At 37.8% G+C, this 274,290-nt stretch overlaps 1 protein-coding gene across 1 annotated transcript; it reads left to right on the top strand.

Moving 5' to 3' along the window:
* The first annotated feature begins 38,337 nt into the window (after nucleotides 1-38,337).
* On the top strand, nucleotides 38,338-263,877 carry LOC139693651 (uncharacterized). Its single transcript, XM_071591890.1, has 8 exons — nucleotides 38,338-39,854; nucleotides 57,566-57,815; nucleotides 228,985-229,164; nucleotides 235,677-235,771; nucleotides 236,940-237,158; nucleotides 251,556-251,801; nucleotides 254,492-254,626; nucleotides 261,638-263,877. The coding sequence occupies exons 1-8, from the start codon at nucleotides 39,526-39,528 to the stop codon at nucleotides 262,032-262,034; spliced, it is 1,851 nt and encodes a 616-aa protein (XP_071447991.1). The 5' UTR covers nucleotides 38,338-39,525; the 3' UTR covers nucleotides 262,035-263,877.
* The last annotated feature ends 10,413 nt before the right edge of the window (nucleotides 263,878-274,290 follow it).

The following is a 274,290-nucleotide window of genomic DNA, read 5'->3' as shown; positions in this document are numbered from 1 at the left end:
TTAGAATTGGGTTAGCTCCTCTCAACTATTGAATCAATCTTTTGGTTGACCACCGTGGTGGATGTCAGTATATTGAAAGTCTTGCATTCTTCTCATTAATTGGTAACATGGTAAAATTATAGTTAATCAATCCATGTGTTTTAAGTGTAGGTAGGTATTTCTGCCAATCTAAGTGCAACAATGATTTAAAGGAGTCATTTTTTTCTCCCAAGTAAATGAAGGAAATTATTTTCTCTTCAACATAACATTTTTATGTGATAAAATGTTCAGAATTTTGAAATGGGCTTCATTAATGCTATTTAATGGCATTTACTGTTAAAAGTGTTTCTCTATTGAGGATTTCACTTTATTCAAAAAGTACTATGTACTGTAATAATGTTGTGGTTAGAATTGTTTGTTATGAAGTGTTTCGTGGAAGATCAAGTTCAGTTGTAGTATACCTAATGTTGATTCCTTGCCAAAAAAATTTTTTGGTTGGCATTCCAGTGTATGGTTTGCTTGTAAAAAAAATGCTTATTCTTTTACATTTCCAACCAAGAGCTTCTCAATTAATTTTAATGTATTTTTATTGAGGAGCTCTCGTTTGTGCTAATTTGTACTGTGGGAAACCAAACAAAAACTGTCCCATTTTTTACTAATGGAGCCACAGTATAAGAATTATTTGCATAGTGTTCACTTAAGTGATGCATAATATAATTCAGTATAAACCCATCCAATTTTGTGATGATACTAATTGCCATGAGTATGCATTACAAACATTTTTTAGCCTAATTTTCTAAAGTATGAAGTTTGTTTGCTTTTGCAACCAAATAATTAATCTTTTATGTAATTTAAATCCAAGAAATAATCGTTGAAATAAATTTAATAAATGTTTTAATAAGTATCTGTAGAAAAGCATAAGGATTAATGCTGAGCATGGATATTAGTATTTTTACATTATCCAATGCATTAAATTTTGTAAGCATTTGTTATACATTCACCTTTTTATCTCATATTGTAATTTCTTGAAAAGATGTGCTTGTTGCTAATTTGCATTCAAATAACATTTTTAAAAGATGTGTTTTGTACAAATTTTTCAATAGCTTTATGAATCAAGTTTTGCCATTATTATAGGTGCACAAATAATGGAATGAATGTATGACAACTATGATATAAATATTGTTTAATTTCAAAAAGTTTATTCCATATTCATCAGCTATTAATTCATAATTATTAATGGAATATTTTCAGTTTTATGGTAAAAAATTGATGAAAAGATGTAATCAGAGTTTCAAACATAGGAGAGTGGTGTGCCTCTCTCTAAGATTTCGGTTGTAATTTTATTTCAAATTTATATTAAGACATATTATTTCTTAAATCTACGGTAGGCAGATTCCTCAAGAGCAATGTACTTCATCTTTTGGCTCTCAAGCACAAAACGCTTGTGCAAATTTGGGTTGTGTAATAAACCCTCCTATATTGACCCTCCAAATAAGGTAATAAGCCCATCACATGGTCTGTGGAGTATTATCCTTATATGTAACCTTGAAGAGCATTCAAGTAATGATTTTGTAAAGTTAATTGTTATTTATTGTTCAACTGAGCACATTGCCATTGTGAATAATATATTTCTACTGTTCTATAAGTTTTTGAGATTAAGATATCTACAAGTTGTACGTTTACATTAGAGAGATTTTGGTATAGTGAATGAGTAAAAATTTGTTAAAGGTTGCTATTTGTCAGTAATACAAATCATTAATGGAGTTAAAGGCTCTTGAGTCATTTAACTTTTTTTGTAAGCTTTTTCATAAATTTATCTCCCTTGAAATCACAAAAGCATTCTTAAAATTTTGAGGTGCTATTAATAATATTGAAGACTTATGTGAACTATAAATGCTACATGTTATAAGGGAAATCTCACATTAACAATGACATTTAGGTCAAAACATTTTAGAATGTTCTATGATCTCCCTATTAATAGCTAAGGGTGTGTGGACAGAGCGATTGGATACTGACCAAAGGGGACCAGGTTCAAATGGAGTGATGTCTTCATACTTCTGTAATAAAACCTAAATTATATTACATTTTGAGTCCCGGTACTTTCAGGAACACAACATAGGCCTGGCCACCTTGCCTTGCATGTGAATTTCCCAGTTCATTGGACTAAGCCCTTGGAGATATCTACTCTAGCCTATCAAAATATTCTTTGGGCTGAAATATTTGTATTTGGTTGGTTACTAAAAATTGATGTTTTTCTCTTCTGTAAAATCAACTATTTGTAACAAAACTTTTATAATAAAAGTTGAACCAGATGTTTAACAGATGTACCTTTCTTAATTTTGTGATCTAAGAAAAACTATTCGAAATAAAAGAATAAATTAGTTGGTTGTCATGAAGAGCAATATAGTTCTCTTTTCTGAATGTACAAAGGAGCATAGTGAATAAGGGATTGTTGCCCTTGGTGTAATAAGGGAAAGTAATCAGTTGAAAATGAAAATCAATTTAAAATTCTGTGGACAAATGATTAAGGAGGTCAAAAAGTTTTGACCTAATCATTCAACAACCATGCCAAATTGTGTCAGTTTTATGAATAGAAACCACAATGAAAGGTCATTCAGGAATGAAATTTGAAGTTGAGGAGGGATTAAGTTCCTGCATTTTAGTTTCTGCATATTTTGTAACTCTTGACGAGTGGAAAAGGGTCAGCTCATGTCATACTGGACTCCTTTACCATCATTTCTCTTGAGACAAGCAATTGCCATGGCAAGTGCCCCCTTCCCTTGTAGAACAACATACCAGAAGCGATTTATGTACATAATCAACAGAAATGGTCAACTCAAGGGTCGGCAAGAGTGCCTAATCCTTGGATGGGGATTTATTTTTGTTGACAGTAATAAGGCCAAAATTAAACTAAATCGAAAGAAGGTAGTTTGAAGGTTCTATGTTATAAACTAAGAGATATTAAGAGAAAAACGAGTTACTACTCTTTTTGTTTTGTGTGGAGAGGAATTAATAGTGAAAGGGAAAAACTTCAGATAGGTCTAACAATTCGAAATTCTCCACCATTAGCAGCATTGGTGGATGGAAAGGCACCTGAATGCTGTAATGCAATGGACCAGGGTGTAACACTATTGAATAGCTTACAGGGGAAAAGATGTTGGAGTTTGCAGGGGACCCTTCACCAATTCCATTCATTTCCTCCCAGACTGGACTAAATTTTTTATTAGAAGTATGAGATATGAGATGTAGCCTTAAAAATTTATCTTAATATTTTTACAATATACAGCAATGTTCATAATATTAAAATAGTATTTAATATAGTGTCCTTCATTTACCACCCATATTAGACATAGGGAAAGAACATGACATAGATGAAGATAGGTCCAGGCATACTCAACCATGAGATAGAAAGGGCATCAAGGGAGATGAAATCAAATAAGGCCATGGTTTCCTGTGGAACTACAATAAGGTAATAGAAAAAGTGAGAGGAAGAGTCTATATGGATTGATTCATAGCATCTATGAGGAAGGAATATGACCAGAAGTCTTCATGAGATCAGTGTTAGTTCCTATTCAGAAAAAAAGGTATAGGCTACAACATATGAGGACTACCAAACAATAAATTTGATTTCCCTCACAGCTAAAGTGGTTCTCAAGATAATCAAAAAAAGGATGAAGAGCAGGGCAAATGATTACTTTGGGGATGATCAGTTTGGGTTTAGGAAGGGGAGAGGCATCTGCGATGCCATTGTACGAGGGTCATCCGGAAAGTAGTACCCGTTCGTGAAATAAAGACACAAAAGTAAATATTAACAAACATAAAAAATTTTATTTGAAAGAGGATACTTTAAACTACTTCTCAACATAATCTCCAAGCAAATTAAGGCATTTGTCATAACGTGTGACAAGTTTCTGTATTCCTGCTGCATAGTCCTTCGCCGCCAGCTCATTGAGATACGCGAGGGACCCATCTTGCACAAATTTTTGCATAATGCAGATGGTGTTTAACAATTTCATGAACAATTGTTCGAGAAACATTGGGAAAATGCTCACAGATGTCATCAATTGTGACGCGCCGATCGTTCCTCACGAATTCGTCAACTGAGCTCACCAGTTGGTCTGTAATGACAGACGGTCTCCCCGAACGCTCATCGTCGTGTGTGTTCCCCCTCCCCATGTTGAAGTTGCGACACCACCGCCGAACAGACGACTCGTCCATTACATTGTCTCCATACACCTCCTTTAATTGGCGATGAATATCACATGGGCGAACGTTTCTTGCATTGAGGAATTTAATCACTGCCCTCACTTCACAACTGGCGGCGTTCTCAATTTTTTTAAACATTGTAAACAATCACAGAAACAACACAGGCAATGCTAGTGTCACGCAACTTGGCTCAGAGAAGGCAGACAAGCCACTGAAGCTATCTGACCTCGTCCAGCGGCTACTCGCGTCGTCAGCACTTCATGCGGCACGAACGGGTACTACTTTCCGGATTACCCTCGTACTAATGAGATCACTAATCAAGAGGAATATATATATATATATATATATATATATATATATATATATAATTATATATATATAGATACAGATATATATATATATATACATATATATATATATACATATACATATATATATATATATATATATATATACACACACACAAAGGAATATCTAAGGAAGAAATGATTGAAGAGGCATGTGGAGAACTGGTGATAGAAATGCAGGTCTGAGGGGAATTCATAAAATAAGTTAGGTTTGCCTGATGACCTAGGTCTAGTTTGTCAGTCACCCAAGAGGATACAAGCATTTATAAGTGAATTGGAAAATTAGTGCGATAAATACAGGATGAGAATCAATATAAATAAAACAAAGGTTATGCAGTTTTTGAGAAAGATAAAGGCTAAGCTTAACATTAAAATAGAAGGGCAAAAACTAGAGCAGGTGGAGCAGTTTACCTAGCTCAGAAGTGTTGTAGATCAACATGTTCAAAGTAGTGGGGATGTATGGAGAAGAATGCACTAGGCAAAGATACTTTCACAAAAATGAGGGCATTGATGATAGGGATGTTGAGTAATGATGATAAGAAAATGCTCGCTAAAACTTTGATATGGAATGTAGTGAATCTTGAAGACTATGATAGAGGAGAGAACATTAGACGAACGAGGAAGGGGCAGGCAATAGAATGGGGATGTTGGACGGGATGAAGGGAGGAAGGAAGTGCTCATGGATGAAAAGGGACTTGGAGTAGGATATTCGGTTTGAATGTAAGGAGAAACAAAATATTTTTTTGGCAGTTTTGTTCTTCCAAAACCTACCTCAACGGTATATTACCTAATCATAAAATCCCCAAACTTACAACCTCAAATCCAATATACTAACAAGAATAATCAGTCAACAGATGGAACAAACATCTGGAGGAACACCAACTGTTGGAACACCAATTTGGAATCTGTAAGACCATATAGATCATTGAAGCTATACTTATTCTAAGGATTGTGTAATAAGGTAGATTTGGTTACAGTTATTTTTTGTTTCAATGAACTGACATTTACCGCTATAACTCAGTACTGTATATTCTTTTAAGTGAATGGGGTTTTCATCTTTTTAGATTTCTTTCTTGATCGTCAATCGTTCAAAATACTGGCAATGACTATACATAGGATCTCACTTTTCACTAATAATAGACAATTATTAAATGCTGCAATTTGTTTTCTGATTATTTATAAATGGAATTGTTAGGTAGTAGGGTACCCCAGCAGACTTTAATTTGGATTGTAAATTCCTCCCCCTCTTCCCCCGGTAACGTTAGCCACCCCCTTGCCCTCCCATGCCATGATGCCCAGCCATCACCATGGCAAGCGCCCCCTCCCCATCCTCAGCTCCACAGTGTTTTGCGGAATGCGTACTGCCTCTTTGCAATGCTGAGTGAGCCATGTCACTACTTACATAGCCACTTATGGAGTATTTGCCACCGCCTGGGTGAACGGATGACGTCATGGCTACACACCCAGCGGCATTTGCCACATGATCCACTACACAGGTCTAGTGACGTACATGCATCTTACGATCACACTGGGCCGGTGTGACTTCATTAAGTTGCCCTGATTAATAGCAATTACATCGTTTAAATTCATTCATATTTTAGAATATAAATAAATATGCCACAAAAACTCCGACTGCGATTGGTTTAATTTTATGCCTCATAGCAGTCAGCTCATCAAAGAATTAGTTTAGGAGAGTAATACCAATATATGAGACAGTCACTTTATTTGAAATGAATAACCATATGTGTAGTGTTAATTTACTTGATTTTCTTACTTTCCAGGTTTTTCATGACTACAACCACCCTTTACAAAACATTAACTACATGAAGCTATTTTCATACGAATAATATTTATCGTTTGTACTTTGTATTTTTCAGATTCCGATAAATATATGGCACGTTGACCAAATGCATATGATTTTACCCAGTCATTTTTATGTAAATTTTACTCAAGTACTGTCGACGGACGCGAATGTATCCTTTAATATAGACTGGATTATCCCCTGACAGTAATGCAATTTCATTAGCAATTAAGTATCAGAGGAAGTATACTAATAAGGATACAAGAAACTTGGGTATTGTATTCATGTCTAATAACTTTACTGTCAATGAATATTAATTTACTTCAATTAGAACGCTATATATATGCAATTGACCATTTTTGACAAGTTGCCAAGATATTTTTAGATTAAATAGGACTGCAGAGGTATTTAAATACAAAAAATATCCTTTAAAAAATGGCATGACATTGCGAAAAAGAAAGTCTGCATATTTAACTTTAGTTCATCATTTCCTCAGAAAGAGAAATTTATTAATTTTTTGAACCAATGCATTTCTAAAATATTAACAGTATTTCAACTAGGACCGACAAAAATGACACAATATTTTATTATGCATTAGAAAGAAATAAAAGTAATCGCTGAATGCAAAACGTAGGTGGAGAGTTTTGTGGTCTTGCTAGCTTAGAAAGTGTCAATTATACGTATACTTGAACGTAATAAGGTATACTCCACAGTAAATATGATAACACATCTCTGAGTTAAAATTAATTTTCAAGAAACCTTAATGGAGTGGAGATGAAATCTTACTTCTAATAAATGGAGAGAAAGAGATCCGTTCATAACTCATTTAGATGAAGACGTTGCATACCAGGTCTCGAAATGTAACGAAAGGGCTTTTGTATTAAAACATTTTGTGTCATTTGTCTGGAAAATATACCAACACCCACTGACCCAAAGAATAATGTCAATATTTGCGCATATTTTACGGTGAAATATAATTTCACCTCATGCCAATGTTTGGGCATATTTTTAGGTTCTCAAAATGTCACCTGATGATATTGCCTTGCGATGAAATGTTGGTCGTGAAAAATAAGAATTAGCAAAGTTAGCCTTCTTTAATTTACGCCTAGTATGAAAGATTTCCACTAAGTAACGCCTGAGACAGTGTCTCATAGAAAAGTAGGGGTTAGAAGAAATAAATGAACGTGGGGGAAAACTATAAAGTTTTTTTGAAGAAATAGGTTAATCATAAATACGAGTAAGACCTGGCTTAACCACCACAACAACAGAAGTAGGAAAAAATAGAAAAAAAATCTTTAAGACTATACTACAGTTACGCATAAATAGATTTATGAAAACCGTGATATAATCATGCACTTTCCTGGGAGAAGATGCGGACTTGGATAAAAATTTAAGATAATGCGAAAAGGAAAATATATGAGAAAACTTAAAATTAAAAACTAAACTGGCAAAAAATGGAAGGGGGAAAAGAAGGACGTTGGCAGCATTCGGAGGGAGGATAAAGGGACGAGTACAGTAGAAGAAAGAATGGTATGCCTGGGACAAGAATTAAAGAAGTTTCAAAATACAAGTATTGTTTCTTGATCTGGAGGAGTTTTATCTACTCCGACAGTCTTCCTAGATTTACTTTGATGTTTTTATATGCAACTGACAATTACCCCTGGTCTCGAGCTGTTTGGCTGGAGCTTATTGGCATTGTATTTTTTTTATACCCAAATTCATTGGCCTGATATATTTATCATTTAGTTCCGCATATATTCTTTTCATCTCGTCTGAAACTCTTCTTCTTCCATTAATTATTTACCCGTTCTATCTCTCACAGAGTTAACGGATTTACCGTTCTTAAAACCTGGCAGTACCTTCAATTTTCTGCAAAGAGTGCATTTTACCTTTTCTCTGAAAAGTCTGTAGCCTTTCTCTGCTCTATTTGTAAATTTACGTTCCCTTTGTCTTATTAGTTTATATTGTTAGTTAATTGTTTAGCTCTTGTTGATTTCTCATTCCTAATTTTTTGTCCACATTCTGTAATTTTATCCATTCTTCCATCTTCCTTAGCATAACTTCTCCGGTTCATATTATCGTAACCTTTATCCTATTCACTGTTTATATGGCTTAGAACCAGTAGTGCAGTTCACCCATTTCGGAAGTGTTTTAGAAGAGAATAGGCATACTAGGAGAGAAATAAAACAAGGAATTGCATTAAGGTAAAGAAGTATTTAACAAAAAATGGGACTTGATAAAAGTTACATCATATGTAAAGATGCAACAAAAAGACTAAAGAAAACTTTTATAGGTAGTGTAGTTTTGTACGAATCGGAAACGTTGTCTTTGAGAAAATACGATAAATGTTCATTGGAGAATTTTGTGGTCACCATGGAATGTAGTGATAAGATCGTGGAGAAGAATAGGAAAATTCAGATAATCAGAAAGGAGAACAAGCAATGAAGTTCTGGGCATGGTAGGGGAAGAAGAGCCGCTATTGTAAGAAATCCAAATAATGAGGACAAGTGGATGTTGAGGATACTGAGAGACTACTAATGTTTAAGATGGGAGTGGAGGGGAGAATGCTGGGAAATCAAGGCATTTGGAGGGAAATTCCAGGGTCAGTATCTCTTGTATTTTATATGAAATCACAAGAGGTAGAAGATACGTTAGTCTGAAGCATGAGTCATTTTAATATAAAGCATGGTTCTTTAGGATATTTTACCATGCAAGTTAGGACTTTGGATTATATTAGTGTATAATTTTATGGCCTGTCAAAAACCTGCCCTAACCCGGTAAAATACAAATCACTAACATAGAAACATATTCGTTATTTATAATATTACTGAATGCCACCAACATTTCTCAAAAACATTACCGCAGGAATGAATAAGATGAAAAACAAATAATTTGATAAATAAAACTGGTGTATGTATTACTGTTGTTAGGTAATATACAAATTTGGGTAGGTTTTGGAGGTACACAACTACCAAATAAACATCTTGCCTCTCCTAACAAAACAAAGCACAACCAAACATTCTACTCTACAACAAGCACTTCTTCATCTCCGTATACTTTCTTCTACCCTTCATTCCGTCCAAGATCCTTATCTTATTCCTGCCCCTTCATCGTTTGCCCGAAATTCTCCCCTCTATTACAGTCTTCAACATCCCACTGCCGATCAATACGCCCTTCATCCAATTTTCCCGTCTCCTAATGATTTATTCCACCACCACCATACCTGGCACCTCCTCATTTGTCTTTCTCTCTGTCCAGTTTACCTTCTCCATCCTTCTTCATACCCTCAATTCAAAATTGCAAAGGAAACACTTGGTTTTTCCACATAAAATATTTATTCACGACCTAGGTTTCGACGCTCAGCGTCATCTTCAGGTGAAATACAGGCCAAAATCTTTCTTTATATAACAGAAGGAATGGGGAGGTGGGGGGGGGGTGGTGTGTATGGATGTAAGAAAGGAAGAGGAGATGGTGGGGGAGGGAAAGGAGCGGGATTGGGGTATTACTGAGAAGGAGGAGTCAAGGTTAGTCTCCGGGGGGGGGGAGGGGGGGGGAGGTTAAGGAAGCATGGTAGGGAAAGGGTTGCCTGGCGGGGGTCCGCCTTGGGGTTAGTGGAGATAGGACAAAGAGTTTGGGAGTTTAAGGTTGAGGAGGGGTGACCGGGAGTTACATAGCACGTCGTTCACTATATTACAGGAAGAATTTGCTCTTTCCAATATCTCCATATTTTCCAAAATGTCCAACCGGGGGCCTTTTCTTTCGAAATGGAGAAACTCCACGCTGAAATCACTCTTATGGTTCTGGTCAATCAAATGCTTGGCAAATTGAGATTTTCCATTACCGTTCTTCAGGCAGGCCTGGTGCTCCTTCACACGTTCTCGGAACTTCCTTCCCGTCTGGCCTACGTAGACGGCGGAGCATTCACAGGTTAGCTTGTACACTCCGCTCCTTTCCGATTTTGGGATTTCGTCTTTGTTATTTGCGAGGATGTTTCGCAAGTTGCGTCTATTGTAAAAGGCTGGCTTTATCCGTTTTTTTGGTAACACTTTAGCGACCGAGAGAGACAACTGTCCTAGGAAGGGAAGCCTGCGCCACTTGGCTTCTGAAAAAACATTATGATTGAAACCATATATTAACAGCGTGCTTAGTTTTTTTCTTTTACACTGGTATAAACGGTCAATTAATTGGGGCGTGTAACCATTGCTGTGCGCTATCTGTTTAATAATAGACAGTTCTTTCGCAATATTGCGCGAAGACATGGGCACGTTAATTACTCTATTAATCATTGCATGAAAAGAAGACAGTTTTTGAGAAAAGTGGTGCCTGGATGTGGCATGGATTACTTGATCTGTGTAAGATTTTTTTCTGTAGATTGCAAATTCCAATTTCTGATTGACTCTAGTTACTACTAAGTCTAGAAAATTAAGAGAGCCATTGCTCTCCTTTTCTAAAGTGAATTTAATGGATTTGTTGATTGAGTTAATGAACATTAAAAAATTGTCAAGTTGTCTCTCCGATCCTGACCATATACAAAAAACGTCGTCGACATAACGGAACCAGCGATAGACGTTATTCACTAAGGAGTTGTGGTGAGCAAAAATGTCTCTTTCCACCTGACACATAAAGATATCGGCTAATAATGGAGATAGGGGTGACCCCATCGCCAGCCCTTTTGGTTGTTCATATATTCTCCCATTGAATTTAAAATAATTTTGCGCAACGCATGTTTTTAGACCTGAGCACACTTCACTTATAATGGGGAACGGAACCGCCTTCTGTATGAGGAGGTCTTCGGCGAGCTGAACGGCTTCTTTCACAGGAACACTGGGAAACAGATTCACCACGTCAAAGGAAACCAGGATGCATTTAGGAGGGAGGACCACTGAGGATAAACGGTTGGCTAAATCTGAGGAGTTGACTACCCCATGTTTGGGGGAGAATTTGGAGTGCTGCCTAAAGATGTCATTGAGTTTCCTAGCTAGGAGATGGTTCGGGGCTGTAACGTTTGAAACTACTGGCCTTATGGGCACATCAGGTTTATGCACTTTAGGTAGTCCGAAGAACCGGGGAACAGAGGGATTCATTTGCACTAATTTATATACATCACTCGGTTTAAACAAAAGCTGGCAGGATTTGATGGTGTCCCTACAATACCTTTGGAATTGGGTAGTTGGATCCTTAGGTAATTCTATGATATTATTTTCCTTGATGAACTCTTCGCACTTCCTGTTGTAGCTATTCTGCTCCATCACCACTACTGCGTTGCCCTTATCCGCTTTTTGGACAATCAGATTATTCGTAGCTAAACTACGTCTGATTGATTTTAGTGCCGATAAATCGGAAGGGAAATTTTTTCCTTTCCTAGACCGGGATTTTTGCAAAAATTTTTCTATTTCACGCGCCACCAGTTGTTTCTCACCCAGGTTTTCTTTACTGAGAGCTACTTCACAGTCCACTGCAAGGCTCTTCACCTCGTTGACCGTAATAGGGAGGTTGGGGACGTATTTCAACCCTTTCTCCAACATGGCTGTTTCGTCTGGTTTAAATTGGTGCTCTGATAAGTTCACTAATCTCTCCCCGAATTGGTGATTACCAAGAATTGGTAAGGTACTATATTTACTGTTAAAGGCCGACTTCTTATTTTGCACCAAGGATTTGAGTTTCTGAGAGATATTACCTCTTTTTTTATGGGCGATTTCACTGGCTTTTTGCCTGACCATGTCGTCAAAGCAGAGCCATTCGGTCCATTCCAGCTCATGGGTTAATTCAAGGTATAGCAGGAGTAGATAATGTGATATGGCGTCCCTTTTTACATACCACTCGTGGAGTTCCCTTTTAAGCCAGGCCCGTCTTCCAACTCCCACCGCGTAGCTTCCAGCGGAAGACCAACTCTCCTTCCCTTTCAGGCTGATGTACTTCGGGAGGACACCGAGGACGATACACTGGCTATTGAAGAATATATTCAACGATGCTATTCTGTATTGATCGATAATTTCCTGTAGAGAAATGCCTTTTTCGCGTTACAAGCGCACTTGATAAAGGAGATAGCTTCAGGCGTCACTTTGTGGAAACGATACATATTGCAAAGGAAACACTTGGTTTTTCCACATAAAATATTTATTCACAACCTAGGTTTCGACGCTCAGCGTCATCTTCAGGTGAAATACAGGCCAAAATCTTTCTTTATATAACAGAAGGAATGGGGAGGTGGGGGGGGGGTGGTGTGTATGGATGTAAGAAAGGAAGAGGAGATGGTGGGGGAGATACAGAATAGCATCGTTGAATATATTCTTCAATAGCCAGTGTATCGTCCTCGGTGTCCTCCCGAAGTACATCAGCCTGAAAGGGAAGGAGAGTTGGTCTTCCGCTGGAAGCTACGCGGTGGGAGTTGGAAGACGGGCCTGGCTTAAAAGGGAACTCCACGAGTGGTATGTAAAAAGGGACGCCATATCACATTATCTACTCCTGCTATACCTTGAATTAACCCATGAGCTGGAATGGACCGAATGGCTCTGCTTTGACGACATGGTCAGGCAAAAAGCCAGTGAAATCGCCCATAAAAAAAGAGGTAATATCTCTCAGAAACTCAAATCCTTGGTGCAAAATAAGAAGTCGGCCTTTAACAGTAAATATAGTACCTTACCAATTCTTGGTAATCACCAATTCGGGGAGAGATTAGTGAACTTATCAGAGCACCAATTTAAACCAGACGAAACAGCCATGTTGGAGAAAGGGTTGAAATACGTCCCCAACCTCCCTATTACGGTCAACGAGGTGAAGAGCCTTGCAGTGGACTGTGAAGTAGCTCTCAGTAAAGAAAACCTGGGTGAGAAACAACTGGTGGCGCGTGAAATAGAAAAATTTTTGCAAAAATCCCGGTCTAGGAAAGGAAAAAATTTCCCTTCCGATTTATCGGCACTAAAATCAATCAGACGTAGTTTAGCTACGAATAATCTGATTGTCCAAAAAGCGGATAAGGGCAACGCAGTAGTGGTGATGGAGCAGAATAGCTACAACAGGAAGTGCGAAGAGTTCATCAAGGAAAATAATATCATAGAATTACCTAAGGATCCAACTACCCAATTCCAAAGGTATTGTAGGGACACCATCAAATCCTGCCAGCTTTTGTTTAAACCGAGTGATGTATATAAATTAGTGCAAATGAATCCCTCTGTTCCCCGGTTCTTCGGACTACCTAAAGTGCATAAACCTGATGTGCCCATAAGGCCAGTAGTTTCAAACGTTACAGCCCCGAACCATCTCCTAGCTAGGAAACTCAATGACATCTTTAGGCAGCACTCCAAATTCTCCCCCAAACATGGGGTAGTCAACTCCTCAGATTTAGCCAACCGTTTATCCTCAGTGGTCCTCCCTCCTAAATGCATCCTGGTTTCCTTTGACGTGGTGAATCTGTTTCCCAGTGTTCCTGTGAAAGAAGCCGTTCAGCTCGCCGAAGACCTCCTCATACAGAAGGCGGTTCCGTTCCCCATTATAAGTGAAGTGTGCTCAGGTCTAAAAACATGCGTTGCGCAAAATTATTTTAAATTCAATGGGAGAATATATGAACAACCAAAAGGGCTGGCGATGGGGTCACCCCTATCTCCATTATTAGCCGATATCTTTATGTGTCAGGTGGAAAGAGACATTTTTGCTCACCACAACTCCTTAGTGAATAACGTCTATCGCTGGTTCCGTTATGTCGACGACGTTTTTTGTATATGGTCAGGATCGGAGAGACAACTTGACAATTTTTTAATGTTCATTAACTCAATCAACAAATCCATTAAATTCACTTTAGAAAAGGAGAGCAATGGCTCTCTTAATTTTCTAGACTTAGTAGTAACTAGAGTCAATCAGAAATTGGAATTTGCAATCTACAGAAAAAAATCTTACACAGATCAAGTAATCCATGCCACATCCAGGCACCACTTTTCTCAAAAACTGTCTTCTTTTCATGCAATGATTAATAGAGTAATTAACGTGCCCATGTCTTCGCGCAATATTGCGAAAGAACTGTCTATTATTAAACAGATAGCGCACAGCAATGGTTACACGCCCAAATTAATTGACCATTTATACCAGTGTAAAAGAAAAAAACTAAGCACGCTGTTAATATATGGTTTCAATCATAATGTTTTTTCAGAAGCCAAGTGGCGCAGGCTTCCCTTCCTAGGACAGTTGTCTCTCTCGGTCGCTAAAGTGTTACCAAAAAAACGGATAAAGCCAGCCTTTTACAATAGACGCAACTTGCGAAACATCCTCGCAAATAACAAAGACGAAATCCCAAAATCGGAAAGGAGCGGAGTGTACAAGCTAACCTGTGAATGCTCCGCCGTCTACGTAGGCCAGACGGGAAGGAAGTTCCGAGAACGTGTGAAGGAGCACCAGGCCTGCCTGAAGAACGGTAATGGAAAATCTCAATTTGCCAAGCATTTGATTGACCAGAACCATAAGAGTGATTTCAGCGTGGAGTTTCTCCATTTCGAAAGAAAAGGCCCCCGGTTGGACATTTTGGAAAATATGGAGATATTGGAAAGAGCAAATTCTTCCTGTAATATAGTGAACGACGTGCTATGTAACTCCCGGTCACCCCTCCTCAACCTAAAACTCCCAAACTCTTTGTCCTATCTCCACTAACCCCAAGGCGGACCCCCGCCAGGCAACCCTTTCCCTACCATGCTTCCTTAACCTCCCCCCCCTCCCCCCCCCGGAGACTAACCTTGACTCCTCCTTCTCAGTAATACCCCAATCCCGCTCCTTTCCCTCCCCCACCATCTCCTCTTCCTTTCTTACATCCATACACACCACCCCCCCCCCACCTCCCCATTCCTTCTGTTATATAAAGAAAGATTTTGGCCTGTATTTCACCTGAAGATGACGCTGAGCGTCGAAACCTAGGTTGTGAATAAATATTTTATGTGGAAAAACCAAGTGTTTCCTTTGCAATATGTATCGTTTCCACAAAGTGACGCCTGAAGCTATCTCCTCAATTCAAAAGCCTGCAATCTACGTGTATCATCCTACTTCAAAGACCATGTTTCCTCGCCGTACATGACTACTCATATCAAAGTTCAATCAAATGAAAACGATCTCCTTGGATTTATTGGTCTATAAAACGCATATTGGTGCTTCCCTCTGGACATTATCAAGCACATAGCTCTCTATCGCGCTAGGAACCTCGACGGTCTTCCCTGAGAACATCAATAGTAATAATGGATCTCCCAAGCTTAAATAAGCGTTAGTAAAAGTAAAATTGAGAAAAATATGCCGCCTCATATGGTCTAGGACCACCCGCTATATTGAGAAAAATGTAATTACGTTCCTCCCACAGTCGCTTATCCTTCCTGCCCCATACCGGCCAACCCTTCTTTTGTTCTGACCTATGTGCCTGCCAGCCAAAAAGCCCAACTCCGCAGGGACGAGGATCTCACGCCCCCTTTGTGTCCTTCCCTCCCGTCAGGGTCAGGCGTGTTCTCTAGCCGAAAGTGCGGTCCCCCTCCGTTCCCCCCAGCGACCATTTCCCAGATCCCGGCACCCCCTGAGTGCTCCAGATCCCGCTGAACCACCTGCTCCCTCCCTTATGGAAAGCTCCGCCACTCATCCCCCCATCCAAGTTTCTTCCTTCATTTGATCAGGGTCGCCTACTGTATTTTTCAAACCTGTTGACCTCAATCCCAGAACACAGTGTTGTGTCAAAATTCAAATCGATCGGTGGATTTTAGCGATGCTAGCTCGCACGTGGCCCAAGTTAATATGCCAACGATACTTATAAATTTAATATTATGAGTAATTTACCAAAACGTGAATATATCTAATAATTAAAAATATAGATTAAGAGAATTTGTAACATTCATAAAAAATAAAAATGTACCGAATTACTTTATACTCTCTATGCTTTGCTCATTGATTCAATTATATCAGAGGAAATAGTCAAACTTTTATCGATAGTCATAAGTTGGCTTTTCTCACTCAAATTCCAAGTTGGCCTCATGGAATTTAAAGAGTAACCACTCTTTAAAATTTAACGGCAACAACCTTTTTCACCTGCGCCAAGAATCCTTTAAAGCGTGAAAATCCGCCTAAATGCGGGATTTACCTTCCGCGATATTTCACCGGGAAGGACGACAGAACGCTGATACAAAGATGAATCTTCATCTTTGGATGATGAAAGGTGGGACAATATTGGGGAAATCTCCGTTTCGTCCCTAATCGAACTACAACGGCCGTTATAGGTGGGGAATCACGTTGGAGCGGTGGATAGTGAGCTGGTTTCCCACTCCGAGGGCCATGGTCGAAATCAAGCGTCAGAATAGGATTTTTAGTGGTACCGCGATCTCTATTTGGGGGTCAGATGTGCAATTGGAGTGGAGTATACCGTCCGTTGAATGGGACGTTAAGTTGTGAACCGCTCGGAGTCTTTCGTTTAGAGTAGACTAATGCCGACGTCGGGTCCAAAAGTATTGATGCCCACCATTTCTCCATTCCAATTCCTGCCTATGCAAAATTAAACTCGTATCCCTAATGGCACTTATGGCCTAAGCTGTCGGTCCCCTCTCCTAATAATTACACGTTCTAATACTGCTATCCAATTCTGTCGACTTCAATTTCGTCCACCGCTGCAGCAGTTAATGACGGAAAATTCTTCTATATCAATGAATCCCTTTCAATGAAACTACTACCTCTATTTTCGAAACAAATTATGAATATTTTTTCAAAAGCTGGGCAATATCAGCGCCATATGCATTTTAGTCAGTGACTCTAAGCTCCGTAGTCGGACTCCCTGAATACCTACTGCAAATACCGTTGACCAAGGTGAAAACTATTTTTCACTTGATAAAAACATCACTCATTACACATCCGTTGTCTGTCAAATTTTGCTGTAGAATGAAATGAGCGAAGTCCTGTTTCTGATTTTACTATAAGCCTTCTGATTCCCAACGCGAAAAAATAGTGTAATCGTTCATCTAGTCCGTCAATATGTCAGGAACTTCATTAGTGTGACAAACTGGGTTACATTTAATGTCGGCAGTTCACCCAGCTGAATTGATAAAAAAAGTTGCTGGTTTTAAAGTTTTTCCGTCTATCTCTTGAAAACAGTCCTTTTAACGGTCGAAAGTCGCAAATTTAAAATTTGAATCCCAATAAATTTTGTTCCAACTCCGAGGACAATGGCAGAAATTACCGCCACTAGTACGATTATTTTTTTGAGACATTAAACCTGACAATTTACGCGTCCTGTATTGCATGGACTATATCCAGGATAATGGACATAAGCTGAGAGTGAAAAATTAAAACAGGTACCCTTATTCAAAGTGGGACGAATACAAAACCCTGAGGGGTGGAAGTGAAGCATAGCGTTAAAAGCAAATGAACGACGAGCCTCTCGCGTTGCAAGGGCAGCCGTTTCTAACAGCTGCTATCTCGTACGGGAATGAGGTTACGGTGTGTTAACAGAACAATGTTACAACCTTGCTTTATAGTGGCGCCGTGGTAGATTTAGCTCCGGAAATCATCCACTCGCAGTAAATCTCTAGGCAGGACGTGATCTGGAACCAACTATCGTGTTCATAAGTTTCGAGAATTCATCAGATAAGTTCACCAATATTAATTGATAGGCACGTGATTTGAGACAAAATTTATCCTAGTTAAATCAAGATTAGGGAATTCTCAAATATTATAGACTTCGTTTATCACAAAAATGTCGGTCTCAGACGGATAAATATTAATGTTTCAAAAGAATTTGTAGCAGAAGAATTACCTTTATTTGATTTACATAGATATACTGTTAAATACTGCATATGAAGGCAAGGCCTAATATTTAAGCTGAAATAACTGAAAGTCTTTTTTCATCTAACTAAATATATTTTTGCGAAACTTTCCATGAGGTCTATTCCTGTTTTGCATAATCTTTTGGAAAATATAATTAGACTAATTTTTTCTATCATAACAGGCAGCTTATCGATTTAAGACAGACCCTTAGCGGTTGTTAACAATTATTACACATTATTTATTTTAGTATTAAGTCTTTCTTGCTCATTATCACTTTCTTATTCGTTCATTTCCAATCTCAATGCTTCATCCTCTCTCGCCTTCAATTCTGTCCTTTTCTCCGTCCAAATCAACTTCCTTGATGTAAACGCATCATCAATAGAAAAATATTGCGAACTTCTGTGCATATAAAACCGGCCAACAAACAAAAATACTTACATCATAACACTTGCCACCCATTTCACACCAAACTCTCGATTCCTTATTCCCATTCCATAAGAGGACGAAGAACCTGCAACCATTCCGACTCCCTGATAAATTACTCTCAAATCAACACCATTTCCTCCTCAAACGAGATTTTCCTGAATCCCTCCTAAACAAAAGAATCCGAAGACTTGGTTTACACTCCCAAACCTTCCTCTCCGGAAAAACCCACACTCTTTTAATTTGTACCACATATTTCCCTGGCCTAGTCTCTCTCTGATTAATCCTAAAAAACCTCTACCCTATCCTCAAAAACCATAACTCCACCACCAGCCTTTTTTCCCAGACGTTACTTTCAAATACCCCGCCAACTTATCAGATATCCTCAAATCAACCAATCCACACCTTTAATCTCCGCCCCGTCCCAAAGCCACTGCTATAGCCAACAATAAACCTAGATGCCAAGCATGTCTTATTTCCTAAACCCGGACTCGATCCCTCTCCCACCCGCTTTTTAACTCTTTCCCACCAATTCCTTACTCCTCATGTACTTCCAACAAGGTAGTTTATCTTCTGATGTGCCAACTATTCCCTGCCTTTTATATTGGAGAGCGAACCGCACCCATAAATATTAGAGTCGATAAACACCGGGCTTATTGATAGGATTCTTCCCTGATTGGGATGCTATCAATCCCAAAACACGCCTCCGAACATAAGACTGCCTTTGATAAATGTTATAGTGTATCAATTTAAGAATCCCTTCCACCCTCTGACCCTCGGCTCAAACTCTAAACCATAGAACAGGCGTTTATCTGGCTCCTTGATTCCTGAAATGAACCAGGAATTACTATTAGACATTAATTCCCTTATCATCAGATATTTTTATCCCCCCTCCGCTCCCAAAACCTTCCATATTATTCCCACACTTCTAATAATTTCCCTCCCAACTCTTCCCCTCGCAAACCTTTACCCACCTTCCCCTTCCATTAAGCGTCCCCGGCTCCTTCTGTTAAAATCTTATCCTCAGTTCCTTCCTTCTCTCCCTTGAAAAAGGTGGTTTGACCACCGAAAATTCGGAAACGTACGAGTTTATCTACTTTTTTGGGTGTTTATGTGTTTTTGTTCGCTAGTGCGAGCTATTTTGATACACATTATTATTCACATCCGTAAGACTATATATATATATATATATATATATATATATATATATATATATATATATATATATATATATATATATATATATATATATATATATATATATATAACTAATGTGAAAGACTTACGGATATATATATATGTAAATATATATATATATATATATATATATATATATATATAGTACAATACACAGTAACACACAATATAGAAACACAAAAAAAGAAGAACACTCACACGTTATTTCTTGATATTTCGACGGAAACAATCCGTCTTCCTCTGAAGATATAGAAGTAATGACTGCTGGAGTTGTTGAGGTGAGGGGTGCGAGAGAAAGGGAAGGGGGCCAGGAGAAGGGGAGAACGGGAGGCGAAGGAGGGGTGAGAGGAATGGTCGGGGAGAGGAAAGGGAGACGGAGGGGGTGAAATTGACACAAAATCGGAAAATAGAACAACATGCTCACCGCAACTATTGTAACGTACGAGCCCAGGTTTCCACCTACAAAGTATTAATCAAGACCTCGAAAGCCAAAACAAAGGCCACGCACACTAAAACTCATTCGGAAAAACACAGTGTCCACCCCCCGATATGCATCGCTTCCACAAAGTAACAATTCTAGGCCACTCCCATCAGTGAACGACATTGAGGCCCGGATGCTGATAGGCCATACAGATGTAAATGAATGCCATTTCAAGTGTTTTTAATTCTATAGGGTTATCGGATGTGGGAAGGGAGGCTAGGACGGAAACATTGTAGCACAGGTTGAAAGGGGTATTATGATGGGAAGCATGTTTAGGGATGGGGAGACCCGCGGACGGGGAGGAGGGATTGCACGAGGCGCGGTGGTTATTAATCCTAATGTTAAGTGGTGTGGAACATTGGCCTATGTAAAATGACGGGCAGAGTTTACAGGTAAGAAGATAAACTACATTCTTGGAAGTTCAAGAGGAATAGGGGAAGGGCGGGAGAGAGTTAAATGGTGGGATGGAGTGGGGTGGAGTGGTGAAAATAGGGCAGGTTTTGCATCTTGCTCGGTGACATGGAGTGGGTATGGCTCTGGGGGTGTGAGGGGATTTTGAGAGCGGCCTGGTGGAACGTCCCTGTCATCAACTCCCTCCTCCTTGTGAAAGCCTCTTTGCCTAGCATAATTCTTCTCCTTACATCCCTACTACTTTGACCATGTTGGTCCAAAATACTACCGAGATACGTAAACTGTTCTACCTGCTCCAGTTTTTTTTATAGGAGGGCAAAAACTAGAGCAGGTAGAACAGTTTACGTATCTCGGTAGTGTTTTGGACCAACACCGTCAAAGTAGTAGGGACGTAAGGAGAAGAATTGCGCTAGGCAAAGAGGCTTTCACAAGGAGGAGGGAGTTGATGACAGGGACGCTGAGTAAGGATGTTAAGAAAAGACTCGTAAAAACTTTGATATGGAGCGTAGCTATGTACGGTGCGGAAACGTGGTCATTGAAGCAGGAGGATAGATGTAGATTGGAGGCTTTTGAAATGTGGGTGTGGAGAAGAATGGAGAAGGTGAAATGGACAGAGAAGAAAACAAATGAGGAAGTACTTGGTATGGTGGGCGAAGAGAGGCGTTTGTTGGGAGAAATTCTATGGAGGCAGGAAAAGTGGATGAAGGGGGTATTTACCGGCAGTGGGATGTTGAAGACTGTGATAGAGGGGAGAATGTTGGGCAAAAGAGGAAAGGGAAGGAACAGGATAGGGATGTTGGACGGGATGAAGGGAGGAAGAAAGTACTCAGAGCTGAAGAGTACTCAGACCTCTACCTGATTTAAAGTAGGATGTTGTGTTTTGCTAGGGGTCACAAATTATTTAATAAGTAATTATGTCCATCCAAAAACCTACCTTAACCGGTATATTACCTAATTATATATATATATATATATATATATATATATATATATATATATATATATATATATATATATATATACTACCTTGATCAAAAAGTTCCCGGAATAACCACCGTGTGGCGCTCCCATCGTTCCGATTTGAGTTCTGTTTTTTTTGTTAAATTGGTACATCTGTTGTTGATATTCCCTTTAAATCTTAGTGTCATAACTTGACATTTGCAAAAGTTACGTAGCCAAGAGTACATCTATCTCTGTGTGTGTTGGCGATTTTTTACAATTGCAGAAATGGATTTAAATTTGCAACAACGAACTTGTATTAAATTTTGCGTAAAAAACGGATTTAGTGGCGCACGGACGTTGGAAATGTTGGAAAAGTGTTTCGGCAACGATTCTCTAAAAAAAACGGTCGTTTACCAGTGGCACGAGCGGTTCAGAAGTGGTCGTGAGTCAATCGAAGATGATGAACGCAGTGGCAGACCATCGACATCGAAAGTCGGTGAAAAAATTGATAAAGTAAAAGAAATGTTGGTCAATAACCGCAAATTAACCATCAGAGAAATAGCGGAGGACTTGAACATTGCCTATGGATCCGCCCAAGACATTGTGGTTAATGATTTGGGTTTCCGTCATGTAGCAGCAAAGTTGGTGCCAAAAGACCTCAATTTCATGCAAAAAAGAGACCGTGTTGACGTCGCAAAAGACATGATTTGCGAGGCTGAATCCGATCCCACATTCATCAAAAGGATCAATACTGGAGACGAGACGTGGGTTTATGAGTACGACACGCAATCCAGACATCAGGCAAGTGAATGGCGTTCACCAAATGAGCCGAGACCAAAAAAACCACGTCGTTTTCAGTCAAAAAAGAAGGCAATGCTGACGGATTTCAACGGTGTAGTGCATCATGAATTTTTGCCAGAAGGCCAGACAGTAAACAAAGAGTATTATTTGGGCGTTATGAGACGTTTGCGTGAAGCAATTCGCCGAAAGAGACCAGAAATGTGGGCAGAAAACTCGTGGATTTTGCACCATGATAACGCACCGTCGCACAGTGCTATCATTATTCGTAATTTTTTGACGAAAAATGCAACAAATACCATCCAACAGCCACCGAATTCACCTGATTTGGCTCCCTGTGACTTCTTTCTGTTCAATCGAGTTAAAAAACCATTACGGGGAACGCGTTTTAGCAGCCGAGAGGAAGTAATGGAAAAATCGCAGGAAGCACTGATGGACATACCGAAAACCGACCGTAACTTTTGCAAATGTCAAGTTATGACACTAAGATTTAAAGGGAATATCAACAACAGATGTACCAATTTAACAAAAAAAACAGAACTCAAATCGGAACGATGGGAGCGCCACACGGTGGTTATTCCGGGAACTTTTTGATCAAGGTAGTATGTAACTTATGTAGAAAAATAACATATGTATGTACATATAATTATATGGTAATCTATCAGTTAAGGTAGGTTTTTGGATGGACGCAGCTACTAAATAAATATTTTGTGCCTCCTAACAAAACACAAAATCCAGCATCCTACTACTACATCAGGTCCCTCCAGTCTACATCTATCCTCCTACTTCAATAACCACGTTTCCGTGCAATACATAGCTACGCTCTATATCAAAGTTTTTATGAGTCTTTTCTTAATATCCTTACCCAACGTCCCTTTCATCAACTCCCTCCTCCTTGTGAAAGCCTCTTTGCCTAGTGCAATTCTTCCCCTTACGTCCGTCCCTACTACTTTGACCATTTTGGTCCAAAACACTTCCGAGATACCTTTTCCGAGATAGCCTTTTTCTTCCTGGAAAACCGCATAACCTTTGTTTATTGACCTTCATTTTCATCATATATCTATCGCACTGAGTTTATAATTCACCCAGAAATTCTTGAAACCCTTTGGCTGACTGGATAACGAAAGTTTCATCATCAGCAAATCTGACTGATTTTATGAATTTCTCACCGAATTTCATCCCTATTCTTCTTATGCCTCTCTAAACATTTCCTCTATGTATACGTTGAACATCACAGGCTACAATCTCTTCTAGGAAACTGTGCCTACAAATTGATTTTATGACACATTAAATCATTCGAAAATACACAGATTCCCTTGGAACTGACACTCTCGTTAATGAAATTCACATGTTAATTTAGTCCATAATTCCCATTCATCATATATTTAGAAAGGGAAATGGCCTGTATCCACGTAATTAGCGGATGCCAGCCAACCAAGGAAAATGTGGCTTGCCGACTATTTGATTTCCCAAATAAGATAAACATGTCAATTTTACGCACAACTTGCCATCATTAGCGTTATTAAAATGTTGCTGGATTCCTCCATGCTTGCTCAAATATTTAATGCATGCAATACACCTTCACAGGATCAAAAGTTAGAAACTATGGTACTATTAGTTACATCATAAAAAAATGTCTTTGGGGGGTGGTGGAGGGAACTTTTCATAGCCATTCATTTCAAGCAAAAATACAAATAAATACAATGAAGTGGCTGGTAATTAGTCCCTTTGAAATTTTTGATCATGAAGAATTGGTCTTAATAGCATCATTCATTCCAGAAAGATGTCAATGCCCCGGATAAAAAGATTGTAATTATAATTGTAAACAAGAACTAAATTTTCTCAGTGATTTCATTAATTATACTAAAAAATAATAATGTTCATTGAATGAATATCGTGTTAATATCCTGAAAATCACAAGATTTAATCAAAACTGAAACAGGTAAATACGTAGTGAGAAATTATTAAGACCCGTGGATGAATAGTTACGCTGAAATTTAGTCATGTATCAGGAGTTGGAAGGGACTGAGAATTCAAAATCGGGAATCTTTGAGGAAACAAACTCATGAATAGACGCGAATGACGTATTTGACAAACACTTCAAGAGGAAAGCGTAAACAGGAAATGGAAGAATAGCGAGATTTTATATGAGAACCTTATGCTATCAATCTATGTTAAGGCTGGGAGTATTTACAGATTTTATTTTTTTCATATTTATGCCAAATTTTCGTTAATGCAGCAACGGAGTGACCGTATTTATTCTTTAAATTTTCGTTTATTTATAATTTTGTAACATATAATCTGAGGAAATGCTATGGGTTACATGGATGGGCAATGAAAGTGTTCGGTGATTTAATTCCGAAAGGTTCGCAATGACAAAGTAATAGCTAGTATGATGGCCAAGGAATTGTAGCTACTATTGAGTGATTTACTGGAGAAATGTGAGATGCATAATATAGGGATTAGCTACAATATAATAAGAGTGATGAGATTCCCGGGAAAAAGTAAAGCCAAGTAAAACATTGAAGCAGGGGGAAATAATAAATTAGAGCAAATGGACTCAATCACATTATACGGGCAGTATTTTAGAAGAAAATAGGTGTCGTAGCGATGGCATTGAGATAAGAATTACGTTGATTAAAGAAGAATTTGCAAGAAGAGGAGAATCGATGACGGTACACTAAGTAAACATGCGAAGAAAATATTAGTAAAGGCTTAAAATATGAGACGTAGTGCTTTACGATTTTGAGACTTAATTATACGCCCATTATTGTCTGCGTGTAGATAGACAGGCATGTATGGGTACAAGTGTGCTTCTGTCTATGTAAATGTTCAAATATATATTTATATTTACGTATAAAGACATAGGTATGCACATACTGGCAGGTACCTTAATACTCCCCGCTACAGGCTTTTGAAGATCGTGTGGCTAGTGTACTGGCTTCCCACTCCGGGAGCCTGGGTTCAAATTCTGGGGATGGCAGAATTTTTCAGAAGTATTCCGGTTCCTAGTAGGGTACCATGTGGGACGCACTTCAAATGGATTACACCTTCCGTCAGAAGGAACGTTAAAAGTGTTGACCCTTTGTCGCCTTTCGTTAAGATTAGGCCAATCCCAATGTCAGGGTTTTCTCCACCCTTCCTCAATTCCCTGAAAATCCTACGTCCCCCAAATTACTCGACTATCCCTAATGAGTAAAATGATTTATGATGTCGATGGCCTCACCTAATTACAATTGCATTTGCCCCTGTGACTGCTTGTGGCATTGTGCCGAGGTAGATGTAGGAAATCACATTCCTGCTATGACCATGTCGGAATCCGGCTTCGAGCCTGAGATTATTAGTTCATCCTTGCGATTAATAGGAACGTACCAATTAAAATACGACGCTAAGCGGACTTAAGAGGACTCAGAAGTCCATCAGCATCGTGACCTGCAGCGTGGAAATGGATAGCAAACAATATGAGCCTCTATCATGTAACTTTTCAATAACGAATGAACGCAAACGCGAGCTGGTAGCATTTGAATTTTAGTATTAATTTATCCAAGGATGCAGAAAGCTAGAGAGGAATCTCAAAGCACCTGCATCAATGCGTTAATACTATTGGGGCCCGATTCGGGACGAATGCAACCCTCGACTCCCACAGAACGGATCCGTAGCGTCATGTGTTCGTCATCGACGCATTTTCCGAAGAAAGAAGCAACGTCAGAGGAAATGAAATAATCAGGAAACAGTTTTAACAACAGAAGTCATAGGTAGTTATTTTATAAATTTAGAATTGAAAACAATAACGTATTGAAGTCTCTCACAGAAGGGAAAATGTGCAATTTGACTGTTGAATTTTGTGCAATGTTTGTAAACATAAGCCTTACGAAATAACAGTTACTTAGATTATCTATTCGTATTAGAGCAAAAGAGCATTCGAGTTTGTGAGTAGAGACGAGGCAGTTTCGGGATTATTCTACCCTTTGGCGTCCGATGGAGGCTGTGAGGCAAGGGTATGTTAGGGAGTAACAGGATAAATAGTAGTACTACTGAACGATACAGTTGAAAGAAATATCGAGCCAACCACCAATGCAGAATACAACTAAAAATTTACCTACTTGATAAAAATACGACTGAATAAAAAAATGTGGAACAACATTCCCTTGTGTTCGAAGGTATGTCTTTGGTCCAGGTCATTCCTCTTATTGCTTTGACTGATTTTGGAGAGACCGGCATAAGCTAAAATATCTCGTCACTCAAAAGATACCAATTCACCTGACCAGTCCAGTCCATTCTGAATTTGTAGTGTGTGCACAGAGAGAATTGAACCTCACCCATCGATGAGAGAATCAGAATGCCATAGTAGAGTCGGAACATATGATAGCATCCACTCATATTTCCGTTCCCCCTGAGTTACAGACATATCTTTATGTTATTCAAATATTCAGGTACCTACGGAAATAAAAGTGTTAAGATACGTTATACATGGCAATCTCGTAATACATTTTGAAGGTATATTCATTCATTCAATCATAAAACCAGCTCCTACAATTTTACATATGTGTATTTCCCGATAAGAATTATTAAAAAATAGAGAACTAAAGAAACTGAGCGTCCAGCTCAGAAATTCTTTGAACTCTCCCCACAAAGCGCGTCCAACCTCTAGCATATAGCACAGAAAATAAATGTTTCACGGGATAAGTACGGGAAGCGTTCCGTTAGCTTGTCCGGGATGGTAAAGGGCGTTTGAATTTCAAAGTAGAAGGGAAAAGACGAGGCTGAGAAGGGATAAGAAGGTCCCAACGCAAAGTGAAGGAACCTCCCGCTGTCCTGCCGCCCGAGGGGTTCAAATGACTTCGTAGTGCAGTAAAGAATCCGGAGAGGGTAAAAATTCTTATCGTGGTCTCAGCATGATTAATGACGTTAAGGCCTTTATGAGACGTCGGAGAGGAAGGCTTTACAGATCACAACTTTGACCTACTCAGAAGACGCCAGTTAAAAAAACTTCTTTGCAACGAGAGAAGCGTGATATTATGACGCTAACTATCGATAACTTATACACTTCAAGGATATATATAGAGGCAATGATAATGTTTCGTTCGGGTTAATAAAATCGCCAGAGCACTTTGTAAACTTTTCATTTACTGAATTGATCGCATAGCTAACTCATGAACATTGCAGCTAAAACGAGTAGTTGGTCGTTTTAAAGTTATTTTTTGTCGCCGAGATATTCTTGAAATATATGCTTGGTATTGGTCAAATATTCATCATATAATTTGCGCTGTGGAAGATTCATTGGAATTAGCCAAAATGTCAGCAATAAATAAAACTATTTCTCCCAAGAGAATTTATTTTCCGAAAAAATTGTACCACACAACAAATTTTCCGAAGCATTCAAAAACTTGAATTCTTTACAATATTAAGTAATAATTATTACAAGCTGAGCAGCAAATTAGTCATTTTTCGATTATATATATATATATATATATATATATATATATATATATATATATATATATAACTTGGGCATCGAAATTCTCCATATACTACAGGCCTCAAGATGTATATATATATATATATATATATATATATATATATATATATATATATATACACACACATATCTTGAGGCCTTTAGTATATGGAGAATTTCGATGCCCAAGTTTCTCTCTTCATGAAGCAATGCAATGCGAGAGAAATTTAATAGCAAAAAAAAATTCTTCAATCAGTAAATTTCGAAAACTATCTCAGAGTAAACGAACCTCAGTGGTCTACTATTTCTATTGTTTCCTTTTTGTTATATTTAAATTAATTAAACGCTCTTGGGATTTTCACAGATTTTGTATCAAACACTTGAAAATCTTACAATTTGTTTTACCTGAATTTTTTGTAGAAACATTCTACTCCGGATTTGAGGATTAAATCTTATAAAGTAGAGTATTAGGTTTTCCCATCTCCCAATGAATTCTATTCCGCCGAACAAATGAGAGGTGACCATAACAGAGAGCGTATTTCTCGAAAGGAATAATCTGGCATTTCTCTCTCTAGCACAACCCAATGATCAGGAAATCGATAGTAGGGAAGTTATCGACCGATGTTTGGGGCGTGATTGAGTTCCAGACGCGTACACCAAGAGAGGCATTGAGAGGGTAGAGAATTCAATGTGTGTCTAGTCTTAATGGTTTATGATTTATTCACCAGATTCGTGGAGACATGGTTGGGAAGGTGGGTAAAGTCGATGGAGCGGAGCGGGAGTGAGGAGTAAAGTGGTACAGATGTCCCAAAGGCTCAGCTCACGACGATGATCATCTTTCGATGACAAGCTTCTGGGGCTGGCTCGGCGAGGGTGTCAAAAAGTCCGAACGGATCTTGAGCATGGTGGATTTACATGTCAAAAACCGCATCCGGACGAAATTTCTTTATCTGGGGAGGAGGAGAATGGTGATTGAGGAGGCGTGGAAAGAAAGGTGGTGGTGAGGAAGGAAGGACCCCGGCGGCTACATCTTCGAATCAGGAGGAGGCTATTGTGGATTCGGGGAGCGGTGCTCACGCCAAAAGTGGTGTTGAAGGAGATGGGTGGTGCCGGAGTCGCGGAAGAAAAAGACTTTCTCGTTATTCAGAGGAAGACAGACACGTAAAGCCTGATGGGAGGTGAGGACGTGAGATGCGTGAGCTTGTTCGCCACGGAAAGGAAAACATCGGTCGTGTGATTGCGAGGGTTGGGGTGAATGCACGGAGGTGGGGTGTCACGGGGTGTGAGGGGGAACCCCCCGTTTCCCTCACCCAGTTGGGGAGGGACGGATGCAAGGAGGGTCGAAGGCGCATGTGCCGAGTTTCTTTCCTTCCCTCTCCTCTGTCCCTCGCGTCCCTGACCCCGCACCACGCTCGAACCCCTCCCATTCCACTCGCCTCCCGCAAACTCCGAATGCCTGCACTCCCCCTTTCCCTTTGCGATCTCCTTTCTCCTTTCACTGCCCGAATATTTCGAAGGGAACTACAGGCTCCTTTCATCCGTGCACCCTCTCCCACCACTCCCCCAGGCACCAAATACTTCCCAAAATGTAGCATTATAACGAATTCGTCGTTTTTGGAATTTTCACACAGATAGAAATAATATGACTTGTCGACAAATTTTTCACCTTACATATCGGTTTCCTTTTCTCATAACTATTGCCAGAGTTAGACGATATTAACACAATCTCCTCCGTGTTATTGACAATACAGTAGACATTTACTATGGAAACGGCAATTACAAAGGTGGTCTGAAGAGATCTCAGCCTCGCCCGTAGATGGTATTACTGCTCATTTGATTTTTTCTCCCATGTAAACGCAACTATGAGTAATTTCCGTGTAATATTGCAAGCCATTCCATCCATCATTTGGCTGTAGGCAGCCGCTTGAGTTAGCTGCATGCGTGTGTTGCTAAAGATGGAAAAAATTGAGTCCTCTGCAGTGACAAAATTATTCGTAAAAGAAAGTTTAATGCCGACCAAAATTTATTCGAACAATAGTAGCTTTATGGGAGGCGACCGAAAGGCGAGATTATTTGAGCCATTAGAAATGGGTGGAATACTGGGAAAGGTGGAGAAAAACGCGGCTCCGGCATTAGCCTACTCTTAACGAAAGGTACCAATGGGTCTGCAGTTTAATGTCCCATCCGAAGTGAGACGATATCACTCAGAGTGCTCTATTTAAAGCTATATCTCAAGGAGGGATACGACATTGTACATTGAAGGAGAAGAGGCCCCATACATAGTCACAATCCTGGATCCAATTTGTAGAGTTGGATTTCTGCGGTGGCTAACGTACTGGCTTCCCACTCAGAGATCCGGGTTCGAATCCTGGATGCGGCGAATCCTTTTGAGTGGCATCATCAACAAAAGGATAGAGAGTAGGGCAAATGATTACTATGGGGATGATCAGTCGGGATTTAGGAAGGGGAGAAGTACGCGTGATGCCATTGCAGTAATGAGATAGATCACTAATCAAAAGGAATATAGAATACAACCAAGAGGTATTTGCCTGTTTCGTAGATTTCGAAAAAAAGCGTTTGATAGAGTAAATTGGGAAAAACTAATCAGTATATTAAACAAAATAAGAATAGATTGGAGGGATGGGAGGCTAATCCGCAACCTGTACATGTCTCAGACTGCTCAGGTGCGAGTGGGAAACGGGGAGTCCGCATGGACATTGTTAGGAAGAGATGTAAGTCAGGGTTACCCATTATCACCGTCGCTTTTCAACCTGTATGTAGAGGAAATGATTAAAGAGGCATAGGAAGAACTGGAGGTAGGAATGAAAGTGGGCGGGGAATTCGTAAAATCAGTTAGGTTTGCTGATGACCAAGCTTCAGTTTGTCAGTCAGCCAAGGGGTTGCAAGCATTGCTTAGTGAATTGGAAATTCAGTGTGACAGGTATGGGATGAAAATCAATATTAATAAAACAAAGGTTATGCGATTTTCAAAAAAGAAAAAGGCCAAGCTGAATATTAAAATAGTAGGACAAAAACTAAAGCAGGTAGAACAGTTTACGTATCTCGGAAGTGGAATGAAAGCCTCCAAGATTATTCACATGAAGGACGTCGGGAAAGTGACACCAGACCGGAAATCATTGAAAAAAGGTAGGATATACATTTGGAAGATCGGCTTATTTCCTCCATAACCAAATTGGGTTCGCTGAAGTTCTGCTTGAAAGACGTTCCTATATGGGCTCTTCTCGAAATTTTGAAAATTCTTCCTCCTCCACGGGAAGCCCTTATTTTGCAATTTTTATATTCTGCCCATTGAGACTAATGTAATGAAACAAATCGGGTCCTAGCTTAGAATCACTTGGACCCCAACTGCTATACGCACATAAATTCAAATCTTTAGCAATATTTAATATAAATTTGCCCTGAACTGGACTATTTATATGTTATCATTGACACTGAGAATAGTAAGCTGAATAGTTGGATCTGACTATATCGCCGCTATAGAGCATATTTACACATAATTGCCCCACACGGCCAAAGGATGTGCGGCGCCCTGACCATGAAACATTAGGAGTCATCCCTGAGATGTCTTAGCTGGGGTCTCTCAATACTCATAAAGTGGCTCCAGTAACTATCATTCAGGTCAAATTTATATCTCTAAAGAGCAATCATAGGAAGCTTCCGAGAGACAATTAGAAAATAAGAAGCCATTCAGCCCCGGGAAATCCTTTCATATTTGCCTACATTTTAAAACAGAGGAAGGATAGGATGGCATTTAAAGTAATAGCAATTGATGTCTAACATTTTTAACCTGCTGTTTAAATTTTGTATTCATTTACATTATGAATCTGATAATCATTCCCTAGAGAGCAAACTATTGAACGCTTTACTCATAAGAATAATGGTCATCATCAATAGGGCAAATTACATAAAAAAACATAAACTTAGTTATCCACTTGAAGATCAGCCTGCTACGTGACGGTATAGTTCACACAGTACTGGTATGCTCTACGGCGTTCAATAGCATCGGCCCGCAAGTCGAAAGATCCGTTGTTCAAGTCCCGATCAAGGGAATACTTTTTACACTTGCGATCTGCTTAATTCCTCCTATCCCACCTCTCCGTTGTTCGTCTTTTATGTGTTCTTATCGCTTTGCCTTATATCTATTTCCATGTGAATGAATATTTGTTCACCCAATGGCGGATTTTCGTGTTTGAATGTGTGTATGTGTGTGTACACACATAAATGTATATATATATACACATGCATGTGTATATATATATGTATATATATGCCCACACACACACGAGGTCTGCTCAAAAAGTATCTTGAATTTTGAATTTTCGTGGGTTACGTATATTTGATTTTCGAGTTTTTTGTGGCATTATGTTGGTACTAATATATCTCCCTCTTATGAAAAAAAGTTCGGCCATATTGAATGTTCAGTTAATTGTTGATAGCTCTTTTGCTTAGACGTGTTTTGGCTTGTCTTCGATTTTTGCCTGTTCCAAAAAATGGGTCAAAGAATCTGTATCAAATATTATGTAAAAAACGAAATGTAATTCGAGGAAGCATTCCGAATGTTGACTTTGTCATATGGAGAAGCTACCTTGGACCGAAGTAAAGTTTATCGTTGGTAAAAAGAGGTTGGAAGTTGGTCTTAGAGGGCCGAGAAGATGTGAAGGACGAAGAGCGTGCCGGACGCCCCAGGACGTCAACAACAGACGAGGGCATTGATGAAGTGAAGAAAATATAATTGACTAATCGTCGAATCACCGTTAGAGAAGTTGCTGAGGATCTAAACATATGGATTGGCTCATGCCATTCGATTTTTACCAATATTTGGGTATGACACGGGTCGCCGCGAAATTCGTACAAAAATTGCTCAACTTTCAGCAAAAACAGTAACGCATTAACTTTGCTAATGAGGTGTTGGACTCTGTCCACGACGACCCAATTTGCTCCAGAGCGTCACAACTGGTGACAAGTCATGTATTTATGGTTGTGACGTGGAAACTAAAGCTCAATCATCCCAATGGAAGCTGCAGCTAGAGCCAAGACCGAAAAAAGCGCGCAAAGTTCGGTCGGATGTGAAAGCTTTGCTTACAGTTTTCTTCGCTTGCAGGGGCGTGGTCAATCATGAGTTCTTGCCACAGGGTAAAAAGGTAAATAAGGAATATTACCTTCAAGTTATGCGTAATTTACGCCAAGCAATCCGCCACAAACTCCCGGGTTTGCGGAAGAACAAAAATTGGCTTTTGCACCATGACAACGTCCGTGCTCACACATAGTTACTTGTGCGCGAATATTTGGCCACAAACAACATACTAATGATGCCGCAGCAACCGTATTATCCAGATCTGTCCCCAAGTGTTTTTTCTTGTTCCCGAAACTACAGAGGCCCATGAAAGGACGACGATTTGCTACGATTGACCAGATAAAGACTGCGAAGGAGGAGCTGAACAAGATCACAAAAAACGATTTTTTAAGTGCTTCGAGGATTTGAAAAAACGTTGACACGCGTTACAACGTTGGCACCGTGTCTAATGGGGATTACTTGTACGGGGATAAAATAGATATTCATCAATAAATAAAAACATTTTTGAAAAACACAAAAGTCTTGATACTTATTGAGCAGACCTCATATATATTTATATATATATATATATATATATATATATTAATATATATATATATATATATATACATATATATTTATATTAATATATTACAATGTGAGTGTCCTTTTAAGTGTCATGTATGTATATATATATATATATATATGTATGTATATATATATATATATGTATGTATACACACACAGATATATATGGACTGACTTGTAGCATTTATTAGGGAGGAATTTGGGCGGTAGGCTTCGTTAGATGTGTTCGTTCCGATTCCAAAAAATGGAACGACTGCCGAATAAAAAGTTTGATTTCTCTTTCAGCTAAAGTGGTTACAATGGATAGGAACATTGAATACAATCAGGATATATTTGCATGTTTCCTTGATTTTAAAAAGGCGTTTGATAGGGTAAATTAGGTGGAAATTTAATTGGTGTACTGCAGAAAATAGGAGTAGATTAGCAGGGTAGGAGACTTATCCAAACCTGTAGATATCACGGACTGCTCAGGTACGAGTGAGGGATGGAGAGTCGGGATTGACAGTGTTAGAAAGAGGGGTAAGACTGGGTTACCTATATACACATGTTCCTTTGAAGGTATGTTGTATGCATGGAGAAAATGGTAAAAGAGGTATAGAGCGAGCTGGAGGTAGAGATGAATTATGGCAAGGAATTCATACTAGTAAAATCAGTTAGGTTTGCTGCTAAATAAGCTTTAGTTTGCTACTCAGCCAAGGGCTTGCAAGCATTACTGAGGGAATCGGAAAGTCAGTGCGACAGGTAAGGGATAAGAAAAAGTAAACAAAACAAAGTTTATGCGATTCTCGAGAAACAGGAAAGCTTATTTAAATATTATGAGTTCATAAACTTCAGCTCGTAATTCACCAATTCACTAGTAGTTAATCAATCTCGGAAGTGTTTTGAACCAAAATGGTCGAAGTAGTAGGGACATACGAAAATTGTGCTACGCAAAGAAGCATTCACAAGGAGATGGGACTTGATAACAAGGACGTTGAGTAAAGATGTTAAGAAACGGTTCGTCAAAACTTTAATTAGGCGCGTGGTTTTATACGGAGCGGGAATATGGTGATTGCATCAAGATGGTAGTCGTAGATTGGAGGCTTTTGACATGTGGGTGTGGAAAGAATGTAAAAGATTAAATGGACAGAGAGGAAAACAAACGAGGAAGTCCTAGGAATGGGAGGCGAAGAGAGGGGAATGTTGGCAGAAATCCAAAGGAGTCAGGAAAGATGGATGCAGAGCATTATGATTGGTAAAGGGATGTTAAAGACTTAGATAGAGGGGAGGCACGCGAGGAAGAGGTAAGAAAGGTTTTGGCATTTTGGGCGCAAGGAAGGGAGGTAGGAAGTATGCGGAGTTGAAGAGGGGTCTCAGTAGTGTTGAATTTTCGCTTTTATTTTGCTGCGAGAGGTAAGTAAATGTATCGTTGAACAGTTGTATTAGCTGAGTCCATCCAAAACTTACTTTAACCGGCAGAATACCAGCAATAATTGTGCATTATTATCATTAATTTTCTCATTCAGTAATTCACAACCTTTCACCACTCAAGTCAAATTATATACACACACACATATATACATGTGTGTATATACTATATATACTAAATATACTTATATATATATATATATATATATATTTTTTAAATACTTCTATATCTTCCGATGAAGACGGAGCAGAATTCCGGCGAAATGATCAAGAAATAACGTGCGAGTGATCTTTTTATATGTTTCTACATTGTTGCTGTCCAATTTATTATTCAACACTTTCGTGTTACGTCGACGAAATCATCTAAATATAGTATATATATATATATATAGTATATACATACATGCAATCATGGTCACATATAAACAAAGTCAAAACACACCAAATTGTAATGAGTTAGTAGAAAGTGGGGAAGAGAATTACAAGGACGACGTTGTTGGGAAAGATGGAAGGAACCTGATTCTAATACGAAAACAAATTATTTAGAGAAAATATCCAAATTTGAATTAAAATTCTGTCACAAACAGATATTCTAATTGATGTGTACGGACCTTTCCCCTTCGCACAATTAGTCCTACGCCTTCCAATTCGTTTGGCACTACCCTCCTTCTCTTCGCACTCATCGCTGCAACTTATCGTTCCAACCTTCACTCTTTCCCTTCACCCCTACCGACCTTCTCTTCAGCGCTCCCGACTCATTTTGCTTAAAGTCCTCTTTCTCTCCTCGTTTTTACCAACTACCCACATCTCCTCCTCTCTGCTGACCCTCCTCCCCACCCCCGCTCCCACTCTTTAGCACAATAACCCTTCTCCTCCCCGAGCTCATTTTCACAGCACCCTCCTCAACCTCCACCCCCACTTCACCTCACCGCGCAATCCACCCCCACCGCATCGTCCTCCCTCCCGGCACACCCCCTCCCTCAACCTCCCCCCTCCCATCCCACCTTTCTCGCCTCCCTCCCTCCTGCCCTTTACGTCTCGATTCGACGCGGCAAGCAACAGAGGCGGATGAGGGGTCGACGGGAGTGGTCGGGCTCTCGGGGACCCGACGGTCGGCCGCCGCGGTGCAGAGGAGGGCGTCGACGCCGGGCGGAGCGGGGACTCCACGCGGCGGGGGTGTGGGCTCACTCGTCGCCGGCGTACTCCCTCGTCGACTGACGGGAGGACTCGGGGGCTCCTTCCTCGCGTTCCGTTGGGGAAGGACGTCGCTGCCGCGTACAGGTTTCCTCTTCCCCGGCGATTTTCACGCACTTCTCTCGGCGCGCGGAGGTCGCCTTCCGTTGATCTCCTTCGCCCGGATCGCTGAACCCCGCGGTCGCCGGTCAAAGCGGAGGACGCTTCCACGTGGGACTATCCGAGCCCCGAGATTGAGCGATAGATTGGGAGGTAGGGATAGAGATTGGTATCCGGGAGATTAGATGCTCCGGTTCACGAAATATCTAGCTGATGTGGTGCTTATGTTCATCAAGTTCAACGAGAGAAATCACTCGTTCCCGCCAATGTGACTGAATTTGACATCCAGGCTTTTCCATAGTAGGTAAGACCTATTATTTCGCTATGGAATATATATGGTTTTAGTTATAGTTCGCAAAATTTCTTAACACTGAAGCATGGATATATTGGCGAATCGGTTGTTGTAAGACTTATAAAATTTTTGATAAATTAGGCTATGATAAATTATAATTAATATTAATAAGACAGAATGTTTATTTTTATAAGAGAATTTTTTAAAGTTACTCGAACAATACAGAGGCAAAAGAATATATTAATCAGCTTTTCGTAAATTTTCTCCCGTTGATTGCTGTTTAGGTATGTTTGAAATCCTTCTTCTTCTGAAGACTTGAACGAGATATCGGCAAATAGTCTCTTAATATAGAAAAGATGGAAGTCAACTCATTTATTATTTTTAGGAAATACTTTTATTTTCGACTGAACATACAGATTCATTCAGGTCGAAGCCATGATAACTCAGATAAATTGTAATGAACACAAAATAAAAGTTTTTTGATACATGGCTTAGTTGAATGATCCTTGATATTTTTATAATGAGGTAAATTCTGACAATGAGTAGTATGATAGCAGACTGTGGGCGATCTGAGTTTTAAGTTTTTAAAACGCTCCAAGGTGGATTGAAATATTTGATTCTGTTTTTTCTGTACGAATTCAGATTTTACTTTCTTGCGAGATAAAACTAACAATTTGTAGGGACACAGTTTACCGAGGTACAATACGCATTTGAGGAAATCTAAGATTTGTATTTTCTTTATAAATTTAGATAATGTTATATCCAATCTCTCTTTGAAAATTAACATTCGAATAATATCACTTTCCTTTAAATGGATCTTTTACAGTGTTACTGAAATAAATGTTATTAAAATTCTCGGAAATGCATCAAATGTTTAAAAAACTTAAGTATTTTTGGCGTTTTAAGTTATTTGCTTTTTTAGTTTTTCTCGTCTTCCGGGAGAAAATAAATACTTTCTTGGTTTGATGTCAACTGCAAAAACAATCATTGTATGGTGAGAAATTGAATTAGTTTAGAATGAGTGCATGAATTTATGCCTGGAATGTCTCCCGTAGTCTTGAACTCCGAAACTCCCGCAGTTATCGTTAGCAATGCCGAACCCTCACAAATTTTCGTCAGTGGAAGACAAGTGAGATACTCATAAATTCGGGCCGCAATGAGCTCGATAACAAGTCCCAACAAGGACGCGCACGTGTAATGCAATGGAGCAAATTGATTGAAAAAAATCAATTTACACTCGAAAAGGGTGTTCCAACGTACATCCCTTTTATTGCTTTGGTGTCGTTTTAAATTTTAATCCCACTCGATTTCAATCGATCTAAATTCGTTTCCCAGCGGAGTTGAGCACCTTCTATGTGTACTTTTCGCGACACGCTGATCCGTTGCATCCTTGGGGGAGTGAGGATTCTCCGAATCTCTTGCAAATTTTGTCTCGATGCAATGATTTCCAAATTTCAGCTCCCCGTCCCACATAAATTATTCACTCCCTTCCCTTTTCCTCTCTCGACAGAGGCCACATCGCGGAGAGGAGGTGGGTGTGGATCCCAGAGGACCGTCCGATTTCGGCGCGGCCTAACGAGACTTCGCACGCAAGCGCCCGCCCCACCCGAGACCTTTGGGCGTGTGTGTGTGTGTTTGTTCCTGAGCGACGAGTGAGGGCAAAAGGGGTAGGGGAGGGAAGTCCCTTGGGGGTGGGGGAGGGGACTGGAGGGAGTTTGAAGGCCGGGCGGAGAGGGAGTAACGACTTCGAGGGAAAGGAGTTGTTGCCGGTGGCGGTGCTCTGAGGTCGGGGAAGGGAGGATAGGGAAGAGGGGGAGAGTTGGATGGGAAGGAGGGACACACCATTGTTGCGCGCGCGGGGGTGTGTGCCCGCTCTCCTTCCTCCCTCTCAGGCTTGGAGGCCCCAGCTTCCATCTCGCCGCGCCACGTGGGCAGTCGCTTAGGGAAGAAGGTATACGACGAGCCGTCAACCCGTCTCCAGCCCTCTTCGTACCTCCGAAGAAACGTTCCAAAAGTGCTCGAATTGTAGGTAGATACGACCTCACCCTTCCCCCAGAGAACGGATAGAGCCGCGCTTTTAACCGCCATTCCTCAAAATCCCGTTTTCCAGCCAGTTCAGAACTGCTCTCCCAGTGGAAACTCTCTCTTCTACCAGAGTTCATGCTCTTCCCTTCGCCTTGCTGGCTTTGTTGGTGGAGGAAGAAAACATTACTCATTTTTCTAGGATGATTGAGGAAAACTTTCCACTCCCGGGGGAAGAAATGGGCAAGCTCCTACTTCCTTGGTAAATAGAGGTTAAGTACAGCAGGCTAATTTACACCGAGCAAGATTAACCGCATCGTTACGTTTTAAACTTGTGATGAGGCCTCCGGACGGAAAATACGCTTCATCAAATTATCCGCGTTAAGATGAACTCCGTAAGAACGCAATACGTGAGACAATGACAAGTATGTTTGCCTGAAGATATTTGCTACCAATGAACGCATATTTACACCACTGAAAGAATAGACTAAGACTAATTTATTCTTATATGCTCAATCTGCAGCATACACATTTTTAGAGGACTAAATAATTCTAATTTCGAAATACGGTCTTCGTTGACAGAAACGCTATATCTCAAGAACTTCCATTTGACGAGTTTGAAACATGAATATTGAAGAATTTTGAAGACATTTTACTAAATACCCGGAAACCCAGACCATCAAATTTATGATACATTTTTTATTTAATTGAAAATTTCATGTGATACGTAATAAATGTACATCTGGATTTTCTAAAAGACTGACTCAATGACTTTCTTACTTTTTTATATCATTGGGTATGTCACACATGCAACGTTCTTCTAATCTCAATGCGTAGGAACTAAAGACAACTGAGCGATTTGAAAAAGCTACCACTGTTTCCGTTGGAAAAGGAAGTCACAGGATATTTGGAGTGTGTGCGGTGCTTGCAGATAAGTGTCCACCGCCGAATTGGAAAGCGGCTCCGACGCATAACGTTTCGCTGCTTCCTTAGCGCCCTTGACCTCAGTCGCCGTTTTGACCCGTTTCCTGATCACCATGGAACACGACATATCCGGGATGCACCTGACCCACCACGAGATGGAGGTGATCCCCAGGAAGTGGCTGGAGGTCGTGGTCCACTTCCTGTCAGGCTTCCGCAACGACACCGTGGACTTCGGCCGGCCGCACCTGAGGCCCTCGGTGGAGGGCGTCTACCCGCTGTTCGTGGTGCTGTACGCGGCCCTCGTCATCAGCGGCACAGCCTCCAACGTAGCCCTCCTCGTGGCGGTCCTCTCGCCTCGGGCCTCCCTCCCCGGGGCCGTCGAGGGCACGCGCCGAGGAGAGGTCGAGGCGCCACCGAGGACGGTGTCGGGCTCGTCACCCAGGTGAGCCTTCGATTCAAAGAGATGTCGTGCCCCACCACGTGAAGCCACACCTCACCGCGATCAATACCTTAGACAGTATTGTCTGATGACCTCAGTGCCGAGTCCGAATGACACTGTTAATACACTTCACACATCTCAGTCGGAAATCATTTGTGATCCGCCTGCGTGACATTTGCCATTGATAAGCAATCTTGGCAGCATTAATAACTTAACCATTCGTTTGTTTCTGATTGAATTTTACCATTGCAATTGAAGTAGATTGCAATTTCGAGCTGTTTCCATGTCCCTCGTTAAAAACTTGACCACATGAGACGTATTCTGAATCAAAACGGGGAACGATTTTCATTCTAAGGTGTACTAAAATTCTGCACTCATTTTGATCAACCAGCCTCATTGGTCATTCTGAGATATTATTTCCCCATTAATTTCTTTTGTGATATGTAAATCCCCGAGAATCATTATCTCAAAACAAATATTGCTGTTCGCGCTCAATTTTATTTTAGCATAGGGAGTAAATTTATGCGGTCACAATAATTAGTGATATGCAACTCGGGTAACAGAGGAAAAGGTATCCACTCTTCCTTACCGAAAATAAAGAATCAAAACAATCGAGAGAGATATATTTTAAGCTAATTATTTTCAAATTAAATCGGACTACAGCAAAATAAGTTTGCAGATAAATATTATTAAAGTTTGAATTTCCTTAATGAAAATAGAAAACTCCACGCATTGAATTTTTTTAAGTATGCTATTATTTCACTAGAAAACCAAAACTACCGTAGTCGCTTCAGAGAAGCAGTACTGCGAATACAATATTTAAGCACTATAAGCATTATGTAAGTTTGCGGATACAAGAGATATCGGAACAAATAACTTATTAATTCTTCAGCTCTCAAGACTATCTATGCGTCCAATTTAAGTGGCGGGTCGGACTAATCTCAAAATTGGCCAAAATAGATATTTTATTTGATTCAATCTCATTAATTTTATTTATTTAATTTCATTTTATTCACTCATTATCCAAATGAGTGAATTTTTATTTTAAGGCTATTCAAATTTACTGAATCAATGTTGAGAAGAAATCGTAAAACGAATAGTAAAAATTTTTCTCTTCCTATTCCCATTTCCCGATGATTTATTTTTGGACGAGTCACTAGTCGCAGATGTGACACATTAGGTCGGGCTCAATGGGCTTGGGCGGCACAGCACATGCAATGCAAGATAAATTTCACAACCGCATTGAACACTATCGGGCCGAAGACTTTTCCTGCCATGTGATAAATTGTTATGGCGGTATTCCATTTATCAGTGACGAAGGACAAGAGTTTTAGAGAAAAACCTCTGAATATCAGTCTTCAGTGAAATTCAGATTGGATTTAGCACCTAAATATTTTCTTTGTCTTCAACATCATCCACAAAATACTATCATTCAGTCAACTTATTAAAAAAATCATTGCTGTCATTTTAAAACTTATTAAGAGCTTACACTAAAAAAGTTAATTTTTAACTTTGATCGAGTTCTGGCATACCGCAAACTCTCCCCTCAATAATCCAACTGTACGAGTCGTATTCTTCAAATCGTCTTTCGATGCCCTTTTGGTACTATTGCTTTCAGTTGAGCAGCAAGATAATTACATACTTCTATATAATTCAGTTAGAATATCGATATCCACCATTAACATGCCCTTCATAAAAATCACAACGACATCCCTTTTTCAAATATGAATATCTTTCCCTCATCTAGGTACTATTTAAAAGTTTTTAGACCCAGTAAATGGAGTATAAGTTTTTTTCTCATTCTTCATCTCATTATTCATATGGATGTATTTATTCATTTTTGGGAGATGGGTAGCCAAATTATTGGTATTTGCACTTTTTCAATATTAATGGCCATTTTAAGCTGATTTTCATGGAATTAGAAGTCTTTCTTAAAAATGCCTAAATCATTAATAAATATATGCAATACGATTATTACCGAATTTTTATTTTAATCCAGTTGTAACTAAACATTATAGCCTAAGCTATTTTCTAAATATACCGTTCGAAAATCTACATAACCTATTTATTATTATTGGTATTAAACCATTTAAAGTAGGTTTTGGATCGACACAGACTGAAAAACGATACATTTTCTTGGTCTCTTCGCTTGTCTAATGCTTTCCCATCTATCACAGTCTTCAAAAAACCGTCACCGAGTAAAACACTAAGTATCCATATTTTGCCTCCTTTGGGTTTCTGCCAACAATCCCCTTTCCTGCCCCACCATGCCTAGTGCATTCTCGTTTGCTATTCTTTCTGTCCACTTCACTTGTCCCATCCTTCCACCTATCAAAGGCCACCAATTTTGTTTCTAACACTATATTTCCGCAGGGTACAAAACCACACCCCATGTCAAAGTTTTAACAAGTCATTTCTTAACATCATTATCCAACGTCCCTGTCATCAATTCCCTCCTTCTTACGGAGGCTTCTTTATCAAATGCAATTCTTCTTACTATGCTCCTATAACTTGGACAATTTTAGTTCAAAACCCTTCCGAGTGAGGTAAAATTTCATCGGAACGAGTTTATGACCTATTTAAATTGGCTTTCCTTATCCTGGATACCACATAAACTATGTTTTGTTTACATTTATTATCACCCTTTACCTATCGTACTACTTTTCGTATTCGATCAGCAATGCTTGTCAACCCTTCGTTGACAGGCAAACTAGAGCTTGATCTTCAGCAAACCTAATTGTTTTAATGAATTGTCCCCTGATTTTAATTCCTAGCTCCAGTTCTTCCCATGCCCCTTTAATAATTTCCTCCATATGTACGTTGAACAGCACCGGTGATAATGGACAACCCTGCCTCACTCCTTTTCCTAACACTGCCCATCTGGACTCCCCATCTACCACTTGCACCTAAGCAGTCGGAGGCATGTACAAATTGTGAATAAGTCTCCCATCCTGCTAATCTGCTCCTTTTTTGTGATACATTCATCAATTCCACCTGATTCACCGTATCAAATGCTTTCTCAAAATCTACAAAATATACTAATTGTATTCTACATTACTATTTATTAGCAACCTGTATGGAAACACGCGTACCTTTCCCCTTTCTGAACCCAAACTGACCATCCCCTGCGTAATCATTTTCCCTGCTCCATATCCTATAACTTTGACCCCTGATAAGTTTTTGTCTGAATCTTTCGATATCTCTTTTTTAACATGTTCCCATTTTTCTCCAACTCTACCGGTCTCTTTTTCTTCACTCCTCCACATTTGCTTTACAACATGACCAACATATGATCCTGGGTGCCACTTAATCTGTGTGATGAATAAAAATTATTCTTCTGTATTCCTCGCATGTAGTCTTCCATTTCCTTTTTTTTGGATAGGGGCCAATACTTCTCTGACGAAATCACCAGTCTAAAACCTTCCTCGTATATGTTATGAATCAGCCCACAAAGACTCATCTTTTCAATTTTATATCAACTCTTAAATATTTCCACAGAATTGTTATCTGTCCATTAAACTTTATGGGAAAACTATAAGTTTTTAATTACACAGCATTTTACAATACCTGGACCTAAGTTACACCCGTCTACGTCATATTCTCTTCGTATGTCATGAATTCTACTTTTCTGGCCTAATTTCTTTACCATAGAGTTCCTTTATATATTATTTCCATCTTTTATGAATATTTTATAATTCAATTAAAACTTTTTCTGCCGTATCTTTGATAGTTTTTACAAATTTTCCCTTATTCATTCTTAAGGGTGTTTTCACCTTACTGTATAGCGCACCAAATATCACTCTTCCAATGTACACATTCGATATCCTCGCTCTGTGTCTTCCGCCACGCATCTTTTGCTCTTTTTGTGTACCGGATCAGTTTATTATTCAACTCTTTGAACTTTATTCTCTCCAACCCTGGGGTTACATTCTTTCATTTCCTTCTCTCGTCTATCTTCGTAATCATTTCGACTGTAATCCATGATTTACTTGTCCTTTTTCTATTTGCTCTTCCCAGAATTTTGTTTGCATCTTCTGATATCCCTTTTTCGATATGCTTCCATTTTTCTTCGATTGGGCCCGTTTCTCTGTCCTCACTCATGATTTGGTCTACAGCTTGCCGGTACCTCTTTCTTTTAGGTCGATGCTTCTTTATCCATTTTCTCAGCTGTCTTTCTATTTTTTTCTTCTTAAATTAGGCGTTACATATTATTAGTACTAAATGATGATATGATTTCGCATCCGTTCACGGGAAACAGTGCAAATCATTTTCAGGTTAATACGAATTCATATTAAGGGCAAAAATAGACTAGTAATTATTTAGGTGTTATTAAATCAACAATATCGTATAATGTCTGACAATGTTCATCAATATATATCTCGGAGATAACATTAACGCATGATCGATTAATTTAACCCTCGAAAGTTACCCGAAAGGGAGACTCTGTCAATGAGTTTCGTAATGAAAATACGAGTAGGAGTCAGGCAATACGTTTCTTGGGAAACCAATACTTGCCATTTAAATCGGTAACCCCAAAATATTATGCTGATAATCTTATAAATAGATCACTAAGGACAGCTAGCTATACGCTTCCTCAGGACAGAATATCTTATGCATTATTGATTACATTGGTGAGTTTCAAGACCCTAATAAAGAACGTAAAAGTTAGTAAATAAAGCATAAAAGCCTCATGAAAAGAAAATGGGTAGCGGAAATTTTTCGGGGGGATGACTGATAGCAGAGATATAAATGCCATTAGAAATAGCCACTGAATTCGGTGGTGAGCAGAGTATTAGGGAATCTACAAGGATCCCTGATGCTTCCAAAGGGAATTTAAACTTTGCCTAGTGTTTACGTATGCCATTCGATTTTTAGACAATTTAAATACAAAGTAAATAAGGTTAATCGATATAAAATCCATAACCAACCATCAAACCCATTACTTTTTGTTAACGCGTTCTGCAAACGCACCGATTCATGTATTTAGTGAAATAAGTGTGCTATTTTTCGATAATAACATTTAAGAGCATTCTGCAATTGCATGGTTCAAGCAAACTTACACCAAACGAGAATAATTTATCTAGAATTTTTGAAAACTCATACAATGCGTTCTAGTAAATTTACGAGGCTCGTATAGTACATCCTTGACCCCATAAACTAAATTTAAAAAATTCTACAGAATAATTTCGTTTGCTATTTTTTAATACATATGGCCGTAAATATTCATCAGAGTGAACAGATGATCCGAAAAAAAACACGATTTATACTGGGAAATATTGACGTAAGTGCTGATTTTGAATGTAAATCCAACAATAACATAAAGATACATTAAATATGTTTCACTGTAGTAGTAAAATGGGACTGGAGGCATCCATTCATATTGGTTTCCATGAAAAACATTTAAAGTACGTTTTCCACTGACGAAAATTTTGATGAGGAAAATATTTAAAGGCATCGAAGAATGTTACATCAAACTACTCCGCCGCTAAAGGCATGCTTGGATGCTTTAGACTAGCACTTTAAAGAGTTTCATGGTATTATCTGTTAACAAACACACTAACATCGCGGTAAGCACCTGGGCATAAAATTAACTTACTGCAAATTCCAAGATTAGTCTAAGCGCAATTTTTCACTTAACGCGAACTCAACTAACATGCCCCTAGTAGATATGTCAAACTGCTTCATTTAATTCAGAAGTTCCAATATGAAGAAGTGAAAGAAAAGAAAAGACTCTGCTCGTAAATGAACCAGCCTAGTCCATGAAATATTATAATTAAATGCTGCAAGGCGTTTTAATTTGGCATCGTAAAAGTCACTGTAACCGGAAGTCACTACACAACTATATTTACAGTTCAGGTTTTTAGAAAGTTACAGGGGTCCTTCGTTCATCATTTTTGGAAATATTCATTTATTGCTGAATTACTGAAAAAATTCAAAAATCATCCAAGAAAATTTTGATGTTCAATCTTTTGCTTTCAGCAATTAAATACTATAGTATATCACCAAGTATCTCATTTTTAAAATGGAAAATATTTTTTGCATAGCCGCGGCAAGAGATTGGATGTATGTATTGGATTGGATGTATTTATTTATGGCCGATGTCAATCAGCAAAACAATTCATTTGATTCGACATATAATGAATTTCCCATCCAGCCGAAAATGTTAGCACGGTAACGCTTCACTTAGGTCTTAAACAGAAATGGTAGGTTCATTGCAATGGTCGATGTTTGCATGATGCGTTGAACATTTCCGCTTAAGACGAGAAGTAAATTTATTTCAAGCATGCGATTAATAATGTGAGTCGAAGGAAAATGAGCTTTTGAACAAAAGAAAATATTAATTAATGAGGACAGACATATCTGACTGCTGTCACACAAACGCATTAAAATGAGAATCGAAGGTTGGATTAGACTTACAAAGTACAGACTGCTATGGCACAACCAAATGTTGTAGTTAGGGCATGATTGACGTTTAAAACATTTGATAAATCAACATAACATATTTCAAATGTTATACTGAGTTCACATTAATGGACGGGATAATTGACCAAAAGAAGGAAATTTGATTTATCATTAAAATCTATGATAAATTCACATGATGGATTTCAACTCTTATCCAGAATTTGAATCAATTACTATCAAATGGGAGAGTTTTGTTGTCATTAGTCTATTAACCCAAGGCCAACACGGAAGGTAGTGTGAATGAAGCTACCTTCCTTGCTTGACTTAAGAATATATAACTAAGAACACACGTTGTTCAAAATTACATTCAACGAGGTCTATAAACATGACTGGGAATGTAAATATTATACAAAACAAATATTTATTTGAAACCAATAAAATTTTAGAGTTAATTATTTTTTGAAATAAGCGTGACATTCAAATATCGATAGAATAAATTAAATTATATATTTAGATTAGTAAGTTACCTTCAGTATGTTTAATTAAAATCCCATTTTACCTATTCTCAAACAGAGCCGAGAATGTCATAAAAATAGACTAACAGTGCCGTACATACATAATCAACATATTTAGTGTCTAGCCTTTTTGCCAGCATATATTTTTGGGCCTTGGCTTTTATTATTGAAGAGGTCCTAGTATTATACTTTAAAAAGGCAGAAGCTAATAGTTGTGATAATATCCCAATTCGTTCATCAACGGTTATTATTGTGTCAGACGTTTATAGCATTATTTGCCATAAGTTATTCCAATATCTCGTATTTTCCATTCCAACAAGAAATCAACTATATAACCTCAAACTGCGAGTGCTGAGAAAATCGACCTACAGATAAACTTTCAGCCAAATCTGAAATTAGAATTTAGGCACGAAAATCTTTCCCACTTCCTGGTTTTATGCATGGTGTAAAACTTTTCGACCTTAAGATGAGACAATCAATTAGATGATTAGATTTTTCAAGTGAAAATTGTTTTTTTTTACAAGAGCAAAATCCGAAAAAGTGGTATTTTTCTTCAACCAGCCACCAAAAATTTTTCTTTAATTAACCTCATTTTCTATATTTCATAAGACCTACGGGACATTCACGACATTATATGGTTACAACGGTGTATACCATGCTCGGAGGATCTTTTTGATGATACATTATCAATTAATATGCACATATTCTAAATCCTTATTCATGAAAAGCGTAATGGACTATTAAAACTATCCTCCAAATATTCCGTAAGTACAAGTCTTCATAGCTTGCCGTGAAGAAATAATATTTTTTCGCGCCGGTGAATTATTTTTCAATTCTCTCCAAAAAGTTTTATGATTATGCCCGAGAAATAATGAAATATCGTGATTTTCATTCTTTCTTTCAATTATTGCGTGTATTCCTTTTAACTAATACAAAATAAACTCCTGCCAGTTAACGCATGGCTATTTTAGCTTTAGATAAGTTTCTCAACTACATCCCAATTCCCTCCAAAAGACGAAAATATACTGAAAATTTCACCTCTGATATGAATTTACGACTTGGCGATGCTTCCACTTCTCCGCTCAAAGGAGTGCCGGCTCTCAATATGCCGAGATAAAATTTAAATTAGAGAGTGAGGTGTGGGGTAAATTCTTCGAGGTTGTTCGGTTAAACATGCGGTGGAAAGGAGAAGAAAAAAATTGGAATATTGGCAAGTAAGTTCACTCGGGGAAAAATTAAAACAATCAAAATATAACCTTAAGCCTTAGTTTCGTCAATAATTTTCCCCGGATGTAAGCACGGAAATGACTACCGTGAACAATTCTTTTAGCACCACCTCACGCGAAATCAGAATTAATAAGCGAAGAACTAAAAATGTTATTCGTAGTCCAATTAGAATGTTTTTTCAAAATCATGTTTTGCTTTTTCACTCCACGGAAATGGGAGTCAAGTAAAATTTATAATTGGCGATATTGCTCAGTCGGTAATGCTAGTATTTCCCCTTCCATCATAAACCCATTGAAAACAATTAAAGTTTCCATTAAGTCAAATCAAGCTACTGATGGTTCGATCACACGTGTAAAAAACAGCATCCTTCTGAGGTAGTAAATAAATAATTTTTGAGTTCAGTAGCATTAGATACACGCATTCCCATTATCCTAGTCCAGGGTTTAAATTTGAATCGCTTTGAGTGAACTGCAAAGGACTTTTAATGCAATACACTATTGGAGCATTATAAAGAACAATTAAAGCATTAACTCTAAAAAAATTTGCCCAAAAGAAGATTTTCCCGGAAAAACCTAATTTAATAATGTCTGAAATAACGTCCTGAAATAACAAGTTATACTCTAAATATTAAAATAAATATTTCGACGCAATTATCATACATATTTGTTATTAATTTATACATACAAATCATGGCCATCGGAGTGGGTTGCGATAATTTTCAAAACATTTAAGTTATGTTAAGAATATACAAGTTCTTCTTTTAATAAATTTTTTAAATGTTTCATATTCCGTGACTGCACTTTTCGAAAGCATAAATTATCGTCAAAAATGTTTTTTTCGTACCTCAGTTTTAAATTAAAACCAAGAAGAAAAATTCAATAAATGGAAAGTTAAAGCACTTAGCGAGGTTAAAAAAAGAGACGAAAATACAGAAATAAGTTATAACACTGGTTTTTAAACTTGAATACCCAGGCTGCTGTTGTTTTCGAGAACTCAAAAGTTCAAAAAAACAATGGAAATTCAAATTAGGCAATTAATATATGACTCGCTGAGGGGAAGAAGAGAACAACTCCACCAAAGCAAACGCTTCTGAGGGAATAAATATGAACTCTTGTTTTTTTCTTTAATTTTCTCTTCGCACACCTTTTTTATCTACCGACAGGATTCTAGAGAATATATTTCGCATGCTTGATTTTTAATCCAGACACGTTTTATAGTAGGAAATATATTGCCGACCTTATTAAACATTCATTTGGAAGCTAAAAATGCAATTATAAAGATGGAAATTTAATTTAAATTTGACTTCCTGCTAATCATAACGCTGAATAATTTCTTTCTATGCTCATTAATTACATAATTATCGTTAACTTCATTAATTCAGTTCATTTCCTCCATCTTTGGCCCTGCCTATATAAAAGAGGCTATTCGCGGCAATTCACAAATGCAGATATGATATCCTCTCTTCCTCTATGTAGATAAATCATTCGCAAATGCCTTTTAGGGACTTGTTTCCGTCACTCTCGAGTCTTCCGGTGGCCATGAATCTTTTACCATCTTTTACCTTCTTGCCTCTCGTCGAGGATGGATGTATAAGGATTGATCCGTAAAGCCACCTTAGGATTCGGAACTTTGCTCGACCCCTGTATATTCTTTCCTAGTTTTCGAGAAATCTGTCCGAGGGAAGAGATGGGGGAAAGTTTGTGTTCCGTTGAATGCGACACTTCTCAAAACATTCGCCAATTCCAGATTTGGGAAAGAACCCTACAGCAACCCATCACGACAATTTTTCTGGCCTCGCCGGGATCCATTAGCAACATTTCCTCCCTTGGCGCCACGATCATTTTTTTCCATCTGTGGTTTAGTTCTTTCGGCCACTCAGTTACGCTACGGTGGCTAACGTTGCCTCAATTCCTTGATCCAAGTACTTCGATGTAGGCATTTTACCGATGGTCTGCCGTGATGAAATCAAACCTTCCCGACCAATACTTACCCATTTTGGCCAACTTCTAATGCTTCTAATTTTTTTACTCTCCTTAGTTATATTTCTCTGAATAAGAATATCAAATCTTATTTCTTGTTTCCTATGCGTTATTCATGGCGAGATTGTGGGAGCAGGAGTGATGTTAATTTGCATAAAAAAACAGAAATCTTTTAAATACGATTTTCTTCCCCCCAAGAGGAAAGGAGATCCAAAGAGAAGGGCGCGCTTTGATTATCAAATATTAGGGATTCAAGTGTCACGCTTCGAAGCCACTGTATATTCATCCCAAAAAAGGGTCTCCAAAAATGCGAACTTTGTACCTTCAGGTTTTTTTGGAAATCCAGGATAAACAAAGTATATCCCTAAGCATGTGTTTTCTGTGCATTAACAGATAATATGGATGTGGAGGAAAATTACAGAAGTGTTTGGTGTATCTGACACCTTATTTAACTTGTACTTTAGGTATGTATTTTGCGGGAGTTAACTAGAAAGTTTATAACAAAAGACTTTAAGGAATCGTTTTCTCTTTGTCCGACCAATGCACATTTTTCATAGTAATCGATTCACAAAATTGCAACGCCTTGAAAATTTCCTTCAATTTAGGAGAAGAATGAACTCGGACCTAAATGCTGATGCTCATGCCAACGCTTCGTCCATTCTTTCCGACCACTTCATTTTCAAAAAGCGAATAGTAATTTCCTGTGAATAATTATTTCAGCTCGATTGCGGATTGAAAAAAAATATTGGAGCTATATTTATTTCGACTATCCTTTCCTATTGATTACCGATTGCCTTGGCAAGCAGAGAGTGTGTACACTGTGGCTTTTATTTTGTCTTCCCATTGAAACTATTTTCTCTCAACGTCAGCAAAATTTCGTGAAAATATTTTCTTCATTTAATTTATCCAATTTAAGACGGCATTAAAGCAATCAAGTCATGTATACACAAAAGTTTAGGGCAATTCGAAGCTGAAAAATCACCACAGGCCAAGGTTTTAATTCTGTGCTAATATGATGATGGGTCAAGAGCTCATGCGATGTAAAAATAGAAGCGGAAGTCTTTCTCGCAAGGTTTACCTTGGTCCTTCACTTTATAAAGAGGAGGTCAAGCTAATTTCAGCACGTTTTCTCAGAAGAGACAGTATGGTGGTAGTGGCATTGGTAGTGGTGGGAGGGGGCAAGGATAGGGAACACAAGGGAGAGAATATCGATCCGAGGGCGGGTGTCACCCATCCAGGCGTATCTTCTTTCAGCCTCTTTGTCTCTCACTTCCACAGGTAAGGCGAAGAGGAATAGGCGATTAAATATTAGGTCAGTCAACTGACTTTTTCAATACAAATTTTCGGATTTTGGCCATTTCTGAAAATCTAAATTTTAAATGAAAATTTTCAAAATTCTCGTTATCCAATGCATGGTTTGTGAATCTATGGTTTTTAATCACGACCATGCTTCCGGTACTCTGTGGGACTTACTCTTTCCACCTACGCACTTCAGCCTAATGTATTTAGAAAATTATGGGTGAAGAAAGGGTTCTGGGCATTACAGAAGAAAAATAAGAACATATTAGAAAGGATATACTAAAAGACGAAAGCAAAGCAAAAAAAAACAAAATAGGGAAAGGAACCGTGGATAACGGAAGAGATGAATAAAAAGAATGACGACAGTAGGAAATGGAGGAACGTAAAAACACTTATCGAGAAGAAAGTTCCAACAGTTGGCTGATGAACTGAGGCGGGAAAAAATAGATGTAAATAAGCGCCGTGGAATACGAAGTGGAAGGATATGTTTAGTTTATAAAAGATGAGTGTCATAGGTGTGCTCTACAGAAAGGTGAAAGCACTATCAGGATGTAAAAAGGGAAAATCTATGATATAAGTCAAGGATAAGTTAGAAAAAATACTAATTCAATCAGGGAAGATTAAAAATAGACGGAAGACATATTCATAGAGAGAAACTCTATGGTAAAGACACTAGGCCATTACATTTAGGCATAGAAAGATAATATGATATACACAAGAAAAACTTAGGCGAAAGTTTCCCGAATGGGTGACAGAAAGGGCATTTAGGATCTTGAAATCCAATTAGGCCATGGGCGCATAGAAAATTCTTGCGCAAGTACTTTAAGGTTTAGGAGAACTTGGGAGGAAGATTTTTTCAGAATAATTCTTAGTATTAATGAGAGAAGAATCGGGCAGAAAGATATCATTAAATCAGTGATAGTAACCATAAAAAAGGCAAGACAGCCACATGAGAGGACTAAAGAACAATAAGTTTTATTTCACGCAAAGCCAAAGTGGTACTCAGGATCATAAATAAGACAATGGATATGGGGAAAAGGATTACTACGGGGATGGGGATTTAAGATTTTGAGAGGAGAAGGGCATGCGTGATGTCATTTCAGCAATGAGATCACTAATAAGAAGGAATATAGAATAAAATCAGGATATATTTGTTAGTTTCGTAGATTGCGAGAAATAATTTCATAGAAAAAATTGGTTAGAACGAATTAATTCATTGCAGAACATAAAAAGATATATGGGAGGGATAAACGACTTACCTGCAGCCTGTACATGTCTCAGATTGCTAATATGTGGGTGGCGGATGGAGAGATAGGCTGGGCAGTGGTAGAAAGAGGGATGAGGCAGGTATGCCCATCATCACCTGTGGTTTTAAACGTATGTGTGGAGGAAATAGTTAAATACTCATAGTTAGAACTGGAGATATAAATGGAAGTCGGAGGAGAGTTCATAAAATAGTTAAGTTTGCGGATGATGAGCATGAAGCTCTGGCTGACAAGACTGCCAAGAAGTTACAAGCATTACTGAACGCATCCGAAAGTTAGTATGAAAGTTATAGGATGAGAATCAATGTAAACAATACATAGGTTATGTGGTTTTCCACAAGGAGGAAAATCAAGTTAAACTAAACCAAATTAAAATAGGTCATAAACTAGCATAGATGGAAGTTTACCAAACTCGGACCAAAGTGTTCGGACGAAAATGGTCAGAGTATTAGGGACATGAGACGAAGAACTACATTAGGTAAAGAAGTTTCAAAAGGAAGAGGGAAGTGATAACACTGACATTGAAGTAAGGATATTAAGGAAAGGCTCGTTTAAACTTTGACATGGAGCGTGGTTTCGTACGGCGCGGAAACATAGTCACTGAAACAAGATTGAAGGCTTTTGAAACGTGGGTGTGGAGGATGGAAAAAGTGAAGTGGACTGAAATAAAAGCAAACGAGGAGGTATTAGGCATAAAGGGGCAGGAGAGGATATTTTTGGCAGAAAGACAAACAAGGCAAAATATGGATACTACTGAGAATTTTAATCGATGATGGATTTTTGAAGACTGTGATAGAGGGGAGAAAGTTAGGCAAACGAAGAATGGGTAGGAAAAGTACTGACAGGTTTTGCGCAATTAAGGGAGGAAGGAAGTACGCGGAGGCCTGCAACAATGTCGAATATTGGGTCGTGTTTCCCTACGAGAGGTAAGTAAATGTATCATTGTGCAGTTGTATTTGCTATGCCTATCCAAAACCTACCTTAACCGGTGGAATGTTAATAACAATTATACATTATAATCATTATTTATGTTATTCAGCAACACACCAGCTTTTAATACTCACGCGATTATTTTGATTTAGCGACTCTTTTCTTAGAAAACACGCAGAGTTTTTGGGACAAAAAGACATCTTCCCTTTGTACCAGGTTAAATTTTCGCAGATATTTAAAAATTAAACATTTAAAAACAATTTCATCCCGTTAACCCTGAATATTTTCCATGCATACTGATTATATTAGATGTTTTTTTCATCTTCTTGTAAATTTAGAGAGTTTTATTAAAAGGATCAGTTTTTATAAAAAAATGTATAATATTTCAGTGAATCAAACAATTTCACATGCTTCATGCCGTAAAACTTAACGAATGACTTAATGACAACGGTCAATGTAACACTGGGGAGCGGAGATTGTTCCACGTATTTATCTAGCGGAGGTACTTACTAATACGGAGCATGCCAAAAATTCAACCATTAAATTAAACTGCGAAGGTTAATTCCAGTTGCGGCCGAAACTCCTTTGCATTCCTGTGATTTTATTTATGAAATGGATCGCCGAGGGGAAAGAGACCTAATGATGAAGAGCGCGCTAATGAAGGGCTGACTGGGCAGGAAAAAGAGTCGTGGTCCATCAAGCAGTATGACTAGGTTACCTAATGGTTGAATAATGATGATTGGAACTCAGCTCCCCTTCTATAGGGAAATGTGTGCTCTATCGCGATACGTCCCACATATTTACGTTAGGAGAGACACAAATGAGTCCCTTGGAGGCTTTCGAAAGGAACAAGAGATTATATTCAGGACAGCGTCATTTAGAGTTTTATATTACGCCGCCATGAATAAAATCCCTTGGCCTGATATTTTTTGCAGGCAACTCAAACTCTTTCTCACTACATGAATAGTTTTCTCAAAACACCACATACTGAAATAATTTTAGCAAAATTTCACCTAAGGAACAACTATGAATTTCAACTATGGAACTGTTTTCATGAAAATCATTCAACCAAGATAATTATTCATACTTAGAATGTATGACATAACTAAAGCTACTTCACCATTCGATGAAAACTGTAAAAATCTTGAACATGTGTTACATTCTTAGATTTTAATCTAATTTTTCCCTGCAATTTTAATAATTGATCATCATCTTTGTATTTTACATGTTATTACACGCATTTAATGGTCAGACAATGGTGTTTATCACCAATTTGGTGACATGGCCCATCCTGTAAGATTTTATGTATCCTAAACATTTTATATTTACACATGCAATAACACTTACATTAACGTACGTCAAGCATCATATGATAACTACATCATCGTTAATTAGAAAATTACCGATTATGTAATTACTTAATCAGATAATGATTATCATATTATGTAATTACATACATGGGCGGTCTGAAAAGTTTCCGACTAAGAAAATTTCAGAAAAAATGTCTTGTATCTTTGTGAGGTCGTAATTCCATCATCAGATAATTGGGGGTTGGTGCCTTTGGACCTTTAGGGTTAGTATTGGCATAATAAATATGTGGAATTAGAACGCAAGGAAATGAATTTAACCGTTAAAAATATTCTATTTTATTACATTGTGTAGCTATTCCTTTTAGTTGCAGGTATGATTCCATAAGAGCATTTTCGTACATAAAACTTGAAAAAAGTTACGCAGATATTATTTGCGTACAATTTGATTAAAAAAATTTCCATATTCGCATTTTACTAGAAGTAACACCAAAATAGGGTCACTCCCTTCATATATTATCGCAGAAGAAAAAAAGAACGAAATTTGTCTGTCCCTTGATTATGTTGATTCATCATTCATTCTTTGGAAGATTTATGAGGGCAACGGCGTTTTGTTTGTATGCCCATGAATTTATTTTCACACGCATGTTCAATAACTGACAACATCGCGCTTCAATTCGCCAAACTTTCAAGGGATTTAACGAAATGGAGGCCCCAAAACTTTCAAGATCATAGCATTTATAAAACTCCAAGCACAATGATTCAACTAAAATATTCCAACAAAAAATTGGGCTGATTATGAATACTAAAAGAAAGTACCAAAATGTCGACAAATATCAATGATAACTGACAATTACAATTTTACACATTATATTTTATCCATATTTAGAATTTTGTCGAGAAAATTCGAAAATTGTACAGAGAGTTAAAAATATATTAGTAAAACCATTCGAAGAGGACTTGATTAATCAATACACATATTAAAGGAAGCACGGTATCGGCCGCAGTACTGCGATGTGGAAGGCAACGGGAAACAACCATGATAGTCTCCCTAGAATATGCAGCCTTGTCTTGCATTCAAATAGAGTAGAATGGAAAGATATGAGCTGCAGTAAACAAATCATATGATTGAAATACTAAAAACAATATTGAAGGAAACGCACACCTGTTAACTTAAGGTGGCATACTTAACGTATGAAAATCGACGCACGCGTAAAGTGTGAAAACTGGTGGCTGGAAACGAAGGGATTTTATAAGTAATTAGGAGAGTAGAATCAATTTCACCTAAGAAAAGTAACGTGATTGAAATAAAATGTTTTATCTAGCCAAAATTAGATTCATCAGAAATGTTTAGGTGTGCAAAAATAGGGTTTTCTGAGTTTGTCCTCCACGAGACAAGGAAGAAGAAAACATTTGTTTCGCGCTATTTTATATAGAATAAGGTTTATCAATCAATAGTTGCAATATGATTTTAATTCTATCAAGGCTGAGGTCTGTTGGTATCTCTGTGATTTCATCTTGAAATCATTATTAAGGTAGTAATTAATGGACGGAATTATAAACGAAAAGGATTTTTAACCATGTGAATACGTACACCAATAGGTTGGTGGACAGAAAAGTGAAGTTAACTTGATATTGAGCGTATTATTAAGCATAGCTACAATATGATAATTCCAAAATTGTAATAGTTTATGGCGAAGTTTACTTGAATAAAATAAAAAATAAAATTAATTGATTTTTGGATACGTCTACATTTCAGAATGTTCTCAATTAATATATGTATTTGGTATTCTTTGACTTTGGGATAGAATTGAATACAAGCAGAATGCTTATGTTCAATATCAAAACTTAATTATTGTTAAGTACTTAAATATTTCCTGTCAAATAACAGAGGCAGTTCGTGTTTATAATGTATATTACATTTTATGATAAATAACAGACATTCTAAAGTAAATTAACTAATATTACTTAGAGGTAAGTTACATGAAAGGACATGGATGAAGAATTTATTGCTGTTTCTTAAAGTACGCATTGAGTAACCTAGACTAATATTCCCCATGTTTTCGTGGGTATTATTGATATACTACTTAGTAGAAATAATCTAAAAAAATGACGCATGCATAACAATAAAAGATTTTCCATGGAAATCAACTGTTAGTTATTATCGTAATTAGCTCTCGCATTGACAAACATGAAAGCTTTTCCCAACGCAATGCATTCCTAATACGTTTGGCGGTATTTGGGAGCCTAAATGCAGTGACCACTATCTTAGGGGACTTATTGGGGCTTGGAATGATAGGTAACTGGTTGTGCACGGAATATGTTCAAACGTATCTACTTTAATTGCAGTCGACCTATCAAGTATCACAAAGAGCTTTTGTGTAAAATTCAAAACGAACACTAAAAAAGCTGGGAACACGAATAATATATAGACTTTTACCATAATTGCTACAGCGGTCTTCTATCCCATCTGCCGAACGGCACGCCACTCAAACGCACCATTAATTCCGATTCCTCGATTTTATCGCCGCCGCTCGGTCTAATCCTCACCCGATGGGAGGCCAGTGATTTACACGACCAACTATCGGAGAAAATGGACCCCGAATAATGGTGGAAAGAACGAGGTTGTTGGGCTCTCGGCCGCCTGGAATTCCCATTATAATCGGGAATTGGGAGGGGTGGAAAGGTCCAGAAAGAAGCCTCCCTACCCCCATGTATATTGAGTGCGGTCGTTATCTACAACGATGCTTCCCTAGGCGCCTTAATCGGCTTCGTCCCCCTTTGTTCCAGGGTCCAGCAAGCGGCGGACGGAGGTAGGGGGCTGGAGAGGAGCGGGCCCCACCGAGAACAGCGCAGGAGCGTGGGGGGAGGGCGTGAGGGTCGGCGGGGGGAGCGGGATCCCACCCTCTGCTTCCTGGCCAACGTGGCCGTGGCGGACGCTGTCAAATGCTTGATGGTCCTGCCGGTCTCCCTCGCCGTCCTCCTCGTCCAGAACTGGGTCTTCGGCAGCTTCTTGTGCTTCTTCCTTCCAATGATGCAGGTAGGAAGTAAGCCGCTCAAGTATCGGGCGACCCCCTCCCACTTTGCATGCATGAAATATGAGCCGCGACGGATAGCGAACCATTCGTTTCCAAATGTGGGAAACGAAAATCGGGACGAGGGCAATGAATGGAGGGCAACTTTAGTATAGTACATTTTTCCTCCGCGTGGTCCAAGGAACATTTCTATTAATTCTTCATATTTTTTAGAACGTCAGACTTAAATTTAAATAATTCATCCAACAAAATAACTCAAAAATGTTCATTTCTAGTGATTAAGCCTTCATATAAGGCTGACTTGAAAATTTATATTGGATATGGACAGATAATTTTAACTTTACGTGTATGCGCCTAAATTTTATAACTGTTTTCATTTACGAGTGTATAATGATATAATAAATCTGTTAAAAGTTAAAGTCGTAAGAAAAAACCGAACATTTCGCAATGATATACAGCTGCAACATGATCCATAAAGAAATTATACATTGGAAAATATTGTACGGTAGTTTATTTTTATCATACTCTTCTGGAAAAGTTTTCCCTGAGTAGGAAATTTCCTCATTTTTTCAATATTTGTGACGTAATCCTTGGAGCGCATGGTACTTCGTATCAGAGTCCCTTTGAATGTGTACTTATCCTCGTGTATGTGCAATAATATTGAGATGTAACAAGCTCCTCCGGAAAGGGTATGCGGGCAAACAAGAGGGCACAGGTCATTTCACAGCATTTTTAGTCTTCGATAAGTTAAAAAATACCGAAGAAGATGAGAGCCATAAAATGTGTGGGGAATCAAAATTAGTTAAAGAAACAAAAGCAGTGAAATTATTTCTCATTAATAGAAAAATAAAATGTAGTGAAAATCAAAATAAAAGCAAAGTAAATACGTGGCATAATTAAAGTAGAACAAAATTTAGTAAAATTGACTAAACAAATTAAGTACTCATCGCAATTAATTGGATGAGGAAATTGAATTATTTTATTAAATAATATTACTAAATAAATATACCTATACGTAATATTCAGTCGGAATTAGTACAAGTCTTCCATTTCATGTAAAACTTTCGGAAATAAAATCCAATTAAATAGAAAAACGAGCGTATTAAATTTAAAAAAAACTTATTCACGGCTACGAGCAGTTAAATTCACAGGGGTACAGTGTCCCTTAACATAGCTGCGTACAATCAATATCGAGGAAATTTCTTACAGGCGCATCTGAGAATAAATTATCGCATGGTGGATTGACATTTTGAATCTCTACCAGTTGATGCTAAGTTAATCTGTATAAAATCAGTGAACATTTTGCAACAATCACGAAATTTAAGTAGGGCAATTTTGAAGCATGAAATATTTTTTTCATAAAAAATAGTATATATCAATGCTAATATTTTCTGAAAAAATTCAGCCTTTTAAATTAAACATTCATTAAACAGTCATGAAAAAACAGAACATGCATACAAATAACTTTTAAAAAATTTGACTTCTTTTGTTGGCAAACTTTTGGGAAAATTTATTACTATTAATTAGTGACATAATATCAAAACAGAGGAGCTGAAAATATAATAGCCTCAAATTATCGAAAGACGCAGTTTAACCTCATAAAATCCATTGGCCCCGCGAGGGTTATGCAACCCAATTAACACGTCATCACCATCATGCAAGAAAACAGTTACATTAGCCAGAGTTCCTTTTGGTTATTTTTTAATTCTAGACGAACAAATATAAATATTGATATGTGAGAATATATTTTCGTTGACGTAGATAAAATATTCCGCTGCTGCTTAGATGAAATCTATTCCTCCATAAAATGAAATTTCATTTATTTTTAAAGGTGGTATATAAAAATCAAAATTACAGGATAAATATACAATAGCGGTGATAACCTCAAGGTTTTAATTTATTCGATCAAAATTATTAAAGTGACTTTCGCCTAAAATTTTTAACGAATTCTTTTGCATCAGTATTCAAGCACGATCCGTAATACAAGGATTGGTACATTCTAGATTCAATTCAAGTAGAGATTTGAGTTTTTAAAGGAATACAGCCACAAACGTGTAAAACAATTACTACCATAACTGGTGAAAAAATAGTAGAAATAATTTCATAACAATTAAAATAACGAAATCCAAGCACCTTTCAATTTTGCTTAGATAAAAAATTTATTTGAATGGGAAATTCATTCGATTAAAGAAATTAATATGCTATTACTCCCAGGCCGTCTATTACTCCTGGGAAAATATTTTAAAAGACTTCATAATTAAAATTTGTCACATATAAACCGGTTAATCTAGTCCGAAAAATATAAAATTGCAATAATTTCATTCATTTTGGTTCTTTCAACTCCAATTAAAGACATTTGTGGGCACTGGATAATTCTTTCATGATAAATTTACTTTAATTTTTAACAAATTTCCCCAGGGCATTTCCTATTATTGTCCTTAATTGTATTGTTGAAATTAAATTTCAATTAGTACCTGATGGGAACAATTCATGATATTTCAACGTTACAAAATATGCCAAGATTATAAGAGAGACATATTCATTTTATTAAATCACAATGGTTAAACACGATTTTTTCGGTCAAATAGCGTTTATTATTTAAAAAAGAAAAATATTACTGCGGAGAAAACAAAAAAAAATTTTAACATATCTATAAATTCTCTCGTGTCCAATATGTCGACAATTATTCGCAATTAGAAATAAGGCACTCATTTTAAAATATGATGTAATTTATCGTCATCAAAGAAGCCATTAAGAATTGATTATTTGCTCCTCAAAAGTGGATGGTTCAATATTCCTCCAAGATAGGTACAATAATGAATTAATCACTGAAAGGAATAATTATTCCATGTTCGAACATTTTCCTAGTTTTTAACCCTTAATCCGAATAGATAACGATCGAGTATTCTTTTATTCATCGCAAACCTCATTAAAGATTGATGATATATATTGCAAATAGATTCACATAAAGTACGGTTCTAGGCTTATGACAAATAGCTACCCGAAAGATTATGTCACGTTTACATAATTCATTTTCATCATTCAGTAAGGGAGAGGGGGTGACCCCTCTCCCCTACCTTCCTCCCCTCTTGGAGCCAGGCTATAGTCGAAACATTTTTCATACATGTCACCTGATGATGATGCGCAGCATCGAAGCCATGGTCGTGTGAAGTATTAAATCTTTATGTGGAAGCACAAAGTTTCTTTTTCTACCCTCATCATGAGGGAATTACACAAAGTTAAGCCTTGAAACTGTGATGTTGAGCATCAACCACGCTGAGGAAAGGCTGAGAATCACGGTTTCAATAGTTTGTTCCTGGATCACTTAAAAGTCGGCTCACCATACCCCAATCTATTGTCATTTCTCACCCTACCCCCAATTTTCTGCATCGCCTTGTGACTTTAATTAATGCCACCCAGCTTCAACTCTCGGAAACTCAACCCTAATAACCGATTTTCCGTCAACGGTCCCGTTCTGGTCGTCTTGGATGGATACATTCCCGAGCGTGCGTTGATAAATCGCCGGGGGGTCCCGCGTAGGAACGCCCACCAAACGGCGACAATCCCTGCCAATGATATCACCCCAGGGAGCAAGGAATAATGGAGAAGAGGTGAGAAAGGGAGACGGAGAAGTTATAACATATAATCCCGATATTGATCGTCGGCCCTCTCACCTCCGTTTCCACTCAAAACTTCTCGACGGAATTAATTTTCTTCCATTGAAAAAAATATATGCGAGCCTCCTTGAATAGTATCTCGGAACATTTCTTTTCCATTTGAGCGCGGGCTTAGATTTCATCCGCCTATCGGCTCAGTCAGTCAGTTCGTCCGTCTCCTCTTTCGGCGTTTGTCAATGGAGAAATTCCATGAATAAAGTATCTCGGGTGAGTGAAATGGATTAAAAAAGATTGAGATTTAGCTCTGATTTCTTTCATTCGCATTGATAGATTAGGAGAATGAAGGAGAAGTTTGAGAGCTTCAGCCATCAAAATGACGCTTATTTTTTGTGTGAAGTTTTCCAAAAGGGGTGATTCAAAGGAGAAGAGTGAAATGCCACGCCACCCGCGTACAATAATTTAATAATTAATAAAAAGTATTGCTCCTCAATATCGCACTATATATATATATATATATATATAGTACAATACACAGTAACACATAATATAGAAACACAAAAAAAGAGAACACTCACACGTATTTTCTTGATATTTCGACGGAAACAATCCGTCTTCCTCTGAAGATATAGAAGTAATGACTGCTGGAGGTGAGGGTTGCGAGAGAAAGGGAAGGGGGCCAGGGGAAGGGGGCCAGGGGAAGGGGAGAACGGGAGGCGAAGGAGGGGTGAAAGGAATGGTTGGGGAGAGGAAAGGGAGAGGGAAGGGGTGGAAGTAACAATTTTAGGCAACTCCCATCAGTGAACGACATTGAGGCCCGGATGCTGATAGGCCATACAGATGTAAATGAATGCCAATTCAAGGGTTTTTAATTCTATAGGGTTATCGGATGTGGGAAGGGACGCTAGGACGGAAACATTGTAACACTGGTTGAAGGGGGTATTGTGATGGGAAGCATGTTTAGGGATGGGGAGACCCGCGGACGGAGAGGAGGGATTGCACGAGGCGCGGTGGTTATTAATCCTAATGTTAAGTGGTGTGGAACATTGGCCTATGTAAAAGGACGGGCAGAGTTTACAGGTAAGAAGATAAACAACATTCTTGGAAGTGCAAGAGGAATAGGGGAAGGGCGGGAGAGAGTTGAATGGTGGGATGGAGTGGTGAAAATAGGGCAGGTTTTGCATCTTGCTCGATGACATGGAGTGGGTATGGCTCTGGGGGTGTGAGGGGATTTTGAGAGTGGCCTGGTGGATTTGAGGATATCTGCTAGGTTGGCGGGACGTTTGAAGGTGACAGAGGGGCAATTGGGGAGAAGGTTGGAGGAAGTGTTGTGATTTTTGAGGATGGGGAATAGGTCTTTGAGGATGAATTTGAGAGACTGAATGCCTGGGAAGTAGGTAGTACAGATTGAGAGAGGCTGGGAGTCTGTGGTTGACGCAGGCTTGGGGGTGTAGGAATGTTTAAGTATTTTTTTATGGAGGAGAAAATCAGGGTATCCTCGTTGGAGGAGGGAGTGGTAAAGGTTGTTAAGGTATTTGTTAAGGGATTCGGGATGGTTGCAAATGCGGTGACCGCGGATAGAAAGAGAGTAAGAGAGGGAGCGCTTGGTATGGGAGGGGTGACAACTGCTGTAATGAAAGTATTGCTGCTTATTAGTAGGTTTGGTGTGAACAGAGGTAAGGAATTTGTTGTTCCTGAGGGAAATATTAACATCGAGGAAGGTTATCTGAGAGGATGAAATGGTCGAGGTGAAAGACAAAGATGAGGAATCATTGAGTTGGGAGATGAAGGAATTGAGGGAATCTATGCTGTGTGGCCATAGTAGAAAGATGTCGTCAATGTATCGGAGCCACAGGAGAGGTTGCAGAGGATAGTTGGAAAGGAAATTCTCTTCCAGGACACCGAGGTGGAGGTTTGCATAAGAAGGGCTGAATCTGCTACCCATGGCGCAGCCCTTTATTTGGAGGTAATGGTTATTATTGAAAGAAAAGGAGTTGCGGGTGAGAATGAAATTGGAAAGATCAATGAGAAAATCGGTACTGGGGATTTGAGGGGTAGGGCGTTTGGAGAGGAAGTAACGTAGGGAAGAAAGGCCTTCTTGGTGAGGAATGGATGTGTATAAGGAGGTGACATCGATTGTAGCCATAGTAATTTGGGTGTCCGGAGGGAGTGAAATTGAGTGGAGCAATCTGAGGAAGTGGTAGGTATCTTTGATAAAGGAGGGTAGGGAGTGAACTAAAGGTTGGAGATAGTGGTCCACGAAGGCGGAAATTCTTTCGGTCAGAGAGCTACGCGAGGAGACTATAGGGCGGCCTGGGTTGTTGGGTTTGTGGATCTTAGGAAGGATGTAGAAGTGAGGGGTGTGAGGTTGGGAAGGGGAAAGGAGGGAGATGTCCCTGGGGGAAAGATTCTCCTTAGGGCCATTGTCTCGGAGGAAAGCGATTATTTCTTTTTGGAATGCGGGGTTAGGGTCAGCAGGAATATATTGATAGGAGGAAGTGTCGGAGAGTAATCTGTTGCATTCTTGAAGGTAGTCTGTAGTGTTTAGGATTACAACTGTCGAACCCTTGTCGGCAGAAGTGATGACTAGGTTGGGGTTGCGTGTGAGTTTTTTTAACTCAGCTAATTCGGCCGGGGAGAGATTAGTTTTCGGGTTTAGAGATTTAAGGAAAGAAGGACTAGATGTTTTGGACAAGAGAAGATTGATAAAGATTTCGACCGGGTGATTTGGAGGGAGCGGTGGAGGTTCAAGGTGGGAAGGCGGCCGGAACTTGGTGAGAGCCCTGTGTGTGTGTGCGGGGGATTGAGTGGCGGGTTGCATCGCCCAGAAATGTCGCCATCTAAGATTTCTGGCAAAATTGATGACGTCTGCGAGGATGGTCACGTGATTAACCTTGGGGGTGGGGGAAAAAGAGAGGCCTTTTCCCAGAAGAGAGGTTTGGTGCTCATTCAGCGTTGTGCTAGAGAGGTTCAGCACGTGTTCGGCAGTATCTTTTGCTTGGTCAGCCGGCGGGGAAGGGACGGATTGAGATATTATATATATATATATATATATATATATATATATATATATATATATATATATATATATATATATATATATATATGGTGCTTTACATTCAAAAATATGACGGCAGCAGTATGAATTGGGATAAAAGACGTTTGAATGACATCAAATGAAGAATAACTCAAGCTAAGAGGGCATTCTTAAAGTAGGGGCAATACTTATGCTCAAAGAATCAAGGGTTGCAAACAGGAAACAGTACGCCAAAACGTTTGTATGTCACTCTACGTGTTAGAAACATGGAATATTGGAAAAGTGGAACAGCGAGGAATAGAGAGGCTTATGAAAGATGATGCTGGATTAGAATGCTGACTATTAAATGGACACGGTGTGAGAAACGAGTAAGTATTCAGAAGAGCAAAAGAGGAAAGGACCATATGGATAATATGGCGTCAAAAGAAACCAAATGGATTGGACACCACTTAAGGTACTTAATAAATATATTACGTCCTCTTCCATGGAATGAGTTAGAGGGAAGACAGTGGTAGAGTAGGTTAGAATGACTAAATAATTTCAAAAGCAGCTCTAAATTAAAAAAATTCACTACTAGAAAATCCATAGAAATATTCTGGCGTTTTATTGAAAATATTTCATCTCCTTCTCTTCCACTAAATCTTTACTGGCTCTAAATGGGAGTTGAAATATGCGTTTTAAATACAGCTAGATAGTGTTTCATGGAATATAAATATTCACCACAGCCAGATGTTCTAATATGCTAAATAAAAATGATGAGCAGGTAACTGAGACGCGGTCCGCCTATTGATATGGTTAAAAATACCAAAACCGAATATTTATGCGTAAATGATTGGTTTGCCAACATCCCCAATGATAATCTGCGGCAAAGTACTACGTAGATGTAGATGTCGATCAACAGTACACTCTCGGTAAGGCTTTCCTTCGTTATTTGATCGAAATTTTTATACAGGCCTTTCATATCAACTCCTCAGAACAAAATATTTATACTGCAGAGAAAGATTTTAGTATCTTATCAGAAAATCCAAACTCAATATTTAACTTAATTCATTAAAGTCGCAACGCTTCAAGCCGTCTTTTGATTTCTAGAATCGTAAATGTCACCAGTCATCAAGTGTGAAACGTAGCATGAATGTCAAAGACGGTCGGTGCTCCTCCCTCAGTACTTTTCATTTCCACTTTACTCCCTTAGCTTTTGCGGTGACGCATAAGGTAAAACCAAAAAAACTTATAATGAATTTAAATTTTCTACTGAAATAAAATTAAGTCGAATTCTGCATTTAATTGCCAATAATGTCTCATCAAAGATGTTCACAGCAATTAACCTACATAAAATCATTGATAATTGATCTATTTAAATCGTAATACACGAAATACAATTGCAATTGTGTAGATCACACATAAATTTATTCAGATATTCAGGTAAATCTATCAAAAACACAAGAGGTCATTGGTATGATAAACCGCGGCGATTAAAATACCGACTAATGCATCGATCATTACATAAATAAGTGGTCATGAAGGTTGCTTGTTGCATAAATAATCACGCAGTACAAACTCGTGGTTGGGCAGTACGTTCGAGGCACTGGAAGCATCCATCCTTGGTTAGGCTTCATATTTTGTAAATCAGTGACCTCTAAAATAAAACAGGCCCTTCTTTATAAAACATTTAGAGAAACTCACTTCAATAACTGTTCGACCTGAATCAAATATTTCCTATGATTTCAGCACTGAAGGGGTGCATTTTGGATAATATATACCACCCAAAATATGAATGAATATCAGTAAATGAGTTATAACGGAAAAGCGAAGATGATGGACGAAAGGTAAGCGCTGAAGAGCCACCTCTCAGCGGTTGAGTCACCTTAGACAACGAATAAACAGCCATCCATCTTAAAAGGCCTTGGCCATGGACGCAAAGATATATTCTGCATTGTCGTTTGGAACTGACTGAATCAAAGCAATAGTATGCAGGCTTTAAAAAGTAACTTTAACGTATCACTAGCCATATAGTAAGCTCCAATAAGATATTTTCCAATTATTTAAATGTCTTCCTTGATTAAAGAGTTATAATCCACAGCTATAATGGAGCTCAATACTGGCTGGAAAACTTGTAAGAACCAAAATACCTCAACATGGAATCCATTTGAAAGCTGAATGATTTTTGTCATCGGGAGATGAACTACCCAAAAGTATTATATAATAACAACTTCTTTTTGTCCGAACGGGGAACACATTCTTCAACGTACGCATCGAAGTACCGCATAGCCAGTCTTGTTAAGACCATTTTCGATGATGGAATGCCGGCTGAGATTTTGGCTGTAAGTAAAAAAAACTGTACCTACCTCACGTATACGCCACTAGGGCATAAAGTTCAAAATATAGTAGGTAACGGGAGAGTACGACATAAATCTCTGCTCCGGCCGGGAGTTCACAAAGTTCCAATATCTCTTCTCCCGCCGTCATAACTCCGTGGTGTAGAATTTCCGCTCGTCTTTCCCTCCATTTTTTTCTCGCAACAGCTTATATATTTTCCGCTCATTTTTATGCACCAATGAATACGTAATACCTCCCTTGAAAGGAAGAGACGATGCCATACGATTGCGTTATCGAAAGTCGGCCATTTTACTCGAAAACGGTCCTTTTTTGGAGGGAATCAGCAGCCAATAATGTCAACGAATCGAGGAGAAAGAAAAAGATAAATAACATGATAAGAAGAGCGATGGTACTAAAATCAGACGATTTTCCTCTCCGTTACTTTGTCACGAGGCATTCCAATATGACGAGATGGATATTACGTCAATATTGGTAAATTATGTCCTATAAACATACAAAAATACTGGATTTGAATACGCGTGAGGTTGATACTCTTAGTAAGAAATTTAAAGGTAAAATGAATAAAAAATACAATTTGGAAACTATATCACAAAATTTTATTTGCCGTTTCCAAAGAACTCAATTCAGAGAACTTAGCCTAGAATTTCAACTGTTTAAGTGAATTATGGAACTCGTTTTACAATATTGGTTTCTGTAGGCTGTTCCACGAAATTAACGTACTTCGATAAGATCTTAAGTATTCAATAGAGTCTGGGTCAACTTCGTAAAATCTTAAGCTGAATTCAAAGAAACTCTGTAGATTTCACAGATTTTGATTAAAACCTCGAAAGGAACCCCTTTCTTCGAAAAGTTGAAATCATCAGAACCTGATGATGCCGACTGTCCAACAAGACCGGCCGCTTTAAGTTTTTTTTGAATGACGCTATATCCCTAAAGTTTTAAATTAATCCAAATATTTATGAAATTTAAAAAATAAACTATTTAATTGAACATAGTGATATTATTTATTTTACATACAGAAAGGAAGATAATTCAAGGGTTTCGAGTACAAAAACTCTAAAAGGATTACATTTCAAATAATGGTTTTTTCAAAGTTCACTGTATTTTTCTTATGATTCCTTCCCTAAATTATATCAGAAGTTTAACAATATGTATTCATTACCTGTTTTACTAGGAATTTCGCAACTCCTACCCACTAAATCACCATATCGTGGTTTTCACAAGTTAAACGAAGAAAAATGCTCGTTACAACAGAAGTTTTCAGACATCTCTCAAGTTTAGTAGTTCACCTTATTAACCCCGAAAAGTTATGATGACACTTAGCGAAGCAGACTGAGAAAGAGAGAGTTTGATGACTTTTAAGGAGATGTAATGCTTGAGACATGGAAGGGTAGTTTCACGGAAGTGATTTTTTCCGCATCCTAGAAGACATTTAATTTCATCCGACAAAATTCGTAGAACCCGAATAATAGATGGAGAATTTTGGATTGCGTCATTCTTTATTCGTTTATTTCATTTTTTAAATGCTCTGTATTAACAAATGATATTTTAGTATTAGAAAAAAGGAATCTTGTATGCTTACAGTAGAAAGGTTTGCTACGATTTCCTAAGAAGTATCCTAGCATAATAAAAGTATAACTGAGCAATGATTGAACGCTGACTGTATAAATAGGCAATAGAGCAAAATGTTGTAATTTCCATGGTAAGGCTCATTTCTCAGTCTCTTAAGTTAAGCTTTGAGTCCTTGAAAAACAGTCGTAATTTGAAGCCTTATGGAGTTGGTTGAAGAGATGTTACTTCAGCACATATTCACGTTTAAACATGGGCATGTACGATGCATAAACTACAAAGACTTATGCACTGAAATTGACCCCCAGCCAGCGGGCAACTGGGTTTCATTAGTCATGACAAGCAATTATTTACAAATAAGGCAAGAACTAAGTTCTTGAGAAACGGTTTTCTTCGACTAGCAATAAACGAAACAGGAAAGGAGGCCATCCGAAAAGGCATGGCATTGACAGTTAACATTGAATTAGTTGCATTAATGAAAGACTTCTCTACTTTTTCTTTAGATAAAATGTGCATAATTCAATATTCCTAATAATTTTAAAATATTGTAATCCTAATTTCCCCGTACTGGATATGTAACGATAATACGAGTATATATTGGAAAACGGAATCAAAATATGAAAATAGTAAATATCAGGCATTTGTCCAACGGAGACATCATCTGTAAATTTTGATCAGTCCCAAACATTTAAGACATTAATTTTTATATCAAGAATAAATAAAAATAATAAATAATTATTTAAACAGTTTTCTCTGAGTACCTTCGTGATGGGGTTTTCAGAGTAATATATAGTGCCTCTTATATTAGCGATTAATTAGTTGTGTTTCTGACTCGCGTACCGACTGTTGTCTCAAATAATTATTGTTATTGTATCATCCGCTAAGTTACGCATGGTCATTCAGACAGACGAACAAACGGAAACCATGTCACAGTAAATTCTTAATGAATTTTCCAAACGAATTAAAAAATAATAATTAGTAATTTACTAATATAGCGTGGGCGGACTGACCTCTACAATCCTCTCTCCCCTAAAATTCCTCTCCAAATATAATTCCAAAAGTTTTAAATGAACTTGTAAGAACATATTTAACAATGCTAAAAATGTATTATTCAAGAAATGATTCTCTTTCAAAGACTGAAAAAATGCCTTCGATGAAAATTGTTAGCCATGGTTGGTTTGAAAATTGAAGCAGAACTCATCTCATAACTAGCTCAATGGAACATAAAAGAACGCACTCCGAGTGGGAGGTAGCCCTTTTCTTTCCTTACCCATATAGTTTGCCACGCATATCTTCTATCAAGAAAGTCAAACACCTGAAGGTTTTAATCTTTGATAATGGAGAGAAATCTTGAGCCACTTTGTTAGCATCTAATTTTCTTTTATCTTTTGTTTCCTTATCATGCACGCGTACATTACGCGTTGAAAATAACATGGCAATACTTACACATAGATAATTATTTACACATAAGTAATAATTATAATTAATTACAATATAGTACAAAACATGCAAGGTTATTTATATTTGGCTATTAATCGATTTTTTTAACTAGTTATTAATTAAATTTTTAACAATTTACTATTTTTTAAATTAATAAATTGATAAAGCCAACTTTGGTTATCGTTAATAAGATTTTTCAGCTGCTAAAACTCAATGTAAATCCCGCATTGTAGACTGAGATAAACTCAACAGCGACGAATGAAAACGCTACCAAAAATAAAAATATGAATTAACACACACTTTTGATGGGATCACTATGCGTCACTCTCGAATATATCTCAGTATAAAATTTTGGAATTTTATCAGGCTCATTAATTTCTGAGATAATGATGAGCCCTCACTTACCGAACTAAGAATCGTAGTTCCACCTTCCCACCCTAGGCCCCCGTTTCTTCTACTATTTCTCTCTCTCGTTTTCAACTTGCTGGGACTTAGTTGAATGAAAATGTGCTCAGCCCATATACTCATACAATTAAGTTAAGAATATGGAGGTAATGAAATCTGGATTCAACAAATTTTCATTTCGACAAACGTTAAAAGGTCGTGAGGCTTTAAAGCCTCCCTTCTAATTTCTCGAGGAATGTGTAACCAAATTAATAAACTCACCACATTAATGAGACGCTGAATTAGAGAAAATGATCTTATGATAAAAATTGCTTCTCTTGCATGGTTAACAATACAAGCTCATATACATGGATTGTGTGTGTGTATGTATGTATCTGTATATATGTGTGTGTGTGTGTGTGCGCGCGCGTGCGTGTGTGTTCGTGTGTGTGTGTGCGCGCGTGCGTGTGTGTTCGTGTGTCTGTGTCAGTTTGTGTGTTTTTACCTTTCCATTAATCCCTTAATTCACCTTCAGCGAAATGAACCTACCAAGAGTTAAACATTTCTGTAGCTCCCTATAATAGAGAAAACTATGGCCAAATCTGTCCTTTTTGAAACCGGTTACTACATTTAATCACTGATTTTAACAAGATCCAAGGAAAGTTGGGATGAACTTTCCTAAAAAAAATAATTTATAACCTCTGAAATTCATGTCATGAACTTCATACTGATATGTAGAAAAGCCTTCGGTCACTTTTCTTTTGATTACTTAACCTAAAAGAGCGCGGGATAAACAGATATAGTTTATACTTCGAAAGAAGTGTCGTAAAATTATCTTACCAAAATAGAATATAGTGTGCCTCCGTGTTTCCCACAATAATTGCAATGTAATATGATTAAGGAAAGCGAGCTTTAGCTTCACGCTCGACCAGAATCTATTATGCTCCCAAAAGTTTCCTCCAAGCATCTTCTTAGAATAACTTAACAGACGCTCTTTCTAAAAAAATATGCATAATGCAAATAGCGGCATTAAATTTTAATTTCACAAGCAGCTTTACATGTTAATACGGAAGTAATTTATGATCTGCACTGGAGAAAAACTTCTTACAGTTTATGTAAGCGATATACCTCCGTTGCTGAACTGTTGATCGAGGCGCGAGATACTCTTCCGCGGAGATGGAGAAAAATTTCTTTGAAGAAATACATTGCTTGGTTAAGTAATTGCTCTAGCTTTGCTATGGTCCATGAATTCTAGGGCACGACTTTTCGCTTTCTAAACACCAAAGATATTCCTTCCTATGCAGGCTTTGTTTTACATCTTATCAAGTTCTCAAAATCTAGCGGAAAAGGAGCGTTTGTGTACACCACCTTGCCCCAGTTATCGTGCGACAGACCACATCAGAGCTAAGCTTAACATTTGGCCGACGAGAGGGTAGATCGAAGGCTTTCAGAGTAATTCGATGATGCTATGTTGGCTTTCGACTGTGGAGCATCATGTATGGCGCCACGTTTCTCTCTCGTCACAAGAAATGTCCTCATTTGCCTGGGATTCTTCCGGGTGATAGGTTAGTGAATTTGGCAGACAGTAAGAACAGGTATCTATAGAAAGTATCTAATCGGGTAAATTGATGAAAACATTTCCAGTCTACTTGGGTATTCGACTGATGAGGTAATTTTTAATTAAATGATAAGGAGGTAAGGTTTCCATAGAGTAATCACAATAAGTAACTCGGGGTAGATATTAGCCCGGTGATATTGCATATGCACACTGAATAATCCTCAGCCCCGGATAGTTAATGGAATAGGGATGTTACAATGATCATATCTTCGTCACAATTCCATGGTATTTCGGAAAAAAAATTTCACTAACGACCGGAAAACTGAATCATGCATTGATCGGAGGATAGTAGGGAGTCAATTGTCTAATTTTGTGACTTTTAGAATATTTATTTCTCCATTCCACTTTGGAGAATAGATGGTTACAATATTATTTACGAACTTTGGACTCACCTTCGCACTTCATACGATCCCTCAGAACCTCATCTCAGCTTTTTTCTTGCGCTGGATTTCCCCAGGAAATCCGAAGTTGATTGCAAATGCCTGCTTTTGCCAGCTTACTTACAGGCAATTTAATTTCTTCCAATCCCCTTCAAATCCCCGCAAATCCTTCTGGCTATCCTCTATCACTCCTGAGGAAAGAATTTGTGCCATCAATTGCCGAATTAATTACGCTGAACAGTGGTAGGTGCATCAAGGTGGCCGTATTCTAGCCACGGAAAAAGTGTTCTGTGAAAGGATTAATCTTGGAAATAATACCCAGAAATAAACAACATTCCCAATAAGCACTTCTGTACTTATCTAAATATTAAAATACGATATTAATTCCGAATAACTCTTTCTTTTATTGGAATGTTATGGTTCTAAAAGAATTTTGACGTTTTACGGAGAATTAACACATTTTTAATATGCAAACTCAATGATAGTAATTCAATGCAAGTTTGTCCATATCCAAAGAAAATATTTTTTTGGCTTACTTTTCTGCATTCCAGGAGGTAAAAGTGTCGTCAGATTATAAGTTTCTGTATCGTGTTAAGCTTAAAAGAGTATTTTTTCGTCGGAGAGGTCAAATTGCTACCATGAATAATTTCCAAGATGGTAGCTAAAACGTTAACAATTTTAAAGGAGAATGAACTCGAGAAAGAAAATGAAAATTCGCGTATGTCACAACCCTATTACTTTATACGCGTAAGTTCCTGTGTTAGTCTCAGATGCTGGTACTTTCTAAGCAACTAAACCATTCGAATAGTAATCTTCTATTTAATTGGTAGGAAGAATGTTTGCTAATAGTAGAAGAGGAGGTGACCAACTGATGGTCTCATTTGTGTCATTAGGGATACATGGATAAATAGAGGTAGTCTGGATTTAAGGGTGCGGAGGAAGGGCCAAAAGAAGCACTAGGTATTAATAGTCCGCCCATAATATTAATTGCTAGGGGGCCAACATTCTTCAGTCCCGCCTGCAGGATAAATTACTCTCGTTAGTATTTGCGGTGCGGTACCCAATACAAGATTAATAGTAAAAAAAATTCCACTAGCGTAATGCAAATCAGGGTGCTTTTAAGGGCAAATATGCAAAGGTAATCAGTTATAATTATCTATCACAAATAAATGAAACTGTTAAAGATAATGCCGAAAGCGTATGTGAATGTAAATATATTATTATAGATCTCCTGAAGGCTTAGTTTCAATAATCCTTCAGACATTATAAAATGAGGCAATTACACTTAAAAGAGAACCTTTTATTTGAACGGTTCTTATCTATTTACTCTTTCTTTTGCCTTTCCAAGTCAGCTTTTCAGATAATATGATGGTGCAGGAAGTCTACAGGTGTGGAAATAGAAAACCTCTTGGAATCATTCTGGGCACGTATGACAGCATTCTACTTAGCCTAGTGAGCCGCGAGCTTAGCGACCTTCTCCGTTGAGACATTAAGATAATGATAAGACAGAGATAATTTTATCGCAGTGGAAACCCAGAATTGGGTATTACGCAGCCATTACTTGACGCCAAGCCTACGAGCTCAAGTCTGAGAAAATAGGCATTAACGGAATTCCTTAAATTTGACCTTCGAACTATAATTAAGGTTAATGGCATTAGTTAATATACCCCCTAAATTCTTAAATTTACTCTACAAGACGCATTTCCTGAGAGTTTCAATTAATTTACAGAATATTTATGAATGAAAGGGGTAATGATGGGTATTAAAGATCAGTCACTATTTTTTAAGGCATTGTAATGCGTGCATGAAAGGGAAAACCTTGTTATGGAATAAATACATATACCCTCGACCGTCTTTCGATTATAAATATCGGATTTTACGGAAGAAAATAATCCTTCCAGCTTAAATGAAGAAAATCGTGAACATGCTAACAACCAAATATTTGCAAACAATCGAATGCAATAGATACTTCATTTATGGGTCAATTTACTTGCATTAGATTCTGTAAATTGTGATTTTCGCTGACTTTATGTATACATTTGTATTTTTCAACATATTTGAAGGATCTCTCTATTAATATTCACAAGTAATTCACATCAAAACTAACGTTTTAACGGATGACGGGTAATATGGTAGCGGACACTTCAACTGCACAATAATAATGGCTCATTGGGACTATCTGAATCATTAATAAGAACGCAGGGCATACGAATAACTACTTAAAGGTTATTTATAACAATGGAAGATTTTAAAACCAATATTAACATGAATATGAAATATTTCCTCTCCAACTATAGATTCATTTTTGGATTTTCCATTACAAATCATTACGGATATTTTCCAGATGAGTAAACTAGTGATAAGTGTACTCGAGAAAAAATATCATAATATAGCATTGTGCTGTAATATTTGGGTCAATGAGCAAATATAATGAAACTGCGATCCAATTAAATCTCATGCGACATTCTATGATAAAGAAAAAAAGCAAGCAGCGACGATTCCATGGTTTCATCAATAAAAACTTGTAGATGATATCTAATATGCAAAGGGACATAAAAACTTGTTGATATAATACTGCTATATTGCATGCCAAGACCTCCAGGCTAGTGAAATGAAGTACTATATACTAAGGGGGAACTTAGCGCCCAATTAGTTTTAATAATTTTCTCATCGACCATCGGAGACGTTTTTGCACACGAAAAAAACGAGCATCAGAAAACAGATCAATCAAAATGCTATTGGCATCGTCAAGTTTCAATTGAGAGTGTGGCTTTACAATCCTGATATCTTCCTCCTGGTAGATACGACCCCTGAGTTATTGGCAGCGTTCGGGAGGCCTTGTCTGCATCCGATGTAGGAGGATCATTACGGGAAACCGCACGGACGCCGACAATGTTCAATACACCACCATTAGGGGCAGGATCGGAAGTTATGACCGAGGCGGCTTGGAAATCCTCGCAAGATTGAGTCGGTGCTTACGAGAATCGAGGTGTAAAGGAGCACGGGACGTGACAAAAGGCCCCGACCCCAGTCTAGACGCAGCGTGGAAATTGAAATGGTGGCACTATTGATGAATAAATTATCCACCGCAGGGGAGCCCCGAGCCCAACTTTTAAAATGCAATCTTCGCAGCGACGGAGATATTTAGCTCCGGGCCCATCACGCTGTCCTGTAATTAAATTAGAGCAAGAGCCACTCGATGTCACTTTCCACGAACGCATTAAGCCGCGGAGGTGCCACACCTACGCAGTCTCTCACGCTCCCCACACTTCCCGCCTAATGCCACCCACACGCCTAGGACACACCCACGAGACGCCTGCGTCCCCTCCCCAACGGTGGAAAACAATCTCCCGATCCATCTTCCGAGAGCCCTTTTCCCTCTTTGATCGCAATTTCCCGGAACCTTCCCTAACAATCCAACATTTCCTTCTCCCTTACCTCGCGTTCGTTATCCCCCCCTCCCTTTCTCCTCCATAATAAAGACTTCTCCATCCTTTCCTCACTTTGGATTGCGCCTCGAAAATGAATGGAAGAGCGCTTTGCTCTTTCGCCGGTAAATATTTTTTGGGTGGGGCCATCCGAGAGGGAGGGAAAGTAAAGGGTAAGGATTAGAGATGGGGGAGGAGCGGAGAGGGTGAGCAGATGCGAGCGGAAGATACACAAGATTGCATAAGCGACGTGCCGAGTTGCTTGAATGGGGAATTGACACGAGATGAAGGATGGAGGGTGGATCGACGAATGGAAATCAGAAAAAATATGCATACTCCTGACGAGGAGGAACACTAAGGAAATGTAAGAAAACGCTGCCAAAACAGATTTCGAGAAACAATTAACAAAATGTTTATCTACAACGCGGAGAGAGATACTGTATACGTTAACACAACTGTGTTATTATAACTATCTCGGCTTACATATCGGGTCAAATACTCATGCCACTCAGCGTACATCCGTGTTCAGTGCAGAACTTGTACCGGCAAATTATTTTTTTCGTAAAATGTTTGTTTTTAACATTGAAGTGGATTTTAAAAGCGGTAATCTTTTCCGGCATCACAAAGGATATTATTCCATAATCACCTAACAATATCTATGCATCAAAATTTCCGCTAACAAATGGAAATCATGAACTTCGATGGTTAGACATTATTTAAAATTTTTATCAAAATAACCAAATATTTTGCAAAGTTTTAAGAGGGTTGAGAAAGTTTCAAAGTGAAAGAGAAACAAAAGGAGGATAGGCTGCAACTGATGTCATTCATTAGCGTCGAAAACGGGTTTCATTAAAAACATTCCTTGAGGAATAACGAAACGGTGTTAGTCTCTTAAAGGCCAACGAGGATTCTTCGCTCTCAAGTAGGTACTCCCCCAGTCCTCTCTGAATAATCCAAACCAATTCTATGCCCCTTGGATTCGACACTGATCACTCCGCCACTGTAGGATTTCATTCAGCAGGGCCTTTTTTCCTTCTAGAAATGTGAGGAGATGAGAGATGACACGGAGAGGGGAGGGGCGTTACAGAAGTTGAAGGGAATCATTTTAATAGGCTCTCGGATGTGCGCGATCAAATGTATGAGAAGGGGATAGACGCCCGCTCACTCTATTCTCAAGAGCATCTGTGTCTCATAGCGTTTTATCTCCGGTGGCACGCCATGGAGGGCGATCGCCTGGGCGGCGAAGTTTCTTAAAGTATTCATTCATTCCTCAGTTATCTGCCGGCAGCATGTCTCAAGCACTTCCCCATGAAGTTTCATCCCGAAATTTCCTTCGTGTGTCCTCAATCTCCTTTCCTCACGGTTAGACCCGCTGCAATGCTCATTCCTGCGGGATCTTTCCGTAGATTGTCAACCTATGTTCTAGACCACGACCTTTCTAGCACGATGCTCGTATTTACTTCCGCCTTCCAAGAAAATCCTCCCAGTTCATTCATGCCCGAATGCGCGTCCTACATCATTGTCTTATCTCTTCTCAAAATGTTGAACGTCTCCGTGCTCCGAATTTCTTCTTCTTTCAGCAGACGGCTTAAAGCTTGAGTAAACTTATATAGTCTAGACTTGTGAAACTTACTCAACGGGTCATCGGTCTTATTGCGCTCTATTTTTTTATTAACTTCACCGCATAACACCTTATATTTAAAAATGGTGAGAATAAATCTGAAAAAAATGTTGCAATTTAACCATGACACGTTTTAATATGGTTGTTTAGTATTAATCGGCCACATGAAATGAGTTAGGTTTAAAATGGATAGATGGGGTGAAGAGTGATACAATACTAAATTTAAGGTAAGAAGAGAAAATCTATCCCAAATGTTTGTTCCAGAATTTTTTTTACGAACAGGAATTATTACAAAGCGTTGAGCGATGATGGAAGAACCTACGTAACGATTATGAGATCAAAGAAGGAAAGAAGTGATCGTGCTAAAAAAGTCAATGAGAGAAAGAACAAATAAATATTCATATGTCATGCATGAAACTGAAAATAAATGAAATTTTCAATAGAAAAGTATATTTAAAACAAAGTTAAAAAGGAAAAGTGGCAAATGAGTATTGCAAGAGCAAGATAAATAGATAAAATTGAGTGTTTCCTGAACACCCTTTACTTTTACTTGGCTTCTTCGAAAGGCAATGACGCATACAAAAAACTAGCATATTGTTTTGAATCTCAGGAAACGGTAAAATATTCTTGAACATCTTAAAAACGCAAACATCTTTCAACGTATAAATTTAAATGGAACGAACACTTTACGCCAATGCGTATGAATTGGTTAACTATGAGTTTTCCAGATGTCCCTCTTCATCATTCCAATCATATGAATTATCTAGATCAATGGTCTCGTCCAAGAATCAGATAAATAAACAAAAAGTTACACGATATCGTTTGGCGCTTGGACAATCGTCTGGATTTAGGAGGGGATATTTCCTCTGTTTTATAATTTCAAATTGCAGTTATTCTAGTTCCTGCTAAGATGAATAGTTTTTCGGTCTTAATCAAAACCGTTACCAGTGCCAGAAACATTACTCCACCAAAAATGTCTATATTCAAAATATTTTATGGTTGCACATTATACGAGGGTCATCCGGAAAGTAGTACCCGTTCGTGAAATAAAGACACAAAAGTAAATATTAACAAACATAAAAAATTTTATTTGAAAGAGGATACTTTAAACTACTTCTCAACATAATCTCCAAGCAAATTAAGGCATTTGTCATAACGTGTGACAAGTTTCTGTATTCCTGCTGCATAGTCCTTCGCCGCCAGCTCATTGAGATACAGGGTCACTCCTTCTTTAAGTTCTTCATCGCTGTCAAATCTTTTTCCTGCCAAAAAGTCTTTAAGCTTTGTAAAGAGATGAAAATCTGAAGGGGCCAAGTCCGGGCTATACGGTGGATGGCCGATCGTTCCTCACGAATTCGTCAACTGAGCTCACCAGTTGGTCTGTAATGACAGACGGTCTCTCCGAACGCTCATCGTCGTGTGTGTTCCCCCTCCCCATGTTGAAGTTGCGACACCACCGCCGAACAGACGACTCGTCCATTACATTGTTTCCATACACCTCCTTTAATTGGCGATGAATATCACATGGGCGAACGTTTCTTGCATTGAGGAATTTAATCACTGCCCTCACTTCACAACTGGCGGCGTTCTCAATTTTTTTAAACATTGTAAACAATCACAGAAACAACACAGGCAATGCTAGCGTCACGCAACTTGGCTCAGAGAAGGCAGACAAGCCACTGAAGCTATCTGACCTCGTCCAGCGGCTACTCGCGTCGTCAGCACTTCATGCGGCACGAACGGGTACTACTTTCCGGATGACCCTCGTAGTTGATTGCCATCATTCCACTGTCAGATTTGGGTTATTGGATTCCCGATCACCAAGGGAATGTAATATTTCAGTACCAGCCTACAAATAAAATTTTCAAAGGAAGTAAAATGATAAGATAAGTAGGAGATGATGAAATAAAATTTCATTGATTACACTGAAATTTTAACACTTTGAATACTGAAGATTTCGTGGATCATTTCATTTCCGTGCCATGAAGACGAGCACTAAAACTCTTCAAAAATATAAGAATCTCGTTTTTGATCATTTTCTGTCGCCGTATTCATATTACCAAGACGACGTTTCAAGTCGAAAAAGAATAAATTGCTTTTAGCCTAAAAACCTCCGAATTGAATTAAAGACTAGGGATACTAAAACCAAAAGCCTGAATTATTCGATCCAGTCTCATTTATTGGCCGATGTAACTCTAAAAAATTCCACCGGATGTGAAGATGCTAAGAGATCCGTCACCAAAATTTTTAAATGGGACCTTGGGGGGGAAAGTCGATCTTCTAGACGGATACATAGTTAAGAATAGCTGTGCATGTATTTTAAACTTAAATTGCAAGGAATTATTCCTCATAACTTAACCTGTCGAGGTGAAGAGTTGCTATTTTACTTCATCCCTCCAATAATCAATGTTTCGAAAGCTAAGGAAGAATAATGAAGCCCTAAAGACCGTTAAAGAAAGCCTCACATCCTATAAGGAAGTTAAGTCTCAAATAAATTCCTGTCATTTGAAAAGATCTATGTGAGAGGATTAATTTTTACTGCAAGGATTGTCTCGGAAAGAAAAGTTTTGCTAGAACTTCAAATACTCAATAGAATCCAAATAGTAATGTATGTCCGCATAACCCAGTGATTCCATTGGTATTTCGCGTAAGATCCCACAAATAAGGTTTTCCAATCGCTTTTTAGACAAATCATTACTAAGCGTAACTTTAATACAACGATTTATCTGTTTTATTTCAAATGAGTGCATAAAAGTTCACGGAATGAGAAAGAAAATCAAATCTTATGAAATATTTAGGTACCACATGGTACTGCATTAAGATATCCAAAAATTAGATCCTTTACAAGGTACCATCACGGTACACAGAAGAATAAATGAAAATTTAGAAGTTGACATTGAAATTACATGACACTCGGAACTTTACATTGGTGTTCGTAGGTTTTAGTCTCTCACTCTAATCACTCATCCATCACAACAGTCGGCAGCTTAGCCAATCAATGCCCCCGTCCCGGTCCATCAAAGCTTTGCCTTAAGTGAAGGAATAAGTTTCTTTCTTATGAACTGAACAAGAAGAGCACAACTTCATCCTGGTGAAACATTATAAGTATCGCTCAATCTGTTGGCCGTTTTTCCGCAAACTCACCCTGACGTCCGCAAGTGACACACGAAACAGCCCACCAAAGAAAGGGATCCCAAATTTAACGAAAAAATTTCCTAACCGGTAGTCCACGAGAGAGAGAGAGAAAAAGAGAAAAAAGGGTCAGAGGGGAGAAAAGAGTGGTGAGTGGCGGTTGATGGAAGGGCGGAGGAATGGGCGATGGGAATAATGGTGAGAAGGGCCAAGTCGAGAAGGCGCAGAGCAGGGTTAAAGCGAAGGAGAAGAAAGGAGGGAAAGGAATTGAGTGGGTGAGTAAGGGGGGTCGGTTGGGAGGGGGCGGGGATGAGAGTGAGTAGAGTGCCCCCGTGACGGACATGAAGAGGTTGAACATAGAATGGGGGGAGTGAGAAGTGCATTAAAAGCGAGAAGTAAAAGGCGGCGAGAGAAATGAAGGGAAGCTCGGGCTTCATTCATATTTCTTTTCTTCCTTTCCTTGGCCGGGAGGGAAGTGGAGCATAAGATATCAGAGACGGAACACCACCCCCACTCGCTGATTTCCCATTAACTGTTATCCTGAATAATCACGTTCCACGACTTCAAACTTCCCTCCAAGTTCTCTGAGACTATTTAAAATGATCGCAGATGGCACTGGCAGCTACTGTCTACAATTAAAGAATAAAAGACTGCCGATCTTGTACAATTAACGCCCTTAAAATTGTGATCATTCAGTTTAGAGTTACCGAAATAACTTAAAAACGTATGGGTGTGTGTGTACCTATATATATATATATATATATATATATATATATATATATATACACACACACATATATATTCATTATCGCTATTCCGTAAAAGGTAAAGGCTACATCATGTGAGGACTACAGGACAATAAGTTTGATATCCCACGCAGCTAAAGTTGTTCTAAGGATCAAAAACAATAGGATAGAGAGTAGGGCAAATGATTACTTAGGGGATGTTAAGTTTGGGTTAAGGAAGGGGAGAGGTACGCGTGATGCCATTGCAGTAATGAGATTATTAATCGAGAGGACTATTGAATACAACCAGGAGGTATTTACCTGTTTCGTAGACTTTGAAAAAGCGTTTGATAGAGTGAATTGGGAAAAACTAATGAGTATATTACAGAAAATAGGAATATATTAGAGGGAAAGGAGGCTAATCCGCAACCTGTACATGTCTCAGACTGCTCAGGTGTGAGTGGGGAACGGGGAGTCCGGATGGGCAGTGTTAGGAAGAGGTGTAAGGCAGGGTTGCCCATTATCACCGTTGCTGTTCAACCTGTATGTAGAGGAAATGATTAAAGAGGCATGGGAAGAATGTGTTGCAGGAATGAAAGTGAGCGGGGAATTTGTAAAATCAGTTAGGTTTGCCAGATGACCAAGCTTTAGTTTGTCAGTCAGCCAAGGGGTTGCAAGCATTGGTGAGTGAATTGGAAACTCAGTGCGACAGGTATGGGATGAGAATCAATATTAATAAAACAAAGGTTATGCGATTTTCTAGAAAGAAACAGACTAACCTAAACATTAAAATAGGAGGGGAAAAACTTGAGCATGTAGACCAGTTTACGTATTTCTCAAGCGTTTTGGACTAACACGGTCAAAGTAGTAGGGACGTAAGGAGAATTGCGCTAGGCAAAGAGGCTTTAACAAGGAAGATGAAGTTGATGACAGGGATGTTGAGTAAGGATATTAAGAAAAGACTCGTAAAAACTTTGATATGGAGCGTAGCTATGTTAGGCGCGGAAAAGTGGTAATTGAAGAAAGAGGATAGACGTAGACTGGAGGCTTTTGATACGTGGGTGTGGAGAAGAATGGAGAAGGTGAAATGGACAGAGAAGAAAACAAACGAGGAAGTACTTGGTATGGTGGGCGAAGAGAGGGGTTTCTTGGGAGCAATCCTATGGAGGCAGGAAAAGTGGATAAAAGGGGTATTGACCGGCAGCGGGATGTTGAAGACTTTAATTGAGGGTAGAATGGAATGTTAGGCAAACGAGGAAAGGGAAGGAACGGAATAGGTTTGTTGGACGGGATGAAGGGAGGAAGGAAGTACTCAGAGATGAAGAGGGACCTGATGTAGAGTAGGATGCTGGATTTTGTGTTTTGTTAGGAGTCACAAAATATTTATTTAGTAGCTGTGTCCATCCGAAAATCTACCTTAACCGGTATATTGCCTAATAATAATAATCCATTATTTAGTGTGAAATAAAAATTAATTCCAACTGTCATCTTAGTAAGCTATATCGTAAATCATTGGAAAAGGCTCCGTTATCGTCTATGAGGAAAAGGACGTAGTAGCCAGGATATCTATACGCAGTGAGGTCTGACTTTACGTCTGTATTTTGATAAGATATATTAATGTTTATCATAATAAATATTCTGATATACCAAATATTAATTAAAATTTCATCACACCGAAAATTGCCATTGATGATATTGTTGATAATGACATTATATTATTAATATATATTGATGACTAGGAAAAATAGATAACTTCTTAAGTCAGAATATACGTATTAAAAAAGCGAAATGCCTCATTTTCGGTTTAAACTTTATGCAATCTACAACAATCTAGACGATTACAACCAAAGGAATAGAATAAAATGTAGTTATTGAAAAAAAATCAATTTTTTTGGTAGTGCCATAAGATGCATTAGAAATATTTAGGTATGATGCATTCGTTGATTGAATTTTAATACCATCATAATGGATAATACGTGAGTAAACCAAGAGAAAATTTTGTGCTATTTAAAAAATATTAAATTAAAAATGTTTTATTAATTGAAAAAAATGTTCATAAAAACTACTTATGTGGTGCAATGGCGCAATGCAGAGGCATTAAATCTGGTATTTAATAATAACACTTTAGGAATTAGTTCGAATAAAGGTCCATATTACATTTTACGACTATATCGGATATATTTTCATAATTTCTCTAATGGAAAATCATTAAATATAAAAAATATAATCTGTTTCCCTCTGAAACTGGAGAATACTGGACTAGCAAACATCGTTATATTTTTCTTTTGAAATAGCCTTTGTGCTATCACCACAATCCAGAATAATCTACCAGAGCTTAGTCAAACTTAAGCTGATAATTGTGAGGCCAAAAAGAACAAACATAATTTACGTAAACTTAACTACTTGTTTTAAATTAAAAAAGTAGAAGCAAGCACCGTTATATTCCATAGGTACCACTGCTTCCCAAACTTTGTACCGCTGCTGGACATTTTAATAGAAATATTTATTTTCGTTGAAATCTAACTCTGAGGTTTTGATATCAATTGCAATATTACGGGTTTACATCTATTTTATTTAAAAGGCTCATTATTCCATCTCATTTAAAATCAGATGTCTATAATAATGGTTAACTTAGTTAAAGGACGAGGCTTATTCAGCGATGAAACGTTTTGTGAAACCAGGTTTTGTCGCATGTTTACAACGGTTGGCCAATTCCGTCGCTTCCGACGTTCTTACGTTAAAATTTTCCATTCATTAGGCTCCTGTGGGTGGGGGTGAGAGAATTTTATCGGAAAGGAATAAATATTTCTCATTCCCCTTTCAGAACACATTAAGCGTAAGAGCGCGGACCATTTAGTGACCACAAAAACGTTGTTCCTGTGAGTAGAAATTTTGCATGCGAAATTAATGCCGCCGAAAGGGAGTGGATGTAAAAGGCCGGTAGGAAGTAGAAGAGAAGAGAAAATAGCAGTTCGTAAGCGGGAGAGGCGTTTTTTTTAATGGGAAGAGCGGTGAAATTTTGATAGAAGGGGTCGTAAAAAGGTACAATGGGTATTGATTTAACGGTGGTTATCAAGCATGGTCTTAGTCTTTCACACAAATTGACGGCGTGATATCATCGCTGTTCAAACAACTCTGAATTTGGAGAGATCAAGGTTCAATGAGAAGAAGGTTGAATTAGCTAATTATTGCCTTTCATAATGAACACCACTAAGGAACACTGATAAATCGTATGCTCCTGCACTTCCATATTTATATGCATTGTCAGCAGTATGGATATTTAAAAATAAGTGACGCTCCCCGTTTTTCTTCATAGTTCATATTTTTATACCATAAGTGTCTTTCCTCGATTAAATATGAACATATTCTTATAGAATCAGAAAAAATTTTCGCCTGCAAGGATTGAAATGGTACAGGGAATTCTACAGTAACTTTATCGCTAAAGTTCTGGATATATTCTTGGCACACATTACGAATTCCCGGAAATATTTCTACTCCTACGGAAAGTCCATCCGTAATTCACCGTAAGGATCGTTATGTCTCTCAAAGTTATTGAGAACTCCCTCCTCAATCCCCGTTATCAACCATTTGCGGAGTTGCTTGCAGGAGGGACGCAAAACAACGAAACAGAGCTGCGCTTTTATTTTGGGGAAATGGGAGTTTTCGAGGCAGTTCTTTCCCTTCCAGCTTTCATTTGGCTTTCCTTGATGCCCGTGCGCCCGCCGTGGCTAAGGCGTACTAAATTCTAGAGCGCACGATGCCTTAGATACTCAAAGTGAATAAATAAAGAAAGCGCGCCTTGCCTTAAAGGCCTCAACGGGGTAAACAACGAAGAATGGGACCAGCGCACATTGTGCTTACGTTAGTAGGCTGTGGCAACGAAGGCTTCGAAGTCCACTAAGATCGTAGCCATCATTGCTCAAGGATAATAATTCATCCTTAATTAGCCCTTGAAGGTATTTGAAACTAAAAATATAAATTTTTGCACGACTCGACTAATTAAAGCTACACCGAGAAGAAAGTAATCAATAAAAGAAATTCTATATATCCTTTGATGGTAGATAGAAAACTGCAGTTTAAAATTGAGTAAGTATCAAAGGAACATGTACGTACGAACTTAACGACCATGAGCAGGGATGAATCGAACACTAACTCTGCTTAACTTACTTGCACTTGCCTGTTGAAAGCCAAGAAAACTTTCATGAGCGATAATAACCATTGGGGAAAAAGTAATTGAGTGCCAGGAAATTTTCTCGCCTCATATGATAATAATGCGATTAAAATAACCTTGGCTGGTTTCAATAAGTACGATTTCATCTATCGCTCTTTTTTAACGAAAGAAGGTTGATTTTTAACCTTTTCTACACTGAATTCCTTACCCCGCTATTGTTGCAAACAGTCAATTACGGAAGGAAAGAGGAATATGCATTTACATTAATACATTTATATATCTATATAACCTTTCTAATACTCTTTTTCTAGAATTTCAAATATACATAACTATTAGAAAAAGAGTATTGGAAAGGTTTTCTATCATAATACCACCTCCTGACAAATCAAATACCTACTCGAAAAATAATTGGAATGCAGTCTCTGTACGTACTTAATATATGAAACACATTGTTTAGAAACGTACAGCGTAATAAATTCTGTATTCAGATTATTAATCAGAGAAATGTTTTGAAAGGATATCAAACTTATTTTCTGTTTAAGTTAAAATTAAAAAATAAAACGCTTATTTTCTCTCTTATAAATTGAAGTACTGTGCATAATAGAAGAAAAATAAATTAATAGGCCACTAACTCTAGAAAAAATGAATTGTCCGGAAATAATTATATCCATTCAAGATACCAAAAACATACTTTAACTAAGTATAATCTTGTAACTTTTGAGAATGAGGAATGAGAAGTAACATGACTTAGCATGACATAAATTATGAGAAATAAGAGATAACATAATGGGTTTCATATTTGAAATATTAATTCAGAACTATTTAAAAGTAGTACCTTGTTCTTTGTCAATAATGTCACCCATTCCTACTGTAACACATCATCTAAACTATGATTCTGAAACTCAGTCAATTATTTCCAAAAAACATTTTTGGATTTTTGTTGCAAACAATTGGCCGTGTTCTATTACTAATTAATGCGTTGCCCTCCAAGAGTAAGGCCGGCTACCCGCCAACCCTCGACTTGCTCAGATGGAAGCGCGGGAATTTATTCGAGGAGCTGAGACGACGGACACGGCACCGGCTACCTTCTCCCCGCAAAGGTCAAGTCGGAAAAATTTGTGCCAAGCTGGCAAAGTTTATGGGAGGGACTACGGGGCCGTAAATTAAACGTCGAAGCTGGGAGGCCGCACCACAGCACCCAAACGGAGTCGTAGGGACGGCCGGCGTGGCGGTGAGCTATCGCGTTTATTGCGCCCGACCGTTAACTCCATCTGCCTTCTCCCGCATTCTCTCTTTATCTCTCTCTCTTCCCCTGGCCCTAGTATCGCCAACCGAATCGAATGCGTGGACTGACTGAAGTGAGGAAGAACAAAGGCGGCGGGTGGGGGGGGGTAAATTTTGGTCGCGAAAGAGCAAGAGAAAGAGATAGGGAGGAGAGGTGGCTCTGGTCACTGGGGAGGGGTGGAAAAGGGGTTAGAAAAAATGGAGAAGGATGTCAGGGCTTTGGAAGTCGTCGAGGAGCAACAGCCAAGGACGGGGGGAGAGATTGGAGTTTGATGGAAACAGATAAGAAGGAAGATGGTGGATTAAACGGGAACGGTTCGGACGCCATCGGTCAAATCCCGCCGCAAGGACGCTTGGGTTTCGCCGATACTCTGGCTCTATGTGTCGCTTCAGTCCCTCCGCGAGTTTACATATGTTTCAGCCCCCTGCGAGCGTAGATATACATATTGTGCGTCGCCGAAGAGCGTTCTATTTAGAATATATGGCTCTACGCAATTATATGGCTCTATGAACAGTCACTTTTGATGTAGGAGCGCATTTAAACAAAGCTTTTAAAAATTCAGTGTATTCACAAACACCAATTCAGAAGGAAGAATTCTTCCTCCAAACATTTGGAAGTCTTGGTGAGTGTAACGCTCACTTTATACGTCTAGTTTAATCAAATACTCATACCTACCGTGATTCAATTAACTGTTAAAGAACTTTTTTCTGTTTTGAAGCCTCAAACTTCCGTCTTCCCCGATAACCGTATTTGTTCTTTCTTTCCCCTATCCCTTTCCTTCTTCCTATATACTTGAGAAAGCCTATGCTATATACATATATATATAGGAATTAATGTGATAATATATACATATATGTTGAAAGGGTGTGTATATATATTTATATATATATATATATATTTATATATATACATACATATATATACATACACATATAAACATAGGCACACAAAAAAGTTTGTGGAAAAGCGGAGGGATAGGGCGGAGCTCAGGAGATAGATGCCAACGGCGATGGGTGTGGGAGTGGATCAGATGGAGAAGGGTGGGATGCTTCAGGGTGCGACACTCGCCCGGTCACTGCAACTGCATCTTCAATCAAATAGAAAGGGTGGCATCCAAAAAAGCACATTTTTTTTCGAGGGTCTATGCAATAAAGATTCTGAGCTACAATGTAAGCCCAATTGCATTGAAATTCCGTGCCGCTTCTCATTTAGCAAATGAAGTGAAACGAGAACAATTGCATGCAATTTTTTTTCGGGATAGCCTATGGGGAGAACCTTGAAATTAGGTTCCCTCACACGAAATGTCTCGCAATTTCCACCGTAATGACACTTTATTACCACGAGATAGGATGCGAAACGATGTAAAGAAATTGCTAATGCTATTCCAGGCATTTCATTTACTACCATTTAGGGGAATCACGGACTTTATCCCCTATCAGGAGTGGATATTAACATTTCACATTAATCAATATATTCATCGTGATTGGAAAAATAGGATATTGACCCGTTCAAATGACTATTTTTCTTTTGCAGTCAGAATAGACAGTGTAATTCCATATGATAGGATTAATGCGTAATTAGCATTTAACGAGCAATGAAGGATCAAAAGGGGCATCAGTGATTCAAGAGAAAAATACGAGTTTCGGATCCGTATATAATTTCAGCCAAAGGTGAAAAAACGTTCCTGGGACAAGAGACATGTGCCACTGGTACTTATCTACTGATTATGGATGCGGATAACGGGCGCTTCTTCTTTGGTTGTACGGAGGATACGGAAAACTTTCGCAAAGTAAATATATAAAGCGACTATAGCGGTTGCATAAGGTTCTTGGGAGTAGCAGTTAATTATTTTGTCAAGTCTATCAAAACAACACACCAAGCACAAACATTTTTTCTAAGTGGTAGCAATTAAGCAGAAAAGGATTTGACTTTGAAACAGTGTCCAAAAAACATAATCCCGTTATGTTTTTGACCATGCTCGCTGACTCGCTTGGCGGTACATACGAGCAATAAGACGATACTAACACAGTGCTCGTCATTACTGATCACTATGATCAAAGCTACTAGCACATTTTAAATCGATCACTTACGTTAGTTATTACTAATCTCACGATAACTGAGTATCCATTTTTTGGCAGTGTAATAATGAGCATTAATATGACTAAGACACAAGAACCCAAGGTAAGAGCAATGTGAAACAAATTAGTTATAGAGAGTAATTTTCCTTTCAGCAATCAGGCTCTCCTTGAACTTGATAAAGTACCTATGCATGCATTCATAAATGTGTTCAATAGTACCTGATCTTTATACTGAACAGCTAATGTGGAAGTTGAGATAAACACTTGAATTCTTTGAAAGAAAATTGAAAGAATATATTGGTCGTAGTGTAGAAATAAAGCTTCAGGAATGAGTCCATCTGGACGTTATTCCAAGCAGGAAAATTTTGGTAGCCCACAAGTTCGAGCAAGTAAAAAAGCAATGTATATAGTTCAATGCCATGGTAAATCCGCCATTGTATCGAGTTCGATGAATGTCATGATATTTTAATTGAAATGAAGAGGAGAAAATGTGCACTCGTGTGCACGATCGAGCGATTGATTATTGCCAGTATCTGCGCCCGCCGATAAACTGCCGGAGTGAAAAGATAAAAAAAAGCCGCCTTTGTGCAAGTCCTCCAAGTATTGCGGACACGCTTAAAATTTTTTTTCGACGCAAGGAAAATAAAACGACCGGCCGCGGTGTATATGTACATACTGTCTGATCCGGAAAGCGACGCATTATTTTCCGCTCTCCACAATGCCCGGAGAGGGAGAGAGAGAGAAAAGAGTATGCCGTGCGGCGGGAACGGAGTATGCAGCGCGAGGCCACGTGGAATAGCACGGGCGTGGTATAAAAACGGCATATGTAGAAATGGAAAGATATGGAAACTGTTAAGGGGCGGTGTTGGCTAGTGGCAATTCGAAAGAGACGGAAGAGAAAGAGAGATAAAGAAAAAGAGAGATAAAGAGAGAATGAGAGAAAGAGAGATGAAGAGAAAGAGAGATGTAGAGAAAGAGAGATGAAGAGAAAGAGAGATAAAGGTAAAGAGATATAAAAAGAAAAATAGCCAAAGAGTAAGAGAGATAAAGTGAATGAGAGAGAAAGGAAATGAGAAAGAGAATAAGAAAGGAAGAAAGAGAATGAGAAAGAGAGAGATGGTGGAAAATGCATCAGTCGTGACGGATGTAAGATCGGGGAAATATAATTTTGGATTCGATCGATTTCCACGTTTTTGCTTCAAGGGGCAAGTGACAGGTAGGCAAACATTGTCGCCGCAAATGCCAAAAGTGGGGAAAGTAGTCAATCCGGCAAATCCAATTTATCAAATTGCACGTTAAAACTGAAAGGGAATGCCATCAATTTGTCATTAAACCGACCACTGGTTCCCTATAATAGCGTTTCACAATCTATGCTTCCCGGGACGTTGATGTTTCTAATGAGTTTAATCGATGTTCCGAGAGAAAAATTAAATTTCCAATATATTTAAATTCACTCTAATCATCAAGATCGCCTCGCCCATGAAAAAAATCAACACAAATTATCAGTTTAAAAAAATTAGGACTTATTTTTATAAAAATTAAAGAATAAAAAATTCAAAATAATATTACCGTAAATACAATAATTAAAAGAAGAACTTTATATTTTACCAATATTTCATCTAGTCGCGTATACTTATGCGTAATCCTTCGTTAAAAAAATGTACTGCCAGGTTTAATATAAACGAATAAAATGTAATACAGTCTGACATTGGTATTGGTGAAGGTATAATTCAAAGGCAGATTTTTTTCGGACTAGTTGGTTGCCTCGCTTAATCTTTCGTTCGGACGCCACATCCTCTGATAATTAAAGGGAAAAGTGGCTTAAATAAAACTGAAGTAAATAAAATAACGATCCGATTAATAGAAATGATTGAAGCGTGAAAGGGTTTTAATATTTCAAAAACCACGAAACATCGAAATAGAATGTTCGGTTATTAAATAAATAATAATATCGTATAATCCTATGGCATATTGAATTTCTGTATAATTTCAAGGGGATGTGAAGAGTTAATGCACTGCACAAAACGATACTTATCAAGATTGTAAAAATATTCTGGAGCAGGTCTGTTTTTGAAGCATTAAATACATGTTTTGAAAACTATTTCGAAAGCAATGTAAAATGTTTCATTACAGTACCTGATGACCAATTATAAGTGATTCTTAGTGAATATCAAGTATACAACTTGAAAGTTGACATATATGCAGGAAGGAAACCCAAGATATTGACTGGATTTGTAGTATTCTCGGAAACAAAATTTGAGGACAGTAGGGAAGAGAAGTTCAGTAATAAATATAATGTTATCAGAAGCTTTGAACAATTCGATAAAAGTGCTACAGCGCAACTATATATTTTCTGTGGCCAATTTCAATAAAAAAAACTTTCACTTTGCTGCTAAGAAAAGCAATTTACCATCCAAAAGAAATCATGTTGAAGCTTATCAAAAACCATCAATAGCGGAAGAGAGGTTTTTTTTTATCGATCCCCATGGGAAATATAAAATCCCCACTGAGGTATTGAGAGGAGAACGATTTAACTTAACTCCCCCACACACTCTATTTGGAAGCTACAATAATGGCCTCTGATCTCTCTCGATAAGAAAATGGCGCTATGTCTCACGAGATTCTCCTCCTTTCTATTCTTTTTGACAAAGTTGTGGAGTAATATAGGAAAAAAAAAATCATTAATCGGTCACACGCTCCTCGATTAACCCTTTCAATGTCAAAAAATTATAAAGGAGTATCCTATTTTAACGATGAGAAATCAACGATAAAGTGAACACAAAGTCAGTTTTACACTTTTGACGAATGAAATAAACGTCCCTAAATCCGATTATATCAACCACACAGCATTAAACACAAAAAAGTGAATTACACGTGATTGGGACGACGATTACGAATCTTTTCAACAGATGAACATCTAGTGAAATGTCACTCATTTTCGTCTCACACTGCTCACTCTACATTTATTTACTCCTCAGCCCAAAGTCCGCGAGGCATAACATTCGCAACAACTGTGAAAACCCTTCACTGCAACCGACACGTACAGATTTCACAGCAGACGTCAAAACGCAGTGCTGGTTTTCGGAGGAGAGGATAACTGTGCTTCCAATAGTCGTGAACGAAATCTGCGGATGAAGAAGGCTCTCCCGGTGGAGATGAGATGATGAAGGGTGGGTGACGATGTTGAGGTTCATTAGAAATTGCGACGGGTGATCGAAGGAGGCGACCGGGTGGGTGGTGTTTCAGCTATGGGGGCGAAGAAAAGAGTCACTCGGTCTATCGAGGAACAAGGTGGAGGATGGAGGGAAGGCTACGAATAGAAGGAGCCGTTTGGTCGAAATTGCCTTCGAAAGGGAGCGTTCGAGTGGACCGTGGGTCAACAACAGCTTGGCTACGGAACCGGAGAATGCATACCCGAGAGGTGAGGAGGGCGGCGGCAGCTGAGGACGGACTCGCGCTGTGGGCACCCTCAATAATGCGGGAGCGGAAGACTAGGCGTTTAGTTTGGGAGGTGGGAGGGACTCAGAGAGCATTCGTGAGCGACCAAGGTGGAGGGAAATCAATGCGGATCTTTCTTTCCTATTGGACGCGTCCCCTCAAGTTCCCTCCTACCTTCCAAAATGTTATTTCTGCCCTCTCCACCGTCCGCATGTCGCCATAAGCCACCCCGCAGTGTGTGACACCTCCCCGTTTGCCTTACCGCCCCAAATTCTCTCCCTTTGCCCTCCCACACTTCCCGTCTCTTCTGCGTTTCCCATTACGCTCTTATCTGAGTGCGGTCTGCCGTGGCTTCAACTCCCCTCTCAATCCCTCCACATCCCGCTTCAAGGAGAAGAAGAGGGTGGGAAGGAGAAAGTGAGAAAATAATATGGTTCGGCTTGACCTCCGCAGGTTTTATTCACCATCTCCCTCTCATACCAGGCGTTTATTCCGGAGGCAGACCCAGGCGTCTATGCACTTACTGAGATTAAATTTCTGGCCTATCCCATTAACGCAAACGGATTGAATTTAACAGAATATCAGTAAAGCGCGTAGAGCAACCAACGCCTCTGTGGAGATTAGAGGGATTTCCGAGAAATTGCCGCAGCGGGATCGAGATTCGGGAGTCATTACCGCGAATTGCGCAAAAGTGATAATAACCCGCCCTTTAATTACTTCAATATCCTGGTTTCCATTACTCACTTAAACATTTCTCCAACGGCCGCTAGCGAAAGTGTATCGCGACTAAATTGGAAACCTACCCCTTTTTCTTATCTCGATGGCACTTAATGCAGCATCTTACAACGGTGAGCAGTAACTTACAGTTACCGATCGTTCCGACTCCAGGGTTACTCTGTAGTAGCAAAGATTTTGAGAGCTTGAGAAGATAAAAAGAAGTTTTATTGGCATTTAATGTTAAAAACGAAGATTTAACTGCATCTGCAAAAACAAAAATAAAAGGAACGTTCGAGTAGTAATGTATCTACTGGTCTTAAAGAGTTTCCATATGTTTTTGGGGCGAGAGGCTGAGATGAAGGGCACAGATTATTACCTCTTTAGAACTTGGCCAGCATTTTTCTTACTCAGAAAAGGGATTTTTCATGGCCTAATGGTGATTTTGTCCGTTTTAGACAGAACCATTTTCATTATGGAGAATTTACTCGTACTTGGAAGGAATAGAATGCTATGACCTTGACTTTTCTAAATGGAGTTCAATGTATTTTTCATTTATACCTTTCGGTGAGTGCCAATTAACCAGAAAGAATAAGACAAAGTTATGCACTATCATCTGGTGTTTGACATCTTCTATGCGATATCTTCTAATGACTGAGAGATAACAGGAAAGTGTCACTCACATTATTTAAAAAAAATGATGAAATCCTCAAAATCAGTAGGAAACACTGATAATGCGAGTAAGAATTTCTCAGTTAATGAATTTAAACATAGATTTTTACATCCAACGAATGATAAGGGATCAAAATTATTGGCACTATGGATATAAAGGGAACAATGTTTATACTAAGCATTCAATGCAGTACCATATACGCGTAAGCTCGCAGTAACCAGCTTCTACCAGGTAGCTGGTTACTCTATAATACTATCCACATGTTATTTGCTTATTTTCTTACCTCGTATCACATTTCATCTCATCTCGAATGTGTAGATCAGGGTATGAAACTTGAATTCTGTGATACATTAGAATTGTTCGGAAAATATGCGCAATTTTTATCACTTAACTTCTCCACTATTCCCAAAATTTAGAAACATACTGTTATTATTCTCCTTGTGTATGCCTGGTGCATCATCCCATTTCTCATTATAGTGCTGTCTGACAGGTGTAAATGAGCACTTTGATTTGATTCAGTGCATCTAGTGTACAACATTTAGCTTAAGGTTGGATTAGATATAATAATGCAGCGTATTCATTTTAGAATTTTTCGTTGTAGCTAATGCAAAGGAAGAGTGATGGTTGCATTACCCGAGAAAGTCCAAAATTTGGCAAAGGAAGAAGGAAAGAGAGAAATAGGGTGCCACCTGACTTAAAAGACAGGTTACTGCCAAGATATTACAGTTATTCAAACCTACACAAAAAAAAGAAATGCGGGACGAACATTAACGAAAAGAAAACCAGAGCAATGAAATTGTTTGGGATTTAATTAGGAGGAAATAAAGTTAAGATGGCGAGTATTTCACAAATTTGGCCGGTCATTTCGAGTTAGAGAATGGGTATTTATGAAAGGTACACTGCGTAGAGACGCAAAGAAAAGATCAGTAACGGCTTTAATTAAACAGCTTAACTCCAAACATGGTTTTGAGGCAAGCGCTTGAGCGTAGACAGCCGGATTTTGTGCAGTGGGCATGGAAAAAACTGGAAAAGTAAGTTGGGAAAAGAGAAACGATAACGACAACGTATTCAATTAATGGAAGAAGAGAGGAAGTTACCAAGTGGAATTCGAAGAAGGAAGAAAAGTTAAGTGGAGGCGATACTGAAAGGTAGACGAAACTTTGAAAGGTAGAAGAGACTTTGTGAACGGTACGAAGACACGTAGAAAATATAAAAAACTGAAATTGAAATCAAATCGGGCAAAAAAGAGGAATTCTCCACGAAACGCAATATCGCCATGATGCGTAACGTTTGAACAACTACTACGTAAAACCTATCTTTAATCGTGAGATAAAATTAATCGTTCTGACGAAAATTCACAAGGAAAACGCCTATTAAAACTTATTATTCTCACGGTAAAATACCAGAAATGGTATTTTGCTCTTTAGTGGTAACTGTTGATTCATATTTACATGTTTCTAATCAAAGTTTTACTTATATCTTCGTTGAATAAGCGCAAGAGTATCTCACAATCCTCATTACAATCAAAATGCTGTCTCCGCAGTATCTTAATGGCAGAAAATCAAAATTGAGTATGCTTCCGTCAACTAATAGCGACGCCCGCTTCATTTTTGATTCAGTCATTTTAACTCTGGGTGAAACTTGTAGGGTATTCATGTAAGGAGAGAAGTGTCTCCCGAGAAATTGAATCAGTTTGCTTCAGATACAAGAGGCTTCATTTCCCGTGGGCATAAACAACTTGCTGATTCCATTACTTATTAAAATTATGTTCGTCTTTTACAGTGGAACACAAGATAGAATTTGAGATTGATTCACCACAGAAAGATGAAAGAGTCAAGAATATTCTTTCACTGCAGTTGGCAGAGCATTCATACATTTCTCTGCAAGAGCATTCCTTTCACCAAATCACTTCGTTAGGGCGCAGGCATATGGCATTCTCCTTTCCATCAAAGGGGCCATAATCCGACTGGAACGCCACTCCTTCGTATCGTTTGAAGAATCTGGAACGCAAGAGTACCATCTAAGGAAGAGCATTATCGACCTCCTGAATATCAAAGTTGCTTAAATATAATTTCTACTGAGCATATTTTCTTTACTTTGGGGAGTGAATTACCACTAGCATGATCCCTTTAAACTTTGCACGTGGTTATACATCACTGGTAGCTCATATTTACCAATCACCTCTTAAGTAAATAACTTACTACATCGTATATTGATTTCGGTATGGCATAAAGAAATAGGAATTAGGACTAAATAATGGACTGTTGTACGATTAATGCTTCAATTACTTAAGTTACCTCGACATACGTTGATTTTTAATCTACAATGACTGTGTAATTAAAATGTTTGAGATATCCTATGGTGACCCATTACAACGCGATACGTACAGTAATGACTTGTAGTCGAGCCTAACTTGTGGTGAATGTATGGGTTTAACTGACATTGTTTCCATGGTTATTTCCTAGCGTGAACGAAAAGAGAATACTATTATCATGCATCTCATGTCTCGTATATATGGATGATTTTGAAATTCGGCCTTATCCTCGCAATTCATTCCCGAGAGAATCGAGCGGCGAGCAGCCGTGCCTCGAACTGTTGCCCGGTAATCACCGACATTGCGCAGCATCCCCGCCTGCGGCGCTCTGTCGACCCCCTGTGTAAGCAGGCTAGCACAAGCTGCTAGCATGGCTGATTCCTGGCAGTGCGGTTCTCAAATAATTGGAGGGAGAGATCGCGTGAACATCTCCAACAAGGAAAGCAGGCGTGCACTCTCGTGTTCGCTTTAGCGAATTTTTACACTACTGAGAAAAAAATGTAGGACATTTCTGGGAGAGTGAAATTCGTTCACTCTTACGCCTGTGAACTCGTGGGAGTGGGCATGAGCGAGGAAGAACAAATGAAATACTTGGGACTCACATTAACATCGGCCGCTACATGAGGAAAACACGTTAGGAACATCTGCGGAGCTGCATCAAAGACACTTGGCTCCATCAAGCGAGTGGGGGGGAAATTCTCAAATGAATAAGTTAGGAGAGGGACAATTTCACGTCGGTTTAACCTCATTTTGAATGCTCGTCGACTCGTCGCCTGGGATTCTGTTGAGGGCATAATGTGGGATTATATATTGCAAAGGCAAAGCCTGTCCATCACGTGAAAATTGTAATGAGCAAAAATAAAGCGTCATACTATTCCTGGATAAGCTTGATTGAAAGAGAGCCATTTTAAATGTGTGATTACAAGGGCGACTTCAACCACGAGATAAGTTAACACTGGATGGGTTTAATGCAGACAGAAAAGGAATAGTTCCAATCCCACCTTACAGGTCGGTAGGGGATATTAAAATGAGAGGTTAAGGGAAATATAGTGCCCACCAGACCGATGCAAGAATTCTGCATTGTTCATGGTCATTATTGCACAAAATATCACGCACACGAAACTCGAAACACAAAAATAAAATGATACGGACTCATAAAAATCACCAACTACTCAAATGTCCGGGGACCTAACACAACTTGCTACAATCCCTCGAGGTGATTTGTTGGGTAAGATGTATGTAGATGTTTTGAATTTAAAACCAGAATCCTTTTGGGTCACCTTTAATCGTTAAACTTTGGGGTCATCAGGGGTCACATCAAGAGGTACAGCGAGGGAGCGGACTTTTTCCTCCGGGCGCCGAGTTTACGAAGCGTAAAACATCAAATTGACAACCACTAGGAGTAATTAAAATTGATACTATGGTGGGGGGTGGAAAATTAGTCTTCCCTTCCACGGCGTCAGATGGCGTTATCACGCCACTGACCACGTTCATTCCTGGCACTACCCACATGTACGTGATTAAATCTATGGACATTTTCCATTTGCATAATTTTATATATACGTAGAGCGATGCTCTACACCGATGTCAGTGGTGTCATCATCATCATTTATGCTCTGATTTTAGAGGTTCTTGGCCAATCTTCATCCGTCACTATCCTCCTCCATCTTGCACGGACGGGCAAGCGCTTACAGCGGCAAGGTGAGCAATCACCATAGTGCGCCTGCAACGGCACAAACTACCGGAGACTCTCATTATTGCGAAACTAAAGTTTTGCCTGTCTCTTCAAACTCCTCCTGAATTATGGCTAACCTTGTTAGTGGTTTCAAACGACGCCGTTTGTGGTTTTCGCGGAATTATTAAATCTGAGGACGAGAAGGTATTTTTGGGAAAAAAAGATAACTAATCCGAATTGAAACGAAGTTTTCCGCGACGTCATTCGAGGCTTTTTATCTCTTAAATGCACTAAATTTGCAAATTTGAAGGCATTTCGAGGAACGAGCCGCATATGCATGGCATGGACACAACAACTTGGTGACCCATTTGGATCTTCTGTTAAAAGGCAGATACTTCAGAGACGAAGATTTGCAACATTCCGTACACTACAAGTACTTCATTAGGATTTCAGAAAATAATCAAATTGATACCTTATATTATTGATGGCATTATACGATACATATGTAGATATCAAAAAGAAGTTGAGAAACTCTAAAATTTTCTTTCTAACCCGTAAATTACGTGCATGTACATCACTTACGCATACAAGCTTATTTCCCTGTTAAAACATGGAAAGCAAACGCGCATGATAACATAGTATATGAACTCAACCGAAGCAATTTATAGGATACTAGGCAAAAATATAGCAAAATAATACAATAGAACATTAAATGCCTCTTATCAACCAACAAGTACGGATTTTAAATGAGGTTATCCAATGTAGTGCTCAGAAAGCAAAGAAAAACCTTTTTTAAAAATCACCGATGGTAATCAAATTTTAAATTGATATAACAAATCAAAATAAATCATTTTGAAGTTCTAGATATAGCACTGTGATTCTCTTACAGCATATTATATGTCGCTGAAGGTTACAACAATAAATAAATCAATTTAAGTTAGTTAAAAGAATATAACAATTCTCAGTAGCTACAAATGATAGAGGAAATGAAAAATAATTAGCGGGAAAATATTGCAAGCATGTTAAAAATTTTCATAATTGTTGACCAAATTTTTAACAATATTACAGCTTTATGACTAAAATGCATGAAGACATTCAAACAGTGCTCTTTGAAAATAAAAAAGAGTGTGACTCTTGAAACCAATACATGTGCCATTGGTTTAATCAGATTAAAATAATATTTAAATTAAATTTTCACAGGGAATTATAAGGGATATATTACGACTTATAGACCAGGAAAATGACGAATATTTTGCAAAAAAATTAATATATATCTGTGTAAATTATTCTTTGTTTTCGTGTATATGTATATATATATATATATATATATATATATATATATATATATATATATATATATTAGACTATCGGACGTTTTTATTTCATAAAATATATGTACGAAACCAATCAATATGGATAAATGAGATATTCAGATGGTTATTGGTTCAGGGAAAAGCGTCCAAAGTATTCGTGGCTTCACCTAAGGATTTGTGATAAAATGTATAATAAATTTCCTTCTCCGAGTCTATGATTAGTATTAGCGACCGCAAAAATGGGAGAAATATCAATTTGAAACTCTAAAGAATCAAGAGAACTCAGAGTGCAGTTAGGTATGCAACTCGAACGGAGGAGTTCTGATTCGTTCAGATAAGAAAAATCCAGAAGTTGACTCAAATTTTGTTTATTAAAATTTTTCGATCAATAAACAACGTGAAACGGATACAGGAATCGAAAAAGGTTTGTTAGGTTCTTTGTCCTGGCGAGAAGGAAAGATATTATTCTTGAAAATGAATACTATATTATATATAGTATATCCAATTCAAAATATTTAAAACGTAATCGTTGATTGGAGCTCAAAATACACACGTGAAAAAAAGGATACCAACACATATACTTAAAATCTATTCACAGAAACTATACTAAATTTATAATATTGCTTTAGAATATACGAGGGTCATCCGGAAAGTAGTACCCGTTCGTGCCGCATGAAGTGCTGACGACGCGAGTAGCCGCTGGACGAGGTCAGATAGCTTCAGTGGCTTGTCTGCCTTCTCTGAGCCAAGTTGCGTGACGCTAGCATTGCCTGTGTTGTTTCTGTGATTGTTTACAATGTTTAAAAAAATTGAGAACGCCGCCAGTTGTGAAGTGAGGGCAGTGATTAAATTCCTCAATGCAAGAAACGTTCGCCCATGTGATATTCATCGCCAATTAAAGGAGGTGTATGGAGACAATGTAATGGACGAGTCGTCTATTCGGCGGTGGTGTCGCAACTTCAACATGGGGAGGGGGAACACACACGACGATGAGCGTTCGGGGAGACCGTCTGTCATTACAGACCAACTGGTGAGCTCAGTTGACGAATTCGTGAGGAACGATCGGCGCGTCACAATTGATGACATCTGTGAGCATTTTCCCAATGTTTCTCGAACAATTGTTCATGAAATTGTTAAACACCATCTGCATTATGCAAAAATTTGTGCAAGATGGGTCCCTCGCGTATCTCAATGAGCTGGCGGCGAAGGACTATGCAGCAGGAATACAGAAACTTGTCACACGTTATGACAAATGCCTTAATTTGCTTGGAGATTATGTTGAGAAGTAGTTTAAAGTATCCTCTTTCAAATAAAATTTTTTATGTTTGTTAATATTTACTTTTGTGTCTTTATTTCACGAACGGGTACTACTTTCCGGATGACCCTCGTATATTCATTCCGCTGGAGGGCCAATTAAGAATGACGCTTTTGTGCGAGTACTATATTTACATAATTGTAATTAATTAGCAATTACTCTAAGTGGCTAAGGAGCATAATTAGGGACTTAAGTTTTTAAAGCTAATGTATAGCTAAAAAATAAATTTACTTAAAGAGTGGATTTAACTTGGCTTATTTATTTACACCTATGCAACATGTGGTGCAAATATTTACTTCTTGCTGTGGAATGAAATAATGTACTCCGGGATGTAAGAACTATTGTACTCGAAATTTCTCAGCATTTAATTTCATTTTATTGTTGACATATAGAAACTGAAACAGAATTACTATAGTATGCTGGGACTATGCACTGGGTCTATATTTTATAATATATTATAGTAATAATAGAGTCTAATTTAGGTCTAAAGTAGGGTAATAATAGAGTCTAATTTAGAAGAAAGAGGATATATATCCTCTCATTTATCACGATTGGAGTGGAAAACGATTAGAAGATGCGCTTTCGGGATTAATTTATTATTACTATTAAACTATATCGGAAAACTCTGATTAAAAATGCAAATCAACATTAGTGCGGTGTGGTTACAACTTCAAAATTGATATGCTCCCCAACAAGGCTCTTTTTTGGAAGTTTTCGAAATAAACTCGGGTACTTGCGTTTTGAAATAGAATCACGAAGAAATCTCAGGAGATTATGCCCCACTGGCGCTGGTAGAATACGGGGAGACTTTCTATCGAGAGGTCGAGGTTTAAAAGTCAGAAATATCTCACCTACGGTAGGCTGGAGAAACTAAATTCTCTAAACGGGTGACTGGTGGATGTTTGGCAATGACATCTTATGGATAAATCCACTTAACTGATATACATTTAGGATTCTCACTCGTTCTCTCGCAAGAGAGACAGGTGCTTATGCAAGTCCACGAACACCACCACATGAAATGCGGCAGGGTGAATTTGGCCGAAAGCACAAATTGTCAAGAACCGGAAGTCATTGGTTGCAACGACACATAACTTTTTCAGTAGTCTTTAAATATCTGCGTAATGCCAAAGCTGTAACTTAATGTTAAAAACAAACATTTACTCAAAAGAGTTGAAAATATCCCAGTACTCAAACCTAACTCCGAATGATACGTAAAAATCGGTTTCTGGTACTAGATACTACTCGCCTACCACTCAAAATCAAGAGTATATGGTATCAGGAAAGATAAAAATAGATTAATAGTTTTATTTTTTTATAAAAAGAGAATTGAATACGATACACTAAATGACAGCAATTTCTCCAAATGATATGTTCCTCGATAAAATCCAAATCAGACACCGTAGTCTTAGTACTGATCTTTCATTCTCTCCATCCTCAGCAGCATAGTATGTACACTAAAAGATACGGCATTAATGATACTAAAAGTGACTTCAGAGATAATTTCATTCAAATAAATTGGCGAGGTTATACATATTTTCCACATGCTCCGACAGCGACTGGTAAAGATGACTAGGGTGAACTGTAACATTATGGATCGAACTATCAGTGTAGGCAAGACAATGGACTAACAGTAAGGTAATGCTACTGCTTTTCTTTATCTACGCGTAAAATTAAGCTAACATCTAAGTAGGCAGTTGTAGAAGAAGAGATTCACAACTTTTCATAACCCATTTTACTCCAAGAATACTGAAACTGAACACTTAATGCAATTATTGCATTAGTAACAGCTGTTCGTGTTAGGTGTTTCCGGCAGCAACTTAAAATACAAGGACGGCAGACCATGGAATAAAACAAGCATAAAGTGGATATACTATAATATGAGAACTATTGGTTATAAGGAGTTCCTTATAGAAATCATACAAAAAAATAAAGAAGTTTTTATGCGAAAATAGAAAATAAAAGCATATGTACGTTAGTACATGAATAGGGACCTTAAATATCAGTTTAAAAATTAATGGATTACAAGATCCTATTTGTTCAAAAGACAGTTCGGATATTGTAAAATAAATTGGAATCCATGGATAAGATCTAGTACTTTCCTAAATAAAACCCTACCTGCTTAACTATTCGTGGTTTCTACGTGTGAATTCTCAATTTCTCAGGATTTATTTTTGAAAATTAGCTATCAAGTATAATCTCATTTCCTCTAAAACCGGATTCCGTCAGATCAATACCACCATAAGTTACAAGGCAAGTAATGCCACCATTAAGGAACCGTAACGAATGCCGAAAATATAATTAATTTCGTTTCTCGGCGCAATTGTATCCCTCTTTTAAATTCATGAAAAAAACCGACAAAATATTTACGAAAATAATAAATATTAAAATTAGGGATGGATTAAATGCAAAATTTGATGGAACGTGGATCTTTTTTCATCGAACTTCGATTCCTTCTTATTTACACATGAATTTTGAATCCGGTTTCTTGTTTTACGAATTGGCTGTTTGATTTGAATTCAAATTAATTTATACATTTTTCAATATTTGGAATGCATTGTAGTTATATCTTTTTCCACCTTTGAATACATAAATGTTGGATCCTTGAAATTTAAATCAGACTTGTGATTTCAGTTATGTATTACAGTTATCAAAATGAATTGCACCAAATAACGGGGAAATTTTAGTCGATATTGAAATTTACGATATTTTAAAGATATCTCGTGGAATTTTAATGTGCTCTGAGGCATCAAGTCGCACAGATGCTCATTCGTAACCGTGGACAGCACAACGCGCATATTACGAGCAGACAGTATTGCAATTTTCAAAGGTTTATAGCTAAGGAAATCGGAATTAGAATAAGAACAACACTTCCATTTATGAAAATCTGGTTGAGAATATAATGATTCAGCTTGATATTGCCAATAACGAACTTGGATGAAGCTATGGCTCAATCTCGTGACACGCCGTACATGGTAAGTCGCAGAGCGTAGGGGAACCGAAAAACCGGGTATCCAAATTCGCTAATTTCTCGAAAGGATTCCATTCGAATCTCAAACCTATAAATTAAACCATCAAATTCCTTCCCAGCTCATTTAAAATAAAACGAAATTTTGAAATAAATCTTTCACTTCTCATGTAATATTACAAAATTTACGGACATACGTAACCACTGTGGCCCATGAAATGATCAGAAAGCGCATCCTAAGATATTTATCATTATTACCGGTTAAGGTAGGTTTTTCCATGGATACCACTACCAAAAAATCTTTTGTCTCTCCTAACAAAACAAAACCCAACATGCTACTCTCTACAATAATCCTCTATTCATCTCCGCATTCTTCCTTCCTACAGAACATATTTATATAAAATGGGCAATATCTGTAGAATTATTTGCAAGAAGATGGCGTATATATCACTCCTACTTGCCACTCACATATTAGACTAATGAACACGTTCATAATTTTGAAGAGAAAGAAATGATGGATCAAAACCAAAACCGCCATTTTGCGTAACGACTTTCATTTTCGAACAGATGTGTACAGAGATTGCCAAAAGTAATATTAAATAAAGAACGACTAAGCCCCTTCTCTAGGAGAATTTGGACACTTCTTTAAATCAAACTTTGCAACCATAAATTGTGACCTAGTTTAACTGATGGAAGAATAATTTTTGGAAAAATCTTTTATATAAATGTGGGAGATTCAAATTTAAATTCATTAATCGTGGAGGATGAATAATTTCAATTTTTTTTATATTGATCATTCATAGTTACTATGCACGGTATATCTTTGATTTCTAATTAAGCCTGCCTCTAAGGTATATCTTCGAGAGGCCAGGTAAAGAGTTCGTGATTAAAGATCCTCCGTCGAGGACTCTGGAAATTATTATATAATTTTTAGCTTTGAAGTTCAACGCTTCAGATCCTAGGTCATAGTTCCTCAGCCCCTTCTCTAGGAGGTACCAGTACTTCACATGACTGCTTTACAAAATTATAGTGATTACATTGGTCAACAAAGGATAATTAATTCTTATCTGATTGAGTGCTCATATTTTAAAATTTCATTTAAACTAATTACAGAGCTGCGTTTGGGAATAATTCTCTTTCGGCATAAATAAAAACATTAATATTTTATACTGTGATTACCTATTTCGATTCTCATTTTAATTCAGCTACCCTTGTGTGCTCTTAAGATTAAAATTATATTTTATTCTCCAGATTTATGTACCTTTTTAGTTCCCCATCCTGCGATGTAAAAAATTTTTAGTGTACATTTATTTGAAGGCTAAATTATGGAAATGCCAAGCATTTTGATAGTTTCCACCATCTCCAGCACTCAAATAGGCAAGCCTTTTCGAATAAAATTCAATTAAAATAAAAAATACCGTTTCGGAGTCATTTCATTTCAGAACTGTGCAGTCGTCAGAATGTTCACTAATTACTTCGTTGTCTTTCTCATTTTAATTCCTGGCTCAGGATATTTAAAAAAAGCAAGTATTTCGGTAGTAAAAAACAATTCCCCAGAATAGAAATAATTAATAGCTCGGAGTCGGAACGCAAAGCCGACACAATGCTCAGAAAAAAATATCACCAGAAATTTGGGTCAATGTGAACGCAATAGGTTAAACTGCACCCATTTTAAAGAATTCAAAAGTTTACTCTCACACTCTTAGCAAAGATAAAATCCAGTAGAGGGATCCAAGAACATATTTTAACCGAGCTATTAGTGTCCGCTTCTTCATCATTTCCAGAATCTATTGAAACATACACCAAACACTCTTATTTTTCAACAATCACATGACAAAGCAATGAGTCAATCAATAGCGTTACGGGGAAACCACTTGTCCGTTGTGCGCGGCGATCTTCATTTTCCGATTGGAAAATTTCCCAAGCCGTGGATTCCGCGCAGTAGATCCGTGGTTTTTTTCGGGCACATCGGTTTTTTTTGCTCGTCTGTCGAACTACGGAAGATTGGAGCCTAGTGTGTCCGGAGCTGTAAAACTCTGCTCTGAATCCGAACGGGAAACAAAAGGGAGTGAAACACGCGTTGCGGCTGGATCTGGGATGTGCGTCGGTTTTGCTGTTTTATTTTAAGATTGGTGTGAGTGAAAGTGCGGTGGTTCCGGTGCCTGTCACGTGGGCGGGGCGAAGGTTGTTCCGGTACGGGAGGGACTGGAGCGCTAGGGAGAAACACCCGGGAAGGGAGGAGTGGTGTGGTTTATCGGCGACGCAGATGAGGAGGGATAACACCGGCAGGTGCACGGGGCGAACGCCGATTTAATATCATGAAAATGGTTTTAAAACGTGAGCGGGGGAATGATGTTAATGCCGAAGCCTAGCTAGCCGCGTCTCCCCTTACTCCCATTCGGTTACTCCCCGATTTCGCTTTTTTTATTGAAAATGCCCCACGAAAGAAATGCCGGGTACGAAGCAAATCTCGGATAAAAATAAAATTCATTCCGGTCCCCGTCCCTTTTGAAAATGGTTACCTGAGCCTTTGCGCGGCTGTCGAGAAGAATATTTAATCTATCAGCCGCGGGTTGGTAAGCGAAATGATTTCCTTCTTTCCAAAGAGCTGGATCATGAGAAACGGCAACTATGTTTCCCCAGGCCACGAAGATCATTGAATCAGAATGAGACAAAGAGTGTACGAGGACATGAGAGAGTTTAATAAATAAATAGATATAAAATTTATTGCGAAATTGGAATGTCACTCACTCCTTTCGTGATGGTCAGCAATACCGTTTTCCGCTCACTGGTCTGTATCTCCTTTTTCAGAAAACTTCGTAATCAGAATGCGCCCAGCAGAATTGAGATTCAACCTTAAAATAGAGAATAACCAGTTTATAGTAATCCAGATCATTTGGGGCGGGGTTTTGTTTGATTTTTCCCATTGAACCATGGCTACCTCCAAAATTCATTAACAATATACTGTATATTCAAACCGGGAGATTTTGCCACGGCAGATATCTAAAATATATTTATCAAAGGTAATTTTTTTAGGAACTAATCGTTAAGATATTACTATCCGGTATTTTTATTTGAGTTTCTCCTTATATTAAAATGATTGGATTGATTAAACTTATTGTAACTAATACATCTATCTCATTGGTTTAACCTCCACATATTTACTTAAACATTGTTAGTGCACTACTAATACATTGAAACATCGCTACTGCCATGAAATGCTAATTTAGTGCATATGATAACTTGATTGATTATCAAAAGTATACAAATGACTTAGGAATTCTTTTTTAACAAAACTACAGAGTGAAGATGATTTTAATGTCAGATACCGTTGAATGTTTACCTGGAGCCAATAGCGTTATGGTTACTTTTAGTCGCGCGCTTAAATTTTATTTTAAAAACTTTTCAGTACAGAACATTTTGAGATTATCGTAATAGAGCTAAAAAACATTGAATTATCCTCAAAACGCAATTTCTCTAATCCATATTTAGAAAATTGAATTAAAAAACATGTAGTTGGCTGAAACAAAAAAACGGTTTCCTTAGTTGATGGCAGTTTTAGGTAGATAAGAATCTTAAAACCTAATTCAAATCGATGTTAAAAGTACACAACCATTATTGATTACACAATTCAGCCAGTCAGGATTTGGTAAAGACGTCAGCAAGCCAAACACATCCTTTCATTCTGCTTACATAAAACTAAGCCAAAGATAATTAAAGAGTCAAAATGACTCAGTTAATTAATTAATGCAAAATATATTAAAAATCGTCACTTGTAACAGTGGGGGAATGGGGGATTTTCTTTATCCTAGCGCTTATTTTGAACGAACCTCCTCAATACCTCGTTACTACGAGTTCTCAAGTACTACTAGTACTCGTATTGTTTCAATTGTCACTGAGAAAAAAAGAAAAATCTGAAATGAGGCCTAAATACTTATTTTAAAATAGCCCGGAGACATGTTAAACAAAATGTTTCATTATGACAGGGGGAATAGATAGTCCTTCCAATTTTTTCATTGATTACGAAATTTATCGTCAAATATTATAAGCAGCTTTTTATTATATTTCATTTATTCCTTCATTTTAGTTTTGTATGATTATATGCCTTAAATAATTCCTAATTATATGCAGCTATAGAACTATATTAATTAAAATGGTTAAAAGTTGTGCAAAACAAAATAGGATAAAGTGCCTCAATGAAGGACTTCTAAATACTTGGTAGAATCAATAGAAGTAGTGGATAAAAATAATGAAACTGAACAAAATCAGCTAGAGTTACATCCTATGCATGCCAACAACGAAGATGGGCGGTCTGCTTCTGGCAAACAATGCTAAGTGTTTTTAATAAGACGAAACATGTCTGACAGTTAAAAGAAAAAGTCTTCATGAACTTTGTCCGGAATTTATCTCCTCTCTCTCAAGGAAGAATGTTTCACATATTTCCATTATTCCCATAATTTCCGATATTTTGTAAAGGTTTTTGAACAAATCCTATAAGTTAATTTTTGTTTAGTAGTAATCACTAGAAACTATTAACTTCAAACCACTGAAAAATAAATATCTACTTACATACTGTATTGCATGATTTTTCTCATGAAAAAAATCTCAACAGAATCATTTTCTTACTTTTTTAAATAATAAGCCCAAAGTAGGTACTCCATTACTCCTGATGTACTCTATTCTAGCAAATTCCTCTTTATCATACTTTCTTTTACAATGGCTAGCTAAAGTTGTAGTCAAAAAACAAATTATTTACTGAGAAAAATAGTGAGTTTTGAAAACAATTCGTGTTCAAAGTGAAGAGCGACACATCCTTTACTATTCTAAAAACTAGATTAAATTAAAATACCTTATTCGATATTGATGTGATTAAATGTTGTACCGTTATAATTTATATGCTGACCTCTCATGATAAAGCAAAATTATTTTTCTATGAAATTGAATGGATTATAAAAGTGGAAAAAAATGGCTCCAAAGCCGACAACAATACTCCACAATAGATTAACTCTTGTTCTAAGTGTTCTTGTTTTATAAGAGTAAACACCAATGCATCTTCAAAAATCATGAAACAAAAAATGTTAGCTTTTGCCTTAATGATCCAATTGATTTTAAGTATACATTGAATAAAGCGCAAATGCTCTAGAAACTCTTCTAGAGGAGGATAAAATCGACACTGGGAATCCTATATTGTTACTAATACATATCTTTAAGGCTCATTTTATGATTTAAATTATCAAATGAAGAGGCTAAATGGTATAATAATAAGAAGCTACGTCAAGGGTAACCGGCAGTAATGTATACGACATATTATACAGAATTATAGATGCTAATACTGACGGAATCAATGCTGAGAAAATAATGCGTGGCTTCAAAGTTGCATGATACGGAACTCTTCTTAGAGTGGCAACGAGTCTGTGAAGTTTCGTTGATAGGATTGGTAGGGTAGAGGTTCGCTGAGCGCTACTGACAATATCCTCTTAAGCTAATGGCATTCATTAAGAAAGTGAGTTTCTAACTGCATACTCGTTTCAAGGATAAAAAATCAATCAAGCGTATGAAAGTGGGAGGGAGAAGGGAAGGCAAAACTTGGATGGATAATAAGGAATTTGTAAAGTTCCGAAAATGTGATTGACGAAGGTAGGGTATAACATATAGCCTCTCAACTTCTGAAGCGGCAAAATGGGAAACAAAAGATGCGTAGACAGAGATTGAAGATCAAACAGATTATTCATCCAAAAGGATACGACTGTTAAGTTTATACTCGCCTACATTCAGCATCATAAAGAGTAAGATGTTGAATGTTTGGCATTTGCTTGGTAAAAATCCATTTTCCAAAGATTCGGATTGTAAAACGACCACTGAATGTTTGCATAATTTTTTTTCCAAATTAAAAGCCTTGGTGTCCCCAAAAATGTAATTAATATGAAGAATATATTACCAAAACTCAGACATGATAAGCTTGAATTGCAACAAAATGAATGAAGAAGGGCACTTTCCTTGATGGCGAAAATATTTATTCCGACGTACATCATCATACTCAACGAAATTGAGGTCTCGAAATTTTTGTAGGTTTGGAGATGATCGCATTACTTTCTCTCACTTGCTGAATTCTCAATTTAACAACTTTCATTACTTCAAAACCAAAAATTTTAAAATCAATTGATAATAACGAGTCGTCTTACCCCAATATTGTAAGATAGCCATGTCGTATCTGGCGAGATATAAACAGGGTGCATAATGGCAGCAGTGTCATCATCAACGGTGTTACCGCCCAAAAGCTTTAAACTTTATATTGATCGCAAGAGCAAGGAAAATAATATCATTCCGGCGAAAATTTACCTTTGTACTCTTTACGAAATTTTCCTTTTCTATAATGTCATTGCCTAATATTCAAAGCAACATTTCCTCTGACGATGATGTGTTTCCTATTTTCTCTTTTTGTTAATTTATTTCTTTTTACTTTTTATATTTTATTCACACATTTACCTTCTCATTTTTTTCACTTAAACGACCTTCTGATCCCGTATGATAGTTGCCACTATTAATTTGGTTCCTTACTTATTGCCTATATTTGACATGATGTATTCTCCAATAACACATATCAGAACATGGAAATTCACTTGAAAGGTGGGCACAAATAAACGAGTATTACTCTTTACAGAGTCGTCAGAGAGGTCGGTTTACCAATGTTTATCCTGCCTTGTTTCATGTAACAAGGTGGTTGAAATCTTTGGGTATTCTAATATTACGAAAAGTTATCCATGAAGAAAGTGGAAAATTTTAGTTTCCAAAAATTTGCTCTAGTCGAGCGTCATTTAGTTGGAGGATAAAGAAGATAATTCAAGTCCAATTGATTAAAGTATTTCTCATATATTTGGTAGAAGAGATATATTTGGTGTAAAAAACTTATTCGGCACGAAACCGAGTAAAGAACATTTCCTTAATAATAACTAATAGACCCGTTATGGAATCGTAGATTTTCGCGGCGTTCAGATGAAAGACTCTCCATTCTCAGGATGTCACCGCGTAGGTTCTTTTTCTGACAACAGACGCTTTCTCGACCTGAAGACGCTCGTTGAAACACGGGCGAAACTGTTGTCAGAAAAACAACCTACGCGGTGACATCCCGAGAATGGAGAGTCTTTAATAGACCCGTTGATTGCGTAGTCATGCTTTTTTTAAATTTCCTGAAAGGGCGTTATTTTAATCCATGGACTCCCACTATATAACATCAGAGTTGCTCAAAATATTTTAGAATAATATGTCGGATATTTTAAAGTGAAAACAATTTACAAAGTTAGAAATTCTAGAGAGAAAATCGATTAAATATTTACGGTTTTTATTATCATTTACGGATCACTTCCTGTGGGTCAAGCTTCAATGAAATCTTATTAGTTCAATTCTCAATATTAATATTGAGCATGAAGTTTCGCAATCCTCAGATCAATAGTTTTTGAGTTAATGTGTTCAAATCAGCAGAGTCACATGCTGCACATGCCAAAGTGGTAATGGCCCAAGTTTGTTCAAACGACCTCATAAAAGGTATTCCCGGTGAAATTCATCAGGGAAACAATACATCAGAAGCCAATTTTGTTTTAAGGTGAATTTTTTTGTAGGTCTAGCAGAAATATATTTTCCCTGAGGTTGAGCCATTTTTTCTATTACATAGTAATAATATTTTTTTCATTTTCATGTCAAAGGACTGCGAGTTATTTCATTAGAGGTTCCAGTAGCGTTAAATAGAGCAGATAAGCTAGCTCACATGATCAAAGTTGAAAAACACATTTCCCTGACATCAGCGACCTTTAGATTTTCTACCAAATGGAAAATGCCGCGTGACATCCGCTTACGATGGGAGCATCGGTCGAAAGGATAGAAAGAAAGGTGCTGTATTTTACGGCCTGAATGACTTTTAGACGAGTCAATTTGGCCTTTTTTCTTCATAATTCTTCTATATTTTCCTCTTCCCTGGACAAGATTTCTCTGGAATGTAGTTATTATAGGCAATGGCCCTTAAAATGATTCCAGGAAAACGTCATTCACCACCTTCATTTCAGTTATATTATTATAATTATATTATTTATTTTTTATTCATAATGTTACAATAGTTCATAAAGGTAAATGTATTATAAAACTCATTACAAGATTCGCTGTCTAATTAGAGAGAACGATAATGCTGGTTTCGTAAATGTTAATTGTTAATTTTCATAATGTAAACGATTTTTCTCGCAACTTCATGAAGGATGATGAATTGAATTGCTTTTTAAAAAACACTTAACCTATTAATTTTGAAGGAAATATTTTTGATGGAGAATCGGTCAGTGAATTTATACGTAAATTAATAGCAGATGCCGAAAATATCAGCGAAGAAATCTTTCACAAATTCCCTTTTGCGAAGGAGGATGTAAATTCGTGCACCGCTATTTGTGACAGCGTGACTAAGAGAGAAATCCGAATACAAAAGGAGAACTTACAGCTTTAATAGCGTGGGAGGATAGAAAACAAGGCCCAGGTCAAATATCGTCCGTATTATTATTTGAACCAACCAGCCTAACAAAACCGATGCGACGGTCTCAACTAATAGAGTGATTTGAATGGAATGACCGTTTTAAGAAAGGCAACCGGGAAATTGAAGGGACCTCGCAACGATGGAGATCCAGAACATTGTCCAGGATTCGCTTTATTTTCTCATGGGTTTGCAGACGCACGGGGAAGAAATAAAAAGCACTCGTAATTCGCAGATCCACCATTTATTTATGACGTCTCATGAATCATCCATTACTGAAATACCACGCGAGAGGCAACCGTAGGACACAATTCCGTGGACGCTAAAAGCTATCCATCCCACCCGCCTTCTCTCTCCCTCCCACGCCGGGAAAGTGATGACGACACCGTGGGCGGAGGCGGTAGGGTGAGGTTTGAGGGGGGCCGAAGGGAGGCACCACCTCCATTTAATCGGTTGTTTACGAGAGCGTGCTCCTGCTGAAAGGAGAGGAGAGGGTTGCAGGGCGGAGGGGTGGCCGAGAGGGCACGACGAGGGAGCGATGGTGCGGAGAAGAGAGGAGGAGCGAAAGACATGTAGGGACGCAATTCCAAGCCCTAGCATCCGGTGCGCCGGAAATTACTTAAAGGAGTCCGTAAGGGATTTTTGGCGCTCACGGCGCGAGCGGTCGACGATGCATACGATGGGGTCCCCTCTCGTTACTAGGTCCCAAACGTCCTTCTCCCCGCGCGCTGCCTCCGGCCCACACGGGGCGGAAATGGCGAACGGAACTCATTTAAAGACCGGAATATTCACAAGATACTGAGCGGTGTCGGCTTCATATTTTTGCTCCTCCACTGTACCACCAACGCTCATTCCTACTCTCCCTCTTCTCACGCCCCCCCCACACACACACACTTATTCCCTGATTCGTTTCTTTTCCATACACCCGATGCAATATTTCTGCACAAAGCAGAAGCACGAAAATACCTGCGGTAGAGACTAGAAAAATTTATCAAAAGGTCAACTTGGTACCGTTTATCAAATAAATATCGTGATTTTTTCGAGTGGTTTTTCGAGGGTATATCTCTTTGCAATACAAACTAACTCCCGGACGCATCTCTGTCTAAAGTAACGGGACGCTAAATATTGGCTCTGATGGCCCTGGTGATCATCGACCTTACTCAATGCATTAAAGGACCAGTCATCCCCTGCATCACCCCGCATGCACTGTTGAACTAATGCACCATGAACTGATGAGGACAAAAAGGAAAAGTGCTCTCAAGATTCAATAAAGGGGAGATTTAGGATACATTTATTATTGTTATTCTGAGAATAAAAAGCAATGGTTTTTATAACTAATGATAAAGTTAACTGAACATGTCGTATAATGAAGACATTTGGAAAATCAGACAACAGTGTCAAATAGGCCATAATAGTGAAGCTGGTGCTCAGAGAACTGAACTAGTTCAAATGTCTTTGCTCATCTTCCACAATTATGTCCCCGAAAACCAAATGATATGAACTTCATATTATGCTCTGGGTAGGCCGTTCAGAAGTAATATGCGGATAATACAAGCAGAACTATAAACCTGCCAATCTGAGGATTCTAATTATACACATCACATATGAATTTTTTGATAGATTACTACACATACTTCACGACAATCTGGAGTTCAATTTATGTCACTTGATTGTCCGCAATGCATTCACAAATGTAAAAACGATAAAACTGCAGAGATGAAACTCATACTGGAAAGCAGATTGCTGTTCCCGAAAAAAAATTAACATAGAATATTTCATGCTGAAACACATCAATTTCAATAAAAAAATCCTGCCAGTATATGCATCAGTAAAAAAATAAGACAACGCGTACACTGGACTTCAATTATTCTGTCCACGCTCAAAAGGAATTACGTCACATTCTCCCAGTCTACTGAGAACGACATGTACACTCCGCGATCTTCAAAAATTAGAATAGAAATGACTCATATCCCCGCAAATAATTTCTGCGGTAATCTAAGGAATAAATACAGAAAGGAATTCAATAGTCTTCAAATGAATCACGAACAATACTTATATATTTCCTCCAAATGATTTAAAAATCGTTCTTTGATACTAACGATTACTCTGAGCAATTTCCACAAAGCAGTGAAAAGGAGTGACGGATAACATCCATTTAATTAAAGCCCATATTCAACTTTGGACTTCATGTAGGCGAATCAACTGGAAAATTTATACTTTTTTAGACAAATATTTTACAATTGAAAAACTTGCAGGTCCCATTCCCATTATGCCATCTCATCTATTCATTTTCCTTTTAAATCATTCCTTCGTAAAAATATGTATTTTGAACAATTGACCAATCGTCAATTTCTGCTACGGTGAATGATTCGTTCAATCACCATAATCGAGTATTTGCAGTTAATAGCTTTCAACTAAGCATTTTTATATCAGTTTTATAGCAGTATACAATTAAAGTGGTGCGAGAAAATTGGAATTCACTTTGAATCATTGAGTAAAATCAAAGGTTCTTAGACAAACTGCCATTAAAGTTACCTCCCAATATGTATTCGAAAAAGGGATAATTTAAATTCATTCCTATTAGATTGCTAGAATTTCCTTTTGGAATATCATGTATAAAAATATGGAATTTTGCAATATTCAACTCCCGTCGTCACTATATCCTCCCCAGGTGATTTAAAATTTGAACCCCTTTTAAATTTAACTTAACACATAAAATATAGTATATAAACGCCAGACAGGAAATCATACTCAATGCAAATTAAGTAAACTCTAATGGTTTGAAGAAGTCATGATGAATAGTATCAAATTTGATGGTTTACCAGAGAAATTGTTCATTAGTATCTGTAAAGCTGATTCGAGGGACGAACAACAAAAAAAATTCAGGGAGAAGTAATTTTTCATTTCATTTTCCTACATTTGAGCAAAGGGTTTTTACAGCCTAGTTGCCTTAATTCTGGCAATTACAAGAGGTTGTCAAATTTACGTAAGCGGAGTGTAGTTGGAAGACAGGTTTACGTAACTCATAGAGTATTAAAAGCACATACATCGTTGTTTTGTTGATTTCAACCCATGTGGTTTATAGTAGATAACAGGCAATATTCATAGCTATTCCAGTTCTCAAAAAAAACCAAACAGGGCATATCCGCGCCTATTTTTCTGAATCACTTCCCTGAAAAACTTTCGTCATTCCCATGCTCTTGTACACTCTTAATTAATAAGACAGAAACGGTGACATTTCCAAACACTGGCTCATAATTGCTATTCCTAAAAATTTCACGTTAAGCTATACTTTAATGGAATGCAAACAAAGTTTGCTATTCATTCAATGAATTTAGATTCTTGATAGAATTGCACACGCGTCAGACTAGCGAGTTCAACTGTTCCATTCGTTTATTTCTTTCGTTTCAAAATTAATTACTTGCTGAGTTTATTATTGTTCCCTTATGCATGCAAATTCTCATCTTTGGAAAAGAAAAATAGATCTCGAATATATAAACAAACTATTCGTTTACCTTAATGCCTACTCTATTTCATTAGACGCAAGATTATGTTTACTTATCCTGAAATTCTCCATTTTATTGCAAATTGTGTTATCACGTGATCGTAGTAGCTGTATTAAGTATGGTAGGAAAGATATTTTCTTGGATGCCTTAAAAATAAACTAGGAGGGCATTAATACACGAAGAAAATTAAGCTCTGCGAATTAAATCTATCGTTTCAACTTGACCTTGTTACAGAGTGAGTACATGACATTCTCTGATGCTCACACTCAGACTAATTTTTATAGAACACTCATCAAAGATTCTGAAGTTTATGATATCAACTATTTATTCAACACTGTTAACTTGGATATCTCCTAGGCAATGCATTATTATATGATGACATTATTTGAGATAGCGTAAATTTTGGAATTTTAATCGCAATAAAATAACATGCATTCAAATACACCTAAGTGCAACGTATTCATTACGCAATCTGAAATTATAAGATATAAAGTGGAATCATCAGTACAGTATCAGCTTTGAAATACTTAACCATGATTTTTCATTTATCCGTATTCACCATCAAGGGAATCAACTATTATGAACAGAGAATTTCGAGGTTTGTGGCTATAAGCTTAGCGATATCAAACAAACTAAAGCTGTTGTCCTGTTCCTTTTCAAATCTGGACTATTCACCGAAAATATAGGATGCCTATGATAAACTTAAAATCATTTAGCTACTACAAAAATATTTACGTCTAGATCACAGTAACCATGAGAAAGTTCACCTGAGATATTTCATTAATATTCTTGATGATCTTGACCAGCAAGCATTAGAAGTAATCAGCAGCAAAGTCAATGGCATACAAAATGCTCAAAATAAGTCCTGATCACTTCCTAAATCTAGAATTTCTTATGCAGTGTATTACTGCAACAACCAAATGGGTGCTAAAATGGTAGGTAAAATATAATCATAATTATAAAATCACCACTTTTCTGAAATTAAAAGAAAAAGACTGTAAGAAAACTTGAAAGGCACAGATTCCTTTAGCTAACATAGTTTACCACAAGCGAAGGACGATCTGCTCTTAATTAAGGTTAAAATAATACAACGCTCTACCTCAAATTATTACACGACTTTCCTAATATTATGTGTACAAAAAATAGGTTCAATTGAGAATATATGCTCTCATTAATAAACCATGCAAGGATGTGTCGACGTTAAGTTCGATTTCAGACATTTTCAAGAAATTCTTAGCATTTTATTGTAAACATATAGCTTCCAAATTCATTACTATCCTTTCCAATTCTTCAAAATCCATTTGAAATATTATAAATTTAATTTTTCACTACCATTTCCATATATTACTACACTGTCAACACGATGATTGCATTATTATAGTCCCCCTCGAGCCTACCACAAACGACGAATGAAATTATGACCAGCGTACGATTTTCAAAGTGTTTGAATACGCTCTTCAGGCAAAACAACCTCATATCACACCAAACGAGCAGTTTCACGCCAACGATTCACTTTAAATTAAATATATTCGACCTTGCGGCATCATGTTTAGTAAAACACTTCGTTCTAGCTCTTCCTTCTACCTCTAAATGCACTGCGCATTTAGAGGTAAAAGGACTTTAGGAATAATGTAATTTCGCGCAGTTAACAAAATTCATGGGTAATTGAGCCCGTAAGATAACCGATAATTTAATCATAAAGCCCATTTCCGAAGCGGGAAGCAGCCTAATTGCCATCCAATTATCCAGTAACAGCGTTTGCTGCCGGAGTAACTACGTCGGCCATCGCCTCTAACGCTCCCAACAATAATCTTCATAATTTTCTGCGCCACCATTCACTTCTGTGAGAAAAAGTTTCCTAAGGCTATGAGTTCGAATGCAATATTAGCCAATTTTTACAATTACCACACTAATAAACGAGGTAAACCTTTCATTTTATGACATTTTTAAATATCAACAAATGCGCACTTCAGTTTTGAATTGCTTAAAATCTATTAAACATTGGCATTGGTAGTATCATTAGAAGCTTACAAGCAACCTTCATCTTACAAAACTTTGCTAGAAAGCAACCATGATACATCATGCTAAACGTTCCATTTAGACGGCAGTGTCTACCAATACTCAGAAATAATTTTCTGCGTGTTGTGTTTCACGAAACTTGTTCATAATGAAAAGTCAAATGCCAACGCACAAATTTGGTGAGTGACGTTTGTAGAGAGGTATGGCAGGAGTAATACAACGGGCCATAAGTGAGTGAAAGGTGTCAGGAAGGGAAGAAGGACCGCAGTGGTAGTACGAAGAAGAGTGGGGGAATGAAGAAGGATTGAAGGATCTAGTGGTGATATCGACACGAGAGCAAACATGCCAAGCGTCACACTCACAGCCAGACATGGACGTCTAAGTCAGAATTTTGTACGTTCATACAATTGAAATATAGTATAAGTTTATCGAACAATATTTATGTATGTATATATATATATATATATATATGTATATATATATATATATATATATATATATATATATATATATATATATATGTGTGTGTGTGTGTGTGTGTGTGTATATATATACACATATATGCATGTGTGTGTGTGTGTGCATATAAATGTATTGTTCGAAGAAACTACAACATTTTGGCGTAAACGTTGTGAAATGCTCACACATATAAAATAGAAATTAGTGGGAAAAATGAAAAATGCACTTACGTAAGACTTAAACACTTCGGCGGTCCCAGCCACTTTCATCACAGTCCGAGGAGTAACTTTATTTATAAATAAATAAATATACACATATATATATATATATATATATATATATATATATATATATATATATATATAACATTTGGACGGCACAATAGAACACAAATAAAATAGATGACACTTAAAAGGACACTCACATTGTAATATATTAATATAAATATATATGTATATATATATATATATATATATATATATATATATATATATATATATATATATATATGAGGGCTGCTATTTACATGTTGAGCCTTGACAAAACTTGGCGCTTTAAATGCTTTAGGCGCCATCCGACGTTTACCTCTGAAAGTTTGACCCTATTAACGCTAACTTTCTTCAGAACATTTTGTCGTTTGATCATAACTTGTATTGTTTACAGTTAATCGAAAATTTTGTCACAGCGAAAAAATGGAGTTAACGCGTGAACACATTCGACGATTTTTACGACTTTCGACGTGGGTTATCAAGAAAAGAGGGCATCGATCAACTAACTTCCTCTTTTGGCGATGAAGCTCCTTCCTTAGACACTGATAGTATAACGAATTCAATCATGGCCGCCGTTCGCTCAGCGACTGAAGTCGTGAAGGTCGTCCAAAATCAGTTGTTTTGCCAGAAATCATTATTGCTGTGCAAGAACTAGTAAAAGAAGATCGTCATGTGACTTATCGTGACATTAAGGCATCCTTGAGGATTAGTATGACGAGCATCAATGATATAGATATTGAATGACCATTTACGTATGAAAAAAAAATTTTCGCGTTGGATCCCGCATAATTTGGCAAAAGCTCTAAAAAATGCTCATGTCAATTGGTGTGAAGAAATGCTCCACAAATACAATCGTGGTGCTTCAAAAACTGTGTGTGACATCTCCACAGGTGACAAATATTGGATCTATGCGTATGAGCCCGAAACAAAACAGCAATCCACTGTATGGGTCTTCCAAGACGAGCCAAATCCGAAAAAAGTGATTTATGCACGAAGCACATCGAATCAAATGATCGCCTGTTTCTTCGGAATACATAACTGGAAATATGGCAACCATACCGTTAGAGGAACGTAGGACCATGAATTCTGAATGGTACACGAGCATTTGTTTGCCAGAAGTGCTCGGTGAAATACGGAAAAAGAAGCGGCAACGAAGGATCATTCTTCATCATGGCAATGCAGGCTCTCACAGATCGGCTGAAATAACTACCTATTTGACTGGCCCCAGCGTCAAATTGATGGGTCATCCTCCGTACAGCACTGATTTAGCACCAAATTACTTCTTTTTATTCCCGTTTATCAAGAAAAAATTACATGGCCAACGTTTTTCGGCGCCTGAAGAAGCCGTTGATGCATTCAAAAACCATGTTTGGGAGGTACCAAAATTGAAGTGGAAAAAATGTTACGAAAATTGTTTCGAGCGCATGCAAAAGTATATTGATTATTATGGAGAATACGTCGAAAAACAATAAAGCCATTTTGAACAATAAATTACTAGCTTTTCATTTTTAGGCTCAAAATCAAAATAGCAACCCATATACATACGTAAATATTATTATAATTGACGTAAATATTATTATCATTGATACAACCTTTAATGTCGGTTTTCGATGGATAAAACTGTAAATATCTCTTAGCATCCTAACAAAAGACAAGTACACATCCGGCAATTAAATAAACCCTTCTTCATATAGCAATATCTCCTCCCTTCATTCGGTCTAGCATTCCTATCCTTTTCCTACCTCTTCCTCTCTTGCATAAGGTTCTGCCATATCTTTAACATCCCATTGACAACCAAAATACTATGAAACCGCATTTCTTGCCTCCTTTTTATTTTTCCAGCAACCACCAATCCTCCCCTACTATATCTGCCATTACCTTGTTGTTTTCCTTCTTTTTTATTTCATACTCACCTCCTAATTTGCTCAAAAATGTACACAACCCCGCGTTGACTGGCTAATTAAAGCTTAATCATCCGCAAACCTAATCGATAAATTCTCCACCCACTTTCATTGCTATCTATAGTTATTTCAATGCCTATTTTATCATTTCCTCAATATATACGTTGAAAATCAAAGTTAATAATAGATACCCCTTTCTTGCCTCTCCTCTAGCACTGCTTATGCCCACTCCATCCGTAATGAAGTGACATGGACACTTTGAAAGATTAAAAAATAATACGGACATTTACACTAATGTGCCAAAAATGTAAAATATGTTTCCTTTACGCTTCTTCGCTGTGATTTCATGAAATAGTTAGTAGGGAAACGATGAAAACGTGATGCAGCGTTTTTTTTGCTGGTGAGGTAGAAACTAAACGGGTCTTCATTTGGCCTCAACAACTGTTTGGTCATGCCAGATCATAATGGCATGAGTCAGCGAACTTCACTACGACGAGCTTCAGGGAATCTCCTCCCCCAATCCTGCCCCAAGAATGTAAACACGCGACTTTTAAGCGAACCCTTAAACCTGTTCCCAGGGTATGACATCCCATCCTCTCCCAAATAAAACAGGATACATTTAGGAGATTTGGCAGAAAAATTCCAATGAATTATTTCAAAGAGTACTTGAACAATGGTACCGTTTGTGAATCAGCCTTCGAAACCAATATGAATTAACTATAGATTCCAAAACACTATTCAAATATTTTTATTGGATAAAAATCAACCACTGTTTCTGCAAAATGAAGGGGTCGATATGCGAAACATTATATCCAAACAAATACTTTGGTGTCATCTTAAACTCCAAATTACCATGGAATGCGGGCATTAGGAAATTATGCGACTCCACAATAAAAAGACGGTTTCATAAGATGGGTTATTTGGAGAACGTAATGAAAGTGTAAATGAGAGATTTTATTTTGAATTCGTAAACCAAATTTTTAACATAAGAATAGTAGTTTAATCCATCAGAGGGGTTAATCAAGGATTTGGATGAAAATCAAAGATCAGTTAGATTCAAATATTGCTACGAAAGGAAATTCACTAGTGAAAATGGGACGAGAAGCTCCTCCTGAACGACTGTAAAACGCCAATGAGGCACTTAAAAAGGCACTAGACTTGAGTTTTCTTGTAGCACCAAGTGAATTATTAGGCCTGCGCATTACATCGACAGATTAGACCAATCGGATGAAATAAGAGCAACAGACCATGGCAGAAAATATTCAGGTATCTTCCATCTCACAATTTTCAAACATAACAGAAACAAGTTTAATTACGCCAGAAACAGTGCGCCAAGAGCCCAAGTGTAACAATATTCCAATCGCAAGCATATAAGATGCATCTGATATGCTTGCGATATGGGAAGTAATGGACACGGGTCACCAACCACCCATCTACCAATCAGAAGAAATCCCTCCTTGAAATAAAATTACATTCTTCCGAATGAGAGGTTATTGAGTTTATAGTGGTGGTAAAAAGCGCGAGAACCAAAATAATCAATAAACTCATGAAAACACGCGTGGAACTTTACCGAAGATATAACTTTGAATTCTTAAATACATTGTCTGCTCATCATGAGATCTAATTTGGACACAATAATATCATGAGAAGAGAAGTTATACTGATATTTTATAAGGAATTAACGGCGTATTCACAGGAGTTAGAAAATGAATTTGTTTATTGATCAACTGATACCTAAAAGTCGCTCAGCGGCTCTCATACTTAGGAAACAGAATTGCTTTTTTAACTTGAAGGAGGGAATTTTTCTTATTGCAAAAACAGCTCCACGTTAGCTGCGAGGAATGCTCGATAAAGAATGATAATATATTTTTCATTCGTATAATTCAACGAGTAAAAATGTCATTTAATGTTTAATTGTAAACTCGATCCTTAATGTACCTGTATACGTGGTAAAAGTGCCATCAATTGGACTTCAGTAGTGTGTCGTCAGCAGCCGTTGCATATTGAGACAAAATCAGTTTACCTACGGCAGCGATAGAGGGAAGTATGCGAGGATGAATGGAAATTTTACATTCACCTGAGCATATCATTCACGCTGCAGGAGGTTTATGGAAAGTCTATTTTTTTACAGCATCCCTACAGTACAGGTAGGTAAATTCTTATTTAGATGCTTAAGGAGGAGATAAAATCGATTTCAAAGATAGGTGGATCCGGGGCCATAGCTCTTAAGGAAGTAAACAGTAACAATTCTGCTGCCATTGTGAGGGAATATTATCGGATTTGCTGAGAGAACGTTAGGAAAATATGAAAGTCACTTTTGAAATAGAAGAATTTCATAAGAGACGAATTAGTACCGAGTTGGCTCCGAGAGCGCTCATACCCAAACAACAAGTCGATTTTGAGAGTTTGTTCGGAGTTTAAGTTGACAAATTACAAAATGAGGAGTTTTTTTTATTAGTTTAGCAATTCACATTTAACTTACATACTTTTGATCCTTATGGCCAACAGCAACGCTCCGCTCGTGTAGAAACCTACGGTATCTCCAGCACAAGAATAAGCCGAAGTGGTGGTTTCTGCTGGGAAAGTTAGCGTCATATCACTTTTTGATATTCAGAGAATACTGTATCAGAGAGTCGTACCAGCACAAAAAACTGTAAATGGAGCATATCATAGAAATATACTGATAAGTGCAAAAGCCATATAAATCGCTAAATAGCAAAGCAAGAGGCTGGATACTGCACCACGATAATACACGGCCGTCTATAGTAAACGTTGTTGCTGAATATTCTGTAAAGGTCGAAATGTGTTCCTAATCTTCCCTTTACTCTAGACCTTGCCCCTTGTGACTTCTTTCTACGCCATAGCGTAAAGAAAAACTGTCCTAGAAGCGGGTGCAGGGGAATAAATAATGTTTCTATCTACATCTACATAATACCACACAAGTTACCGCGGGGGCGGGTGAAGGGGGGGGTGTTAGGTCACCACCCGTCAAATAGAATAAAACCACATGCTAAACCAACATCTGTGTGCACACATAAAACCATATGCATGCAAATACATATGCTATTAACTAACATACACATGCACCTACATATATAGTAAAAATCTATCCAATAACGTGCAAATTAGCATTGAAAAGTTGGATGGGGAAATTATAACTTGAAACGGCTACCACTGAGGCAATGACGGATTCAAATCAATGAAGCCTTACGAATAATACATTACACATTCAGACAATAACATAAAAAAGAATTAAAGTTTTTCACAATAAATCATGCGAAAAAATTTTATTGCCACCCTCCACTAAATAGCTCTAGTGCAATCAAAATGGTAAGCAATAACGGTATGCGACCTCGTATGAAACCGAATACAATTCTTATTGTACATAAGTTTCACTTGACGCCGTGCGCAACATACTTAATCATTCAGTATCTTTCAACGAGCAAGCACAGAATTATCTTATATATTAAATACTTCAGGTATTTTTTAAAACCCTTATTATTTATTTTATATACCTAGTGAAAAAATTACCAAAAAGTTTCGCATCGAGTTTTATCTCACTGAATGTTCATGTCCTCAATATACAAGGCCCTTCGTCTGTTTAGCTGTTTACTTCATTTCGCCTTTCCACATGATTATTTCCTCCATTAATGTTAGCACAACTTGTTTATAAACTCTTGCCATCAGTTTGATCGAGTAGCATCTCATTTGCAATTTTATTCTCGTTGGTCGTGCGCCTGTGTTCGGCAACTTTCGAAAAAAGCATGTGCTTATACGCATATGCGCCCTCTTGGGCATAGTATCTAGGTGAAAATCACGTTACGCTAACTCACCCCCGGTTTATTTTCATCCTCAACCCAAGGTTTATTTTGATTTCCTGCGACCCAAAGAGGATGCTACTTTTTTTTCAGGGATCCTCGAGAGGGATTCACTTTAATGAGATGATTTTTAAAGAGCTCTTCTACAGGCTGAAATAAGTGCCGATTACCATTTCGGTCGGCAAAGTCGGCTTTGACAAAAAAGTTTCCTATTAACTCTCAAGTAGAATAAATTATGTTTACATAATATATAATTATTACTTTCATTCAAATTTTTATCTAGCGTATTAGACCTTCAAATCGAATCTAACGAGCTCCACAAAGCAGGCATCATTGGCTATAATTTTTTGAGAAGACATATTTTATGTGTTTATTAAAGGTAACATATTCAAAATGATATATGTCCCTATCGGAGCGACCAATGCAAATTTCTATGAGTTTTAGAAGTGTGCTAATATAGTCCCAATCGTGAAGTTGTCACTCGTGGTTGAAAATGAGGACTTAGTGGATGTCATTCAAAATTCATATTATTGACTTTCACCTGAAGTGACTAATTTCGATTGCAATTGATGACTTATGACTTTCGATGAATTGATGAAGTAATTCCTTCAATATACATTGTTAGAATTTGATATTGAAAAACTCAGGGCTGAAAGATGGTATTCTGACAGGTAAATCAGAGTTCTTGCTTCATTTTATGCATTAAATATCATATCGAGATATATCCTATTACGTATATTCAATTGATCAAACAAATTTAGTAAATTTACGAGGTATCCACAGCTACGCAACCAGAGGAATTATCCAAAAAATACAATTTGGTGCCGTTGCTGACGAAATTTCTTCGGTCCAGTAGTTGACGAATCATGCGTATTAACTCCATCAACAAAACCCTGAAATATCGCATGCGTTTGACAGCCATTTTTCAAAGTCTCCGAAGTAACGAATTGCCGTCATCGCACCCTTCCGTTATAATCAAAGGCGCAAAAAGCTATGTAATTGCACTATTAGGCCATGACGCTGAACAAAAATACGAAGCGGATGACATAATGCAACACATCCTTTTAGGTTCACACGCTTCCCACCTAATTATCCGTTCGCAGCGTCTCGTTCCCGATAACGACCGCCCAACCTGTGCCACGGCCGATGTTTGCGGAACCGTTAATGAAATATTATCCTGAGACTGAAAAACCGCTGCGTACGGCAAAAAACACCCTAAGGTAGTGGGGCCTCTTGACTTCAAGTGAGCGGAACGGGAAGAGGAAAGCGAAAAATACGCGTGTTGGGGGAAATAGAGAGCCTTGTAATGGCGAGAATGGAGAGAAGGAGTTGGGGAGTAGAAGAAGAGGATGGCAATAAGAAGAGAAACGAGGGGAGGGAGAGAGAGAGAGAGAGAGAGAGAGAGAGAGAGAGAGAGAGAGAGAGAGAGAGAGAGAGAGAGAGAGAGAGAGAGAGAGAGAGAGAGAGAGATAGGATCTCGAGAAGAGACGGGATGTGAGGTAATGAGGTAACTCTGAGGTGGAGCAGGATACGGATAAGAGCAACTGGCGTGGCGACCAAGAAATATGGTCCGCTGGAGCATGAAGCAGCCTATATTGGGTATCGGGGAGGTGCTCGGGAGGCTGGGGTTGCCGTGGAGAGGAGGGACTTGGGATCGATGCAATAATCGGAGGCGGGGCAGGGTATAGTGACGAGGCAAAGACAAGAGGGATGGGTGGGCAGTTTGTCAACCTGTCAACTCACCACGATCGTCAAAATATTCGCCTGGAGGAACGAACGAATGTAAGTTTCTCCCTTCGCTTTTATTTCGTCCGTCGCGTTGCAATTCCCGAACACGCCTTGGCAGGGATTGAAAAATGGTTAGCTTCGCCGTCACCGCGTATGGGAATTGGAAAAAGCTTCCGCCGGATCATTAATGTTTTATCTGCGGTGCAGTTTCAATAACGTTCAGAATTGAAAGCGGCGATGGAAATAGAACAACCGGCGTTAAAATCGAAACATACTGCGGAAATATATGCTCTCTTGTTCGACGTGTCGTTTATCAATTGCACGGGATGTGTTCGCACAACCCTTGTTGGGAAGGAAACTGTACGTGACGTTTGCATGAATAAACCCTTCCGTATAATCCAAGTATTTTTCTATGCTATTTATTTATAATATCAAATTACGGGTACTCCATGACAGCGAAGCTCTCAAACTCTGAATAGCACATACTGAAGCAGGAGGTATTTTGTAGTCGGGTAGTCACAATTCTGAGGATAGATTTGAAAAATTCAATCATAAAAGTTCTCGGCACTTTGACTTTGTGACGGCGATTTGACGTTTACACATTAGTGTCTGAATATATGTGGGTTTAAAGCACTAAGACTAACATCAGTTATGCGTGCAATCTGATTGCTATGGAAAAATTGATATTTTTGTGACGAATATAAATGACAAATCTCGAAAAGTAATATATTTACAATATTAATTTAAGCAAATATCATATACACACGATAGAGTACTGTATTAATTATGGTATTTAAAATACATTAAAATGAGCAGTAAACTAAATATCTCTGATAGCTTATTTTTCATATGTATCCAATTTCATTCGGGATATTGCAAACCACCGATACATGGACAGCACTGTATTTAGCATGGAATAATTAAATGAACTGGGGAAATTGACATATCTGTTTTATTTTACATGATGGATTGAGAGTGAACAGCCTATGAAATGTTCCTTATGGAATAACTCCTCATCACGCCCCTTTTATGAATATTTTAATTTCGATTAAAATAATCCAATTATAAAATATGCAATTTATATGTCTTTATGGAACTGTAAATGTTGTGTAAAATGTTATTCATTATTCAGGAGTGGTACTATGGTGTATCGATAGATACTGAAACTCGTCCAATTCGTTGATAAAAGAAAGTTATTATTTATATATGAATGATAACTTATAATAAATAACCTATATAAAATAACTTATTAACAAATAATCATTTATATATGCATAAAAGAAATTTACATTCGTTTGCGCCATGATACGTTCTTATTTTGCACCCAGTAAGTCGTTCATGTTACATGGTATTTCGTGATCAGTTTATTTTGGTTTCTTTTTTGTGCTATCATGCTACTTGAACGTTTATTTCATACAATAAACCATTCTGTGATGCCTTCAAATGAAGGGTTCAACCATAGGGGATGAAAGTGAGCGTGAGAGTGAAGTTACTTGAAATTTATCCACAAGTCATAATGTTGTCTAGAAGCAAGAGAAATTAAGAAGCGTTATATTTAGAACATTCAAGAGGAAGCAAGCAAGTAATAGCATAGTAGAGTATCATGTTGAGTAATTTATACTTTATTCCCACCCACCTCAGCACGAAGGATATTTTCACGCAGACACTGAAAAAAGGAACTCCTACCCGACGCTGGGAACAGATGAATCAGTTATGCTAGTATCAATGTTAATTTCCAGCGACGCATGGCACGAAAATACGGAAATAAAAAAGATCAAAGGGATAGGCTGTCATGCGTCCTCGCAGATCTGAGGTGACCGTTCCTCATTTCGCTTGTCTTCATCCCTCCCATTCCAATAGAAGAGAGCTTAGTTCAGCTCACTCCACCGACCGAGAGCCACGCGTCCCTTGGTCTCCCCGTCGGAGCGTAGGAAGCAAAGGACGTGACCTCTATCCCTCCACCCCCTCCCGTGCCCTTATTATCCATGAAAACACGCTTTTAAAAAAACGACGCGAGTGAGGGGACGAGAGCGAGAGGGTGGCTGGGGGGGGGGAGAGGAGGACCGCCCGGACGGCAAGAATAAACCTTCCCACGCCCGAAATCGTTAAATCCATTGGCCGGGAAGTGGAGCGTCCGGGTGTGCGTTTTTCGGCACGACGCTTACGGAAGCTTTGAAGGGCCGTCGAAATTTAAATTAAAAATAAAATGACACGGTCGCACGCATCTACGGAATGCACGAGAGCGGAATGAGCGAATGGCAAGCTACATGGTCGCGCGGAATTGCACGCTCGGCGGCAAATGAAATCCGTTACCCATCTTTCCTTTGATGCGTGAGTCGTGTGGTACTCGGAGCTTTCAAACGGCTCTGACACTGGTGATCGCCGTTTTCGCACGGAGATCCTTAAGTTGTACACGCTGTCGTCGTTTCGCGTTAAATGTCAATGGGTCCACCCTCCTCAAGCTGTGTAATTTTTTTCGAGTACCACATCTTGCTGGGGAGCTCCTTCACAGGGATAGGAGCTGCGAACTCTCCCCCCCCCCCGCATTCACTCTAAACGAGTGTATTCTGAACGCAGTATAAAGCCTAGAACTATAAGAGGTCTACCCTCACCTATCACACCATCCTTCGGTTTGATTATTGTAGCCGGTCAAACGACCATGGTCATGTGAGACGAAATTAAATTTTTGAAAACACGAAATATTTACCGTTAATATAACTCATATACTGAAATATAAAAATGGAGGAGCATATCTATGGATCTAACATATGAAAAGACAACTAGACAAATATGTCCGTACTACTTGGTTCATTCCCGATTATGATCTCAAAACCCGAGAACCTATTTGTAAGTGCTTCATCGAATTAAATATGGCTCACGTGACAAACGTTTGTATGGATCCAACCATATCGATATTTCATCGGGTAACTTCAAGCGAACATAGACGAAATATCAAATACTAACGATGAAATTTACTTGAGCATAAAAACCGAGATTTAACAGACTCAATCAAAAAAGACAAATAAGATACAATTCTGGTTTGTGAGGAAATAATTTTTAACATTCCCAGCCGTGATTATTTAAACTAGGTTGGTTATAATTCCATCTGACTAAAATTTATTCATCACCCTCCATTGATTTTCAATATAAAAACACGGAATTATTGCCAAAAACGAATAAAAATAAGTAAACAGAAGGAGAAAATAAATAATCAAACCCGTATAAGCCTATCGCTATTCTCTCATATTTATTTGCTTGGAATATGCTCCGAAAACTTTGTAGGGATTACGGCAGAGATAGGTTGATAATCCCCTTCCCATATTCGGAAATTTTGGGCTCCTTCAACTTTTCAGAACTATTGACGGCATGCTGAGCACGATGCCTCCCTTCCTAGAACTTCCGCCACCGTAAGAGACCCGGGATTAATTTTCTACGCTACCCTTCTAAAGAGATGTCAGTACGAGTATCGTCCCGGAATTCAGCAAACGACTCTGTACCTAATAAACTGATCAGCATAACTTAAACACCTGAAATGCATAGTAATTACATTGATAAGTACTAGTTGTGGACTACGAGTATATTTGGACTCAATATATAGTAGACTGTATTTAGTCAATGTATTAAACCTAGGGGACGATGCAAGCCATAATAACCATGCACATAGACCAAGGACATGATAACCATGTATATTAAAGTTAAAAAATAGATACGAGTCAGTACCAATTATGTTACAAATGAATAGCTCAACGGCTGAAGTCGTTAGGTAACTTATTTCCTACGCAGGCAACACATTTTTTACGCTCTTCTACTTTTCCTTGTTTCGACTTCAATGTGTATTCGGGGTACTCAGGAACTGTGGTCAAATATCTTTCCGACTGGACCCTTTCTCCTCCACAACACCGAAATATTACGTACCTCACGGTACGTTCCATGGTTATTCACCGGGAAGGTGCTCACAAATAAGAAAACTTTGACACAAGGTTTTTCGGAGGACAGGAGAGGGAACAGCTTTTTTTACAGCAAAAGTTTGAAGGAGGGCTACCATTCGATGAAAAGGGATAAAAAAGCCTACGCAAAAAACAAAAGAATCCAAGCGTGAATGTACACCAAAGCGTAATGGAATTGATGGCGAAAACACAAACATGAAACTTTATAATGGTTACTACGCGCCCTGTCTGACAATGAGACCCTATATCTGGTCCGAAAGTTTGTTTTGAAAAATAGTCATTTTCAATATTTTACACTCTTAATGCTTAATCTAGTGAGCACTGCAGTGATATTAAGTTAAAATCTCTAAGCTTTATATTGCGAATGATTTCCGATGTAATCATTTTTCCCCTTTGAAATGCATTCTCCATTTTGTTTCCACGTGAAATTATTATATTTCGATTGACTAGCCTAATACCACCAACGCTGCCAAGAGAATCATTTTGCCTCATGGCTGTAGTGTCGATGAATTGCATTGGTTTAACGGGAAAAGTATGCACATTTTCATGAATTTCCCAACCTCGCGATATATTCCGTCGAGGCATATTAATCCTCCTTCCCCAACACCATCACGCTGTCGGCCTCGCCCTCTCTCAGTTCCATTTCCCAACAGCACTTTGCGTCCGCACTCATCGCTCCTTCATCCCTCGGATCTAGCTTGTTTTTGTATCTCCTTTCGGGTGAGACCCCCTATCCAGACTTATACCTTCCCCCACTCGCCCTTTCCCACTTTTATTCTTTTATTCCCTGCCACTCTTCTTCGCTCCTTCCCTCCCGACCACGTCCTTTGTGAGCGCTCCCTCGGTGTTCAAGCGAATATACCCGCCTCACGCCCCGATCGATTTATGAAGACGTTGGCGCCCTCATCAGCCGTGCGTGAGCCGCGCGAAGCGAGGAACGCGTTTGGGGGCCGGACGGAAAGAAAAGATTCGGATTCTTCTTTCCTTCCTCGTTCCATCGGCTTCATTTGCCCACCTCGCTCGCTCCCACGGAGGGGAAATTTCTCATATCCGATCCAGGCATCGAATTGACATATGGGCTTCCATCACAACTAGGTGACGCCCACTGTCGCAATGCATTCCCGCACCCTTTCGGAATTTTCGTAACGTTTGCGTGAATGCGTTCATAAATGCTAGCGTACGCCGGTAACGGACACAAGGAGGAGGAAAGAGAGGTGATTTGAAGAGGCCTTTGATTAACTCGACTCATCATCGTAATAATGCCAACCATAAGCCATAAGAGCGATTAACACATTTCATTGTTATCAATTTTTTTGTATTCGTTCTTTGCAGTTTTTTTCTCTCTCTCCCAGGTCAAAAGTTTTCTCTCGATCTGCTCTTTCCTCGTGTTTCGGATTCCTAAATGGATGGTCCTCGATAAATTTCAATTCACCATGAAATGTATTTATAACAACATGCGTGATAGTACATCGTTTAAAGCGTAGCTAAAGGCAAACAATAAACAGTGTATCTTTTGTTATCGTCCGCTTTATACGTGAAAACACTTCCCCTGATGGAATATACCGCAATCCTTTAAATGATATTCCAAGCATAAATACGCTCTTTTGCTCATTATAAACTACCGCTACCGTTTGTGAAACAATAAATTGCTAGGCATTCCATTTCAAGTTGTTATTTCCGTTTTTCTGCTTGCTTTTTGAATTAAAATCCGTATGATATTTGAATGTCCATCAAAATGTCCAAAAAATTCAGGGAAACAAGCTTACTTGTTTCACTGAATAAAATTGCAGCAATATCAATTATTTAATAAACTGATAAAGTTAAAGAATTTGCATAAACAATCTACTCAAAAACCCTCGCCATGGATTACAACCTTAACGTGGTGTAAGATCTTGTGCTTTCTGATGACTCCTAGAGCTGAGCTACCGGGAGCAATCATGTTCGTAAGTTTTCCTGTTGGGATTACCTATGAGCCAGAAAAAAAACAGCGTATTTTCCTCAGTGGCGAACATGTGTCCACTCAGATCATGCACGTAATTTAGTAATAATGAATTGTAGCGTCCGATTCAAAAGAATAAAATAAGGAAGATGGTTTAGCTAATGGTATAGAGTAGCATTAACCAGGACAACAAGAAAGGAGAATCTGCCACCTTAAGACAAAATTAAGAATAAAAACAGGGTGCTTAGTACTATAGGGGAGAAATGGAAACAAAAACGGGATATAAAAAACCGCGAACGAAATAATTAGATGGTTAAACTAGAGAAAGAAATGAAAAATTGGAAACAGAGTTAGGCAGAAGGAAGTATAAAGAGTTAATAACTGATTTGAAGCAGGAAACTAACAGAGTGAAAGAAATGTGGAGGAAGATGCAGTGCAAAGATGTGGAGGGTTTACAAAAGTTGGGTGGCATTGGCAAAAGCAGAGTCAGGAATTAAGAAGGGAAAAACTGGGGTAAAAACCAAAGAAAAGACAGGGAAAATATTGATTAAACCAGGGAAAATTCAGGAGAGATGGAAGGAATACACAGGGAAAGATTTTTTATGTAATTATTCGTAGCATTAATAAGGAAGGTTTTGGCCAGTAGATTTCGCCAGTACAGCGTTAGCTCCGATCCCAAAAAAGGGAAAGGTAAGAACATATGTGAGGACTACGGTATAATAAGTTTAATTTCTCACACAGCTAAATTGGCACTCAGGATCATCAATAAGATGATGAAGCGGAGGGAAAGTGATTACTTAGGGATTGATCAGTTTGGGTTCGGAAAGGGGAGAGGATATTGCAGTAATTATATCAATAATAGAAAGGGAAAATAAAATACAATCAGGATAAATTTGTTTGCTTCATTAATTTCGATAGAGTAAATTGAATACAATCAAAGTTAGGAGTAAACTGGAGAGATAGGTGACTTATCCGCAAACCTTTTATGTCTCAGAATGCTCAGGAGCCTAGGCGGATGAAGAGTCAAAATGGGTAGTGTCATGAATTGGTGCAAAACAGAGGTGTTCATTATCACCCGCGCTTTTTAATGCTTGTGGAGGACATAGGGAAAAGGTTATGGGAAGAACCAGATACATGAATGAAAGTAAGCGTGTAAATCACAATATCACTTAGGTTTGCTGATGATCAAGCTTTGGTTTGTCAGTCAGCCAAGGGTAGGCAAACATTTCTGAGCGCCTTGAAAAGACGGTGCGATACGTACGGGAAAAGAATCCAAGTAAAGAAAACAATGGATATAAGGTTTCCTAGAAAGAGGTAAGCTAAATTAAATACTTAAATAGGAATCCTTAGAATAGAGCATGTGTCACAGTTTACTTATCTAATAAGTGTTTTGGGAAAAAAAGGAAAAGAAGTAGGGTCGTACAAAGAAGAATTTTGATAGGCCAAGAAGCTTACACGAGGAAGAGGCAATTGATGACAGGATCGTTGCGTGAAAATTTAATTTAAAAAATTAAAATTTTAATAATAAAGCGTGGTTTTGTACGGCGCGTAAACATGGTCATTAAAGCTAAACAGTATGATTAAATTCGAAGATTTTAAACGTTGGTGAGAACAAGGATAGATAATGTGTAATGGACTGAAAGGAAAAAAAACAAAAAAGTTCTAAATGTGTTGGAGGAAGAAAGGGGAATGCTGAGAGAAGTCCAAAAGAGGTGGGAAAAAAATGGACGCAGAGTTTTTTCATTGGAAATGGGATGTTGAAGACTGTGATAGAGGGGAGAACGTTAGGCGAGCGAGGAAGGACTAGGATAGGTACGATACGCTGTACGGAATGAAGGGAGGAAATAAGAGTGTGAAGCTGAAAAAGAGCAAATTGTAGTGTCGAAGTAATGTGTTTATGGAAGAGGCAAGGAAATGCACCGTTGTACCGTTGCATAGTCTGTGTTCATCGAAGGCTTTCCTTAATCGGTATAATGGCAATAACATATAATATAAAGATTTAAAATTACTACCTTACCTCGCTTATGGTACGAGTACGGGTTTTCAAACATTTCTGAGCGCATTAGGGAGACGGCGCGATACGTACGGGAAGAGAATCAAAGTACGGGAGTAATCAAAGAAACTGAGAGGACATTGCAGCTAAAAATGCAATAACCGGAATTATTTAAAGACAATACAACAAAATTATCCTAGACGCTACAAAATATCATGAGCACCGATTATTATTTCTAAAAATCATAAAATCTCATATGATAATCATCAAAATATGCACTAGCAGCAACCTTAAAGCACAAAATCGCAATTTTTCCAATCTTGTCGACATACGTGCAAACTCTTGGCGAGGCGAATAAAAACAAATCTGGTGCTTAAAAGAATCCACTCATCTAAAGTGCAATTCATAAACATCTCTTTCTGTCTTCATACCTTGAAATTTGCTTTGCCTCGTCCGTTAACTGACGAGGCTGTCATGAACATTCAACATGGAGTCTTTTAGTTAGCCCGCTCTCCGCCAGACGCACTTCCCCTGTTTTCCACAGTTCGTAGCGGATTCCCACGAACGTTATTGCAAAAACTGTATAGCAATTAATTACCACAAACTCTAGGCCTCTAAGGCCTTATCGCTTAACAGCAATCCATTCCGCTACTGGGTTTTTCGGATGGCCATATTTCCCTCTTCAGAATGCACAGCGGAGATGGAATAGTCTAAGGGTGAATAACCTGCCTCCTAGGGGAACGACCTGGGTCATAAATGTAAGAGATCGGCATATCAAGTACGCCACCAACTTCTCCCTAATATTATTATGCGAAATCAATCAAAACTTGTAGACCATTAAAATAGATGATCTCGTTAAACAACTACAAATTGAACTCATTTCAAGAAAAAACATTCTAAACTTCAATTACTTTGGAATTGAGTGATGAAGTAACATGAATATCTGTCACCGATAATGTATACATTTTTATAGCTATCTTTTAAGTATTCAAATTAGCAGGCCAGGCATCACTAAGTGAAAGTTCTTTGTGCCCATCGTAAAAAAATACTAATGTAGTTTTCCACAGCTTAACTTTGATTCGATTCGATGTTTCGATACTCAGTAGCGTATGAGGCTATGATAGTTTAACAAAACGCGAGCCCATATAAACCGTTGAAAATCACTTTTCCGAATAGATTTTGAAGAATGTATCTTTCATCTCCAATTCTGTTCAATTTCTAATCCCATCTAAAGTACTTGTGCATTGTTACTAAAAAAAATACAGCCCTCATGAACAATGCTTTTTCATTTGGGCTGATATGCGTTTTTAATCTTTTTAGTATTCACGAGGGCGCAGTAGTTTATCTATTTTAATATATAAAATACATGTAAGTAAGCTTATAAAAATCATCCAATGGCTCACATACTGGTCAGTTACCTCCACTTTGTAATGAAGCATTAATAATTAATATTAACTTTTTAAGTAAAAGAGGCCATTAATATTAAAAGAAGGTGATGACGAAGTGAATTTTAACATAAAAAACGCAGTTACTCATCTAGGCACCTAAGGTTGTGCTGAAAAGCTTAGCAGTTTCATTAAAAATATATAAATAGAAATTGATTTTCAAATAGAAACATAGCTCTAGCCAATGAAATATCATGTAAATCAACCATAAAATACGAGTCACTCAATGACTTAAGAGCCCATAAAAACAGTTGGGTGCGTTTTTTTGAGCATGAAAAACAACTACAACCCTCACTGTGCTCCGAGGGATCGCATGAAATTCCACATACGAGTACAAAGCGTAGGCTTGCCCATAGCTCCCTATATGACTTCACCCCAGTCCGGTCGAAGCATTTTCCTCGGGTCTTCCACCGTTGAAGGGACATGGAAGCTAGAGTTTGATGTTCAGTCACTGTTTATTTTTTAAAAGTATTTTACACTCGGATTGGGAATTTGAAACGGGCTCAGGGCGAAACGAGGCGCTCAATGGTGGCGTCACTGAGTGCCTGCATAAAATGACGCTTTTTGGCGTCAATTACCTCACAAAAGGGAGGAGCCCCAGTCCCCTTTAGTGTTTCATTAATTTGTTTCAACATTTTGTCCTTTTTATGAGACCCTATCGCGTGTATTCCTCAGCGCACGACAATGTAGAGCATCCAACAATCCTACACTCTTTGTTTCAGAGTTGAATTATAAAACTTTCAGCGCTTTGGGAGAGCGATGGAAATTGCCTGGCCTGGAAAATATTTGATATGCTTGCTCCGATGAATCTGCTTCGTATTTTCACACTTTCAATAGTCAATTAACTAGTTTTTCATATTTTTCGTAATTATCAACTTTAGGGCTGATTTTATTAGGCATGATTTATTAGGTTTGATCTCACGCGGAATGTTACAGTAAGCCTTACGATCGTCATACTTTCAGGATAAATATAAATGTTATGTATTTTGTATACATATGTATATACATGTATATATATATATATATATATATATATATACTATATATATATTGTATATATATGTATATATATATGTATTTAGCTTCAGTGTTACTATTTTATTTGTGTTCTATTGTGCCGTCCAAATATTATGATATGGAAACGAGGTGAGGGGGCAATGAGGAGATGTGGGGAGAGGGCAGTGGATCAAATAAATAGACAAGTTTTACATCGTGGGCGGTTGCAAGTAAGGGAAATATTAGGAAATTTGTCGCGGGGGACGCCAATGGGTTGGTGGATCTCAGAAGGTTTTTGAGATTGGTGGGTCGTCTGTATGCGCATTGGGGTAGTAAGGATGAGGTCGCGTCATTGTCATGTAAAATAGGAAACTGTTCTTTAAGGAAGGTTTTATGTCTGTGTGATCCGGGGAAATACGTGGTGCAAAGGTTGAGTCTTGCGTCATGACTCAACCTTTGAGGATGAGAGGAGAAAATGGAAGAATGTAAACAGAGAGTTAGGCAAAATGAAGGACAAAGAGTTAAATAATAAATTGAGGCGGGCGGCAAATAAAGCAAAGGAATCATGGTGGAAGACGCAGTGCGAGGATATGGAAAGTTTGCATAGGAAGGGTGAAATTGGGGTACTATACAGCAAGGTTAAATCACTATCGGGAAGTAAGACGGGAAGATATATGCTAGCAGTTAGAGATAAGGCGGGTAAGATAATAGTTGACACAGGAAAGATCCAAGAGAGATGGAAGGAATATATAGAAGAACTGTATAGTAAAGAACTTAGACCAACAAATTTAGACATAGAAAAGGAACATGACGTAGAGGAAGATAGCTTAGGTCCAGGCATACTCGACGATGAGATAGAAAGGGCATTAAGGGAGATGAAACTAAATAAGGCCGTGGGGTGGACAACATTCCTGCGGAACTACTGAAATGTTTAGGAAAACGTAGGAGGAAGAGGCTATATGGACTGATTCGCAGTATCTATGAGGAAGGAATCTGGCCGAAAGACTGTGTGAGATCAGTGTTAGTTCCTATTCCGAAAAAGGTATATGCTACATAATGTGACGATTATAGAACAATAAGTTTGATATCTCACGTAGCGGAAGTTGTTCTCAGTATTAGCACAAAAGGATAGAGGCAAATGATACTAGAGGATAAGGCAAATGATTACTTAGGGGATGGCCAGCTTGGGCTTAGGAAGGGGAGAGGTACGCGTGATGCCATTGCAGTAATGAGATTATTAATCGAGAGGAATATAGAATACAATCAGGACGTATTTGCCTGTTTCGTTGATTTTGAAAAGGCGTTTGATAGAGTGAATTGGGAAAAACTAATGAGTATATTGCAGAAAATAGGAATAGATTGGAGGGACAGAAGGCTTTTCCGCAACCTGTACATTACATTGCTGAATGAATTGGAAATTCAGTGTGATATATATGGAATGAGAATCAATATTAATAAAAAAAGGTGCGTTCCCAGAAAGAAAAAGTCCAAGCTTGACATCAAAAAAGGAAGGCAAGAACTAGAGCAGAATGAGGGAGAAGAATGCCCTAGGTAAAGAGGCTTTCACAAGGGGGAGAGAGTTGATGACAGGGACGTTGAGTAAGAATGTTGAGAAAAGACTCGTTAAAACTTTTGATATGCAGCTTCGTTATGTGCGACGCGGAAACGTGGTCACTGAAACAAGATGATAGAAGTATATTAAAGGCTTTTGAAATCTGGGTGTGGAGATGAATAGAGAAAGTGAGAAAGTAAAATGGACCGAAAGGAAAACAAATGACGAAGAACCATGTAAGGTGGGCGAGGAGAGATGTTTCCGAGTCACAAAATATTTAGTTCGTAGTTGTGTCCTTCAAAAAACCTAGTCACAGTTGCCACAATAGAATGCCTTCGTAAGATTGGAATTCTATTCCAACTTATCAAAACTTGGAAACAAATACAACTTAACACGCATATTTGATCTCTTTAAATAGAATAGAAAAGATTATGGCATCACAGAAAACTAAGTACGCTCTCCAAGAATATCTCTGATAACATTGAGATCCAATCTCGAAATGCAAATGTCAAATCTGGACTTTAGAAGATCGCTTTAGGTGTTTGAAGGAAAAAGGATTGTCCAAATTACTTCATTAAGCTGATAGTCATTCCTCAAACAGGGACAGCTTAACTAATTGTGTTTTTGGGAATATAAGAATGGGTTTGTAAATTGGTGCTATATATTTGATAAAGTATCGCAAAAATAGTATCTTTTCAGATTGAAATGAAAGTTAACGCCAAACATTTAGAAAGGGATTTCTCTTAAACCTGTAAATGTCTTTTGTTAGACTCATTTTTCATCTCAATGTATCTCGTCAGTTCTTCGAATAAATCGTCGATATGCTGTCCAAGATGAGCGCGCCCTTGTTCCAGAATATTTCAAGATCCCCTCCTTCCACGGCACCTCCTCTTTTAAGGAGCTTTACTCCTGATTTCCATTGTTCTCCTTTTCCTCTCAGGCAAATGACATCGTGAAGCTTTCTTTTCCTCCATTTACCCCGGGTAACCTCCCCGGCTCCAGCGGCGTAAGTCCTTTAGTAAACAAGCAGTCGTCTCTCCCTTAGTTTTTAATGTATGCTCCTTTCTCTCTCTCTCTCTCCCTCTCGAGTCTCCACCCTCCGCGTCCTGCGACGGGGTGAATCAGAAAAAGCGAGAGAAGAGGATGAGTTCGGGATTCAAAGGCCTGTTACCATGGTTATTTCTTCCCACGCACGTTATGAAGGCGGATTTTTTTTTCTTTCGATTCCCAAAATCTCCCCCTTAACCTCTCGCTCACTGCAAATCCCACGTTCCACCCACGCAGCTCTCCCTTCCACGCCCCGCCGCGCCTTCCCGGGTGTTGTGACGGATTTGTGAGGAAAATGTTGCCCGGCGGACCTTCCACAGATCGCCCTTGGGTCCTCGTCCTTCTCTCGTTTTATTAGGGAGACTTGGGAATTTGGAAGGGGCGGTTGGCGAAGAGGGGAGAGGGGGACGGAGAATCTGTCCATAACCTTGAGCTGCTATTTGTTCTCCTAAAACTCGGGGGATAGAAGACCGAGTTTGACCGAACCGACAATCCGTATCCGCCGGTGAGCGGCTTCCCTATCCCTGGGAGGGGATACCAAATCGGGCTCAAATTTGGGGTGGGCAATTAGAGAGGGCACAAGCATGTACGGACTTCCCTTCCAATAATAATAATGATAATTACCAGCCTCTAAGATCCCTCTTGAACCGAAAATTTATCAACCTATTTTATAACTACGATATTTTCCACATTTGGTACCTGTAACCATTTAATCCCCGGCTTTAATGGATTCACAAATCAAATCAATAAAGCAATGTAACAAATAATCAAAAGAAAAAATAAATGAGTTTACGCAAATCCAAGAAATAGCGGGAAACGTGTGACTAAGATGGGTAAATCACTCGACCACAAATCGAAGCATCCTTGTCTGAATCACGGTCAAGATGATTGGTCTTTACTCAGTGAAATTGTCTCTTTTGAATTCCCTAATTAATGAAATGACTAAATTGACTGATTGAGCTCGTTATGAGTTAATAATCCTAGGATTGTTCTGTTCTAGCTGTCCAAGCCATCTCGTTACATATTCATTTTTTATTCCTGTTAAGATTCTTGCTCTGAGATCTTCTATTAACTACTTCTCTAAATTTATCCTTGGCCTACCTCTGTAATTATCCTTTTCTTATGTTTCCTTCATGTTTGGTCTTCAGTAAATTATATTGACTTTGGATGTAGCTAAACAGCTTTTCTTTTTTTTTGTTTAAGGATCACTCATGGGACACGCAAAATAATTCTCCCTATGCCAACTCTTCGACGTACGTACTTATTTATTGATTGCTGTTGTAAGGCACCTCATTATCCTCTCTCTGAAGTACCATACATGTATTTATGTCACTTCTAAACACTTCTCCAGAGTCTCAAAGCAGTAGAAAAGTGAATACCATTTGATATTTCCATGAATCACTTCCTTAATCCCTATGAATGGATTAATGTCACCAATAATTATTCATTTTACGTCACAGTCACTCCTCATCCAGCCGAGCGCGTGCAATTGCTTCTGTCACCGAATCAGCGAATAACGCCCGCGGCAGAACGAATACGCTATTGTCCATTTTATGACACTGGAATGGGGGTTGAAAAACAGTTTTTTTTTTATAAGAGCTGCTCTCATTTTCTCACTGAGACTGCATTGCGGTGTGGTTTTAATTGGCCGACGGGGTTCGGCACGGTTTTACGCATTCCCTCCAAACTTAGCAACTCCAAACAAAAACGTTTCCGAGGCTGAGCAAATATTAAATTTCGGGAATAATGGATTCATATGTGATAAATATTAGAAAGAATATGGAAATCCTATGTTACTTTACCTTGTGATGTTCCATTTTCAAATTCCTTCCTCTTCTACTACATGTAATATACTATAATGTTCTGATACGATTAATTTACATCCTTTTACATAGTGGCAAACATATTTATGGAATAAAACTTAATATGAATCTTTATAGGAATTCCACGCATAATATGCAAAATTCTACTCACGATCGGTGAGGATTGTCAGGGATACCGACTGTAATACCCAATGAGGTTCTCCGAAATTAAAAACCATTTCGTCTGTAAACGTCAACTGTCAAAAGTATTTACAGGCAACATCCAATACGTGCACAAGGTTATAACCGGCGATTTTAATGATACTCAAAATATTTACCAAATGTATGTGAGTGGGATTTATTCAAACCGTAATGGAATGAGTGCGAATCCAAACACGAAGCTTTCATAATACCTAAAAAAAGTCCATAGTGACTTTTAAACTGAAAAACGCAGTTTTAACAGGAATATATCATTTGGAACTCCCGTATTCAAAATTTATACATTTTTTCAACAAAAAAGTTTAAAAAGCAACTAGTTTTACTATGCCAGATTAATGGAAACTTAGTAGAACAACTTTATGGCTACTTATCAGAACCAGAAATCGAAAAGCAAGATTAAATGTGCGCCAGCCCCTGGAAGCTTCCTCGTTCATCGCCATAATCTACTTAACCTCCCTCACAATAAATTATACGCCAAGGCAATAAATTGTTTCACAAATTAAAATGACTCAAAAGCAAATTTTTAAAGCCTAAAACGAGATGAATCGACCAGCGCGGTGCGATAATAAAATTTCCTTTACTCCCATTGACCATCGCAGGATGTAAATTCCTAAGCTGGCGTTTATTGGATAAATCCTCTTATACAAGCGCTGAATAGTATGCGACGAATGTTCCGAAAGCTATGTGGATGCCAAATGATAAGACACAAGAAAGCAATTTTTTAGATTTAGAGCAAATATTTGTAGACTGAAATTTTTTTGCACAATGAAAGGATCACGAGATGCTTGTTGGGAAAAAGTGGAAACATTTTCAATTGAAAAATATTTGAGAAAAACGATTTGATACATATGGATACGATATATATCATTCTTGGCTATCATTAATTGCCTAATCCACTTCACTTGTCGTTTAAGTGTTTTCCATCACAAAACAAGTTTGAAGTCACATAACAGGCCAATCAATTACCAAAATGTAATATGATTCGTGATCATAAGAAAATAGACCGATTACGACGATTCAGATGATTTCAAACAGAAAATATAAGAAGGTGATACACATCCCTTAATAATGTTTTCTATCTTCTCCTTCATAACTCTGAATTTACCAGCAAGATTGGAAACCTCTTTGGCTATCTTTTTTTAAACTTATTCGTATGCAGAAGTAACTTTATTTTGTTTAACGTCCTTGTTCCATTGAATCTAAAACTTAATTCCAAGAATTTATTTTCCTTCCTTCAGAGGGTAATTTCCAAAACTAGAAATAAAATGCGCAAACCGAAATGATCACGAAATGAGTTTTCCACCTCATGAGTTCCACCTGAAGTGGCCCTAAAATTTGACGAACACTGGAGCCGCATTCCGTCCAAGCATCACCTCAAGTGCGTGGCTGGCAATTCACTAGGCCTCTCTCTTGGCGGAAGAGCAGATCGGAATTTTCAAAGATGAGGCATTTCAAGCCCATTAATTCAGTTACCATCAACCTGGACGAACACCAATGGACCTTTTCGCATTAATTGAAAATACTATAAATTACTAAAAAGTAACCGAAGCAGAGGAGGAAATTTAACTATACTGTAATACTTTCAAGTGACCTTTTGAAAGAAAATCATTATTAGAACCTTCATTACATATTTGACTTGGCGTGTAGCTAAAAACAAATCCAGCCTACTTTTCGGTAATCATAAATGCTGACGTTTGTTGATCCGTCATTAGTATAACTTTTGTACATATTCAGATGCAATGTTGGCAAACAAAATTACTTAAAGCAAATTTACTCAGTTAAAATTAGCATTTCATAATGTAGGGATAGATAATGGAAGATCGATGATGAGCGTAGTGCTATGATGTTTTTATAGATATTGTTTCAGCAGCACTTCAGAAAATCTTTGAATTTATTTTGGCTATTATTATCATATGTATAAAGGCAATGGTTTCAAAAAATAAATTTACGAAGCAGAGATTCCGCAATGTAAACTGCTGTATGGAAAAGTTTCATAATTTACTTTTCTCAGAATTTAGTTTAAATAATGAAGATTGAAAAATGTTTTCCCTGAGAGCCGAAAATGAAATTGGTAGTTGAAAAAAGCGGGGGTGTAAACGATTTCAATTAAAATCTCTTTAGTGAAAGCGTAATAATTGAGGGACCCGTATTAAACATTACTCGACAGGACACGATGGGGCATGCAGCCGCCGACATTGTAGGAATTTTAATAGTAGACCGCTAAAAGGAAATGGTTCGTCACACCAAACGGAAAGTCCAGGAAATCAAAGGATTACCATCTCGAGGTTGGAACAGCTTTGAGGTCCCCAAGCTTGGCAGCAAACAGCTCAACTCAATTTTCACCGCGACGGGCAGCGAGTATTGTGGGTTGCTTAGATACGAGGCGGACGAATTTAAAGTTGGTTGAGTTTTCGGAGAAGGCGCCCTTCATGGTCGAACGCGTCACGCGCCAGAGAGGAAATGGACGGGATGGTGGTGCTGACGTGGGAGAATGGCAAAGGCCATGATATGTCCCAAGGATACGAGCTAGCGGACTTTCATCACGAATCGAACGTGCATGGAGCCGTAGAAACGTGGATCAAGTGGGATTGTTTGCGGACGGATGCTTGCTCAAAGCTTTGCCCGAAATGTTAGGGCCAAATTTAGAACAAACCCAGGGACGAATTAAGTTTGATACTGCGTTTTTATGTTGGGATCGAAATTCCTTGCTGCGGAAAATCCGTCACGGTAACGCTGACAAATAACCTACACATTTTAGCCGGTGGCAGGGACAATTTGACATCATCTAACAGCTGAAGGACTAACAAGACTGAAATCTTTATTGTTACAAATTCGATCACATCTTCAGGACTCTTGAAAATCCATGGTGACCTAATGCAATTCTAAGATGTTTCTGTCTAAGAACTTCACCGTTGAGCGGTCATTTTTTTTAGTAAAGTAACGTAATTTGAGAATTTACTGGTTGACTTGACCGTATTTTGAACCCAAATACTGTCGCGTAGTACGACGAGCAACTGAGGGGTATGGGTACCGATAGCATTTTTAAATGACATTTAAAAAATTAAATCTGCTACTTGTACCCAAACGGTGGCGGCAGGTACTGTGACAAACCATTTTTAACTACTCTTGGGCCATGCTGCAAGAATACTAAGATTTATTTATTTTATCAAAGCTTTTCCAAGTACGTCGGCAATGAAGCTTAAATCAAAAGAAAATTAAATATGTAATTTAAGTACAAAAGAAATTATGTACTCCGTATAATAATATAAATAATATGCATAATAAAATTATAATATAAATACATATAATATAACTTGTAATAAGTCAAAATTTCATACTAAAACACATACATGCCATATACGTGCACACTATACTAAAACAAATAGGTGCCATCCGAGTTATGTTTAAGCAATAACTGCCTTTTTTAGGCATTCTACAGAAGTTGTGAAACTAATCTTCATGACTTCAATCATATCATAATATATTTTATTTGGTTAGTGCGCTTCGACTATTATTCGACTCGTATAATCACGCATTCTTTTGCACGTATCCAATTTGTAGCATATAGATGTTTTCACAACCCATGTTTACTTAATTATGTCCAGAATTTTAGCTTGGGCTGTTCCCAATGATATATTTCGAGATTATGGTAATCCAGTTGACGAGAATTTAAATACAAACAAAATAAGAGTAAAGCGGTCACTTTTTGCATTATTTTTCAGTATTTTGGTCGGAATCTGCAAATTTGCGGAATCTCCCAGTGGTAATTTGATGCCAATGAATATCAATTGTACATTTCCAGTAGAAACACAATTAACAATCAACATATAAATTTTCTCACAACTACTCCGGAAGTTTACTTCTCTATACTCGGTACGTAAAGTTAGCACATTGCCAAATTCAGAGGCTATCGATTACGAATTCGATAATTTAAAGCTCTACTTTGTGAAAATTAATGATCACTGAATAAATATGCAAGGTATTTTTTTCTCACAAAAAACAAATGAACTTGGTTTTTTTAAGTGCAAAAACACAAAGTTTATTTATTCAGAAAACAATCGATTGCTTTACCTGTTGACCTTTAAACAGAATTTTACAGGTTTGGGTGTAAGTAGAAGTAGAAATTTCTTTCCACATTGTTAGTTCGCATTCCATTAATTATTGGAGAGGAAATACATAGTTTATATCCGAGAATTTTTCAATTATACATAGGGCCTTTCCGAACTTTTCATAACGTACTAAGAAAAATGTAATTAAAATGTCAGAATATTTTCATTTCGTAAGACCTGATCAATTGAAATTTCAGCATATCGATGGAAAACAAATACCAAGTAGGTGAAAAGAACCCTAATAATATTACACAACCCTAATATTACCAGAGGTCTTAAGGAGCAATGGGAAGCTGATGAGTTTTCTAAAGCTGAGTACTATTTTAAGATAAAATATTTTCAACGATTTTTTCAAGAGCACTGAAAATTTATTTCTAATTCCCAATTTGTCTTTCCTCATTAGGTTTTCTATTTCATCAACTATCCTTCAGGGCTTTCTTAAGTAATGAGAATGCATTAATTTTATGCACAAAAATGATATATAACAAAGGTATCAATAAATTTTTCTTGCTTCGAAATAAGTTTGTAGGTTTCTTTTCTCGAAATTAAAATGGCACAATGCCTAAATATATGTTGATATGACTGTCAAATTTTGGCTCAGTAAAATAACGATAGAAATGATCAAATACTTTTAATGGGCATTCAAAAAATATTGAAAAAATGAAAAGTACGAAGACCCGTTATTAACAGAATGTTTTTCTTGACGTTTTTCCCGCTCTGTGCTAAAATGGTGAAATGATAAAAACCGCTGGGGCACTTTAAATTAAGAGAAGAAAAGAGGACCTACAAATACTTAGAGGAACATTTTCTATGGATAACTTATAACCTACGCATTTTATCCGAGAAAATGAGTATTTTATTTTTTAAATGTGTTAAAATAACGTCACTGCGGATACTTTTGTCTCATAATACATGCTAAGTGGTACAGGTAAAAATGTGGAAGTTTCCAAAAATTAGGTCCAAAATAATTTATAGCGAGTCAGCAAAACTCAAGATTTCTTCAGCAGAGAACATCACTCGAGATGAGACTCGCACCGCAGTACGTAGCGCGTGAAATTACCTCGCTCAAGATGGGTTAAAACACTTTCCAGGACATGATCCTTCAATTTCCTTATAGATGTAAAAAAAAAACCTTCCACACATTGCATATTTTCTCATTTCGTGTTCGCAAATGGAGTTGCACGTTGAGAAAAGTTTTAAATGTTAAACTTACCCGCTGTTAGGCAGGGATTAGGGCTGAGAATAGCAGAAAACGTGGACCGACGGAAGCCGGCAGGGATTTCATTTTATACGTCAGCGTACGGCTTAGCCTTATCTCAGTGCCACATTTCAGCCGGTCCACATCGAATTTTCCTTCTGCAAATAAGTTTAGTAAGCCTGTTACATTAATTATGACACTGCTGAATTTTGACTCTTCCATCCATCGAGGGGAGAAAGTTTACCAGAGAATAAACCACAAAGGACGCTTATGGAGCTCATATTTCTTGATTATTATGATGAATTATTATTATTCCGAGTGATTTCGGGCGATTGGGAATATCGAATAAGGAATTGTATAACTCGTTCTTCTTCATCCATACTGTATTCACTCCATTTTTCTGTCTACACTTCATCTTACAATCTGAGGCTCTAGCCCTCTGTATAATTCTACCTTAGAAACGTTTCAGCACTAAAAGAGTTCTTTCTCGCAATTATTTTTATTTTAAATTATAAAGAATGCATAAAAAGAAATCTACCTACACATTTGCTAAAAGTTACTACTGGTCAAGCAAAGTCCACTTACAGCAACAGTTTTTTATCTAATTTATGATTTCATGTAATATGTGTTAGTTGAAAGACAAACCTTTGGCAAATAAATAAAGCGATTCCACATTGAGAAGAAATTACAATACATCTTTTTGAATATTATATCCAAATAAATTGTTCCTATGGCCTAAAAATACGATAGAATATTCTATTCACGTGAATATATACATTTTATGGCTAATTTTTTGTATCCACACCAGTAAATAAACATTTTTATAAACCCAGCCATTATAAATTGCGCAATTGAGATAATATTTTAGGGTGATAGCTGGAATCTGGTCCTGATGAAATACCTGTAGTATCTGGTCAAGAATTCCAAAACAGAAAAAATGGCAAAAAAGTGATAAGGGAATATTATAGAGTATTTCCGTTGAAATAATGGTCTATTTACTTTATGATTAATTATCCTTACGCTATATTTTTCGAAAACTTAGCACGAGGATGAAAATGCCATATTTATTCTGAGAGTTCATCAATATTTTGTTTCACAGTGAAAGGTGAGCCTTAAACGTACTGAACACCGAGGGCCGATTGCGGCGTGGTTCACGTCAGTATTCAAATAAAAAAGGACATTAAAGCAGAAAACTTGGAGGCACACTAAGATTGTCATCGATAACGAATATTTCTAACTTTTATTTCGTTGTAAATATTTACGAGCCATTACTTTGAGAGTAATCACCGAAAAAACGCAATAATGTTTTTTTTATATTACACTTAATCCTCTCCTTTCCTGTGTCCTTTTAAATTTTTCTGAAATTTAAAAAAATACCTTCATCGAGGGCTTTAATATTAATGAGGCGTTGAGTCGTCCCGTAAATTCCGTTTTGCAATGGCGATGAGCTCATCGATTATCGCATAATTCGTAATTTCAGCAGAAAACGGAAACAAATGTTTGCAAAAGGAAGTTTGTCACCGACAATTTGCATCGGATTCCCGTTATTGATTACACCCTTTCATATTTTCCCAAAATTTGAGTCGAAATTCATAGCATTCTTCGTCGCTGATTGGTAGAGCAAGAATCAAAAGAATAAGTTTTTTGTTGCTTTCATGGAAAATCAAATCTCAAAAAAATGCCCTCGATTTTCTTCTATAAACGATATTATTAATGAGCGGTTGAAAAATAGGCGACAAATCTAATGCTACAGATTTTAGTAGGGTTCCTAGATAAAAATTCTTTGGGGAAATATTATGACTGCGAAGATGTGGTTTCAAATTTCACCGCAATTGGTGGATGGGTATAAACACGAGGGTCATTTATTTCTGAAATTTCGAGTAGTAATTTGAAATAAAATGAGATTATAACATGGCCGCAGTGATTTGGGCTCCAAATAAAATTCCGTGAAATTCCATATGATCGGGCACGTTAAAATGAATTATATATACGACCGCAGATGAGATGATGACATCAGTCATTCGGCGACACAGAAGATGACTTGAGGGCAGAGTACGAAAAAACAAGCAGTAAAGATGAAAATATAAAAAAACTCACGTGGTTGTGTGATTGTGAAATTTGTAAAGGAATAGTGCTTTATTTCGCCTTTTCTATATTTATTTTTCGTGCTCTTTTCCCCGATTAAACCTATTTAAATTTTGAGTGGTACACACACAAGTTTAATTGCAACCTGAGGTATTATGAATTAACTAACAAGAGGTTGATAATAATTAAAAAATATCAGGGTAAAGTTTTATTTCGATAAAAGAATATTAGAGGTTGCAAAGGGATGTTGAGGTACTATGTTATTTTGGCGAAAATATGAGACAAAAATGGGAGTTTTTATGCACGGAATGCCCAGTTAATCTACTTGATAAAATGTCATCGATGAAAGGAATATCTCAAGATTTTATATAATTCATAAAACATTTGGAATAAAGGCAGTATTTTTATTTTAGTATTAAAAAGGTTTCCCGAACTATGGGGATGTCGAAATATGAAACTCACGAAACAGAGAACATTTGCCAATTTACCTTGCACAATCTGACTATCATAAATAATTCCTATAACGTAAAGGCTAAACCAAAATTTAAATCTTTCATATTCATGCATTTTTACCGGAATTACAATTATAAAGTCTAATATCATTTCTAAGTCCTTCAACACATGCAGACTATAAAATTATGCATCAATGGAATGTCTATAAGAATGAATGTCAAATTTACACAACCCAAATTTTGATAACCTTAAACGTAACTTAATTATTAATTAATTATTTAATAAATAAATATTTCTTTAATTAATAATATTCAATCAATTTTTTAATTAATAAATTTTAATTAATTTTGCGGTTAATTATTTCTAATAAAAAAGTCAACATCTATCGATTTACGAGGGCTGTCCAGGAAGGAACCTCTGTTATGCTATAAAACATTCATTGGAAAATATGTATACAGGAAATTTATTATTCTCATCGCAAAACTACATGCCTCCACTATTTTTATACATTTTTGCCAAACAGATTTAAACATTTTTCATATCTCTGAACTAGTTAATGAATTACTTCAATATAAAATTCTACCGCCTGAGATAGCAGCCAACCGAGGACGGCATCTTGAAGTTCCTCGTCGAGATGAGCACAAAAAATATATTATCCTCACTTTTCAGTCATTTTTTCATGCAAAAGATTCTTTAAAATCTGTGGAAAACTTTCTAAAGCTTTCGGATATCGTAAAACGCCGGTTTTCATTCGTCAATTTTCCGGCTCAATTCACTGTTCACCGCAAATGAGCGGCCACTGCTGCCATCATCACGAATATTTGTGTTCACTAGTAAACGAGCGACAACTTAAATATAACTCATGATATTTGGTTTTTCCAGGGCACAAATTTCCCAATGAATATCAGCAGCTGAGTTTTTTTATAAAAACCTTATCACTGAAGGGACTTCACATTTGGCGGTAATTTCAATCGTATTGTTCATTCTGACTCCCTATTTTGCTATTGTTAACAAACGACAATCGACGAGCGTCGATACAGCGACCATTCGGCTTTCTCCACTACTTCTCACGTTACACTTAAACATAGGTTACTTTCTGGACAGGCTTCATAGACATATTTTATCGCGTTTTTACCATAGGGAATATTGATTGGGTCAACTCCAATTGTAACATCTTGAGTTGTTACAACGCATGTATATATATATATATATATATATATATATATATATATATATATATATATATATATATATATATATATGTATATATATATATATGTATATATATATATATATATATATATATATATATATATGTGTGTGTGTGTGTGTGTTTGTGTGTGTGTCTACAAATGCACACACACGCGCGCGCCGATATCTCTCCGATGACTCAAAAATGATTCTTTATAAAGGGTAAACTTATGGAAGGATTCACGAAGCCAATGAGCCAAGTGATTTTTTTCTCGGTAAATTATTCTTCTTGGGACATTTGGGAGACATTATTGCAGATTCCTTACCATTGTATACATCTATAGTAATTCATACTAGGCTTATTCATACATTATTTATAAGATTACGATGAGTGGCATAATTAATGTCGATCGAAAACCCGAGGTACTTTCACATTGATTATGCAACATTTGAAAAGAAATGAATGTGTTTATTTAAAGGTTCCTTTATCTTATAAATGAATACAACCGAGGATTAAGTAATAAGCTGATCACATCCAATTTTACTGCATTATTATTGGCTAGTCACTTTTGGCTTGTTCTCCAAGTCATATTTATTATCCCTCAATATGCCGAGACACAACGCCTAAGTTTGCCACATTATTAACAGCAGAGTTTCAAGTTTATGTTTAATCCCGATTCAAATTATGCTTGATGATTCTCTTTTTTGTTTATTTTCAACAAATACATTTGACCATTTTTTATTTGCATGAATTTCTAAAATTTTCCTCATCGAGGTTTTTCCTGACGTGAGTAATAAAAGAAAACTATTTAGTACCCTTATTCGCGTATGGTGCCACTGAAATATATGAAACGATTCATGAGCAAAGGTGAATAAAATTGATAGTAATTACTCAAACCTAATTCATTCGAATCCTTTTATAAAAACAGTTCAGAATTCGTTACCACCTCACAATTTGAAGAGAAAAATAGAGCATGATCTACATTAACTTCTGATTATCACTGCCTTTACCTCAGTTTAAATTAAATTCAAGTTTATAAGAGATTATTGGGTTTTTCTTTTAATTTTTTCTAACGTAGACTCCATTTATTATGATTACACCCTAAAAATGATTTTTCAAAGCCTCTTTCGCTGAAGACGTTTTACCGATAGTACAAGTACTTCACGAGAGCCGTCATCGATTGATCCATCCATCCAAAGACAAACGACTTTACGACTTTACTGAGGTATGTAAACGCCAATTTCAAAAATAATAGCATCTGGAGTCATTCAAATTGTCTACCAAATGGGTTATCGGACTGCTCTAACTTGGAACACAGTTTCTATCATTCAGCAACTTGGAGAACTACCATTCTTCTTCACGGATGACCGCGAGAACGAAACAGGAATATGACCCAGGAGCAGCATAAACCCATCATGAATCTAATTAAAAACTGAGCAACCATAATCTGAGAACTATATATATATATATATATTCTATAGAAACTAACACAATCCTTTAAATGGCGTCGTTTAATTTCTTTAAAACTTTAAAATAGCATAATTTCAATGCAACTGAAGTACAATATTCCGCAAATATTCACATTGCTGGCTTTCTTTAGATATGGGGTATAACTTTAACTTTAAGTCGACACCATTACGCCCGCGACAGTTTCCTTTTACTGCTCATAGACTTACGCGTCCTTACTTTAAGTTGGAAGCCTCGTTGAGTAGGTTGTCGTCGAAGTGGATGCATTTATTTAAATTACGCCACATGGTGGACAACTACCACTCCCTTAAAGACATCCCCGCGTTGTGGCCTCGGAAACGAAGCCCCGTCGTCCCTACTTGTCCAGAAACGTAGGGAAGTCGCCCAACGAGCCGAGTGGATTGGACGAGCGAGTGTATTTCACCGGCGCCGGAATGGGCCCGACGCTGTTGTCCTTGCTACACCGACTACGCTGCAGTAGAAATGGTAAGCGAAAGGAGCGGCTGAGGGGGAAGGGAGTGAATATAGGGGGATCTTGGACGACCCCACAGAAGGAGTAGTCGAATCCTACCTCACGTATTGCTCCAGGGTGCGCGCCTCCCTCCGACTCGTTATTTTTTCTCCCATCCGACGATGTTCTCATTTCAAGGCGTGTCATTTACGCGAACTTTCCTCCCTCCATCTCAATTCCTTCTCGCCCCTCTTCCCATCTTCCCTTATACCCGCTCTGCCATGTCTCCCCACACTCCGCCACTCCGTCCCCTTCACCGTCTTGATTCCCGACATTTACAGACGTCTCTCCACCCTTCGTTTTTTTTCTTTTTTTGACTCCGTAAACGTCGATCGGTTTTTGAATAAATATTGGGGTCCCCGAAGAGGATAAATGACGACTGTCGTGGATATTTTTTCCCCTACGCAATTGCGTCAGGTTACTCAACCCTTTTCCCCATCATTCAGCCATCTTTTACCGATATCACTGATTTTGGGTATATTAAGAAGGAAAAACTGCTGGGCGTTCATCTTGAAATCCGGTTTGATTTGTGAAAGATAATAGCCTATAATAAATAATAGATAATAATTCAATGAATAGGCTAATCGACGTTAACTGCGTAAGGAATTAATCCATGTACTACTTCATCAACTAGGCCAAATTTGTCCTCGGAAGACGGTTATCGAAAATCGAATGTGATCGCAAGGTAAATAAATTGTTGATCGTATTAATGGGTCGAGATCTATACAATCGATTGCTACCGAGCGATTAGGTTACCTACGAGGTGGAAGCCAAATCAAGTTAAGTTCCCGTTCTCTCTCTCTCTATCTCGCCCATTTGACGCTGTCAAGCTTATCCTTACCGGAGCCACTGTATCTCCATTTTTCTGGATTCCGTGCGCGGAATGTGAATAGGGAGCGAAGACAGCTCGTGATCACGAGCTGCCTTCGTAGGATTTTGAAAAAGTGCGTCTTAAAAGGGATAAGGGAATGGTCACCATAGGCTCAGCAAGGAGGATGTGGGCCGCACGACGCCGAGCGGACGGAATATAAACACGGGACTCAAATGGTGGACTCAATGGCCACTTGCCGTGCGTGAATGTCACAACTTCCTGCCCTATCGCTGCCCATTTGCCACCCCGCCACACCAGGGTGCCACCCGGCTCCGACCTGTTTCTTTTACCCCGTCTCCCACCGCCGACATCCGTTCCACTCCTCGCAGCCCCCGCCAACTCCTTCCTCTTGTCCCCCAAACCTCCAAGTACGGACGAGGGAGGAATGGCGGTGCGACGAAAGTAACCCGCGGAGGATGAGGAGAGTGAGTAGGGAGAGCGAAGAGGGAAGTTCCAGGAATTTCTCCCGCACGGCAGCTTTCTGCTTTTTCTTGTTTTCCTTGTTAGGTGCTTCCAAAGATGCCCTCTCCCTACTCAATGTAATTTTTTCATGAGAGTTAGCCCATAGAAATACTCAGTCATTATTCCTCGTTGTTTATTTTCGCCAAATATCTTCTGTTGATCCACCTCGGGCGCTTTGCTTATGAAAGCAAAGAGATGATACGCCTTCCAGCCTCGCCACTCTCTACAATTTTCCTTTAAGAAAACACCACACCTTCCACGCATGCCAGTGAGAACAATAAAGAGGACATGCTCTTTGACTCATACGTTTCGACACAAAGTCAGTGACGGATACGTATTTATCATCTTTTGTTTGAAATTATATTAGTTGAATTAAAACACAAATCATTAGTTATTCCACACGGTATTCATTTGTACACGACCTGGGTTTTGACATAAAACATTGCCATCAAGTGAACAAATGATGACTTGTGCAAATATGTGTCATCAGAAAAAAAGAGGATAGAGGGGGAGGATACTTAAGAAGGGGGTGGAGGGGCGCAATAAAAAGGACCTCCCAGACGAGGTTGACGTTTTACGTCGAAATCTTGGTAGTATCCAAATGAATATTGCGTGGAATAATTAAGAATCCAAATATTTGTGTTCCAATCCAATATGAATAGATTCCATCAAGTTACCTCTGAAACTATGAAGTAAGTTGATTTATTACTTGCTAGACATGGCAATTTAGGGAACGATATAGTCTCAGCAGTCGTCGTTATTTTTAACAAGAAACTCTTACTCTTCATTATGATAATGAGTGTTTTTGAGAATCCCTCGAAAATTACTCAAAAACATCGATGTCATAGGTTTAAGACCTTGAGAAATCTTAGACATGCTAAACAACTGAGTCGCCACGTGACAAGACGGAAATATAATATGCCTTCTATGTGCATAAATTGCTCCAAGATACTATTGCTAAAATATTTTAATAGGTGATTCATCCCTTATTCCCCATTTAGTTGATTACCTTCTCTTCTAAGAGGTCTCTGCCTGAGTTATCATAATTGTATATTAAATCAATTATTTATATTAACGCTTAGGATTCCTTTTACGATAAATTATTGAGTGGCATTTTACGTTTCAATGTTAAGGTTACCTCAAACAAATTGACTTCTTAATTTAGTACATTAAAAATGTATGCTCTGTTCAGCAATAGTGCACAAGTTATGAAATCTATTTATTTTTGTAATAGCATGCAGAGTATTAAATGACGGTAATTTTTAAGACAAATTGAAATTCGAATTCATATGAGTGACTATTTGGGTATACTTCGGATTTGAAAATCATTCGAGTCTCTGTAAATGGAATACACCGGCCAACCATAATTAAGAGGTTATATAAGGAGTCGGAGTCTAAGTATCACATGAGCTGTATGGTACATGTTCATTAAGAAAGCACGAGACCTTCAACCATATATATTCTGGGGTGCAGGAGATTCTTTAACCTTCTCCAGCAAATAAGAACTCCTTCCACATTTAATTTTTTAATTAATTCGTTCTCATCACTAAATATACCTGTCTCCCTATCTGACTCCAAATATAGTTACCTTCATAATTCCATGAGGAATCCCCTTGACCTGTATAAGCCCTCTAACTTCTATCCTTCCTCCATTGTTAGGACTCCCTTCACATTTTTCAGATACTTCAGAATTCTCTCCTCTTTCGCAACACACATTCAATTTCTCGAGGACTTCAACCATTTTTTAAATGGAGCGTGCAACTTAAAACTTGCTTTAGCTTTATTCACTAGTATGTCTCCGGATGATATTAAATTAGAATAATGCTAAACCATGAAAAGGAACAAATTTCCATGGGATGCGCGGGTTTATATCACGTCAAAATTGGAAAGATAAACGGCATTTGAAATACCAGTGCAAATTACCTCAATGAATTTTCAGGTTCTTCCGACTATATTTTTGGCATTCTTTCGATATATATATATATATATATATATATATATATATATATATATATATATATATATATATATACACACACACACACGAGATTTATACACGATTTATATACACGATTTATATACACGATATATATATATATATATATATATATATATATATATATATATATATATATATATATACACGAGACACACACATATATTTGGCAGAATCAAAAACTCATTACACCTACCAAGCGCCAGGGATTAAATAAACAAAATATTAGCATCGAAAACGTTTTTGTTTAAGCATACAAAATTTTGCTCATTTAAAGGACTATTTATCTTCACGAATTTCTTGAACCGAAAACAGTTTCCTCGTCCTGTGGACCGGCGAAAAAAAATGACGGAAAGATTATTGCCGGAACAAGATTTTTTCTAGTTTCCCTGAAACAAAAATACACTTTAAAGAAAACAATAGTTAAAGTTACCACAAGAATTAACGAATATTTCGGAAACATTAGATCGTACAAGTCTCTTCGATTTTGTGTCACAAAGATGAGATCTCTCATATTTCTTCCTTTCACTTTTTCATTAAAATCTCGTATTTCTCCTCTGCTGGAGATTTCTCCACTTTCATTACCCTCTCTCGATTCACCTCAACCAACGTCGCTCTCTATTCCCTCTATTGTCTCGCACTCTTGGACTATAGACTCCTCCTTCTGCCCCACACACCCCTCTCCACCTTTCTCCCAACTCGAAACCGACGAAAACCCGCAGCTGAGCCACGCTCATCAAAGGCAAATACTCGTTAACGCACTAGTTAATTACACACATAGTTTCGGAAGGAGTTTTGTGCGGCGGTTCCACGTCCGGTGGCCGCTTGAGCAAATCCTGCCCACCTTGCTCGTGATATCGGGCAAACGGGACTAGGCAAGCATTGGGAGCACCTGGGCCCTGCGTTTTCTTAGCAGGGTGTTTCTCTTCAATGAAAAATATGTACATTCATCATTCCTTTTGCAAACAAAGAATCCATTTTAGTTTCTGACATAATACACTGTGGGGTTGGCTACAAAAATATTCAGAGAAAGAAGGGTGACCAAACTTTAGACGGGAGTTCATTCCTCCGTTGGAAACACTTCCTTTCAGCGCAATGAATTCCTGTGGAAGATATGATGAGTTACCTCTTACTATGATGTGGCAAATATTTAAACCTGAAGTTAATAACCCGATTCAGAATTCCCACCGTTGATTCCTATTTTATAACGTTCATTTAGTGTGATATCTTTGATTTTAAGCATCCCATACGTACTGTACCATTGTTTCAACAGATAATTTGATTGATTTCAGAGAATAGATTTGAAATTTTTATGTTCTTCATATTCGTCATGCTCAATTCTGTATTAGATGGCTTTGAAGAATTTACGGTATTCCATCTCTCGAGTACAATTTAACAAGTGGTAACTTGCAGCTCGCAACTACTTGTTCATACTATCCAAAGTGGAAATGAGTCCAAGGGCATTTTGCACTGACAGATGGTACCTGCATCCAAAAAAATACGACGGAAAATTCGTCTGAACAACAAATCAATTTTTTTTAATTATACGGTGCACGAGACGTAATAGTACAAGCATTGGCTACAGTAGGCGGTTACATTTCCTTGAGTAGCTTCATAACAAAATGCCAGTCATATTAAAGAATTTCTATGAATATTCTATAATTTTAATTCCTTGACAATTTCCCTTTGCTGATGTTTTCAATGCCTTTTATTTTTCACTATTCTAATTCAATAGGTAAGATATTGACGATTTATATCAATTCCCGCTCTTAACAAATTCGTAAATATTCATTTTTGTCTATAACTAGAACTCCATCGCCTTATCATCTTTCTCAATTCTCCGCATTTTATTTACTATGACTTCTCTCTCTATCTCCCACTCAGCATCACATCTGTCGTTTTGTTATTACTTCGTCTGTTTACACTAAAGCAGCCTCGTTCACGACCTCCTCTTCTACCTTCTCGCGTTCGCGTAGTAATACCTTCACCCCTCTCCCAACTCCCCTCCACTTTAATGAAACACTCGGAACTCTGAAGATATGCTCTCGGCTTTTCCATCCCGTGAAAGCTTTCACCCTAGTTTGCCGTCTGTCGTAGCCGCGAGGGACGAATGAAAACCCCCCTCTTGCCAGAAGGGCCGTAAAGGCTAATCTGACTTCACCAAGATGTGCCACACTGGCGGCCCCTCGCACTGAAGCCGGTGCCCTATCAAGTGGGACATTTTAAGCCTCGAGCATGTATTCCTGCAGCGGCGAGACGAGAAGATAGCGGGACGCCACCACGCATTGATTACGGAAGCTGATGGCGGTAGTAAAATTTAAATCGACGCGCAATGGAGCGGTTAAATCCCAGAATGGCTAAACTCCCAAATGTCGCCCCGAGATACCATGGGTTTCCATACCGACATCACCGAGTTCACTTGGTTTTTATTGCAGGGGGAAAAGCAGTTCAAGATAATTTTTCCTGCTAGCCACCTCTTGATCTAATTAAGTCATTCACATTTTAAACTCAGGTAACGTCCCTTTCCTCTCTTCTTTAACAAATATATCATCAGCGGATTCAAATTTATCGGCATGGGAAAGTTAGAACTTCTAAGTACTTTTGTGAATCTCTAAGTATCTTTTGTGAAAAGGTATAATATGTATAAAAAGAAATTTCGCACTAAGAGTTAGAATATTGATAAACTTTAAAGTGGATAAGATTGTGAAGTAAGGCGTCGAAGCATTTTTAAAGAAGAAATAATTTATTGAGAAAAACGAAACGGTTTAACAATTAAAAGTTAACCTTTTTTATGCTTTATATAACCTTTGCGCACAAATCATCACCCTCAGCAGCATAGTGTTAAAATGGTGCCAAAAAAAATTAGCTCAAAAAAGAACCCCAAAAAAATTACTGTCAAAGTTGAAATTTTTTATATAAATAAGGTTTGCAAAGTCATTTTATTGAAATGAAACAAGTGAAAGATGCCCATATCGGTATGAGTTCAAAAATTAGAAACAAGCCATAAGGATTGAAAAAAAATATAGTGCAATGAATAAAATAGTGAACTGAGTGAAATATTTAAAATCTGCCTCTGATTGGTGACGGCTTAATCGGATAATTCGTATTTATCCTATGATTAGGTCACTGTCTACACAGTTTTAGGAAATACAATAGTTCTTTCTCCGGAAAACGACTCGGAAAAGTTTTATTTCAGTGTAGCGCCAAACATTGAAGCTTAAAATTCGTTCGGAAATTTATCTATGGCCACCATTGATCTTTTCCAGAATACCATTCTATCATCGCCATTTTCACCAAGAAATCACTTAAGAATAAACCTTCGGACATATCTAATTAACAATAAGTTAACGCCAGGGTTGAAAACCTTAAGAATTTGAATGGCTAGCGGAATCGTGTAATATTTTTACGTAGCTCATGCCCAAATTGCTATTGGAATAAAAATCTTTTCTGGGTGCCAATTCAGTTTTATAAACAAACATGAGCTGAATTATTTAAGCCAAAATTATAGATTTAAAAGATAAAAAATAATAGCTTCTATTAAAACATTAAAGTTGACGTACACCCCGTGACCCGAAACGAAGTCTTTTTGGTGAGATATTACTGAACAGTATTTTCTCGTCGAAGCATTTAAATTTCCAGAAATGCTGTCTGCCAACTCTCACAAACACAAACAATGCAAAACTACGTCCGTATGCAGAATATTGAGGCACATGATTTGGTGGACAGAATTACAGATGTATTCGGGAAACAGTTTAAAATATCAGGTGGATAAAAAGGGCATAAAACGGGAAACTCTTCTCACACAGAGTGTAAAAGAAAACTAACCTGCATAAAGTGAAGGAGATATATTGCATTAATATTAGACTAAAAATATATCTCTGCCCTAGAGAAGATAAATTAAATAAAAACTGGTGTATAGCGTTATGCTTTTTAATTCATTTTTAGGATTGGGTGAAGCAGGTGTTCCCAATGGTTCAATTACGAATTCAATATAAATAGAGAGTAAATGATAGTTCAGAATTGGGAAAGAAGAAAACCCGAGGGATAGTATGAGCCTGATACTCTACTAGCTATGATTAAAAAAATACATTTCTATCATTTAATTAGTAGGAGTGTTTTAAGTTTTCATGCCACGGTAACCGATTTCGGAGGAGTGTTAAATTCTGTTCTGTTCCGTTTTATTTTGGGAACCATATTTTCGGCTTGCTCGCATGAAGGGATTAAATTAATAGTTTCAAAATAAACTCGTGGCTCTTCTTAGTAATGAGATACTTTTATTACGAGAACGCAGATGACATATTTGAATGGATCATTTGGCCATATCCTGGGAAATATATGGGACATTTATTCTTGAGCCCTGCTTTTAATCCATCTTGATTCAAAGTGGAGCTAAACGTAGACCTTCAAACGTTACGATCATAAGATTAGTGCGGGGCCGAAAAATTCGGAATGTTGACTGTTAACCTCATCCCTCAACCAAGTGAGCGCTGCTTTGACTCCCTCGTTCTTAGACAAATATCGAGTCCACACCTTTCAAGTAATCCGCATTATCCAACCTCCAGTCCGGATTCGTCAAGAAAATACAGATGAGGTTGGAAATCACCTAATTTACACAATATTCCATAATCCAACGCAAGGGAGTGTGGTGGGGAGTTTTAGGGTTAGTAATTTTATGCATAGTTAAATACGTCTTTCATATGAATACGTTTGGTGGCGGAGAAAGAGAAGAGAAGAAATGAGATTGATTTTTTGGTGACGATTGAATGTCAGACCGCAAAAACGCCCTTCACCATTTTAAAACAGCGTTTTAAAATGGTTGAGGGCGATTTTTATACTCTCAATGAAGGGGCTGGTAGTATCAACTTCAGATGGCGATATCAGAAATTCCTACGTTCCCGATGCAGATTCCTCCGTTACCGCCGTTAAGATAACACGAGGTATATGTACTTTCTTGAGAGTATCGAAATGGCTTAGCAGGATTTTATTACGTTGCGACTTATATTGGAGTCAAATTCATGCACACTGTTCATCCGTCACCCTCGCCGTCGGCGGCCCGCCAACTCAATACGCATAAATTGACCGCTCACAGTGTGGGCGGGTGTGCGTTATGCGCGTGTGAGCTATTCCGGGCATGCACAAGAGCTCGTTCGTGCTCATGCGCGGCTTGCATAATCCTATCTTTCGATGCGCTAGTCTGCGCGTGCCGGTTTTCAGGCTCCTCAAGTAAGCATTGCCTTGCCGTCATTTTTCCTCGACGGTGCCAAATGGAAATCCAACGCCATCCACACAGTCATCTTCCATTATTTTGTAAGAGAACAAAAGCAAGGACACTCGTGGGGTTTTATATTTTAGTTTAAACAAAATATTAGTATTTTCTCGTTGTCTTAAAATAAAATAGTTCCTGCATGACACCATATTTCTTCCCTATCGTTAATTAGTTACAAATATGAATTGTGCAGGCTGGCCTTACTTAATTTCGCGTCCACAAATCCATTCTGAAATGATTGACATATACAAGAATATCGTGAAGTTTACTGCTGAAAAATGGTTTTTCGGATGCATGCGCTCCGAAACATAATTTCTAGATTTATTACCGACAGCCCATTTCTAGCGGTCAACATGAATTGAAATAAAAAGAAAGAAGATTTTTGCTTTGGAATCATGAATTAGTTACATACAGTAGCATTTTTGTATTTAGGGTAGAGGCTAGTGTAACGGACAAACCTCCAAGTGCTCTACAACAGATACATGGCGTGACTTCAGTTTTTCTCTCTTTAAATTCGGCCTCAAGGATTACAATTTTTGACTCATCCCTTTCCAACCGCTCCTCTCGTCTCTCTCTCTCTCTCTGATTCCTACTTTTGCATTTTTCAAATGAAAGGGAGGAGAACGAAAGGGCGTTCGGGGAGTGAAGAATGGGAATGATGAATGACCGCAGAGTTCCGCGGAGAGTGTTAGTGCAATTTCCCTCGCAACCACGGAGCGTGCATTCACAAACATTCTGTCACTGTAACCTTTATTCCTCAGAGAAAACTCATGACTTTTTTCCTCACCGCACGGAGTAATGAGTAGAGATTGGCACAGGAAAAATATTCAGCGAGTTTCCCGTGGATAGCTTTTGAGCGCAGAGCAGATCAATGCTTCGTTGAAAAAGCTTTTGAGACAAAGTAAACTCGAAATCACACGTAAAACTGGAGAATTTTCGGCAAAGAATCCCCATAAACGACACTTGTGCCGAGAATATTCATGTTACCTTTGAAATACAATACCAATGTATACGAGAAGTTTAAAAATATCACAGAAAGCACTGTAAAAAATCAACTCCATTAAATTCGATTTATATGCCAACAATATTTTATTTGCCAATTAAAATCACGACGCTTTATTTAGCCTGGTAAAAAAACTGCGTAAAAAATATTTTAATCGATTTACGGAAGGATAATCCTGTGCCTCTTATGGAATTAAAAACTTTAAAATTTCGAGTCGCTTGATATACCAATTTGAATGGTCTAACCGAAATATCCCGAACATATGGTTCATCCTTTTCAAAACAACTGTAGGGGATGGAAAAAATACCTCATCGATCACTTTAAAAAATGAACGCTAGAAGGCATATCCAGGCGTTAGTACCTTCCTTCTATGAGACTATGCTGTAAAACCGGGTAACCTAGTGTATGACTAGTCCGAATAATGACTTGAGGGTCCAGAACTCAATTCTAAGCCATGTTTTTAAACATAATAACCTAAACACGCAAAAGGTATGCCTTTCTGAGCATCTGAACTCCGTGGGAAACCACGGATGGCACAGTGAAACAATTCCTTCCCTCCTTAAATCTAGATGTGCGTATTAGACACGACTAATGGCTTATTAGCTCAGGATAGGCTCCATCTTCATTTATAAAAACACAGCTTTGCATCGGTAACTTTGTTATACAGTAAAATAATTTAATTTGTAAGAATTCAGTTCTCTAATAATTTTCAATCGAAGGGAATGCGGACCACAAATACACTCTTGGCTCTAAACAAACTTCTGAGATTCGTTTCTTTTCTTCACCCTCCATCTTGTGGTTCACGAAAGTTAACAGACATACAATTCCAATCTATATAATACGAGTACATCCCAAGCCGCTGTAAGGTCATGTGGCGGGGCAGGGCACCAGCCGTTCATGAACAAATATGCGTTCATATATGAATTTGAATATGTACTTAATTTCTCATTACAAAGAAAACAATCATACATACATGCCCATATAAATCATGCAACGATGATGACCAGCACCTCATGAGTTAATTTATTGCTTTGTCGATAAAGGTATAACTTTCAATTTTCTCGCGGGCTTTAAGGCGAGGAGAAGACGTTGATGGAGCGGTAGGAGTGAAGGGTGAAGCTCACTCTGGGCCCATGAATGGGTCATCCACCGCACGAACTTTCCGAAAGAGCAACGCCACCAAGCTGGCCCTGAATAGTGGAAAGTGGCACAGAAATAAGGATGGGAGGGGGGGACTCTGATCTCCATTAATTATATCACACACACATACAGGGATGTCCCCACAACTTCTGTCCCCACAGCGCTTCCCAGGAGCCCTGGTGGTGGTTTCGAGGCTAAATGAAAGCCCATGCAGAGTGGGGGAAGAAGACGAAGAGCGGGGAGGGAGAGGGATTAGGCACTCATGCGATGGAACCGAGGCTCGACAATCGTCTCTTTGATCTTGCGAGACGGGGGCGAGAGGGAAGGGTGCGAGGAATGTAATGGAATGGGCAGGGAGTGGCAGAGGAAGGAAAGGGAGCGGCGAAGAGAGGAATCTCAGGAGCGAGAGGGAGTGATGGGTTTACAGAGGGATAAATGGAGGCAGGATATCGTAGAAGGAAACAGGATGCGTGAGTGGGAAGAGAGGCAAATATTGAGAGAATATCGAAGGAAGAGAGAGAGGTAATTGCGTGGGCGTGAGACGCATCAGGGACAGAAAGAGAAACTGAGGAATGAGAGTCCGGATGAAAGGGTCCCAGAATCCCAGCGACAGAGGTCAACGTACGTGAGTCGTAATTACTTCAAACGCCCTTTTGGGCTCCGTGGCAACCAGGTCAAGGATGGGACTAAATAACATCAGGTTTTCTTCAAACAGGATATGCTTGCCAGGTTCCTATGAGGAACGATAGGTCGACGATTCTTATGTGCTTCCTTGGATCATATCCCCGTACATGAAAGACAAAGCTCTTTTAGCTTTGTAAGGGGAAACCCCTTAAGATTGAGACGCGTATCTTCCGTCAAAAATATTGTAAAACTTTTATTTCTACGCATGACTCATAAAACACTAGGATATTATAAGTACGTGGCACTTTATCAAGATTACTGGATGATTTCTAGTGGACGAGAGTTCTTGATCCATCGCAGATGAACACGAGAAATAACCAAACATTTAAAATCCCAAAACATTGAAATTAAAAAAAAAGACGCAGTTTGCATAAAAAGTCCTTGTGGTAGCTACAGTGTGTGAAAGATAATCCATTAAACTAGTTGGAAGAAATTGCCGATCTAGCTAATGAAATTGCCCGAAAGCATAAAAGGAGAAATGGTTGGGAGGACTCGGAATTCCTAGGAATTATATATGGGGTGACTACGAAATTCTTCTCCACGGTGACAAACAATTTCGCCTTATCTCTCTCCGTGAATTATTGCAGCCGCACCGGAAGGATGAATTTTTTTCATATCCTCGTCGTAGAAGCTTACTGTTTTATCTCCGATACGCTTTGTGAGAAACCAATTTTTTTATGCCAACCGTCGCTTTCCATATTATTCAGATATATTTTACCTAAAAATACACACAGAAAAATGCAGTAATACATTAAAAATCATCTCACCTTCTTGAGTCCTAGAGATTAAATTTGAAAGTTGCCATATGCCTTTCAGCTAATCAGAAAAAACCCGCCTTCTTTGGTCTAAGCCATTTCGCATTTCTTATAGATTCTGATAGCTTGAAAATACCTAACCAATAATGGTCATAAAAGTGTCACATGGCAAAAATAATTGCTGAAAGGGTATCAGATCCTTGGTTATTAGTGATGGCAGATGTGTTAAGGGCATTATGACGCGAGGGGCTCATCGGTAGCGTCATACGTAAATATTTTTCGCTAGGCAGCCATTGTCATTGAAGGATATTAGTGTGCAAGTTTGTCGCAATAATATCATTTCACACAAAGAACTGCATTGCTCTCATGAGACATAAACCTAACCAAGGGAATCCTCAAGTGACCAATTTCATTTCAATTTCCGTTCCAATATCGCTTTTCGGGTTGAAATTACCACAGGTAGTAGTTTTCTTTCAGAATAGGAGCAGATAGAATGTTTGATTGGAATGATGACCGATATTTCTTCGCTTAGGACTCGGATCGAGCGAAGAGAAATGCTGGCCAGTGTCACAGCCACTTCCTCATACGCGTACCACCCATGGCATGGCAAATTCCTATCAATCATCCACAACTCTGTACCAGGACTTCCACACATTATATGGATTCCCATTCCCAAGTTTTTCCCGACAAACATCACGTTCATTTCTCAGATTTTTCTCCCGAGTGCGGTTGGAATCTGATTAGATACTTTTTACGTGGGTTATTACCCATGGCTTTGCGTGCTACTGGTGTCACAATTCGATTCGGCTATATACATAATTTCGACTTTTGATGGGGCCTGATCGCGCGATGTTCTACGTTTAACATGATCTTAACTCACGACTAAAAAGAGAATTGTCTTCATCTGGAATTCTTAATTCTCATATCATATCCCCAATGAATGGTACATTAAATTTCTGACTTTTTCAAGAAAATACAGCATTTTCCCCATTTTCCGAATTTTTGAAGAAATTAAGCGGTTCTCGACCTTTTCCCAATTAAATTCCCAAAAGTGAAACCTCTGTGAGTGTGCCTTTATCCTTAATTGTATGGTCACTCTGCGAAGAGAGTAAATAAAACCGCTTACAAGGGTATCACGCGGTTCATACATCCTTTACGCGTATTCTAAGAAAGGCTGCCCGATATGTACTGGGGAAGCATAGGAGGATGGAGAGTGTGTCTGGCATGCTAAAAACGCTGGGCTGGGAACCTCTACAAACTAGAAGGAAAATAAGCAGACTTTGTGGAATGTTCCGTATTCGGAAGGGGGAGAAAGTTTGGGCAAATCTTAGGAAAGAGGCGGGCAACCCAAATTGTATAGAAGGAAATTACCACAAATTCAAGGTAAAATACCGAGCACAGAGAACAAATAATTTTTTTTCTTTTATAAATAAAACAATTTTCGATTGGATCACCTTACCTGCAAAAATATTCGAGCCCTTTCCTAACAGAGTGCATACTTTTAAGAAAAGATGTAAGGAATATATGTAATAATTTGATTGATTTGTGGTTCAAAATTATATGTAACAGCTTATTTTTGTTTTAATTTATCTTTTTTTTCCTTGCTGATTGATTGATGTTAATGAGATGGGTCATCCCTTTAAATGCACTTTTGTTAAGTGACTGATTTTACCTATTATCTTTTGTGATTACTTGGGACTTGTGTGTCACCTGACACCGTCTATCAGCACATGTGTATTTTTAATTAATAAATAAATATTGGTTAACACCGTTCCACGATCACGTCACCCACCAAGCGAAACCGTGCAAGCACGCACAAATAACAAAAACTCGATAAACGAGATAAACTCGATTTCAACCTTCGACGTGGCAACAGATGAAGCCCGTCGATTCCATGCTATTCTTATGAACTATTCCCCGAAAATAAACCCACACTTTCCCCATCAGCGAGGACAAAACGCGACTGAATATGTCTCTGGAAGAAAAGGGGAGAAAACAACGACGTGTTCTAAGGAGCAATTATTGGATACGTTAGGAAGGAGACATTGATTAATCTGCATTAATTCTCTTTCCCTCCGAAATTTCTCTCCAGCTAATTTATAACTCCTGTCAAGATGTCTAAAAGCAGCTTACAAATATCACTCCAACGGATGCTAAACACTATCTGGGGATAAACTGCTGCCATGACATTCACTATGATTCGCGAAAAACCGTTTTTTATGATTTTTGTCTCAAAAACTAACAAAAATCAATCAACTTAGGAGGCTGTAAATACATAATTTCCCATAAATGTGCGCTTCCGTTTCAACGGGCACTTTGAAAAGCATACCTATTGAAATGCTCCAAATACAAACTAACAACATGAAATCAACTTGGACGGCAAATTTTGTTTAACTGATGCAAATAGAAATAAAATTTCACGTAGGATACGTACTCAGAAGAATAAAGATTGAAAGACTAAATGGTACCCTAATTTCCCGGATATTTGGGCTCAATCTAGAGATAAAAGGAAGGCCATGCTAGAGCTAGCTGAATATATGAGAGTCTGATTTAAAATGGAAGAGCACACAGGTTTATCTAATTAGTATTATTAAGTGTATACTAGGTTAAAATTATAACGCCAAAGAATCGAGTAGAAATCCACGCATAGAACTGATGGATATTAAAGATGATGAGGTATTTTTAGGATGCAGCCAGGCTGTTTCGCAGCTCAAAAACCTTCGATTTTAAGACTAGTTTTGGACGGACTAAAATTATTTTCGTGGTAGCAAATGAAGAAGGCATATTCTATATTAACTATTTCTAATAATAATCCACATAAATAACATTAGAGAGGAACGTAATAGGAATAATATATCAATGATCTTAATAATAAGCTAGCATTTAAAATAAATTCAAGTTTACGGACAGAGAATTTAATGTGATAATAATCTCGGTCGACATCAACTACATTCATTGAAAATTAACTTTTATTCAAGAATATATGTGCATTCAATTTAACTGTTGACACTTCACTTAGCGACCACCAAATCCACAGTATGTGAATAATTATTATACCAAAATTCACAAAGTTATAAACGAAAGTACCCGAGAAAATGTACCCAAGAACGTTAATTTTGCCTTGAAACAACTGTACGAGGGTCATCCGGAAAGTAGTACCCGTTCGTGAAATAAAGACACAAAAGTAAATATTAACAAACATAAAAAATTTTATTTGAAAGAGGATACTTTAAACTACTTCTCAACGTAATCTCCAAGCAAATTAAGGCATTTGTCATAACGTGTGACAAGTTTCTGTATTCCTGCTGCATAGTCCTTCGCCGCCAGCTCATTGAGATACGCGAGGGACCCATCTTGCACAAATTTTTGCATAATGCAGATGGTGTTTAACAATTTCATGAACAATTGTTCGAGAAACATTGGGAAAATGCTCACAGATGTCATCAATTGTGACGCGCCGATCGTTCCTCACGAATTCGTCAACTGAGCTCACCAGTTGGTCTGTAATGACAGACGGTCTCTCCGAACGCTCATAGTCGTGTGTGTTCCCCCTCCCCATGTTGAAGTTGCGACACCACCGCCGAACAGACGACTCGTCCATTACATTGTCTCCATACACCTCCTTTAATTGGCGATAAATATCACATGGGCGAACGTTTCTTGCATTGAGGAATTTAATCACTGCCCTCACTTCACAACTGGCGGCGTTCTCAATTTTTTTAAACATTGTAAACAATCACAGAAACAACACAGGCAATGCTAGCGTCACGCAACTTGGCTCAGAGAAGGCAGACAAGCCACTGAAGCTATCTGACCTCGTCCAGCGGCTACTCGCGTCGTCAGCACTTCATGCGGCACTAACGGGTACTACTTTCCGGATGACCCTCGTAGTTGAAAGCCATATAAGTACAAAATTCAATGATAAAGTACGGCTAAATTGTAATGCATACCTGCACCACAGCCTTTTTAAGACGATAAACGACTAAGAGTAGGTCACAAAAAACCAAGCCTTACCACAAGATATTCTAAAAAAAGAATGTCTTTCACACTAAAAATTGGTGACTTATGCGGAAGAAAGGCAGCATCACATAAAGAAACCAAGATACCTGTGGCTCGTAAATTACGACGATTGTTTTTAATTACGTGAGAAATTTTCAAGCACGCGGTGGTGACGGTTCATCTACACAACCCTTAATCTCAAAATTCTTTTCTCCCATTATCGTCCATTTGAAGTAAAACATTTTTCCTCATTTTCATTTTTGTCCCTTCGTCTTCCTTATTTTTTCATTAGACTCGGAATGCATTCTCTCCACTCCTACTCCCACCGCGTGCCCGTTATGACTGCTTTGCGAACTTGAGCTTTGGCGTGCGCTCAGATGTTGCGAGGATAGGGAGGGGAATGAAAGGGAGGCAGACGAGGAGGTAAAGGACTCACGGGAAAGGTTGAAGGAGAACGCGGCATCGGAGGGGAGGGAGAGACGAGGGAAACGATTGCACGAGGGGGTAAGAAGATGGGGCGCGGGGAAGTGGAGGGCGTGAAGGAATGGTAGGGTGGTAGCCCGCACGTGGAGAGATGGATTGGGAGGGTGGGCTATAAAGATTGAAGATGGAAAGACGGGGTGGAAGGGTTGGGTCTGACCCACCCCCACCCCCCCGCGCCCTCCGTGGGTGAGAAAAACAGGGACACCTTGAAGGAGGAAAATTCGAGTGGCGGGAAATAAAATGGAAAGAAGAGAGTGAAAAAGATATATGTTCGTCTGATATTTTTTTCGGAGTGGTGGGGTGGGCGACGCACACATTCATGGAGGCATCATTTCCCGCTGCTCTCTCGTCCTCCTCTCGATCCGCATACATAATTGACCACGGAGGCGGGATGGGATTTCATGCACTCGTAGCGCGAAGCGTGATAAAATTTACGCACGTTGAACGCAAGTATAGGTAAGAGAACACCAACACGCCACGAATCTAAAAGTGTAATTCGGTCGTTCAGATCAAAGTTTCGGTCACGATATAAAATGTTTACGGCATTTCCTTACCACGATTGAGAACGTGGAAGCTGATGCCACCATTATGTACCCCGAAACTGCGCGACAGTTATCTCTCAAACTTCTCCCACCGCACACAGAAAAAGAAAGAAATAGAGAATAGTTCAGCGGGAACAACCCAGATGATCTGAACCCGAAGGAAAAAGTTTAAATGCGATAAAATGAGCTGAATTCCATAGTTGAAATCTATACTGAAATTCTTGAATGAGATGTGAAAAAAATGATAGAAATAAGAAAATGATGGACCGAAAAGCCCCGTGGGGTATGAAATCGGAATGCGATATTAATATATCGAGGAAAAAAAAAATTATGCGAGCACTTTCCCGAAGAGAGAGGTACGTTATTAAAGTCACCTTTTTCAAGGCGGGAACGAGGAAGGACGCGTAAAGAGAGAAAGTCACACAGAGAGGGAGATGAAAAGATAGCTACAAAGTGCCTGAAAAATAAAGGAGATTAGGTGGATTCGGTCAGGTACACACAAGGGCGGTTGATGGAAGACAATATTGGAGCGAGAAGGGTCGTCAAAGGGAGGAGACAGAGGATTCCGGGTATAAGGGAAGGGAAACGGAGGAGAAAACATGAGGAAAGGAGGGAAAAGGGCAAGCGGACGAGATAAACGAAGAAGGTGAGGAAATGAAGACATGGGACATAAGCGAGATGAAGATGTTGATTTAGATATCCGTCCTCTTGTGCCAGAGTTTCCACACTAAGGACGCCATTATCCCATATCATTTCCTCCGTCAGTCCCTCTATACTTTCGTATCGCATCGTTTTCTTCTGTTTTTTCAGCTGATACTACTTTTCCCTGCTATTATTTCGCTGCTTGTTTAGAACAGGAACCTAGTATCTTCTCTCAAGAACCTGCATCGTGGCTTTAGGCAATGGAAAAGAACAATTTCTGTGTACCTCGGGGGATAGAAAAAAACGCAACAAATGCTGGAGAAAAAAATTCAGTGGTGGAGAACTCTATGAAAGCTTTTTTCCTTTTGGAACCAAATAAGCTCATTGCATAATTCATTAGTAAATAATGTTCCAAGATTAAAATCCCACTTAAAATTAGATTAAAATTCCGCACAGAAATGTTGCTCAGGCGTTTAATTTAGAATAACAAGAAACTTATATAAAATGGCTAAAGGTCTGTACACTTCAGAGCCCGCAAACCTTGTTCGGAAATCCCGATAAATGAAATTTCTAAAAAAAGCAATTTGGCCAAGTTAAAAATAGATCCCCTCTAAGCCATCCATACCGCAAGACCACTTAAAAGGGATCTTGTTTTCAAATTTTATCTTGCTTCACCAAGCTTTCTCCCCTCGAAGTCCAGATGATGGATTCTGCTGATGCTTTATCAATTTTGAGACCGTCACGGAAGAAAAACAATCGATCAATTCGTCATTTGGAGATGCTGCAATAAATTCCCGCCTCTCCTCGTTACACATAGACCTCCTCTGAGAGAGGAATTGTACGCGATCTCCGAGTAAAATCTTATCTCAGCCTTTTACCCCCGATCTTGGCGATATTTTACGCATTAGCCCGCAAAATTCTGGACCCGCGGCAGAAAGCTTGAGGAAGGAGGCAACGCCAGGATAAAGCGAGGATCGCTGGGAGAGGATTACACGCAGACCTGGGTGGAGAACCGCAAGTCTCTGCCATTTTTGTGGAGGCCGGGGACGCAGATGAGAACCAGGCGGGCGACGAAGGAACGCTGCAAACGGAATTAGAAAAGAACAAGAAATAACACGGCGGAGATAGAACGCTCAGGTACGGCGTCGCTCAGATTAGCGAGACCATATTTCCCCATCACCCTCCTTTACGACCCAACCACCCACCGGGACACGGAGGAGAAAAACAGCTCCAAGGAATCCGACGAAATCATTCATCTCTCCGTTGCTGATGTAATGGGAAGCTGCTTGGCGAGAGACGTTATATTAGGAGGAAGCGGTGATGTAGCTAGAATATTACGTGCCGTATTTCCTCTGCGGGCAAAATTGAAATGAATTTCCCGACTCAACCACATGTGTCCGAAGGATTTTTCCTTGAGGCAAATTTTAGGACTTGGGTCGATCGAAGAATGTAGCCTGTTTACGTAACTTTTATGACCTCACAATTAAAATTAAAATACGAACTTCACATCGATGTAAATAAATTTTAGCGCGGCGTTCGTGTATAAGCTGAAATGCAAACCTGAAGATCGCCAAACCACATCGTAATGTAACTACCAGACCGGTCCGAGAAACCGAAACCACATTAAATTGAACGCTTTACGTAAGCCTGCATACGTAATCCAAGAGAGCTTCGAACCCACAAACAGGGAGGTAATTAATGTAATATGATTGAAGTTAGGCTCCGAGCCAATTTACATTTGAGTTGGGTTCACTGAGTTCCTGCCAACTTGGTTGGCCTAGTCGGTAGTACGACTGCCGACTAAACCAAATAGTAATATCAGTTTCAACCCATATTGCGCTGTCCTGAGTGCGGTCACTCTTAGGCACAGGGTTTCTCCTTATTCAGACCCCAGGGATCGAGGAAACTAAAACCAAAACTTTACCACATAAATGATTAAATGCTTAAGTCATACAAATAGAGAGACGTAAGGTAGAAGGATATCTGTGAAAAGACCAGAAAAATGAAAGTTTTCACGTTGATACCAACTTCAAAATAAATCAACATCTACAATGTATGGCCTAGAAAAACTCCAGGATAATAATTGCGTCTAGCTAGGATAACATTTCCCATTTACGACCTCTGTTAAACGACAAAATCCACAAATGGCCTGGAGTGAGAACGTTCACGCACGCTAATTGAACGGAAATCTTGAGCCAGTACGGTAGAGACTTACACAAGACGGAAAGAAAAAATCACGAGAGCATTCCCTGGGAATAGAGTTTCACATTAAGAGCACCAAATCCCACCCGAGGACGGTGAACATGGCAGGAGGCGGTGGTTTCGGGGTGAGATTGGCGGGAGGCAAGCGCGACAAGTACCAAGTGGAACGAGACAAGACGGTAACAGCGGAAACGAGGATAAAATCCTCGAGTAGTAAGAGAAAAGTAGGAGAATAACGGCTGTGAAGCATTAGGCGCGGAGAATCTGAGCATGGAGCGGAGAAGAGGAGGATGGTATAGTGGCATGGAATTACAATTAGCACACGTTAGGTTTTTTCCGCAAAGAAATGTGAAGACGGAAGGAAAAACCAGGCGTTTTTACGGACACCATTAACTGAAACCTTGAAATGAGAGTCACATTACGTTATTTTCCACTCAGTTGCTATGAAAAAAATAGTTCTCAGATAAATTAAAAATATTCACTTTAATCTGCCAGTTGCAAAAGTTACTCGTCTCCTTTCTTCAGGGAAACCCAATAACAATTTCCACTGGTGCTCTTTTCCTCGTCGCCAGATCTTTACGAAGTTTAAAACCGAGACCTTTTCTTGATACCTACAACCAGGATCTTCTTTGATGCGTCAAAATAAAATTTTTCTTGAAAAGTTTAATTACAGAGCCCTTTAGATTTAATACACTTGAAAAAATACAGTAGTTCGTCATCCATCCTGTTGTCGTGGTAATGATGCTCAATGTTTATGACCTTCTAGTTATATTTAAGGCTAATAAAATTCATTTTGTGTAAGTCATTACTCTTTGAGGATGGATTTTCTAAAATTAATGATTTATTTCAGGGAAAATTTCATGGCTATTACCTCGAGATGGCAAAGTGCCCTACGGAATTTCCTAAAATAAATTTGAAAACCATCATTAACTTCCATGATACATACACATGCATTCGCCTACCCTCTAAGTGCAATTTAAAAAGATATCTGAAAAAAATGCACAAAACCAAGCATAGATACAAATACTTCAAATGCTAGGATGTTTCTCGCGTCAAATATGTATAGTTTTACTGATGTATATCATAACTATACGGATACCCCAGGGCGATCAACTCGGTGTGCATAAAATATAAACAAAAACGTCAAAAAAATCACACTCTGTGAAACTACACGGTTTCAGAGTTATTATTAGTTCCCATAATAATTTATTAAGTATAGAAAATTCCACCTTGAGTAAATTTGCAAGCAAAGTTTTTTTATCATTCATCCAAATAATTTCATCAAGCGTAGAAAACCCGTCTCCCTTTTTTTACAATGCAATGATAATCATCAATTTATCCGCAATCACTACTAAAATGGTAATGAATGGTTATGAGATTCTGAAGGACAAAGATGGATAAAACTTGCATTAATTTTATTACGTAAATGTTGAAATTACGCGAAAAATGGTATCTTTAACAGTGTTGTAACCAGAACCTATATCGGCTGAGTTGAAATAACACTTAATATTGTAAATGACCTTGCGCTGATCTAATTAGTGATAGCAAAGCTGTGCTGCATGTAGTTATTTTTTAACTTGATGAATGTTAGAAAAAAGTGCAAAATTATAAAAATATGGTCATTTACGATGTAAAAAATTTTAATATCAAATAGCAAGCCTTGTAATGAGGCATTTTCATGGTGAATTCTATTTTATCGCAAATACCACGACTTTTAAGGGAATACCATCAATATCTTGAGTTAAAATTAAAATTTTTAATCGTAACAAAATTTGCGGCCAATGAAGCTAAATTAAAAATCAGATACAAACACTCTACGTCCGATGAGAACAGGCTTTACTTCGCATTAATCGTAAAAACATATTACAATTATTGAGGAACGCGGAAGATGTCAATTTTTAACAATAAGAATACGGTAAGGCAACAGGAAACCCCAGAATAACTAATGTATCAAGTCATGCGCAGACAAGATGAACAAATGTTAACAGTTTCTTAAAAAAAAGTAGAGACATTAATTTGATCAATCTTTTAATCCATATATCTAAATTTCTCAAAAATTCATTTGAAATAAAGATGTGTAGTAATTAACTTTCAATCAATAAAAGGCGTTTTCATTTAGGAAGTCCATTAATATCTGTTTTACTTTACTTATCAATCCAATTGAGACAATGTTATAACCACGAATACCAATCTGACATGATAATAAACATAAAAGTTCATATTTGTTCATGTTTTTAATCATAAAAACAATAATTGAAATAAAATAATATTCAGGAAGTCAGTGGCATATGAAAACACGTCTTATTTTTTCTAAAAAGCTCATGATCAACATACAGTACTTAAATACAACAACCTTTTAACTTCTATAGGGCTCTGTATTTTCCAATATACGGAAATAACAATATACAATAAGAACTCAAAGTGCTAATGCTGATGCATTAAAGAAGAGAACGTTGAGTGAATAAATACAAGGCAAGTAGAGAGTGGTACTGATAGCATCGATAATATAATAGATTAAACAGGGATGACTGGTAACAAAATATGCATGAAAATATTGGTAATTAAGTTAAATATCGCTACACTAAGGTCTCTCCAATTATAAATAGTATTTTGGGCGGCGCAAGGCTTTCATTTTATGGCAGTAGAGTCTTTTTCGAAAGAACTTGAGAAATTTTAGTGAGTTTTTTTTAAAAACGCAGCCATTTTGAGCGGAAACAGGAATTGAGATCGATGCATATATTTAATAAATAAAACCCAAAGTAATTTTAGGTCTCTAGATTATTGTTTAATATAAATATTCAACTATTTCATTTAATTTCTGCAGTATAGTATCACCAAGGCTTCTGACGACTTTGATAGATACAGAAATGTTTTCCGTGTCCCTTGTCGGTCTACACTCGTAGTAGCTGGGATCAGTGCACCGACATCAAATCGTTTCGAATAATTATGGTTCAGACTCTTACTTGAGTGAGTCCCAGAAGATGGCTCTAGCTCCACGTACCCGCTTAGCATTCACAAATGATTCATTAAACGTACGTTTTAACGCGTCTCATTTCATTTGGCCGCCTTGAGATTTTCGTGATGCAGACATTTTTTTTAACGGTTACCAGAAAAAGCACTCAACATTCACGGCTTTAAAGTGAGATGGCACAAGTCTCTTTCATGAGAGGTCAAATACACCGGAGTGAAGTCTGTTCGCAGCATTAATCGATAGCCGTGGAAAGAATTGCACCTCGATATTTCCAGCTGAAGGGCAAATGAAATATTTCACAGACGAGCGTTGAAACGAGCGTGTATTTCAACGCAATATACGTGCATGTATTTCATAGTAGATATAGAGCTCTTTGACTTTTTGATTACTGTTTAATTTGATTTTCTCCTACATTTACAGTTAGTGCCTTCTGTGTTGCATTAAAATCATGACAATATTAGATAGTTTTACCTTTTTTAAGTTAAATAGTTTAAGAAAATACCACGGCTTATGCGTCGGAAATTTTAAAGTTCTTCTAACGGACATTAGCAACATGCGTTGACGAGGCTAACATTGTTCTGATATGATCGGCGGCTGTGGTTGACTTTTCTATACTATTCTAGAGTGAAATTAAAGTTCTCTCAAGATTATAGATTGATCTATCAAGCAATACTTGGGAGTAATAATGGCCAAGGACCTCAGAGCATGATGGTGTCCTCTTAGCGTGGTATTTTTGTATGAATTTTACATGATATTAGCATTTAGTCATTTATTGATCGCTTGTCCATTTATCTATTCGTTCCAAATATAATTCAGCGACGGGAAGATGCGAGAACGATAAAGGAAGTCACAGGAATGAAATGTTAGAGGGAGCGCGGAGAAGGTCTGGAAGGGACGAGGAGTGAGAAAACGACCGGAAGGGTGAAATGAGACGGTCGAGATCACGGCGGTAGGAGATTAATTCTTGGCTTTTCCAATTCCACTTGAAAGGAAGAAGCTATCCGTCCTTATATTTTTTAGCAAGCGTTTCACGCTGGCTATACCTACTTAACGTAATTTGAACCGTTAAGGCTAATAGATTAATCGCAACAATCTCGGTTTATCACGAAAGGATATAGCGATGATCGAGGACGTGCCGTCCCGAACTAACAAAAATCACGCACTCACCGTCAAAGTTAAATGAATACCGGCATTTTTTCTTGTTAAGGAACTACAATTGATTACCAGGGAAACGAGGATATTTGTTTTTTTTTACCTTTTTCCCTCCCGAGCATGTTTTACTCTCAGTTTACTTTGACCCCGGAAAATTCCCAATGAGCTTTGCCGGTTTAAGTCATTAGGTCCGACGGAACTATAGGAGTGGGATCAGAAGATACATGGATAGAACGAGAGAAGGAAGAATGATGGGGATGGAAGATATTAAGAAAATCCCTCGCCGGGTTCATCCCATTTACAGTAAATCATCTTGCGACCTAGTTGTCTGTAGCCTCCTTCTCTTCAAAGACTCCATTTTTTATTTGCAAGGGAAAATCACCCCATTCGGACCATCCCAGTCCTCTTAAAATGCGCGCCGAAACACCTAACATGCCATCACAACCGTGGCATCTATAACACTTGTATAATTCACCAGACAACTAAAGAGTTGTGAACCAATGAATCACTGCGCGCGCACGCACACACACACATACACACACACATATATATATAAATATATGCTTTCGTAGACGTAACACGGAAGTGCCGAATAGTACAATACACAGTAACACACAATATAGCAACACAAAAAAAGAAGAACACTCACACGTTATTTCTTGATATTTCGACGGAAACACTCTATGTATAAACCATAAACACAGTAATCAACCCGAAGGTCGGTTTTTAGTAGGTGATGGTAGAGTTCACCCAGTACTAAGCCCTATACGGCGTGTGAAATTCACTCATCAGGGTAGGGGGGCCAGTTCCTTTCCCTGTGCCAGTTATTGCTTCCCAGGAAGACGTGGTACCCGAAAAATCACTTTAGCTTGGGTGGAGCTGCAGGTGCCCAGAGTGCCTTGCCCTGGAATCGAACCCGGGACCCTCCGGTCGGCAGTTCAACGCTCTAACCACTGGACTACCGCGACCCATATATATATATATATATATATATATATATATATATATATATGCATACATACATACATACATACACGCATGTATGTATATATATACACACGTGTACATATATGTATTATGTACACGTGTGTGCATATATATATAAATGAATATATCACCGCTGCAATTTATTTATAAAATCGGAGATAATTTTCAGTCATTCTACACTTCATCGGACCACGTGTCTAAGGCCACCCGGATGCATAATGTAAATGGGAAATGGTACTCTATAGCCCTATGGTACGGGCAGACATATTTACTCGTAAATGATCAAGCTCAAAAAGCTGCCGAATCAGTGATGTGTCTTGATATAAATGAAGAACACTCTTTGCACTGGCCGCTTATCCATTTAATGTATTAAATTAAGCCTGTTTCATTGCTCAGATGCCACCATCAGGAATATCTTGAACGTGTCTAAAAAGGGGGCCATTTTCATGTAGGAACATTATAATATATAATATTTTTCTGAAAAAATGTTGAAAATCTTGAAATGTTAATTCTAAATTGCACCAATTAAAGAACGCAACGCGCCTTAGATTACATTCATATTTTTTTATAGACAGGAGGCACTCAAAATTAGTTTCGAATGTCTCTTTAATATTAATTTTAGTATTATTAAAAACAAAATCATTCCCCAAGAGAGGGGGAATGACTCTCATGGCCATCCCATTGCTCCACTCCTGTCATCAGGTTATGTTTATGTTTGATTATGAGGGGGATCGAGATGGTGCGGGGGCTAACGTACTGGCTTCCCACCCTGAGGGCGCGGGTTCAAATCCCGGCGGTGTTGAATATTTTTCAGAGGTATCTCGATCCCTACTTGAGGTGCTTTGTGGAGGGCACTTTGAGTGAGTACGCCGTCCGTCGGATGGGACGTTAAGCCGCGGACCCCTTGGCGCCTTTCGTAAAGAGCAGGCTAATGCCGACGCCGGGTTTCTCTCCACCCTTCATTCTTTCCTGTCCTTCCCCTATGGCGCAAATGACCTGAGCTGTCGGTCGCCTCCCCTCAAAACTACTACTACTACTACTACTTGATTATGAGGCCTGGGGGTCGAAGCACGCATTGTATATTATATAAAGAAACAAGTGGGTGGTAAAAAGAGCGTTCTTTATTTAAACAATGCTATTTCATCGTCTCGAAAAAATATGTTTGATTTCAATTGTATCTTGTTAACACAGATAGACCACACAGAGAATGGATTCAAATCCCATATAATGATATTAGAGTATTAAATAAAATCCCAACCGTACTTTCCTGCCGTGTAGAAGTTACTTTTAATGTCGGTAAATTGTCCGTCGGATCGCTAGTTGAACGATAAACTACTGCACCGGCACCTTTCACAATGGGAAACGTTGACGCCGAATTTTTCTCAACCATTACTGCATACAGCTGCTACCGAATTAATCATCGAAACTCATACTTGCAAAAATTACCTCAGCCAAAGCACGCATTCCCCTATCGACAATTACAACTCCAATTATTTCCGCCTCAAATTTTCCGGAGAAGCGAAGTCATTGTAGGAACGAGAGATTGCTTTAATTAGTCAAGCGAGACGAATTACATGAAATGTGGGATCCTTTGGCCAGGAGACGCTGCATGTATCTGAAAAACTAACCGGGAAGTAGGTTACCTGTGAAGGATATGAATCTCCACTCCATTCCGGGGTTCTTAAGTGCTGAACTTAATTCGTCGTTAAAAAAACTGAGTAAGCATCAAGATTCGTGCGATGCTTTTATCCCTCCAGTGGCTCAAAATCTCGTGGAGATGAAGGAGAAAACTCTGCTACTGCTCAAGACCATTAGGAATGCTCTTCGGAAATGCAAAATCGACTATTGAGTTACCATCCTTGAGTACACCTTTTGAAGTAGCCTTAAAAGATGCACCTCCACACTGACATCTTGTCGTCTTGCATAGTTCAGGATTCTTCCAAAATCTCCTCCCTCTCGCAACTTCTGCAGATGAATTGATCTGCAGACTATTGCCATACGCTTAGTGTTCTTCAAAATACACTTTGGAATTTTTAAAGATTACCAAGAATTATAAAATATCATTCATTTCTTGCTAGACGACTACCACAGAGTTGTTAAATACTTGATCATGAATATAATTTTCTTGCCATCCATTTTTATTTAAAACTCGAAATCGCCTTTGCTATTCATAGCAATCCTTTTCAAACACCATTAAAGCATCGAGTTTGTCCTTTATAATTGGAAAATATTCTTTGGTACACTATATTCATCAAGTAAAATCATTTTGAATAATTTTCTAAACTTAGCATCCAACCATCTCTTTCGTCCTAAAGAGGCTAGGAGTCCATGGGCTGCAGTTCAGCGGAATGAGCATGTCAAAATAGCATACAATCAATATGTTTCAAATCAAAATTGTTAGTGGTAGAAATATGCTGTCCCGAATTTTATTATGCATAAAATAACGTGAGAAAATAAAAGAAAACAATAATGAGAGACAAAATACAATTTTCTTTGAAAAATGAGACAAAATTTCTCGGTCATCCTTTACAGATGCAAACCTAACCGCATACTTTACAAAAATTTATATCTACAGTGGAATATCAAAAGATCAATATTCAATCTACAAGAAGCATGGTACTTTAGATAATTGATTATTCAATTTAATATACACTCGTAAAAATTATTCGGCGTTTAAAACTAATTCTCTTCCTCGAACTTTGAATCTTGAGAACTGACTGCTACCGTATTCAGAGTATTATATTTTCAATGCCTTATTAATTATTTGTCCGCAAATCGAATCAAACTTACTTTATCTGAAAAATGTTCAAACAAATCGGCTAGAAATTCCTGCCAATAAAAGTTTCCTCCAGCCAGGTTTCTAGGGCGGAACGATTTTAGCACATCATTTCCCACGGAAGCCTATGTCCTTAGGTTCGACGTGACACTCACACGACGCCAAAACGCTCCCTTCAACAGGGATAAATTTCTACGGAGAAAACTATCAACGGTCCCCTGAAGCGGATAACTCTTTCAATAGGCTCTTTCACGTCTCCGGGGATGAGCTTAAATCAATCCACTTGCATGCGAAAATGTTTCAATTCGTAGGCGATAAAAGGGTGGCTGGTACACCTTCAGCGAATGTAGCCTCCCCCCTCCTCCAGCCCCGCACCTCCCAAGAACTTCGCAAGCTTCTTCCCACCCGTTGTACGTTGTTTCCTTCATCGGAGTAACTGAGAGAGACTTAGATAAAATCCACTCTTGCTATCCTCCAAATGCGTACTTTGAATGGAATGGAAGGCCATCGCTCGATCAGTCATCATCCCCGTTGCCTCCTTCCCCTCTTCTACACCTCGCCTCCTTAAATCTACCCTCTCATCCCCCCTGTCGAACAAAGAGCCACCCAAGACCCAACTGCTCCCTCCGTAAAACTCGTCCGGTTCTCATTCCCGCGTCCTTTTATAGATGCGCTGCAATACACTTAGTCCTTAAAGGCAATATGAAGTAATGGGAAGCGGTAAAGACGGGGATGGGAGCGGAGATAGCGACAGGATCCTATAGTCCTAGTCAACCCCTTCGCAACGAATAGCATTCCATCGGATCCCCGGATGATTTCCGTGTCGGGGTAGGAGATGGGGGCGAGTGTGGCTGGGAGGGAAGGAGGGGTTGTTACGGCGTCGTTTGATTTTTTACGTCCCGCTCAATTTATGGGATGAAATCTTCCGTATGGAGGAGGGAGGTTAGAAAGCGTGAGCAAGATGGAGGTGGCCGGGAAAAGGCTCAAGAAAGTTAGCTCAAGTCGAGCCTTTTCGCGATCCCGATACAAATGACGAGAAAAAAATATGCATGAGTTGAATGGGTAATTTAGTACAGGCGGGATTTCTAGATATCCATCGGAAATACAGATGGAATCTATTTTTCAGCGAATGAAACTGGAGTAACGAGAAAAGACGATTGGAGGCAGAGACTTAAATCAATCTTTTCTCGATATTGGATGCCTCAGTATGATATATTTTTTTAAACGAACGACCGGACAAAAACAACCTGGTGAAAAGGTTTTCATTTTCAGATACAAGGTGCGGAAACATAACTTCCTTTTTTGCAAGTTTTTTGCGTTTGAAAAAAAGAACTTATGTTGCCGAACACTGCATATGGAGGGACTTTAGGGAGGATAATTTAAGATTAGTGTAATATATGATCGCATAAAATAATAGTCACTGAAAGATTGCATATATAATTTATTCTTAAGATTTTAAATTTATCCCCGAACAAAACTACTCCAATCCTATGTCATGGGAATGACGTAATAGTATCCGTTTTTAATCAAACATATCACCACGTTAATAATAATAGACCAATTCAATTCCACAACAGTTAACTAAATGATAGAATTTTGGAGAAGAATCGTACCCATTAATTTCATTCTTCAAACGCTTGAGCATGCATGAAAGTTTAATACGAGAACAAAAGCCATCCGCAAATTCCAAGTGGCAGCAACTTGAGGAACACCTTGACGGCACTCCGTGGCATTCAAAGTGTACGCGTGTGGAGAACGTACTCTTTCCCCCTTCAACTTCAGGACCTCGCGGGTTAACGAGTTTAACTCCCCCGACATCCTTTCCAAGACTCTTTATATAAATCCTCCAATCAGATTTCCGATTGTCGGCCGCGTCGGAGGCCCTCCACTCGCACTTAATTTAAAGGTCTGCCCTTTATTCAAAAGATTCAGAGATGGAGGGAGAGAGTGAGGAAGTACAGTGGCGCCACGGTGTGCACTTCATGCGATAGAGAGCGGGAAACCGAGGTGGTACTCGGACGACCCTTCCCTAATTGCTTCGAGAGAGAGAGGAAATAGAGAAAAAGAGGGAGAGAGAAAGAAGGTAGCAGCAGCTAACGCGGGTGGAGTGAGGGATGAACGACGCTGACGGAGCTGGTGGAGTGAGGGAAGAAGGTTTTTGAATGGATGAGAAGAGGGGGGATCACGAGAGAGGAAGAAAGGATGCTGGGATAGGAAGGAAAAGGCAGACAGGCGAAGGTCGCCGTGCGCACCCACCAGCACTCTTCCTCATCCTCATGCTTCCCCCTCCGACCACCCACTCAACCCACTCGGCCCTCCCACCGACGCCTCCAAACCCTTGTTACCTTCCCGGGAGAAAATCTACGCCTTTAATGCTCTCTTGAATAATGAGACGGACAAGCAGAGCCGAGCTTCGGAGTGTCGTCTTCCACTCCGAACAAAAGAGCCTCAACGCGTTCCTCTTCCTCGACCCGGCGAGAAGTGCCACGTTTATTCCGAAACATTTTTCCGAGAAAGGGTATGTCAGTGACGGTGGTGACGTCTTCGGAGTCGGTCTCCGCGGCACTTCCTTCCGGAGGTGGTAGGGGGGGTTGAGAATTCCGTAGCGGAGCATTTGAAGGGCGCTTGCCCTCTCTATACCGCACCGGGAAGTAGTAGAAAGTGTCGGGTGTTATTCATTCCCCGCGGTAGACCGACCGCCGAACCGAATTTTTTCTCACGGGTGGGGAAGAAGACGGGGGACTCTCTCTGCCCCTAAATGAGAAGAGATTCATTTTACTCACTCACTCAAGCGTGAGCTACCAAAGCGACGTCCTCGAGAACCAGGCGATGGGGAGCGGAATGGGGGAAGGAGGGGGAATTGGACGGGCAATTGGTTCTCCGAAAGAGATTCTCGAATTCCGATACGAGTGCTATTAATAGAAGCAATAAAGCATTTCGGCTGCCAATCCACATTCGAAGGCAGAAGCTGTATCTTCTGGTCAGGTTAAAACGGGAAACTAAGGCACGAGATGGAAGAGCTTAGGAGAAAGCCCAGCATCATAACCAAAATGCCAGAGAAAACATCGTACTTGTCACAGGTATAGACCCGTATCTTCCAAACGGGAGACTAATAAGCTATGCTTTGCAACGGTTGAAACGCCACATGACCCGCTCTTTGGGAACGACAGAGGAATTGAGACTTTGCTTTCATTGAAAGATTAACCAGGAACAGACATTTGTCAATCATTCAGAGATACCATATAAAAGTTTTCTAACTCTGTGATAGAAACAGATTCCAATCCAAGCACGGCGTTTTTACCTGGCCCAGGATATGTGTTTTATCTCTTTCTCTCAAATAACCTTCAATGCTGATGATTGGTTAAAACCGCGTCTTTGGTACCCACTTTTAAGTTTCGGTCCTTAAATTATATATATATTACTCTTTCGCTTTTTTTCCAGCTACAATTCGGTTTTCTTGCAGAGTGGAGTATTTGGCCAAGGCATATTTTAGTCATTAGATACCGATGTTGCATTTATGATTTGTTGATCATTTTAATCCATTTTAACATTTATTATGGTAGCTAATTCGCTAATTGTATGCTAATCAAATGCCACAAGCCATAATTTGAACAAATCTATTATTTTTTGGGTTAAATTAAATATTGCCCTCAGCTTTGATATGTTTTAGTAAAGGATTGGTCGTGCTGACTTACTGAATCTCTGAGATTCCTTGGACCTGAAATGAGATTCCAGTGGTTAATAACTGACTAAGTTGTGTGGCAGTAGCAATATTAATATCTATCAGCTCATTCCGAATTAAATGACTTAAAGCATTGGAGTATTGGCTGATATACTTAAAATAAAAAAACCTCGATCCCTGCATTGTCATTTCCGTTAAATGATGTAACTCAATTTTAATGTTTTCATGAGACGCGACGGGCAGGTATTATATAGATTTACACTGATGCAAGGAGTTCTACTTTACATAAAAAAACACCGCAGAATATGAAGGAGTGCATAAATGAAAAATGATTAAATTGAAAAAGACTATGAAAATCAAAGCATTAATATTATGAAAATCTATTAGATCACCATCCCTGAATACTAGATTTCGAAGGCAATTGCACATAATTTGGAAATATTTTTGAGACTTCCCCTCCAGCTAACGGCAAAAATACAATTCTAAGCAAAAAATTTGGTGGAAGGAACACATCTAGGAAAGAGCATACTAGCAGCGAAGTACTGAAGCAAATGCTGGCGCTATGAAGTTGAGAGTCATTGAAAAAAACAAGCATTAAAAATATATACTCTACGGTTTCAGTCTTCTCTTAATGGAAGGATTTGATATCCAAAAAAATAAGTAGTCAGAAAGTTTCAGAAAAATTCCCATATACTCCAATAGGCCAATACAGGTCTTAAACCAATTTGCAAATGAAAATGCATTAGACATAATTGTACCTTCAGTAATATTTGCATAAAAGACCCATTAAGCAAATACGACCAATCGAATAATCCCAAAACCCAATACCTAATGATGTTCAGTCTCTGCTAATATTAGAATTAAATGCTGCATGCTCTGATTTTATAAAATTTATTGATTCTTTTTAGAAATAGTAAACATTTCTCCCGCAGCTTTCGTGGGTTTCCTTTGATCTGAACCTATTTTTTTATCAACGCTGGCACGTTGGATGCCTTACCTTATGCAACATTTTCAGAGTGTAATAATGATTCACCAGAACCGAGGCACTTCTAAAATCTGAAATCGTCGCATTGTAAGGTACGTTTACCGGATGACTCTATTAAAAGTTACTGTCGCGACATCTACCGCAGTTCCATAATTCCTTGCATTTTCACGGGGACACCCATTTTGTTTTCAATGCCACTATGATAATCATATTGATTCTTTATGTACCCTTGCATAAAGCATCTAAAAATCGTGTATCAGAGGATTATTTAATATCTGTGGTTAACCTATGACTGCTAACCTAAGATGCTTTCGTGAGAAGGAATCATGTAGCTCTGACATTCGTTCGCCGATCTAGGTGTACAAAATAAATTTGATTTCAATTTATTTTGCTTCCTATCACATTTTCCCTCTCAAGCAAGCAATCAAAGACGAATTTAACGAAATAAGTTCTTGATTCGTTGATAATATGAGATAAAATTCCAAGAAATTGCAGAAAGGCAGAATGAGCTGCAGGAATATTAAATAGTGAAGCAGTTATTCGTATGTACTGAGTTTTTAACACTATCATTATCCGATCAGCACGAAAATAATTCGTGCTTTCTTCTAAGGATAAACCTGAATTGACAAGATAGACGCAATGAGGCCACCTGCAAAATTCAATGTAGGTATTTCAGCCAAAGTTACACGCGCAGGCTGAAAAAAAATAATTTGGTGCATACTTTTCCTGATATTCTTCTTTTTTTCTCTGTTTTTTTTAGTTGTATAAAGTGACCTTGTATTTTAAAATGCAAATAATGAAAACTGGAATGAAAACTTTTGATTCGTAAACCTAATTTGATTTTTTACCCTCATTTTAGTTCCCAGATTAATATTGAGTATTCGACTAGGTCCGGCCTTAAAACAAAAACACCTAAAATACTAAAGATAACATGGCAAAAATAATATTTTAAAACTTTTTTCTCGATAAATATCATTTTAAAATTACAAATTACAACATTTTGGGACAATCAATACGTCAGCGGCGAAATAAGCTACGTAAGGCTGCAATAATTCCAAGTTCGCTGGAATCTAGCGGAATCAAAGGCTTAACCTTACCACATACAGCATTATCTTATTCACGAACTCGACACTTTTTTTGTAGAGAGTGACAGAATTAAAATAAAAAGTAAAGTAAATAACTCAACTTCTCGTTTTGAATATCAAACAAATACCTATTGATTCCGCCTTCAGAATCAAATGAAAACGAGTTACAACTGACGCCTCCAAACTTAATAGAAACAATATGTATCAGCGTGCTTCGATACCAATTATATGAGTCTTTCAGCGATAAGGACAAGTTTTCGATATTCATTCCCAACTCTTGGAATACAAATTAGCGACCTCTTGGCAATAGTAAAATCCTTTTCAAAATTACTGCACCCTATTGTGAGCATGGCCAATATTATTGTTTTTACTCTTTAATTATAGAGACATGTGGCCGCCCCGGGGTTACTGGCTTGCGCGAAAGCGCCATCTAACTATGGCGGTCGGAACCTAATGAGATACTTATCATGATGTATGAAAATCAATGAACCCCCTCGAGTCGATCCCAACCCCGTGCCGGCCACATTTCCATCATGAGAGATAGAGGTCCCCCGGTGAATGGGACGCATGGAACCTTGCAGGCCGGTGACTGATCAATGGCACGAGCTCTCCCAGCCCTGTCTCCTACCCAACTCGTGGAGTGTAAACAACCATTCAATGGAGCGGGAGATCTTCATAGCATTGCCGACGTAATGCTGATTTTACATTATGCATCGGCATCGACCTAATGCCGAGTGAGTCGACGACGTCGGGGGTAGCTTGATTGTGAAGCGAGAAGAGCTCGAGACCTATACTACGGCAGGGGGTCCCTGGGCGCGGCAGAGATCACTCTATTGGAATGCAAATGACTGAGACTCTCTCGTAAGGACATTTCACCCAGCTCAACCCAAAATCCAAGGGTGTGGAAACGGAGGATGAAATTTTATGAATTCGTCAAATCAGTAGTAAACAATTCAATGATGATATGCTAGCCAACTTTTATCAATTATTTACTCGAAATGCATTGCCCATGAAGCCTGTTTTTTCCTCATACCTTTAGAATTAAAAAGTATTAATTATGTAAATTGTACGCAGGATGCATAAAAAGTGTTTATACCAGAAGTATCAAGGTAATACTTATCTGTATCTAATGCAAAATGCTATTAAAATGAAACATTTTCGAGTTATTTGAATACAAGACATTATTTGCATGAGCATATTATGTTTTTAATGGAAACAAAAATGCAATACTAATAATTCAATTCCTCGAGAGTCTGAATCTAAAACAAATTACAAATAAATAACCACTTATGTTGATAAATATTGAAAGCAATTTCCATGCAAATATTTAGAACAAAACAAATAACCCTACTTTACATTTATCGTTTTATTTATCTAAAAGAAATAAATGACTTCGAATTGTGTTTATTTTTTTCTTGCATATTCCTGAATATAGTTTCAGCTAGAGATCCGATAACAAAGGAAAAGAAGAGCCGCAGAACATTAAGAAAGAAAGAAAAGGATATAAATTACAGAACGGGAGAATTAAAGCAGCGGTGAAGGAAGGAAAGGGACAAAAAGAGTTGGAAAAGGGAGTAGCTGCCAAATCCATCCGCTTGGATTTTCGGATCGATAGATGTCTTTTAGAGAACTTTACATTTAGGGTGCAAGTGAGCAAAGGTAAGGGCAGATAAAAGCAAAGGTAGGGAAAGAACCAGAAGAATTTGTTTCAGACATTTCGAGACAAAGAAAGTTTCAAGAGTGGATGAAGGAGTTGCAGTAAATTTATTGTCTTAGATCATATGCACAATAAATGTATATATAAGGGCAACAAGGAGTGAGAGATGGAGAGGTGATTGCAAAAATTTTTCAGGATACTTTAGAGGTGATGAAAAGAGAGCAAAGGTTGATTCCTTCCATTTACATCAGTTTTGGGAATTCTGTTTCAACGGGAGTACCGGAGAACTTGTTAAAGTATGAGGAAAGGTTAAAGATGGAAAGAGACAGTGAAAAGAAACCAGAATATATTCAAGGCTGTGAGTATCAAGTTTAAGCGGTTCAAATGACGGCAATAACTGGCGACGTCCCGATACTTAGGCATTGACATTCATTTTTTATCAATATTGATGGAAAAATATAAAATATCCCGATTTGACCGGCCTGGTGGTTTTCAATAGATCGAGAAAAAGTTCCTTTTCCTAGCATTAATTTTTAAATTTTAAACGTCTGGCTTGGTATATCAATATTTAATCATCAATAATAAATTATTCAATGCTCAGTTCAATCCAATCTTCATTTATAAATCGGTAATTTGAATAGCTCAGATCTGGGTTATTTTCACAATCATGTACGAATTTTTACGGAATAAAACAAAATCACGCTTCAATAGTTTTAGCATTCAATAAGCTATATGTTGTACAGCCACAATTTTAGACCATTAAAAAATTTTTATTTTTTATTTTTAATGTATGATTAGGAATGAAAACTAAATCTTATGATCAGCATGTGTCTATGAAAATTTACTGTAAATTACGCCACTGAATACATTTTAAGGCTAAGTTCCTTAAAAAACGCACCAAAATAAATACGTGATTAGACTCGTTAGTTGATTTATTCAAAACAATTAAGTATAAAAAGAAAATGACAAAAGACCAAACACTGATAATTATTAAGTAGAAGAAATAACTGTGGGTCAAGTCACTTGGTAATTTTGAAGGTATTCTGAAAGAGGATGTAAATAATTTTAAACAAATTGAATACATAATAAACCTTTCAAAATGTACAATGATATTCGACATCCATTTCTTATTTAGCACAAAAATATATCGCATATGAGCTATTCTCATACATATGCTCATTATAATTCCTCGAGCTAATGTTGAAGCTGTGGAATCTTCTGTTACGTTCTTTGCAAATAAACGTGTTCTCAAAATAGGAGGCTCCTAAATAAGTATATCTGCGGCATGAGAACTATCAACTTGTTAGGGAAAATAGAATTATTTTGTTTTGACCTTTGTAAACCAATACTACTTTAATGCTATAAGAGATTAATTTAGGAAAACATTGGTCCAGTTAGGTTGAAATCGTTATGAGTTCAGCACTCGCTGGCTTTTTGATGCTCGGATAATAAAATTTGTTTACTTTTCCGCAATGCTTTATAATTTTTCAACATTAAAATTGCTATTTCTTTCATATGAACCAATAGTATAACAGCGCTCATAACTTTTTTTCGTAATAACTGGGATTGAAAAGCACGCCACTAACATTCCGGCGGAATCTATAAAAAAGGCAACGCGCGAACCATTCACGAGACTGGTCTCAAAACATTTGACTCCCCAGGGCTCTACATGGACGGCGAGCGCACTACTAATCCCTTTGGCGGGATTACTCTCTTCGGCAAATTTCCAAGGCGCCATACATATTCTATTCCATTAGAAATTTCTCATTGCCGACGAAACGAAATGCAAAACGAGTCTGCCGTCGCCCGGTGAATCGGCGCAATTTTTAATAAATTGGTCCAATTGACAAAGGGTCGACCCGGGGCGAAAACGCCCGACGACGTGCGCATTTCCGAATGTAAGGACGGACGACACAAACGTTAGCCCTGCCCTGCCTCGGGAGGAGAGCAGACGGGGAGCTATTATCCGTCCGGTGTACACCCCAAGGGAAGAAAAGGAGAAAGGTCCCGTGAAAAGAAGGGAAGGAGATATGGGAATGGGAAGGAAACGTGGGCGTGGAGGATGAAAGAAATGGGAAAAAGTGGGAAGTAGGGTGGGGCCGTGCCGAGTGAAACGTGAAAGGAATCTCCGAAGACGAGAGATCGGATGGAAGTTTTACGGACCAACCACGAACAGCCGTCTGCATCGGACGGGACGGGGGCGTGGGGGTGACAGGCAGGAGGAAAGGGAATGCGGCCCCCGGGGAGGCTGTTTCCGTGGTTTGGTGTGGTGCGGTGAAGGGAGGGGGATGAATGGAGCATTCTTAGTTCCAGTGGTCCTTTGGTGGTCGGGAAGAAATTGAAGGTTGAAAGGCGAATGGTTGAAAGTCTGGTGCGTGGGACGTCGGATGGCTGCGTTGGGGGGAAAAGGGGGGAGAGGAAGATGGCAGACTTGAGGGAGGATGGATTGGGAGGGAGGATGGATGGAGGACGGGACAAGATAGAAATAAATTTTATCGCTCGAAGGCGTGACGATTAAGTTAACTGCACCTTTTACTCTGAGCAAACTGCTGACCTACAAACATCGCGTAACGTGCTACGCCTTCAGGCCTGTACTTATCTTGTCTCTCCCCTCAATTTGAGTTGACCTACAAAAGATAATTCGCTCATAAATTTACTTTAAAACGCAACCGTTTGCCATTTATTTCAATTTTTTGAAAAGAGGATAACATTTATTCTTTCTAATGCATGAAGTACATTATTGATCTTTTTGGAATGCCTGAGGATCGTTAGAATCTGTTAGAATTGTGTATACTTCTCCTGGAAACTGACAACACATATGATGTAATAGCACACAAGTAATGCTGATAAAAATGAGTGGGAAAGATACGCCAACATTTCATAAAGGGTATAATGCTACTAAATATTACTCCTAAAGTATGTCGTTCAGCCCTGTAAAGATTACAATACCAATTTCAATGATTAGCCCAAGTTGTCTTAATTATATTGAATGCTACACTGAAAATATGATGACAATGGCATTTCTGACACCCTATAATGAAATAAGATCAACTCCTGCATCAATAACACGAAGTCTATAGCCAATGCCAAATAGGAGTTTTAAACGTAATGAGTGAGCCATTAACATTAAAATAGTAATTTGCTCTATCACGTTGCAATATGTGAGTACATACCTATATATTTAATAAAATTTATAGAATAAGGATTAAGAAAAAAAGGCATTTAATGGTATGATATCACAATTAAAAAGTAACCGAATCAAAAGAGTATGTTTTTAGAAATGTAAATTACTCTCTTAAAGCACAATGCGCCGTTTTAATTCCAAGTAATTGTAGCATTAAGGTTTCCAAATTTTTTGTTACACATCATAGATGAGCAAATAGAACTAAAGCAATGATTTTCCGTGGTAATCACGCTGGAATGGATGCAAAAATTACGATACGCATCACGCTCGGGTGTACTCAATGTGTATATCTGATCAAGATACAATAAGTAATAGCTTCCACTGAAAGATTATTTCAATAGTATTTCATTCAAAGTCCCATAGCTACATTTAGAATTTAATTATATCAAAAAAAATCCTTTAAAATTTCCGTTGATCCTCGTAGTCGGGTTGAATTTTTCAGGGTCTACCTTCAGCCACATTGCCAGAGTTTTTGTATTTTAGGAGGTTTTAAACATCTAGGAAAGTATTACATTAAAATTTCTTACACTGGTGCATTTGAAGGTTCTTAAATATCCACTTACGCCTGTGAGTAACAAGCTATGTGCACTGAAATGCGATATGCATTAACTAATGTTGCATTCAGGAATTATAATTAATAAATAAGATATCTATATTTTCATTCAGGAATCAGATTTCGTTAATGACTTCACGACTTGAAATGAATAAAATTATAAATGATGATATTTAATTATCCGTTCACGTGAATGTTTTATTTTCGAATGCAATGAAAACTGGCTGGTTACCTATAGAAGTATACATCTGTAGAGCTAGACTTGAAATTACAATAGACTTGAGTGCATTGAAATTGGATTAATCATTCAAAAATCAATTTCAAAGAACTCAGTGCCGTTTCAAATAAATTATTATATGAATATCAAATTTTAAATTGACTTGTAAAATACGAATGAATAAAGCGAGATCTAAAATGACTACCGTGATTGAAAGAAGTTGGTGATATACATATATATTCGATGAAAGGCTTTGGAACCAACTTTTTACAATTTTTTGAAGGACATAAGGGGAAATATACTAAAACATAAATTTCAAACTTCTACGTAGATTTCAATTTTAAAATATTTAATATGTGAATGAAAAAAGGTACCTATAGAAAATTCCAGTTTTTTACTTTTTAATGGAGCTGCAGAAGGAAAATAAATTCTGCAGTCGAGTCAGTACCACTTTTTCGCAATAAAGCTGACTTCGGTATTAACAGAACCATCTGCCACTTTTTCGTGCTCTAAATCATATATGAAAGTAGTCTTGTTTGTACCCGTTCATAAGTCAGACACACGCTGTAATTTGGTATCTCATCATTTCCTTCATTGAATGATTTCCCCGTTCGTTTCATATAAGAAAAAATCTATATTATTGCTGCGGGAGCCACTTTAAACGACATCCTGAATGTCATTTCAAGAATAATTTCCAGCAATATTTTGGATACATCAGATAACGCTCGAGTTTGAAGTATGCCTTTGACGTAAGTTTAAATTCTCATTTAGTTATAAAAACAAATTGCGGAGCATTGAGATATTAAAATTTAATTGGCTTAATACCGTAAGGGGTGCACATACAGACAAAGAGGAACACTAATTTACACATAATAGATCTGCGAATATCAAAAAATCACTGGAGATAGGCATATATATTTCCAAGTTGAAAAATGCTGAGAATTTGTACTCAATTGACTTCAATGCGGTATTCTACCATAGAAAGCAGAGTCTAAAGCTTTGGAGGCAATTTGAGTTCCGAAAGAACCTTTTTTCTCATGTTCGCGCTGCTACTTGATACTCGTAAGTCATGTTAGTGAGTATGTTCCAGGGTAAAATAATGTCAAACCACAAACACCAATCCGTTGGCGCAGGGAGATATGAAATCCAAAATTTGATAATTGAATACTCAAGTTTTAAACAGTTCTTGTTACATCTTATTAGCCCTTGATAAGTTCTCGCAACGGATCAAGCTCTTGATGAGTCATCATATTTCAAGCAACAAACACTAAAGTTAATTATAACTTCCTCCCATATAACTGTGCCTGAAATATACATTCGTTCAATTTAAAGCTATTCTGGTGGATGGTATAGAAAGAATGCATTCAACAGATGGTAAATCAAGGTGATCCTTTTTACTGAAACAGATAAAATAATAATAATGTGACAATAAAAAAAGTAAAATGTTGCTGTACTCGCAAAAATGTTAATCATAACATTTTTCATATCATTATTATAAGAAAATTTAAATACACTACATTTATTTAGTTACCAAAAATAATTTTTCCGTGCGCAAACGTAAATTTGTTTAGGCACTCATGTTAACTAGCAACAAAGCACAAATATTTAAGACAAGAGCTCAAAAAGAACAGCAAAAAGAACTTTGTCGATAACTTCGTCATTCCTCCTTTTTAAAGAAGATAGAACGACTGGAAACATATTTTACGCCTTGCGCTTAAAAGATGGCGGAAGATAGCTACAGTTTAAGGTCCCATATTCTTAGTATTCTATACATTTTGGGCGATTATCAACGTATTGCCTGTTAATTTTTATCCTGCCAATTCACTGTTAATAATGTCCAGAAGAAGATGAATTGCAGGAAATTTAAGAAGAACCAACGTTCCCAAGTATGAATTATAAAACCCGACAGCTTAAAATTCACAAAATGGTACTTATTTCATTACAATTTTAAGACATGAGAACAATCAATATTGCGATGCCCAAAGAACTCGCCGCTTATATTTCAATGATGAGCTGTGAGCTGAGCGATCGATATCTTGAGCAGGAAAAATAATAGGGTAATTATAAGCGAACCATACCGTAGAATTCTATTTCTTAAACGGCTCACTGGATCGCTTCCTGAAAAAACTCCGAAAGAAACTACTTCATACGCCTATAACGTAAAGGGAGGAGGTCACGTAACCCCAAGAGATCAGTTCTGTTTCTCCGCGATTTTGTGAGACGAGGCTGGGCGAGCCGTGGGCTTTCCGTTCGGGTACTTTCATAGTTGCAAATGGCAAAGGTCCACCCGTCCTTCCTCCCCTCATACCTTTCCACCTCCGCTCTAAACTCCGCTCTTCTGTTTCTTGCCCTCCTATCCTTCCCATTTCTTCCCCCATAATCCAAGACCCATTCAGCGTTTCTCCGCTCAAGCCTGCTTAGGTGGCACTCTTATCTTTACCTCACTAACTACTCCCCGAAATGGCCAGGTTTAGTTCTTCTTCCTGCTCTGGACTTAGTCTCATCCCACGGTCCAATACACCACACATAACAAAGTATCTTGATGCTTTAATTCACAGGATAATTCTCCTTTGCCCTTCCCCGCCTTCCAACTCTCCTTCACTTTGTTTCCCAAGTCTCATAATATGATCTCGAGTACGTGGAAAACTGTGGGAAGAAAGTTTGAGGACGAGATAAACGGGGAATTTTTGATTTGACTGATGATAATATCCTGGGATAACTTCTCAGAGGTTCCCGCAGGGGAGGAAAAAGGATCACTCGTGAATGCCATCCATTCCACGATATTGTCTGACGGGTTACTATTCCGTTCATGTAACATGCAAATACTACCTTGATCAAAAAGTTCCCGGAATAACCACCGTGTGGCGCTCCCATCGTTCCGATTTGAGTTCTGTTTTTTTTGTTAAATTGGTACATCTGTTGTTGATATTCCCTTTAAATCTTAGTGTCATAACTTGACATTTGCAAAAGTTACGTAGCCAAGAGTACATCTATCTCTGTGTGTGTTGGCGATTTTTTACAATTTCAGAAATGGATTTAAATTTGCAACAACGAACTTGTATTAAATTTTGCGTAAAAAACGGATTTAGTGGCGCACGGACGTTGGAAATGTTGGAAAAGTGTTTCGGCAACGATTCTCTAAAAAAAACGGTCGTTTACCAGTGGCACGAGCGGTTCAGAAGTGGTCGTGAGTCAATCGAAGATGATGAACGCAGTGGCAGACCATCGACATCGAAAGTCGGTGAAAAAATTGATAAAGTAAAAGAAATGTTGGTCAATAACCGCAAATTAACCATCAGAGAAATAGCGGAGGACTTGAACATTGCCTATGGATCCGCCCAAGACATTGTGGTTAATGATTTGGGTTTCCGTCGTGTAGCAGCAAAGTTGGTGCCAAAAGACCTCAATTTCATGCAAAAAAGAGACCGTGTTGACGTCGCAAAAGACATGATTTGCGAGGCTGAATCCGATCCCACATTCATCAAAAGGATCATTACTGGAGACGAGACGTGGGTTTATGAGTACGACACGCAATCCAGACATCAGGCAAGTGAATGGCGTTCACCAAATGAGCCGAGACCAAAAAAACCACGTCGTTTTCAGTCAAAAAAGAAGGCAATGCTGACGGTTTTCATGGATTACAACGGTGTAGTGCATCATTAATTTTTTCCAGAAGGCCAGACAGTAAACAAAGAGTATTATTTGGACGTTATGAGACGTTTGCGTGAAGCAATTCGCCGAAAGAGACCAGAAATGTGGGCAGAAAACTCGTGGATTTGCACCATGATAACGCACCGTCGCACAGTGCTATCATTATTCGTAATTTTTTGACGAAAAATGCAACAAATACCATCCAACCGCCACCGAATTCACCTGATTTGGCTCCCTGTGACTTCTTTCTGTTCAATCGAGTTAAAAAACCATTACGGGGAACGCGTTTTAGCAGCCGAGAGGAAGTAATGGAAAAATCGCAGGAAGCACTAATGGACATACCGAAAACCGAATATAAAAAATGTTTCGAGGATTGGATCAAGCGCTGGCATAAGTGTGTTGCAGTCGATGGGGATTACTTTGAAGGGGACAATATAGATTTAGATGAATAAACTTGTATTTTTAATTTTCTGAATAAATTCCGGGAAATTTTTGATCAAGGTAGTATATACATATATATATATATATATATATATATATATATATATATATATATATATATATATATATATATATATATATATATTAGGCTAATAAACCCAATAATAAGATAATACATGCTGCAGGCTCCATTAGCACTATCATTACAAAATCTGACAGAAAATCATTGATTAAAGATTAATGGTATCGAGTACATCGGTGGCCAATGTTGTAATCTGAGGGTGCAAAAAATATGCAACTCTCGTAGTAGTTGACAAGGTGTACTTTAGTCATTCATATGGACTAAAAAATAATTATTAATGTAATAATTAGAGATTTGTCGATACATGAAGATCTCATTTTCAAGATAAAATATTCAATTGATTCAGCAATGTAATTAACTTATTCTTCCAAAATCACATTTTTAATGGAGGCAATGCCTTGAATGTCACCACAAAGGTAAGTATCTTATTTTCTAATGGAATGACAGCTTTCGAGGTTGATTACTTGGTAAAGAAATCCATCAAGAAAGTTGACTCGAAAAAATGTCTGATAGGTATGCTAGCTAGCTGATTATAGTCCTATTTCTATTTTGATAATTGTTTGGGAGATAGGAGGCATGGATATAGGGTGCCTGGATGTAACGGTGGCTAATGGACTAGCTTTTCCCCGAGGGTCCGGGTTCGATTGCCTGTGGTAATTGAAATATTCAGTAGTATCCCGATCCCTATTTGGTATACTATACAGAGAGCTCTTTAACTAAGTATGCCGTCCGTCGCGACGTTAAATTGTGGACCCCTTGGCACCTTTCGTGAAGGGTAGGCTTTTGCCGACGCCGGGAATCTCTCTACGCTTCCTTAATTCCATGAAACATTACACTCCTACCAGATTTCCCACTTTTCCTTACTGATGCAACTAACATCTGCTGCCATTCGCCTCCCGTAAAAATTACTCCTACCACTACATATTAGACATAACGAAGTTTGCCTCAGCGTAGGACCTATTGGCATCTCCTCTCCTATTGCTCCGCCTATAAACTAAATATTCCATTTCTAATGCAAAATCTCAGTTGATTTTTGTGACCCTCCTCGAAACATGATTTTCTACTTATTAAAATTCTTCATCCACATCATTCATAAAAATCCAAGCTTTAAAATTACTCTCGGAGCATCCAAGGGACAAAGAGAGATTGCTTTTTACCCCAGAGGCATGGCAAATTCGTTGAAATCTCTCTCAACGACTGATTGCAAACACGAGATATCCGAGGAGAAACTTCCCCACCCATTATCGTCAAAAAAGATGTCTACATAATTTCGCTGGCGTGGTAGCGACTACAAAAATACTCTCTCCAGCATTTGATACCATTTATTCTCCCTTCTTTAATCTTTATTCCTCATTTCCTCATTCTCCCACCGAGTCCGCTTCGTTTCTCCCTAAGTTAAGAGTCTATGTATGTATATATGTATATATGTATGTATGTATATATATATATATATATATATATATATATATATATATATATATATATATATATATATATATATACATATAACGATTGTACGGAAAAACTCACACGAGCGGCACAATAATGGGCTGACACAATATAACACAAAAAGAAAAGAATAGACACATTTAAAAGAACACTCACACGGTAAATTGTTCGAGCTTTCGGCCCTCTCAGAGGCCTTCAGAAGGCCTCTAAGAGGCCCGAAAGCTCGAACAATTTACCGTGTGAGTGTTCTTTTAAATGTGTCTATTCTTTTCTTTTTTTGTTATATTGTGTCAGCCCATTATATATATATATATATATATATATATATATATATATATATATATATATACATATAATAAGCAAAGTAAAAAAATGAAATATATAATGTAACTTCACTGTGTGTGTAATACACACACACATAGTGAAATTGCAGGCTATATTTTATTTTTTTACGCTGCTTATTATTTTACACAATAGTTTGTTAATCTTCTACTGTTAACACGAAAACACTTTTAAAAAGCAGAATTGCGGAACTCTAAGTATTTTCAAATGTTATTGCAAAGAAAAAATTGATGCATGAAGATTTCACAGACCTGAAGGCCATTAAAAGTATAAACTAAGGGCTGGAGATATAAAAATAACAAAGCCACCATTGTTACCATTGCGTCATATATGTATGACGTAAACTCGGCAGATTGAAATCTTTACTTGTTATAATTGATTTTGACGCGAAAAATCTTAATTTTTCTTTTGCTCCGCTTTTTATAATAAATTCCTCACTCACTCACAACTCCTTCCTCTTTTAACCATCCCAAATATTCTTTCAAATTTTTCTCATTTATTTCATGGCTGTACTAGATAATTCAAATGCCGAAAAAGGTAAAAAGCAGTGTTTAGAATATTGACGGCTCTCATAGTTACAGGAATTTATGCAGTTTGAAAATATCTCATACGATATATAGTATTTGTAAATAAGAAATTTACGGCAAAATTATAAGTGGTAAATTGCACCATACTGTTTATCTGCCTCATTATATGCGTTTTTACCCTTATATACCACCAAGGTTAACCGTATAAAACTCGTCATTTTGCCGTATTTCTACAAGAAATTTAATGCTCACAAGGAACCAATACGGAATTTAGATTAAAGTGTGGACTACGCAGAATAATTGCAGTAATGAATTGCCGACTTTAAAAATGGATGACAAATTAAAAAAAGAATATTTTCCCATTCGAGTGTAGAAAACATTTTGGGAAAATACTAGCCATGATAAACCAATGAAAGTTTTAATTTCAATCCGCGTACAACATATGCCTATAGAGACGAGATCCTATTGCACTTGATCAAAATCCTCAAAACCTTAACGTTTCCGTCACTGCAAAAAATTACTTAAGCTACGTTACAGTACAATGTTTTTGCATAGAATTAGCTAGTTGATCGTAGTTGTTTTCTAGTAATATGAATTATATTCATACTAAGAAAAGTAAGATAAATATGGATTGAGAGTTTATCATTCTAAATTAACGTAACATAAAAGTTCTCCCCTAGCTATAAATTTAGTCCACACTATCAAAGGAATAATTGTTTCCTGCAAAGAAAGACTTTTACTAGTAATGACGGTATCAAAACAAAGTAAAAACTGAAGCTTTTGTGGGATTGTCTTTATAGATGAACCTGGAAGATAGGATAAATACCATACGGTCATTTCCAAGCATGTATTCCAAACCATTTATTGGAAGTCAACTTCGATTGAGCGCTCAAAAGGACAATATTTCCCCCAGAGGTGTGAACGAAAGACACGAAGCGGCATTAACGAAGAAATGAGCGCCAGCGATGGAGCTTTGACGAAAAATGTGTATGAGAGAAAAAAAAGGACCAGAAGCTAATATCACAAACGTGGTGAGCCCAGCAGGAAACTCAGCTTTTTTATTCCCCCCCAGAGCACTCTGCTCCCCTTGCGGCGTTAGATGTCGGATGCGGGGGAGGAAATTTTTCGATTCGACCAAAATTAGGTGGAGGAAATTGAGATCAGGGGACCGAGAAAGCAACTTGCGTGATAATGCTCTCGGAAAGAAAGTAATAATAATACCGATAACATGTAATATTAATCGCGTGGCCGACGACGAGAAAAGTCCGAGAAACATTACTCCGGACGTTCCCAACTCAATTTCCATTAGCGATATGTTTTAAGGGGGTGAGTGCTTGTGGATCTGCAGGGAAGAAACGGCGGGGGGGAGAGGGGGTGGGTGTGAGGGGGAGGGAAGTGGCACGCTGCTGCGGAGCAGAGAGAAAGTGATCGTGATTACATTTCGAGAAGCCCGGGGAAGTTATCGGGAGCGAGCGGCGGGAAGCCGGGGATCGACCGCTCGGAAACTGTCTCGTATTTTCCAAATCAAAACCCCCACTTGATGGTCCTGTTTGGCTTTCACTCTCTTTCTCTCTTAGATCCGTCTTAATGGGTCCATTGGGGTACCGGCGTACAGAGACGGGAGCACGGGGGGCGTGTCAGATGCGGAAAGGGGAGTTGGGAAGACGTAGGCGTGGTGGTGGAGGAAGGAAGCCGTACGACTTCTTCCCCCCCCTTTAGGGCCACCCAGCATGTGTGCCAAGACTTAAAGGAGAAATGCGGCACTTAAGGGGGGTGAATGTGGATGATGGAAAGGGAAGCGGGCGTCGAGAGCGACGCCAGGCGTGATGCTTCCTGTCGACCATTTGACACGGAGGCCGGAATTTCCGTTAAAATTGGCGGTGGGAGGAAGAGGAGCAATTTTTGCGATAAAAAAGTTTGATAAGTCGCAGACTCACTGGCTTGCACGCAAGACTCAAACTACTGGATGAAAACAAATCTTATGTTTTCTCAAGAAGCAAAAATTCCAGTGCATAAAAGTAGTTCTCTCCTCAAAGTACTGCAGCGAAGTATAACGTGGTTACGTCAGCATATGAATGTATTTTCAATAAATACGGTGATATTTCCGTACTTGGGAAGCATATGGGGTTAAAATAAGAGAAATAACACGAACAATATGGGGTAATGAAGGAATGGGAATCGATGAAGGAATGTATGAATGTAAGGAATGTATGATGCTGAGAGGAAATAATATGAGAAGTCTGAGCATAGTCTAGTACTGAGGAAATGATAAAAATCAGGAAATAGTCCAAATACACGTAGCTTACAATGTACCTTTCATGTCTGTTCATACCCAGAAAGGATATGAAGTAAAATGTACCTTGATCAGTATTTTTAACGCTGACACCAAAGACAAAATAATTTTATCCCTCTATTGTACGATATTGACAGGCGAGAACATACAAAAAGTTGACGATCGAAACATCTAACCAAGTGAGAACCAAGTACTGAAGGAATCCTTTTTCCGACTCACAATCCGTGGTCACGGCAGAACAGATTTATGACAATTAAACTATTAAAAATAAACAACACCAAATGTTTATAATTACTGATTGTTTTAATGGTTGACGAATAAACTGTCACAAGTCACCATAGGGCGTTACAGAATAAAATATACCTAAAAATATTGCATATCTATGCGGATTTGATCAATGGTGCGGAATCGCACTCGCTATTACAACCAGTTGAATATCAGAGGGTACATGGATTAGTTCCGGCTGATACTTGGAATATTTACAGCCTGTATGAATTACAGGATAAAAGACCTTTCTAGCGATCCGCAGGTAGCACAACTTTAAGAGCTTCCATCAATTCTGAATGTGTCAGTTTAGCCCGCCATACAATAGATAACAATGGGAGCTAGAACCTCACCTCTTTAAACTCTGAAATAATGGTTGGAGAGTTTGTTGAACTTCAATATTTAGCACAGCATAAACTCTTTTTTGCCATACACCTCTTCCATCTCAAACCTCTTTTAATTTCGACAACACTATGCTACCCAAAAAGCCTCTTCTTTAGCGCCCTCTTCATCATTTCATTTTTCCGCACATCACCGATTCAACGATTATTATTCACTACCCATAATGGCGGAATTTCTTCCCTTCGATCCCTTCAAATTTCCCCCAATGGCTTCATCACTTATCATAGAAACATTTTTTTCGTTCCAGCTTATTTCATCTATCTCACTTTATCCTTCTCTTTTTCCAGCCAGCAACTAATAGGGTTTCGATCTCCGCTCATGGTGATTTTTAACATGCCAAGTTTTGGAACAATAGCATACTATCCGTCACATCAAAGTCTTCATATTCCAGAGGGTGTAATCATTCACCTTGACCGGGATGCGAACCCGGATCCCTCGATGCCCGGTCGAATGGTTTAGCCAATTAAGCTAACGAGGCGTCCTCGTACACTCCAAAATTTTGGGGGCTTTAAAGGAACAAGATGTTGTGACGGAATACCGTGCATACGATGTCACAGGCATTCGTAGTTGTGCGCGATGCGCCACAGTCACGAGGCTACAGCCAACTTTAAACACGTAGGTTGACAAATTCCAAGAAATTGCGGGGGATGCCGCAACAAAAACTTTTGAAGGAGTCATCTGCCAATATGCATTATAATGCAACAATTTCAGAGTGTAAAAATCTGTCAGCTTGACCGGGATTGTGGGCGAATGATTTTTACACTCTGAAATCGTTGCATTTTAATGCATAATAAGCGGATGACTCCGTCAAAAGTTACTACCGCAGCATCTCCCGCATTTTATAGGAAAGTCTTCAGAGTTTTTTATATTCTTTCACTCCTACTTAGCGTGTTTGTCACCAAATCTCTTTTCATCACACGTAAATGCATATTTTGCGAACGCTAGTTCCTTCTTCATATACTTGATATATAGCCCAATGTCCCCAACAATATGTTTTTATAAATACAACTTAACTCATCTAATTTCATGAACCCATTATGATTCAATCTTTCTTTTTACTCTTTGTGAATGTCATTACTATCATTCTTTTATGAATTATCTTTAGCCCACATTTTCCGCGATAAGACTGTAATATGCTCAGTAACGACTCTATCCTGGTAGCTGACTGTGAAACCAAAGTATTTTCATCCACCAGAAAGATAAGACCGCAGGGGAAAAATATTAAAATAATTATTTACCCACGTAAAAGGAACTCTTTTGTGGCCAGCAATTTAATCTTCGTCAATGAGATCAAAGACAATTAATTAAAAATGGGAGCGAAAGCAAAGAAACGAGTTAGACGACTGATTTTTTCCCCCAGAAAGTTAACCTTTCTGAATTTATTTTTCGAGTTTAAGGAAATATTATAGTTAGTTTTGCACTCTTATACTGAAAAAATATGCAGAAATGTATATCATAACATAATAGAACAGTACCTCCAAGGCTATAAACTTATATTAGTAGGCACCGATAGTCTCAAGTCACACTTTTCGGGTTATAATCATATCTCAGTCACGTAAACTGTGTTTTAATCAAATATTACAGGTATACATGTATGCATGATGTGTACGCAATAACTGGTGTTAACGATTCGAGGTCGCCATTTTAAAACGAGACTCCTGAATTACATTTACATAAAATGTTGACTATTCTTCTAAGACCATAGCGTCGATTAATGCCTATATCCTATTCTATGAAGTTTACTTATTTAAGTCTCTCTTAAAAAATGAATTTTGGTCAACACTCTGAAGTAGCGTTCCTGAACTGAATTAAATTAAAGAATCAATTACGTTTGTGTACTTTAACTTCCAAATTCGTACAATTTCTAGTTTACACTGTATATGCTGGTTGATTTAGGAGAAAATTAATTGCAAAAACGGCGTCATTTGTTGTTTGAACAAACTTTTTGTACGCAATTTTCGTTATTTTTATAATTTTTTTCACTCGCTCGGCTTTCTTCTTATTTCATTCTATATATTTGTATGCTCAGGTGTCTCCAAAATGTAGTTTTAAGTAGGAAAAATTATTGCTTTTGCGTTTAAAAATTGAAGACAAGGGGCGCACTCGCTCGCTAGAGTTAAGTTTACCTAAGTCACCGAAAATTTTAGGTTTTCCACTCCTTACCACGAGCAACGGGTGCGGTAAAGCACAAACTCGACGGCACAAGCAGCCTCGGGTATCACGTGACCACGGAGGGAAGAGTTGACCTCTTTACTGCCCTCCGGAAGAGGAGGGGGAGGAGACGACCCTCGACTGTGGCAAGCAAGCCCGGCCTGAGAGCGAGAGATAAATGAAGAGACGGTTGAGGAAGAGGAGGACGGAGGTGAGGGTGAGGCAAGAGAAATAAGTCTCCCGAACGGCGGAAATAATGTTCGCGAAAATCCCCTTTTAACATGGGTATCTTTAAAGCCTTCACCGCAGCAGTGAGGAGTAAGTAATAGCATCCAACCAATGTGCCTGAAGACATATTTTTAATGGCAATCTTAGAAATAAGATCGTACGACTAGCCTTCGAAAAGAGATTCCTATGGGTGTTGCTATTCCAACTTGCCCAGTATCCATCCGTTTCTAATCTTGCATTCTAACAATGGCCTCGGTGGCGGCGAGGTAACGTCCTTAGATGCCAACCAAGAGGTCGCGGGTTCGATTTCCTCCTAGGTAGGCCTCCACCTCGAGGTTTGGTGTTTTTAATTGTCTTTAATGTATTATGTAGGAGTTAGGTCTAAGAAGGGCCTATAGAATATCAATTTCGGCACAGTAAAAAGTCGCTAAATAAATACCAAAATTAAAAACGACTCTAGGTCTGCGTTCTCCTGCATCATCTGTCTTTCGGAATGCGATGAATACAATTTTTAATTAAGTGACCTAAATGGATACAATAGAGCCCAACCAAATTGCTTTCTTCCCAATAAATTTTGGTTGTGTTCTGTTACTGAGGTCTTTCCCGTTCATGAGCAATTTGCGCTATGAAAGATGGAATATGGATGTAATTACTGAGACCTGTGCTGCAACTGTGAAACTACGTTGGAGAGGGAGATGAGGGAGAAAAGTAGGCTTGATATCATTTAACTTTCGCCGAGAGACGTTCATGAACTCAAATCAACTTTCAATCCGCCAGACGGTTTATATCCTTTGTGTTGATTCCGAGCTGTGAACAGTACAGTTGAGTTACAGTATAAGGAAAAATGTTATACAGTAATATCGAGTGCAGACTGTTAGAGACATGTACATTATGTACACACATTGATTATTAAAATGACATCAAGCAAGTGCTACAGCGACCACACTAAATCGAAATCCCTTGAATTTGGAAATAATTATAATTCATGGATCGTGAGCAAATTCCATAAATTCTTCAATGATAGATGTGAATAAAAATATGTGCTAAAAGTCATAACGATCTTCTAAAGAAATGCTATAAATTATCTTTAAAAAGCAGAAAATTTGAAAGAGACCAAAAAGCCATAAAATGTCCCTTAACTCATATTAATAAAACTGAACGTTGGTTTGATATGCGAAGGTTGAATTCATCGCATACTAGGACCGAGGTCCCAACGTGGAGAATTTACGCATCCACTTCTTGGAAATTTCGGATACTCTAAAAATCACACAGTAGGGACGATGAAAAAGTGTCTCCTAAATTCGAATGAGACTCATCGGTCAGAGGTAGAACATTCCAACGTATAATCAACTATTCCACCAACATGTAATGCTTCAAATCCAATATATAATACATAAAATGTATAAATTAGGAATTTTTTCAGGGTAGTAAGTTGTAGAGGTACTGATATTTTACCCTATTATCAGTTTCTCCTTATTCCCTCATATACTATACATCCCCGACAATTGTTCATTCATGGCTTAAAGCTTTCTAAAGAGATAAAATAATTAACCTTTAACTCATGATAAATAAATATGGAGTGACTAAAAGGTATATTTAAACAGTCTTTTTTAGAAAATAGGTAATAACTTTTTTTCGGCAAGGAACAGAAATAATTCAAACAAGAACTTTTATACACAAAAGATAACTCTGTGACAGTTACCAAATGGTTACATTAGGTGAATCCCATACGAATTATAAATTAACAGTTATAACAGTTTTTGAGAATACTAGTGATTTTTTCCACGATGAATCACCGTAAAGTTGCCTACTTCAATTTCATCACCTTTTTTTAAATTTAAGGAAGCTTCACTCTATAGAAAAATTAAGAAGATTCCTTAATTTTCTGAGTAGAAGTGCTATGAATAAAATATGTAGCCGAGTAAAATTATTAAGTTCAAAGTAGACAGCGATAAAGGTCCTTTAACAATAAACGACTGCACCTTCACGAGCATGCACACCTTCTGCCAGAGATCTGGCGGGTTACTGGGGACTAAGAACTGAACTATATTGAGTCAGGATAGGAAAGAGGTCTTAGAAAGTTCCAATTAGATGTTCAATAGCTTGGAATAACCCTCAAGTACATGCGGGAGAAACCATCATGGTAACCAATAGCATCACATATTTTCGAATGGACTATGATTGAATGGCATCTCATATTCTTTGCGGCCTTTTTTACACCCCAGTTTCACTACCGCCAAGACTTCTCAATTGGGAAGAATAATTGAAGAAAACATCTCTTTATTATTGCCTGACTTGATGGCTGAGCCCGGCAATTAACGCCTTTTGGGAAGAGAGGAGAATAAAAATCTCCTTAAAATAGTTCCTGCTGACCTTACCTTCCAGAGTTTTCATCGCCTACTCCAATTAAAGGAAAAAATAAGAGGATTCATCCAGGATGAGAGCCCACTGAAGAACTACGTCGCCTGAGGACTCGATAAACATTCAACGCACCTCAGGTCAATATCTCTCGCCACGAAGTAATTTTTAACAAACAGAGCAGGACCTCTTTCGAAGGACAGCGGATGCTGTCCGTTTTAATTCCTGTGAAAAATGAAGATGGAAAAATAAAAAATACATCATCGAGTGAGTGAACCTAACCAAACATTACATAGAGTCAATACCAAAATGAATGGAAACACCAGAAGTCAAACATTAATGATAAAGTGACGGTAATTTATCGGCGTTATGACATCCATGATGTATTGAGGCCGCAGCATAGTCGTAAACTCGCAAAACTACGTAAAAAATTTTATTAACTAAAATATATTTTTAAATTTATGCTTTTAAATTATTTTATAATTAGAAATCCATGAATAAAAGTTAAATAAAGGCATATGACTGTTATTATCAGTTGAAATTCTAAACGGCGGTTAGTAAGAAGTACAAAGATGTTTAGTTTCTATTAGAGGAAAATTATAAATCCAATAAAACTTAATGTGCTAACATGTATATTTCTAAAACTTCCCATGGTTATTGAATTGATAATACATCATCATACTTAATCCAATATGTAGTTTTGGTGATGAATAGCTCATCAATTGAAGAGAGGGTCGCTTATGACAATGCTGTCAAAGTTTATGGGAAAGTTGTGTAATGGTGATAGCCCTAATGGAGATAAAGAGACGCGCACCCATCCAAGGCTTTATTTTACCAATAAGTGTAGCCCCTATAACCTTCACTTGATCAACCATTAAAGATATTACGATTCATAAGTAACCTTCATTCCCATGCTTTTGTGATACCGTAATAGTGAAATGGTCCTAGTGTCCTCGTACTTCTTCTGTGCGACGCGCAGGTCAAATCTAAGAGTATCATTATTCAAGTCCTTGTTTTCAGTTCAAATTATTTTTATTAGCAACATCTTACTTAGTAATTTAAATACATTCGTCTGGTATCCTTCCATAAGTGCATTTAATGCTGAATTTGTACACATCGCTGACGCACCCGAATTTATAAAAATAGGGCGGGAGTCCATTACATACTGCAGTTGCGGAACAGGATTTATCGAAAATACATGTTACCGTAAAATATAAAGCGGTTCATCCAATTAAACAAAAGTGGTACCTCAATTAGTAATTCAATTATTAGTATTCTAATTTTTTTAAGAAGCTTGGCTCAGGTTTTTTTAAAAGTACATTTACTTTTCTTGATATTATCCTGTTTGGATATTATAATGAGCTGAGCATTGCTCTCACCACTATGCAACTATTAATTGGTTTTCTACATAATTGGTATTTCCAAACTATGTTTTTCATCCGCTTAGAGTTTTGAGAAATATTAGAACACCTTCTGAAATAAAATGGCATTCGCGGTTCCATTATCTATTTGTAATTCACCATTCTAACAGAGTTTTTGGAAATCTTTCTTCGCCCATTCTTCGAATGTGACCATACCATTGCAGAGATCATCTCTGGATTCTTTGTATCACTGATTCTATATGCCAATTAATAGTCTAATATCGTTCTGATAATTCTTTCCTACTCGGTTATCCTGACTTCTCTTTTCATCCCCTACATCTCCACAGCTACTATTTTACTCAACAAATGTTCACTCAATGTTCAGGCCTCTAACCCCTAAATTCAGCATGCTTTACGCTATTATTTTCAGTATTCTCTTTTTGTTTCCGTAGATATAACTCTGTTCCATAACACAATCCTAACTTTTACAGAAATCAATCCATCTCTTTCCAGTATCATTTTCTGTATCCTCTCCCAAACTACACACAACATCATCATTTATTCTGCATTCAACTTTTGGAATGTAGTTACTTATTACTATCAACTCAAGCCTATCCGCACAGTCATCTACCACCTCTCCAGGTTCTCACAACAATCTTTCTTCTTCTCAGGTGGAGCATCTTCATTAGGATTTTATACCCCCTTTATATCCGATTTATTTCCATGCACTAGTATTGTTATTCTGATTCTATCAACATTTTCCATCCAATTAGTTATTTATTGCTTCCCCCTTTTTTAAATAGATCAGTTAACCAAGATTCTGACCTCTGTTTTTTCTCCTTCACTCACCGAAAGAATATAACAACAAATCAGTTCCTGTCCTTATTTTTCGTTTTTGTCATTGCCAAGATATCTACTCCTAATAGCTCCATATCCTTTATTGTTTCCTGACATTTTCCTAATATTCTCCTGTACTCCATGCTCCATGAATTAAGATCCCTTTGCGCAGCTTTACGTCGGTTGATCCTTCCCGCTTTATTTTCTCAGGGAAATGTTGCGATAATACTTTTACCGGGGTGGGCCACAGACTCCCACGAACCCGCATCCAGGAGAAACAGTGTTTTATGCCTTGCTTAACTCCCATTGGAGGATTCCTTACCATACATTTAGAGTGCCCCCATCCTATGTTTTGTGGCACACTTCATCTGGCTCCTTAGCCTGTTCGGCTTGGGAGGCTCTATCGGTAGCTATGCTACCGCTGGCATAGCCCCCGGATTAATTAGAGCACGCTAAATCTTCCTCCCGGCACTAAAGACGTCTGCTTTAAGGCTGTATTCCTTCTGAGGGCACGTATTTCTATATAAGATGATAAAATAATCCCTGTAGTTACCATAGCTGGAGTAAGGATAGGGTTGCTCGAGGAAATAGGGAGAGAGATGAATCAATTTCATTTAAGTTGAGGTTTCTCATTTAAGTTGGTGTTTGCGGCATATAAAACGCGACATAATCCATGTATCTTGGCCCGATGACGTTTTCTTAGACTAAGTATGAGTCAACTTATCAAGAACAAGATAGTAAGATTTAGTCAAATGTGTTCGATTGAATACGTTACACCGTTAGGCACAGTTATGATAATTCTAAGTAGAATAATTTAACTCGTTTAGAGCGGCCATACTCCACCATGGTGCATTTAATTATAAAATGCTTCTCTCGTAGCCAAAATATCATATCATTAAACCCAATTTTTATAAAAAATATACTCATACCGTATCTTTCAGCCAGAATATGAAATCTGGACTAGAAAAACTGTTAGCAGTCAAAGTTAATTTTGAATAGAAGACATTGAAGAAAAGTAAGATGTTTTCCATGGCACCAATATGATGCATTATCTAACATTAAGATAAGTTATTACAGATAGCACAAAACGAACCTGTGAAGAAATAAAGCTCAGGAGGAATTTCATGAATTTTTAACTTGCACTGCCGTGAAGAGTGAGTTATGTCATTATCTTACTATCATCTTCTAAGCCAAGAGCAATAAGATCTGTGCACCAATTTTATCGGAGGCAACGACTTAGAATTAATTCAATTTTATTCATCACATAGCTGTGGGCAATACACTTTGGCTTCTTTATAGATAATCTACGAAATAATATATTTCATGATCTATATAAAAACGTTAAAACGGAGAAATGTAATGTATACAGTAGTATACAATGAATAAGTAAGAGTATAGTGAATATGTGTGAAAAGTACTCCATTGGGACACTGGAGGAAAAATACATTCCAGGTTTAAGTTTTTTTCCAGCCAAAGAGTGATTTATTACTTTTACGAGGTACACTAGAGCGTGATTTATGATCACCTACGTGGGAAATTTGAAGTTTTTTTTTCTAAGTGGACCTGTTACGCTAAAATGTATTCATTCACGAGAGATTTATGGGTACCAGGTTTTTCGTCTCGCTTGATTTTACACCAAGCGGCGAGAGAATTCGTACTTAGTAACCATAAAATTAGGTACCTCTTTTAGAGGCATCACCATTCTCTTACGCGGGTAATGGTTATGACTCGTGGCATCATTGGGTAATTATATGCATATATATATTGTGGATCGAAATATTAGGAGGAGATGTGAATTATAATTTACTAAAAACTATGGAAAGTTTAAAAGTCTGTACAAATTTTGACACTTGATTGCCAGTAAAATAAAAAATCGACGAGTGAATTAAATTATAGAATATCCTGCATGTTACAACTGACTTATTGCTCATTCCGACGGGGTCAAAAATATATACGAGAACTATCTGGATCTGGACTATCTGATAGGCAAGAATATCAATAAGTTTCACAAGTAAGTTCACTTTGCGGGAGATAATACACCAAGCATCCATATTTTAGGGTGGAGTTCCTAAAAACTACTTCACTTAATAATCTCATTAATATTAAATCGACTGTATACCTGAGTACAAAGACAAAATACATTAGCATTCCCTATTTTAATTTAAAATAGGTAATGAGCGAGTGTGTGCGCAGTTTAACGATTACGTACGTACATACCGAAAAGTAATTTTCATCGACAGAATTTAAATAATAATAAAAATACTCCCCAGCTTTTGATCAATCAATTAACATAATAATTTGATCATTTATTCAATGCTTTTTAGGCTAAACGATGGATTTCCAAAGAAACTGCGGGACATGCCGCAACAGTAACTTTTAACGGAGCCATCCGCTAATGTGCATTTCAATGCAACAATTTCAGAGTGTAAAAATCATTTGCCTTGACTGAAATAATTGTTGTATTTAAACGATGGATTACTTAAGTTCATTTAGATAACGGTAAGGAATTGATTAATGTTTTATTGCAAAAAAATAACCATTCGCGCATCTATGCGCCATGCTGTGAATCCTTAGCAATTGAAATGAATTGATATTGTTTAAATAGCTTCTTATCTGCATAGTTCAAAGCCGTCCGGGTAGTTGATATATTCCAGGGTATCTATTTAAATATAGACAATTTAAATTTTTGTAAAATACAGTTTCATAAGATAGATATGTGACTGACCTAAATCTATGACTGGTTTAAATATTGAATTTGAATTGAATTTATTAAAGATAACAGATAAGTAAGATAGTTGCAAAAGCAGAGAGACTTGCATTTTTCAAACGAAATTTAATTATTGCATGTAAGTAGCATTCCATAACCTTAAACGAATAGTAAAATGCCGCATGGTGAGAGAAAATAGCGATATCTTGATGATGCTCAAAAGAGTAAAGGTCTCTCCCAAAAGTTATATGACTTATTTTTTACCGGATAGACGGATGAACGGGTGGCGCTTTCTCTGACTGGGTTCGAGGTAGAGGAGTTTTAGGAAAGGCTGGAGCTCGATGGCAATTGACTCGAGCCTTTTCGGAGTGCCGGTCGTTTGTCTGCAAAAACGTCTTTAACGTGACCTCGTTACGCTCCGTCATGAAACGATTATCGGAACAGCGCTACGCCATCAAAGTTCGCATGAAAATGGTCAAACCGGGAAAGAGACTCGTGATATGCTCGAACATCTTATGGTAATAACACCAAGGGTAGATTGGGTGTTTTTGAGTTGCACAAGTTGTTTCGGGAGTGTAGGGAAGATGTTGCAGACACCGAACATTCAGGACGCCCTTTGACCTCAGAAAGTGACGAAATTCGTGCAATAGTGAAGGCTTTGTAGATCAGGGATCTCAGATTAAGCGTCCACGTGGTTTTTGATGAACTTGACATCCGTAAAAGTGATGTGCATCGAATTGTGACCAAAAATATGGGCATGAGAAAGGTGTGTGCGCGTTGCTGCCACGAGTGCTTTCGGATGGACAAAAGGAAACTCGCACGCAGATGAGACAACAGCTTCTCGACCATGCCTCAGCCACCCTACAGCCCCACCAGACTTCTTCCTCAACCCCCACCTCAAATTTCTAGTGGAAGGACGTCAGCATGACTCGGTAGAAGGGTTACAATAGGCCGTAACGAGAGAGGTCAGCAGCATTCCGGGCGCCGCCTTCCAGAAGGCGTACGAGGCGTGGAAAACCCGCTGGCAGCGGTGTGTGGACGCACAAGGGTTCTACTTCGATGACTCTTCAGTAAATGTATCAATTTTGGCAATCATTTCTTTTAAATCGACTCAGTCCTACTACGTTTGGATCTAACCTTGTATAGTCAGCCAGAAAATGTTTCATGTAAAAGATAGTTTCTAAGAACTATCTATCAAGTTTTAATGAAACATTTACCAAAAAGACACCTCCGTTCCAAGTTTTAGTATTCCCAAGATTATTCCACGATTTTTTTTTAAAATTTGATGTTAAACTAGTAATAAAATGGGAAAATTACATAAAATTAATAATATTTATCATATTATATAAAAATAACAACAATATTTGACAATAATACGTGACTGATCTATTAGATAATTAGAATTGGAGGAAAAATTTTAAGAAAACATTCTTTATGGCCATTATTAGAAGGAGGGCTAGTTTTCTACAATAATTCCCGCAGGTTTGATAATCCAATTAGGAATCATGTATCAATCCCTAGATATCACGTGTTTTTTGCTCAGTAAAATTAATTAATTATTAGGACGACCTAAACAAACATTTAATACTAAATAAGTCAATTTCAAAGTACTTTACCGTAATGGAGGTCAGCCACAAGAGAAACGGAATTACTAATTCTAATATACACCCTCTAGCACGCAATCGCAAGCGTTTCGATTCCTTTGGAATATACCTGAAAATAGAATTATTTGGGAAAGATAATTAAATCCTTTTCAAAGAAAATGGTATATTTTCTGGGGGAAATAACATGCGAAAGATACGCAACAGACGCTCAACTTGATCCCAGAGTGTTTTGTACTAGTTCAAAGAAAATCAGAAGGACGCAAAATAAATTCACATTGACAGAAAATAGGTAGAAATTTAAGTGAACAATGAAATGCATTTGTAGTATATATATGTATATACATCCATATACATATATATACATATATATATACATATATATGTATATATATATATATATATATATATATATATATATATATATATATATATATATAGTTTAGGTGACTGATATCTCCATGACAAAATAACTCATGAGGATTAAATGAGAAAAAGTTTTTTCATTCCGTAACAAGACATCTTTCACTCAAAAATCAATCTGAAACTTCTACTTTTTCAACAAGTTTTAAAATATTGCCAAATTTTATCGTTTGGCACATGATCAAAAACGGTCCAAGCTTTCACTTGGCCTCCAAGTAAAGTTAATGAAAATTGTTCGATGGCGTCATGTTGACCATATAGGTGGGGATGGGAGATTGAATATTGAAAAAGTAGCACAACAAGCTCAAAATGTTAATTCCCTAACAATGTAAACTCCCTTAAGTACTTTATAGAGCATCGCCAACCTGCATAAAACTCAATTATTGATATTTCCTCACTTTATATTTTATTATTTCAACAATATTGCTGAATTTCGAAGAGACCATGGTATCGTTCAGGACGTGTAAAGAATAGGAGGGCAGACTTTGACTTATCTATCGCTGCCAATTTCTACACAAGACTTTAGCCGCTAATAGTAACAAGCGCACCGCTGTTATCGAAGCGCGATGTCGTTAAGTGAACAAAATATCTGGGAAACAATAGAAAATGCTTAACTATATTTGAAATTTAGGACACGCGTGTCAGACAAGCTAATTGAGAATTATTCCTTTACTCCTGCACCTACGTCGCTTGCGTATGTCATTAGACGCTTGCTGTCACTACAAAGAGTTAAGAAGAAAGCAAGGGGCAATAAAAAATGACTCAAACGGGATCATTGGAGATTTTCCTCGGGGAAAATTACACCAGAAAACATTCCAAATCCTTAGCAACACAAAGCAATTCATCAATATTAAATGTTTAATGGCCTTGAGTGGTGTTGTGTCATATTTATTTTGGACTTACAGGGAAACAAGCACAATGATGAGACGGTTCACTTTTCAAAATTGAATTGTTAATACTTTTTGGGCTTTGTAGTTGGTTCGACGCCTAAAATCAGTTTGCAGCAATAACTGGTACAAATTATACCGAATGCCTGACGTCACAACAACAATATCAGAGGCTGTTTCAAGCCCGCAAGCAATTGGTTAGTCGAAGCGACTGACCAAAAAAGCTGCTTTCATCATAAAGATGGATTTATTCAAAATCTTCGTAACATTTCACAAAGTTTATTGAGCAACCAAATACATAGTTCAACGTCAGAACTTCATATTTAAACCACCCAAAACATTGCACATACAAAAATTGCATCGTGGGGGGTGGTGAAGCGTGTTACAAAACAGAGAATGGGGGGAGGTGACATAAGGAAAGTAGAAAGGAGATGTTACCAAGTTGGAGGAATTGGGGTGTGTGGTTTGAGTGGGTATGAACGGGAGAAAAAGAGCCAACGTAAATGCTACGGAAAATATAGGTATCATTGATATGTGCCGTCCCCGTGTCCTATAAACTTGGCCTAGAGGAAAGTCTTGTGCGTCCTTAAAGCCCTAAGAGCTGTGCAGGCAGGAGCAAAGACAATTGCTCCTGACAGCACCATCTATGACAAATAGGCTGAAGGAAAAGCGAGACAAAAGGCGATCCATAGTGAGGTGGATGTAAAAAGCGTCTAATTCCAGTGGGACGGTCATATGAGTGGTTTTGTCACGTTCAAATCACCGTATAGGAAGAAAACTAGAAATCAATTATATATCCCAAGATGAGGAATGACACAAGGATAGAAACAAGCCAAGTACCTACGGAACGGGGCCCATCGGGACAAGTGCCATACCTGGCAGCGGAATTACCAAGGCTTCCACGGTTGTTATTACACGAAACTCTAATTAAGCAAAATCAATGGCAGTAGTAGAGAAAAAGAGAGAGAAAAGAAACAATCCCGTTTGAAAAGTGAGTAAGAATATTAGAAGGATATTTGGGACAGAAATTATAGAAAATATAAAACGGGAGATGACGAGAAGAAAACATTTGACCTCAGCGAGATGAAATGATACCGGGGATTATTGGAGCTAGAGATATAGAATAATATAGAGCAGATGGGCATAAGAGCCAGCGAGGAGTGGAATGCTATTGAAAAATGTATGATAAAGCGTAGTAAATATAGAGAAGGTAGGGAGTAGAATATTATCAGTGAAATTAAAAGTAAAAATGTTTCAAGCATTCTTAGGTAGAAAGAATTAGACAGGACATACGATTAATTAGAAAAAATAACTGTGGGTATCCATAAGAGGAAACAGGATAGCTATAGGGGTTTGGAACGTGGTATTTGGCGCAGGAAGAAATGAGAGCGATGTAAGATACTACGGTTTGGGAATAAATATTGACCACGGGTAGGACGTAATAGAGTTCTTCCGAAGAAATGGTTTGATCATCACAAATATTTAGTTTAAACGCCACAATAGACGCAGGTATACGTATAAAGTGCCCGTGGGCTCAGATAAATATGTTAGACCATATTTTTGGTATGTGTCGATCAAAGAACAGCGTAATGTGATCGCAGTGATTCTCGGTAGCGGATGCAGATTCAGATCATAATTTAGTACTAATGGATCGTAACGTCAGATTCAAAAATATAAAGTGGGAATACGGAAGAGGAACAGGAACGTAGAAACTTTGACCGGATTAACAAAGGCAGGATTACCATGCGGCAATAGAAAACATTATGAGTAAGTACAGAGAAATAATAAGGAAATACAAAGAGAAAAAATAAAATGAGTCGAGAAATTAATGCGTAGATTTAAAGGAGAGGGTTGGAAAATACAGTACGAATATTTTGAAAATGTACCAATCCGGTGCGCTTGGTGGCACTCTAAATGGTTACGCTGTATATAAAGGCGAAAGAACTATCAAAAAGTAAGAGTAGAAAAACCCTGCAGAAAAATTATTTATCAGTCCAAGAAAGATTCGCCTGATATGAACAGATCAAATACAGTATCCATATTGCTCGGATACTCGGCCAGTATATTTGGATATAAAAAAATAATATGACGTAAGCGGGGGTAACTTAGGGCCATAACGGCTAATTGCGAATTAGAAAGGGCATTAAACGATTGAAATCTGTTATCTACCCCACAATGTTATCCAACTACTTTTCCGTGTAACTCCTAAAGGGTTTAGGAAACCGTTGAAGGAAAATATTTTATGTCAAAAATTCGCAGTATTTATGCAAGAGTAATTAGGCCAGAACTCCAAAATTAAGTGAATGGAAAAATATAATAGTTCCCATCCCAAAAAAGGGAAATGTAGCCGAATGTGGGGACTATAAAGCAAGAAGTTTGATTTCACACGCAGCAAAAGAAGTACTTAGAATCATCCTTAATGATGGAGAGGAGGGAAAATGACTGCACATAGCAGTGGTGAAGCATGATTACAGTGGACCGAGTCCCATAGTTGCTAGGACTCATTTCTAAAATTTTGTCCAACATAACTGCTTGGGATATAAGCATAATTAAGGAAGTTTCCAGTTGTCCCGCCAAAACATCTCTAGGGGTCATCAGAACATGCAAGTCAAAAAATTCCCCTTCCCCAAATTTAGGTTTTTTGTCCATGTGGAGGGAAGAGATATCGCCAAATATTAAATAAACGACATCTAAGGAAAATTTCAGCATGCAGGTTTGAAATTAGTCGTGGTAAATTATGAGATCACTGTTTATTGAGTTGAATCGGACATTATTAGTTCGCTAGAAGGTGTTAGAAAACAATAAATATCAGTGTTGTCACAGTAAACTTCAAAAAACATCATAGGAGAATGAAAAACAGATGAAATTCAAACAATCAAATAAAACATTGCGATCAAAAGAGAAAGGGGTAAGATTTGGGGAGAAAGAGTGTCAAGTGGGCAAAGTAGGGAGGATGTGTCGGGAATTGGGCTTCTGAGAAATGAACACAAGGAGAGGGAGAAAGAAAAAGTGCAGAGAGAGGTATGGGGACGTAGAGAGGTATCGAAGAGAGGTATGGGATCGGAGAGGACTAAGAGAAAAAGAAAAATAAGGATCCGAGCGACTGAATGGAAATAATAATGTTGACGGCGTTTGTTTTCCGGGGAAATTTCCTTTTACTGTGATAAAAAAAATTGGATGTTGAGCATTGGAAAGTTGGATGTTGAACAAATATGGCGCAAAGTTTAGCTTTTGATCCGGGTTTCTGCGTCAGAATAAACAATATCGGAAGGATATAAGAGGAGAATTAGCCAGCTGAGTATCAAAATATGTTTGATAGTCTGCGCAACGTGATAATTTTAGGAAAAAGAGTCCGAGGAAAAGATGAATAGAGAATGGTGGGCTCTTTATGAAAGATTCTTGGCTCGATTACGTTATGTCAGAATGCTTGGTAAAAATTTTGTTCAAATTAAAATAGCTTTTTTAAGAACGCCCTGTCTGAATTAAGCAAGAAGTGGTATGGAGAATGACTAAAAGAAGTTTATCTTCAGGCTAATGACTGCAGAAGGAATAATCAAAGAAATTTGAGATTCATATACACTTTTATATTGGACAAAATCATTATACTAGGAGACAACCATCCATTTAAACTCACAGCCTTTTCATATGTAAGATTTAACAATCAATTAAACTACCTTCAGGCATTGGTCCTTTAATGACCAGATTTCATCAATTTCTAAATGTAACTTTGAATTAAAATATCTTCGACATTTCTTTTTTTTGGCTGGATTCATGACTCATACATCACACGGCTGTGCCTTCATTATTTTTATACGATCAATTACAGAAGTATTGCTATTACTATTGGTTCTAACATTTTAGGTAGGTTTTGGCGGGACACAGGCCGAATAACGTAACATTCCTCGTACCAAACACAACCTGATATCCCACACGGCACTAAATCCTCCTTCAATTCCGAATACCTTCTTTCTCTCATTAACCAATTCAATATGTATTTTCTTTCCCTACAAACTGTCTAAAATTCTCGCCTCAATCACTGACTTACAATTTTGTTGCCAATCAAAATCTCCGTATCCACCTTTCCTGCTCTTTGGATTTCACCCAATAATCCTCTCTTTTCTCCCGTCACTTATTCATTTCTTTTCTGTCCATTTTGCTTTTGTCATCCTACCCCGCAACCACACTTTAAAAGTTTCTAATCCGTATCTTTTATCTTGCTTCAAATATCAGGTTTCTCTGTTCTTCAAAACCACGTCCTATATCATAGTATTTACGAGCCTTTTCTTAACCATCTTACTCAACTTCCCAACAATCAATACCATTCTTTTCATGGAAGCGAATTTGTCTAACGCAATACTTCTCCTTATGTCCACACTACTTTTAACATCTTGTTCTTTAGTACTGCCAAGATAGTTAAGCTACTTTTCCCGATTTAGTTTTTTCCCAACCTGATTTTGAGTGAACATTTTCAGAACTATTGTATCTTCATTAGAAGTTCCTCAAGGGAATGTTGCCGATGATATATCCAGAATTATAATATAAACTGGCAGAAGTTTTGGGTTCAGACTGACTAGAATACAATGAAAAACATTATTATTATTTGGATAATAGAAGTGAAGGTTAATATTGGAGGACAAAATATTTGCTCATGGCTACATAATTTACCAACCACTCCTAAAACATTTCTTAAACTTGCTAGATTAGATTAAGCCAGTTTATTAATTTAAATTTCCTTGTCATTCAGTTCCTCTAATACATATTATTAATTGCAATGCCAATATCCAACATACTTGACATATTGTACTCGCTGAATATTGTTGAATGAACTTTGAATGGGTCGTATTAAAATATTTCCACACTTTTACCATCTCTCAGCCATTTATACGATTTTTCCATATTACATGAAGCAGTAGAAAACATGTCTCAGTCGGTTTTCATTTTACATCTGCATCGAGAGAAAGCAAAAGTAAACTTCAGGATTTATTCATCAATCCCTTCCTCATAGCTCCCTTAAACGGACGTATATTCACCATTTTTCTTACCCCGAGACTAAACACATCGCAGAGGTCGACGTCGTGTGATGGATGGGACGAGAGTTCTGATGGCGGCTTGGAGAAACGTATTCTCCGCCTCGAGTTTCTCTCGTGGATTTTTGGAATATGATGAAGGCCCTGATGACGTTGATTGATGCTGCGAATGCTCTGGAAGCATTTTATTTCCAAAGTCGCAGATAATCACTTAAGTGGATTATTAGGATCACTACCAATTCAGAATACAGATAAGCCTCCGGTTTCATCTAGGGCGTGGCCTTGTAGAAAAGTGGTTTTGGAACACCTTGTTGCTAAAATAGGAATGCACAAAGCAACATTAATTCAAATATGGAGTAAATAAAGTGTCGGAAATTACACATTTTTTAATTCCCATTTCTCAACATATATATATAGTATATCTACAAATGTCACTTTTTTTGTAAATGAGCACCTGTTTTTTCTATGCATTGTAATTTTTTAAATTCAGAACAAAAATATCTTTTCTATTTTACAACCGTATGAGGAACTCAAATTGTTGAGGATTATCAATTACTATTTTATCATTTGAAACATCCATTTTAATCATGTATTCAAATTCCAATAATATTTTTAACTTCCTGTCTCAAACTAGTAGTAATATTCAAATAAACAAATTTCTCCTAGGTTAATACTGGCTGTCAAGCTCTCCCATAACTGCCCCTTCGTGGTGTCACTTCGTGCGTTTTTAGAATGGAAATACAATTAGAATTGCGTCCCATCTCGCAAAACCTAAGTAATGACGTAGCTTTACATTTCGTCAAACAGCTTTTCCTTAAAACGTAATGCCATCAGTTGAACATTTAAGGGCAGCAAAGCGCGATGACAAAAGTTTTCAAAATTCAAAGATTTCGGGCCGTATCCCTTAAATGAGGGTAAAATAAACTTTATGTATATCCCTTAAAGATTCTATTAGCGCGATCACTTATGCAACCTGGGAAAACAACGACTAAATTTGATTCAGAGTCCATAACAACGCATTTGCAGACTAAACTCAACGCCATCATAATTGTATTGAGTTTGGGGACACAGCGATTTGAAAAAACGTGTTTGTCAAGGTTCTCTCCATTACTTCTGTCAACATATCAGCTCGGAAATCGCCATGTTAGAGCGCGACCTTCGTTTCTTTAGGGTCTCGTTTTGTTCCCAGAACGGAACCAAAGCGTTTCACTGTCCGCCTGACCTCTTCCCGCTCATCGATTGGCTACAAGCATGACCTCTTTCTACTTTCCTCCTCCACTTTAAACGGTAGCCATCTTCGGCACCCCACCCCGCACCTGACATGGGGGGGCCGGTTATCGCTGCGTCCGTTCCTCTCTCGCTCAAGTTCTAGCCGCAATGGATTCTCCCTTACCTCGACGAGAAGGGTCCGTATTTTCATGCAGGGTCGGAAAACACAGAATTGAAGCTTTTTACTGTCAATGACTCCAATCAAAGGTCCGATCGTCGTTGAATTCAATATGGCATGCCTAAATTAAAAAATATTCAAATGCTGCTTAGCACCAGAAAGTAACCAAATATTTTATCACTCGCGTTCTCATGATTATGTAGTATATATAATGATTCTCATAATATGGTAAGATCGAAGCGTAATATTAGAGGACAAAAGTCCATTTTTTGTTAATTTCGCGAGTTTCCGAAATACATTTCGCGCGCGTTCTAAAAACGAATTCATTAAACAAAATGAAATTTTGACTGCCCTAAATTATCGGCATGGAATTGTATTAAGATTGGCATTTCCAAGAATTTAGTCAATTGGATGATTATGAAAACAAAAAAGCATAGTCAACTAGTTTTTTACGGAAATATTTTGATATGACAGTTCTTATCTTATGTGAACGAAGTAACAGCATAATCCAACCGCTTAAGATCATGATTAGAATGGATGTAAGCGCCTTGTGTTTATGCGATCAGCTTTACAGTTATGTATCATACTACCTTGATCAAAAAGTTCCCGGAATTTATTCAGAAAATTAAAAATACAAGTTTATTCATCTAAATCTATATTGTCCCCTTCAAAGTAATCCCCATCGACTGCAACACACTTATGCCAGCGCTTGATCCAATCCTCGAAACATTTTTTATATTCGGTTTTCGGTATGTCCATCAGTGCTTCCTGCGATTTTTCCATTACTTCCTCTCGGCTGCTAAAACGCGTTCCCCGTAATGGTTTTTTAACTCGATTGAACAGAAAGAAGTCACAGGGAGCCAAATCAGGTGAATTCGGTGGCTGTTGGATGGTATTTGTTGCATTTTTCGTCAAAAAATTACGAATAATGATAGCACTGTGCGACGGTGCGTTATCATGGTGCAAAATCCACGAGTTTTCTGCCCACATTTCTGGTCTCTTTCGGCGAATTGCTTCACGCAAACGTCTCATAACGCCCAAATAATACTCTTTGTTTACTGTCTGGCCTTCTGGCAAAAATTCATGATGCACTACACCGTTGTAATCCATGAAAACCGTCAGCATTGCCTTCTTTTTTGACTGAAAACGACGTGGTTTTTTTGGTCTCGGCTCATTTGGTGAACGCCATTCACTTGCCTGATGTCTGGATTGCGTGTCGTACTCATAAACCCACGTCTCGTCTCCAGTAATGATCCTTTTGATGAATGTGGGATCGGATTCAGCCTCGCAAATCATGTCTTTTGCGACGTCAACACGGTCTCTTTTTTGCATGAAATTGAGGTCTTTTGGAACCAACTTTGCTGCTACACGACGGAAACCCAAATCATTAACCACAATGTCTTGGGCGGATCCATAGGCAATGTTCAAGTCCTCCGCTATTTCTCTGATGGTTAATTTGCGGTTATTGACCAACATTTCTTTTACTTTATCAATTTTTTCACCGACTTTCGATGTCGATGGTCTGCCACTGCGTTCATCATCTTCGATTGACTCACGACCACTTCTGAACCGCTCGTGCCACTGGTAAACGACCGTTTTTTTTAGAGAATCGTTGCCGAAACACTTTTCCAACATTTCCAACGTCCGTGCGCCACTAAATCCGTTTTTTACGCAAAATTTAATACAAGTTCGTTGTTGCAAATTTAAATCCATTTCTGAAATTGTAAAAAATCGCCAACACACACAGAGATAGATGTACTCTTGGCTACGTAACTTTTGCAAATGTCAAGTTATGACACTAAGATTTAAAGGGAATATCAACAACAGATGTACCAATTTAACAAAAAAAACAGAACTCAAATCGGAACGATGGGAGTGCCACACGGTGGTTATTCCGGGAACTTTTTGATCACGGTAGTATGTTGCCCGTGTGTATTGGGGCCATTAGCACAATACAATAAGCAGGACATCCGTCATAAATGAAAATGACCTAAAATTGCTGGTATAATACGCTACAGGGAATTTACTTCTTGAAATAATGGGAAAAATTCAGCTATGACAACTTGGCTTTACACGTTTATCTGCACTTACAAAGTAACAGAATGCATAAAATATGTTATTTATGTTATAAAAGCGTAAATTTGAAATCCTAATGCATTCCATTTTTTTAATAATATAAAAGCTACTTCAGCATGCATAAAATATGTTATTTATGCTATAAAAGCGTACATTTAAAATCCTAATGCATTCAATTTTTTAAATAATTTAAAAGCTAAATCACTATATTTGAGATATGTTTCTAACTTTTCTCAGCAAATTAAAATATCAATAAAGACCATAAATTGCAATGGAATTGTAGTAAATTTTATACAGAGGGTAGATTTTATTTCCTCTTGAAGTCTAAGTGTTACGAAATAAATAAGTTGATATTTTTGCAAATCGTCAACAGAGGGACAAAAAAGCAAACGATATCCTCGGAGTATGAATAATATAATTGTTCAGGTATAGCATAACTTTCGCACCCTAAAAAATACGTAATTGCGATATCACAGTCAATCGTGTAACGTTCCTTTAACCCTCAATGATTTTTACTGAGGAAAGTAAAATTTATTAAATGTATTCTGAGCGATATTATGTACCAGTAGTGTACAATTGTATATGATTAACATGATTTTTATACGAGAATATCACATTAGTCAACCATATAAAATATCTCATTAAAATTTATGGAGTTGGAGGTGCACTAAGTTGCTACGAAAATTTACTATCTTTTGGGCATGAGCAGCGGTATATATCAGCTTTCAGAGCTAAAATCTCCAAGGTGGAGTATTCTTAAACCCAAAATCGCAGTTCTGCACGTAATAATTTCCTAAACACTAAGTAAAATCGCTTCATGAAAGCGAATTGTGGGTACAGAGAACTAATTGGTTTTTTAAGGCATTAATTTATGAAGTTGACTCATTTTGTAATGAAAAACTGTAATTTATCATCCACCCGATTTTATTTAGGCACGACCGATGTTTCGACATCATAACCAGGTCCTGGTGATGACGTTGGATGATGAAATCTGGGTCGATTCTTAGTAAATTCTGCGGAATTACAAAGTTATAGCTTTTCATATTTAAGAAACTAACTCGGTGGGACATACTATACGTTTATGGAAGTTGAAAAATAGGAAGTCATAAAAATAACATTTAAAGCACTAGTTTGATATGAAATAGATGAAAACATTAGAGAAAATTGTCGTGGGAATATTCCAACGTATTAATTTGGAAGTGGCACATAAATAGAAAAAGCTTTTTTAACAATTTAGGAATATAAATGTAAAATTTATTATTAGTTATACGTTATGAATATGTGAACAGTTAATGAAGAAACAAGCCATTACCACGAATGACCCGGGGGATCGAGAAGGCTAACATACTGGCTTCCCACCCAGAGTGCCTGGGTACGAACCCGACGGCGTCGAATATTATTCAGTGGTATATTGATCCCTACTAGAAGTTCTTTGTGGAGGGCACTTTTAGTGAGTACGCCGTCCGTCGGATGGGAAGTTAAGCTGCGGACCCCTTGGCACCTATCGTTAAGGGTAAGCTAACGCCGACGCCGGGTTTCTCTCCACCCTTCATCCTTTCCTGTCCATCCCTAATGGCGCAAATGACCTTAGCTGTCGGTCGCCTCCCCTAAAACTACTACTACTACCCATATTAGATGCTATCGAACTTACCAGAATGAGCGACTTAATTCATAATTGAGTCATAAGGCAAAATAAATCTTAATATGTGACAATATAACTGACGTACCTGTAGTTAAAAGCATGCTGTTACGACATATTTTATGATTAATTACATTTTAGATAATATAAATATAGGAAAAAAGATTAATTTAAAGATGGAAATATTTACTAATTAATTTTGAATGGCTTGTATACAAGCATTAGAGCCATCCAACTTTCCCTCTTAAATAGATCTTAGGTTCGTACGCTATTATATGCACTTATATAAAAAATTGACTAGACCACCTCCGAAGAAAATATTTAAAATGTGGTAATCATATAAAGAAGTTTTTTTAAATTAAAATTTTTGATTTAAAAAAAATGATTATAGCAGAGATTTATTAATTTTTATCTAACTTACTTTCATGTGACTAAGTTTGCGTGCTTCACCCCATAATTGCATATGGTATTAATTGAATACTTTTACTTCAAAAGAAATCTATTATCACTACATAGCATTCTCTACATTATTTATTCAAACATCTACATCATTTGCCATTATTTCAATTAAATTCTTAAAATATATTAAAATTCTACTTTTGTCTCCTAAATTATTCATTCACATAGACAGCAGGTGGATGATTGACACAAGTACTTGAAAAATCATTCCTCCTTCAATTTCCGATTTTTTCCCGAGGTCGTGAATTATTGTCATAGATGGAGTTTAAAAAACTAGTACACGCACTGAAAAAAAGGTAAACACCAGTGTAAATTCAATTTTATCCATCAATACATTTCCTCTTTTCAATTATTTATGCATGGTGAATATATTTCTGAGAAGCACACCCACAGTTAAAAGTTACAACTCTTTCCTCTACATGTTTCTTTTGATACTAACTAGTAAACCTTGAACGCAGAAGTTTATATTGTGAAGCAGCAGCTCCACAGCATCACTTAAAAAAAAGTCACGATGAAATTTTCTCGCTAATGTTTTTCATGGCCTTTAAAATCTTTTTTGCTCATGCCACAATCAAAATTTCACGTGTTGTTAAGGAAGACCGGCTTAGCATTAGCTCTTCTGCACACGAGATTGTTTTCTGATACTCCTCTATTCATAATTTTTTACGATTGCAGTTTTTCTCTTCTGTCAATGAGAAATACTCTTAAATCTCTTTCCTTCCAAAGTTGTATTTAGTCTCGACAGGATTTTAACTGGGGACCTAAAACTCTGTAATCATATGAGTTACTTCCAAATCACCTCACAGGCCTTTAAAATCACACTCAAGATAAAAAAGGTGTTTAGGTGTTTAGCCCCTCTTCTCTGCGATTATATATAACAATCATAACCTCAAAATGACCGAGATGTTAGGCACACAAGCGGAGTACAATCGAAGAGCCGCTATTATCGAAAGTGTTCGCACTGGGCCGTTCGCCCAGTGAAATAGTTCGATTCTTCGGATATCCCAGATCGACTGTTTACGATATTGTGGCTAAGTATAATGCTTCGGAGAGGTCTGGGGAAGATTTCGCTTACCCAACGAGGAAACCTCATTCGAGGAAACGCGCGTCACGAACTGCGGCAGTCGTCAAGAAGGCTCAGGCGCTGATTTCAGAGGACCCGGGGTGATCGCTGAGGAAATTGGCATCAGAATTGAATGTTAGCGAGCGAACAATGCGTCGGACGACAGATGAGGGCCTACGATACAAGTCGTGCACAAGGAAGGTTCGACACATGCTGTCTGAGGCTGCCAGAACAAAGCGGATTTCTCGCTTAAACCTGCTATTGTGTTCTCTAAGAAATGAGGTTGTGGGGCGAATCAGATTCTTTTCTGATAGAAAAATTAATACTGTTGACGCAAAGAACAACCGGAGATATGATCGCAGGCTCACCCAAGACCCCGAGGACGGCCCGATTCTTGCTCGAACAAAATTTCCGGCTAGTGTTCACGCCCTAGGTGTTGTGTCCAGTGAGGATAATATAATGCCGCTATATTTCTTTGAAAAGAGACAAACTATCACAAAAAAAGTCTACCTGCAAATTTTGAAAAATTTCATGAAACCGTGGATGGTTACTGTGGCCTCGGGGAGACAATGTCTTTCAACAGGACGGTGCGCCAGCTCATACGAGTCATTTAGTCCAAAACTGGCTCTTAGATAACATTGACATGTTCTGGTCAAAAGTGTTTTGGCCCCCGCATAGCCCGGTCTTGAATCCCCTATTATGTTTGCAGCGTAGTCGAAAGATAAACCAATAAGACGAGGAACCCTAGTGTCGAATCTCTATGCACCGCTATCGTAGCAGTATTCACGAATATGAGCAGCACTGTTTATGAGAGTGCGTGCGATCGATTCAGGACAATGTTGGAGGCAGTCATGGTACTTGAAGAGGGTTACATTGAATAATGCTACTCTTGACAGATACCACTACTTGGATGTAAAAGGATTATAATTTTCATTTGTATTTTTAAATAAATTTGCTTTCAAGCAACAGTTTGATTTGTCCGGATTTAATCGCCGCAGCCTATATAAAAATTCCTTCCCCGCCTCTCCTGTGTTCGTCCTTTATATGTGCCATTAACTCTATTCCTTATATCAATTTCCATGTAAATGAATATATATATATATATATATATATATATATATATATATATATATATATATATATATATATATATATATATATATGTGTGTGTGTGTGTGTGTGTGTGTGTGTGTGTTTGTGTACGAGTGTGTGTGTATATGAGGGTTGTCTGAAACGATTCCGACCTAACAAAGATACAAGACATTTTTTCTGTCTTTCAGACCACCCATGTTCATATGTATAAACATTTTATAAATATATATATATATATATACAGGTACAAGACTTATATATATATACCTTATATACAGGTACAAGACATATATATATATATACAAGACTTATATAAAAAAAACCATAAACACAGTAATCAACCCGAAGGTCGGTTTCGTAGATGATTGTAGAGAACACCCAGTACTAAGTCCTATACGGCGTGTGAAAATTCACACATCAGGGTAGGGGGGCCAGTTCCTTTCCCTGTGCCGGTTATGGTTCCCCAGGAAGACCTGGTACTCGGAAAATCACTTTAGCTTGGGTGGAGCTGCAGGTGCCCAGAGTTCCCGGGCCTCTGGTCAGCAGTCCAACGCTCTACCCACTGGACTACCGCGACTCATAAGACTTATATATATACCTGTATATATATATAAGTCTTATCTGAAGAAGGCCCGGGGAAGGCCGAAAGCTTAAACAATTTACAATGTGTCCTTTTCAGTGTTACTATTTTATTCGTGTTCTATTGAGCCGTCCAAATATATATATAGATATATATATATATATATATATATATATATATATTATATATATATATATATATATATATATATATATATATATATGTATATATACACACACACATATATTTGAACCTCATTCTGCACATTTCCGACTTTGGAAAAATAGACATAAGGATTCAAAAATTTTTTTAATTTCTCTTTCCCTTGTGCATTTCGTAGAATTCGAAGATTTATTTTGTAATAATATACACTAAACACCAATCTCGCCGCGTCGGATTCCCTCCACCTTCACTTCTCATTATATGTGAGCCGTGTATTATCACTTTAAGTGGAGCAGGGCCAGGATACGAAGTTTAATTCAAACGAAATTGGCTCAAAAGCATGCGGTAATGGAGCAGCAACTTTTCACCCATAAGGTCGACGCTATACAAACTGTAATAGGTTTTTCATCGGTGTGTTTACCTAAGCAATGCACTTTTATTGCAGTTAGTGTAGTAAGTTACACGTTTCGCGGGCAAACTTAAGATAAAACTATCCATTAAACAAGAAAAAAACCAGTGATACGTATATATTTCGACATTGAAACATTTCATCTGCGATTAATTTCATTTGAACTGTTTTACGCCAATGGTACCCTCACAAGCTATTTCATTCTTCGTTTAATTTTTTAAAGTTCGTGAAACGACGTATTTCTGAAATTATTATTCACAATAAAATTTACCATCACACAATTTTATCAAATATTAATCTCTATTGATTTCATATTCCCTTTAAAAATTGGTTTTAACTTAAACAGATGATTCGTTACGAGTCTAGAGCGCTTTCTATTCCATGAGGTAAATATAAATAAATCCTATGATCAATTAATCTGGTATAACGACTTTGATTATTATTTAAATTTTTAATTGAGCCAATATGTATCAAAGGATTCTCAATTTCATAAAATATGGAAGCCAATAGTTAAGTACAAATTTGTTGAAATTGGTATAAATTTGGTGAAGAAAGTATGCTTACCGATTGCATAGCTACTCTAAAATCAAGTAAATCTATGTTTTTCTAGTTTATGGGACTAAGAAATTTTAAAAAGGAATTAATTTTTCCCAAACTCGTCGAATCACAAAATTAATGAACCTGGAAAAAATAACCAGAAGTTACTTTAGCGGATTCACCCTCAGAAGAGTACTAAAATGCGTAATGTAAAGCATAATGCGAATGATTTTTCCATCGTGGAACTTTTCTGCCTGTGTACTTATCACGTTTACCTTCTGCATTACATGTTTGAATAATAATTTAAATCGGTGAACAATTTTCTCTGGAAAATTTAATTTTTAGAAGGAGCTAAGTGAGGTGACACCAAGTCACAACATATACCATTTATTGAAATAATGATTTCCTAAGCACCTATGAACAATTTCTCGAGTCCGGAGTAATTAAATTTAAGTGCAAATGAAGCAAATATTTTTAAATCACAGTAACAGATATGTCCACTGAATATATGCGAATAATTATTTTATACTCGACTAAATGTGAATAATTAATTTATTTGGTCAAAGAGCAAAAATTATTTAAACCAAATCGGTTTCTCGTTGCTAATCAGGTTGGAGATATTTTAGGTTCTGGTTTTTGGAGTATTTTTGTCAAGGGTTCTAAAAGAAGAAACAGACTAAAACGGAACGTGATTAATAAATATACCTATGGATGTTGCCGTTAAAATTTGTCCAGGATTTTTTCCCAAACTGTTCATGAAACCCATAACACGAGCTAGGCACACTGCCCTAGAGAGGTTAAAGAGTTGTGCAGAACGGGGAGCTCACCGGACGAATCCTCGCTCGATAGTTACTCTGTTTGCGCACGCTCCATGGCCTTCTATTACACACGCCTTGCTCGATTTTTAAGTATGCTTTGCGTTTAAGCCCTATAAGCTCCGAATTTCTCTATTTATATCTTTCTCTATATGAAACACACACTAAAGAACTTATTTTATACAGTGTACCGGTTGCTTTTTGAAAATAATATCGATTCATTGAAAGGAATGCTAAATTATAATTCAAATCATATTCTACGCACAAAATATTTACATGGGCATAGGATTTGTTCTCTGATATAATAGATATTGAAGGATAAAATATCTTTTCGATTTCCTCTGTATCTTCATAGTCCTGATATCGGATTGAGGCAATCCTCAATGAGACTGAAAATATCAGATGTGAGAAAAAGCAAAAAAAAACTACAACACTTCAGTTCCTTTGGAAATGTGGATACGTCACATTTTACTGTAATAATAAGAAAGCACTTTTTAAACAGGACGCCATCAATAATAAATCATAAAAGAAGAATAAAGGGTATCCTAAAATAAAGAATATACCGGTCAAGGCGAATGATTTTTACGATCTGAAATTGTTGCATTGTAATGCACACTTAGCGGATGACTCCATTAAAAGTTACTGTTGCGGCATTTCCTAAAGATTCTCGAAAAAATAAGAATTCATTTAAAGGTATGAGAAATTAATTTTAATAGTCATATCTCAAACTAAGTCATTTATAGATACTTGAAATAAGGGCTTTACTTCAAAGGAGCTCATAAAAATTTCAATAAAAAAATACATGTAAAATTCTAATCTTCCTCCAACTGTTTAGTTTTTCGATGGTTCTCTCGTTTTGTTCGACTATATTTGTCGGCGTACAATGGAAATTAGTTTAAGTTACTAACTTTGTACCATGCTTAGCTGAAAACCTATAATAATGTGTGTCCTTTGCTTTATCTGCCATCCTTTATGTGATCTCTTGTCAGCGAATGATAATATCGTGTATGGATAATAACAGTTCAGGTACAACTCCAAATGTTTAATAATCACATAGATGATGAACCTCATCATTATTAGAATCCTATGATATATTTTTTCTTTTTTGCGCCTAGAAATTGTTCCTTAAGAATTTCTTAGATTTTGTGTGAACTATATATGAGTAAAAATATATCTGTCATAGTGCAAACGATTCAAACTTTTCTACGCCATTCTTGACCTCGACTTTGCTTTTCTCGCGCAGGACATTCCGATCCACGTGACTATGCTGAGCTTTCTCCTGATTGCTGCCGACCGCCACCGACTTTTAATGGACCCGATGAAGCCCAGACTGCCACCTCTCTTCTGTTCCCTAGCGGCCTGGCTTCTCGCCCTCTGCATTGTGCTACCTTATCCCATATACACCACGTACTTGGACCTCGGGGTGAGTAGTTACATCCCTTAAATAACGGTAAGAAATGACTTCACAGATCCACCCATCTAACCGATATTCCCCTAAATGTTTTAACTCAAAGATTAGTCGATTTCAGCCATCCATCCTCTCCGATTATAGCTAGTTCCCTGAAGCCCTGATATCTTCTGTTCCTAACAACTCTCTTCACATAAATAACTGTACCTTGGTCTTGGACCATTCCCTTTCACTACATTCGTTACACATTTTTCCATCCAACCTAGGATACAGATTGGTATACTTTCGGGAATACTGTCATGATAGAATCATGCATTACATTACGGGGTTTTATATTCCGTCAAATGCAGCATATTATCAAATGTTTTCCTAAGCCATTCGAATTAAAAGGCACCTATTCGTTCTCAAGGAAATAACAACCAATTATAATAAAATATTAAATACATATTGATTTAAACATAATTACCATATAATTAGTGCATTCAGAACGGTGATAATCTCTTTCGTTTACGCACTTACATACCCCGTCCCTCTAAGTCGTCTTTGTATGTTTGTTTTTAGCATTTTTAAAATGATTCTGGTAGCCAGGTACTGTTTTTTTGTCAGAATATAAGTAAAAATATTTTTCTGGTAAACTTGAGTCACTGGTTTTTTAAATTCCCGTCTTCGCTGGATGATATGCGCTTGCTAAAGAAATAACTTAGCCGTTCACTGTTCCACTATAATTTCATTATTGTTTCAACGCTTTTCGATGTTAGTGCTTCATCTTCAGGTAATGGCATATGCCTGAAGATATAGTACTAACACGTCGATATTCGAGTTACATTGCTCTTATGAAAAAGTGTAAAATTTTAAATCAATAAATTATAAATAGTTGAATAATTATAAAATAAAGCCATCTATTTATTAAAATGACTTTCCACAAATTAGAACCTGAGTACCCGAGATACAAATTTGTTGTTAAGTAATTCCCCACTAATGTTGTCGATGTAAGTAGAATGTAATTTCTTCATTCTATAAACTCAATCCATATACTTTTTATTTAAATCATTTGCAAGCATCGACAGATCTTGCAGATCGGCAGATCACTTAATTAATAATGAATCAATATCAGAAAAAAACTATGTGCTTAAGATATTTCCAAGGAAGTTATCGGCGTAGCTAGTACAGCGCTAGCACAACATAACTTCCTTTTTTCAAATGCAAAACTCTTTAAAAAAAAGGAAGTCATTATGCCGCACCCTGAATTAAAATAATTGGAAAATTCACGTATTTACATGGAAAATACATAGATTAACTCTATATTAATTTAAATTCGATTCTATTCATAAATTGAAATATAATCACAACAATGGCATCTATATTCCTGGCTAACCAATTATAACATTAGTAAGCAATAGGTGGAGTAGGAAGAGCTTCAAGAAAATTGAGAGTACGATTCGAGTCGTGTTTCTTTCAAAATATTAAGAGGCGGTTTATTATTATTATAAATACATTTATAATATTTTGATAGATTGAGCACACCGGAAGTATTTAAATTAGCCATGGAAACAAGAACGCTCATCGAAGAATCCTACGAAATTTTTAAAGGAAAATACTTAGCATAAATGAGGAGATAATATGCTAGTTTTTGGTCCAAAGCAAGGAATCGCGAATGAATATTTAGCTACGGAATCTCTCAAAGTGATGGTATTGTGAAAAATTCACTGGTGGAATACAAAAATCGAATATTTTCAATTATTTCCTTAATAGGACCTCTACTTCCGACAGCAGAAAACCTCGTAAAGCGCTGATTGTGCCTACCTCACGAAGAGATGATATTCACATATAAATATAGGGATAATCCAACAACTCCATCGCCTTAAAGCAAACAATCCCTAGAACCGAAGGATATCCAAGCAGGAATTCGCGGAATGCTTGTCCAAGGCACCGCTCCTGGAATACATATTTAACAAGTTCTATTCTGATGGCGCATTTCCCCAGGACCGTATGATAGTTTTTTGGATTTTAAGGCAGCTTCCGATCAACTCTCACGTGCTCATATATGTGAAACGATAAAGAGACCGATAAATTGCATTCCTTTTAAAATGCAAATGAGAAAAAGGAAAGAAGCGTCGATCTCAAATTACGTCCATGTTATTTCAGAATTGCACAAAAGGGCTTATTTTGTTCATTGCTTGCTTATAAATGGTAAAAACTGAAAAGATGAAATACAGGGTCAAAGTTAACGCCGAGTAACTCTCCCAAAATTTTGAATGAAATAGCCTTCCATACAGACAAATATTTTCAAGGGATTTAGGAACATTATCAGAGGGTGTTCTGATTTAAGTGCAAATCGAAGCTTAAATTAAAATTTAAAATATTTATCATCACAATGTAGAATAACAGGCGAACATTTCTATCCCTATACAATCGAAGGTATTAATAACTGCTATGCCGACTACGAACAATGCTTGATTATTGCGATTACATTGAATCTAACTTGAGGAAAGTACTCAAAGGATCCATATTACTTCCGATTGAAGAATAATTCATCATTTGACCAATTGACTTACCAATATATCAAAGAAAGAGTGAAGTAATATTATTATACGTTAGCTGAGTATCAAATATAGGCAACAGGAATATCAGACTCACCCTATGACACATTGATTTGGAAATCAAACAAAATACAGATAAAAACTTCCTGGCTCATGAAAAGCAGTCATAAATGATAAAAGAGTACAAAATTACCACATAATCTGAGATTTTGGCCCCTAGAGACTCGATGACTTAGCTATAGACTAAACTATAGAATGAGTTGATTTGACTCTTTGCTTCGACGAATCGTTCCAGCTGAACCTCATCTCATCTCACCTCACCTTACGATTGCTTATCCAGCTGTGTCTCATCAGCAGGATAGGCAATAGTGAGAAAATTGCATAGATAACCTGTCTAACAGACATATAAGAGGATTCAAGGATATTCTCTTTCCTCGCTGCCCAATCCTTGGCACATAGCACAAATAAAGAAATGGATAATCAAATATATACATATTTCCCTACATCGCAAATTTCTTCCTCCCTAATTTAATGGCTGAAATTCAAAACACAAGTACGTTCCTGCCACACCCTAATATGACGTCTTGCAAAGTACTGAGTAGATGCAGACTATTTTCTCCGAGATATAATAACGAAGATCGACGATCATGCGTGCATCCAGGGTCAATTTTCGCGGGCCATTTCGAATTACTGCTTAATACCCGAGGGATTACAGGTGTGAAATATGTTTCGCAATATGGTTTGGGCCGCGGAAAACCGCCGGCTCATGCAAATGCTACTTTATGGCGTTGCGGGAAAAGGCAATAATGACCATTGTGAGACCGCGGGGTGTGGTGGTGGTGGTGTTGGAAGGGACGATGTTGCCATCACTTCGCCGAATAATGCGCGAGACAACGGCGACGTGGCATGGTAATCGCGGGATGGTTGGTAGCCAGGGGAGGAGTTCGGGGACAATAGGAAATCGCATATTGCGAAGAGCGTTCATTTTGTTTTTTTTATTTCCCGAGCCCCAAACGCCACGACAAAGTGATGGGATGACATAGAGCTCAGACGGGGGCCACATCCCTTTGTTTTAATCTCGGGAATAATTCGTGTGATCATCAGCCACACAGACACTTGTATCTATCCGCTTCGTTACACAGAGCAGCCATCCCGCAAATATTTTCGCTAGGATGCGCGCAAAAGCATTTGTTTCAATTCTTTTACCGCCACCATCACGTACTCTGGGTGCAGTTATTATTTTTTCCGAGGCAATTTACATTTCTAGATACAGAAGATAGCATCCGTGACGTTCTTCTTGCGTGATCTGTGTAAGAATACGTGCTATCGCAATTAAAATCTTGAGTGGGTTACGTTAGCAGCGAAGCATGGAGAAATAGGATTGAGGTTAATGGATATCAAGGGTTATTTCTTTGGGATGAGCGCGGTATCAGCACGGTGTAGACATGTAAACAGAAAAGGAAATATGGAGGGAGAATCACAAAATGCAAGACGAAATGAATCGTTGTAATTCATTATATGGAACTGTCTTTGTTCTACTATACAGTAATATATATATATATATATATATATATATATATATATATATATATATATAATAATTTCGAAGTGCTAGTACAGTAGATATTTTGAAGACAACCCCGGCGGGAAATCTTGTATAATCAGGTTCCTCCTTTCAAGGAAAGCAAAATAAATTAGAATCGCAATTTGAAGACAAAAATATATTGCTAGTACTTTACATTTGTCAATAAAAATTTATTAAAAAGTCAAGTCCATGATAAATGGGGTATTTTATATGCCTTGCGTTTTCTTTTTGCATAAAGATGTTTTTAATACATTATTTTTTCCGACATCATGAAAGAGAACTGTTTCATCTATTTATTAAAACGCTACATTTTTTCACTTTTTTCAATAATATTTTCAACACTCACAAGAACTCATTATTAGTCCCATTCGGATAGGATGACATAAAATACCTCGGCAAAGAATCTGATTAAGAATCCGAAGTTATTCTTTCGCTGCACGTTGATCAAAAAAAGCTAATTGTCACTCATCACATTCTTATATCCGCCCTTCTGTCACATCGAGCCTCCACTCTATAGGTACAGACGTGCTCATCCGCTCTCTCGATTTTACTCCGATGGTGGCCAGTTCTGGAGCATAAGAAATCGGGATTTCTCCTCCCGGCTCCACGGGAGTAGAAATTGCGAGGGTCGATATAAAACGAGAGAGAGGGAGAGAGACGGAATAAAATAAAGCTATAAAATTGGAATAAATGTACATTTGCTTTATTGTCAACACTCGTGTGGAATTGGAGACAGGCGAATGGGGGTTGGGAGAAGAGAAGAGAAAGTATGAGAGCATGAAATGAGGCATGGGAAAGAATTCGAGAGAAAGCAGGGCTTTGTGTGAAAAAACTGAAAGATAATAAAATGGTTAGATTGGATAATGAAAAAAGGGGAATGACCATTTCGAAAAGCAATCAATACGAACGATCCATTTAAAGGGAACTCTTTCCTGTCACGCAGATCGTAACTAGTAGGTGAGGTATTCAACTCCGGATATCCCCACCTACGTACTCCAACTACACTTTAAAAATTCAAATAGTACATTATTAACGTTGCTTAAGAATTCCTGAGCTTTATTTTCAAAGTCTGAGTTTGTGTGTGTATTCTTGTATCCGGTAAAGTTAGAATAGAAGACAAAAGAGCATAAATTTCAAAACACTAACTCCATCTTCAGAGAGAGAGTAATATTTGGACACCTTGACGCGGAAAAAAATCAGAGCAGAGAAATTATCCGTTTTAATACTATTACAAGTAATTCACATTTTTTGGTGCTTAAACTGACATTTTCTCACACATCACCGTTGCGCGGACATAATTCATTTGACAGACAAACGTTCAAAGTAAATTTTAGATGGACACAAACTTATCACCACCTCGTTCCTTCACCGCGCGTAACAAGACAAAGCCTTGCATCCCATACTAAATTAAACCCTTCCCTGTTCCGCATCCATTCTACCTCCTTTTAATCCGTCCAAAACGCCTCTCCTCTACCTCCCTCTACAACACTTTTCTGAAATTCTCCCATCTATCGAAGTCTTCAACAATCCATCACCATTCAACTTCTCTGCAACCATATTACCTACCTCCTTTGGATTTCTCCCAATAATAAATCGAATACAATACTTTTTGAAATGTGCTCCTCTCCTTATAGTTAAAAATACGGGATTAAGATGAATAAATTTTTGCGGCGAAATCAATTTCAGACCAGTTTTAATCCAGTCGGCGGAAAGGATGTTAAGTAAATATTCGTGAGGGATTCAAATGATTTTACAATTTCTATTCGGCTTATAATTTTATAGCGATCGAAAATGAACGAGGAGAGGATATCAAGATGCAAACTAGAACTTAAAGTTTGGACGACAATGCTGAAATTAGGTCTGAAGGGGTAAAGCCTAAAAATATATATTTAAAAACTAATTCTTCGTATGACATTCGCTTACCTAGAGTTTCTCATTAAAGGAAATCACAGTCATTCAGTCAACCTAGTGATAGTGTGTGTATCTACTGCGTCTGATTATAATAGCGTATTGCAGTAATTCTACTATCTCCCGGAGATAAGACACGCTTTTATATATGCATACAAGATGAAGAAGAAGTTTCACCATGAATGTAAACGTCCTCTCAGGGTACAGAATAAAAAAAGACTCAAAATGTAAAGTAGGTCACTCACTACCACCAATACTATCTGTTCAAAGTGAGTGTCAAAATGGATAATTAATGCCATAGTCGTGAAAAATTTATCCTTACAAAAATACTGATATTTGGTAAATGCTAGATAGACTTCATTAAGGCCAAATTTCTTCCATGTATTTAATGATCTCATGTAGTGATTAATTTACATGTGTTTTAAGAGTTTGAATAGCTATTTTGATCAGTTTTTAGTGCATATTTTACGCTAATTACCTTTTCTCTCTCCAAGGAATTCAAGAAAGAGCAGTTTGAGGGAGTTGGCATCTGTGCAGTAAATTTGGGCGATGACTTACAGGAGTATATGCGAGGGCTCTTCATCGCAATGTAAGTAACAAAACTTCGTATTGAAGGTTGCTTTCAGCCAAAGTATCCCTCAGCGACAGAGCGAGACAACTTTACAGAAGTGGCTAAAAATAGGGTACCGATTGGCTGCAACAGTGAGCGGAGGTGAAAGAAATAGTACTCTGCTCACTTGATCAGTATGTGTACAGTTCGGCTGAATTTAACAAAAAAACTGAATAAATATAAATACGACATCCACTCTAACAATTAAGATGTTTGAAATATACTTTCGTCGTTACTTGAGTGATCTATCGCAAAAATTACATGAAAAAATAGTTCTTCTAATACAAGATGAATAAATAAATCTCTTGAGGATTTTCAAGTGAAATCGCTAATGAAAACTTCAACAGATTAATAAACTATGATTTCTCCTCTGAATTCAAACATTAGAAAATCCTAATTTGAATTTCATCCAAACCCTTCTAAGTTAAGTATCATTATTTCAGATATTAAGGCTTGTGACATGGAATCACATCCCTACCTGGATCCAAAGGTGTTCATAATTCTTGTTTTTACTTCTCAAAGTTCCAGCACTTTTCAACCTTGGTAGCGCAGTGAGCTGCCGTATCGTAACTAATTATAACTAGCTCTAGTATGGCAAACTTAGGCTTATCATGCCGACCGTAGCGTTTTAAGATTAAACAGGTAAGAGCCTTAATCGACTTATTTCGTTTCAACTATTAACTGGTAAAATAGCAAGTTATGAAATTAATTACGTGTAGATGTATTAATGAATGTTAACCATAATATATGCAAGTAAACTTAAGCTTTCTGCAGAATATTTCGACGTGCGATATCAAATTTTTGGTCATCATTGGGAGCGAGTAATACCCTACACTCCAATATCCTTCAGTTTTGTCACAGTAATAAAGAATGTTCGCCCCTATGATGTAAGGCAAAAAGATGATTGTCAACTCATGTTACCGCCCTATCGCTGGATTTCTTCCACCCCAATTCTCCCGGAAATCCGTCACGGAGAATGACACGTTCCGAAAGAAACGAACACCCCGAGGTCCCACACTGCTGTCCTCCGTCTTATTTTTCCTACCTCTCGGCGCAGACGAAAATATTGACTCCCACTACTTCAATCTCATCCCTTGCTCTCTCTTCTGCCCTACTACGCTCTCTTCGGCTGATGGTGAACCAACAGGTACGTCCTCCCACTCGCTGTCATCGCCTTCCTGTATGTCCGAGTGTCGCGAGAGCTCAAGATGCTTCGAGAAGGGGCCGAGGAGAGCGCTGCCCTCGCCTCCAGGAGCCCCGTGGCGGTCGGTGGCTCCTCCTTGGCGATGGGTAGTCGGGGCCCGGCATCCATTGGTTCGCACAGTCCCCGGGATCTGCCCACGCGGGGACCGCGAGCGGACATGGGGTATGTTCCCGCACTCACTACCCCCCCTCCATACCTTCATCTTCCCCATTCTCCCCCACACGATTCACCTGCTCTCTTTATCGTACAAAGCCTTCGGTCGTTTTTTGCCGAATTCCAGATTTCGTCTACAAGACGATCCATTCAGCGACAAAAAGCGTCTTCGATTCAGAATCCGCCGCGTGAACTCGCTGCTCAATTGTCGGGAGAATGGTGATTTATATTCTATTATTCCCGAATATACAAATGAACACTGCCGCTTGGGAGAGAGAGTCGTTTCAAAGGAATGATTTCTACGAAAATAGACGTTTGGAGTTTTCACAGCCAAGTTGACGATGAAGAGAAGATATAAATAAGGCTCGAAAAATGGCTAATGTCATGAATTAAAAATAGGCCAGCGGGTTTAACAAATATCTCTCCGAGCCGCACATTATAGAACCAGTCACGTTCATGGAGTGATAGCTTTGTCGCAACTGAACTGCTTATAAATCGTTTGATTTGACTTCGGGCCCTTTCTCGCTGTTTTAAGCCGTTCTCCCCTTAAAGTCGCCCCCTGGCACAATAGAGAATATTGCCATTAAAGGTACGTTCTATGAATCTTCCTGATCATATTTTGTCTAGAACTCTTATCTCAAAGTAGCAATTAAAATTCCCTTGATTCTTCTTTAGGGTATCAGAACGATCGCGTTAAATATGCTCATCGTCTATTGGCGGAAGGCAAACGAAAAGAACAAATTTAAAAAAATAAGAAATCATTCGGAACACAATCCTATTTCAGTGCAGCCACTCGCCAAAATACCAAGCTAATTGCTATATGCTCTACGAAGCAATATCTACGCAGATAAGACTAATAAATAGGACGGAATATCGAACGTGAGTCGTCAATATTGGTAGTAGTTAGAGTAGCGTAACCAATAGCCAAACCTCACAGCATCCACTTTCTCAGTAAGTTACGAGTACGTTGTGGCAGATGCTTTAACTTTAAGTGCTTGACGCCATTTATGGATAGCGCCCTACGTATTCCTCTAAGGGCTATTTTCCCGAATAAGAGAAACGATTGTTTCAAAAGGTTAAAAAAGCAATAGCACAGTAATGATATCTCGAAGAGTGACTACTAAGAGAAATTTGACTTCATTTTAAAAGGCTTATTTAAATTATTAACGGAAGTCAATATTAAATAAAATTAAATACAAATACATTACATTCTTGCACAAATGTGTTCAACAGCCCAGACAATTATACACCAATGCAAATAACGACACATGAGTGTCCTTTCTTTGTGTCTCTATATTCTAAAAATCTACATCTGTGTTTTTATATATTTGTGCGTCGCCGAAGAGCGTTCCATTTCGAAGATATTATATATATATATATATATATATATATATATATATATATATATATATATATATATATATATATATATGCTTTCGTAGACGTAACACAGAAGTGCCGAATAGTACAATACACAGTAACACACAATATAGAAACACAAAAAAAGAAGAACACTCACACGTTATTTCTTGATATTTCGACGGAAACAATCCGTCTTCCTCTGAAGATATAGATGATTACTTCTATATCTTCAGAGGAAGACGGATTGTTTCCGTCGAAATATCAAGAAATAACGTGTGAGTGTTCTTCTTTTTTTGTGTTTCTATATTGTGTGTTACTGTGTATTGTACTATATATATATATATATATATATATATATATATATATATATATATATATATATAGATGAGTACACAGATGTAGATTTTTAAAACATAGAAACACAAAGAAAGAACACTCACATATGTAGTTATTATATATATATACATAAATATATACACATACATATATGTATTGACATTTCGACGGCACAACCGTGCGTATATACATATATATGTGTGTATATATATATATATATATATATATATATATATATATACACACATACATACATACATACACACATATACATATGGGAAGTCAAATGATAACCGAACACCCGCTACAGCAACCAGTCCGCGCACCAACAACACCAACATAATGAAACAACTGCATGCGCCTCTAGGTTTTCACTATGCAGTCCTCCTAGAACAGCGATGGCAGTATCCATACGTAAAAAGCTAGCTTTTAGCGGACTACGTGTTATGCCGGGTGGTCCGTTTTCATTTGACTCCCCCAATGCACTCAAATGTGAAACTTATAAAATGGCATTTATATGTCAGATGCAGAGGAATTTCAACATCAGATTCAAAAACTAAAGAGAAGTTGAGATGGATCAACCGGCAATATTTGTTGACGAGGATATGAAGAAGTCTTTTCGCGGAGGAATCACGCTCGTTCCCGTTTTCCTGAGCTAAATAAAGAAAAACCGCATTTTGTGAGCTAAAGAAATTGGAAATAGTGAAACAGAATCAGCAGGGTCAGTTTTTCAATCACGAAGTATTATATTACCTACCTTCTGCACTTCTCTCAAAGTCGATAACCCAAATGGTTAACGCCTGTCCTTCTTAACCCAACCCACTCCCTCATCCTCCTCTAACCCTTTCCACCTTAGCATATCTGTATATATACTACCTTGATCAAAAAGTTCCCGGAATAACCACCGTGTGGCGCTCCCATCGTTCCGATTTGAGTTCTGTTTTTTTTGTTAAATTGGTACATCTGTTGTTGATATTCCCTTTAAATCTTAGTGTCATAACTTGACATTTGCAAAAGTTACGGTCGGTTTTCGGTATGTCCATCAGTGCTTCCTGCGATTTTTCCATTACTTCCTCTCGGCTGCTAAAACGCGTTCCCCGTAATGGTTTTTTAACTCGATTGAACAGAAAGAAGTCACAGGGAGCCAAATCAGGTGAATTCGGTGGCTGTTGGATGGTATTTGTTGCATTTTTCGTCAAAAAATTACGAATAATGATAGCACTGTGCGACGGTGCGTTATCATGGTGCAAAATCCACGAGTTTTCTGCCCACATTTCTGGTCTCTTTCGGCGAATTGCTTCACGCAAACGTCTCATAACGCCCAAATAATACTCTTTGTTTACTGTCTGGCCTTCTGGCAAAAATTCATGATGCACTACACCGTTGTAATCCATGAAAACCGTCAGCATTGCCTTCTTTTTTGACTGAAAACGACGTGGTTTTTTTGGTCTCGGCTCATTTGGTGAACGCCATTCACTTGCCTGATGTCTGGATTGCGTGTCGTACTCATAAACCCACGTCTCGTCTCCAGTAATGATCCTTTTGATGAATGTGGGATCGGATTCAGCCTCGCGATATCATGTCTTTTGCGACGTCAACACGGTCTCTTTTTTGCATGAAATTGAGGTCTTTTGGCACCAACTTTGCTGCTACACGACGGAAACCCAAATCATTAACCACAATGTCTTGGGCGGATCCATAGGCAATGTTCAAGTCCTCCGCTATTTCTCTGATGGTTAATTTGCGGTTATTGACCAACATTTCTTTTACTTTATCAATTTTTTCACCGACTTTCGATGTCGATGGTCTGCCACTGCGTTCATCATCTTCGATTGACTCACGACCACTCCTGAACCGCTCGTGCCACTGGTAAACGACCGTTTTTTTTAGAGAATCGTTGCCGAAACACTTTTCCAACATTTCCAACGTCCGTGCGCCACTAAATCCGTTTTTTACGCAAAATTTAATACAAGTTCGTTGTTGCAAATTTAAATCCATTTCTGCAATTGTAAAAAATCGCCAACACACACAGAGATAGATGTACTCTTGGCTACGTAACTTTTGCAAATGTCAAGTTATGACACTAAGATTTAAAGGGAATATCAACAACAGATGTACCAATTTAACAAAAAAAACAGAACTCAAATCGGAACGATGGGAGCGCCACACGGTGGTTATTCCGGGAACTTTTTGATCAAGGTAGTATATATATATATATATATATATATATATATATATATATATATATATACATATCTATATCTTCGAAATGGAACGCTCTTTGTCGACGCACAAATATATAAAAACACAGATGTAGATTTTTAAACATAGAGAGAATAAGAAAGGACACTTGATAATTTATCGCGTCGAATCTTTCATACAAAATTAAATCGCTTTTCAACTTACAACCAATATCTATATAAAAAATGAGCATTTTCTTTTGTTTTTCTTTCTTTCTTTTATAACTTTCCGGGTAGCTTGCATTTTTCGCTGCTCTATTCGATCACAAATTTTGAGCAGCTGAAAAGATCAAAATATATTTAGGGCATAAGCTTGAGGAAATGAGAGTATTAGCCAACTTTGACCCAATTTAGTTTTAAATTGATGAATAACTATGATAAAAAATCTAAGAATTTTATTTTTCCATCAACATAATAGTAGTTACAAATTTTAAAATGTAATCAAAGATCCCTATGGGAATATTACTGGCCTAAGACAATAGATTTTATTTATTATTAATTAATTTCTCATAATATCTGTTGCAGGATGTAAAACGTTGACTGACTGTAACCTCTTAAGATATTTCGCCCTTTTTCGTAGCGGCACTGAATGAAAACTAGTCGCTCAAGTCATTGAGGATGATAACGTCAATAAACATACAAGTTTTGTGGACGAAATTGACGAAAATGAAAAACCTTTACCAATTTTCACCGTCCCCGCTTCCCTTTCCTAAACTATTTCCTTCTCATTAGACCGTTTCGCCTCCCATACTTTTTTCCTTTACTTGAGATGACATCCTTCCTCTTGAATATATCCACCCGAAAGCCCCCTCCGCAACCAACTCCCATGCCATCCTTCCCATCCTTGAGTGAATAAAAAGATTTTCTAAAGCTCCTTGTGCTCCTTTGATGACGAGAATACAAAGGCAGATATTATATTAAAAGTTGTAGAGCATCACATAGTTCTTCATTAAAAATAAAGTCAAGTTTGTGGAAAGCCAGTCAGGTATTACACTCATTTTAGAACCGCCACCATCACTACTTGCTCTCTTATCTTCATCCTTCCCATCACTAACTCTCCTAACCCCTTTCCCCGACCTCGTGCCTTCACCTCTCTGCTCCACAGACACCACATATCCGATCCACATCCAATGGTACTCTAATTGATTTCAAGATACCCGTATGTCTCCGGGTTCAGTTGCTGTTTGTGTTTTTGAAAAAACAGTTTTGAAAACACAATTGAAAAACAATTGTGTTTTCTTACTATTTTTGACTAATTATGCCACTTCAAGCTTCTGGGAACTTAAGTTCATCAAGTAAACTAGTCACTTAAACCATCTGGCCACATTTGAATAAAGGCAGTAATTTGGCAGAGATTTTTTTACGAAAACTATCCCTGACTAGCAATTATTTCGTGGAGGTCTGAAAAGAAAATTCCACTGGATGCTGAGCGGAAGATACAGTACTAGTTCTGTAGTTCCAGGAGTTTTGGGAGAGAATATAATATTGTGTGTAATTTTTCATAATAAAATAGCTCCTTTATGCACGTTTCAAACTCTCAAAAGAGGTTTCCGACTCGATATTTTCCACCCAATTCTGGTTAACGGTCAATATTTTTCGCACCCCTGATTTTCACAAAATAGCCACTGCGTCATGTTTAAACAAGTCTTTCTGTCATTAATACGATATATGAAGAAAAAACATGCATACAGTATAGGGATATAGAAAGAGATCCCTCGAGTCGTCGCGTTTCTACAGCATCTAATAAAATGGTTAACAAATGATTTAGTTGAAATCAGATGGTAATGAAAACCTAGTGATAAAAATGTTCCCACAAGGACTTCCTAAAATATCCAACATCACCAGATAACCAAACGTACTTTTATCCAAAGGCGGCAAGTCGTTTCTACCCAATCAGATTTTTTATTAAGTGTTTTTTCACGTTGTAATCACTTCGCTACTAAGTCTTCCTGTGGGTAAAATGTAAAAACTGATTCATTTTAATTAAAACAGACTTGAACCGCCTCCCGAGAAAGGTAAGTCAAGTTCTCTCGTGACGTTGCATTCTGAAGGAAGTCTATCACATAAAACTTTTAACTATAAATTTAGAGTCAGTTTTATTGATTCGAGGATTCCGGTCACGAGTCCCGTGAGGTGTGATTTTATGCTTACTGGAAGGGAGTGAGAAATAGAATGATAGCATAAGGAAAGGAGCGATCCCCCGTACTCTGAATTTGTGAATCACATGCCTCAAGGATTAGTTCGTGATTAACCCTACCCTTACCAGTCAAAATCAACTGCGTTTGGTTAATTACCACGGTTGGTCGGATCCTCCCCAGTCTGATTCAATCCTTGAATCTACAAATTTTTAGCTTTGCAGATGAGAAAATTTAAATTTTCATGGAGATCCACAATGTATATGCCCCACACCATTTCCCATTGATTAAAAGGCATACGAGAAGATGTAAATCATCCCGAAAAAGTAGACGCATGCAGAAAGGATGAAAGTTTTTATCCGTCTTGAGTCGAGTTCATTATTGGTCTGCCAAAAAGCATCGCCAACGAACGTAAAAACTGAAAATAAATGTACACCAATTTTCATATAACCCCACCACAATCCGATGGTCAAGATTCTACATGCAATGAGTTTTAACGATGAGAAAATTTGACGAAAAGTTCCGGAAATATATGAATCCTCATTAGTATAATGTAAAAAGATACACATTGAAGAATGAATATTAAATTCTAATTCACTGGCTATAAATTAACCGTATTCATCACGACCTCTTGCATCCACATAAAAAAATGATGAGATCCGAAGAGTAATTTTAGTTTTTAATGCAGTTGTAGTTAAGACAAATAAGAAACAAAGGGCCTAAGATATTTTGGAGGGCATCGCATTGATACATCATAATATTTTATTCTAAAGTACTGCCAATAAAAGCATCATTCCATGCAATGAATACTTGGCTTCGGACATTAACCGTTTTGATTGCATAAATTGTTTAAATAAAACGTGGAAAACATGTGCGTAGATATTTTTCTCACAAGATATGATATTGGGTTCTATTAATTTCATTACTTAATAAATCAACTAAAAAGATAAATAAAAATATGCTTATTTTACTAGAATTAATGCTCAAACTCAAGTTTTTAAAGTGCTTAGACAACAAGAGCATATTTCACAAAATGACAAGCCGATTTACAAAGAACGTAAAAATGTTCGTAAATGGCATATGAAAATATGTCAAATCTGTCTTGTGAAATCTGTCCTGTGCTGATAGCAGAGACATGTTATGACTAGGTTCCACAAAGTTAAACCACATTTACTTGATAATTGGCTTGTAATTTTTGATAAATGCACACCAGATTTCGTGAACTTAAATTTCTTGGATTACTATTCTGTTTTCCTTTCATTATTTAACGACCCCTCCTCTTGAATTCCAGAAGCAATATCCTAAGAAAGAGTATTTTTCTTTTAAGATACTTTAAAAAAAATTTAAAGAGTAATCTTATTCAATTATTTTAGAACATATATTCAAAATTAGAATTGTTTGATGGTTACGTATACGATACTAATCAATGTTTATTAGCATTACTATCACAGTCCATCAACGAAAAGTCTATTTCCGAGTTCAAGGAAGAATGTAAACTTTAGTCCCCGTGCTTATTGCAAATAAAACGATGATGGAATAGCACAGTTAAAAATTGAAGATGTAAACATTTGGCTGTGATTTTTCACGCGGACTTGGCAGCTTTATTCTTGACAGTATAATATTAATCAGATTACACATTCATATTAATCCGGCCATTTTCTTCAGTAATGAAAGTCACGGGATCAAAAGTTTTAGTTTTGTATGTATCAACAGCATTTCTGGTGCGGAACATTAACATGTTCAAAGTTTACCTTAGAATCCAATTAAATCAAAGCTAATGTCTCACACTCTGCCAATAAATGAAAGGAAAAAGAATAAATGGGAAGACGTAAACTATATCGTTAAAATATAATTTTCAAAAGAGATTTTGGTGAAATTCTCACGATTCAATTTTTTATCTTTCTTAGTTGAAAATATATCTTTCTCTGAAAAGAATCATTTATAATACAAATTGTAAAAGTCACAAACTTATGTTAAAGTTTCATATCATGCTAATTAAAAGTATGCGTATTTTTTTGTTACGATGTTAAGGCTTTTCCGAAAAACAATTTACTTAGAGTAGTTCATTACGAAAGTATGTTTTGACATAGAAGCGATAATCAATGAAATTTGCTACACTAAAGAATATAATTTTCTTCTCTCTCAAACAGAAACTTCTCATTTTGATTTATTTTGTGCGGTACGCTTATCAATCTTCTCGTTCGTCCGGTAGCAAAGGTTCTCAAGTGATCAACATTAATCAACCAATTTACTAATCAATCAGAATAATCGGCACAGCATTGTTTGTTTTCGTTCGGGACCTCAAAAGATTACATCAGCGTTTCCAAATGCAAAGCCAGCAGATTGTTAAACAAAGCCTTTTCTTTCACCCGAACTTCTTTCCCCGATGAATATTCATTAAACTCGTTAAAACCCAATGTTTTACACCCACGACAAACATTATTCTCATGTTTACAGGCCCATTTCCAGTTCCCAGCTTCCTTTAAACTGTGGTAAAGAAATACTTCAATATCTAACTATCAATACTGAACATACTACCTTTTGAGCGTGGGCTGATAACGTATTTAAAAATGAATTTTTAATAACGCCATTATTTGCATATTTTGCCTTCAGATAAATATATTTCGAAGAGTTTTACCATACATTTTCTCCGTAAATGTATTTTTCACATTATAATCACTCTTATAGCTGATTTTTCTTTCTACTGGTGGCTTTAACCCGATTATATCAAAAGTTCTACCAAAACTTATTCCTGTAAACTTAATAAAAAATGATATTTCCTGTGATTAATAGCGTCAATTTAACATAATTATATCGAAATGATATTGAAAGAAGTGCCATTCAACTGAAAAAGTCAAAAACTCCTATTGAATTTCACAAAATCTCCCCAAATAAACATTGTAAACTCCTTACTTCCAAACTTTTCCAGGTAATTAGTAGTAGACTGGAAAGAGGAAAGTTCTAGCGTCAGTTTCTAAATTTTATGGATAACGGATATTTTTATATTATCTTCTAATTACCCAACCTGAGATGTGAACCTTCAGTTTACGATGACGTGTATCAGAGGAAACTCATAACAAAGAGAAGGAAATATAAAGTCCCATAAAGTTGGAGTTTTAACACACAGGTGACTAATTATGATCACATTAGAAACCAGATATATTTCAATTCCGAAAACTATTAAGATGCACGTGCAGGTCCATAATTTTCAATTTTCTGTATCAAAATACATACATATTTTTGTTAGCAATTATTACGAGAGGCTGAAGACATTTTCGTCCGGAGGTTAACATTTTATCCAATGGTACACAAATTCTTCCGCCTTTGAATAGCAGAACTCCTTTACTGATTGGATTCAAGTTAATTCTTCGGTACAATGTTGCTTGTCACCCTCCCATGTCTAACTTAAATAAAATTCCTCCCGTACCCGTTAAGGTGGCTATAACCTCCAACGGTGAATGTCTATCGAAATATTGATTATAATTATTAATAAGTGCCTGTTACAAAACTTGTGTTAACCTATATTGAGAGGAGAATCAAATCCCGGAATTTGATAGACCGCGAGCTTCTTATCCACTCATCACCTTCAACTTTTGCTCCGTTGGAGTATTGATCAACACAATGAGTCAACTTTATCCCAACATTTTAAACATTTGCACGTGTTACAGTTTGATAAAACAATTCAATGACGTATTGTCACAAATTTTATAAATATGTACACCAAGAACTGGGACTTTCGTGACGCCATACGGCATATTTAATCCAGCAATAAGCATAACTATCCCCTAAAATGTGTGATAACTATTAATGAACGTGATTGACAGTATTTTCGGAGCATTTCCGGTTTCTTCCTCAAGGTTTAATTAAATTCGTTTATGCCCTAATAATTAAGTATACTACATTTTTTGCATACAGACCTTTATTTTTGAGCTAAAGTATATGTAGCAACAACTTTACCAAAAAGCTCCTAGGTAGATTCTTTCAAAAGTGAAAAATGCTGCATATCATTCGTACGTATTAAACGGCGGTTGTCAATCATTATTCATTAATTCATCTTAAAAATGGTTTAGGTCTCTCTGCATTATTATATTCCACATCCAACTAGTTACTGCCATCCGATTTTGTTTAATTATAGAAAGAGTAATTATGCCTCCTAAACAATTTTTTCACATATCAGTTGCAAACATACGTTTGGTGCATTACTAAAGTTGTTTGACACCCTAACGAATAAAAAATATTTCTTGGAGATTGGCATTGCGGTTAATAATGGTCGTGCAATTAACAGCATCACTTCCCTTTGGTTACTCTACGCAGGAATAATATTCCTTTAATTACAACTCATTTTCGATCTCATTATCACAATATGAAAATTCTCTTTACCGCTTTTGTGCAGGACTGAGTATTTGCAGTTCCGACTCTGTCACTCAATTAAATAGGCAGTAACGAGGGACGACGAAGCAAAGGAATATCTTCAATTATTCCTTTCACTTTCATCTCCAACGTTTGGCAGGGGTGAAAAAAATTTTGAATCAGTTAACTGATCCACGTCCAAACCCGTACGCTGTTAAATGATGGCACCGAAGCGAATTCTCGAAACAGAAATAAAAACTCCACAATTATATCAGAAAGGAGACGGTAGATTCGTTTATGGGCGCAATTTTTCGGTCCCTCCTTATATTCGTTTTCAATTAGGCCACTACCCTTTTCACATTTTCTTTATTAAGTACTGATACATATGTAGAAATTATTCCGATGCAACAATACTATATGTGACAAACCTATGTGTGTTACCTATTGATTTGAAATGTAAAAGTCACGATTGCGATTCGAAGAAAAATATGCAAGTATATTAAGAAAGTATTGTTAAAATAATTATTGGCAAAACAGTTCCCTAAGAATTAGCTGACGTATGCAATGGCAAATAAATGCAAGACTTATTTAAACCAATTCTTATCTTAGTATTCAAAAAAACGTTCCTAAAAAGTCAAGTATTGCATCCAAAGTCACAAGCACAATATATTTTACCCGGTTAGTAATGGAATATTTTGAAACTGATGGTCGACCTTTGAAATTAATGATTTGGTTTTCTTACTTCGATCAGGAAATACATCAGGGTAGTAAGTATATGTATAATGGAACTTAACATCAGAATATACTGGTGCATCATGGAGAGTTCCTTTCTCGTATCTCCCCCCCCTACTATTTCCACCTCGTTCTACTCTGGGGCTCTAACCTCTATGGCTCGAACCGTCATTACCAAATATTAAAGAGTCATAATTTAGTCATTTTGAAACAGTAGCAGTAAATCCCGCTGAAAAGATATATCGCTGTACTTCTTCTTTATGAAGTCAAAACATGAGGATTTATTTTGAAATATATACTTTAATTTGTTCATTGATTGACAAAGAAAACACGATGGGAGATTTTAACGCAAAAATGCAAAGGAATTGGCTAGATAGCAAAAAGTCGACACCCTAGTGGGCAAGGAAGTGAGGGAATTCTAAGGATATAGAAACGTAAAATGGTTCCAAATTAAAGGAAGACGGCAAAAATGTATTTATGGAGCCGGATAACATCCTGGAAAGGTAAAACAATTTTTGTACTTCATGGAAAGCATTATAGACAGTTTAAGGCTCGTATGATGCCAAACACCTTGGAATTCAAGAGAGAAAATGTCACGCAGATGAGGAAAATGTAGCTATAGAAACCCTACATAGTGAGATAGAAAAACCGTTACGTAACATAATTAATTTAAAGGCTCTTGGAATTATCTTATTTCTGTATAATTACTCGATGGTATAGAAATTGATGGAAGGCAGTTTTAATGCTAAAAAATATCATGAGGGAATCAGACAGAATGAATCGTTATATTAACATCAATTAATTTCCAACTTATAATTACAAGAATGAGTAGTGCTCGGGAAAAAATAACAGTAAGTTCAAATTTTCTGTCAAAGGAGGTTATACTGAGATATCACCAGAAGAGTTGAAAATAAAGTAAACAATTACTTAAGAACTTACTCCTTAAGTACTATAACTTTGAGTTTTACAAAGGGATAAGTAGCGGATGAAGCCACAGTTATAAAGGTGCATTTATCGAGGGAAATAATGGAAAGAATGTACGGCTTGTATAGGTGCATCGTCTTAGCGGATTTTGAGGAAGCGCTGGACAGATTATAGTTTACAAAACTAGTAAAATTAATGAAATTAAATTTCAAGGATAGGCATTTCGTCCCCGCTATGGACTGAATCAAAAGTATGAAAATCAAGATCCAAAAGGGATGCAGGACGGAAATGTAAACAGATTGGTGACTAATACCGTATTTTTTCAGCTATACAATTATGCCGACAGATTAGTATGAGAATTATGCTTAATATCAGAAATGACAATAAGAGGGAATGTTAAGTCAGGCTTATGGATGATAAATCTTTATTCAAATTGCCAGCCAAAGCATCACAGCTATTGTTGAGCAAAATATGGGATCAGTGTAAGATGCGTGGAATTAATTTGAATCATTATAAAGCGAAAGTATGGAGATTATAAAAAAATATCAATGCTTACTTAAGGAAACAAATTAGGATGACAGAGGGGGCGAAGCGGTTCATTTTGGTGAGCAGTACAGCAACGACTTGGAAGACCTTAAGAGAATATTGTGATTTAGCAAAATGAGAGCACAGTGAAAGAGGAGGAAAATGTTGATGTGGACTCTATTTAAGTTAAGAAGCAAAGACAAAGTTCGTTTTGACTTTGATATAGGGGATTATTTTTTATCATTCCATAACTTTGTCTTTTAGACAAGGGGATCAACGTAGATAGGATATTTTCGAGATGTTGGCGCGGAGAAAGATGGGGAGATAAACGACATTGGGATAACAAAAACGAATAATGTTAGATATGGACGTGAAAGAGAGGAAGTTGGTGAAAAATTTCGAAGAACACAGAAGTTGATGGAGGAAATATTAAGGAGTAGTGGGATTTTGAAGGCATGAGCGGGTATAAGCGGAAAATTGGGAGGTATATATAAGCACACACACATACATAAAAGGAAAGCATGTGGCAGACAAAATGAAGGGGGGAGATAATGAGATGAAGCAGACATCAAGGTCGAAAATACGAGTTTTGGCTGAGCAGAAAACCCCTTCGAAAGTTTACGACGTTATGTCATAATACTAAGAGATAGCCCTACTCCTACAAGCCACCTATGATCATAAGCTTGTTTGGCTTGGTATTTATTTTCCGAAGAGGTATTTTCTCCCGGAATTTGCCTATCATGTTCTCTGTTCAAAAAGCAGTACGTGTTTGAATGTAGCGAATTGCCGAAATTTATTATTGATTAACGAAATAATACAATTTCTTTCAGTAGCTTCTTCATAATTAATGGCACGGTGAATTAATTTGAGTATCCTACAATAATTAAGATACGCGCTGAAAGTTGTCGTTGGGGAATATAGCCAAACTTGAAAACCTCTCTCAATACAATACGATAATATACACCTTCGTGAGTCTATGCTAAAGCATAGTTACTCAGGTGTACATAACTGAATGACAAACAAAACGCCTACTTCAACATGAAGAGATATAGAGATTTTTCACAACCAAATATTTTGAAGTCAGGTAGCGGACGTGCACACAATAACTTTTAGAAAAAGTGAATAGGTATGTCAACAGGATCACTTAGTTTAAACAAATATTCCAAGAATTTTATACATACTTGTCAACAGGTATTACCTCGCATATCATCACATTTAGATGTTATATCTAAATAGAGCACTTTTATCGAAATAAAATTGATACGTTATTTAAACGCTTCGTTGTCCAGCATCCAAAAACACAGCTTTCTAGAAAATTTTAAAATACGGATGAATTTGTACATGCCTAAACACGGTTGATTATATATAGTTAATGTCCTAATTTATACACACTTTATATTTGCGGAAAACTGTATAACCTCATAAATAATAAAAATTCATCAACAAATATTTTGAGCACATCATATCGTTTTAAATAAACATTAAATAGAAGAGAAGGAAATGAAAGCATTCCAAATTTTAATGTATATTCGTTTGATAGATTCGGAGATGGAAATTTGCCGAATAATTTGTCATAAGAGATAATTCATTGCATTATGCGAGAAAGAGCGTCACATGAGACGTTAAACCGTTGTCCCTCAGGACTCCTTTCGATAGGAATGGCAACGGCTTTCCCTCCACCATCTCTCCACTCCCAATTTATCCTCCTCGGCATTATCCAGTCCCTATTCCCAACGGCCTTCCCAGTGACCCCAGCCAGTCGCTTGCCTCCCCTTTAACTACTGCTATGCTTCAACACGCAGGCGTTCCACCTCCTCTTGCGCCATGTCCGGGGACCTGGAGTCGGGAAGAGAGACCTTGGCGACGGGGAGCAGGGGCGGCAGCACGCGAGGGAGCCATCGCAGAGGTAGCGGGCTCGGTTACTGGGAGGAGGAGGTTGACACGCTGGAGGCGGAGGTGGACGTCCGGAGGGAGCAGAGGACGCAGAAGTACCTGATCGCCATGGTGGTCGTCTTCGCCGTTTGTCTCTTCCCACTCATGGTGCTCAGGTGAGAAGGGGTGGAGGGGGTATCGAGAAAGGGAGGCGTCGTACCCATGCTGTTGCCGCAAGGGTACAAGTTTGGATAAAAGTTTATAATACACTGAGAGCATTTCCTGGATTGGATTGGAGCACTGAATTGGATACAGTACCCTGGGGAGCACTTTTGTTCCGAAAATGTGAATAAATTATGTAAATCAGAATATATTTCAATACTATCGGTGATAAATATCTAATATTTTACTTGAGTATGCGTTTGTTGGTCAACGGTAGTAATAACATACGTTTTATGAATATAATAATGAGCTTGTATGAATCAAATATAGTTATTTAACGCTGTAAATTTGTTCTGTAACTTTGGAGAATTTTCTGCGGCCTACAAAATATTGAGAAATTCCAGAACAGGCGAATATAAAACGAACCCCGGTATTTTCACTTTTTACGCCTACTTATATAAATACTATATATTTAAAAGCGTTTTTCCCATATAAATTGCAAACTGCTTTATAAATGACCACATTAGCAAATTCTATACCATGAGTTGATTGTTAGGTTGTTAATGGTTAACCAGCCCTAATCTTCGACTCCTCCCGAAGTCTCTAGCCCTTCGACTCATACTCTGAATTGTGTAAAAAAAAATGAACTGACGTACCAAATTTTCCAATTATAATACAGTCATCGAACGCAATTAAATAACTGGCTTACCTTATTTAAAATACAAATACCAAATCGCCTATGCATCACAGCCTTGAATTTGAATTCCGATTATATAATAAATGGTGAAGCTCATATGATCCTAAACTAACCCTTATGTAAGTGAAATTAAGGAATTCAGAATAGGGGACCAGATAATTTCCCTGTCTACAGAATTCTGATGCTGAAATGTTGCACAATTCCGGCGTTAATATCGGTTTCCTCTCCTAACCTCAGCAAGATTTAACCAGGAACTCTCCGATCAACAACCGAGTATTGTTTTACCGAAAATCTAATTCCTAGGAAACGATGTCCGGTAATGGCTTTCAAGGAGCAAAGGCTCTGTATTCCTAGAGTCAATATAGGTACAATGAGTGAAAATAGGGATAAAATAAGCCTATATAGGCCATATTGGCATTAACTTTATTTGGACCCCTATCCATACGCCTCCTCATGCTTCTCCGCTTCATCGTGCGTCATAAAGCCAACAATATAAGTACCCTCCCACTTCTATAGTACAAGTGCTGATGCATAATATAGCTCTCCATATCTTGCACGATCAACAAAAAATTCCGAATAACTTAGGACTAAAACTTTATAAGCGTAGTGCTTATAAAATTTCATTTCATGAATAAATCTAGTTAGTTTACTAACTACTTACACGCTACGAGTCACTAAAAGATTATGTGATTTTGAACTCGAGAGTTGAGATTTTAGTCCCGTAGTTACTGTTGAGCTTGGTGATTCCCTTGGCGTCAGTTGGGGAAAAGATGAAATTTGGGAATAGAAACTACGGTAAAGCATCTTAAACATTGAACAAGTATTTTAAATATTAAGGTACGCTCAAATACTACGCTATATTTACAGAAGAAGGCTACAGAAACCATTCAAAATATACAAGTACATACTTGTATAGCATGCACCCTTTTTCTAACATATGGATGCATTACGTGAACTGTTTAATAATTGAGCTTGATGCTATTGGTGTTTCACTGCAATTGATGTTTGATTTCATGAAGTTTGTACTTAAAAAAATCAAAAAGGTGAAAGAAAAGAATCGTTTAGCTTAATAAGCTAGAGCCAAAGCATTGAAGCCAAAATCACATACGCTAAACTTAAATAAAATGAAATGGCGAAGAGAATTAAACAATAATAATTATAAAAGAAAATATAGGTTATGCAAGATAAATCATCGCGAACTAGAGGTGGAGGTTTTCTATTTCATTAAAACTTAATGAAAGAAGGAGGTATTCAAAATAATTATGGTCAAAGACGCTTTACCTTACGCTCCAGCCTTGTTTACGAATCAATGGCTCCCCATTACCATATAACAATTTTAAAAAAGAGTCAGGGTATCAGTTTTGGCTCGTTTTTTTCCTATATCTTTTTTATCCGTTTTTCTCATCAGCCGAAAGGGCTTTCATGTGCACTCAGACCTTTTAAAATAGGTTTAGAACCGACCCAACTGTTTTGCAAGGTGAAGTTTCGAACGGTGTAAATTAACTAGTGCATCTATAAAAAACAATGTCACCTTATTTTTCCTAAATGAGAGAGTATTCTATTTTGGAAGGCCTTCCACTGACCCCAAACACCCTTAAGTTCCTTCTATTAAGGATAGTTTCATTTTCCTTTTTCAGTGCACTTTATCCTTCATACGCGCAGAGTTCGTTGCAGAAAATAAAATGCGTAAAACTGTTAAAATAATCCCGTAAGGTTAAACCATTAGTGCTGCCTGGAGAGCAAAAGATATCAAAACAACTTGACTGGAAAATCCTTTATCGGTAGATAAAGGCGCAAATGCAAAGGGAAGGGAACGAAGATCAACGTCCAAAGTGCATTTACTTTCTCGGCTTTCTGAACCAATAATGATTTATTTTGATTGTACTTATTAAAAAAATGATCGTATCCGATCTCTTGTTTGTTCCTAAGTAAAAACTTGATTCCGTTGAAATAGTTGAATTTTGGTCATTTTGCTTCCATATTGAATTGCTTTTATCTTAATTACAGGCTGGCGAAACTGGCTCTAACGGAGACATACGAGAACAGCGGACATTTTGACATAGCGTTCATAACCTTTGTGTGGGTTGCTTTCCTGCCGACGCTTTCAACCCCATGCCTCTATTACGCTTGGAGCCTCAACAGGTATTATATATATTTCTAGCTGTTCCGTGAGCCTGCATCCATTGAGCATTTGTTAGATACATAGCATACATTTTTGAAAACTCGCTCTTCTCACTCATTAATACCGTTTGCGATGATATTTCAACTATTATTTTGACTTAAATGATAACAACGTTTACTCTTAGTAGGAATACCTATTGATGCCTCCATGAATGCTAATTTATTCTCCCTTTTTCTCATTATTTGTATGTATAATTTTATTGCTCACTCATCGTTACCCTTCCATCACGCTTCTACAAAAAATCCCTTCTTTATACGGTATGTATGGAAATATTCCTTCTATATTTGGCCTTTCCTTCATCATTTGGTAAGATATGGTAAAAACAATAGTAAAAATAAATTAATAAAATGTTAAGACAGTGTGCACACATTGATAAAGTGACGAGTGATGATTTTCCATAAGCACATCACCATAATGTTTTACCGCGATAGGAAATAATGTATCACGAGTTTAGAAAAATCTATCCATAGTTTATCTGGCCAAAAAATAGTAATATAAAAATACCATGTTCTTTTTCCGGAACCTCTTTTACGTTGACCTTTCACATTTATTGCTAATATAAGAATGCATTAATTTCTTTACTCATATAAGGTAAAATATCAAGGCGACTACTAACGACAATTTTTCATCTTAAAAACCAATGCCTAATTCATTGATAATAAAACGCTGATGGGATACTGGGCGTAAGCTCCATTCCCTCTGGATGGATAATTAGTGACTTCATAAAAATGATCCCATTGTCGGTTTTCCTCCGTAACCTCATTCATTACGTATGGTAATCGTAACCTTTCTACGTTTTCCGCCACTTGAAGAAAAGCAAATTTCTTATTTGTTAATTCAAATATAACTTTAAATAGTACACACACGGAGTCTCATACTGTTTGATCCAGTGGATTTTATGACTGCCAGCTGCTAAGCCGGATGCCATGTGCCTAAATCAATTAATGAGTAGGGATGTTCTTTGTTCTTTAACTTTGGATGTTCTTTGGATGGGATGTTCTTTGTTCTTCTTTTTAGGATTTTATATGGTAATTTTATAGTTTGGTAGGAATTCAGCCGTCGAATAATTTCAATGTCACATGATTTCTACCAGTGCCACAACTGAGTACTTAATATTCCTTTATAATTGTACAATTTCCTTTACTGCGCTAATATTTTCATTTCACTCTCTACACACAACCGATCTCTCCGTGATGAATGCCATACTTTCAGTTCTTCCGCAACACTATTTTAAATGCCATGCGGCCACTATTACATCCACAAAATACCGTGCAAGTCGCCCCAAGGGCGTGTATGGTGGTTTTACACCAGCCTTAAATTTATAATAATTCATTTGTACATAAATATAAGCATATATATTATCGTGCATAAAAACACGAATACTCGCAAACTTACATGGCCATGTACATATTCCATAATAGGCATTTTCGGGTAAAGTTTTAAATTTTGTTTTAAAAACTACTACTATTACTTTACAAAATACTAAAATAGATATATTTCAATAACATGGCGATTGGGTTATTTCCCTCAAACACTGAAGGTTTCATTTTTTATCTCTAATAGGCCCAAGCATGGTTTATAATCTTCTTATTCCGATCCCGGTATGGACCTCGATATGAAAAAACCTAAGCCTTCGATATGCATAGAATGCGCCATTAAGCTGCTTAATTTTAACATTTACTTAATGTCAACAAAGATTTTCCCTCCGTACAATATTTTTCCTACCGTTGTTGTCGCTTGGTATCCGGTCGAAAATACTGAATATCTGGGGTAGATTAAAGCTCTTTTTTATTTCCAACATAGTTCCTCAATTTTCTCTTCCCGTTGGCGCTTCAGCTCCAATTAAGTCTTTGTTGCCTCAACTTAACTCTTCCAGTTTTCTCGAATTTCTAGCGGTTTATCCCAATTATAAACGTTTCCTAATAAGAGTCTCCAACCAAATCGTTTCGTAACTAGCCCAATTCAGTCGTGGGTTGCCTCGGATTAATTCAAGTTCAAAATCCAATTGTCTAATGCAACAGAATTTTGGGGAGACCTCCCAAGTTGCTTACAGAAGGGAACTAGTCCGCAATTATCCTACATGTAAACATTTATGATACAGTAGAGCGACGTGAGCTTTGCCCTCACACATCAGAACTAAAGTTCCGATTGATAAATATTGAAAATTAAATCTACCTCTAGCCAATAGATATAATGATCGTGGTTATATTATCTTCCACTACTAACCCATACTTTACATTATTTACAATATTTTCTTCCCATATTTTCCCATAAAATCAGTTCTTATTCACGTACTCATGATTAAAATTTATTTTTATCAAGTTATAATAATATACCTCATTGTTTTATAGACTCCCATTGCACGGTTGTAAGTCCATTTATCCAAAAAAGAAAACACTTTGTTCTTCCACATATATTTTATTATGCACGACCTAGGTTTCTACTTAAAAAGTCATCATCAGGTGAAGTACTTTGCTTCACGTCTAATTTGTTTACTTTACTTACTTACGTTTAATATGTTCCTGAGATTTTACATTTGGAGAAGAAAAGTTTAAGATTAGAAGCCTTGGAACGCTTTGAAATTTTCAAGAACAGTCATTATAAGGGTGTATTGGTTAATGACTTGATGTATTCCTCCCACTCCCCCTCCTGGGCCTCCCCCTGTTCCATAGCCCCTCTCCGCCCCTGACGCCATACCCAACCGCCCTCTCCCCCTTCCCCCATTTACACACATTAGTTTCCCTTCTTTTTACCCTTCTCTCACCTACCAGCACCTCCCCCTCCTCTTCTCTGGCTAGTATATTAAGCTATGAGTCGTCTATACTTCACCTGATGATGGCTTTGCAGGTCGGAACATTGGTCGTGCATAATAAAACATGTATGGAAGTATTTTTTTCCTATATGAATCGCTTCCACGAAGTGACGCCTCAAACCATTCAATTCATTTATCCATTTTAGTTATAATTCTACCGCAAATATCTATAACTAAGCATAGAAATATTTCAAACAAAAAGGACTTGTGCCTAGGGCAGTACTCTCTTGCATATCAGCTGCATTCCATCGTTGCATTGTTGATCGTGCTAACATGAGGCACGGTATTTTGTAGATGTCATGATGTGAAAATCTTTTTCACAAAGGAATTTTATTTCCCTTCATTTGGCCCAATTTCGTGTCTTCTACCGTTAGCATAAGGAATCTTGAACACGAGCTCTTGGAATCATCATTTTGCAATCGAGTTCCACTCCACACCAACCAATCACAATAAATATACCATTCGGTACCTTATTGACCGAGTATTCATTAGAGCGTACGTGTTTTAAGTTGAATATACAAGAGAAAACGGATTAAGCTTTTACTATTTGTGCTGTCTCTTGTGGGGCGCCGAAAACCTTTTGGGGAGGAAGAATTTGACGGCTCATTTTTTAGAGAGCCCTCTGGCTCGCCCCATCATCTCATGCGTCATCACCGAATCTTCCTGAATGTCTCTCGAGAGTGAGAGAGGATGCGTCATTTTCGTAATCTCCTATTTCACGCCCAACAAATCTTTTCGAGATGAAAATGAAAGGGGCGTGGATTCCACCTGAGAAAAGCCATTGCAAAAGCCACCTTATTCCTCCTCCTTATACCGGCTCCTGCCATCCTTCCGTCGCGTCCAGCCCTTTTTTCTTCCCCTTCCCCTCTAACCATTATGAATTTAGCCCCATCTCAATTTCGTTCTACTTACCTCTTCCAGATTCCACGATTTTCCTCGGAGTGGGAATTAAATTGAAGCGAGCGAATGTATCCTCGTCATTCTGAATGCTTTCTTAATTCGAGTACCACGCGCCTCCTAAACGATCAATAATTCCTCCGACGGTTCTGCACGTCACTCGCGAATTTGTTTCTTCTTTGAAATATTTGTTAATTTTCATCCTTTGAATAACTTAGAAGGTAATGCTTTGGAGCTCACATTAAATTGTACATCCCCTCAGAACACGAATAACCAGAATCAGTCAATAAACAAAGAGTTTTGTTCATTAAATACCAAAGAGGATATCAGTATCGCACAAATATCTGTGATTTTTTTTTAAATCCTGCCACATGTACCAATATTAAAAATTACGTTATTCCCCACTGTCTGTTCTTTACCATGAATATAAATTCAAAATACTTCGACTTGTGTGAAAGATAGTAGATGCTACCTATTTACCTATCAGAATTTTAGTAAACTTTGTTTGGTGCTTAACCGGTTTTAGTTATTTCAACAAAAGCTCCTAGTTATTTTCACCACTTTTCTTTCTGCAGCACTCGTATCTTCTCAAAATTTACTATTTCAAATATATTAAATTAACTAGTTTATTCCCCCCGTAGCATATCATTTGGCACATTACATTAGCGAGAAAACCTAATTCAAGAGATATAGAATAGAAAATGCAATTTCCGTACAGCAGCTGTGGACTTCAGAGGAGGATAGAATATGAGAGGTTAAAAGTACTACCTTCTAAGTCAATTTTGATTTCAAAATGGAAATCGAACCAAAAATTCAATTTCGATGATATCAGAAACGGCAAAAAAATATAGATCAAGAAGGGGGTATTGACCGGCAGTGGGATGTTGAAGACTGTAATAGAGGGGAGAATGTTAGGCAAACGAGGAAAGGGAAGGAGCAGGATAGGGATGTTGGTCGGGATGAAGGGGGAAGTACTCAGAGATGAAGAGGGATCTGATGTAAAGTAGGATACTGGACTTTGCGTTTTTTTAGGAGTCACAAAATATTTATTTAGTAGCTGTGTCCATCCAAATTCCTACCTTAACCGGTAGATTACCTAATAATAATAATCTAGAGATTATCGTTTGGTACCCTGATGACAGGATAGCATATTTCAGATTAGAATTGTAAAAGTCTAAGAGAGAGAGAATGGATAAAATCGATATTTCTCCCTTATTCCAGACTTATACACCAATCAGGTATTGCAAGAATGGTAGCAGCCAGAGAATCAGGACTGGCAAAAGTAGATACGGGTGTGGGGCAGAATTTCCCAATATCGACAATGCGTTATCATTAAAGCGAAGGGAGATAGGAATGAATGGGCTGAAGTTGGAAGGTAATGGAGAAAGCAAAATGTGGTTTACACCATGATTCAAACTGTGTTCTCAACGAGAATGCTTACTTGATCATTCTCGTGATTGGAGTTACCACAAGCCTCGCTAGTGGTGCGCATACACTTGCGTTTACAAACAGAGGGATGAGGCAAACAGGTACAAATACCTGTTTCAATAATAATCTGTACCTGTAGACACACACACAGGTAAGAATTTACTTCTCGTATAAAGTTATATATGGTTTAAACCAAAGTATTATGACTGCGGCATCTGAAATGTTTAATTTATTTCTCCTAAGCATTCCTCTACTGCGGACGACCACAGCGATACCATGTGTAGTAGAGAATGTTAGGAAATGGGTGAAGGAAAATCGAGAAAGAGTAGATAGAGGAGATATTAAAATTTATTGGACTATTGAACGATGTGCATAATAAAAGATAAAGACAATGAGTAAGGGAGGGAAGAAAAAAGGCATCTAGGACCATCGTGAGGGGGGTGGAAAAAATATTTTCCTGCTGCTCGAGAAGTGATAAGGTTGCTCAATCGCATTAAATGAGGCATATAAAAGGGTTCTTCAAGTCATCCAATGTTAATCCCATTATAAGTCCTGGAGTACCTTTTACTCAACATTTGATAGGCATCCACGTCAAAAGATAAATCTCCGTATTCTACAGGCAATCGTAATATTTTAGAGCTTGCGCCAAGTCTATCGCCCTCGTCCTTCCTCTCGATCCTCCTATCTGCTAGCTCCCCCCTTCTCTCTCCTCTCTTTCTCGCCATCCAATCATTTATATCTCATTCACTATCTTACGTGAGAGTTCCCTCTGTCCACCACTGCCCTAAGCAAGAGATACGGTGAAACGATGCATAAAGCAAATCCCGTCTGGGTTACATTTTCCCTATCTTTTTTTCTCTCTCCCTTCGAAGTCACTCTTCGTTGGACGCTAAGTCATCATTTTTAATTATTCCATTGTGGAAATACACTTAAGCTGCATGCTCTCTTCTGTTTATTAATAGCTATATCTTACAAGAATTAAAGATAAAAACAATTTTTCATGATCATAGACGATTCATTAGACTCGATATTGTAAACTTCGACACATGTGAATAATGATTGAAACTAAAACGACTAATGGGAATTTGTTATACGAAAATGGTGAAAGTAAATAAAAATTTCCCAATTCTGTCAATATGAACTTACCATTTTAGCGTACAAAAATGATAATTCAATTTTTTTTCTACACCCTTACTTAAATTAAACGAAAAGAGTATTTTTATCTTAAACCTAATGTCTCTAAACTCGGGGTCCCACATGGAAGTTATGAAATGTTTCTATGTCATCCCATACCTGATATAATAAAAACGCAACCAAATATCGGTAAAATTTACATTTACCGAAAAAAGTCAAATAAAAAAGTTTTTAACAGATTGGCATCATCTCGTGTTTTTATTTGCATTATAATTTTTAGAACTAATCGATCTTTATGCCAGGGACATCAAAATATTTGAGAAGTGGTGAAGAGCAGTGATTCATAAAATATTTGGGAAACACTCTAGACCCTCACTTCGTCGAGCCACGACTTTGCTAGATGAATGCATTTTAGCGGGTCTTCTTTTTTTTCTTCTACTCTTTCTGGGCTTCCTTTATTTGCCATTTACACGCGGTGTTTCCCTCTATTTCTCGGTTTTTCTACTCTTGTTTTCCTGGTTCTAAGTATTCCTCCGCATATATTTACTTCTCTGTTAGATCTATATGCTACTCCATTCTCTCAAGGTTAATAACCACTCTCCCACTGATTGGATTTTACATTTTTATCTTATATAGGTGCACGAATATAGCTAGCTATTAAAGGCGAACTATTTTTGAAGGGTAATGAAATCAATTCCAGCGCGACTAAGGAGCGGCTCCGAGAGTACTTCCGCTTCGGCTTCTCCAGACAGCGCCGCTCTGAGGATGACGACGAGGACGACGATGATGACGGGGCGGAGGAGGAGGATGAGAACAGTGGCGGCGGCGGTGGGAGTGGATGCGCTGCCCTGCTGTTGGGCAGCCGCCGACGGCGGAGGAACCGTCGCCGTCGCCGCGACGTGTGCCGCCTCACCCGACAGCAACCCCACGGCGCCTCAGCCTCTGAAAGCTCGGCCCTCGGCCTCAGCAACGTGGCCTTCGCTCACCAGCCGCCCCCGCCCGCAGCTCCCTATCCCATTCCCGACACGAACATGGTGGAGGCTCTTGGGGCGGCCGAGGTGATGAGCAGTCCCTTCGGCAAGGGCTCCTTCTCCTGATACGTGACGCCAAGGGAAAAATTCCGGCTTTTCGACGTCTGAAGGGGAGCGAGAGGGGTGCTTTTAGAGAGCTCCCACGGGATAGGTGCTCCGTTTGCCATGTGAAAAGATTCGGACCGGTTCTCGTTCTCTTTTGGAGGTATGCGGGCAACTGCCTCTGAGCCAATGGAAAAATTTATTAGGTGCCGGTATGGCGCAACGTTGCGCAACCTCAAGAAATAAGTCCTGCGTGAGGTCGATCCGTCTTATTCGATGGTGTTCGTATATCGCGCGTAAACGGTATATCTATAGCTTTAAAATGAGGTAATACATGCTACTGTACACAGCGCGAGAGATAAATGAGGATTCTGTGGCATTTGGAAAGCGTGAAGTGAGCCCGATACTGTTTTCACGGGCTCAATGTGCTTAGGGTTTAAGCGTGTCTACCGGTGCGCTCGTGCTGCGGTTTCATTCGACGAATCATGCAAATTGAATGTTTGAGGACTTTTGCCAGAGGAAGTCTTCCCAGTGATGATGTGAGCGGGAAAATATTAGACTTTCCTCCGATGCGGCCCGTAATTTTTCCCGGTGTTCACAAATCCGAACGATATCACAGAAACGTTTCCCATTTTAAACGCACGCACAAATGTTACTCTGCGGCAGGGTCAATGGAATAGGGAAGCATAATTCTTTCGGGACACATTTGCCTTTGCATTTCCGTAAGTTTGTTGGCACGGGCCCCTTTGAGTAACAGCCTCTATTCGAAGTATAGACCGTGTACCAATGTTATATTTTCATATATTTCTAACCCTCTATTTCGGAAGTTCGCCTACCATCGCTCTACTACATTTCTTCCTCCCAAAAGAGGAACTAACTTCGCGCTGCATCAGCCAAATCCTTCGTCCTTATCCACATGAAAGCATATCGGACATTATTCATGATATCGATACGGCTAACTTGCATTTAATGACGCATTGGAAGATCGCGTGGCGACCGCAGCGTGATGGTCCTTTCCGTTGGGGGAAGATTGATGCGCAATCAAAAAGCGAGCAAATTGGCTCATAGCACGTCCAATGAACGTGCCAACTCTGTCCAGATGGAGCCAAATTCAACCTCAGTTCATGCTTCCGACCATTAGCCTACATCTACCGGACACACGTGGTTTAAGATCTCGAGCCAAGAGCTAGTACCCCGATGGGTGAACGATATAGAGCGCGCAAGGGACCTTTTTGAAAAAATACGCTTCATTTAAATTTAGTGATTACGGCCACTGAGCCAAATTCCTTATTCGCGCCGCAAATTCTTTTTTTACGGCTTTCATTCGCTGGTGGTGGCTGTTAAGCTTGCTAAATTGATGTGATTTTGGGGACCAATCGAGCCCGACGGACAGAAAAAAGAAGAATTCGTCTCATTACCTCGGAAGCACCTCAAAATGTCGAAAAGAGGGTTTTTGTAAAAATATTCCCAACTCTCTAGCTTGGCAAGAGACTGGCGAAATCATTACTTAAACTGAAATATTTTAGTATCATGTGAATTTTTTATCCAATAACAGAACTTATATGAGGGATTACCCGTGCGAAATTCTTAAAGGGTCCAATCTTAAATAAATTAGGAAAAAGTGTTTCTTTGCAAAGTGATCGGGCGAATGCTTCTGTGGCACGCAAATTTAGGATAATATTTACGGTTTCGTATGATCATAAGATATTTCATCCAAAAAGAAAGGAAACTTGAAAATATGATTAAAATGTCGCTTGAAACACTTACTTTGGGAGAATTGAGAGAAATCTTAAGATGTGACCACTATTTCTCAATAAGTTCTTAACAGATAGAATAGATTGACCATCATTATTGAAAAATGTTATTAACTTTAATATTATTTACCGATTAAAAATTTTTTTGATACGTTCAAGGAATTAAACTCACTCTCTCTATTTGAAAAAATAACTCTGAAAACTTGTGACTTAAAAAGTTTAAGAACTCATCTAGAGAAATTTACTTCCATCGTTGGGATCAGAAAGCTCTTCTAACCTCATTTATGCATTCATATCATGGCGTATATCAAACCAAATTCCGCCTTTCGAGCTAAGCAACTGCTATCGCCAAATAATCCTAAATACAGAACGGAGAGTACGCATCTTCCCTCACTAACCGCTGAAATTATTGCAAAGGCTTTCTTCAGGGGAAACGCAATGCTTCAAAGTGTATGAAATACAGTCAAGCTTGTGATAGTCGATTTATTCCGGTGGGGCAAAACTTATTAGACATTATCCGAGTAAACATTTCGAAGCGCAGTCTATTTTACACAAATGTCAGCAACGTATTCGATTCGATAGGCTCATTTAACCCAAACGTGCATGGTAGGTAGGCATGCAATAGGTTGAAGTTAAAAATCGATGGAGTTATGGCTAGCCTTTCCTTGATGTTGGAAACCGGGGGAGTCATCACTCGGAGGCTGGGACTTGGGAACTAATTGAAAGGGACGATCCCTGATCTCCCACGCGGCGTAACCCCACCGCGCCCCTACTCTCCATTGTTCCCCTGCGACCGACCTCCTTCCTCCACATGTACTCTCCAACGACTCTCTCCTCATTTGGCTACCTTCTTCACCTCGATTTTCCCTGAATGCCATGGCCCACGCTCTCGTTTCCCGCCCGTATTTCCTCGAATGTTCGGATTGAGGAATGAAGGGCAGGCTACCTCTTCCCCCGAGCGATTTTTTCGGAACCCAACTGTTTTGGATACAAACAGCATAATTCGGAGAACAACACACACATTCAAGTATCTCTCGCGTGAATTTGTATCCTTGGCATACTGTTCGGGTCCATTGATGCAAATGGTGGAATGAAAAAAAAATCATGGTCTAATCGAAAGACAAAAACAAATGAACCCGTATGACCTCGTCTTGCTTCATCGATTAGTATTTTCTCCGAAAACGTAATATTTTAATGGTGAGGACCTTTGCAACATGCCTGAAAACATTACTCTGAGGAGCTACTGCATTTTCTTTTCATGGCGTTTTGTGATTTCCTTAAGTGGTTACGTATGTTAGGGACAATAAATGCCAGCTGAAGCGTAAAAATATCAACGCGCTAACATTGTTATGAATGAAAAATTGAACTTTAATGACTAATAAAGAAAAGTAAGTAACATTTTTCCACTAGATAAGTTTAATAGTATGACCGGGTTCGAAATCCGGATGTACTTTTGAACTTATCTGAGGAAAATTGTTACTGTATTTTCTTTATTATGTTCGAATTCCACCACATCACGCCTGAAACTAATCAATGAATGACTAAATTTCACGGAAAAAGAATTTGGTAATTTGAAGGGTAAAAGCTAATATTTTCTGAAGAATTATAATAAGAACCAAAGTTGTTCATATAACTTACATTTTTACAAAAAAAATAATGCTATTAAGGTCAAGAATTTCCAAATTTTGAACGCATTTAACGGTTTCTGAGGCTAAAAATTCGGACCATAAAGAAAGCAACCTTTGTTAAGCTGGTAAAAATAAGACCTGAATGGTACGAGAATGATTCAGATACTTCTAGCTGTACTGTTTGTATTAAACTTCAAAAGGTACATAAATTAGTACTTAACATGAATAATTTATTCCTTAATCGAGTCATTCTTAAAGGTATCAGTATTTCGCTCTGTTTATAATTCAATTTTGTTATATTCTAGGAAGCCTTCTCCTCGTTCTTACCCATATTTCATTCTTCATTATTGCTACTTTTCATTATAAATTCCATGAACTTTTCAATTTTTGTGTTAACGGGGGTTTAGAAGACGGCAAGAAATTATTGATTGAAATTAGAGTATGGTCGGGTGAAAACTTCAACTCATGCGCTCAGCTTCCCTCCTCATCTTTATTCCCATATTCCTTGTGACCTGCCTTCAGTAAACACCCAAAACAATGACGCCAATCCCGCTCTTCTCATCGTAACAAACTACACACAATAGGGTGAACGGTACGAAATCTTCCCCCTGCATCGACCGAGCCCGTTCCGCGTTTGGATATAGGTATTTGCATTTTAGTTCCAGATGAAAACATTGCCATTAATTATGAATCCTCTGCTATCGATCTATTTATCCAAAGACCTTAGTGCTTATTATTAAAAACAACATCTCCTTATTCCATCACTCACGAAGCTCTAGAGCTTTCGGACACAATTTCTGGTTTGAGTGTGTGGGTCAAGGGAGCTTTTCCGTTGACTAGTCCCGAGGTACTCTCACTTCCACTCGTAAACAGACTCAGCTCGAGTGATTTAATGAAGAAGCGACTGGAAAAAGATCATTCGTTTCACAAACAAGCTAAAGCGCTGCATTATGATATGCCTACTTAATTCTGTGCCGCGAGTTTGTAGAGCCAATTGCTAATTTACGAAAAAATATTTTCATAGCTGAATACACTGTAAAATGTAGGGTTTGGCACAATTAAATATTTTCCTTCAAGAACAGAGAATTAAAAAATGATCGGACAAATGAAATTCCCATGACTTTACTAAAATAAAACATGGAAGATTAGTATCACATTTACTTGGCTTGTAGCATTCATATATCAAATGATGACAAATATCTAAATTGATTGTGCATATTGACCAAGTGTGAACCAGAACACAGATGTATATTAGGATTGGAAAGCGATTAAAAGTTGTCGGTATTTCTTACCATATGGAGTGCAGAGAGAAAGTATAACTGTCACATATGTGGCGTAATTACTCCAATCCACAAATGGTAGTTTCCGCCGGTAGCTATTTATGTGTCGTCTTCCAAATGAATAATATTTAATGTAGATTTGAGATAGCTGTTAATTGGAAACTGAAAAAAAAGTATTGACTAAAAAATTCATTCCGTTGTGTGACTTCAGATTGATGCAAGCACACTTAGGCCATTTTCTAAAGTCTGTATTTTGAGATTTGAGCTTTTTAGTGACAGGGACCTTCGGGAATAATAAAATATCTTTTAATACACAGCGTACAAACTTTCGGTTAACCAAGCGGCATTTAAAAGTTCAGGTAGGATAGCTTATCTTAAAAATGATTTTGAAAACTCACAGGAGACCCATGACTATTATTCCAAAAAAATATGGCATATATAAGATTTTACAAATGTAGTGAAAACAGTCATAATCCTGTATAAATGTATATATGCATAGATATTTTAATACAACTGCTTATTAACACCACATTTATAGAGTCGTGCAGCTTTAATGCATGAATTGCCCAACGACGCACAACAAATTTGCGTAGTCGATGTAAGTTGCCGTTAGTAGTTAAAGTTATCAGATTTTAGGGAAAAAAAACTCAAGTAACGTTCAATTTATTGGATGAATGAATGAAAGTAAACACACCTCCATGTTTCGAGTTCCATGAAAAGCGTCGATAATTTAATTCGCAGTCACTTACATTCGTAATATCCGCATGCTACGATTAAAATGTTATGTGTTAATTGTCGGACTTCATTAAAACGTTGATCATAACTTCAACTAGTATATGAATTAAGTCCTTCCTTAATAACAGATACTAAGCTTTTTTTCCATGCGTTAGTTACCAATGGTAGTAGCAAAATGCCAACTTGCCTGCCATTTGGACTCAAAATAGTGAATGTTGCTTGGAATGCGTGAAACACACTTTTGAGGCGATACTTATTAACGTAAATATTATTGATTGTAGCTGCTTATATACCTGAACCGCCCACAGAAGAGAACTCAGCGAAACACATCGTTAAGCAGCGAGACCAGGGAAGGAGAAAATTTATAATGGTTGCCTTGTCAACTGAGGACCTAAATCGCATACGGGTAAACAAAACTGCGAACGTGAAGCTGTACTCAAAGAGGGAGGAGAATCCTTGACGTTGCAGAGAAAAAGAACTGGACGAGAAGGATGGAGAAAGGCAGCTGAATAAAGCCCTGCGTCCGCATGAATCTCGCTAGCGGAAAGTGACGTGGCGGGTGTCCGGTTTGACGAGCAGATGAGCAAAACACGGTGTGTGTTTTACGCCTTTCGTTATCCTTCCGCAGGCGCCACCCCCACGTGCGGCGGTCCTCTCCCTCCCCTACCCCAACAGGGACATCTACTTACCGCATATGTGTGTGCGTGTGTGCGTGCGTGCGATTGTACGTGTGCGTGTGAGTCGGCGGTTACATGGACACGGTCCGGGTCCGAGTTCTCCAAATGAGGCATCTGGGGCCGGGACCCTCAGCGTGTACCTTTTGGAACGGACATCCAGCGCCCCTGTTCCCCACCCACTTCCCTCTTATTCTTTTATTTTCAAGTTGCTCCCATCCATCCCTCCGTATTTTAAGTCCTCATCTACTCCTACTCCATTTCCACGCCAGCCACCCATCCCCCGCCAACCTCCTTCCTCCATTATCCCTTCCAGTCCTCCTGATGACCACCTCCATTGTTTTAATGTATTTCATACGCCGCTGGCCGGAAAAACTCGTTGTGCAAACTCTCTGAATCTTATGAACACCCTCGTCCGAAAAACATTTGTCATCCACTGTGACAATTCTAGAGGATTGGAAAGCTCAGAGGTGTTTAACATATCTGTTGAATAAAATACCTTGTATTCGAGATGTGTCTTTCTTGACTGCTTATCACTCCTTAATGCGATGACTTTGGGGTTATGGGGATGATATCTTTGCGTTCCGATGAAGGGCTTTGGTTGTACTGTTTTTGTTATGAACCTAAGTTCATGAAATGTCTGTTTAACTAGCACATGAATTTCCTTTTGAAAAGACGAAAAACCCGCATTAAGTCCATAAATCCGCTAAATACACGTATATAATCACTTTGAACTGATGTACATGTAAACTTTGATTAAGAAAACCTTTTGAGAAAAAAGATTCATTTCCGATAGTATTAAAATGTGAAATACGTCAGAGCGACGTCTTCTATGGGTGAAAGAATAATACGGCACGAGGGTAAATGAGACGGTCCTGCAATCATCAACACCAATTTGGGTGACTTCCCCATGTACGCACCGCGATCACCACAGGAGAAAGGATCGGACACGGCGATATCGTCACCATCGTATTGCCTCGCACGGTAAGTAAAAGCATTAGTCCTTTTACGACTTCCTCCATTCCTGTTCCCGTCACTTATGAGCAAAATTATATACTTTGCATTTGACGAGTCTCTTCAACAAAACTGTCGTTTGGATACACTGCTCCATGAGCACTTGGCTCGACCACTGGTATGCGCAGAGACCCCTGTGTAACCGTTCAACAAACATGTGCCAAAAGGGCTTAGATTATCAAACTCAGAGGAAGTGTCTTGCTTGTTTGAAACGGAAAGAGTTTCGGCCAGGTGGCACCAATGTGTGACGAAGCAGCTGCAGAGATGAACGCATATGTGGGCCAAGCCAAAATTTATTAAGGCTCAAATAAAAAGTTAAATCAAACTTAACCGTTTGATCTAACTCTTACTCTTCTGAATTATTTAAGCGTGTGGTGCGAAATTTTTAAGGGCACATGTTGAGTCTCTATGCTTTTTCATACCTATTTGCATAACTAATTACAATAATTACGTATGATAAATTTTTTGGGGTTGAATCCAAGCATTTTTTCTTAAGACATTAAACATTGAGTCAATCATCGTCGACCGAAAATATCAGTAGGCAGTTATTAGTTTCTGCAATAATGAAAATTAGAATTCAGCTCATATATTATCCTTAACTCCCCGAATAAGCCTAAAATGAAGTTACGCTAAGGAAATATGTAATTCTAGGACAAAAAACATCTGGTAAACAATTGGTAGAATTTTTTAAGGTATTTTACCGGTTACGATAGGTTTTGAATGGACACAACTACCAAATAAATACCTCCTCACAAAACACAATACAGCATCTCACTCAACATCAAGTCCCTCCTCATCTCTGTGAACTTCCTTCCTCCCTTCATCCCGTCCAACATCCCTATCCTATTCCTGCTCTTTCCTCGTTTGCTTAACAATCTCCACTCTATTACAGTCTTCAACATCTCATTGCCGATCAATATGCCCTTCAACCATTTTTCCTGCCTCCAAAGGATTTCTCCCAACAATCCCCTCTGCTCGCCCACCATTCCTAGTACCTCCTCATTTGTTTTCCTCCCGGTCCATTTCACCGTCTCCATCTTTCTCCACACCCACATTTCAAAAGCCTTCAATCTTCTTCAATCATCCTGCTTCAGTGTCCATGTTTCCCTTGCCGCACATAACTACGCTGTATATCAAAGTTTTGACCAGCCTTTTCTTGACATCCTTACTCAACGTCCCTATCATCAACTCCCTCCTTGTGAAAGCCTCTTTGCTAATTGCGAATAGAGAATTGGTAGCACAGTAATATAAAAATCACACAGTGATCCAATATGCCTGTATCCACTACCATCTAGTAGAGTAAGTACTTGTTTTTTCGCCTGCAAAAATCTCTTGCATTAAGCATTGGGTAACCTGAAAGAGATTGCTTAATAAGATGGCTGATAACGTCCCTACATTCTGCTTGTGAGCCACTAGGAGGATAGCATCACTTATTTAGATGATTCATTACACAGACCATTAGATTCTAAGTTTCCATGTCTACTTCACCAATGTATTCGATTTCGAAAATTTTCGTATTCTGCAAATATTTTCAAAGGTGGACAAATCTTTTGTCTCAATTCTCAAATTATAAATAAAATTTTAGATCAAATACATTTTAATTAAAATTTGGAAAAATATATTTTCTTACAAATTTGATCCAAGAGCTTACGATTTCGATATGTATAAATTAAATCATATTCGTTGTGAGTAAATTGAAAATCATATTGTTGAAGATGCGATAGCCTGAAAATTGCATCAAAATGCTACAACGCAAAATTTTAGCTGTTTCAAGCTACATTTCCATCACATTAGTCTTACTAAGTTGTGTGTTGCATCCTTATACAAGTAGATATGAATTAAGGAAAACCCTATGCGTAGCATGCCACTTTAATTCTTTGCAAAATCAATAAAAATGTGTCATATTCTAAGCCTCTTTTCAATCGTCTAAGCCAAATAATCTAGCCTTAATACACTTTTCAAAAGTTTTTTCTCATAAGTAACATCATTATGAGAGAGATTAAAAAGGTGCAAATCCTATGGCTATCAAACTATAAAACCTCATCAAGGACGGCGATAACTAGGAGAATTAATGCTTCCTAGCATACAGAGACGGATGTGCATGTATTTGTTTTATTAGTGAAGGTGAAAAACCGGGAGACAGTCTTGAAAATGAAAAAAACAGTAATCCCTCGTTGCTTCAATAAGTGAAGATATACGAAAAATTCAAAAAAGGTTTGTCACGTTTGATTGGCATGGTTCGCTTTGCCCGGCTTCAGACTCCGACCAAGCCTAAAGTCGCTGAAATGGAAAAGTGAATAGGCATGCGTTAAATTAATCATTTGCCTTGTATATTCTTCATCGCCATGTGTTTAGACCCCTCAAGATGGAACTTGGCGGAATATGGCTTAGCACGCACGATGTAGTGATTACAGTGGTGCATCAGTGGCTGAGCTATCAACCGAAAAGTGTGAAAATCAAGTACGATTGAGGCACTAGCTCACTTGCATCGAATTTGTGAGCGTATTCCAAAAATTGATGAAGTGTTTTCAATCATAGGAATATATGTTATTGTCAATATGAAATTATTAACATTATTTTTTACCCAACCTCTTACTTTAAAACTACCTTGAATAAAATATATTTCAAATATTCAGCTTAGTGCTGCTTAGTCTTTCAACTTAGTCATAGCTTCAGCATCAATGCAGTTTTCAATTTTTTTCCGCTAAAATTAAAAGTGACCATAGGGGCAAATCATCATTCAGTTAGCTAAAACTCAAACCAACGGTTTGGCTACCCAGTTTAATGATATAAAACGAGCATTAATATTTATTTCATCATATATTACCTTTACATTTAATATTTGAAGTATCTAATGCCTTTTTTGCAGTGCTAGTACATGGGCTTCAAAGAATAAAGCCTTAAATTCAGCAGATCTTAAAGCGAAAAATTATTTTAGAAGAGAAACCCAAGAAATAATATAGGCAAAAATATACCGATTCATTGATAATTTCCTACGGCACAGAGAAACCCGAGGCCTCTTACATGTTAGCAAGCCACTACGGAGCATCAAACAATATTATCGTTTAAAATAACGAAAGTCTTCAACGTAGGTGTCAAACGCAAAAATGGTTTTGCCACCTAGTATTCACCTCTAGGACTCTAATTTCCGAAACGACAAGAAAGTCATTTTAATTTGCGTGGCTTAGAAATCACTTAAAGTTTTTGACAAACCGTAGCCTTTTGGCTTTAGTTAACGCTGAAGGCTATGAATATGCATGCGTATTGACTTGCTTATTCCACATTTATTTTCGATTTCTCTGAAAATTATATTTTTGAGTTTCTTTCCCTCAAATGAATATTTATAGAACTTTCTTTGATTTATCTTAAGTATACAATGCATGTTAAAACTTTTAAACGCTTTCAATGATCTTGATGAAACAAAACTACAGCCTTTGGCTCGTTCAAGTTAAAAGTTCTTTGAATACCACACCTAGTTTGTTTAATATTTAAGTTTATTTTTCTCGCTCACACAACTGTGCGGGCATGAATTAAAAGTTAAGTGACAACCTATTCCCCGATATGCTTCTTCGCTCACAAAACATACGTATTTAACTCACAAATCAATTGATGTTCCGTTAAATATTAAGGTCATTTTAAGTTTAAACGTTAACATTATATAGCTCTTTCTCAATTTCCGTAATTAATACAGAGGAAATATTAACAGTGTTTTCGCCAATCTAAGTTATATTAAAGAATAAATGGCTATTTTGTACAACTTATGAAGAGATGCTGGTCCCTAATGCGTCTATCTTGTTATAAAAGCATCATAGAGAGCTTGGTTTTTATTCACACATCCTTATTTATTGTGAAGTTTGAAGGAATAATATATTAAATCAATTGAGATGCATTTAATAAAACTGTAGTTACCTTTAAGATAAGGTAGTCTACCAATGAATAGATTTTTACGTCTCCGAAAGCCACCGCGGATTTCTAAAGCATTTTCTCACAACCTGTTTACCCGAGACTATTTCCTTCTTAATTTTTTCCCATTTTCTACCCTCCTTCAAGCTCTTCAGAATCAAAGCCACATTTTCTGCTACTCCCACATTTTCTTTCATCGCGACCCTCAAAATCCCTCAACCTCTCGGTATCACCACCACTTTATGCGCCTTCGATTTTCATCTAATAACTTCTGCTCGTCTCCAACCACATAAAACACCGTATCCTTTATCCTCGTATCCAACTTATTTTCTCCATTATTTTCCTTATCCACTTATAAAAGCCTAACATATATGTGCTCATCCTCTTCCCGCATATTATATTTTCAGAAACATATGAAAAGAAGCTCATATTAAAATCTTAAATAATACTTCATTCATGCAGTGGAAAACGTTACCGGATGAGATTTTATCACCAGGAAAAGGAATAAATGCATGATTAATTCAGTAACAGCGGAGACTAATTTAGATCATTGCTGTTGGCAAATACACCCGAATTAATTACGTTAATCATGAAAATCTAGCTCTCCTTTGAAGCGGCCACCGTCTGACATATTGTTTTGTTACCGAGGAAAAATCATCTCAATACGATCAGTAAGGACAAGGGGCCTCGCACGATCAATGCTGTTGTCAACACAGGTGGTTGAAGGTCGTCCCGGGCTTGGATCATCCGTTGCGTCTTGTCGGTCATCTTTAAGACGCTTAATTCACTTGAAAACGGATGCTTTATTCAGAATATTATTATCGTAAATAGCTGTCAGTAATTCTTGTAAGTAGGTTTCAGTAATTTCTTGATAACTTTTACCGCAATTCATCAAAAACTTGATATTGATTCGTGGCTCCGTGATGAAGTCAATTTCCATTTTCGACAAACAATAAAAACAAGGACAATAAAAACTAACATAACTGGCACCAAACTCACAGCTCCACGATCCGCCAAGCACCGACGGCTCATTGGGTCTCAGGCAACAAGCGCTGCTAGTGGGCGGGGCTATAGTCCGCGTCATGGTCGCCAGATTGCCCCAGTTCGAGGATTTATTGCACAGACCACGTATGTATACACACACACACACACATATATATATGTATATATATATGTATATATATATATATATATATATATATATATATATATATATAGCTACTAAATAAATATTTTGTGACTCCTAATTAAACACAAAATCCAGCATCCTACTCTAGATCAGGTCCCTCTTC

Source organism: Hetaerina americana, unplaced genomic scaffold (assembly GCF_022747635.1).
Source record: "Hetaerina americana unplaced genomic scaffold, ioHetAmer1.1.p SCAF_5, whole genome shotgun sequence".
NCBI classification, from domain to species: domain Eukaryota; kingdom Metazoa; phylum Arthropoda; class Insecta; order Odonata; family Calopterygidae; genus Hetaerina; species Hetaerina americana.
The sequence above is the reverse complement of the archived record's forward strand: the minus strand, read 5'-3'. Positions and strand labels throughout refer to the sequence as shown.

Excerpts from the sequence above, each read along its gene's own strand:
- LOC139693651 (XM_071591890.1), top strand. The coding sequence starts at position 39,526 with ATGGAACACGACATATCCGGGATGCACCTGACCCACCACGAGATGGAG. Across the intron at positions 39,855-57,565 it reads GTGTCGGGCTCGTCACCCAG|GGTCCAGCAAGCGGCGGACG; the intron begins GTGAGCCTTCGA and ends CCTTTGTTCCAG. Across the intron at positions 57,816-228,984 it reads TCTTCCTTCCAATGATGCAG|GACATTCCGATCCACGTGAC; the intron begins GTAGGAAGTAAG and ends TTTCTCGCGCAG.